At 41.1% G+C, this 247,029-nt stretch overlaps 4 protein-coding genes and 1 pseudogene across 8 annotated transcripts; 1 reads left to right on the top strand and 4 right to left on the bottom strand.

The window, feature by feature from the left end:
• Nucleotides 1-50,812: 50,812 nt before the first annotated feature.
• On the top strand, nt 50,813-235,510 carry SCN8A (sodium voltage-gated channel alpha subunit 8). 5 transcript variants are annotated; one of them, XM_036252942.1, is made up of 27 exons: nt 50,813-50,936; nt 107,258-107,586; nt 133,605-133,723; nt 136,095-136,184; nt 136,834-136,962; nt 138,751-138,842; nt 147,057-147,278; nt 148,346-148,409; nt 148,819-148,960; nt 150,950-151,156; nt 151,993-152,286; nt 163,271-163,633; nt 173,922-174,054; nt 183,470-183,708; nt 195,066-195,239; nt 197,062-197,418; nt 200,923-201,393; nt 201,934-202,051; nt 202,779-202,933; nt 205,983-206,156; nt 211,615-211,737; nt 217,840-218,124; nt 220,389-220,442; nt 220,908-221,045; nt 222,031-222,135; nt 224,912-225,182; nt 228,955-235,510. In XM_036252942.1, exons 2-27 carry the CDS (start codon nt 107,311-107,313, stop codon nt 230,100-230,102), a joined length of 5,943 nt encoding a protein of 1,980 aa, XP_036108835.1. In that variant the 5' UTR covers nt 50,813-50,936; nt 107,258-107,310; the 3' UTR covers nt 230,103-235,510. The 5 variants fall into 5 exon arrangements, with proteins under 5 accessions (XP_036108835.1, XP_036108836.1, XP_036108837.1 ...); XM_036252943.1 differs by lacking the exon at nt 138,751-138,842 and adding an exon at nt 138,503-138,594; XM_036252941.1 differs by having other exon boundaries at nt 50,882-50,936; nt 163,271-163,666; nt 228,955-230,704.
• On the bottom strand, nt 99,949-100,449 carry LOC118624560 (histone H3.3A-like). Its single transcript, XM_036252946.1, has one exon. The coding sequence runs from the start codon at nt 100,427-100,429 to the stop codon at nt 100,148-100,150; it is 282 nt and encodes a 93-aa protein (XP_036108839.1). The 5' UTR covers nt 100,430-100,449; the 3' UTR covers nt 99,949-100,147.
• Nucleotides 178,185-178,513, bottom strand: LOC118624559 (annotated as a pseudogene).
• Nucleotides 235,511-236,355: 845 nt separating the features above from the next.
• On the bottom strand, nt 236,356-237,300 carry LOC118623777 (transmembrane and death domain protein 1-like). The gene has a single exon (XM_036251549.1). The coding sequence runs from the start codon at nt 237,298-237,300 to the stop codon at nt 236,356-236,358; it is 945 nt and encodes a 314-aa protein (XP_036107442.1).
• Nucleotides 237,301-242,360: 5,060 nt separating this feature from the next.
• Nucleotides 242,361-244,340, bottom strand: FIGNL2 (fidgetin like 2). Its single transcript, XM_036250681.1, has one exon. It carries the CDS (start codon nt 244,338-244,340, stop codon nt 242,361-242,363), a length of 1,980 nt encoding a protein of 659 aa, XP_036106574.1.
• Nucleotides 244,341-247,029: the final 2,689 nt, after the last annotated feature.

The following is a 247,029-nucleotide window of genomic DNA, read 5'->3' as shown; positions in this document are numbered from 1 at the left end:
ATTCTCCTTAAACCTAACCCACTTTCAGCACTGGAGAATAGAGCTTTTTCTTCTAGCTGATGGCATTACTATCTCCTGTTAGAGAGAACCCACCCATGGCACTTTCCAGAGCCCAGCTGAAGTCAGCCGAGCTTGGGCTTCTCTGAGCAGGTTTGCAGCCAACGCCAACATGCGGGGTTTTAACACAGGCAGTGATGTTGGCAGCGGAAATACCGAACTGAATGTGCAATTACTCCTTTTGCAAAGGAGGTCAAAATCCTCCTCCCTGCTCCTTTTTCCCATATTCACTCCTCCAAGATGATGAGCCTCCTCCACATTTACCTGTGCGTGTCGTCTGATTGGTTAGGTGTGGCTGCCCTCCCAAACTAAGGGTGGAGGACAGAGCAGCCATCCCTCAGGAGGGGGCAACTTGAGGTGCTGGTACATTTCTGTTTTCTATGTTCTTCTTTCTAGTAGGCTTCATGTAGAGATAGAGATATTTTTGTTTTAGAGATTCCAAAGTATATATTTTTAGTGTAAGAAATGTACCCTCTCTACACTCCATGGTGTAAATAGAACCAAGAATAATGTGTTGTTGTGATAACCCCAAAGCAATCTGTGGTAGCACTAGGACCCCTTTCCCTCACCACCAAGTCTCACGGTCTGTCTATGGCCCAGGGGAGTGGTTGCGACACCTCTGCTGCCCGGACTTTCCTGTGCTTAATGGGTGAAAATAAAGTGTAAACTGCTCACACTTGTGGTATTCTTTGTGCCCACACCAAGGGGCTGAGTCAATGCTGACCAACTTCAGAACCTGTGAAGAAGAGTTGTGAATGGGTGAGGGAAAGAGGTGCTGTCCGTGGAGTGTGCCTTGGGAGGGGCATGTACACGTCCTTGGGGCAGACCCTAAGCAGTCCTTGGGGCAGAGCCATGGAAGGAGAACCACTCAGACTTATGTTTGGGTGGGGGGACAGGACAGCATGAAAAGAAAGCCCATTTTGGAAATGCCACCAGATGAGAGGAATTACTAATATTTACGAACTCTCCACTGCTTAGAAATTCCGATTTTTAAAATTTGCTGTCACTCTAGAGTTTTGGGGGGTATGAGACGCTCCATGTTTCTTCTTCTCAAACCCAACTGTTGGTGGGTTAAAGAAAAAGGGAAGAGGGAAACTGGAGCAAGAGTAGAGAGACAAGTGATGGGGTAACAGGCAAGGGCGGGGGCGGGGCAGTCGGCAGGTTTTGTGGAGTGACGAGAAGGCATCACTGCGAGCGTCCTGAACACGTAGCCCAGTGTGCGCACTAAGGAGACGGTACGAGTGGGGCCCGCAGTCTGCACACAGAACTCACCAGCTCTGAGGCCTTTTGCTATCTTTTGCCTACTTTTTAAACATCTGGACAGTATCCACATTATGTCACTTTGTCCCAGACAGACAGACTTCAATTGTACTAAGTAGTGGGAAGGCTACTCGTGCAGAGAATGGAGCCAATTCTGATGTGGGGGTGGGGGAGCATCTAGCATGCTCATGTCCGGAGGACTAGCCTCAGGGTTGCTAAGAATTTCATTAAGTATTTCACGAAAAGTGCTTAGAGCAGCACCTGGCATGTAGTGAGCATATAGTGAAGTAAACATCTAGTTAATACCACCGCCTTTCTGGTTCTAAGGGGAGAGAATGGATTAAGCGTGGTAAGGCCGGCTCCTCCCTCTGGGCCCTCCAGGCCTCCTCCAGTAGCATGTCTCCCTCCTCTCATCTACCCAGTCCTTGGACTGGCAGCTATGTGGTGGAATCAAGGGGAAAGTCATGGTCACCAAACCTTTGTCTGTGTGGTTTTCAGGCCTCACTTGGGCTTCCTGGCCTCAGCCATCTTCTCCAGTCTAGCTTTTATCTGAGCCTTTCATTTGCAGTTATGGGTTTATGGGGTGCTTGCCCAGTCAAGATCATCAGTCCTTGTTCAACCACTGATCTTTGTGTTCTCCCTAGGTCCAGAGGGGAGAGATGGGTGGCTAGGGGGTTCCCCAGCCCCTAAAGGATAATGGCATTTCCCTATTATTATCATAGTCCCCAAAGTCCCTCCCCTCCTCAGAAATTACAAATGAATGATCATGACTTGATTTCCCTAATAGACACAGTGGGTAAAGAAAGCATGCCTTGACTAACCAGGCAAAATTGTATTAAAAGTTTCTAGTAACTTTGAACTGTGTGATTCTAGCACTGAGTTTGAGTCCTAAGGGCCTCCTGTCCTTTTAACAATGGTGTCATCACTAGCACTATCATCAAAGGCCTTTCTTAGGCATTTCAGAACCTACCATGCAGGGCTGAAGCCCTTCATCAGAGAATACAGTAGTGGCCAGCATCTGCTGCGTATGTATGACAGGTGCCTGGCTAAGCTGCACGCACACATTATCTAATCCTCACCACATGGGATGGGTACTATTCCTTCCACAGATGACGAAAGCTGACACAAAGATTGAATGAATTATTTAAGTTCACACAGCTAGTGGTAGCAGAGCCCAGAGTGAGCCTGTGTCTGAGTGTTTGAATCTGTGCCCTCAGCTTCCACACTCTACTGGCTTCCTAGGTTCCTGACCATGGAGTCTGTGACTAAAACATCCTGATGTATGCAGAAAAGTAAAAGGACATACAGAAAAATAAACACATTAGAGAAATATAAAGTTAGGGGACATACCAGTCTCATCACTTGTAAACAGCAGGAGAAGTTGAGAAAAAGAGTAGGAATTCAGTATTCAGAAAGAATGCCTAGGAAATGGCAGGTATGTAAACTTTTTTTTTTTTTTTTAAATCCTCACTCAAGGATGTGTTTTTCATTGATTTTAGAGGCAGGAGGGAGGGGAGAGAAAAACATCAGTGTAAGAGAGAAACATTTATTTTTGCCTCACATGTGCCCTGACTGGGGATCGAACCCTCAAACCTGACCAGGAATGGAACGCACCATCCTTTGGTACACAGGATGACACTCCAACGAACTGAGCCATATGGGCCAGGGTACAACCATAAAAAAAAAGAAAAGAAAAAAAAGAAGGGCCAAGGGAGGTAGTGAGCACTCCTGAGCAATCCTGGAAAAGTTTTCTGAGAAAGAACTTTAGGACTCATTATTAAGATGTGAAACTCAAACACTGGTCAAATATTTAGGAACCTGAGTAAATAACTGCCAGGGGCCACACTGTTTCATCATAAACCACTACATCCCTCTCCACACCTTCGGCTCGGGGGAACCGCACTTTGGTCAGACCCCCACAGAGGCTACTCTCTGAGTGGTCTTCAGAGGCTGCTGGAAAAACATTGCCTTAGGAGGAACATTTGGAGAAAATGAGGAAGAGACCCAGAGAGTCCTGGTGTCTGGATTTATCGCACCATTGTCCTTAAAACTTATGGTTTGAGTGCCCACCTACAAAGGGTGTGGGGATGTAAAACAGTTCTCTGAGGACCTACAATTGGACTTGTCAAAAATGGCATTTGCGAGAGAAAAAATGGTGGTGGAGTAAATGGAAGCTACACAGACGATCTCCATTTCCAGGACCAAATGGAAATTACAACTAAAATTAAGTCAACTCATCATAAAAAAGCAGCAGAACAGGACCATATAACCAGGGACACTGGTAGAATCTGTGGAGGTGCAAGAGGGTGGTGGGCTGGGAGCCCACAGACAGCAGCAGTCTTAGCTGTGAGCAGCTCCCTTGGGGTTAAAATCCCAAGCCTGCTCCACAGCGCAGAAGGCCGAAACAGAGCACTGAACTGGCTATAGACACTCACCTGGGGCTCCAGCAGAGGGAAGGCAGACTGGACTGGAACTCTGTGGGGATACCTGGGATTTGGAGGGCACTCAGAGTTTTTGCTGAGTTGCGACCACAAAGAACAATGGCAGGTGTGCTCCTTTCCAGAGTTGTGGGGAAAAGCAGCAGCCCCTCCCTCAGAGATTTGGCCCATTCCCAGTGAGGCAAAGAAATGCAAACTCAGGCTTATTAACAACCAGCATCTTTCCCACCTGGAAATCCTCTTACGCAGAACACAGGGCTACATTCCAAGGCCCTGAGTAACTGAGACTAATAGCCTCCAGGCAAAAAGCTAGAAGATAGCTGAACCTTTCCTGGGCTTGCAAATCTACCCAGGAAAGTAAGACTTGACAGTGCGGTTTAACATGGGCCCTCCCACGCTCATCCAAATCCGGTAGAGGGAGCTACAAACAGCAGAACACCAACACCCATAGGGAAAATTTGGCAGGCTCCAAAACCCACTGAGATAGCCAAAATGGTGAAACAAAGAAACAAATTCCAAATTATAAGGAACAAGAGACCTCTATTGAAAATGAGATAAATGAAATGCAGTTAAGCAAGTTATCAGAGGTAGAATTCAGAGCCATGATCTTGAGGAAGCTCAAAAGCATGAGTAAGAACATCAACACCATGAGTAAAGATATACAAACACTGAAAACCAAGTGGAAATGAAGAATGACATTGCAGAAATTAAGAACACATTGGAAGGACTAACCAGCAGAGTAGAGAAAGCCGAGGATTGGATCAGTGAATTAGAAGACGGTAGAAAAAAATCAACCAATCAGAAAACCAAAAAGAAAAAACAATTAAAAAACAGGAAGACAGCTTAAGAGAACTGTGGGACAACTGGAAATGTAATAACATTTGCATCAAATGAGTCCCCAAAAAGAAGAAAATGGGCAAGGGTTAGAGAATATATTTGAAGAAATAGTGAAGGAAACTTTCTGAACTTGGTAAAGGAAGAAGGCATTCAAGTTCAAGAAGCACACAGAGCCCCAAGTAAGAAGAACCCTAACAGGCCCACACCAAGACACATAATAATTAAAATGCCAAAAATTAAAGACAAAGAGAATCCTAAAGGCAGCAAGAGATAAACAACAGGTTACCTACAAAACAACCCCCATAAGGCTATCAGCTGACTTCTCAACTAAAACACTAGAGGCCAGAAGGGAATCGCATGAAGTAATCAAGGTCATGAAAAACAAGAATCTGAAACCAAGACTACTGTATCCAGCAAGGCTATCATTCAAAATAGAAGGTCAAATAAAGAGCTTCCCAGAATTTTAAAAAAAAAAAAAAAGGCTAAGGGAATAGATTAGCACCAAACCAGCACTGCAAGATATGCTCAAAAGGACTGCTGTAGTTAGTAGAAGTAATAGGAAGAAAAATATAACCACACTAAACAAGAATGGCAATAAATAAGTACATATCAATAATCACCTTAAATGTAAATGGTATGAATGTTCCAATAGAAAGACACAGAGTAGCTGACTGGATAAGAAAGCATGACTCACATATATGTTGTTTACAAAAGACCCACCTCACAACAAAAGGCTCACATAGGTTCAAAGTGAAAAGATGGAAAAAATTCTTTCAAGCAAACAGAAAGAAAAAAATAGCTGGGGTAACAATAATCATATCTGATAAAGTAGATTTCAAAATGAAGGCCATAACTAGAGACAAAGAAGGCCACTACATAATATTAAAAGGATCTATCCAACAGGAAGATATAACCTTGGTAAGCATATATGCACCCAATATAGGAGCACCAACATATATTAAAAATCTGGAGGACTTCAAAGGAGAAATCAACAGCAATACAATCATAGCGGGGGACTTCAACACCCCGCTGACATCACTGGATAGATCATCCAGACAAAAAATTAACAAGGAAACAGGGACTCTAAATGAAGCACTAGATCAAATGGATTTAATAGATATCTAAAGAGAATTACACCCCAAAACTGCAGAATTCACATTCTTCTCAAGTTCACATGGGCCATTCTCAATGACAGACCACATGTTAGGGCACAAACTAAGTCCCTACAAGTTCAAGAAAATTGAAATCATATCAAGCATCTTCTCAGATCACAATGGCATGAAACTAGAAATCAATTGCAACAAGAACATGCAAAGACATTTGAAAACATGGAGGCTAAATAGCATGTTATTGAACAATGAATGGGTTACCATGGAGATCAAGGAAGAAATTAAACACTTCCTGGAAACCAATGAAAATGAACACACAACAACACAAAATCTATGGGATGCAGTAAAAGCAGTTCTGAGAGGGAAGGTCATAGCACTACAGGCCTACCTCAAGAAACAAGAAAAATTTCTGATTATAAACATAGATGCCAGAATCCTGAACAAAATACTAGCAAATCGGATCCAGCAATACATAAAAATAATTATTCACCATGACCAAGTGGGATTCATCCCAGGGATACAAGGCAGGTACAATATTCGCAAATCAATAAATGTGATACACCACATAGACAAAATAAAAGATAAAATTCATATGATCATATCAATAGATGCTGAAAAAGCATTCGACAAAATCTTGCACCCATTTCTGATAAAAACGCTCAGCAATGTGGGAATAGAGGGATCATATCTCAATATAATAATGGCCATATATGAAAGACCTACAATTAACATCATACTCAATGGACAAAAACTAAAAACATTTCCCTTAAGAACAGGAACAAGACAAGAATTCCCACTTTCGCCGCTCTTATTTAACATAGTACTAAAAGTCTTAGCCATAGCAATCAGACATAAAGAAAAAATTAAAAGGGATCCAAATTGGAAAGGAGGAAATGAAACTGTCATAATTCACAGAGGACATGATACTATACGTAGAAAACCCCAAAGACTCCATCAAAAATCTACTAGAATTAATAAATGAATTTGGCAAAGTAGCAGGATACAACATTAAGGTCAAGAAATCTACAGCATTCTTATACACCAATGATGAACTCACAGAAAGAGAAAATCCCATTTACCATTGCAGCAAAAAAATTAAGATACCTAGAAATAAAATTAACCAAAGAAGTAAAGGATCTATTTGCAGAAAACTACAAGACATTACAAAAAAAAATAGAGGAAGATATAAAAAAGTGGAAGCACATACTTGTTCATGGATTGGAAGAATTAACATCATTAAAATGTCCATACTATGCAAAGCAGTCTATAGATTCAATGCAATCTCCATCAAAATACCAATGACATATTTCACAGAACTCAAACAAATACTTCAAAAGTTCATAGGGAACCAAAAAAACCCTGAATAGCCACAGCAATCTTGAAAAAGAAGGACAAAGTAGGCGGGATCAAAATACCAGATATCAGGTTATACTACAAAGCTACTGTAATCAAAACAGCCTGGTACTGCCACAAGAACAGGCACATAGATCAACAGAATGGAACAGAGAACCCAGAAATGGACCCAAAACTTTATGCTCAATTAATATTAGACAAAGGTGGCAAGAGCATACAATGGAGTAAAGACAGCCTCCTTAATAAATGGGTTGAGAAAATAGCACAGCTACATGCAAAAAAATGAAACTGGACCATCAACTTACACCATACAGAAAAATAAACTCAAAATGGATAAAAGACTTAAATGTGACTTGTGAATCCATAAAAATCCTAGAAGAAAATGTAGGCAACAAAATTTCAGACATCATAAGCAGCAGAATTTTCACTGATACATCACCTAAGGCAACAGAAACAAAGAAGAAAATGAATACATGGGACTACATCTAACTCAAAAGCTTCTGCAGAGCAAAAGAAACAACCACCAAAATGGAAAGGCAAGGCAAACACTCTGTGGGAGGCCATAATTGCCAATGATACATCAGATAAGGGGTTAATTTCCAATATATAGAGAGTGCTCATATAGCTCAACAAAAGGAAGACAAAGAACCCAATTAAAAAAGGGCAGAGGAACTAAATAGACACCTCTCCAAACAGGACATACAAATGGCTAAGAGACATATGGAGAAATGCTCAACATCACTAATCATCAGAGAGATGCAAATTAAAACAACAACAATGAGGTATCACCTCACACCTGTCAGAATGGCCGCCATCAACAAATCATCAAACAACAAGTGTTGGCGAGGGTGTGGAGAAAAGGGGACTCTAGTACACTGCTGGTGGGAATGCAGACTGGTGCAGCCACTATGAAAACAATATGGTGTTACCTCAAAAAATTAAAAATGGAACTGCCATTTGACCCAGTGATCCCACTTCTAGGAATATACCCTAAGAAGCCTGAAACACCAATCAGAAAGAATATATGTACCCCCATGTTCATAGCAGCACTATTTACAATAGCTAAGATCTGGAAACAGCCCAAATGTCCATCAGTAGACAAATGGATAAAAAAGCGGTGGTACATATACACAAGGAGTACTATGCAGCTGTAAGAAAGAAAGATCTCTCATCCTTTAAGACGACATGGAGGGAACTGGAAAGTATCATTCTAAGCGAAACAAGCCAAACAGAGAAAGACAAGTATCATATGATCTCACTTATTTGTGGAATATAATAAACATAACAGTCTAAAGAACAGGGTAGTCCCAGAGACGTGGAAGTAGGGTACAGACTGACAATCCCCCGAAGAGGGGGTGGGGGGAAGAGATAAACCACAGAACTTATATGCATGTATGCATAACCAATGGACATGGACAACAAAGCTGGGGACAGGGCAGGGGGGGCAGGGGAGGAGGGTGTCAATGAGGGAAAAAGAAATATCTGTGACAAAAATAAATAAATAAACACAACCAAACAAACAGAACCCAAGAAAAATAAAATGGCAAATACAACCACTCCATGCTTTATGGTTCACAGGATTGTGGTGGGTGTTGTAAGCTCTGCCCTGGTGTTCCTTGGCAAAGTATAACCATTCTCATTATCACACAAAAAAATATTAAACCTCTACCTATGAAATGAAAAAAAAAAAAAAAGCTTTTGCAAAGCATAGAGGTGAGGACTGGATTCTGCAGGATGTGGGGGGAGATCATTTCTGAGCCTCAGATAGCCAGACCTCCAAAGACAACACAGTATAGGAGGAGGGAGAGCACAGGGTACAGCCTGGATCCCAGGGTCAGGAGCACAGATGGGAAGTTCTTATGCCAGTGGATTTCACTGGTTTGCTTGCAGCTAGGGATTTCATATAAGGAACAACTATGCATAAAATTGGAGGCAGAAGGAAGACCTTAAATGCCAAGTAAAGTAGTGAGGACTCCACACTACTGTCAATAGGGAGATGTATGCTTCTTGATGTTTTCGAAAAATTCATCTTGTGGCAGTAAGGAAGAAGAGTTGGAAGAGGGGGAACTGAAGTGGATGGACCAGGCATGAGGTAGTTAGCGCTCTACCACAGCCAGGTCAGTGGCCATGGAGAGGAAGGGCAGAGGAAGGACACACAATACAGAAGTGACTGGGTGTGAGGGAAACGCAGATGGAGTGAACTCTAATGTCAAGGGGCTGAGAGAACAGCCATGTAAATAGGAGTAATCTTGTTTAGAGTGCTCCAGAGCACATAGCGAGGCCCAACTTGTCTCAGGAGACAGACGGGGCTTGTGTTAGGAACTTAGAGCTAAAGCTGCCCAGGAATAGGATCTATCGGTCGCCTCAGAAGCCAGTGAGCGCCCAGCGCTGAAGATGCTCCCTGGGCACAGGGCAGCCGTCTGCCAGGAAAGCTGCAGGTGTGGGAGGATGGACTGGAGGGCCCGTGACTCAGGGACAGGGACAGGGAGGGTGTGCAGACAGACAGCATCGCCTGGGAGGAGGCTGAGTTGGGAGGGTGCTGATGAAGGAGTGGGTGGGGAACAGATGTCTGAGTCTAGTGGAAGGAGCAAACGGTGCAGAGAAAAAAAGCGAGTGGGATGAGTTTGTCTGCTTCCAAAGCCAAAAGGCATGAGGGCCCCAGCACTTTGAGTCCCCACTGCTCTGGGGCTTGCTCTTTGGGTTACATGGTTGCCAGGTTACATGGATCTAGGTTAAAAAATAGGGTTCCATTAAGGACACAAGAGGGCACTTTTTCTGTCTGCCCCCTGCCCACCACCTGCTGTTGTAGAATGCCCAGGCCCCCTGGAAAGCCCCAGAGCCAACTCATGTCTGCGTATGAACGTGGTGACGTCAATGACAACCTTTCCATCCCAGACCCAGGTTCTTGCTCTCTGTACCCTGCCCCCTGCTGAGTGAGAACCTGCTACTGCTGCCTCCATCACTCACTACCCACATGCCGTGCCAATCCACTTGTCCTGGGCCAACACCCCTGTGCACCCTGGAAGCAGCTTACGGGGGACTCCAGGCCGCAATGCCAAGACCTTGGATTCAGAGGTGAGGAAACTTTCCCCCAGCACTGAGATGCTGTCTGTTGATGGGTTCCCAAAGCTGAGTTACCTTGTTTCTTCCTGTGGGCCCAAACGAGAGTTCAGTGCAAGCTGCAAATCACCTGGAAGGCCCAGGGCTCACAAAGGGGACTGAAGAGGTTGACCCTACTACAGGTGTCCCACCCAGTCCAATCAGCTGTGTCCAGCGTCAGGGTCAGGGGGCAGCAGAGGCCTGAGTGGGGGCTGCTCCCAGAAGGAGGGACGGGCAGGCCCAGCAGTAGTAGCATCTCTAATATAAAAAGCTATTGTGGCCCTGGCCAGTTTGGCTCAGCGGTTAGAGCGTCGGCCTGCGGTCCGGGGAGACCCGGGTTCGGTTCCCGCTAAGGGCATGTACTTCGGTTGCAGTTTGTCCCCGGCCCTGGTTGGTCATGCGGGTGGCAGCCACTCGATGTGTCCCTTCACGTCGATGTTTCTCTCTCTCTCTCCCTTCCCCTCTCTCCCTCCCACTCTATCTGTACAAAAAATGGAAAAATATCCTCGGGTGAGGATTAAAAACAAAACAAATAAACAAAAAAAAAAAAAAAAAAGCTATTGTGCTTTGAATGCTCAGTATGTGTCAAACACTGGGCCAAGTATTTTCTTTTTCTTCTTCATCCAAGGATATTTTTCCACTTATTATCAGATAGAGTGGGAGGGAGGGAGGGAGAGAGATAGAAACATCAATGTGATAGAGCCACATTGATTGGTTGCCTCCCGCAAAACCGACCGCAACTGAGGTACGTGCCCTTGACAGGAATCAAACCCGCGACTCATTGGTCCGCGGGCCGATGCTCCAACCGCTGAGCGAAACCGACCAGGGCTGGGCCAAGTACTTTAAATGCATAATTTAATTTTCACAACTCCTTGAGGTGAGTTTTTGTTTTGTTTTGTTTTATGGGTGTGGAAACAGGTTAAGAGAGTTAAGTGATTTGCCTGATGAAGTACAGCTGGTAGATGGTAGAGATAGGATTCAAGCCCAGGTCTTTCTGAGTCCAAAGCACACACATGCTCAGAATACATCACTGCATTATTCTGACCACACTGGTTCCGCCCATCTAGTGTGCTAGGTCCCAATGACCACTTAGGGCTGCATAATTTGGTTTGGTCATATCAACACTGACTTGCTTAGTGATTCAACAAAGAATGATGGTGCACCTACTCTGGGCCAGGCACTGTGCCCTGTGCTTCGGACACAGTGGTGAACTCACAGGCCTTCCAGTCTAGAAGGGGCTGACATGAACAAGCATGTTACATTGAGGAGGAGGCTGATCTCGTCCACAGGATGGAAGACCTTTGTAGGGCCCCCATCTCATGTCACACAGCCCTGAGCAGGGGACGTCAGATGTGATTCTGTCCTGATCGCTCTTTACCAGCTTCAGTTTGCTTCTCTGGGCTCGTTTCTTCATCAGTACAAACAAGGGTTCTTGTTTAGGTTGTTAGCTCACTTCAAGTGTAATTTCCCTAATGAGGGCAGGACTTTCTTGGCAGGATCTGCCCTGGGCTTTAGGTGTGGAGAGCCAGGAGCCACAGAGGTGGGACAGGTCTGGGAGATTAGACGTGTAGGAGTCCAGGGGCTCATGTACAGAGGACCAGAGACTACTGGGAGGGTCCAAGCAAGTTGGAGCCTGGAATCCAGTGGATGCGAGCTTAAGGCAGCCCTACAGGAGACAGAAGTCCCTCGCAGGACCTAGACCCTCAGGGACCCTCTTAGGGACAGCCTGGTGCACATGTCTATATGTGGTTTCCAGACTCAGCATATTGACGTTGATGAACGTCCAAAGTAAAGGGTTTGTGGCCTTCAATCTCCTGCCTGGAGAAGGGAACACAGATCCATTCACATCATCGCTTGGTCACAGACTCAGCTTTGTATAGCCTTTAATGAGGTGTTGGAAAAATCCAACCAGAGGGAACCTGCATTATGTTACTGTAGATAAAGCCACACCCCCAGACAACACTGTGACCTTGCGGATCAAATTCCTGAAGCTGGAGTCCATCCCACTGGCAACATCCCAACCAGGAAGGGTGGAAATGAACACCTATTGAGGAAGGAGAGACCTGTCTAGCTCTCCAGATCAGCCTTCCATCGTCTGCAGAACACATGGCTCATCCCTGGTTCTTTCTCCAGCTTTTGGGGGTAGGTGATGAAAGCTGATCCTCCACCTGCATCCGGGTCTCCTCCTTCCCACTTGCTATTCCTCTAACACAGCCCCTCCCCACATCTTCAACCCTCATTGTTCCCACGGGTTCCTTCTCATCCATCTCCCCCCTTGCACAGGAAAAGCAGTGTCATATCTCAGAGAACACTATGGAACCTCATTTTCCTCTTCAACCCAGGGCTCCCCTAGTTCCCTCTTGCAGTAACCCCGCACAGTGTATGCCCAGCAAGGCCCTCTCCTGCCTCCAGCTCCTTTCTCATCTACCTACTACTCAGTCTCACCAGAAATTAGAATTGGATAAGGTATATGGATGCTATTGGGCTATATATAGTTTCAAATAAAACATACCTTTTGTGGAGCAGTGTATTGTAGGTGTAATTATTCCTATTTTATAGACGAAGAAACAGGCTCAGAGATGCTAAGTAATTTTCCCAAGATGACACAGCTATTAGGTGGCAAATATAACTCCAAAATCCTTTCCTCCTCCACCTACATTAATTTACCTCCCAGAACCTCCAGAAAAGGCTTTTTTAAGCCTTTTAAACTGATGCTCACTATCCAAATATAAAATTATTTCATAAAACTAAATATGCTTTTTCCTACTCTATATCCTCCTCCCTTCTCACCCTCCAGAGAACCTGCTGCATACATTCAAGGAAGGAATTCTCTCCACCCCAACCCAGCCCCAAGGGCCTTTCAGTGGTGTGATTCCATGAGAGGCCAGAATGCTCCTGTGCTCGGGCAGAAAGTACATCCAGAAAGACAGGTATCTGCAGGTGTCTTAGAATGAGAATCACAAGTGCCTCTGAGCTGGAGTCAAGCAAAGCACATGAGAACAGACCGTCAGGGCTCGGACGGGCTCCGGCCCCTCCTCTGCCTGGACTGTGTGGCCCAGGAAGCACTAGCGTCCCCCGAGAGCAGGAGCTCTCACACTGTGTGTCCCAAACTGGAGGGGAGGGACTTAGCAGGCCTGGCTGCTGCTTCTGCATACAGCATCGTATTTGACCCTTGAAACTGTCTAAGGCCAGTTTTTCTTAATTCACTTTCAGTGATAACAGTGAAGGCCATAGGCCAGTTAGTGCTGCCCCCTGTTGAGGTCTATACATTATCACACCCTTTCAAAGTGGACATTTACCTGCAGTTTCTTTCAAGGGTCAGATTTTAAAAATTTGTCATAAAAACAAATATAGAGCTGTATTTTCAAATATGCTACATGTGGCCAAACTTAATTTTTAAAAAATGTAAAAATTCAGTCCCTTAGTCTCAGTAGCTGCACTTCAAGTGCTCCACAGCCAAGTGTGGCTGTGGACAGCGGAGCAGAACTCTTCCAGCATTGCAGGAACGTCTGTTTTGGAGCACTATTACCAGGTATTTAGAAGGTACAGGAAATTAGGAAGTGACATAGAAATATGAATGTATTAGGTTTCCATTGCTGTGTAACAAATGGCTGCAGCCTTGGCCACCTAAGCAACATGTATTACCTCAGTCTCCGAGTCCGGGTGTGGCTGAGCTGGGTCCTCTGCTCAGGGTCTCTCACAGAGCTATTACCACGGCGTGGGCCGTCTCATCTGAGGCATGGGGTCCTCTTCCAAGATGATTCAAGTGGTTGGGAGAATTCAGTTCCTTGAGGCTGCAGACTGGGGCCCTCGGGTCCCAGAGGCTACTTGTCTCCACAGGCACTTGAAACATGACTTCGACATCAAGGCCAGCAGAAGAGTGACTGCCCTCTAGACCAGCGGTTCCCAACCTGTGGGTCGTGACCCCTTTGGGGGTCGAACGACCCTTTCACAGGGTTCTCCTAAGACATAACAGTAGCAAAATTACAGTTATGCAGTAGCAACGAAAATAATTTTATGGCTGGGGGTCACCACAACACGAGGAACTGTGCTAAAGAGTCGCGGCATCAGGAAGGCTGAGCACGGCTGCTCAGACCCTCTCTTAAAGGGCTTGCCTGATTATGTCGGCCCACCTGGACAACCTCCCTTCCAATTAGCTTAGAGACCACCGACTGGCCAACTTTACACCTGGAAAATCCCTTCGGCTTCGCCATATAATGCAACCCAATCATGGAGCGACATCCCATCGCCTCTGCTGTTGTCCATGGATTCCACCCACACTCAAGGAGAAGGGCTTATACAAAGGTGTGAATACAGGGGTAGAAGTCACAGGGCCATCTGAGAATTCTGCATACCACAGTAAAGTATGACAGTGTGAAAGGAAGGCAAATACTATCAATCTGTAATTCTACCATTGAAGGGAACCGTTGCTAACATCTTGGGATATCCTTCCAGGGTTTTTCTGAGCATATTTCTTTTTCACATGACTAAAATCACATTACTACAATTTGAATCTGGATTATTTTTTACCATTATCACGTCATGAAAAAGTCATTACAAACATCATTATTAATGACTGGGTAGCATCCTACCAAGGGATATTTTATGACCTATTTAACTAGTTCGCTATGGTTGGATATCTGTGTTGTGCCTAATTTTTTGCCTATTATCAACACTGTGACAAACATCTCTGTGCATACGTGTTTTCTGTATGTCACATTATTTCTTTAAGATGAGGGTCCCCATGGAGATCATTGACATAAAGAGCATGGCATTCTCAAGGCTTTTAATACAACTGACTGACTGCTTTCCCCAAGTGGACCAATTGGTACTGCCCCACGGGATGAGCATGCCCACTTTGCTGCGGTGAGTCACGGTTTGGACGTCCTGGTTCTGGTTCTGGGTGAGCTGAGATGGTTGCGCCTCCCTGAGCAGGATCACAGGATCTCCAGCTCGGTCTCTCCACCAGACTGAGCACTTCCCCCTAAACAGTTAGGGGTACCAGATTTTTCATCAGCCCCCAGTACTTGAACAGAACCCTCACCAGGAAGCACTTTTCCCCATTCTGGAGCAAGTGACAGATGCTCCGCTGGGCTAGGTAGGGCCTCCTCCAGACACCCTAACATTGAGAGGAAGAGGGGGTTCCTTCGGTCTTTCTGCTGTTTGAGCACAGTACAGGTGTACCTCATGAGAAATAGAAACTTCAAGAAATAGTTTGACATTTAGAAAGTCTGCCCAGATTCTGGAGGATTTCTTTATTTTCAGGGAAAATCATTCTATATACACCACCTGTTTATTAGCAACTTCCCCCTTCCCTGCTGAGATTCACATCATGGAGAGAAGAGGATATTTTCTGTTCTAGTACTGAGCATACTTAGGGAATGTGGAAAAACTCTTCTGTTATTTCTCAAACTCACAACACTTCTGACACCATACAGGTAGGTTTTCCACACCAAGCAATTCTGGCACTAACTGCCTGGAGTTGGCACAGACCCCACCTGTTGAGGGCTCAGTCCCACCACACAGCCCCCTCCCTGCCTTCCGATGCCAACTGCAAGTTGTGGGTCCCCAGGTCACCCACAACTTCTGTCCAACTTGGCTACAAACTGGAGGTTCTCACGACCCCCTCTTCAGGTTTGGTAACTTGCTACTGTGGCTCATAGAACTCAGGAAAACAGTTTACTTACTACTGCCAATTTATTTCAAAGGATATTTTAAAGGATACGAATGAACGGCCACATGAAGAGATACATAAATCAAGTTCTGGAAACGTCTCAAGTGCACAAGCTTCTGTCCCCATGGCGTTGAGGTGTCATGCTTCCAGCACCTGAACGGGTTCACCACCCAGAAGCTCTATGAACCCTATATTTCTGGGATTTTTATGGAGGCTTCATTACATGGGCATGATCAATTATTAACTCAATTTCCAGCCCTTTCTCCTTTGGGGATGAAAATTCCAAGTTTCCAATCATGGCTTGGTCTTTCTGGTGACCAGTCCTACCAAGTAGCCACTAAGAGCCTCATTAGAATAAAAGACACACCTATCATCCAGGAAACCCCAAGGGATTTAGGAGCCCTGTGTCCGATGCTCCTGTCACTCAGGAAATTATGAGAGTTTTAAGAGCTCTGTGCCAGGAACCAGGGGCAGAAACCAATATATATATTTCTATTCTTTCACATTCCCTTTCTGGTTCAGCCACATGGGTGAAGAGCAAGGGCAAGGCCTGGCCTCTCAGCCATCAGTGAGCCCTCCCCATGTGCCAGGTCCAAACTCCACTCTCCCTCAGGCTGTTGTTCAGCTCTTCATCCCACCCCTGCCACTCACTAGCTGTGTGACACTGTATAAGACACGTCCCTACTCTGGGTACCAGTTTCCTTCTCTGTAGAGGACGATGAATTGCAACGAGCTTAAGATCCCTCCCATTGCTGTCACATTATGATATATTTGAGATTACTCTGCTACAATGCAATGTACATATTATATATTTAATGTTTATTTTATGGTGCACAAATATCATAAAGATGGCATTCACAGAGAGAATGGGTCTGTGTTTAACTCACAAGCATTAATGGGTGTGAGCGGAGCTGGTGCTGAACTGAGATACAGAAATGATGCAGAGTAACAGACTCCGAGGTGCTGGCATTGATGTGGAATTTGGGGTCACAGGGAGGGTAGGTTAAGGGTGGGGACACCCTAGTAAGAACATGAAGATCTGCTTGCCTGGCTGCTTGTTCTTGGGTCCCAGCAGCAACGCGAGCTCAGCATTAGGCTAGAGGCCTGTCCCTTCCTCACTCCTGTTAGTTCTAGGATGAGCTTCCAAGGTCTTTCTTTCCTGGGAGAGCACCGCCAGGGTAACTCTGAACGCCACCAGACTCTGAAAACACCGAGGCCCACATCCCACAGCGGGGTCTGCCCTGCCCTTTGTTGGAACACTTGAGTGGATAAGTCTACCAACCCCGCTTTGGACTTGGTAAGCTGGTTTCACTTGGGAGGAGGATGGAGACAGGGCTACCTCTTCTGCCTTGGGGTTTCCCAGAGCCACTCTGTGTGTTCAAGTACAGATGCCCTGGAAGGTGTCCGGCTGGAGCCCAGCTCACACTCCACCCACTGAGCTGTGTGCCCCAACGCAGCTGCATCTGACTAGAGGAAGGAGCACCTTTTTCAAATTTGCACAACAGTGCCCTGTGGGCTAACAGTGACTGACTCTGGGTTTCCCAGCTCCTGCAATTCCATCTGTCACTCCCTGGGTCCATCCTCTCTTGCTACATGTCTTAAACTTCCTTACCTCTTCTCTCCTGCTGAAATGTAACTCTGGGACTTAACGATCTGCCCTTGGGCGTTTCCTCTTGTACTTTGTTTTCATCCTCGTTACTGTCCTAGCTCGCTTCTCAGACTTCAGACTGATTCTGTCGCCAGCTCACTGATGTCCTGGGCTGAGAATCAGGGTATCTGAGGACAGCCCGGCTTCAGTGAAAGCAAAGTTCCAAAAGTGTTAGCAGGAAAGTTCAAGAACATAGGGGAGTGTGTTCCCAAAAGAAAGGGGATTCCTAAGGACGTAAGAAAAGGGACTGGTTAGGGAGAGGCCAAGGAGGACACGATGGGAGCCCTCCCTGGGATGGGAGGGCTCAGCTGATGGCCTATGACAGTCAGAAAGCACTGGGCCTGGAAGGGGCTCCAGGGGCAGAGTGAGTGCTGTCCGCTGCTCTCCCAGGACACTCCACCTGCAGGGCATCAGGCTGCCAGAGCTGTAGCAGGGGTGGGGTGGCAGTGGGTTGATGCCTATAAAGTGCTTGGAACAGTTTCTGACACATGGTGGGGGCCATGTAAGTGTTTGATAAATAAATATGGACACAGCATTGACATTCCACGGCTGCCCTTTAGCTCAGTGGTAGCTTTGCTGCAAGTGAATGTCCAGGGCCTCTGAGGAGCCACAGGAGTTCCCGCAGGTGTGCGGCAGGTGTGCGGCAGCAGGGTCAAAGGGCAGTGCTGACTGTAAAGAAGGCGTTTTCTCAGCCACACCTTCACTCTCTTCCCTCCAGGGTCCCCTCTTTTCCCTTTGGAATAGGTACTCTCAGAAGAATCCACTACATGCCAAAGTTCAAAAACTGACCTGCAACTAGATTAGACTGTGAACTCCTTGAAGACAGGGACCAGGTCTATCATGTACATCTTTGCATTCCCAGTAGTGCACCACATTGAGCACACAGTAAATGCTGACTGACTCTTTGTTAAATTAACATGACGAGACTCTGAGGAAGAATTAGTATATGTGCATAAATGTATATTACTATATATATATGTATATATCTGCAAGTATATGCTAATTGGGGACAATGATATTTAAGGAGAAGTCAGAGTAACAGCAAATAGATTAATGGCAGAATAGGCTCAGTTGGGTCGATGGTGAGGGTCTGTTTATTTGCGTCGGTGCAGAAGTGTTAACTCACGAGGCCTGGGTTGCTCCACCACTGAACATTCCACAGAAAGGCCTGTCTTCAGGACTAGCCCTTGACCTGGCTCCTAGGAGATAACCTCTGAGCCCATGGAATATCCTGCTTGATAAGTGTTTCTTTCTGTGCCCAAGGACTTGGGCTGCATTGTGTCAGTTTGACCGGGTAGTTTATGCCAACAATGTGACTTGCGATAAATGCCTGGTTTTGTACTCCTGGGGCCCTGCATCATGCTGCATCAGTTTGACCTCTAGTGGGGCACAGTGCTGGAGGCTGTGGAGAGATCAGCCAGGTGGGCACTGAATGTCAACATGACTGGCCCCCATAAAAACCCTGGGCAACAAGGTTTGGGTGTGCTTCTCTGGGGCAATATTTGGGCTGTGTTGTCACCCTCAGGTTCTGGGGGAATTAAGTGCAACTCCACCGGGAGGAGACACCTGGAAGGTCGAACCTGGTTTCTCCTGGACTTCACCCCTCACTCTCTTTCCCTTTGCTGACTTCAGTCTGTATCCTTTTGCAGTAATAGACTATGAGCGCTTCTTTGAGTCCTGGGAGTCTTTCCAGTGAGTCACTGCACTGAGGGTGGCCTTGGGGACCCGAGCACATAGTGATGAAAGAAGCTGGGAAATAAAATAATCTTTGTTTTCAGCTGCAATGATGTCTTTCCACAGAAATACTTCATTCATTTATGCAACAAATATTTCTTGAACACCCACAAGGTGTAGATGTTGCATTCCAGGCAGGGAAGCACATCAGTCAGCAAAACAAAGGTCTCTGCCCTCATGAAGCTCGGGTTTGAGTGGGAACAGAAGGGAGGCTATAGGCAATAAACAGGATAAATAAGGTGATAAATACTATGGTAAAAGAAAAGTGGAGCAGGGGCGGGAATCCAGAGGGCTAGGGTGGCTCCCTGAGGCGGTCAGATGCGCCTCGACAGAGATAGGTAGTTAACCTGGAGGACCTGCTCTATCCCTGGAGTGTTGAACAATGGTTCTTTTTTTTTTCCAATCTTCACCCAAAGATAAAAATGTTGATTGGTTGGCTGCCTCCTGTATGTACCCAGACCAGGGATCAAACCTGCCACCTAAGTATGTGCCCTGACCTAGAATCAAACCCAGAACCTTTTGGTGTATGGAATGATGCTCCAACCAATGAGCCACCTGCCAGTGTTGGTCAGTGGTTCTTTTTTTTTTTTTTAATTCTTTTTCTTTATTGATTTTTAGAGAGAGAAAAGGAGAGGGAGAGAGAGATAGAAATACCAATGAGAGAGAACATCAATTGGCCGCCTCCTGCATGCCCCCCACTGGGGATCAGGCTTACAACCTGGGCATGTGCCTTGACCAGGAATCGAACTGGCAACCTCTTGGTGCATGGGTGGATGCTCAACCACTGAGCCACACTGGCTGGGCTGGGCAGTGGTTCTTACACTTCAATGAGCACCAGAAAACAGATGTCCAAACCATTTTGTGTGTAGAGGGAGGAGGAGAATTGATATTTTTAACACGCACCTCCAGTGAGCTTGATGCTGGTGGTCTGTGAGCTCAACAGAGACATACTACATTCAGCAGCCTGGAAGGGGACTAAGACACTGCCCTTGCCCTCAAAGAACTGACTCCTCAGTGGAAAGGAAGGGTATCTGGATAAAATGCAATGCCTTTTGGAGCATTTCTCTTGTATTAATATATCCACAGGGCTTTCTGAGTTGATAATTGCTGAGAGAAGAGAATTCTGAAGGGATAAATTTGGAGGCACTCAGGTAGGAGTTAGGGGACAGAGATTAGAATTCTCGCGATGAATATCTGGGTTCCCAAGACCAGAGGCAGGGCCCAGATAACGGGGAGTGTCTCCAGGGGAAGATGAGAGCGCTCTGAATCTTCACAGGTTTTCCCACACCTCTCCTCTCACCTCCGTGATCCCGGTCACCAATATCTTCCTGACAATTTACTGTTCGTACTGTGCTGATACCGAGACTCCATTTCCTCCTGTTCAGAAGTGAGATGTTGATTTCTAACAAGACCACCAGTATGTGTTCTTTCCTGTGCCCATAAGTCTTAAGAACTTTTGCTTTCTCTCTTCATTACCTAAGTCTGCTGCTTCCCAATGGCTAGATCCAAGGTCATCGTCTGGGGAGGCTGAAGGCTGCCCCTGAGGAGAGTCCGTGGCAGCACTCATGGTTGCGGGACCCTGGTGGCAAATGCTGAACTGACTTGCCTTTCTCCTCAGCCGCGGGCCAGCAGCCTAGTCTGCCACCTGACCAAGCTATGCCACTGCCTGGAAGACGAAGTCTTTGGTCACAGGGAGACAGGATAGAGAAGGGCCCCTGGAGCGAGGAGCAAATGCTGTGGGTGCTGCTCCCTGAGCCCCTTAGATCCCGGTCACCAGCTCTGTGTCCATCCCGCAGCTTGTGTGTTCACTCCTAAAGGCTCCGGTCAGCAACTGTCTTCAGAGGGTAAAACATGGGCTACCAGGCTCTGGCCAGGTAGCTCAATTGGTTGGAGCATAGTCCTGATACGCCAAGGTTGCAGGTTCTATCTCGGACACATACAAGAAGCAACCAATGAGTGCATAAATAAGTGGGACAACAAATCGACGTTTCTCTTTCTCTCTCCCCCTAAAATGAATAAAAATAAACAAACAAAAACATGGAGCAGCAGAGCCACTTTGCCCAGACACACCAAGAACTGGAAGTGCCTGAGAGTTTACGTCCCTCTGGGGCAGTTGGAGCCAGTGACGGATGGGTGCAGGAGGAGGAAAGAACAGGCAGTTCCTTTGCCCCTAGGGGGACAAACTCTGCTACAAATTATACCCAGAGCTCCCTGCAGGGTCAGGCTGGGACTTCACCTGGAGTCAGACACTGACTTCTTCCCTATTCTGCTTTCCCATCCCCTTCCAGGAGTGGGAACATTTCCTCAGCAAGCCACTTGCACCCGAGTCTCTGTGTTACCTGGCTAAAGCGACAGGTGCCCTGGCTCTCAGTGCTTAGAGAGAAGAGACAAAATGAGGGGTGGGAAGAAAAGCTGAACCTCTCCCCTGCCCCACCCTTGACCGCTCAAACCTACCTGCCTGGCCTAGCTTCTCTAGACAGGGCACTGTTAGTGCCCAAGGAGAGGTGGCACCAGGCTTCGGACTGCCCTGAACCGTGGGAGACTAATGGAAAATGCAAACTCAGTATCGATTCCAGGCAAAGCCAAAGGAGTAAATCTGAAGCCCAAACTCAGAACAAATAACTTCAAAATTCACACAGAGCGTACTCACCCTTCTTAGTAAGCCTAGAAAGCTGTCCAGACAGTTCAGGGTGTGTTGAGACAACATGAAACTTGGCTGAAGAACTGACTTTCCATCCCGTCTTTGCTCAGCCTGCCCTCTGCTGGAGTGACTCATGAACAGTGTCTGGTCAGAAGGAACGAAGGCCAAAGCAGGAGGCTTCCCAAATCCCCCTCAAATCCTACTCTTCCTTCAGGCTCCAATCTAAATGTCACCTCCTCCAGGAAGACTCCCTCTATGATTCTTGCAGCTAGAGACAAGTTCTTTAACGTGAGCCCTTCATTTACACTTCCCTGATGGGTGCTATGACCGGTTACGTGGTTCAAATGGTATGTGCCCAACTAATTTGTGAGCTCCCGGGGAAAGCATTCTTTTCTTGAACTTTACTCTCGAATGATTTTGTACCTGTCTAGAAATGAACTGAGCTCTAAATTTACATCATTAAAGAGAGTCCTTTGAGTTCAAATGTATCTCTGGAAGACCCAATTAAAATGTATCCAGGGCCCTGGCCGGTTTGGCTCAGCGGTTAACAGCGTCGGCCTGCGGTCCGGAGGGACCCGGGTTCGGTTCCCGGTAAGGGCACGTACCTCTGTTGCGGTTTGTCCCCGGCCCTGGTCGGTCGTGCGGGTGGCAGCCACTCGATGTGTTCCTTTCACATCAATGTTTCTCTCTCTCTCTGTTCCTCTCTCCCCCTCCCACTCTACCTGAACAACAACAAAAAAAATGTATCCAGGAAAAGATAAACTAATCTGTTGCCCACTTAGGGCATTAGCAGAGGCCAGAGTTCAGGAGTCCTGGTGTAATGGGGAAAGTTTTTATGTGGCAAAAAAAGAAGAGAAACAGAAGGGTAGAGGATAAAGGAGGAGAGAGCTGAGCATGAGGTGCTTTTGAAAACAGCTGACAGGGTAAGGCTGGGGAGAGGTTGGGGCACTAGAGGGCTGTAGAAGGAAACTGAGGACCCACTTTCCCTGAGGCAGGGGTTCCGAAAGGAAAGGTGGGGGCACTTGTCAAAGGGGCCATTTCATCTTGTACAGAACTGGAAAGAAATTGTTGGCTCCAAATACAAGAAGAAAACAATAAAACAAAAGTAATAAATAATTAAATGTCAGCAAAACATAACATTATGTCAGCTTCATTAATCACAAAGTTTAGCATTTATAAATATTCATTCCATTTGGAAAGAATTTGTGGGTTAGGTTTACCCACTTTGTAAGAATTTCTAAGTAGACACACTGACTTCTGAGAAATCGTAGCTAATTGCAAATTAAACATCACTCATAGCCAAATAATTTCTAAAGCAAAATTACAAAAATCCTTTCAAATTTTCAGGGCAAAATTATATTTAGCCTCGGCTAGTATCTCACAATTGATTAATTGATTAAATGCTTGGACTAGATAACTGAAAAGTTTTCCTGTTCCCAAGGGACCTTCTAGAGGGACCCACTGTTATTCATTTCTTATGTATACTTGCTGAGTATCTTGTGCATTTACAAGCAAAAACTAAATACATATTCTCCACTTTCCCTTTTACATAGCCATTAATACAATGTGTACCTTGTCTTTTCTACTTAACAATCAAATCCCCCTTGTAAACCCTTAATTATAAGGAAACTACTAGTACCCCACCACACACACACACACACACACAATGATCAGAAGGGGGGGAACACAGAGCCCTTTAGGAGGTAGAAGCAGTTTGTATCTAGTCAGAAAACACTGAGCTACAGAATGTAGTTAAAGAGAACTCCTACATTATTTAATGCAGAAACAATTTAGACATCAGTAGAGAATGCCAAAGTCAGGGGACACAAAGTGAGTGCGTCCCGTAGAAGCCTGACGGCCAAGTAACATGCGTTGCTGCAAGAGAAACGGTGATGGAGCAGGCCAATGCATCATCTTTCTCTTCCCCTTTCTCTCCCTTCTCTTCCTTTCTTTCCTCTCTTACTCTTTACAGAAATAAAAAAGATTGCTGAGAAGTCTGGAGGAATTGCCACGTGGAAGCAAAGAGAAGCCAGTTATTCAATAAAAGCTGAGCACAGCTTTTTCTCTGTTTCTCTGCTGGGGGTATGTGCTGAAGGGCCTGGTCAGGGCAGGGCTACAGAGAACTCAACATGACTGCAACAGACTCCAGAAGCTGGGCTTGAGTCCATAGTTAAGGGATTAAGGCAAGAAAACCCAAGGTGTAGTGAAGCCATGTTCTCTCTCCTTGCATCTAGAAATATAGAGAATTTAAAAAACAACAACAACTGATATTTACTTAGTGGCTGCTGTGGTCCAGGCAAGAGGACACAGCGGTGAACAAAACTGACCAAGTCCATGTTTCATGGGGCTGCTTTCTAGTCAGGGAAAAAGACAGCACACAAATACACAGCTAGACACATCATAATAAAAATGGCAAACATTAAAGACAAAGAAAGAATCTTAAAGGAAGAAAGAGAAAGATAGAAAATTACCTACAAGGAAGCTCCCATTAGACTCTCAGCTGATTTCTCAACAGAAACACTGCAGGCCAGAAGGGAGTGGCATGAAGTATACAAAGTAATGCAAGGCAAGGGTCTGGATCCAAAACTATTCTATCTAGCAAGGCTATCATTCAGAATTGAAGTAGAAATAAAGAGCTTCATGGATAAAAAAGAAGCACTGCAAGAAATGCTGAAGGGACTGTTGTAAGAAGAAGAAGAAACAGAGAAAGAGAAGAACACAGGAATAAAACATCAGAACGCACCGTATGTGGCACAGTACGTTGTTTCAGGAAATTTTTTTTTCAAATATGTATGTGTGCACAGCATAAACAATATTTTTTTTTTATCCTCACCCTAGGACATTTTTGCATTTACCCTCAGATAGAATGGGAGGAAGAAAGGAAGAGAGAGAGAAACATCGATGTGAGAGAGACACATCGAGTGGTCACCAGCCACACGACCCCAACTGGGGCCAGGGACAAACTGCAACTGAGGTACGTGCCCTTAGCGGGAATGGAACCTGGGACTCTCAAGTCTGTGGGTTGACGCTCTAACCGCTGAGCCAAACCGGCCAGGGCTCAACAGTATTTCTTATAGTAGGTGTCCTAGTCCAACAAGTTTGAAAGTAGTGATGTGAAGATACTTAATCTGAACATGGATCACCTGTACACACACACACACACACACACACACACACACACACACTCATATATATGTAGTAATATATGTATATATATTATACATATATGCACTTCTAAGTTCTTGTCCTTAAAAAGATTGAGCATGAATGAGCTCCCTGGGTCTCCTCCTCGCTGACACACGGCCAGACCCCTAGCCACCATTTCCTGTTAGCTGCAGCAGCAGGAGGAGCTCACATCTCATTCCCAGGGAAAGGTTTTCTGGCAGGTGAACTGATGCGAGTTCCCCAACCTGTTCTCTACCCCTAAGAATCTTCATAACATTGCACACCAGCAGGACAGACAACCAAGACCACTGGAGGGTAGACCCAATACAGAAACAGTGCACAGTTGAGGGCCTACTATAAACAGGTCCAAGGCAAACGTGCTGAGGGAGAGACGAGATGCCCGTGAGCCCCTCGCCACAGCCCATCCCCACGCTCCAAAGGTGGCTGGTGGAGGTGGTGGATTCAGAAGCTCGGCTTGCCGGCCAGATGAAGGTCTGGGGTCCAGCCCTCATTGTCAGTGATAAGTTGCCTTGGTAAGCTGTAAAAAGGAGATATAGCTCCAACTTTACTTTTCTTTCCTCTCTCTCCCCCTCCACCCAACTCCCCTTTAATCATGACAAATGCTAAATGACCAAAAACCATTACATGTTTGTGAAATAAAAAGAACTAAGTGATCTTCTGAACCCCAAAGTAAGGCTTAAGGGAAAGGGAAACTCACATTTATTGAGTTCCTACTATATGCCAAATAGTATGTCACACAGATTATATTGTTCTTCATAGCAACACTGAAAAATATTTTCTCTCTGTTAAAAGAGAGGAGGTGGTCAGAAAGGTTAAGTAACTTTTACAAGGTTGTACTGCAGGATATCAGCAGAACTGGGATTGGATTCAAGGCTGCCTATCTTCAGCTTTCTCTTTCCACATCATTTCTGTGTCTCTGGGGGTGCTCAGGGTCTGCTCCCTATTTTTTATTTTGCTACTTGGCCCTGTTCTTTCTGGAGGGGTTATTTGTTGAACCTAGCACAGCAGCCCTATCACCTGGGAATGCTACTATTTTCCACACGATGTGGTGGATTAAAAATGGCCACATCTTTACACAATGGAACACTATGCAGCTGTAAGAAAGAAAGATCTCTTTGGTACATGCCCCTGACGGGAACTGAAAGAAAGAAAGATCTCTTATCCTTTGAGACGACATGGAGGGACCTGGAAAGTATTATCCTAAGCAAAGCAAGCCAAGCAGAGAAAGACAAATATCATATGATCTCACTTATTTGTGGAATATAATGAACATAACAGTCTGAAGAACAGGGTAGTCCCAGAGATGTGGAAGTGGGGTACAGATGGACAATCCCCAGAAGAGGGGGCGGGGGGGAGAGATAAACCACAGAACTTATATGCATGTACACATAACCAATGGACATGGACAACAAAACTGGGGACAGGGCAGGGAGGGTGGGGGAGGAGGGTGTCAATAGGAAAAAAGGAGAAACATCTGTAACAAAAATAAATAAATAATTTTTTTTAAAAAGGCCACATCTTGAATCTGAGCTGGACTTTTGATTTGCTTTGGCCAGTAGAGCCTGGCAGTGGTGACGTATGACTTCCAAGCAAGGTTCAAGAGACCTAGCAGCTCCTGCTTTGGCCCTCTTGGGATGCTGCCCCAAGACCACCATGTTGAGAAGTCCAGGACAGGAGAGGCCGTGGAGAGAGAGGTCCGACCATCTCAAACATTCCTGCCATTCCAGCAAGGCCGCAGACACACGTGAGGCCACTCTACCATTCCGCCTAGAGTGCGGCTGCAGGAGTGAGGCCAGCAGAGGCCGACATAAGAACTGCTCTTACGACCCACAGAATGGGAAGAAATAATAAACTTAATGTTTTCTGCTACTAAATTTTGGGTGGTTTATGAAGTGGTAATAGATAACTGACGCATTTACAGGAGAAGTTGTTAATTGATTGCTTTTTCCCTACACCTACCCAGAGGAAAATTTCCCCCTTGCAGTAAGTAGTAAAATATTTATCTATTGACTTTCTCTCCCCAGGTGTCCCCAGGTTAGGGCTCCCTGCCATGGGGGGAGAGACTCCAGCTATCCCTGAGGGCCAATCAGATACATCACTGTTAAAAATGTGTGCCAAGCATGGGAAGGAGTTTCCCAAGCCAGGAAACTAGACACCTGTCTTATTTTTATGTATTTTATGTGTGTGTGTGTCTTCAGCTAGAGTAGGAGAGAAAGAGAGAGAGAGAGAGAGAAACATCAATGTGAGAGAGACACATCGACTGGTTGCCTCCTGATGACCCCAACCAGGGCCGGGGATGAACAGCAACAGATAGACCCCTGTTTTAAATGACACTTGTTATAGAAAAACAGAATATCTGAAACTAACATTAAAGAATAGTGTGTTCTTCAGTGGCTGGTATTTCACCACCTGATTTTGGGAGGAAGTTAGCAAGCCAAAGGGAGACACAATACAATGGCAGATGGGAGAGGCCAAGTGGTGGCCACTCTGTAGAGTTAAGAGAGGTACAAAATAACTTAAATTTCCAAGAAGTTGTTTCTTTTTAAAAAAATTTAAATTGATTTCAGCCCTGGCTGGTTTGGCTCAGCGGTTAGAGCGTTGGCCTGCGGTCCTGAGAGACCCAGGTTCGGTTCCCGCTAAGGGCATGTACCTCGGCTGCAGTTTGTCCCCAGCCCTGGTTGGGTCGTGTGAGTGGCAACCACTCGACGTGTCCCTTTCACGTCGATGTTTCTCTCTCTCTTTCTCCCTCCCACTCTATCTGAACAAAAAATGTCCTCAGGTGAGGATAAAAAAATAAATAAATAAATAAAAAATAAATAAAAATTTAAATTGATTTCAGAGACAGGAAGTGGGGGGGGGGGGAATATCGATGTGAAACATTGCCTTCCTCACGCGCCCTGATTGGGAATCGAACCTACTACCTTTTAGTGCATGAGACGATGCTCCAACCAACTGAGCCTCGCCAGCCAGGGCTCTTTCTTTACCTTTTTAAGATATCTTTTTGGATCTTTGGGTTCCCAGATAGCAAGACATTAGTAGAATTATAAAAATCAATTCATTCCAACAAACAATTCTGAGCACCTATTAAGTGCCACAGCCTGTGCATGGGTATGCAGCGACTAACACCATTCCTGCCTCAAGGAAGTCAATTCAGAGTTGATCAAATCCAGGGGCTTTCGTTATAAGTAGCAATAAATGTAAAATTTCAAGGTTATCTGCAGCAGCTGTGATATGATACAATAATATCTATGGTTTCATTGGTGACAAAGTCACAGGCACCTCAAAAATTCTACTGGAGCTTGTTGCCAACTTTCATCATTGATAAGAATGCTAATTTTCAGTTAATAATTAGAGAAGATAAAGATTTTTTTCCACTCAAGTTCACAGTTTCCCTAAATTCTATCAGCAGACACTAGTTCAGATGTCCTGTGTCCAATGCACCTTTTTTTTCCACCTATAAACCACATACTCCCCTCCCTATGGCATTACATCATTTCATTTGTAAATATTTCAGCATGAATCACCAAAAGACAAGGACTCCTACTATAGGACATAATCATGATATTATCATACCTTAAAAATTAACAATTGCTTAATATCAAATATGCACTCAATTCAGGTTTGCATGTTTGTATGTTTTTACAGTTTGTTCAAATCAAGACCCAAATATTGCAATTGAATGATAGGTCTCCAGAGTTCCTTTCAATCTATAGCTTTTCCCTTTTTCTCTCTTTTTTCCTATCAACTTATATGTTGAAGAAACCCTACAGAGTTTTCCACATTCAAGATTTTGCTGATTGTGTGTCTGTGGTATTATTTAAAACATTTCTCCATTCCCTATACTTATTTTAAATTCAGATATTATTTATATTCACAGGAGTCTTTTAAACAGACACAAAATGTATGGTTGTCTTTCCTTTTGGAATGCGACAGTCATATTCAATCCATTATTAGTTCTTTTGGGAATACAACATGATATTTTAATTCTATCATTCCATCTTTATTTATTAGCTGGAATATTTCTACAAAGAGAAAATTATCATTAGCTATTTGGTTGTCCCTACATATACCCACTGGAAAGATAGGATATATGCTTGAACCAGTTTTCTTTTTTTTTTCCTTTTCTTTTTTAATCCTTACCCGAGGATATTTTTCCATTTTTCTCCAGATAGAGAGGGAGGGAGGGAGGGAGAGACATGATGTGAGAGAAACATATCAATTGGTTGCCTCGCACAACCCAACCAGGGCGAGGGACGAACTACTACCAAGGTATGTGCCCTTGACCGAAATTGAACTTGCAACTCATTGGTCCGCGCACTGATGCTCTAACCACTGAGCAACCGGCCAGGGCTGAACCAGTTTTCAACACAAGAACTGGCTCCTAGCATGGAAAATGCAAACTGAATCTAATATGGATCCTGTCCTCAAGGAGTTTCCCATCTGGTAGGGGTATAAGACACGTGGACAGAAGTGATGAGAGAAGCCAAGAGGTGAAAGGGCTCTGAGCATGCCCAGAGGACCACGATATCTAGGCAGAACTAGCTGGGATTCAGTCCTTCTGGCTGCTGGACATCAGGGAACCTTGTAAAAGTGGTGGCATTTCAGCTGAGCTTGAAGGAGGAGGTGACAGGGAGTGCCAGTTGTTCCCCAACATCACTTCTCTCTTTCTTCTATGCCAGGACTCATTGTATTCCAGAAATAAGGTAACTTTTTTCTCTGCCCTATAGTTTGCTGTGGCCATGAAATGGTTCTTGCAGGCGGGCTCTTATGAGAGGTGATCTGTGCAATTCCCAGGTTGTATCCTTAAGGAGGAGAGTGAGCCCTTCCCCACCCCTCCCTCCATCCTACCGCTCACAAAGTGGACGCAATGGTGTACCACTTGGGAATATAAAGACCAGGCAGCACCCTAAAGATGCAAAGCAACAAGAGAGAAGGAAACTGCTGTTCCTGGATGGCCTCCTGTGGCCACCATACCAGCCCTGGATGCTATCTGACTGATGGGGGTGCGGCTGGGCTCCCCTTGAAGCATCTAGTATCTGATGGTGCTGGGAAATGGTGGAATAGGGAATACAATTCAAAGAATGTAGGAAAGTTTTAGATGGAAAAGGTATAAGGTGAGGTAAATGTTTTCACAAATTTTACAACTGAGGAAGAAAAGGAAAGAGCAATTAAAATAATCCCAAATTTTTAAGGGTGGTTACACAGTATTTTTGAAAAGCCCTGACATTCCTTTTCAAGCCTGAAGTTTGCTCCAGCTGAATGTGCTTGTCACATTAATGGTCAGAAGGCCCGAGGCAGCATTCATGTACTATTAAAAAGTGAAGTGTTGCCCTGGCGGGTTTGGGTCAACGGTTAGAGTGTCGGCCTGTGGTCCAGAGAGATCGGGTTTGGTTCCCGCTAAGGGCATGTACCTCGGTTGCAGTTTGTCCCCAGCCCTGGTTGGTCGTGCGGGTGGCAGCCACTCGATGTGTCCCTTCACGTCGATGTTTCTCTCTCTCTCTCTCCCTCCCACTCTATCTGAACAAAAAATGGAAAAATGTCCTCGGGTGAGGAAAAAATAAATAAAATAAAAAGTGAAGTGTTTTCTCAAATATGTTCTGTATATTCTTCTAAATTTCCTCATAGAAACGTTAGCATTCTTTGACTCACCTTTAGATTTGAAATTCACCTGGAATTGGGTTTTATGCATGATATGAGGTAAAGTTTCAATTGTTTTAAAAAGCATTCTTTTTCTATGGCTGTACAATGATAACTTTGTCATAAATCAAAGGCATTTGGCAGTATCTACTAAAATTGGACATATGCATACCCTTTGATTGACTGAATTCACTCCTAGATATATACCTAACAAATGCATTCATGTGTACACAAAAAGACAGATTAAAGAATGTTAATAGCAGCACTATTCAAAATAACCCTAAAATGAAAATAACCCAAATGTCAGTCAGCAGAATAGGTAAAAGAATCATGGTATAGTCACGCAAAAACAAAAACAAAACAAACAAACAAACAAAAATACAGCCATGAAAACAATTGAGCTAAACTATATATGGTAACTTTGATAAATCTCACTACCATATTATTGAGTAAAATAAAACAAAAGTAAAATAATAATAAACTATAGTATATCATTCTATTTATATAAATTTTTAAAATGGGCAAAACTAATCTATGGTATTAGAAGGTTATCTTTGGGGAGGAGGGTGGAGTTAGTAACTGGGGGACCTATAGAGGGTTTCTGATGTGCTATTAATGGTCTATTTCTCCTTCTGGTGGTATTCACTTTGTAATAATTTTTTTTCTTTCTTTCTTTTTATTTTTTTTGGTTAATCCTCACCTGAAGATATTTTCCATTGATTTTTAGAGAGAGTGGAAGGGAGGAAGAAAGAGAGAGAGGAAGAAACATCAGTGTGAGAGAGACACATCGATTGGTTGCCTCCCACATACCCCTGACCAGAGCTGGGGATCAAACCGGCAACCCAGGCATGTGCCCTTGACTGGGAATTGAACCCACAACCCCTCAGTCCTAGGGCCAAAGCTATAACCACCGAGCAAAACTAGCCAGGGCGTGATAATTCCTTTAAATGTACATTTATATTGTTTGCACTTTTCATATGTGTATTACATCAATCTAAAAATTATTTTAAAGAAGTTGGATCTTATGTTATATTCTAAAGGAAGTAAGACTGAAGAGAGGCATGATAGAGTCAAGACAGATCATACATGGAGGTTTCAAAGTAGCTGTTGCATTTCTCTAGCGAAGCACCAAAACATGCTTTTTTAAGATGCATGCAAAGCATGTATGATATCTGATATAAAATGGCAGCTAGAAGAGAAAAATAGCAAGTAGTCAGATCTCAGTAAATCTCAAATACCACTGACTATAAAATGTACCACTATTTTAACAAACCACTTATAGAGAAAAATACGTTGCTAATTAAATATGAAACCATGCCTTAACAATGGTCCTGAGTGACATGTGAATTGGTCATATCAGCTTCTCATTGCTTCTAGAGTTCTTTGTTCCAAGGGATTTGGAGGTTTTTCCTATCTTCAGTTGTTTTATTTGCTTGGCTTGTGATGTTCTGAAAGACATGCTTTTGCATATATTTCAGGGACAAAATGAAGCACAATTTCATCTAATTGTGGGTTTCTTTCTTTCTTAAGTCCCGTAAAGCTCTTGGTTGGTCTTGAGAAGTTTGGCCATTCTTGCAAGTGAAATGTTTGTTTTATTACTACCAATTTTCCCTGGATGCTCTGTTTCCTTGCCTTCTTATGACTACAATAACCTTTTGTTTCAATGAGAGATATTTTTATTTTTTATTTATTTATTTATTTTTTAATCCTCACCCGAGGATATTTTTTCCTTTTTTTTGTACAGATAGAGTGGGAGGGAGAGAGAGGAAGGGAGAGAGAGAGAGAAACATCGACGTGAAGGGACACATCGAGTGGCTGCCACCCGCACAACCAACCAAGGCCGGGGACAAACTGCAACCAAAGTACGTGCCCTTAGCGGGAACTGAACCCGGGTCTCTCCGGACCGCAGGCCGACGCTCTAACCGCTGAGCCAAACTGGCCAGGGCTCAATGAGAGATATTTTTAAAGACGTTTTAAACATCAGCTAAACTCATCTATAATGATGCCAGTAGAATAGCCATGGCCAAACTCACACACGTGAAGACAGTGTCACAGCTGCTGCTTGGCCAACAGCGACCATGAGAGGTGTCTCAATTTCCAGAGATGTTAAAATGAGAGAAAATGTGCATCTTAGAACTGATGAATCAGTGTGTTGAAGGGAATGGCAAAGTCAGAAAATTACTATTTACAGAGTTAGAGGAAGTCTTACATACTTGCATAATTTGGGCTGAAAATTAGCAGTGATGTATTTCAAGGACCTAGAAGAAAATCGGGGAACAGGTCAAAGAAAAAACACATAGTTTGCCTAAAATAAATATACTATGTTTGATGAAGGCTGCTTATTCATTAACTTGATATGAAGAAGCATGGCTGGTCTCCCTCTCTGGCTCTCCAGAAAAGAAAAATGTACGTATCTGTATGTTATTATGAATTTACTGATATAAAGGATGTGTAGCACGCAATTTACAAATAATATTGAATGTATTATAGTATTTGTTGTAAATTACCAATTAGCCAGTTGAGTCCTATAGAATGCTTTTGTAGATTTTCCCCTACCTCTGTATCCATAGCCAACCCGTGGTTACAAATGACAAATAAGTACAGTTCTGACATGAATGTTGGTTGACATTTTTGTTTTCATGAATGAGTAAAAGCAAGGTGAAACAGAAAGGCATACATTGGAACTTCACTCATTTGTCAACAATATACGTGAGTTCTTTGATAAATCAGATAACAGTCTTCTAATACTGAAAGAATCTTTCTTCAATGTTTCTGTGTTATGAAAAAACGTAACAGCAATAGACACAACACATTTAAGTTTAGTCTATATTATTAACATTTTCCCACCACCTTCTTAAATCTGAACAATTAACAAAATGATAAATCAAGCCATGATATGTAGTGTGTGCCAACTACTGTGTTGTAAATACTCCTATCAAGGCTAATTTCCAGCTGTCAATGTGGAGATGGGAAGAGATGTATGTAATAACACACCATTAGGTAGTATTCTCACCCTGCAGATTAAAGATATGTAGATAACCTTAAGAGCACAGACACTAGTAAAAAGTAATAATAATTAGGTTGTGATAAATTTTGAGTATTTATTACCTTGTTTTAAATATAATTTATTTAATTGTAAGTTTGCATCATTTAATTTTTTTAAATGGCTCTGTTTAACAAATGCTCACAAAATTCCTGAAATGTTAACTATAAGCTCTTGCAAGCCTGCATGAGTCAGCTCCAGCACACCTGTGATTTGGGGGTCAGACAACTTCAAGTTTATATTTAACATTACCAGTTCCTTATCCTTTGACCATGGACAGTATACCTAGCTTCTTCAAATCTGGATTATTTCTACAACAGGTCTACTAATGCATATATCATAGAGCTGAGTGAGGACGGAACAGGATCAAGTTTGTGGAGTGCCAAAATCAACACCAAGTAGGAGCACAGGATTATATTTTTCTCTTCCTTTAGTCTTATTCTTGTCTCATCCATCCTAAACACTGCTTGTTAAAGTTATCTTCCTGAAACAGAGATATTGCCATGTCAACACTTTGACTTACACTGGTATTAAGCACAAACTTCAATTTGCTATCACAGCCCACATCTCACCAATCTCATTCTTTCATTACATCTCAAGAGGTTGACTGTGCCTCAACTACAAATCTGTTGACATTTCTCACATCGTCTTTGGGGCTCTCAACTCTACACGGTTGCTCCTGGCATCCCTTCCTGTGAGATCTCTGGACCACCTGTGCTATCTTCCCCCTCCCCCATCAAAACATATCTCCATGAGGTTTCCCTTGTGAGACCTATTTCATATCTGACCTGTATCAAGTCCTGGAGAAGTGCCAGGAACTGTGCAAAGTACTCTATATGCATTATACCATTTAGTTAGTCCAATTTAAAGATGAAGAAACAGAGGCAAAGCAAGAATAAATAACTTGCCCAAGGTCATATACCTAGTGAATGGTAGAGCTGAGATTACAACTCAGGTGGTCTGACTCCAGAACTTGGGCTCTTAGACATCATGTCCCACTTAACTGCCTAAATAATTAATGACCTTTTAAAATAAATTACCTCTGCTTGTTTGATATTGATATATCATATATAATGTGATATATTATGTTTTTGGCCATATGTACATCTAGGTTTATATGCGTTACATAGTAACATCTTCTTGAAGACAGAGGTATTCATTTATCAAACATTTATAAAGTGCCCTACTTATATATCAGGTGCTATACTAGGCACTGGGGATATAGGACCAACCCTTAGTTAAAGAAATGACAAAACAGCACTGGCCGGTTTGGCTCAGTGGTTAAAGCGTCAGCCTGTGGACTAAAGAGTCACAGGTTCGATTCCTGTCAAGGGCACCTCGGTTGCAGTCTGGTCCCCAGCCCTGGTCGGGATCATGTGGGAGGCAACCAGTTCATGTATGTGTCTCTCTCTTTCTCTCTCCCTCCCTCCCTCCCTCTTTCTCCCCCTCCCACTCTACCTGAAGATAAATGGAAAAACATCCTCAGGTGAGGATTTAAAAAAGAAAATTAAAGAAATGACAATGCATCCACAGAGCAGATACTAGGTCGTTATAACAAAGAACAAGGAGGCTCTATGTATAAGGACATGGGAAGATTTCCAAGATATATTTTTAAGTGAATAAAAAGCAAGGTACAGAACACTTTGTGCACTATGCCACCTTTTGTATAAAGTACGATGAGGGGTTAAGAATTTTTGTTTATACCTATTTAAAAAAAATAGTCCTTATCATTATGAATTTCATAGTATGGATGGACAATGTACTATATAATGCTTTATAAGTGATGTGCAATGGAAACTTGACTTTCAAAAATATATATATTCTGAAACCTTCATAAAGCCCTAAAATAACAAATACCACTGTGGCAGTGAAGACCAGCTGTTTAATAAAATCTCATACTCCCCTTTCAGAATGTAGAGCTGTTGCTGAGAAGTCCTTCTAGCAAAGGACTATATTTCCCAACCTTCCTTGCATGTGGGACCATGTGATTAAATTCTGGCCAATGAAATGTGGGCAGAAGTGATGTGAGCACTTCTAGGCCTAGCCATAAAAACTTCCCGTGGGATCTGCAGCCTGGAGGCTGACATCCAGGAAGTTCCTGAAGGACTGTGTGGAGCAAAGATACTTTACACTATGCTGTATACCTGAAACCCATTGGGCGGCTGCCCATGGGGTTGCATATGAGAAATGAAATTCTGTTGTGTGTAGCCAGTAAGATTATAGTGCTTATCTGTTATTGCAGTTTGTATTACCTTCATTAACACACCACTCTAGTATATAATTTTCCTCTCAAAATATAACTAAACATTTTAAATGACTCCTTCAGACTCTTACTCATTTATCTCACCTGATAAGCATGGCTGGAACATTTGATGAAACAGTTTCACAAATTGACATTTATTTATTTATTTATTTATTTTTTTATCCTCACCCGAGGACACTTCTTGATATTTTGTTCAGATAGAGTGGGGGAGAGAGAGAGAGAGAAACATCAATGTGAAAGGGACACAGTGAGTGGTTGCCAGTCACACGACCCAACCAGGGCCGGGGACAAACTGCAACCGAGGTACGTGCCCTTAGCGGGAACCGAACCCGGGTCTCTCTGGACCGCAGGCCGATGCTCTAACCACTGAGCCAAACCCGCCAGGGCTGGCATTTATTTTTACATAATGCCTATGATAGGATCCTCCATATCACAAAGCTATGCCACAGACATGTGTGACATCTCACTCTTTAAGTGACCCAATATCCCCCCCTCCCCCGCCTTTTTTTGCCAGAACTAAGGTTCCTTAGACCTTTTAACTTCTGTCTCTAGTGTTAACAGCTGCCAGCTTTCCTCTTCTTTTTCTCCCTTTTAAAGTTTTGTTATGAGATATATCATACATACAGCAGAGGGCATAAAACAGAGTACAATTTTCAAGAAAAATCAGAATACAAAGCCATGTAAAATGCCACCCAAGAAACAAAACACTGCCAACCCCTAAGAAGCCTCCAGTTGTCCCTTCTCAATTACAATTTATTTTCCTCCCCCACAGAAGTAGCCACTATCCTGACTTTGGTGATAATCATTTCTTCACTTTTCTTTATCATTTTACCAACTATGTCTGATCCCTAAATTACGCAAAGTAGTTGGTATGTTGCTGAACTTCAATGTAAAGGGAGTCATCAGCTCCATCGACTTTGTGTCTTGCTTCTGTGTCCAACATGTCTGAGTATTCCATGTTGTTTCATGCAGCTCTAGTCACTTCATTTCCATTGCTCTACAGTAGTCCTTTCTGTGAATATACTGCATTTGCTATTCATTCTACTGTTGAAGGTCATTGGACTATTGTAAACATTGCTCTTATGAACATTCTTTTCCATATACCCTGGTACAAATGAGCATATGTTTTATCTAAGGTATATACCTGGGAGTGAACTTGCTAAGATATGGAATATGCCTGTCTTCAGTTTGACTGGATAATGCCACACTGTTTTACAAAGTGATTGTACTGCTTCGCGTGTCCACGAGTGGTGTATGAAAATTCCCAATGTTCCTCATCTGTGCCAACATTTGGCGTTGTCAGACTTCAAATATTTTGTCAGTCTGATAGACATTCCACTGTGGTTTTTATTTGAATTTTTTACTATTAATTAGGTTAAATACCTCTTTATATGTTTTTTGACCACTTAGATTCCCTTTTATTTGAAGTGCCTAATTTTAAGTCTTTTGCCCAGTTTCTAGTGGTGGTTTTACTCTTGATTGCAGGAGTTCTTAATCTTAGACCTGTGTCAGTTACATGTGTTTCAAATATTTTCTCTTCCCAACTGTCTTTTCACATTCCTTAGGGTATCTTTTAGAAAATTTACACTCATAATTTTATCAGGTCTGAATTTATCTTTTCCTTTGTAGTTAGTGCTTTTTGTGTCTTGTTTAAGAAATCCTTCTTTCCCCTGAGGTCATAAAGTTATTTTCCAGTATTACATTCAAAGCTTTTATAGTTCTGACTTTCACATTTAGATCTCTGTTTCACCTGAAAGTAGAGGTCTAACTTCATTATTTTCTATGTGGTTACCCAATTGTTCCAGCACCATTTATTGAAAAGTCTGTCATTTTCTTGTTGATCTGCAATGCCACCTGCGATCATACATCAAGGGTTCATATATGTGGGAGTCTGTTTTGGGGATTTTCATTCTGTTTCATTGATCTATTTGTCTAACCCTGTACCGATACCATATATATTTTTCCCATTACAGTTTTCTTTCGTCATTCATTCAGCACATCAATTTTGAGTGCCTGACAGACACTGTTCCAGAGAACAAAGCAGTGAATAAAGCAGACAAAAATCCCTGCCCTCCCAGAGTTTATGTTCTAGTGGGAAAGTCAGACAATAGATAAAATACACAGTATGGTAGATGATGATACATGTTAAGTTAAAAAATAAAGCAGAGAAGGGGATAGAAAGTGTTGGGGTGGGGCAGAAATTTTGAATAGGATGACCAAGAAAGACATCATGAGAAGGAGATATCTGAGCTTACATCTAAAGGAAATAAAGGAGCACCCTGTAGCTATCTGGAGGGAGAGAGTTGCAGGTAGAAGGACCAGCAAGTACAAAAGCCCTGAAACAGGGCTGTGCCTGGTGTGTTTGAGTATTTGGTGAGGCCAGTGTGTGCGAGTGGTGTGAGTGAAGAAACAGAGAGGCCGTGAGCCCTGGGCAATGTGGTTCAGTTGGTTGAGGTTTGATATCTGGTCAGGGCACATGCCTGGAGTTGGGGGCTCCATCCCCAGAAAGGGGAGTGCAGGAGGCAGCTGATTGATGTTTCTCTCTCTCTCCCTCTCTCTAAAATCAATAAAAACCTATTTAAAAAAAAAGAGAGAGAGAGGCCGTGAGAGAGTCAATAGGGGCCGATCACGGCGGTGGGGGGCTTGTAATTCACAGTTCAGAGTTTGGTTTTTACTGCTATTAGAGGGTTTTGAGTGGACTAACTTGATCTAACTTCTATTTAAAAGGATCCTTCCCACCCTGGCCTGTTTTGCTCAGCGGTTAGAGTGTTGGTGCATGGACCAATGAGTCACGGGTTTGATTCCAGTCGATGTCTCTCTCTCTTTCTCTTTTTCTCTCTCTCTCTCCTCCCCCCTCCCACTCTATCTGATGATAAATGAAAAAATATCCTTGGGTGAGGGAAAAAATAAATAAAAAATAAGTAAATAGCCCTGGCCAGTTTGGCTCAGCGGTTAGAGCGTTGGCCTGTGGTCCAGAAAGACCCGGGTTCGGTTCCTGCTAAGGGCACGTCACGTACCTCAGTTGCAGTTTGTCCCCGGCCCTGGTTGGGTTGTGCGGGTGGCAACCACTCCATGTGTCCCTTTCACGTGAATGTTTCTCTCTCTCTTCCTCCCACTCTATCTGAACAAAATATGGAAAAATGTCTTCGGGTGAGGATTGAATGAAGGAAGGAAGGAAGCAAGGAAGGAAGGAGGGAAGGAACAAATGAACGAACAAACAAAAGAATAAACAAACAAACAAATAAATAAATCCTTCCCACCCTGGCCAGCCTGGCTCAGCAGTTAGAGCATCGGCCCATGGACCAAAGAGTCACGGGTTTGATTCCAGTCAAGGGCACGTACCTCGGTTGCTGCTCAGTCCCCAGGTCTGGTCGGTGGGGTCATGCGGGAGGTGAACAGTCGATATTTGGGGGATCTAAAAGCATTTTAGTGCTGCTAGTAGATAACGTATCTGTGCAGGAGATAGAGGAAATGAAGGTAAACTATCAGGCAGCAGGAAACTTATGTAAAGTATTTTCAGTCACATTACATTTTGTCCAGACCCAGTGAAGTACCAGAAATGCATAGTCTTAGTCTCTGGAAATGCAAATTATAGTTGGTAAGATGTAATAAATATATATGAAATACAATACATTATGATTATTCCTCTAACAAAGATATATACCAAGTGATTGATTTTGATTTGGGAGGAAGTTAGAGAAAGCTTCGTAAAGCATAGAATATGAAGTTGCTCTTTGAAAAATGAATAGTTGAATAGGAGAAGAAAGATAGTCAAACACACAGGCAAATGAACAGGCATGACGATGTATGGCTTCTTTATGAACTGCGTAGAACTCCTATGGCTGGGGCAATGAACTGAATGGAGGAGGTGAGTATGCAACGATAGGCTGGGGCCTAACTGTGAAGAGCTTTGAAGGCGATGCTGTGGAGTTTAGACTTTATTCTGAGAAGTCTAAAGGAGCCATCAAAGATTTTGGGAAAAGTGAATTACATGATGAGTTTTATGTTTCAGAAAGACAATTCTGGCAGCATGAAGATGGGCTTAAATAGGAAGACCAGGTTGGAAAATAATGATTGTGTTAGTCAGCTCTTACTGTGTTAATGTTGCAGAAAGTAGTGTTTCTCACTTGTGGGTCTGTGGGCTGGCTGCAACTCAGCTTTCGGTGGGCTGGATTCCAGGCTCTGAGCTTAGGTCCAGATTATTCCATATGTCTCTACATTAGCCTTGGACCACAGACTGCATGGGGGCGTGCTCTTCTCATGGCAAATCTCATTGCAAGTGGCCAAACCAAATGGTGTACAGACACATGTATAGCCTCTGCTTGGATTATGTCTGCTAATTTTCTATTGAACTAAGCAGGTCACATAGCTTAATCCAAAGTCACGTGGTTGGGGAAGAGAAGCAAGAATTAGCAATACTCCATTAACAACGTTCCAGTCATTGTAGCAGGAGCAAGAGATGATTAGGGCAATGACAATGGAAAGGAGGGTATAGATTCAAAAGCATAGGGAGCAAGAGCTCCCAGGACTTAGGGTCCATTTAGAAGTGAGGTGAGTAAAGAGACAGAGGTTTCCATTCTGAGCATATGGATAATAAATCAAGACTTACAGAGTGCTTACTAGGTGTTTGGCACCATTCTAAGCACCTTTGTACACTGACTAATATAATCTTGTCATAACACAACTACGAGATAGGAGCTATCATTAACTCCATTTGACAGATAAGGATACCAAAGCACAGTAGTTGTATAACTTGCCCAAGATAAGACATGGTGATGCTTGGATTTGAATCCCTGACATCTTGCGCCACAGTCCACTGGCCGACCACTATGAATACTGCCTCTCAACTATGTTTATCAAAGAGATAAACTGTGTATTTACTACACAGGATGCATAGCAGTGCCTTCGATGGGGTTCCAGCTACTGAACTTGAGGCATAAGGCATGCTCTTGTAGATGCAGTTTGACCAAATTAATTGGTAAATTATTTTTAAAGCTACAATAAAAAGCAGGATAAGCCAAAAGCAGGATAAGCTCAAAATCCATAAGCTAACACATATGAGACACATTGTTGTATGGAATTTCACACTGGTTGCAGTGAAAAGGAAGACTAAAGTGAGTGACATCTTCCACCTCACCAACATTTCTGCAATGCTTGCCCGTGTGGGGGGAGATTAGGAGTAATCTCAGAGATAAATTCTCCAGACTGTAGTGTGCTGGCACCACAGAAAGCTAAAAGAATAAATCCTGTTTCTATTGAAGGGAACAGTACATTTAGAGGAAGCAGTAATGTCTAGAATGAGGGATAGAAGATTAAGTAAATTATTACTGGGTCAAAAGGTAGAAGAAGTGAAGCAGAACATTAAAAGAAGGAAAGCACTTCTGCTGGATTTCCATCAGAAAACCCTAGATGATCTCTAAAATAGTGGTAAGGATGAGGATAGAACCAGATGGTCATAGGCTCTCAGAGTGGGAGGGGGCAGAGTCCCACTTCATGCTTTAAACATCTGTGTGCACTAGGCATTCTTCACCTGGGGTTCAAGGATGAGTTTCAAATTGAATGTGAAGCTGTGTGTTAGTATATGTGCACATGTGTGCATGGATCTGCAAATATATCTGGGAAGTTTTTCAAAGGGATCTTTGATCCTAAAAATGTCCAGGACAACCGAGCTTACAGTTTCTCCTTGAACGAACAGTGTTGGATCCTTTACCCAGGGGCTATATGTTTTGTTGTTGATTTGCTGTTAGACCATCCTTCTCATACTGAACTGGCATCTATCTTCTAGGAACTCCTACCCCTAGTCTTGCTTTTGCCCTCTGGAGCAACACTGGGTAAGTCTAATCCTTCTTCATCTTTCTAAATGGAAACACATTTCTCAGTGTTTTAAATTCCTTCCTGATCTTAGTTGTAAAAGGAAACCCTTGACACTTTTGATGCCTTCAAAGATTCTCATGGAGTCAGCAAATATTCTTATTTTGAAAAGTTTGGCCCTGGCCGGTTTGGCCCTGGCCGGTTTGGCTCAGCGGTTAGAGCATCGGCCTGAGGTCCAGAGAGAACTGGGTTCGGTTCCCGCTAAGGGTATGTGCCTCAGCTGCAGTTTGTCCCCGGCCCTGGTTGGGTCATGCGGGTGACAACCACTCAATGTGTCCCTTTCACATTGATGTTTCTCTCTCTCTCTCTTCCTCTCTCCCTCCCACTCTATCTGAACAAAAAATGGAAAAATGTCCTCAGGTGAGGATTAAAAAAAAAGAAAAGTTTGTAAGTTTAGCTACCTGGAACTTAAAAGTAGCAGATTCTTCCTTAAAATTCCACGTAAGGAATTTAAGAAATTTTCATGTTCCTTAAAATATTGGAGAAAGGATACAGAAGTCCATCCTCTCTCACTGTTTGGCAAATAATGTCTAATAATAGCTCCAAAGAGTCTGATTTTCAGGAAAAGCAGCTTTAATAAGGAGGGCACAGATCCTGATTTGTAACAACCATACAGCTTTGAAAAATGCAAAATAAAAACTATTTAGATAGACAACTCTATTATGAAGAAGGAGTGTCTCTACGTCATGGGATTGGATTTTTTAAAAATCTGTGACCTCAAATTTCTCTTTAAAAAATTATGCTATATAAAGCTTATAAAAATTCTCAGGAAAATACAAATAGAAGAGACCTTGCTCAACATGATAAAGGGTATCTAGGAAAAACCCACAAGCTAACACCATACTTAATGATAAAAGATTGAATATTTTCCCAAAATGAGGAACTACTCTTTCCACTTCTATTCAACATTGAACTCGAGGCCTTAGCTAGTGTAATAAGGCAAGAAAAAATAAATAAAAGGCATTCATATTGGAAAGGGAAAAACAAACCTGTGTTTATTTGCAGGTGACATGACTATCTCTGTAGAAAACCTGATGGAATCCACAAAAAAAATCTACCAGAGCTAAGAATTGAATTTAGCAAAGTTGTAGCATATAAAATCAATATACTAAATTAATTACACTGTGTAGACTACCAATAAACTAGAAATTAAAATGTAAAAATAGTATTCAATAGCATCAAAAATATAAAATATTTAGGAACAAATCCCAGAAAGATAAGGAAGACCTGTATTCTGAAAACAACAAAACATTGTTGAGAGGAATTAAAGAGAACTAAAATAAATGGATTAATATAAACTGTGTTGTTGTTATGATGTCAGTTGTCTCTGAATTGATCTATAGATTCAGTGCAATTTTAATCAAAATCCCAGGGGCTTTTTTTTTTTTTGCAGAATTTGACATGATGATTCTAAAATTCATATGGAAATGAAAAGAACCTAGAATAACAAAATCAATATTGAAAAAAAAGAAGAGCAAAATTAGAGGGCTTATACTATCTAGCTTCAAGATTTATTATAAAGCTAGAGTAATCAACACAGTATTGTATTATTGTCAAGATAGACAAATAGATCATTGAAATAAAACATAGAGTCCAGAAATAGACCCTGATTAATTGATTTTTAACAAAGGTGCAAGGGTAATCAGAGAGTGGAAGAACAAGTAGATATCTATGTTTAAAAAAATTCAGATATGACTTCAAAAGCATGATTCATAGAACAGATAATATACGTCAGACTTCATAAAAATAACAAGTTTGTGCTCTTTGAGAGGCACTGTTAAGAGAATAAAAAGGTATGCCTAGACTGGGAGACCATATTTACAAACCCTGTACCTAAGAAAAAACTGGTATTCAGAATATATAAACATCTCTCAAAACTCAGTAACAAGAAAACAAATAACCCAACTTAGAAAACAGGCAAAAGAGCCCGGCCGGTCTGGCTCAGTGGTTGGGCACTGACTCATGCACCAAGAGGTCACTGGTTTGATTCCTGGTCAGAGCACATGCCCAGTTTGTGGGCCAAACCCCCAATGGGGGGGCATGCAGGAGGTGGTCAATCAGTGTTCTCTCTCATTGATGTTTCTATCTCTCTCCCTTCCTCTCTCTCTAAATTCAATAAAGAAAAAAGAAAAAATATTTTTTAAAAATAAGCAAAAGATGTGAACATTCACCCAAGAGGATTTAGTGATGACAAGCTCATGAAAATATGCTCAGTGTTGGTCATTAAGGAAATTCCAATGCAAACCACAATGAGATAATACTACTCACTTGTCAGAATGACTAAAATGAAAAAGAGTGACCATTCCTAATGTTGTCAAGAATGTACGAGCAACTGAAACTCTCATACACTGCTAGGATGAATGTAAAGTGGCACCACCAGGGGATTCCTAAATGGCGGCAGAGTGAATGGAAGCTACACAGACCGCTCCCAGAACCAAACTGTAATTACAACTAAAACACAGACAAATCGACGGGAAAAAGCAACAGAAAAGCAGCTTGCAAGGACCATATAACCAGGGACACTGACTCGATCCTGATAGGATTGCGAAGGCACAAGACGGAGGTTAGGAGACCACAGTGGGCAGCTCAGCAGCGGCCTTAGCTGGGAGCGGTGCCCATGGGTTAAACTCCCAAGCAGCTCCACAGCCCAGAGCCAGAACAGAGGCTAATATAGCCACAGATACTCACCGTGGGCTCTGGCAGAGGGAGGGCAGACTGGACTGGAACTGTGTGGGGACACTCGGGATTTGGAGGGTGCTCAGAGCTTTTGCTGAGTTGCTGCCACATAGGATGGTGGCCATATTGCTACTTCCCAGGGCTCTGGGGAGAGGCAGCAGCCCCTCCCTCGGAGATCCAACCCCACCCTGTGGGCCATTGAAGTGCTAATTGAAGCTCATTAACAACCAGCATCTGCCCCACCCTTGTGAAATCCCCTTATGCTGAGCAACTGAGGGAGTTTTTCAATCAACTGACAACCAAAACTCTTCAAGTAACCTTGACTGCTAGCCTCCAGGCAAAAAGCTAGAGGATAACAGTACCATTCCTGGGCCAGCAACTCTAACCAGGAAAGTAAGACTTGACAGTGGTGTTTAACGTGGGTCCTCCCCCACTCATCTAAACCAGGAGAGGGAGCCACAAACAGCAGAACACCAATACCCACAGGGAAAACTTGTCAGGCTCCAAAGCCCACTGTGATAGCCAAAATGGTGAAACACAGAAACAAAAGCCAAATGAAAGAACAAGAGACCTCCACCGAAGATGATACCAAAGTGGAGCAGTTAGGCATGTTAACAGAGCTAGAATTAAGAGCCATGATCTTGAGGAAGTTCAACAGCATGAGTAAGGACATAGAGATGCTGAAAATTAACCAACTGGAAATTAAAAACCACCAGGAAAAGATCAAGAGTGATATATCAGAAATAAAGAACACATTGGAAGGTCTAAAGAGCAGAGTAAAGGAAGATGAGGACCAGATCAGTGAATTAGAAGACAGGGTAGAAAAAAATCAACCAATCAGAAAACCAAAAGGAAAAAAACTATTAAAAAAAAAACACAGGAAAACAGCTTAAGAGAACTGTGGGACAACTGGAAACGTAATAATATTCACATAATAGGAGTCCCCAAAGAAGAAGAAAATGAGCAAGGGTTAGAGAATATATTTAAAGAAATAGTAACAGAAAACTTCCCTAATTTGGTGAAGGAAGAAGTCATTCAAGTTCAAGAAGCATAGAGAGCATCAAGTAAGAAAAACCCAAACAGGCCCACACCAAGACACACAGTAATTAAAATGCCAAAAATTAAAGACAAAGAGAGAATCCTAAAAGCAGCAATAGATAAGCAACAGGTTACCTACAAAGAAAACCCCATAAGGCTCTCAGCTGACTTCTCACAAGAAACACTACAGGCCAGAGGGGAATGGCATGAAATAATCAAGGTCATGAAAAACAAGGATCTGAATCCAAGACTACTCTACCCAGCAAGGCTGTCATTCAAAATAGAAGGTCAAATAAGGAGCTTCCCAGACAAAAAAAAAGGCTAAGGGAATACATTAGCACCAAACCAGCACTACAAGAAATGTTAAAAGGACTGCTGTAATTAGTAGAAGAAATAGGAAGAAAAATATAACCACACTAAACAAGAATGGCAATAAATAAGTACATATCAATAATCACCTTAAATGTTAATGGATTGAATGCTCCAATAAAAAGACACAGAGTAGCTGATTGGATAAGAAAGCATGACTCATCTATATGTTGTTTACAAGAGACCAACCTCACAACAAAAGACTCACATATGTTGAAAGTGAAGGGATGGAAAAAAATTTTCCAAGCAAATGGAAAGCAAAAAAAAGCTGGGGTAGCAATACTCATATCTGATAAAATAGATTTCAAAATGAAGACCATAGCTATAGACAAAGAAGGCCACTACATAATATTGAAAGGATCTATCCAACAGGAAGATATAACCTTGATAAACATATATGCACCCAATATAGGAACACCAACATATATTAAAAATCTTCTGGAGGACTTCAAAGGAGATATCAACAGCAATACAATCATAGCAGGGGACTTCAACACCCCGCTGACATCACTGGATAGATCATCCAGACAAAAAATTAACAAGTAAACAGAGACTCTAAATGAAGCACTAGACAAAATGGATTTAATAGATATCTACAGAGAATTACGCCCCAAAACTACAGATTTACATTCTTCTCAAGTGCACAAGGGACATTCTCAAAGATAGACCACATAATAGGACACAAACTAAATCTCTACAAGTTCAAGAAGACTCAAATCATATCAAGCATCTTCTCCGATCACAATGGCATGAAACTAGAAATCAATTGCAACAAGAACATGCAAAGACATTTGAACACATGGAGGCTAAATAGCATGTTATTGAACAATGAATGGGTTACCAAGGAGATCAAGGAAGCAATTAAAAACTTACTGGAAACCAATGAAAATGAACACACAACAACACAAAATCTATGGGATGCAGCAAAAGCATTTCTAAGAGGGAAGTTCATAGCACTACAGGCCTACCTCAAGAAACAAGAAAAATTTCTAATTGACTATCTAACCTCAAAACTTAAAGAATTAGAAAGCAAACAAAAAGAAAACCCTAGAGCAAGTAGGAAATAGTAAAGATCAGAGCAGAAATAAATGACATAGAGACCAAAAAAACAATTCAAAGGATCAATGAAACAAAGAGCTGGTTTTTCGAAAAGAAAAACAAAATTCATGAACCCTTAGCTAGACTCACCAAGAAACAAAGAAAGAGAACCCAAATACACAAAATCAGAAATGAAAGAGGAGAAGTAACAACCGACACCACAGAAATGCAAAAGACCGTTAACAGATACTATGAACAACTATATGGCAACAAATTCGACAATCTAAGCGAAATGGACAAATTTCTAGAAACACACAGTCTCTCAAAACTGGACTGGGAAGAGATAGAAAACTTCAACAGACCAATAACAACTAAGGAAATTGAAGAGGTAATCAAGACTCTCCCAGCAAACAAAAGCCAAGGCCCAGAAGGCTTCACGGGGGCGTTTTACCGAACATTCAGAAAAGAACTAACACCCATTCTCCTCAAACTATTTCAAAAAATTCAAGAAGAAAGACTTCCAAACTTGTTCTATGAGGCCAACATAATTCTAATTCCAAAACCGGAAAAAGACACTAGAAAGAAAGAAAACTATAGGCCAATATCCCTGATGAACGTAGATGCCAAAATTCTGAACAAAATACTAGCAAATCGGATCCAGCAATACATCAAAAAAATTATTCACCATGACCAAGTGGGATTCATCCCATGGATGCAGGGCAGGTACAATATTTGCAAATCAATAAATGTGATACACCACATAAACAAAATGAAGAATAAAAACCACATGATCATATCAATAGACGCTGAAAAAGCATTCGACAAAATCCAGCATCCATTTCTGATAAAAATGCTCAGCAATGTGGGAATAGAGGGATTATATCTCGACATCATAAAGGCCATATATGAAAGACCTACAGCCAACATCATACTCAACGGGCAGAAACTAAAAATATTTCCCTTAAGTACAGAACAAGACAGGGATGTCCACTTTTACCACTCTTATTTAACATTGTACTGGAAGTCTTAGCCACAGCAATCAGACATGAAGAAAAAATAAAAGGGATCCAAATTGGAAAGAAGGAAGTGAAACTGTCATTATTTGCAGACGACATGATACTATACACAGAAAACCCTAAAGAGTCCATCAAAAATCTACTAGTGTTAATAAATGAATTTGGCAAAGTAGCAGGATACAAAATTAACGTCAAGAAATCGACAGCATTTTTATACACCAATGATGAACTCACAGAAAGAGAAACTAAAAAACAATCCCATTTACCATCGTGGCAAAAAAATTAAGATACCTAGAAATAAACTTAACCAAAGAAGTAGAGGACCTATTTGCAGAAAACTACAGGACATTGAAAAAAGACATAGAGGAAGATATAAAAAAGTGGAAGCACATACCTTGTTCATGGATTGGAAGAATTAACATCATTAAAATGTCCATATTATCCAAAGCAATCTATAGATTCAATGCAATCCCCATCAAAATACCAACAACATATTTCACAGAACTAGAACAAAAACTTCAAAAGTTCATATGGAACCAAAAAAGACCCTGAATAGCCACAGCAATTTTGAAAAAGAAGGACAAAGTAGGTGGGATCACAATACCAGATATCAGGTACAAAACGACTGTAATCAAAACAGCCTGGTACTGGCACAAGAACAGGCATATGGACCAGTGGAACAGAACAGAGAACCCAGAAATGGACCCAAAGCAATATGCTCAATTAATATTTGACAAAGGTGGTAAGAGCATACATGGAGGGACCTGGAAAGTATTATCCTAAGTGAAACAAGCCAAGCAGAAAAAGACAAATACCACATGATCTCACTTATATGTGGAATATAATGAACATAACAGTCTGAGGAACAGGGTAGACCCAGAGATGTGGAAGTAGGGTACAGACTGACAACCCTGAGAGGAAGGAGTGGTGGGGGGAGGGAGGAGATAAACCACAGAACTTAGATGCATGAATGCATCACCAATGGACATGAACAACAAAGCCGGGGATGGGGTGGGAGGGATGGGGAGGAGGTTGTCAATGGGGTAAAAAAGGAGAAACATCTGTAACAAAAAGAAAAAGAAAAAAAATGGTACCACCACTTTGGAAAGCAGTTTGACCCTTTCCTAATATGTTAAATGTGCTAAATACATACCTACAACAGGACTCAGTCATTCCATTCCTAGATGTTTATACCTAAGAGAGATGAAAGCATATGTCCATACAAAGACTTGCACGCAAATACTCTTAAGAGCTTTATTTGTAATAGGCAAAAACTGGAAATAACCTAAATGCCATCAATAGGTGTTAAGATTACCAAATTGTGGTATATCTTCATAGTGAATACTGCTCAGCAATAAAAAAGGATTTATAGACAACAGAATAATCTAAAAAAATTATGCTTAGTAGAAGAAACCATACAAAAAAGAATACATAATGTATGATTCTATTTGTTAAAGTTCTGGAAAATGCAAACTAATGTATGGTAATAGAATAGCGGTTGTCAGGAGAGGGAGTGAGTGTGGGAGTGATGCATGGAGGGATTACAAAGAGGCATGGGACATCTTTTGGAGATGATGGGTATGTATGTTCATTACCTAGGTGGTGATGATAGAAACGTTTCAAACATGTGTACATGTGGCAAAACCCGTTCACTCTAAACATGCCTAGTTTATCCTGTCAATCACACCTCAGCAAAGCTATTTTAAAATGTATGTAGCAGGCACACTATGTGATAGGCATAGTACGTGCCAAGTTGTGTTGTAAATGTGTGAAATGCATTCTCTTCTTTAATCCTCACAGCAAACCTGTCAGGCTGTTGCTATGATTGTTCCCTTTTACATACGAGAACACTGAAGCTTAGAGATGTCATTCGTGTCCAAGTTTACCCAGTTAGTAAGTGGCAACCTGACTACACTCTTTCACCGTGAACCTGTGGTGAAAACATGTAAAAGAGAGGCACAATAAAATGCTAAGAGTTCTCACATTCATTATCTAGGTCCTCGTAAAAGAGTGTGCGGTAAGCAGTTCAAATGCTCGTAGCTACTTTACAGATGGACAAACTGAGATTCACAAGATAAAACGGATCTTTACAGTTTCAGACGGGGGCTGTCAGGGTAGCGATGTCTCCCTACTCCTCATCCAGTGTCCACTGAATCACAAGACTCCAACTGCTGCTGAAACACTTCTGCGTTTCGTTTGTTTTCCCATTGGGCCAAAGATCACGTCAACTGACTTCGTGTTTATAGATGTCAGAAACTCCAACAACTGAGCACGGCAACGTTACCTGGCCTTTCCTCCTGCGACTGCTGTTCAGGGAAAGGTGCGGTTTGGCACTTACGAGGGCCACGAGGCACTTGGGGCAACACAGCGCCTTTGGGATTTCAACGCCCGGGTGCTGGCGGGCAGTCGGCGGGAGTTCGGCGGCCGCGTCCCGTCGCTCCGCCCGGGGGCCCCTCCCGCACGACTCCGCGGGGGCGTCGGGGAGGCGGGCCCGGGGACGCTCGCGAGGCGCTTCGGGGAGGCGCCCCCTGCCGGCGCCCTGCTCCCTCGCCCTGGATCCGGTCCGGGCGGCGCAGGGACGCCTGCCGGAGAGCCAGCTGGCGAGCGGGCGGGCGGGCGGCGCGGTGCCGTGCGGTCGAGAGGGCGCGCCCTGCAGGGTAGGTGGGCAGCTTGCGGACCGTGCGCGCGGGCGGGGGGCGCGCGCCGGGGGTCGGCGCGGGGGCGGGGCGGGGCCGGGGGCCCGGCGGCGGGGACGCGCGCGGCGGCGCGCGGCGAGCGCGAGTCATCAATTATGCAAGGACTCGGGCGGCGCGGGGGGCGGGCGCGGGGAGCGCTCCAAGATGGCGCCCACCGCAGTCCCGCCCGCCGCAGCCTCGGCGCCTCTGCAGTCCGGCCGCGCCTCCCGGGCCCCGCGCTAGGGCCGCCGCTGCCTCCCTCGCCGCTGCTGCCGTAAGTCGCCCCAGAGCCCCCGCCCTGGCGCCGCTCCTCGCCCGCCAAGTTCCCCATCTCGCCTCGGGACCCTGGAGCGGGGCTCGCCCATCTTCAGTCCGGGGCTTTGCCGCAGAGTGCGCGGCGGGGCTCGAGGGGCCGTGGAGCTGGTTTCTGCCCTCCTGTTTCGGACAGGTGTTGGGAAGTCTTGCTTTCTTCTCCTGTGTTTACCGGGGGTCTCTGAGGAGAACTGAGGACCACCGGCTCCCACCCTTGCTTTCGGCTGCATTGGGGGACACTGGCCTGCCCTCGGCGCCCCTTTCGTCGTGCAGCCTCCTTCACCCCCAGTCTTCCAGGGCTGGGGCAGAGTCGGGGCCCCTCGCCGGGTTGTACTGGGAAGGGCAGCGCTGTCGGGATCTTCCTCAGCAGCCCCTCAGCTCTATCCCCTCCCCCCGTCTACTGCATCCTTCTCCCCCATCCGGCTCCAGTTTGTTACCAACTGCGGAAACCAGGGGTTCCTGGGTTCTTAGGGCAGCCAGGACTCCTCCTGTCCTTTACTTAGATGCGTCTGTCCCCCTCCCGATAGGGTGCCGTGGGGCTCTGTTGGGGGCCCTCGGGACCTTCTTCGGCAGGCTAGATTCCTGCATTAGGGAGCACATCACTTTCAGAATATCCCCTTCCCCCCTCTACGCCACCCGATGCAGAGCTTGTTCCTGTCCTCTCTCCCTTCCCTCCCCTCCTCACCACCACCACCAGCATCCTAGGCTTCTTCTTAGCGTTGGGCTTATGGGACTGCCCAGCTCCACAGGCTTGGACCCTTCCTCTCTAGTTTTCTCTTGGTACTTGGGGGACCGCAGACCTCTGTATTTTTCCTAAGAGCTCAGCTCCATCCCCCCCGTGCCAACAGCAGCCACTGGTGGAGACTTGGCAGCTAACTTTCCAGGGGTTAACCAGGGCTTTCAGACCCCTTCAGTGGCCCCAGCCTTGAGGTGTGGTGGAGTGGGAATCATTTTTCAGCCTGAGAAATAAGATTCTTCAAACCATGCATTCCTTCCAACTACTCCACCCTGTTCTCTCTTCCTCACTTACACTGCAGTTTTTGAAACATGGGGGAATACATTTTATATCCGGAGATCCCAAGATTCAGCATCTGTGCTCATAATAAAAAGATGTCATCTGTTTGGGGGGTGGGGGTGGATAAAAGAAACTTTGCATTGCATCTGGCTAATTCAGGGGGAAGGAGAAATAATTAGCATGGAGCAAGTTCTACCTACAAGGAAAACTGCTTTTAATGCACAGTGGGCACCAGAGAAGCAGGGATAGAAGCAGGAAGTGTGGGTTAGGGCTTTGAGGGCAAAGGGGGAGAGTGCTTTTTATAATAGTTTTCTCAAGTTTGAACCTGGAGAGCCTTTAGAGAGGTAGCGGTGTGTTAGGGCCGGGGGGATATTTTAGCTTTCCAAAGGAGATTTCGGGTGTGGTAGGTTTCATCATTTCACAATCTCTCCTTGTTTCTCTTTTCTCCACATGCATTAGAAGATAGTTGGGGGTGGGTGAGCTTTTTTCTTTTCTCAAAAAAATCTTTTTTTTGATGTGTAATGCAAATGGCTGGGTAACATTACCGCCTGGTATCATCCTGATAAGAATCTCAGGGGCATCACACTTAAAATACTGAAAGCTTTGTAGCACATTGCCTGTAACCTGGTTCTTGAAATACTGCAGCATTTTTTCTTTGGAACTCATGACCCATAAGGCCTTCAATTCTCCCTGAAAGAGAATTTGATTGCTTGGAGGGGGATGGGAGGTTGTAGTGATGGTTTGGTATTCAAGCATTCTCTGTCCTAGAAATTGAGGCTCTCCCTGGAGAGGGCTGCAAGCATGTTCTATGTTCCTTGAATATGATAAGGATATGTGTAAGTATGTTGTGTGTCTTAGGCTGGTGGTGGGTTTTTCAAAGAAATTCTTGATAGTTCAGGCCAGCTATCAGTTTCTTTGGTTGAGTTTGAGAAGCTGACTTAATGTACTTTTGGTTTTCATTTGGGGTTTTGTCAACGTTTATAAAAATATTTGAAGGATTTTATTTGAAATTAATAAAGTATTATGGAATGGATATAGCATACTTAAAAAGGAATCAACCATATAGTTGCTTGTTGGTGTCTTTGTGAGAGCTTTAACAAAATTTTCTCACCAGCCAGCTTTGGTTGCTTGTATTTAGGTTTGTGCCAGGGTTTCTTGCTGTGGTGCTGAAAGGACAGTTCCCTGACCAGCCCTACCAGTGAAGTAAGTGCACACATGCTGCACATGATTTGGATTTTTCTTTGCTTGTCTTATCAGCAGGCTTTTCTGTAGCTGTGTGTGTGCATGCGCAGTTGGGTTTATACTTGAGGTTGCAGGCCTAGTTATCATATTTTATTACTCCCACATAATTCTTCATTTTGGCTGTCCCTCATGGAGACAATGTTTTACAGGCTGTAACAGATCCGTATGTAAGTCATACAGTGACATTTTGCTGACTGCATTATTTCAGCACCTTTCAGTAATTTCATATAGCAAAACACTATTAATATTATGGGACTGGGTCTCCACAGGGAATAATCAGAAAGCTCCGTAAGTTGAGCTGGGTCAGAAGGGCATTTTCTCTGTTTGATTTAAATAGTGAGCTGGGGAAAAGGCTCAACACAACAGAAGCCTATATGCAATACATTGTATCACTAAAGTAGACTTGTCAAAAAATTATTTTAAAATCCTAGAATAGAAAGGGGGCCATAAAATACAGCATGTATAACCTCCCACCCAGTACAGAGTCCCTTATGGGATATCTCTGCTTTGAATACTTCCATTGGTAGGGAACTTATTACCACATAAAGTAGCTCATTCCATTTGGGTTTGACTGTGATTGAAGTACTTTAATGTTATTGGAAAGTTAACATACATAAAGTTAAAAGACATATAAATTGGGCCTGTATTAGGGGAAAATGGCATACTTGTGCTTGTTACCAAGAAAAGATTGATAATCAGTGTTCTGTGGAGAGTATACAAGAAACATGCACCTGCTTAAAAAGAATATAGAGACAGAGACAGTCCACCTAAAGCAAGAAACACATTATATGAATGAAAAAAAATTATCTTTAATGTGCTGATATTATGTAATAAGTTGTTCTAGAGATAGATGCATGAATTAATGAAATTTAATTCTTACAGATTATATCTGAGAAAATAAACCCACACTGTATAGAAGGTGTTAAAAATACATAGTTTATGCAGAGTGAGATCAGTTTCCTTAATTATAAAAATAACATACTTATTGCAGAAAAATTTTAGTATATGTAAAAAATGAAAAAAGTCAGTCTTATCACCATAAGCAAAACAGTTGCCTGTGTTTTATTGTATCAGTTACAGTTAACATATAATATTATATTAGTTTCAGGTATACAACATAGTGATTAGACATTTATATAACTTACAAAATGATCACCCTGATTAGTACCCACCTAACACAATATTACAATATTATTGACTATATTCCCTAAGCTGTACTTTACATCCTCGTGACTATTTTATAGTTACAAATTTGTACTTCTTAATCCCCTCACCTTTGTCACCCAGCCTCCCAACATCTCTTTCATCTAGCAAGCATCGATTTGTTCTCTGTATCTATGACTTTGTTTCTGTTTTGTTTGTTTATTTTGAGAATAACAGTATTTTTAAACTAAGCCTTTTAAACTCTCACATTCACAATCCATTAGTTAGTATTTAGGGACTTAAACACTAGGTTGTTATATTCCATTTTACCTTTTTTTCCTGAATCATTTAAAAATTTTTCAAAAAGTTATCTTTAATGTGAAAGAATTCCTTCTTAGAATTGGGCTCCTATAATGTCTCCTGATTTCTATATAACAAGTTCACTAAAAGAGTAAAGAAACCTTTCTTAATCAATGAACCAACAAATATTTTCCCTCTGTACTTACTGTGTATAAGGCTAGGCTGTACTGGCTAGGTACTGCCACTCTTTAAATGGCAAGAACCAGCTTGGGGAATGAAACCATGCTCAGAAACTAAAGCTATTAAAGTGTTAAAGGGAGGAAACAGAACTTTCACTCTTTAGGTATATTAAGTGCTGAAATGTTGTGTGGCAGACTATGTATTAGGTCTGTTCCAGTTATTTAGTGTAGAAAAAGAATATTTTGTGCAGGAATAGGAAGTAAATGCAGGAAGAGAAAAGACAAAGAAGTCTTCTAGAAAATTTTTCTCTGACCCTTGGTTAAGTTATAAAAACACAACCAGAACATGTAGTTAAATATTATGTCAGGAATTAAGGTGAAATGAAGACCCAAGAATTTACCATAGTTTAACTGTTAAGAAAATGCCAGGAGCAGAATGGGCTTTGGAGTTAGGCAAAACCAAGTTCAAGTCTTGACTGTGCTACGTATTAGCTTTGTGACTTTGGGCAAGTTGTTTGATCTATCTGAGCTTCAGTGTTCTCATCTATAAAAGTAGGAATAATACCTACGTTGCAGGGTGTTTGTGAGGATTAAATGAAATCTCTGTTTCCTTACTGTTTCTGACACATAGAGCTCAATATATATTAGCTGCTTTCCCTCTAGGGATTTAGCAGCTTAGTCTGTATTTATATGTGTATTTGATACAGTATATATATATATACTGCATTAAATTTCAGTAGTCTGAAAAGCAAACAGTTGCTATATCTTCAGTCTGGGATGGAGAGTAGAATCGCAGGTACCCTGACTTGTTTGGACATTGCTAGTCTCAATGGAGAAAAGTTTTACTGAACAATTATAGTGCTGATCACCACCACCATAGTGCAAATGCAGTTACCAGAGTAACTCTTTCCTCATTCATTCCCAAACTATTCTAGAATAGGACTTTTTACCAAAAAGGAAAGGTCTGGTAGTCACCAATTGGCAGGCAACCAGGGATCTGAAGGTAGAATGAGCCCAACAGCTGAGTCTCCCCTTTAGTCTTTCTTGAGTTGGGTATTTTAATTTGGTAAACGATTATACAAGTTTGGAGTTGCTTTTGTCTTCAGTACCATTCCAGTTTTCCCATTATGTAGTCTTTGAACTGATTTATTTGAATGGGCCTCATACATTTAGGTCTCATGGCTGACCATCTACCTTTGTTAATTATTACTCTGTGTTTGTGTGTTTATAAAAACCTTTATTTATTTTTATTTATCTTTAATCCTCACCTGGGAATTTTTTTTTTAATTGATTTTTAGTGAGAGTAGAAGAGAGGGAGGAGGTAAGGAGAGAGAGATAAAGGGGGAGAAAGAGAAACATCAATGTGAGAGAGACACATCGATTGGTTGCCTCCTGCATACACCTGGATCACACACGACCCTATAGTCGGGCTTGAACCTGCAACCCATATACGTTCCCTTGACCCAGAATCCAACCTATGACCCTTTGATGCATGGGCTGATGCTCTATGGAGCCACATTGGCCAGGGTGATAAAAACTTTAAAAATCTTTCTATCAGTAGATTGTTTGAGTTAGGTAAGGCAAATATTATTCTACCCATTTTATAGCTGACGAAACTGAGTAAGTAGCCTAGTGCTTAAGTGACTTGTCCAGGGCTATAGGACAATTAAGTTGTGGAATGGAAATTAGTACCTAGGTTGGTTGACCCATGCTTAAAGATTTTTTTTCCATTAAATGGTGTTGTATTCTGATGTTTATTTAACCAGGTAGTATGAACAATTTTGGCTTTATTTTAAGAAAATACCATTATCCTAGGTAGTTAAACATATTTTAGTGAATGGGCCTAGCAAAAGATTCTGGGATAGGCAGAGGGAGGGCAAAAGTACCTTTGAAGGAAAACATTTTGGAAGTAGGAAGGATGAGGAAAAAAGATGTATCAACAAATAGAATATGGATGAAAATAAGAGACTTAGAAGGAACGTACTTGTTTGGTTTCTATAACTATCCTACTTTTTAAAAGGTCTTTATGTCTTGGTGTCTGCCTATCTTTTTTCTTTCTCTTGCCCTTAAATATATACACTTGGCTACTAATAAATGCTCTCACATTGTCAACATAAGTTATGGCTAGGATCACAGCAGTATTATGACCACTACCACCTGGACTTTGCTTATGCAAGACTGAAATTGGTGTAGGACTGAGAGAAGAACAGAGTATTCTTGGGATCAGTGCTAGGAGGGATATGTGCGTTGGAGCAGAAAACGTTCTGGGAGGCTTTTGGGCTAGAAGAACAAAGGTAAAGGAGGATAACAGTTAAGATTTCCCCGAGGTATGTGGAGATGTGAGATACTGAGGAGTGTCTAACCAAAAAAAAACCTGGGGGCCTGAGGGTCTAAGAGGTGCTCTTAGTTTGGGCTGAAGCTCTCTTGATCCTGGGAGTCTGCTGGGTTAGGATGACGAAAATGTTAGCTGGAGAGTTTTGGAGCACTTTTATATGGACTGTTGGTGGTAGGGAGAGGCATCCTGTCTTCACTGGGATTGTACCAGGAACCGGAAATGGAAAGCACTGAAATCCCTCAAAAGACGTATTAATGGACTCCTTTCTTGTTCATTTAATTAGTGCAGTTTTTATTCTGTAAAATCTTTTGAGTTCCTGGGGAGTAAGAACATTAGAGAAATACAGTGAGTGCTTATTTACCCAGGGATGGATTATCTAGGCTGTGAATTATACATGTCATTTATTTTCCTCCCTTTTTCTACAGTTCGGGCATTTAATTGATCATTAGTGTTTCCACCAGAGTGAACTTGGGAAGGGAGAAAAAAATAAAAATTAAAATGTTATTTTAAGTTTTTAGATAATGACCAATAAAGAGATCACAACTACTCTATCAGTGAAAAAGCAATTCATTTTCATCTATTCTCATTCTCTCCTCATTTTAATAGTATAAACCACTGAAAGCTGAGCCTCCAGAAGCTTAATGTTCACTGGAAAGCAGTGGGAAATAACATTTTTCCTTCATTTGACTGAGCGACATTTCTGTAAATAAATAGGTCTTAATGTATTATATGGTTAGTTTCTTGTTTCAGGAGGAATTCTTCTTCAATTAAGGATAATGTAAAAGGCTTTCACTTCACATTCACTAGTGTCTTTTTGTCTTAAGAAGCTGAGTAAAATGCTTTTAAATGAAAACAAATTGATGCATTATTTTAAATTGCAAAGAAAAAAACGAGCAGGTTGCAAATGAGACTGGTAGAGCTTTCTCAGAGGTCAGAATACCCAGAAATCTCATTTGCTGCAGAATTCTTAGTTGGGTTTCCTAATATGTTGGTGAAGACTAAACAGGAGAAAATGTCTTATTTCTAGGAAAGATGTCTTGAAGAAAATAAGACATTTTAAAAGATTTGTATTGTGATGAGAAGAAGGTGTTGGGAAAGTAAGGAATGATCAGAGCAGAGTGAGAGAAAGTGAAAGAATAACTGCAGCGATATGGACCGACGATTTGGGGAACTATTCAGATGTTAAGAGAAGGAATTCTCTCCCCTCTGCAGACACCTTTGGGTACATCTCTGTGTACTATTCAACTAGAGTGATCCCAATAGGGCACGGACCTTTAGGAAGGTGTTTTTGTTTTTTTAATGTTAATTTATCCCTAAGTCTGCTAGAACTTAGCTACAGATTGCTTTCTTTATTTATCTCTGCATTGGAAAAGCTGGAGAATATTTTCTTGCTTTATAGCAAAAATTTTAATAACATTCTTAAAAGTTTTTTATTCTTCCTCCTTTCTAAGATTTTAAGTTATTTATATAAAACATTTTCTCAGAAGGCACTGTTGAAGGCATTTCTCCCATTCTATGTGGTAAAGTATATCTTTTATATTTATTTGTTGGACTAGTTAAAAGTTCAAAAATAGGGGGATTCAAAGTTAAGTCTTCTTATACTGTCTCCTAGTCACCCAATGTATAGTCCATAAAGGCAACTACTGTTACCAGTTTCTCTTGTATCCTTTTCTTCATGTATATGCAGGTACATACATTCTCTCCCCTGACCCCAGACACGTCATTTCTGTTGTCCTGTTGTCCTTTGAGGAAGACTGTTAAAATAGTTTGAGGATTTGAACTCTAATTCTAGATCATCTTGGATCAATTAGTCCCTCATTTTCCTCTAGACATAGGTAATCCATCTATTTTTTTTAATATGTTTTTTAAATATTTTTTTAGAGAGAAAGGTAGAAACATCAATCAGCTGCCTCCTGCAATCCCCCTACTGGGGATAGAGCCTGAAACCCAGCGATGTGCCCTGACTGGGAATCGAACCGGGACCTCTGAGTCCATGGGATGACATTCAATCCACTGAGCCACACCAGCCTGGCTCTATTTTTATTTCTCTTAGTGAAATATATTCTAGTTTATTGGCTAATTTATTTTGCGGGGAGGGGAGGGGGGTGGTGGTTAATCTTGACCTGAGACTATTTTCCCATTGATTCTTTTAGATAGAGTGGAAGAGAGGGAGATGTGGGGAGAGAGAGAGAAACATCGATGTGAGAGAGACACATCCGGTTGCCTCCCGCATGACCCTGGCTGGGAATCCAACTTGCAACCCAGGTACGTGCCCTTCGCTGAGAATCAAACCTTTGATCCCTCAGTCGATGGGCTGACGCTCTAACTACTGAGCCAAACTGGCTAGGGCTTATTGGCTTATTTCAAGTAAAAAGTTAGTTTGGACCAAAGGAGCCCCTTTTTACTAACTACATAGCTTTTTAGAATTTCCACTTGAGAATTATTAATGAAAAATAAAAGTATAGAGGAAGACATGACCTTGAGAACTATTAGTCTCACTATATACATAGAATTATTGTTTTCTGTGAAGAACTATAAAATCACTTATCCTGACTACACCAATCAACAGATATTTAGTGAGTAGCAACTAAAGATGAAGCATTGTGAGAAATATTGAAAGATATTGAAAAGATAGACTTTATGTTTTAGGAACTTATTTATTTGGTGAAATAAATTACAAACACAAAATGTTTAATAACTAGAAGTTTTCATAGTGGTTTATGATAGCATTTGAAAAGGGTCTAATTGCCACGTAAGTGGTATAGAAAAATAAGTAAATTTATTTTTTAGAAAGGGAGAACTTCAAACTGGTATGACTGATAGAAGAATTTTGATTTGACCTGGGCTTTACAGAATGGTTGGGTAGATCAGTGTGAGTCAAAGTGAGAATGTACAAAGGGTTTTCAGGGAGCAGTGAACAAAGCAGTTGGGCTAGGGTAGAACCCCCTAGAGGCAGGTAAGCCTGCAAAGATAGATAGGGTAGAGTTAGCCAAACACTAAGGATTTGGGGCAGTTGCATTTATCCTCAGAGACAATGGAGAACATAGAAGATTTCTGAGGGACTACAGAGTGGCATGTCATCAAATCTGTGCTATAATGTTTTAGGAGTGTATAAAAGCATGGACTAGAGCAAGGAATGGACATCCGGCTAATTTGGCCTACCTGTGTGGTAACAAAGGCTTGGAGTAGGATAATAATGATAAAGATAGGAAGGAAGGACAATAATATAATTTTGTATATGTGTGTCACATGGATGTGTGTGTTTAAATAACCATTTTCTAATGTAAGAAATAGGAAGACTCAGTACGAATTGGTGAATGACTTTACAAAGAGGAAGAGGAAGGAGGAATAGTTAAAGATTATTTTGCTATTTTAAAGTTTAGAGATAGAGAATATATTTAGAAAACTAGGGAAGTATGTTCTATAATACATGTTGGCAGTCTAGTTCAGAGCATCTTGGTCAGCAAGCTATCTGTATTTCTAATTTTTAATCCCTTCTCTGCAGAGGGGTTTCCCGCCTTGATCTTCTAATGTTGTTTCTTTAAGGAAAACCTAAATCTTCCAGTTTCTTTATTCTCTGTGCCCTCTCAGTGATAAAGGCTACTAAATCTTTACACTTCTTACTTTGGAGTCTTTCATTCTACCCATTTATAGACACAACTCATCTTTTTTCTTGATATTTGCAACTAAACTTCAGTTTAGTGTGTATAGAAACAAAAATTATCCTCCTTTTCTTAGACCTGGTGGATGACTGTTTTGTCCTGAGTGAAACTCCATGACTTACTTTCTTTGAGCATTTGCTTATATTCTGTGTGCTTCATGAGAGCAATAGTATTTGACATTGCAGGCTGAATTAAAGGTGGCACCTGAGAGGATTCTAATAGGTAAAAGCAGAGGGAAAGAGTTCAGTTTATCAGCCAGTGCTCTTCTTTTCTTTTAGGATACTAAATCTTGGGCTGTAGATACAAAATGTCAGTCTTGACTTGTATTAACGTCCTTGGCCAAGCTGGGGTACAAGACAAGTGGGTGGTAGTGTGCAACTTCAATATATAGTAGTAATTGAGAGCAAAGGTTGAGTTCAGGGAACTTGGGTTCTGTCCCAGCCTTTTGTAGTCAGTAAAGATCATTGAATAAGAAAAGATAAAGGGTGATTGGAACATCAAAACATATACATACAAAATAACAGAATAAGAAAAGTAATTTAATGTAATGCAATAAAACATTTATTTAATTTGTTAATATTTTTTCCTTCTCACCACTAAAGTTACTGAGTTCTTGCAAATTCTATTAACATTTGCCACAGTCTGTGCTTAAGACAGTTGGCAGAAGTCCTCATGGTTTGTTTGGAACCAGTAGAGCAGGCATAGTTCACGAACAAGATGTTAGTAAATTTAGCACTTTATTTAGGGATGCAAAGCATCCTTACAGTAATCCCATTAGGAGGTTCTCTGTGCAATCACATTGTAAGCTTTTACCAGTTTCTGAGTTTGGATGCTCGAAGTAACAGTGATTAAGAACAGTTAAACAACAGCCCCTTGGGAAAGCATTCTTCAGATAGCCTTGAATGAGGAAAGTTCATAAAGACCACTTAACTGAATAATGGCCATTTATTTTATGAATGTAGGTGTTCTAGTGCAAGTAATATTTATAGATTTAAAAACTGTTGTACTTTCCTTATTTTTGTAATATTTCTTCTTCCTTGTCTTCAGAAAAGAGAGGGTGGGTATAAGACTCAAGGAAAGCACAGATTGAGTGGTTATCTATAGAGGGGAAACAAAGTAGAATGATCATGTGAATGTTTCACTTAACCTCTCAAGGCTTTTTCCCCCTCCCCTGACTCATACTGGAAACTTCAGACTTAAGTGCCAAAGGGGTAAGACTTTTTTTATTTTAGGATCTTAATGTAAACTCTTGGCATTAGAAATTCCTCAAACGCTTTCTAGGTCAAAGAAAATAAGACCATTCTCTGTGGTGAGTGGCTATCAGAAACTTGTTATTAGATCTGAATGTTTTCCATCTTTAATTTTAATCAGATTATATCCAGCCTGACATTTGGGGGCTGATATGCTTTGTTCTAGCTACATGCTCCTTTCTGACCATTATTAAGTCTTTGGTTTATATTGTCCCCTATAGTTACAGGAGTTGCCACATCGTTTGCTTCCTGTTCCTCAGCAGGCCGCCTTGCTGGTTTCCAGTGATGAGGCATAGCAGTGTACAGGAAACTGTGACTTGCTTGCCCTGCTTGGGTTTTATTCTGAATTTTGCCTTTGCCCAGGCAAAGTGCTCAGAGAAAGGTTTGTTTGTTTGTTTGTTTGTTTGTTTGTTTTTAAAGAGCAGGGCCTTTATCACTCAGTGCAATCTGTTGCAAAATTTGAAGAAAAAAATTTAACCCTAAAAAGTGTCACTTTTCTAACCAGGATTCCAGAACCATCAGCTCCTTGTAGACACTGCTTCTGTTTATAGATATTGAGTTGCTAAGGCCTTTCTAGCAGTTTTTTCCCTTCCATGGTTTAATCACAGAACCTGGTAAGAACTCTTATTTGTGGCAATCGAATGCTGACTTTTGGGGGCATTATGAAAATCCATTGTGGATCTATAGAGTTCAAAGTATAGGTGCTAGTCTGCACTTTAAGCAATAGGGTATCAGTGTTATTATGGCCAAAATTTAGGCATTAGAACCACTGAGGTCTAGTTGTGGCTTTATGCCAATACACGGTTCCCCTGGGACAAACAGGGTCCTTTTTCCTCTTTAGAAACATATTCTTATTAGAGAACTATAATCAAATACTCTTTTTGAAGGTACTCTTTCCTTCAAAGATTAGGTTCAATAGAACTAATAGTTGTAAAGCTTTTAAAGTTCTAGCTCATACATGGCAACTATATTTTTTCCTTTTAACATTTTTAACAGCTTTTGTTTATTTTTTCTTTTATTGTTATTTAAAAAAAATTTTTTCCCTTTATTGATTTTAGAAAGAGAGGAAGCGAGAGGGAAAGAGAGAAACATCGATGAGAGAGAACATTGATGGCCGCCTCTTGCATGCCCCCCACTGGGGATTGGGCCTGCAACCTGGGCATATGTTCTGATAGGAATCGAACCGGTGACCTCTTAGTGCATGAGTCGATGCTCAACCACTGAGCCACACCGGCTGGACATTTTTATTATTATTTTTAAATTTACAAATAGTACAGTTGAAAAATTTTGGTGTACAGTTCCATGAATTTTAACACATGTATAGATTAATGTAGTCACCACCACAGTCAGGATAGAGAACAGTTCCTTCACCTCAAAAAGCTCCCCCTTTGTAGTCGGATTCTTTGTAACCTCTAATTTCTGGCAATTCCTGATCAGTTCTCCATTCCTATGGTTTTGCCTTTTCTAGAATGTCATATAAATGGAATCACACTATAGGATATAATTCTTTGAGATTGACTTCTTTCACTCAGTATAATACCTTGGAGATTTAATCCATGTTGTTATATTTATTAGTAGTTTGTTCTTTTTTATTGTTGAGTAGTATTTCATTGTATGGTTACATAACAGTTTGTTTATCCATTCATTTGTTGAAGGATATTTGAGATGTGTCCAGTTTCAAGTGATTATAAATAGTGCTGCTGTAAACATTTATGTATAGGTTTTTATATGAATCTGAATTTGATTTCTCAAACAAATCCCTAAGGGTGGATTGTTGGGTAATATAGTAAGTGTATGTTTACATTTATAAGAAATTACCAAACTATTTTTCAGAGTGGTTGTGCTATTTTATATTCCCATCAACAATGCATGAGAGTTCAGTTCCTCTATATCCTCACTTGTACTTGGTATTATCAAATTTTTTGTTTGTTTGTTTTTTAAAAGTTTATGTTATCGTGGTAAGAACACTTAATGTGAGATCTACCCTCAGAAAAATTTTAGGTGTGTAATATGTTGTGACCTCTTAGTGCATGGGTCAATGCTCAACCACTGAGCCACACAAGCTGGGTGAGAGACCGATTTTATAAATCAGTTCATCTATTAATGGACATTTAGGTTGTTTCCAGTCTTGGCTATTGTGAATAGTGCTGTGATGAACATGGGAGTGCTAATATCTCTTTGAGATACTGATTTCAGTTCCTTTGGATATATACATAGAAGTAGGATGGCTACATCATATGGTAAATCTATATTTTTTGAGGAACCTCCATACTGTTTTCCATAGCAGCGGCACCCTTTTGCATTCCCAGCAATAGTGTGCAAGGGTTCCAAATTTCTCAGTGTCCTCACTGACAATGTCTTTTTTGTAATAGCCATTTGACAGGTGTGAGGTAATATCTCATTATAGTTTTGTTTTGTTTTTTAAACCTCACCCGAGGATATTTTTTCATTTATCTTCAGACAGAGTGGGAAAAGGAGAGAGAAAGAGAGAGAAACATCCATGTGAGAGGGACACTTTGACTGGTTGCCTCCTGCATGACCTATACCAGGGCCGGGGACAGAACCACAACCAAGGTACATGCCCTTGACCAGAACTGAACCCTCAACTCTTTGTTCCGTGGGCCGACACAATAACTGCTGAGCCAAACCAGCCAGGGCTTATTGTAGGTTTGATTTGCATTTCTGATGATTAGTGACACTGAACATTCAGATTTTTTATTCTAGCCATTTTAATGTGTGTAGTGTTATTTCATTGTGGTTTCAATTTGCATATCCCTAATAGCTAATTATATTGAGCATCTTTTCACATATTAATTGCTATCTATATATCTTTAGTGAAGTGTCTGTTGAAATCTTTTGCCTATTTTTTTTAATTGATTTTAGAGAGGGATGAAGGAGGGGGGGACAGAGAGAGAGAAAGAAACATCGATGTGAGAGGTATACGTTGATCAGTTGCTTCCTGTACATGCCTCAACAGGGAACCAACCCACAACCTAGATATGTGCCCTGACCTGGAATTAAACCCATGACCTTCTGGTGTATGGGACGACACTCCAGAAGAGCCATACTGGCCAGAGCCTTTTGCTTGGTTTTAAAATTGGATTATTTGTTTTCTTACTATGAGTTTTGAGAGTTTTTTTTCTTTTAATATATCCTAAATACTAGTTTTTTATCAGATAAATGAGTTGGACGTATTTTCTCCTAATATGTAGCCATTCTTTTTCATCTCTTAACAATGTCTTTTGTAGAGCTAAAGTTTTAAATTTTGATTAAGTCTAATTTGTCTATTTCTTTTATAGATCATGTTTTAATATAAGAATTCTTTGTCCAGAGTCACAAAGATGTTTTTTGTTTCTTTCTAAAGGTTTTTAAAAATAGTTTCACATTTTAAATTTACATCTGTGGTGCATTTTATTTATTTACCTATTTTTATTTATTTATTTATTTATTTATTTATTTATTTATTTATTTATTGTGGTATGTGCCCCTAGTGGGAACCGAACCCAGGACTCTCTGGTCCGCGGGCCAACGCTCAACCACTGAGCCAAACTGGCCAGGGCTCTATGATGCATTTTAGTTAATTTTTGTATGAGTTACGAAATTTAGGTCAAGATTCATTAAAATATTTTATTGAGGAATTTGCATCTCTGTTCATGTAGATATCGGTCTGTAGCTTTGTTTTTTTTTTTTCTTGTGCTGTCTTTGTCTAGTTTTAGTGTCAAGATAATGCTGTTTTTATAAAAAGTTAGAAAATGTTCCCTTTAATATTTTTTGGAAGAGATATGTAAAATCCCTTCTTTAAGTTTGGTAGAATTCTCCAGTGAAGCCATCTGAGCCTAAAGTTTTCTTTGTGTGAATGTTTTTAACTACAAATTTGATTTCTTTAATAGATATAGTATAGGTTATTCAGATAGTCTATTTCTTTGTGAGTGAGTTTTGGTAGTTTGTGGCTTTCAAGGAATTGGTGGTCCATTTCATCTAAGTTGTCAAATTTATGTACATAGATTTGTTTGTATTATTATTTTTTTATCCTTTTAATGTCTGTGGGTCTATAGTAATATTGCTTTTTTCATTCCTGATATTGATAATTTGTCTACAATAATCCTCCCTTATCTGTGGGCAATATATTACAAGACTTCTAGTGGATATATGAAATTGGATAGTAATGAACCCTATATACGTATACTATGTTTTTTCTTATACATATAACCAATAAAATCAAAAGCTGGTTCTTTGAAAAGATGAATAAAATTGATAGGCTTTTAAACACCCCTCAAAATGAATGAACACAGTAGTCCTCTCTTACCCATGGTATTACTCTCTGCGGTTTCAGTTACTCACAGTCCACCAAGGTCTGAATATATTAAATGGAAAACTCCAGAAATAATTCTTTTTTTATTATACAGACTTTATTTTATTTATTTATTTATTTTTATCCTCACCCAAGGACATTTTTCCACCTTTTGTTCAGACAGAGTGGAAGGGAGAGAAAGGAAGAGAGAGAGAGAGAAACATCCATGTGAGAGAGACACATCGACTGGCTGCCACCCACATGACCCCAACCGGGGCCGGGAACGAACTGCAACCGAGGTATGTGCCCTTAGCTGCAACCGAACTTGGGACTCTCTGGTCCGCAGGCCCATGCTCTAACTGCTGAGCCAAACTGGCCAGGGCGATATGTTGAATTTTTATTTCCCCCGAGACTTCCTCTTTGACTAATGAATTATTTAGAAGTGTGTTGTTTTGAGTATTTGGAGTGTTGGGAGATTTTCTGGAGTCTTTATTTTATTGATTTCTAGTTTAATTCAGTTTTGGTCAGAGAGAATACTTTTTATGATTCCAGTACTTTTAAATTTGTTAAGATTTTGTTTTACGACCCAAGATATGGTCTACCTGGGTGAATGTTACATGTGCTCTTGAAAACTCCTGTTGTTAATTGAAATGTTTTATAAATTTGGTTGAGGTGTTAAGTTCCTCTGTATTATTGATTTTTTTCCATTTTCTAAAAAAAAATTAAAATGTGATTTAATTATTTAATTGCAACATTATATTTTACTTCTTCATTTTTCAGCTTTTTGAGGAATATTTGATACATAGGGATTGTATATGTTTAAGGTATACAGCTTTATATTTTGATATTCTTGATTATTCTCTGTGCACTTATTTTAAGTCTCCAACTATAATTATAGATTTGTTCTATCAATTTTTGCTTCATATATTTGAAGTTCATATATGTTAGATGCATATACATTTAGGATTGTTACATCTTTTGATGAAATGACCCATTTCATCATTATTTAATGTCCCTTTTTATCCCTGGTAATTTTCCTTGCTTTGACATATGCTTTGTCTGATATTAATATAGCCATTGCAGTTTTCTATTGATTAATGTTTTTGTGGTATACATTTTTTACTCTTTTTACTTATAATAATTTTTTCAATTTGAAATTATTTTAGATTTTAAAAAGAGTTACAAAAATAATACAGAGAGTTCCTATATGCCTTTCATCTAACTGAAGTTTATATCCTTTACCAAATTTGGGGAGTTTTTAGCTGTTATTTCTTCAGCTATTTTTTTCTGAACTGCCTCTTTCTTCTTTCCTTATGGGCATTTGATGATACAAGTGTTAGGCCTTTGGTATTGTCCAGGGGTCTTTGCGGCTGCTCCATTCTTCCTTTTTCTTTCTGTTTTTCAATCTTTTTTCTCTCTCAGTTGTTCAGCTTAGAAAATTTTTGTTGACCCATCTTCCAGTTCACTGACTCTTCTGTTATCTCAATTATACTATTGAGCCCATTCAATGAATTTTAAAATTTGTTATTATATTTTTCAGTTTAAATTATTCCTTTTTAAAAAGTGTTCTATTTCTTTGTTAATACTTTCTATTTTTCCATTCATTTCAAGAGTGTTTGCTTTTATTTCTTGGAGCATTATTATAGTAGCTGCTTTAACGTCTTTGTCTGATAACTCGAATATCTTGGAATTGGTGTCTGTTGATTGTCTTTTCCCTTGTAAGATGTTGAAATTTTTAGTTTCTTTGTATACAGTTTGGATTTGTATGTTGGACATTTTGAATATTATTTTATGAGACTTTGGGTCTTATTTAAATTCTATAGATTATATTTCTTTTCATTCTTCAAAGCAAGTAGTCAGTTCTACTAGGTTCAAGCTTCAAGTACTTACCTGCCTTCTATGGGCTGGGATTCAGTTTTCAAAGTGCATACACGTTTAGTTTGTCCCATGTATGTACCAGCCAGTGGCCAGCCTCAGACCTGGGTAGTGGTAAACCCCATAGATCATAGATTGGTATGCTGTTTCGGGTCAGATACTTGCGTGTGTAGCTTAGAAATGAGCCTTGGAGTTCACATGCAGCTTTATTGTCTCCCTCTTCTTCCTGTTGTTCTCCCAACTTTCCAGATCCAAAGGATTCTTCTTGCTCCCCTTGCTAGAAGGCTGAGACTGATTTCGTTGCTCTGCCTTGCACTCCCTGTGCTGACATTTCCTTTGGGAACCAAATGCAAGAGGATAGGGAGAGAAAACAAAACAATGGAGATTCCTTCTAATTTCAGTTCCTCTGGTCAGAGAAAAGGTTTTTCCATTTAGCTGCTATTGTCATTACCACTGCTGCCTAATTGCCTTGGGGTAGGGCAGGAGAGACTAGAAAGAGAAAATAAGCAAAGTCAAGGGATTTCCTCTATTCCCTTGGACCTTTACAGGCTCCCTTTCCTGTTTCTTGGACCAGAAACCAAGGCCTTCTTTGGAATTCTTTCTCCCAGCACCTGGTGTACAGTTCTGAGTTTGAGTTGCCTTTAAGTCCATACCAGACGAAGGAAAAAGGAAAACGCTCTGCTGCTTTTGTATTTTGAATTTTGGTTTTTAGTTGACTTCAGTGGGAGAGACAGGGTGGAGTAGACTTATTTCATCTTAACTGGAACCAGAAACGTTTTGGTTATTTAATAAACACATGCTGACAGAGGACCAAGGGCAGCAGGTTATCAATCCTGAAAGATCAAGTGACTGGGCAGGTAGGCCTCAGGGTCCCTGTTGGAGGAGACACCCTAAGGAAGGACTCTAACATTTTTGGTACAGTATGCTCTCTCTTCCTCCTTTAAAAAAAAAAAAAATTAACAGATAATATTTTCACTTAGTACCAAATTTGAAGGAAACAAAGTGAGAAAGGTAAGTCTCCCTCACTGATCTATCCTCAGACCACCCAGGTCCTTTCCCTGGAGGCACTCACTTGTCAATTTCTTGTGTATCCTTACAGAGATATTCCACATATTATCTAACATAAAATAGGGATAAGTGTGCATCTATTAACAAAAACGATGTTGTACTGGACATACTGGTCTATGCATTGTTTTCTCACTTAATATGTTGTAGAAACCTTTCCATATCAGTATCTACAGAAGGCCTCATCCTTTTTAGCAGCTATGAATAATGCCATTAAATGAATGTACTATGATGTATTTAATAAGTCCTTTATTGGTGGGTGTTATTTCATCAATAAATGTATATTTATTCAGTGAATAAATAAACATTTGCTCCATCAGTTTTATTGAATATTCTTGTGTGTGTGTGTGTGTGTGTGTGTGTGTGTGTGTATATATATATATATATATATAGCATAGGTGAGGCAATATCTGTAGAATAAATACCTGGTAGTGAAATTGCTGAGCTAAAGAGTTTGTGTATACATTTAAAATTGCCAGATTGTTAATAGCATATTGATATCTTATTTCATACAACTGTAAATAATTCATTAACTTTTTAAGCTTTGGTAAAGCAAGGAAATTAGAATAGGCAATAGAAGCCTTCATATAAACTTAAATCTTTTTTCTAACTCTGGTTCTGCCAAGTCTTTTACCAAAATTATGTGAAAAAAAATAAAATGAATTAATTGGCATTTTTCTTTCCTCCCCCTTCTAATTCTAGTAAGAGACATGCCACCAAGCCATGGGGAGAAAATACTGTAAAGTGACTAAATAGTAAACAGACAAAAGGAGGGATATGACAGTCTTGAGGATTTAGATGACCAATTGAACAGTAAATTCCTAATCTGCATATGTTGGTTTGGATGAAAACCTCTCTGAGGACATTTTGTCTGTCCTGAGCTCTCACCTATACTGCCATGTGTATGTAAGCGGAGAGGCAGGTGAAAGCTGCTGGTGGTGGAACAGAAGTCCAACAAATACAGTGATCATTTTCCTGATCCCTGGATCATGGTGGAAAAGCTTCGTGTAAGCAACAGTCTTGGAGACATATTTAGTATTATGGAGACCAATGAGTTGTCATTTAGGGTTTTCTTGAGTTTATGGTGTTTATTAAAGTGTTCTTGGCAAATATGAGATATGGACTTTCCAATATAGCAGGGCATTTTCCTGATAACAATTCTTGTGATATCGCACCTGAGACCAGAAACCAGATCAGTGAGGTGCTTAAAATTTTTTATGTTATAAATAATTTTGTATATTTTTCCCTGTTTTCTTTTTAATTAATTTGTTTTTGTTACAGATGTTTCTCATTTTCCCCCATCTTTCCCTGTTCTAATTATCACAGAATCTAAGATTCATATGGCTAATTTCTTCCATGTTCTTTTAGTTTCAACGTTTGCCAAATGTAGTTTCAGTTCAAAACATAGTCTATAGTTGTCTGTGTAGCAAGTCTTTCATTTAGTAAGTGTCCAGTAAATCTTTGTTTAATGAATAAACACAAAGAATATGTCAAAAAAAATTTTCATGTTAAGTTGGCTTTGATTGTAATGGTATCTGCTTCAGTTAATTTTAATAAATAAATTAGGTATAAAATTAATCCAGATAAAGACTATTTTAAAAGTGAGTGGTGTGTTTTTACCAAGCAGGATCTTATTTGGGTAAATTATTAAGTAATAAAACTGGTTTTGGTGGCTCTTCAAATAGTCATCTTGTTTTAGTTTTTCATGTATTTAACCTGATATTATTGGAAAAATTGGAATGAGCATGTATTAGATTATTTAAAAGAAATGCAATAGAGTAGAAAATACTAAGCAAAGAAAAGTCATTGTCTTGCAAGGCTGTGCACTTAATACAGAAGAGCAATCATTACACAAAACATTCTTGGAATTTTTGTTTGAATTTGCCTCCTGAACCTATTCTACATGAGTCAAATTTTGCAAAAGCTCCACAGAATCAGACAGCACTATGGGGACAGACTGGGAAGGAAAAGTATGAGGGTTCTCATTACTTGAGTAGAGGCAAGCTTACTTGAACATACTGAGATATGGCTCACAACATGTCCCTGGTCTTTCTTCAGATAGTGGCTTGATAGAGTAATACAACAGAGTAAAGGTCAAGAACATTTTTATTGCTTAAGTGCTATATCATTTACCTCTTATCTTCATAAAGTTTTGTGACCTTCTCACATAAAGCATATTAAGTGAGGGTGGCCCTTGCCAACTATAAACTTATTGTGTCTCTTTAGGTCTAGAAATTTCCATTTGAATGCTCTTTTCTGACTTTGGATTTAAAGATCAGAATTTATGTTGTCAGTATACACCTTTCCTAGAGGTCAGCCAGTGAATTCTCAGAATTTGAAATAATTATCTTAAAACAATAGCACTAATATTTTTTTCTTTATTGATTTTTAGAGTGAGAGGAAAGGAGAGGCAGAGAGAGATAGAAACATTGATGAGAGAGAACATTGATTGGCTGCCTCCTACATGTCCCCCACTGGGCATTGGGCCCACAACTTTGGCATGTGCCCTGACTGGAAATCGAACCTGCAACCTCTTGATGCAAGGGTCGACGCTCAACCACTGAGCCACACCGGCTGGGCAAAAAGTAGTACTACTTTTCATTTAGGAATACAAAGTGCATTGCTTTGATGACCCCTTTTAAATAGTGAGCTCTCAAAATATCTAATAGTAGGAGTGGGTATCAGGTGTTACTCATCAGTTCTAATATCTTATGTAGAACCTATGCCGTTATTTGGCTACAGAGTAGGATATCGATATTATCAGTTTTTATGTACATGGTGTTGCTTCTGGGGATAATTTAATATGAACATAGAGAGACTAGGGTAGTTCAGATTTCTTTAGTTTTGTGTCAGGGACAATAATGAATTCAAGAAAGAAGGGGCAGAATCTCATCCACAGCTCTAGGCCTCTTAGGCAGGCCAGGGTTCAGACCAGACTAGATGAGAGTCCCAAGAGAGGCCAGAGTTCTATACTACATGGGTGAGATGGCCAGGGACACCCAGTTAATCTTTTTTGGAGGCAAGGAAGGGAAGGAAAGAGCCGTTAAAGAAAGACTATGTAGTCCTGTATTTAGGGGATTATTTGTACCTCTGGTAAAGAAGCATCTGACCATGAATGTAATGTGCCATGGAAATGCATTCTTTATCAATAAAAGTATCCATACAGTAGATTCAGTTTACAAGATAGTATGTCAAGTGCACTTTATTTACTCTCTGTAAAAAGATATATGCCCAATATGATCCTATACTGTCATACAGAAATCTCGCAAATAAGATTTTAATTAGTTACTTCTTCTCACTAATTAGATTAATTAGTTGCTTTTTCTCACTAATTAATGCTCACTAAACCAGCATTAGATAGTTCAAAAATCTACTTTTTAGTTTGGAATAATTTTAGATTTACAGAAAGTGGTAAAGCCCCAGTTTCCCCTAATGTTAACATCTTACACTACCATGGTATTTTTGTCAACACTAAGAAACCAACAATATTGGTACATTACTATTAAATTCCAGATTTTATTTGGATTTTACCTTTTCTTACACTAATGTCTTTTTTTTGTTCTAGGATCTAGTCCAATGTACCACATTGCAATTGCATGCAGTCTTTTTTTTTTTTTTTTTTTTTTTTTTTTTTTAATCCTCACCCGAGGACATTTCTCCATTTTTTGTACAGATAGAGTGGGAGGGAGAGAGAGGAAGAGAGAGAGAGAGAGAGAAACATCGATGTGAAAGGGACACATCGAGTGGCTGCCACCCGCACAACCAACCAGGGCCGGGGACAAACTGCAACCGAAGTACGTGCCCTTAGCGGGAACCGAACCCGGGTCTCTCCGGACCGCAGGCCGACGCTCTAACCGCTGAGCCAAACCGGCCAGGGCTGCATGCAGTCTTTATATCTCCTTAGCATCCTCTAGTCTGTGACAGTTTCTCAAACTTCTCTTGTTTCTCTTGTTTTTTATAACCTTGACAGTTTTTGAGGAGTATCAGTGAAGTATTTTGTAGCCTGTCTCTCAATTTGGGTTTGTTGAAGTCTTTCCCATGATTAGACCAGGGTTATGGTTTTTGAGGAATAATACCTTTAAGGTTAAGGCTGTATTTGCCGTGTTTCTTCACTGTAAAGTGACTATTTTCCCCCTCTCAATACTGTATTCTTTGGAAATGAGTCACTAAGTCCAGCCCACACTTGGGGTAGAAGGGATGAGGATTAAACTCCACCTCCTGGGAGAAGTATCTACGTATATTATTTGGAATTCTGTAAAGGAAGATTTACTCCTTCTACCCATGTGTCTATTTATTGTCATTAATTTTTATCAGTATGAGCTCACATATTTTCTATTTTAGGTTATAATATAATTCTATTCGATTCATTTTGTTGCTCAGATTGTTCCAGTTTTGGCTACTGTATTTCTTTGACATGTCATCATCCTTTTGCTACTTGAACACTTTCTTATTTTCTAGAACTAGAAGGTATTCCTGACTCATCTTGTATTTTCTCTACCCTAGCTCTGGAATCAGCAGTTTTCCTAAAGAGCCCTGGTTCTTATTTATTTTTTTTAAAGAATTTTTAAAATGATTTTTACAGAGAGAGGAAGGGAGAGGGAAAGAGATAAACATCCATGTGAAAGGGAGACATCGACTTCTTCCTGCACACCTACTACCAGGGATGAGAGCGCACAACCCAGGCATGAGCCCTGACTGGTAATTGAACTGGCAACCTTTTTGTACACAGTAGATGCCCAACTAACTGAGCCACACTGGCCAGGGCTAGCCCTGGTTCTTTTCATTGGAAAAACCAAGATCTGAGCATTGGATGTGTACATTGCTACTAGGCCCTCTCAATGGGTAGAGCCAGGAGATATACATATATATACTAATCCATATTTAGGTACATATTTATAATTATTCTGTATCTATTCACTTGTATATATATAATGTACAACTCTGTATGTATATAATATACAAACCTATATACACACACATATACATATTAATATACACAGACACACACACACACAAAAGCTAAACATGGGTTCACGCTGATGTTCCTGACTCTAATTCAGTACCACAAAGTTTGTTCCTGCCTTACCCCTTTGCTATCTGTAGTTAAGCTCTCTGATAGTGAGAAACTTGCCTCTCATCATTCACCACAGGAGATGGTGGATTGCTTATTTATTCAATCCTGTATACATGTAATGTAGGTTCAGAATTGTTAACTCAGATTTATATGAGCAACAAATTTATCAACTAGAGCACAGTGTTTATGTATCATTCCTTTTGTCTTTAGCCTTATAATTTCTAACTGACACATTTTCCAGGGTAACTTAGGTCAGCTCTTTTTCCCCTACCCTCTTCAGTAAGTTGATGTCATGCATTTATAATATGTTAGATTCATTTGTCTTAGTCTTCATTCTATCTTGGGATCCCCTGACATCCTATTTGATTTTTTAAAATTTTGCATACTTTAAAGTTCACTTTTATAAGGTACAATTTTATGGGTTTTGACAAGTAGAGAGTCACCTGTCTACCACCCCAGTACCATACAGAACAGTTCCATCATCCAAAAAATTTCCCTGTGCATTCATTCCCTTGTAGTCAGCCACCTCCTACTGCACTGTCTTTAGACACCACCAATCTGTTTTCCATACCTATAGATTTGCCTTTTCCAGAATGTTATAGAAATGGAATCATACAATATGTAATCATTTACCAAAATACATTTAAGTTTCATCCATATGGTTGTATGGAACCAATAGCTTGTTCCTTTCTGCCACTGAATAACATTTTATTCTATGGATATCCCACAGTTTGTTTAGCCATTCACCTGTTGAAAGACATCTTGGTTGCTTCCAGTTTTGTGGAATATATATGGCATTAAATTTGGTGAGTAGGGAAAATGAGAGAACTTGTTTAAGTCTTCAGAGGAGTTTGCCATTTAATAGAGAAGGTTAGCCTTTGTAAGTAGTGGTATAAGCCAGCAATTAGGATTAGGTTGCGTTGGTTCTGGTTCTTTGTGTCTGGTGGCAATGGTAATGGTAGTATCCAATTGATGTGTGCCTGGGGCCTTAATTTATAAAGGTGACTGAGTGAGAGTGACGACCTGGCAACGTAGAGAGAACTTTGTAAAACAAAAAAGATAAAGTAAATCAAGCAGTAAATCAAGCACATATTATTTTTTTGGTTGAAGAGTAATCTTTATTTATTTTAAATATTAGTAATACTTAAATTAATAAAGTATTACCCATGAGAAAAATATCCTTGTGCTTAAATTTAATATAGGTAATTGAGTAAGAGGTTTAGACTTATTATACAAGTATGGGAACATGAGAGACATTAAGAACTAATCATGTAGATATTTTAATTAAACTTACCAGGGTTAAGTTGTTAGACCATCGAAGTACTCTAAAAAGAATGAATTAGTAAAAATATGTGAATACAATTTAAAACTTTCAGAGAGTATAATTTGTGAAATCCCCCTTAAAAATAACTGTTGCTCTGGCCAGTTTGGCTCAGTGGTTAGAGCGTCAGCTTGCATACCAAAGAGTCGCGAGTTCGATTCCAGTCAAGGGCATGTACCTCAGTTGCGGTTTGTCCCCAGCCCTAGTTGAGGTCGTGCAGGAGACAACCAGTCGATGTATCTCTTTCACATCAATGTTTTTCTCTCTCTCTCCCCCTCCCACTCTATCTGAAGATATTTGAAAAAATTCCTCAAGTGAGGATTTAAAAAAAATAATAATAATTGTTAAAATGTGTTGATATAGAAGTAGATTTGTGAGTTGAACTTTAACTCTTAAGTGGAAAGGAGAGATTTGAATTTTCAAACTTGAGTGTTAATTTTTAGGATCAATAAAAATTCAAAATTAAAAAACAATTTATTATTAAAAGAATTTATTATTTACATTTCCCAAGAGAAGGATGCGTGCCATACCACACGTGGTCACAGGAGGAAGCACCAGGTTTGGTTGGGAGGAAGAAAGAATGAGAGGAAAGTATGGCCTAGAGCCTTGATTGTGTTTTCCGTGGGAAAGGCAAGACAGGGCAGGGGAATGGTTTAAGATGGCTAGTTTGAATAATTTCAGTGGGCTTTGGGAGTTAGGGGCTATTCCTCCTGTCTGGAACCTGGCCCTGGGTTGATTTAGGGCAGGGGAAATATTGCCTTGGTTGTGATAGTTAGATAAAGGTGGTGGTTTAGAGTATGGGCCCTGGATGGCAGGGGTGGTGTAAACATCTCTGGCTGTTTGTTAGTTTGGCCCTGTAATTAATGGATGCCAAACAGACAAATGGATAATCTAAGAAAACAGAATACTGACACAATCTTCCTACATAGAGCTCTATCTACTAGCTGAATAGTTTAATTCAATGCCATATTAACTGCCTACTTAGAAACGGGTACAAAAGTGCCTGAGATGAGGTCTTTGTCCCTAAGGAGCTCTTGACATATCAGGAAAAACTGATTCATTCATTCACTTAGTAAACATTTATTGAACATCTACCATGTGCCAGGCACTTGCAAATCTTTGAAGATACAGGGTCTAATCTAACAGATGGAAAATTTATAACCAAATAGGGTACATTTCTCTCCCTTACAAACAGTAATTTTTAATATAAAAAATATATCTTTTTATTTTATTGTGTTTCCTGTTTCCCTCCACCCTCCACTCTTTAGTTTTTTTCTTCCTAGATACACGTGTATATTGAGAAGAGCTTAGATTATGGATTTGAGTTTTCACATTCATGAAAAATATAAGCAAATGCTTATGATTGATAGGTTTTAAAGATGTAGAACAGATATTTTAACTCAGAAAGCTTTTTTTTAGGAGTTGTCTAAACATTTTACTATTGCATCTAAAAAGCAGTAATGGAGGAAGTAGCATAGTTATGTGTGTGGCTGAAGGAGTAGGTGGAGGAGGGGCTGTGGGGTAATGTTAGGAGCTGTGAGGAGAGAGAAGCTTGGATCTAGAGGTCAGGAGATTTCTTCTAGTGCTGGTTCTGTTGTTAACATATACACTTTGGGCAGATGTCTTCCTCTTTCTACTCCCAGGTTCCTCATTTAGAGAATGCGGGGTTGATGATTCCAACTTACTCTACCTATCTTATATTGTGGTTAAAGGTGAAATGAGATAATAAATATAAGACTTAAAGTGCAATACAAATATAAGGTGCCCGGCTGATGTGGCTCAGTGGATTGAGCATCCTCCCATGGACTGAGAGGTCCCAGTTCTATTCCTGGTTAGGGCACATACCGGCGTTTCGGGCTCGATCCCCAGTAGAGGGCGTGCCAGAGGCAGCCGATTGATGTTTCTCTCTCACATCGATGTTTCTATTTCTCTCTCCCTTCCTCTCTCTCGAAAAAAATCAATAAAACATATGTTAAAATAAAACAAAACAAATATAAGGTATATTACAATGTCTTATACATAAAAAGCCTCAGAAAATATTGAGGAAATGAATGAATATATCTTTTTTCTTTTGTTTCTGATATTCACTCCAAGAAATGAGAACTGAGGGAGTTTGATCTTATTTTCTGAACTTCTGTAGTATTATAACCTATAGCTGTAATTTATTAATTATGTGCTTTCTTATATTTAGTGACTGTTTGAATGAGTTAACCTTAGTACTTCAAGGGCAGTAACTAAAGCATATACATATTTTCTGTCTGTTACAGAACCCAGAGTACAAAGCAAATTATAGGTACTCGGTAAATATTTGTTGAGTGAGTGATACTTGTTGAAGGTTTAGCACTTCTAAATAAAATTTGGGGGACTGATTCTAAAGCAGAATATATGCAAGTGAGTGAGAAGTTGGTATACAGACTGAGAGAGGTCATTATGGAATGGAGTTAATAAAAAAGACTTGATAGAAGGTGTGAGGGAGATTTTGATACAGAACTTAAAGGCACTGTAGGTTTGGTTTGGGAAACAAAAGAAGGCATGACAGATGGAGGATTAGAGGTATGAGTGAGACTGGTATTTTAAAAGGTTAATGACTGGTGGAACAGTAGTAACGGTCAGGTTGGTGAGGTTTTAAGAATAATTTTTAAATTGCAGTTATTTACTGTGGCTATCAGAGTCAAACAAGCAACCTTCAAACTTTGTTCAGAAGTGAGTCCTTGTCATTGTATAGACTAGCTCTTCAAGGCTGAAGCAGTGCTTACAAAGCCCCTTGCATTTGCAGAGCCAGTCTCTTCTTAGGCTTCTGATATCATTAATAATATGATCCATGTAGAGATTGTCAGAGGTTTTTTAGCAATTTTGTATTCCAACTAAACAGACAGGCAAGGAATTAGCAGCCTTTTATGAAGGTCTATCAAAGTTTGGGTTACTTTCCTTCTGGAGGATGGAGAGGATTCTTGCTGTGTAGGAATTCCCAGAAGCTGGGGTCAGTGTGGGGTGGTGTGTGACTGCATGCTGGCCCCCAGCTGAAGGTGTCTGGTGATACTCTTTAGAGTAGAAAGAAGAGTTGAATATTGATAGTCATAGGCCTGTGTTTGTGTGGGCTAGCAATGGCACTTCTTTAAAATAAGAGTACCTTTCTTATCCAGAAATTGTAGCAGGTTGGCAGGTACCCACCTCCTTCATGTTCACCATCAACCTAGTTATATATTAGTAAGTACTGATTATATGCTATTAAGTGTAGTGTGGATGATATTTTTACTGGTGAGCTAGCCAACACAATGTACACAGGTTACCTGCTCTTGAGAATTTCAGTGAGCTGGGCAACACAATGTATACAGGTTATCTGCTCTTGAGATTTTTCTCTTTTTTTAAAGAGAGAGAGAGAGGGAGAGAGAAACGTTTATGTGAGAGAGAAACATCGATTGGCTGCCTTCCATATGCACCCTATCAGGGAACCAAACCTACAACCTGGGCACGTGCCCTGACCAGGAATCAAACTGGCAACCTTTCCGTGCACAGGACGATGCTCAACTAACTGAGCCATGCCAGCCAGGACTCAATACAGGATTCTTAAACTTAGATTAACATAAAAGCATGTATAGACAATAGATAAACATAAAAACAGGTATAGACAATTGTATAAAGGTCCATCTACTATGTTTATAAGATGTGGTAACTGTCTTTCAATTTTGCAGAACTGCCATGTAGAACAGGGATTTTGACTACTGTTTGACATTAGAGTTAGCATTAAGACTGATAGAATTTGAGGAATACATCTATTTATTAACAGATGAAATGGGCTACCTCAGGCCACAGTTCTCTGTCTGCCATACGTATTGTAGTGGAGGCTGTTGTCCTTCAGTAATTTTTAAAGTAATTGCAAGGGTTCTTTGTGTAGTTGGGCTATCAGGGAATCTCAGCCTTGGCACAATTGACATTTTGAACTGGATAATTCTTGTCGTAGGGGCTGTTTGATGTTTAGCAGCATCCCCGGCCTACCACCAGATGCCAATAGTCCCTCAGAAGTTGTGATGCTCAAAAATGTCTCCAAACGCTGCCAAATGTCCCGAGGAGCAAAAGCACCCCAGTATAGAACCACTGGGCTAAGTGAAATTAAGGTGCCTCAGAAGTCTGCTAATTTGAGCTTTTTTGTTTTGTAAGTGAATTCTGCAGCATAAATTTTTTTTTTAGCAAGTGAGAATGAGTTAGAGAACTTACATAATTGAGATGGTAGTATTCTGTTATCTTCCAATTCAGGGAGGGTTTCTGGAAGTGAAATCGTTTCAAAATCTGTTGAGTGATATTGGTGATCTTGGAATAGACAGAATATTCCCTAAACAGGGCATATTCTTGGGATAGGACTAAGAGATGGAAATGAGAAGATTAGATAAGGTTGAATAAAGACAGCTGGAATGACTAGTGTGAGGAAGAGAGAGGAGATATGTAAATTAGTCATAATAGCCAGGTCATCTGTGGTTAAGCAGAGCATCAGGGTTCTCTTTTTTTTGTTGTTAATCCTTACCCGAGGATATTTTTCCATTGATTTTTAAAGAAAGTGTAAGGGAGGGCTCGAGGGGGAGGGGGCATTGATTAGTTGCCTCCTTCAGGACTCCAACTGGGGCCAGGGATCTAACTCGCAACTCAGGGAATTCTGGGAATCAAACCCGAGACTCTTCGGTCCATGGACTGACTCTCTAACCATTGAGCCAAACTGGCCAGAGCAGGGTTCTCTTCTTGATGGCTGTCTTTGTCCTTCTCTCTCAAAGCCTGTGCAGTTCTGTGGTGGAGGAGGAAGGAGTACCCAAGGAGATTACGAGCTTTAATCTAGGCTTGAATCCTGTGACCTCCATTTATGAGTTTGGACATGGTCAAGTTTTTTGACCTCACTGTATATTATTTATTTCATTTTTTAAAATTGTGGTAAAATATACATAATATAAAATTTACTGTTTTAACCTTTTAAAGTGTACAGTTCAGTGTCATTAAGTACAATCACATTGTTGTACAACTATAACTACCATCCATCTCCAGAACCTTTTATCTTCCCAGAATGAAATTCTGTACCCATTAAACACTAACCTTCCATTTGCCCAGCCCTGGTAACCACAGTTTTACTTTATGTTTTCAAGAATTTGACCACTCTGTGTGCCTTCATGTAAGATAAATCATGCAGCATTTTGTCCCTTTGTGCCTGGCTTATTTCACTTAGCACAATAGTTTCAAGCTTCGTCCATGTTGCTTCATGTGTCAGAATTTCTTTGTTAAGGCTGAATAATATTCCATTGTATGTGTATGCCATATTATGTTTATCCATTCATCTGTGGAGGGACACTTGGATTGCTTTCACTTTTTGGCTATTGTGAATAATGCTGCTGTGGTGTGTTTTATTTCAAAATGGCAAAAAAAATAATAATAATGCTTTTCTAATAGGATCATGTGGCTGTCTGTAAAGTCCTTGCAGAGTGCTGGGCATGGGCACATATGTGGCATGTTTCTAGTCTTTGTTTTTGTTTATGCCAGCTTCATTTTTGCTTCTTTTATGTCTTCCACCTACTACTAGAATCAAACCAAAGCAGAGGCTAATGGTCCCCTACCCCCCTCCAATTACTGTTCATTCCAGGACTGACGTTTTGCAATCAACATTCTCTGAACTATTTGTATTCTTTTAAGACTAGTCACTCTCTTTGGAAATTTGAGTTGATTCTAAGGTTGCCTTAAGTGTTCAGGTTCTCTTTAATGGCTTTGAGAGTCCTTTACTAAATCTCATTGTCACACTTTTCTCTAAGATAATTTGTTCCAAAACCTTGCTAATGGCAGCTTGCTGTGCCTAGGGTCCTGCAGTCCCTTCATCAAGGGGGTTGATTCATATGTCATTCAAAAGACTATTGATATCCCGAGGGCAAGTTTTAGATACACTTGGTGAATTTCTTTGCTTTGTTCCTCTGACTCCTGCCTTTAAATACCCAGACTCCCTCCCTCTGTGGGAAGGAATATTTTTGGCTGGCCCTTTTCTGTCTGTGCTGTGCCATCTGTCACAGGGGTCATTGCTCTGGGGCTAGCTTCTTCCCTGCTGGGAGCAGGTGGTCAAAACCAAGGGCTATTGACAGGGTCAGGTTGGGGCAGATTACCAATATGCACCCCCTCCCATCCCAAAGCTGCATGTCTAGTTGTTATCTTTCAGAGAAAGAAGAGAAGGTTACCTTGGGGTCTTTTTCTTTGTTAAAGAGGAAGAGATGCAGATGTGATCATAAGTTGTTAGTTAATTGCAGGTCATCAACTATACTGTCTATGCTCTTGCCTGTATCTACCTCACCTGTTCTGGACCCTAAGATTGTTATCTAAAGCAACCTTATGTAAAGAAAGTGACATCCATGAAAATTATGGATGATACAGTTATTCAAGCTGATTCATGTATAAGATGCTAGAGGTGACATCTGATCCTTGTTCAAACAAAATAAAAATACTCCTGAAATCTTTCAGTGGTCTCAGGTGGTAAAGACCTTGGTTTTAAAGTCTTATTTAAGGAGATTATTCTCCAACCACTCAGGATTCTGGGCCTGACTCACAGGAGAGCCAGCCCAGTGCTGAGTCACATAGCCAACTCCATTCATTGATCATGTGCTTGTGCACAGCTTGTTTGCAAAGTGGGAGAGAATTACTATTTTCAAATGTTCCTTCCTGAGGTAGCATGGTCCAGAAGTGAGCCGAGAGACAGGATGCTGGAGTTCTATTCTCGGCCCAACTATGCACCTTCAGCAAGATACATCCCCACCCTACTGTGTTGATATGGAAGAATCAGGGAAATAAGTAAAGCCAACAAAACAGATAAGAACAGAAGCATTTTTTTAAAATGGTTTTCCCAGCGAGATTTTGGCCCTCAAACCCATGACTCCTTGGCTGGCCAGATTTTGTTATCACGATACTCAAGAAACTCACCATAGCCTCCCCTGGTACAATAAAGAGGAGTTTCTCTTAGTTTTAGTCTCAAACCTGTGATGCCTCTTTCCCACAGTACTTACTGCATTGTGCTTGCATACATTTAGCTGTTTTTAAAAGCACAAACAATTTTTTCTGCTAAATTCTGGAATTATTTCAGAACAACTTAAAGAATAAGTTAGTCCTAGGTGCATGGTCTCAGGTCACTGAAATCAGCTTGACCCAGCATAAATGATTGCTTGTCTCTTTGGGGCTTCCCTAGTTCCCTCTAGGTTTAGTGTTTTCATGATTCCCTTGCTGGTTAGTATACTCTTGTCTAACCTCAGTCCTAGACATGAGTGTACCTTTCACCTCTTCTGATCCCTGGAGGAGTAAAATATTTTCTACCTAGGCTTCAGGTACTGTCTGCTCTTTGGCATCCTAACTTCAATGTGGTGGCATCTGTAAACTTTGGGCACAGAATTCTTCAATAGAAAATATTTTAAGTATACAGAATAATACAGTATTTGTTTTAGGTCTTTTTTTTTTTTTAACATGAAAATCATTGTGGGTTCATCTGAAGCCTAGAGGTGCCATGTCCATCCCCTCCCCAACTCTTGAACAAACCATTTTTTGACCCAAGTACATTGCAGAGTACTTAGCCTCCCTGTAGGAAGTCTGCCTTCCATGACCTATATTCATTATCCTCTGTTTCCTCAAGAGTTTTCACAGCTCCCTTCCCCTCCCCACCTCGCACTGAGACCTTGAGCAGATTACCTCTCTGGGCTTTATATTTCTCATCTGTGAAATGAGAATAATAACAACACCTGCCTTCTCCAGGTTATTTTGAGAATCAAATGTGGTAACATATGTAGAAGTAGTTTGTAAAGCTCTGTGTGATATGTGTGGTGTCCTTCATCCAATAGAGAATCTATAGCATTGTTTTCCAAGGCTGTGGGGGAGGGGATGCAGAGAGGAGGCAGATTGCCAAAGGAAGTGATGGATCAGAATCCCCAGGGGCTTTTTCAAACAATGACATATCGACCCTACACTTGTAGGTGTATACATGTATATATACACATACACACACAACAATTAGGAATACTTTGTAGGTAAAGGCGAATGGAAATCTCTATGTTCCCTTCTATAATTTTTAAGGTTCTCTGTTATTTGGTTAGCTATCCCCCACATGGTTTTGCACTGGAATGACCATTTTAAAAAATCAGTTCCTTAGTCTCTATTTGCTCAAAGGTCAGATTTTCAATAAGAATCTTTATCAGCTATTTGACTAAGGAGTTTTGCTTTTACTAATATGCATTGCAAAATTCTTGCCACTAATTCTTTATTACCCCAGAATATGTCTTTCTTTTCTTTGTGCTCTATCTCTCCTACTGAATGTAGTCTGAAGAGGGTCCTCCTGCTGTGCAAGAGTTAAGGGTGCCTCAACATTTCCTTTATAGTACATTAAACTGAAGACAGGTGTAATTATTGTTTAGTCATTTGTGTCCCACTGTATGTAGGTTATCTGTAGAGATCCTGGTTGCTGGTCACTGTCTCAGCCTTCTACATTTGCTTAATCATTTGACTTTATTTAATTATGGTAGTCTGATCCAAATTAGAGAAGGGATACTTGGGTGAAGATATTCTTGTATAATTCTATTTAAGAACTATCCAGTTTTATTATTTAAAATATTTAAAATGTTTAGAAATTGAATACTTATACTCTAGAACCCGGTAAATTGAACTCCGAGATATCTATATATATCTTCAAGAGAAGCTCACATGAGCACGTGGCAACCTGGACAAAAATGTTTATGGGCAGCCTTGTTGATATATTAGCACAACAGGAGAGTGGATAAATTGTGGTATAGTCAAACAATGAACTACTGCTATGAAGCCATGAAAATGAAGTAGAGAAAATGTGTCAAAAGGAATAAATGTCAACTATAACGTGGGGTGGAAAAATGCAAGTTTCAGGATATAATCAATATTTTGCAACTTTACAAAGTTTCAGGACATAGCAAAACAATCCTTTTTATTGTATGTGGATACACAATTAATGTGGTACTAAAAAAAAACATGCGAGAGTTTGAGAAAGCCTTATTCAGGATAGTGGTCGCCTTTGAAGAGGGTAGAGAGGAATTATATGAAAAAGAATACACAGGAGGCTTCAGATGCATCTGTTAAGTTCTCTTACTATCTGTAAGTTGTTTTTTACCCAAAATACTTCATAAAATAAATCAACTGTAATAAAAAGGATTCAAAATGTATGTCTTAATCTGTTTGAATTACTATCAAAAAAATACCGTACACTGAGTGGTTTATAAACAATAGACATTTATATCTCAGTCCTGGAGGCTGGGAAGTCTAAGATTAAAGTGCTGGCAGATTCAGTGTCTGGTGAGGTCCCACTTCCTAGTTCATAGAAGCCCTTTTGCTATGTCCTCCTGGAGTGGAAGGGGCAGGGAGCTCTCCGGGGTCTCTTTTGTAAGAGACTCTGTCTTTTATATTAATTTAGGGGAGGACACAAATATTCTCTCTCTAGAATGTATATAGAATACGACATTCAGTTTTGTAAAATTTTAGGCAAATGAAAGAACATGTAACGATTTAACAGTAGTTCTCTGGTATTAGGCTCATAGATAGTTTTATTTTTTATATTTTCCAAGTTTTCTGCCATGAAAGATGTATTATTTTTATAACAAGGAAAAATGGCAGTAATGTTATTTTTTAAAGAGGTCACAGGGTATCAAAATAAGACAGTAACCTAATACTGACAGCCACTGAGAATTTTTTTCTCTAATTTGGACCTGAGAGTACTGGCTATACATTTTAACTTGATAAGTGGTTTACTATCCTCTTTTCTTGAAAACAAAAAATTGTTTTTAAAGAAGTAGGTTTGGAGGAAAAAACTGCTAGGACTTTAAAAGCCAAAGGATGCTATTTAAGATATTATATAAAATCATGTTAAGACAAATAATGATTTTCAAAGGCTGACAGAATAGTTAACAAGTTAACCACTTCTAGTTAGAAGAAATTCTTATGAGGTTGGAGACAGGCTGGATCAAACTAAAGAGAAACTTAATTTACACATTTCACATATTTATAGGACAAACTTTATTTTCTTCTCAATTTAGGTATTACTTTTGTAGGAAACCCTACCTCCACTCCACTCCCACATCCCTACATCCATCTGCCCCTCATTCTGGGTTACATGGGTCCCTAATAGCTTACCATTAATGCTATTGTGTCACTGCATTGTAATTACCAACCATCTATCTCCACTGGGGTTTAAGCTCCACAGGATGAGATGCAGGTATTTTGTTCATTATTGAACCAATCCCCAGGATCTAGTACAATGTCTGGTATGTAGACAGCACTGGTAGATAATTCTTGACAGAACTAATGAAGGAAAAGGTCACTCCTAAAGGGGACCTTCTGGAAATAGCCATTTGATGGGAAACTTTAAACTAGGTTTTCTACTCATAGGTATAAGAGAGTTAATTATATAGATTAATAAGAATTCCAGAATTCTCTCTGAAACTAGTAAGTAGAGGAATGAAAAGCCAAAATTTTAAATGCCAGTGATTTATTAGAAATAATGAATGAGGAAATAGGGAAATGAAGAAAGTAAACCCAGATTGATACAAATAATGATTTTTAAAAGTTTAAATTGGTTCCTCCTTCATGTTATCTGATTTTGTGTTTTAAATTTTTAATTGGTATGATTTCTTAGCATTAGGTACATTTTTTATCAGTATTTATTTTCTAAAAACTTATTTAAATAGAACATGCATATAGAAAAATTCAGACATCATTACTGTACTTACTCTGCTGAATTTTCAGTGAACACACCGATGTAACCAGCAACCCTGACATCTTCCCCCCATCTCTTTTAATCACTCACTTCCTTTCCCAAAGGGAACTACTATCCCAAGTATTCATTGTTTAATAACACTGTTTTTATAGAACATTTCAACCTATCAGGAGGAAGTCAGCCTGCTAGGCCCAACTGTTGAAATTATTACCATCTTCCATCAAGTGGTCTGAATGAAGGCATAGTCCAAGGGAGATGCTCCATTTTATTGACAACAAATGTCATATTCCCAAATCATCACTTAACTTTATCACAGAGATTTCTTAGACTATGGGTATGTGGAAAGAAATTCAGTTATATAGTTGATTTGAGCCCTGGTTATCTTGGTTATTGAAGATCTCAAACAAGTATTGAGAGTCCATTTGCTTCCCAGTAGGCTGTTTTTGTTGTCTACTGAAGATAATAAGTGAATACCATTCTTTCATTTATGTAACAAACAATTATCCAATGGCCCACTGTGTTCCTCTTTGTGAACAAGGCAAGGCATTCGGAGGATGCAATGATTAATAAGCATTATTTGCCCTTGAGGCGCTTATAATCAGGTAGGGAAAAGGAAAACCAGAAACATAAAACTGTAATTTAAAGTAATGTTTTAGGAGTAATATAAAATACTAAGAGGGGGGAGAGATTTTTTTGGTTAGGGGGAATATGAATAGCTATCCCAAGCAAGGAGAGGTTAGCATTCTAGGCAAATGGAATGGCACAACCAAAAGTATAGGAATGGAAAACTACAGTAGGAGTGAAGAATGGTTTTATGGAGCATAAAATACAAGCAGAGGATGTCTATTAATAGGCTGAAAAGGGCCCTGAGTGCTCATTTAAGGATTTGAAATTTTAATCAAAAAGCAGTGGTGAGTCTGAAGGCTTTTGAGCAGAAGGGAGCCATGGCCATCAAGCCCAGATTTTATACCAGTTTCTAGTTTTATCCACCAGTTTAGAATTACTGTACTGCCCCTGAAGTTGCATGGATTCTGCCAGCTTTGAGGATTAGTCCAATTCATTGGTCATCAGTGAGGTGGTTAACAATAGTTAAGGCACCGTAACAATCATAAACACTTTTCTGCTTTAATTTTTCCTATTGGATCTTCTGCTAGTCCCATCTTCTCTGAGTAGGTGAGAGGGAGAACTCTGAACATCTCAAGGGAAAGTACAAGATGAAGTTGTTTTTTTTGGTACGTGCCCCTAGCGGGAACCGAACCTATGACTCTCCGGTCCACAGGCCAACGCTCCACTGAGCCAAACCGACCAGGGCAAGATTAAGTTTTGTTAATACATCATAAATGAGATTAAATATAAAAAATATTTCTCATCTTGCTACTGCTGTACTTGTCCCATTATAACATTCTTTTTCTGAATGAGAAACATCATACTACAGAAGAGAATACTGGATGAAGAGTCACATTCTGAGTTTAAGTCCTAGCTCCGCTATTTACTGTCTGTGATCCTGAGTAAGTCACTTAACCTCTGTGGGCCTGTCATGGGATGGCGGTGAGATTCCAGTTGTAAAGTAGACGGGTAAGCATTATTAACAGTGTTGGGATGCATGTTGCTGTGCTTTATATTTGGAGATTATGCCTCATATAGGCATTGCTGATGGTGTTTATGGATGCTTCTGAAAACACCCTGTCTACATTATGTCCACAGTGCTTAGAGGCAGTGTGTTATCATAGGAAAGCAGTAGAGTGGAAAGCAGAAACACTAAATGGCAGCCCACACTCTGCTACTTGCTGGTGTAACTCAAATGTAACTACCTGCTTTTGTCTTAAGGCACTGTAGAAACAAAACAGGACAGCAACAAAAACAACAGAAACAAAACACTCAGATTCAGTTCCATGAGACTTAATGAGTAATGCAGATCTGTACTGGAGTATTCTTTTTTTTTTGTTGTTACAGATATTTTACCTTTTTTACCCCATTGGCACCCCCCTCTCCACCCCACCCCCGCCCCATCCCCGGCTTAGTTGTCCATGTCCATTGATCATGCATACATGCATATAAGTTCTGTGGTTTATCTCTTCCCACCCCCCCACCCCCTCTTCTGAGGGATGTCAGTCTGTGCCCTACTTCCATGTTTCTGGGTCTACTGTATTCCTCAGACTGTTATGTTCATTATATTCCGTATATAAGTGAGATCATGTGGTATTTGTCTTTTTCTGCTTGGCTTATTTCACTTAGGATAATACTTTCCAGGTCCCTCCATGTCGTCTCAAAGGATAAGAGATCTTTCTTTCTTACCGCTGCATAGTACTCCATTGTGTATATGTACCACAGCTTTTTTATCCATTCGTCTACTGATGGACACTTGGGCTGTTTCCAGATCTTAGCTATTGTAAATAGTGCTGCTATGAACATGGGGGTACATATATTCTTCCTGATTGGTGTTTCAGGCTTCTTAGGGTATATGCCTAGCAGTGGGATCACTGGGTCAAATGGAAGTTCAATTTTTAATTTTTTTTTTTTTTTTATCCTCACCCGAGGACATTTTTCGATATTTTGTTCAGATAGAGTGAGAGGGAGAGAGAGAGAGAGAAACATCGACGTGAAAGTGACACATCGAGTGGTTGCCACCCACACGACCCAACCAGGGCTGGGGACAAACTGCAACCAAGGTACGTGCCCTTAGCGGGAACCGAACCCGGGTCTCTCCGGACCGCAGGCCGACGCTCTAACCGCTGAGCCAAACCGGCCAGGGCTGATTTTTAATTTTTTGAGGTAACACCATATTGTTTTCCATAGTGACTGCACCAGTCTGCATTCCCACCAGCAGGGTACTAGAGTCCCCTTTTCTCCACACCCTCGCCAACACTTGTTGTTTGATGATGTGTTGATGGCAGCCATTCTGACAGGTATGAGGTGATACCTCATTGTTGTTTTAATTTGCATCTCTTTACTGGAGTATTCTTAAAGATATAAACAGGATGTGTTGAACTTGAAACCAGTAGACTTCTGAAAAAGTATTATTTGGGCATCTATCTCCTCTTTTTCTATGTCCTTTGTTTTCTGTCCTCGGACTTCCCAGTTGCATTGACATCTGTCTCCTGGACCATGCTCTCCAGCATCATCTACTTTCCCAGAATTTTTCTTCCTGGCCTCTATCATCACCATCATAATCATTATTATAATTATTTAGAGAGTTTTCTCTTCTTAAACATTGTTCTGTTCAGCATAAGGAATATAGCTAGTCTCAACAGGAAAGGAATTCTCTCTTAGAAAACCGACAAGGACCATTTAATATTTTGGCTGTTTGATGCCATGTAATTCAGTTAATCTCTTTAACCCCAAATACCTTTGCTGTGAAGTCAGATATAGCAATATTTGCTCCTTTAATCACACAAGTGAAGATGAGATGAGGTAAAGGATAAGAAAATGCTCTGTAAATGTTAAAGTGCTATACAAATACGAGGTGGCATTCACTTGTAGCCTCAGCAACTGTTTGCAGAGTTTGTCACTCTTTCAGTCTAATCTCTTAAGATTCTTAGCAAGTCTAAAATCTTGTTCAGGAAAGATCTACCCTGGTGTTAGCCTTGATTATGTTGGAGTATGTTCCCTCTATATCCACTTTGTTGAGATTTTTTATCATAAATGGATGTTGAATTTTGTCAAATGCTTTTTCTCATCTGTTGAGATGATCATATGATTTTTATTCTTTGTTTTATTAATGTAAGATCTACCTTGCTTTAGATCATGGCTAAACACACAGGATTGTTTGCCACTGTGACTTCCTAGCAATTCATAGCCAGGGTACTGTATATTATTGCATTTACACTTGTATAGCACTCTGAGAGCTCTGACAGATACTCTGTCATCTGTTCCTTGCAGAAACTCTATGAGGAAGATGATTTTATTAACCTGTACCTCAGAGCTGTCTACTGTATGTGTTTCCCCTGTTTGCAGTCCCTTGCTTATGTGGTCTGAGCACCACAGCAGCTACTTGGATGACCATCTTCCTTTCTCCCATGCAACCTCATAGCAGTGTGAGCAGTGCTTCTGGATTTGGTCAGTAGGTTATCCTCTAGTAACCGTTTAGTGGAACTACCCTGCTATCCATTAGTGATTGATTCAGCAAGTGAAGAGCAGACCTTGCAGTGCCTGTATCCAGACCTCTTATCCACACCCAAAGCTCTGTCATTTGATGCTGCTTGAATATCCTACAGTTTAACCCAGTTTAGGTATTTTTTTGACCAGTGAAGTGACCTGTGTGTTGCCAGAGGAGGAAAACGCCATGCATGCTGTCAGTTCTCATGTTGTCATTAAAAGTCTTCCATGATACACCCTGACCAGTGTTTCTCAATGGTTAGAGCATCGGCCTGCACGCCAAAGGGTCACGGGTTCAATTTCCAGTCAAGGGGACATACCTGGGTTGTGGGTTTGAGCCCCAAAGTCTTCCATGATACAAGGTGATACAGGGGATGATATGAGAGGAATCAGGTAGACTTCAGGCTCACTCCCTGCTCCAACCAGAGTAGAACTGCTTTTGTCTATATTATATTAACATTTCATTTTTGGAGTGGGCAAATACTTGACCTTAGTCATTGTGAGAGGCATCAGGTACAGGGGAAAGCACAAAGGCTTTGGCGAGAAGCTGCTTCCTGTGTGACCTTGGGAGTTTACATTTTTTTCTTGGACTCTCTCTGTCTTCACTTATAAAATGAGGCTGTCAACACTTGTCTAATTAGGTTGTTGTGAGGATTAAAGGTAATATTTATAAAGTACCTGACAATATATTATAATTTTCATAGCTATCACCTGAACTTTGCAGACTGGCACATAACCACTTTCATATATTTTTGCATGTTAATATCAAGTGAACTTTATTAGTAAACAGTCCCAGATCCATTGTTGTAAGAGTTGTCCATTGAATCTGGAGTTGAAAGAGACATAAACCAGCCCAAGTGTTTATTAATAGATGAGTGGATAAAAAAGTTGTGGTCCATATACATAATGGAGTACTATGCAGCTGTAAGAAAGAAAGATCTCTTATCCTTTGAGACGACATGGAGGGACCTGGAGAGTATTATGCTAAGCTAAGTAAGCCATTCAGAGAAAGACATATATCACATGATCTCACTTATTTGTGGAATATAATGAACAAAATAAACTGATGAATAAAATAGACCCAGAGACATAGAAGTAGGGTACAGACTGACAAACTTCAGAAGAGGGGAGCAGGGGGAAGGGAAGAAATAAACCAAAGAACTTATTTGCATATATTCCTAACCACTGGACATAGACAACAATGCCTTGAGGGGGATCAGGAGGAGGGTGTCAATGGGGGGAAAAGGAGAAACATCTGTAACAAAAATAAATTAATAAAAATTAAAAAAATAGTCATTATTTTGTGTAATAGTTTTAGAACTATCCTGACACTTTGCTAGAGTGTCTTCAGGAATGAAGTAGGCTTCAGGCAGAGATGCTTTTTTCCTGTATTATATATTGATGTTTCATCTAAGATTTCATTTGAACTTACACTAATTGAAAACAAAAAAGCTTTAAATTTTTAATCCAGCTTTCTACCATCCAATGCAGGAATCTGCAATATGACTGACCGATAATGACTTAGGCGAATGTGTTCTGATAACAGTTTTCTAAGTTCTAACCTTTCTAGTGCCTGGCACATAGTAGACATTCAGGAAGTGCTTTTGACTGAATGAATTCTTGGTCATGGTTGTGGTAAGGATAAACTGGATAATACTGGGCCTCTTATGCCTTTATTCAACATACAATTATTAGATGACAGGTATTGAGTCAGGACACAGTTCTTTCTAATTTAAGCTACTGTGCATTCTGAGCCTCAATAAATTCTCTCAGAGAAGCAAACTTGGCTTAGCTTGTCAGCTTCCAGGGCAGTTAGTTAATTTCTGTGGAATCATAGAGCTGAAAAGGATCTTAGAAGAGGTGCAGAGAAGTGGAAAGAGTGCTGATGACAAGAAATAGTATAGTGAAATGGTTCAGAACACAGACCCTAGAGCCAAACAGCTTGAATCCCACTCTGATCTAGAGCAAGTTGCTTAACCTCTTCATGCTTCAGTTTTCTCACCAATAATATGGGATAATAACAGTAACTACCTCTCAGGGTTGTTAACAGGATCAAATTAATTATATAAAAGCTCTTAGAACTATGCCTAGCATGTAGTAAATGCTCCATATTAACTGTTGGTGTTGATAGTATTATGATTATCATTATTTATTGAGATCTACTTCTGCATCATCTCATTTAACCCTCAAATGAGGAAATGGAGGTGCCATAAGATAATTTTCCCAAGGTCAACTAGCTGATAAATTACACAACTGGCTCTATAAATCATTTCATTCACCTCCCTCCTTTTATAGAAAAGACCAAGACTTGGATAGGTGACTTAATTTATTAAGAGCCACTTGCTAGTCAGTGACAATATCTGAACTATAATATCAGTTTCTCAATCTTGACCTACGATTGTTTCTCTTTAGGAGATGTAGTAGACATCTTGATCTAATGTCTTAATTTTAAAAAAAGAAAACTCTGTAGCAAAGGTGATTGCAGCTGTCCAAAACCATTATTTTAGTTGGAAATTGTCAAGCGTTATAGAAGCATATGGGCTAGGGTCTTACTGATCATAGGGAGCAGAAACCTTATAATTCTCATTATAGTCATATGCTATATTTTTGAAGTTGAAAAAGATAAGGTCAGATATCAAATATTGTGACTTCTGATTTCTGTATGCTATGAAAAAATGTATATGCAGATCAAAGTAATATGACCCTGTGATGTTACCAGTGTTAACGTGGTCCATACCTTCATCCTCAGTTGTGAAATATAAGCCCAGCAAGCATTTCTACCATCTCTTTCTCTGGTAAAAGTGAATTCATCTTCATTTCTCAGTTCAACTTGGCAAGTGTGCCTCAGGCTGTATATAGACTATAATGTAATAGAGATTGTATATAACTTGCCCACATTTGTCTTTTGTACATATGGTATATTGATACCCCTTTAACTACCTTTTATACCCACACTTGGATTTTTTTGGTATCAACTGAAAAATGAACATAGTATTTAGTGTCTCCAACTGCCTGATAAAAATTTATTTCTACAATGATGTCATTTTTGGTTAGCAGGACTTTTACAATGATTTATAGGAATTGTTTTGGATTTTTATTTATTTTGTGAAGATTGAGTGGAATGGAAAAAATGAAACTGGTGATACAAGTGGTGTTAAGAGCTAATATTTACTGTGCACTTTCTATGTGTGAAGACACCGTATTAACCCTTGTACTTTCTCTGTTATTTAAATAAGTCTCATAGTCATTATACAGTAGAGAGACAGAGCTTAAAACCAAAAACCATCGGATTTTTGGTCGGAAGCAGTGAACTTAAACTGATTAACTACTATATCCAATTGTGAAGGAACAGAACAACATGGTTTATCCGATGTGTTGATTTCTCTTTTCTCAGTTATAATTGGGAATTAAAATTTGTTTACTGTGTACAGCTGCTTCCTTCCTCCACCCCAACCATATTCCTTCATATGGAAGGGTCTTTGCTGTTCCTCCATGTTCTCTAAATGCTTACAGGAGAAAGTATGAAGTGAGAGTTTCTCATCCAGGCTCTAGAGTGGTACCTAGAAGCCAGTTGATACTTGAAATAAAATACAGCTTTCTAAATATTTTGGTCCTCCTTCCTAGGTATGAACACCTATTAATTGATATATATATATTTTTTAGATGTTAAACATATGCCAACAGTTTAGTTCTCAGGAAAACATGGAAACAACGTAGTAGGAAATAAGACAAAATCTGTTCTCTTTTTAGGTCATTGTATGGGGATGGGAGAAGAGGGGACCAAAAAATGTGGTAAAGGGAGTCTCAGTGTTACTGTGAATATTACAATCCCTATAGGAAATTGAGGATATAATCTAATATGCATGTTGGAATTGAGGCAAAGAGAAGTAGAAAACTACAGATCACAAAAATGAAATCTTTTTCAATTATAGAGCAAGAAAAATTGTATTGTAACTTGCCCTGGCTGGGTGACTCAGTACACCAAAAAGTTGCAGGTTCGATTCCTAGTCAGGCCACATATCTAGGTTGCGGGTTTAATTTAACCAATCGATGTTTCTCACCCCCCTCCCCCACCCCCCAAATCAGTAAACACATATCCTTGGGTGAGGATTTTTAAAAACTATATCTTGAATTAGGAAACTAGTGAAGAAAATGACAGTAGATGGGGGGCAACAACCAGAGTCTACAAAGGATTTTATGTGTGGGATATAAAGGGAAAAGGCTCCTGTGCCTGTGGAAGAAAAAAAAAAAAAAGGAAAGCCAGTTAAATTAAAAAAAAAAGAAAAGAAACAAACAAAACTGGTAATGGGGAATGGGTGATAAAATAGAGGAAAATTTTTTTTTTTAATAAATTTTTTATTTATTTTTTTGTTACAGATATTTTACTTTTTTTACCCCATTGGCACCCCCCTCCCCACCCCACCCCCGCCCCATCCCCGGCTTAGTTGTCCATGTCCATTGATCATGCATACATGCATATAAGTTCTGTGGTTTATCTCTTCCCACCCCCCCACCCCCTCTTCTGAGGGATGTCAGTCTGTGCCCTACTTCCATGTTTCTGGGTCTACTGTATTCCTCAGACTGTTATGTTCATTATATTCCGTATATAAGTGAGATCATGTGGTATTTGTCTTTTTCTGCTTGGCTTATTTCACTTAGGATAATACTTTCCAGGTCCCTCCATGTCGTCTCAAAGGATAAGAGATCTTTCTTTCTTACCGCTGCATAGTACTCCATTGTGTATATGTACCACAGCTTTTTTATCCATTCGTCTACTGATGGACACTTGGGCTGTTTCCAGATCTTAGCTATTGTAAATAGTGCTGCTATGAACATGGGGGTACATATATTCTTCCTGATTGGTGTTTCAGGCTTCTTAGGGTATATGCCTAGCAGTGGGATCACTGGGTCAAATGGAAGTTCAATTTTTAATTTTTTGAGGTAACACCATATTGTTTTCCACAGTGGCTGCACCAGTCTGCATCCCCACCAGCAGTCTATTAGAGTCCCAAAATAGAGGAAAATTTTGACTTGTACTAAGTCTGCAGGGCCAGGGAGATAGAAGTCTAATGACATCTTGATTGGGCTATATGTTGAGAAGCAGATAGAAGAGTAGGCTTGATAATTGTATGGCTATATAGACAAAGTGGAACCTGTCTTCATTTGGGGCTGATAGGACATGCTCAGAGACACTTTTAGATCTATTTAAAATCATAATAATCATTGTTTTGATTATATATATATATATTTTTTTTATCCTCATCTGAGGACATTTTTCCATTTTTTGTACAGACAGAGTGGGAGGGAGAGAGAGGAAGAGAAAGAGAGAGGGAAACATCGATGTGAAAGGGACACATCGAGTGGCTGCCACCCGCACGACCAACCAGGGCCGGGGACAAACTGCAACCGAGGTACATGCCCTTAGCGGGAACCGAACCCGGGTCTCTCCGGACCGCAGGTGGACGCTCTAACCGCTGAGCCAAACCGGCCAGGGCTGTTTTGATTATATTTAAAAGCATTTTTAGATCAAAATATTCAAGTACTCAAAAGTGTAAGTGCTTCACAAGTACCTTCTGATAGTTATTTATTATGGACTTATTTACTATGGTTAATCTTGCATTTATATACATATTAGGCATCTTTCAAACTATTCTATAAACAGACTCTTCAAAGCGTTTCTGTAGGAGGACAATGTAAATCAACCAAGAGTATCTATCTCAAAAGGATTAGGAAGAGATGAGGTGTTGAAAATCAGAGGCCGATAGCTCAGCTTTGGGGAAATTTGGTGAATGTGAAGTTTAGGAAGAACAAACTTCAAAGTGGCCTAATGAAGTAGAAAGTCAATGAGAAGGTGATACTCACCAGGGTGAGGCTGGGCCATAAATTGTAGGTGGAAGAGCCAGATTTTGATGTTATTAAGGGAGACTTAGGACTGCAGTTTTTTGTTTCACTTATGCTCATTTATGTTATTTATTTCTTTTATGTTTCAAAGGAATAAATTAAGGTTTGATAAAATTGTTTTTATTTCAATTTCTAGAACTGTTATATGAATTTCCAAAATGAAATCTGTAAGTGGCAAAGTAGAAAATTGGCAGCCTCACATGTAGTTGTCATTGGAGAAAGGAGGGGCCCAGAGAGTGTAAACGTATCCATCTGGCTGCATTTCTCTCTTCTACTGTGATAAGAGCTGCCCACCTTCCTTCCAGTACAGAGCTCTCTTCCAGCTGATTCCAAATGAGCTATGTATCAACCTGTAAAGAGCTGACTGGCAGCCCTCCGAGTCTAGCTATAGTTCTATACCAAGCTTCTCTTCTTTTAGTTAAGTCTTTTTCTTGAACCTCAGAACCACATACCTACTGCCTATTTAGTGTCCCATTTTGATATACCAAAGCAGCTCAGACTCAGTATGTTCAAGAGTGAAGTCATCATCTTTACCTGAGTTACACATAATATTTTATTCCCTGTCTCAATGAATTTTACTACCTCCTTCCATTTGCCCATGATAGAATCTGGGCCTCTCTCTGGATTTTTGTTCTACTTTACCTCCCACTTCAGTTGGTTGACAGGATTGTTTGGTACATTATCCCTAATGCTGCTTCCTGGTTCAGGCCATCATTATCTCTCAACTGAATCACTCCTTCACTCTGATCTTGCCCCCCCCCCCCTACTCCCCTACTTCCCCTCATTCTATACACTGTAGCAGAAATGATCTTTCTGAAATACAACTCTGATCAAGTCTTCTTATTGCCTTTGATATAAAAATCAAAACTCCTTCCCAGGATAATGACTTTACCTTCTTGATGTGGCATCTGCTTACCTGTTAGTTGTCTCAAGTCACTTAACACTGAACTGTTTGCAGTACCCAAGTGGCTTGATCTCCTCTGTCTGTGGTGTCTTGTATATGCTATTTCTTCTTCCCGACATCCATTTCTCTGCCATCCTCACTCCACCAGTCATCCCTCAGGCTCTAGCTAATGTGTCACTTTCTCTAGGAAGCCTTCCATGATCTTTCCAAACTAGATTAGGTGTCTTAGTTGCATGTGTCTGTAAAAGCCTATTTTCCTTTATTGCATTTATCATACTGTACTTTGTTTACTTGTCTACTACCCCTAAAACACTTTAAAGGACCCTGAAGGCAGGGAGCTATAATTATTATCAGTACATTATTATTATCTGGAATATAGTAGGGAGCACAGTAAATGTTTGGGAGTTTTTTTCCTCTTTTTAAGGGAACTGTGGTAAAATATACGTAATATAAAATTTATCATTTTAACTATTTTTAGTGTACAATGCAGTAGTATTAAGTACATTTACATTGTGCAACCATCACCACTGTCCATTACCAGAATTTTTTCATCATCCCAAACTGAAAATAACTTACCCATTAAACATTGCTCCCTCTCCCTAGCCTTCATTAATCACTGTTCTACTTTTTGTCTCTAGGCATTTAACTATAAGTACCTCATATAAGTGGAATTATACAATATTGAACTTTTGTATCTAGTTTAATCACTTAGTGTAATGTCTTCAGGATTTATCCATGTTGTAGCATGTGCCAGAATTTCCTTCCTTTTCAAGGCCGAATAATATTCCATTGTATATATGTTTAGCACATCTTGTTTTTCCATTCACCTGTCCATGGACCTTAGGGTTGTTTTCACATTTTGGCTATTGTGAATAATACTTCTATGAACCTGAGTGTACAAATATCTGGTTGAGTCCCTGCTTTCAATTTCAAGGTTTGGGTATATACATAAAAGTGGAATTGCTTAATCTTATGGTAATGCTGTGTTTAATTTTTTGAGAAACCATCATACTGTTTTCCATAGCAGCACAAGGGTTTCAATTTCTTCACATTCTTGCCAACACTTGTTATTTTCTGTGTTTTGTTGTTGTTGTTGTTGTTGTTCGATTGTGTGTTTTGCTTTGTAATAGCCATTCTCATGAGTGTGAAGTGGTATCTCATTGTGGTTTTGATTTGCATTTCCCTAATGATAAGTTATGTTGAGCATTTTTCATTAAGTTATTGACCATTTGTATATCTTCTTTGGAGAAATGTCTAGTCCAGTTCTTTATTCATTTTTTAAATTAGGTTCTTGTTGTTTTTTTGTTATTGGGTTGTAAGAATTCTGTTTTGTTTTGTTTCTTTATTGAATTTAGATAGAGAGGAAGGGAGAGGGAGAGAGAGATAGAAACATCAATGAGAGAGAACATCGGTTGGCTGCCTCCTACACGCCTTGCACTGGGGATTTGGCTCACGACCTGGGCATGTGCCCTGACCGGGAATTGAGCCGGCAACCTCTTGGTGCATGGGTCAACGCTCAACTACTAAGCCACACTGGCCAGGCCAGAATTCTTTATATACTCTTAGTATTAAACTCTTATGAGATAAATGATTTGCATATATTTCTCCCATTCTGTGGGTTGCCTTTTCACTGTCTTGATCGTGTCCTTTGATGCACAAAGGTTTTTAATTTTGATGAAGTCCAGTATATCTATTTTTTCGATTTGTTGCAGTGCTTTTGGTGCCAAATGCAAGAAATCATTGCCAAATTCAATGTCTTGAAGCTTTTCCCCTGTGTTTTCTTCTTAGAGTTGTATAGTTTTAGCTTTTACATTTAGGTATTTTATCCCTTTTGAGTTAATTATTGTGTTATAAGGTAAGAGTCTAGCTTTATTCTTTTGCGTGTGTAAAACCAGTTTTCCCAGCACCATTTATAGAAAAGACTGCTCTTCCTTCATTGAATGGTCTTGCAACCTTGAAAATCACTTGACTATATATGTGAGAGTTGGTTTCTGGGTGCCCTAATCTATTGTATTTATTGTTCTAAATGTCTGTCTTTATTTCAGTCCTACACTGCTTTGGTTGCTGTATCTTTGTAGTAACTTTTTTTTCTTTTTAAAGTTCTCCATCTGTTTCTTTCTTTTCTTTATTGATTTTAGAGAGAGAGGAAGGGAGAGGGAGAAAGAGATAGAAACATCGATGAGAGAGAACGTCGATTGGCCGCCTTCTACATGCCTCCCACCGGGGACCTGGCCCACAACCTGGGCATGTGCCCTGACCAGGAATCTAACTGGTGACCCCTTAGTGTGTGGGTCGACACTCAACCACTGAGCCACACCAGCTGGGCTCTAGTAACTTTTTTGTTGTTGTTGTTTTTCCAGAAAAATTTAACAGGTTTATTTATATTGTTATAAAGTTGAACTGCTGAAACTTGTTCACTGAAACATTTTGACTTGCATTAATGCCTTACGTCCCCCTATTTATATTTTAAAAATTCACACACAAATGAAAATGGAAAAACTGCCAATACCTGATTTCTGCCCCCTATTTTCATCTTGCAATCATATACTTAGGTACCTTTTGACCTCATGGAAAAAAATATGTAACGTCAGAACTACCAATAACAGGAAGAAGAGAATTTTTTTTTTTTTAAAGAATGAAATGTTTCCCATCATAGTGGATTCTTAAGCACGTTCTCCATGTATGCGGCGTGCTAGCTGGATGTCTTTTGGCATAATTGTTACACGTTTGGCATGGATAGCACACAGGTTGGTGTCTTCAAAAAGGCCAACCAGATAGGCCTCACTCGCCTCCTACAAAGCACCAATAGCTGCACTCTGGAAGCGCAGATCTGTTTTGAAGTCCTGAGCAATTTCTCGCACCAGATGCTGGAAGGGAAGTTTGCGAATCAGAAGTTCAGTGGACTTCTGATAACGTCTAATTTCACGAAGTGCCATGGTACCAGGCCTGTAACGATGAGGTTTCTTCACCCCTCCAGTAGAGGGCGCACTCTTGCGAGCCGCTTTGTTAGCCAGTTGTTTCCTCTGTGCTTTACCACCGGTGGATTTGCGGGCAGTCTGCTTTGTAGGAGCCATGGTATAGAGACCTCTTTACTTACCCCGCTTCTGCTTCAGCTGGAGCTCCGCGAACTGGAGGCGGTGCAGGTGTTAGAGAGCGACAGCGGCTGCGAACACAATTCTGTAGTAACTTTTGATATCAGAAATTTAGTCCTTCGATTTTGTTCTTTTTTAAGCCTGCAACAAGTTTTAATATTACTTGCTCCTGACATTTTTTTCTTATGTACCCTTGCCCAAAATGTTTCCTTTAACAATTCTACCTAGATGTCGTCTTTCTTCCTTCATCCCTGTAAAAGCTCACTCCAGTGCCTGTTTTCTTTCCCTCTTCCACTCTTTCCCTCTTTATTTAGATTCATTTTTATTTGTATGTGTTCAGGCCACAACTGACATTTTAAGGTCTTAGTCTTCCTGGATGACCAAAGGAAGAGAGCTTTGATCGTCTGTGGTCTCCAACTTTGAGTCTAGTTCAATCTTTTTTGGAACTCTAGTGTCTGAAAGTCACTTTTATTGTTCTTTCATCACCTGGGCTGGCTGTCTCATCTTCGCACGGCAGGAAGAAGAACGCTGAGGTGGTAGTGGAATGATGGACAAGGTGAATTACCTAAGAGACTATGGCACAGTGAAAAGAGCATTGTATTGAAGGCCAAGAACTGTGTGCCCCAGCTGTGCTTCTGTCACTGATTTGCAGTTAACCTCTCTTATTTAATTTACTAATAAGCTTACTTATCTGTACAGGAAGGATAGTCTAAGTTCTAAAAAGTTGAGCTTTACTTTTTGCAAGACAGTTTCCTCAGAAGGAGGAATTTAAACTGGTTTTAATGGATGAATAGAATTTAAGGAGGGAAAGAAAGACTTCAGGAGATTTAAAACAAGGAAATGGAAGTACATTTAGGAGTCAATGAAAATAACAGTGACCAGACTTTTCATTAAGTGAGACTGAATCAATTGGATATCCACATAGAAAAAGAATTATCCTTGACCTCTATCTCACAAGATATACAAAAATCAATTTCAAATTATTTGACATCTAAATAAGAAAGGTAAAACAGTAAAGCTTCTAGAACAAAACATAGGGTAATAGCTGCATGACCTTAGGATAGGTAAAGATTTCTAGAACAAAAAAGAAAAAGAAAAGGAAGGTTGATAATTGGATTCAGAATTAAGAACTACAGTTTATCAAAAGACACCATTAAGAAAGTAAAAGGGAGCCCTGGCTGAGTTGCTTAGTTGGTTGGAACGTCATCTCCTACACCCCCCAAAAAATGTTTGGGGTTCAATCCCTCATCAGGGTGCATGCTGGAGGCAACCAATTGATGCTTCTCTCTCAACATTAATGTTTCTCTCTCTCTCTTTTCCTCTCTCTCTAAAATCAATAAAATATATCCTTGGTTGAGGATTTAAAAAAAAAAAAAAAACCTAAAAAGGAGAAAAATATTTTAAATATATTTGACATTTAAAATATATTTTACTGTTTGGACTATATACAAATAACTCCCACAAATCAATAAGAACAGGCAGATGACCCAATAGAAAAAGTGGACGAAGACTTAAACTGGCATTTCACAAAGGAGAATATCTAAGTGGGCAACAAACATATTAAAACAACAAATTAAAACTACAGTGAGCCAACAAACACTTGAAAAAATCCTCAGCATCATTGTCATTAGAAAATGAAAACCACAGTGAGGTTCACTATGTCACACCTACTAGGATGGCTATAATTTAATTTTTTAAAAAAAGAAAGAAAGAAATAACAGGTATTTGCTACAGTGTGGAGAAATCGTAACCATTACATTGCTAACATTTCTGGTGCGAATGCAAAAATGGTCCAGCCACTGTGGAAAATAGTTTGGCAGTTCCTCAAAAAGTTAAACATAGAGTTACCGTATGACCCTGCAATTCCAATCCTAGGTGTATATTCAAAAGAATGGAAAACAGGGACTAAAATAAGCATATGTGCACACACTATTCATAATAGCCAAACAGTGGAAAGACCCCAAATGTCCATCAATAGATGAATGAATAAACAAGCCATGATACATACATACTATAACAAACCCTATTCATCCATAGAAAGGAATGATGTCTGGACACATGCTACAATGTGAATGAACTTCAAAAATATTATACTAAGTGAAAGAAGCCAGACATAAAATGTTACATAAAGTATGATTTACTTTATATGAATATCCAGAATAGATAAATCAGTAGACAGAACAGGTTGCCAGGAGCTGGGGGTATAGGGAGAGGGGAGATGAGGAGGTGAATGAAGTATAGTCAGCCCTCATTTATCGTGGTTAATCAGTTCCAGACTCTACCGCGATAAATAAATTTCCACGAAGTAGGATGCTTTGTTTATATACAATCGTCCCTCGTCACTTTGGGCTTCGACGTTCGTGGCTTCACTCTATCCCGGTTTCTTCAAGTATAGTATAGTATTTGAGAAAACCGCGATACAGTGAGACCGTGACCATGAGAGCACGAAGTGGCCGTGGGTGACTGTAATGGAAATGTTTTGGAACTAAAAGTGATAATTGCACTATATTGTGAAGGTACTGATTACCGCTGAATTCTTCATTTTCAAATGGTTAATTTTATGTTATATAAATTTCATCTCAGTAAATTCGTTTTTAAAAAATTATGAGATTCCACTCTATTTACATGTATATATGTATGTGTATATACACACCACTACAATGGGTAAAATTAAGATCCCTGTCATTTCCACATTGGTGAAGATGTGGAGCAACTGGAACCCTCTTATATTGCTGGAAGGAGTATCACTAAAACTATCCATATGCCCTCTTCTGACTCCAGCATCCCATGCCTCCCTATATACTGAAGAGAAATGAACACATATGGCCACCAAAAGACATGTACAAAAAGGTTCTTAGCAGCTTTATTCATCATAGCCTAAAACGATAAACAACCTACATGTCTATCAGGTAGAATGGGTAAATAAATTGTGCTATATTCGTACACAGAATACTACACAGCAATGAAAGAATTACTAATGCTACACATAAAACAAAGATGAATTTTACAGAAATAATGTTGAGTGAAAGAAGCCAGACCCTGAAGAGTATACTTATATTCTATGTATATGAAGTTCAAGAACAGGCCAAACTAATCTCTGGTGATGGATGGCAGATAACTTTTACTGGGAGAGTATGGGGTTGGTGGTAATTGACAAGGGGGCTCAAGAGAGCCATCTGGCCCTGGCCAGTTTGGCTCAGTGGTTGGAGTGTCAGCCTGCAGACCAGAGAGTCCTGGGTTCGGTTCCCACTAGGGGCACGTACCAAAAAAAAAAAAAAAGAGAGAGAGAGAGCGCCATCTGGAGTACTGGAGATAAATCTATATCTTGATCTGAGTGTTGGTTTCACAGGTAAATATACAAAGGTATATACAAAATAACCAGCCTGCACTTAAGACCTGTTCACTTGTATTATGTACTACCTTAGGAAAAACAACAACTAGAAAATGAAAACAAAAAATAGTTACCAGAGTAGATGTTCTTGCAGGAAAGCAGTAGAAGAGAATGAGATGCAAGGTTGTAAAAGGCCCTGAATGGCAGTCCTGTAGCTCTGGTAGGCTTGAGGGAGGGAGATGACATAATGGAAGCATATTTTTAGGGGAACAGATCTTTGGAGATGTGTCAGGTGGACTGAGGACTGGCCCACAAGTGGGAGTTACATGTGACCTGAATTAGGGTGATGCTGTGTTTTGTTTTGTTTTGTTTTGTTTTTTTAGACTATTTAATGTCTTTTTAAAATTTATTCAGTTACAGTTTACATCCATTATTTTGTATCAGTTTCAGGTGTACAGCATAGTGATTAGGTAATCATATACTTTATACAGTGTTCCCCCAGTATTTCCAGTACTACCTGGCACCATACATTGTTATTACAATATTATCGACTATATATTCCCTGTGCTGTACTTACGTCCCCATGACTGTTTTATAACTACCAGTATGTACTTAATCTCTCCCCTTTTTCACCCAGTCTTCCAGACCCCTTCCCCTCTAGCAACCATCAGTCTGTTCTGTGTCTATGAGTCTGTTTCAGTTCTGTTCGTTTGTTTATTTTGTTCTTTAGATTCTACATATAAGTGAAATCATTTCTCTGACTGATTTACTGGGTGATGTTGTTTTAAATGGAAGCTCAGAAGGAAGAATTAGTAAAGCTCGTGACTGGTTGGCAAGGATGGTAAATGACAACAGGGCAAAGATGACTGAGGTTCCATACTTAGGTGCTGGAAAAATGATGGTCCCAATAACAGAATTTAAAAAGCCAGGAGGAGGAATCCATTTAGGGAGTGAAAACATGTGTGGTTTTTAGTGCTTCAGTTTGAAGTGGTGACAGCAATTGTGGGGCTCAGAAGAGCAGTCAGGGCTCTTCAGATAGAAATCTGAAAATCACCCACGTACAGATTATTTTGAGTAGATGAGATCCCTGAAAGAGAGATTGCAGAAGGACAGCCCTTAGAAAAGAAAGGTGGTAGGGGAAGTGGGGGCTGCAGTTATGGAGAGAACCAGGATCACTTAGTAGCCACATGGAGAGTGGGGTATCGGGGGATGAAGATGTAAAGGGAGAAGATACTGAAGCAGAGGAAAAGAAAAGAGTGAAAATGGCATAGAGAGCAGGGGTAATTGAAGGAACACTGTCTTGGAAAAGGCAGGAGGAAACAGGATCTGGAAGCAGAGGCAGAGGACTTAGCCTTGGTCAACTGTACCTGTGAAGAACCCAGGTGTATATCAGGTCACAAGAGTTTGTCAGCATCTTCAGTGACTTGCTCTTGCACTAATCTTTGCCCCCCCCCCCCACACACACACACACCACCGCCCTTCTACTCTCGCTCAAAATCAATGGAGAAAAATATCCTTGGGGGAGGATTAACAACAACAAAAAAGAAGTGTGAGTTGACGAGTCAGAGCTCTTTGGTTGTGATTTTTACCTTGGCCCTGTGACTCTGGGCAGGTTGTCCAGTCTCTTGGGACCCCAAGCTTACTAATCTGTAAAATGAAATGGACTGGATCTGTAAATCCCTTGCAGCTCTAAAATTTCATGCTTCACATGTGAAAACGATTTCTTTGACCATACCGCCTGTGGAATAGTGTTTTTGCACAGCATGAAGCTGACAGGTCTGTGTGTGGGCATCCTTGTGGTTCTGGCCTCATTAGTCCTGTGCAATGAGTAAGCTGATCAGCCTGTATGTGGACACTACTTACTGCCTTTGTAACACTTAGCAATCACTACCACTAGAGAAATCTGGAATCTCTGCAGTGTATTTATAAAAGGAGCCCTTGGGTATTTCACTCCCAAATTATTTAGAGTTAACTCTGCTACTGTTCTCTTGAGGAGCCTAGAGTTTTACTGATACGTGCCTTGAAGCAGACTCTGAGGGCTAAGTAGGAGGGAAAGGACAGTCACTAGCCTTTTTAACAAATTTATCAGTTTGTCTTTGTGGAGGTCACCAAAGTAAAGAAAAGAGCAGTGCCAGGAGCACCAGATGAACTGCCAGTAACACCCTAAAGCTTTCATGATTGGACTCACCTGCCAGGGTCCTCTTGTGACAGTAACCGGCCATTGTGTTGCTTTTGACATTGGGGGGTGCTTTATTTTATTTTTTATCCTCACCCGAGGAAATTTTTGCATTTATCTTCAGATAGAGCGGGAGGAAGAATGAGAGAGAAACATCGATGTGAGAGAGACACATCGAGTGGCTGCCACCCACATGACCCCAACCAGGGCCGGGGACAAAGTGCAACTGAGGTACATGCCCTTAGCAGGAACCAAACCCGGGACTCTCTGATCCAAGGGCCAACGCTCTAACCACTGAGCCAAACCAGCCAGGGCAGGGGGTGCTTTAAAAACCCTGTTTAAACATAAGTGAAAATTGGCTTTCAGATACCATGCTTAGAAATCATTGGTTCTGTTTTGGCATTACTTCAGTATTTCTTATAAAAGGGAATCGTGATTTGTTACTCTTCTCTCATGTCCTGTCCTGGTTTGAGCCCCTCTCAGGTTGCATGCAGGCCTTTCTGCTGTCATTCACCCTGCAGGGCTGCAGGGCTATTGCATCAGAGGAAGTCCTCTAAAATGCCTTGCTGCTGAGGGGGAGGTACATAGAGCAGTGTCTGCCCTTTCCACAGAGAAAGTGTTTTGCATTTGTCTCTGGCAGGAGCTTGGTCATCAAAGAAGGTACTTCTGGGCTTTGATACTGGCTGGATTTTTACACAATGTGGTGAATTGAAAAATACCTTGAAACGGAAGAGCCAAAGCAGATAGAAGCTATTTTATCTATGTTTTGTGCCTCCAAGGTTTTGAAAGGTTTAGTGCTTTCAGAAACTGAAATTTGAAAAGACTGACAGTTTACCCTTGTGTTATCCTTAGAAGTTAGAGTATTTCGTTGGGGAATGGAGTTCCAGAAAAGGAAGGTAACTTGAGCATATAAGGAGTCCAAAGCTAGCGTGTAACCCTGGGTAATGTTAAATATGCCTGATTAGTTTAGAATAGAAGTTCCTTGAGGATATGGAATTTATCTTTGTACAGTAGTTGTATGTGGTTCCTAACAGTGAGTTGCAGCTAAGTAAAAAGTGCTAACATTCAGGAGACTCTCATCTTTTGATCTTCTGGCTGATCATTCCCCTTAGGGGTGGTTATGAACATGTTCTAGGTTCTAGTCCATTCATGCCACAGATATTTCTGAAGAGAAAAATAACCATGTCATGGAAGAAACTATGTGTTGCAAAAGTTGTGAATAAAGGTTGAGTGAAATGGTTTAGTCTGGCCTCTTTTTCGAGCAATGATTGATTAATGCTGTCTGTGTTGTTTTTTCTTCCAGAGCTGACTGTCCTGGACGCAGCATAACTAACGAAGCTGCTGCAGGATGAGAAGATGGCAGCACAGCTGCTCGCACCACCAGGCCCTGATAGTTTCAAGCCTTTCACCCCTGAGTCGCTGGCAAACATCGAGAGGCGCATTGCCGAGAGCAAGCTTAAGAAACCTCCGAAGGCCGATGGCAGTCATCGGGAAGATGATGAGGACAGCAAGCCCAAGCCAAACAGTGACCTGGAAGCAGGGAAGAATTTGCCTTTCATCTATGGGGACATCCCACAAGGCCTGGTCGCTGTACCCCTGGAGGACTTTGACCCATACTATTTGACGCAGAAAGTGAGTTGCAGGAGGAGGAGGAGCAGCTTCAGATACCCTTTTCCTAACAGGCTTAGGGAAATGGGGGAGAAAGAACTGTGTCTCTTTGCCAAAGTTTGGATAAGTAGTTAACTCTTGTTTTTCAGCTCTGGCTCATGGGGATTATTTTTCAGTTAATTTCTGCTAAGGGTCATTTGAAGGTTGTGGTACTTCTGAACTCTTTTAATAAGACAAATTTTTGGATCCTGGCCAGATATGAAAAAGAGGATATAAATGAAATGGAACTATTTAATAGAGTCCAAGAAAGATGACATAGTAAAAGATGGTATAACCCTGTAGAATCTCACATATGCATTCAAAATTCTGTCTTTAAATATAAAAATGGTGTTGATATTGTGACATTAACAGAACCTGTTGTTACTGCAATGGAGATGATGGATTTGTACTCTTTTTTTTCTTTCTTTTGGTAATCCTCACCTGAGGATATTTTTTCCACTGATTTTTTTTTTTTTTTTTTAGAGAGCGGAAGGAAGGGAGTGGGGGGGAGAGAGAGAGAGAGAGAAACATTGATGTGACAGAGACACTTTGATTGGTTGCTTCCCACACGCATCTCTACTGGGCCAGGGATTGAACCTGCAACCCAGGTACGTGCCCTTGACCGAATCAAACCTGTGACCTTTTGGTCTCTGAGCTGATGCTCTAACCACTGAGCAACACAGGCCAGGGCAGTGGATTTGTACTCTTATCCAGCCCTGTTTTATTTTTGTTTTTGTTTCTGCATCGGAGCATAGTTATTGGGCACAGGAGCAGAATAGAGGAGGCCATAAAGACTCTGGGTCTTTGGCTGTGTTACACAGTTGTCTGGGTTGAGCCAGCACTGATTCTTGCATTAGAGTCTATCCTGTTATTTCTGCTAGTAAGGAGCAAAAGTGAAAGAAACACCAATCTTCATTTCGTTGAATTTCAAACCTACCTAACAAATATTTGACCAAACCTTAGGTTTTTTTCTCATGATTATTTTACGAAACAAGGCAACAGTAGAGAAGCAAAGCCCCCTTGATAATCCAACAGCCAAGTAATTAGTTATTGATAGTGAGGACTGACATCAGACACCATTTAGGGGATCCCTCATTTAATAGATGTCACTTAAAGAAGTAAATTGATAGGTGTTTCCAGATTGGGGGAAAGCTTTGTGTAATTATATATTTATAAATATAAAGCTTAACTAAACTGCCTTTATTTTTTTTTTAATAATTATTTATTTTATTAGTTCTTCTTGGTTTCTCCCCTTCTAGAACTCCAATTAGATGAATGTTGGATCTCCTATAACTGTCTTTCTTGTCTCTTAATTTTTAAAAAAATATATGTTTTTATTGATTTTTTTATTTTTATGTTTTTTGGTGGTATGTGCCCCTAGTGGGAACCAAACCCAGGACTCTCTGGTCGGCAGGCCGACGCTCAACCACTGATCCAAACTGGCCAGGGCGATTTTTTTTTTTTTTTTTATAGAGGGAGGAAGGAAGAGAGAAATAGAAATCAATGTGAGAGATACTTTGATCAGCTGCCTCCTGCACGCCCCCAACTGGGGATCAAGCCCGACACCCAGGCATGTGCCCTGACCAGGACCTCTCAGTCATGGGACAACACTCAGTCCACTGAGCCACATTGGCTGGGCTGCCTTTATTAACAAAACTGTCTCATAAATTGCCCTTAACTAAATTGGCTTTCAGTATTTCTATTTTAGAAGAAATTTCCGTTTCTGTGGCTTAACAGAAGTAAGATAAGACCAATAGATCTCTTGACTTAGTTATAGTTACAGAAGCATTTTAGTTCAGGATGGCAAAAGCATTTAAGATATTGTCTGCACAAAATGGTCCTTTACCCATGTACTTCTGTTGTAGCTCAGGACAGCTACATAATAGGAAAAAGTGGAACTAGTATCTTTTTTTTTTTTAGAGAGCGAAGGAAGGGAGTGGGGGGGAGAGAGAGAAGCACTAGGAAATTCAGAAAGTTTAAGGAACAAAACATGTATAACATAAAGAATAGTAGTAGACTGGACGTAAGAAATCCTGACTCTACCATGATTTACCATGTTTATTATTTATATATATATTTTTTTAGTTTAAGTATTTTTTAAGCTACAACAAATAATTTATGGGAAAATAAAGTAATAAATGAAGTTAAAAACTTCTCAAAATGAATTTGCAAGTCACTTCACCTCTATAGATCTAAATTTTCTCATCTAGAAACTGAGAAGTTGGACAGAATTTCTAGGTTTTTTTCAGGTAACAAGTTCTGGGGCCAAGTAATTTTCACAAACTGTCATTCTTTTTCCCGTTTACTTTTCCAATTTTTGAAGTCTAACTTTTTAACCTGGGCTTTTGTGAGTGGGGTAGTGGGTGAGGGAGGAGGCAAGATTTAACTTTCTGGGTAAGTGACTTCTACTGTTTTTAGAAAAATATTTTATTCATGGTAAAGTTTTGAAATATATTCCCCTCCTCTTTCCTACCTTTGCATCCACGGTCTTATTAGAACTATAAAGAAATGACAAATTGCAGGGTTCAGGTTGTGCCAATTTAGATAAGTTTGGCCAGTTGGTGTAACTTTTTCAGAAAGTACTTTTATAGCAATAAACAGACAGGTAAAGCCCTTTGGACCCTTGCCTTTCAGATGGCTAAAACCTTTTTACTTTTATTTGAATTCTTTATTTTTCCAGCTCAAAAACAAATTAAATTTTCTTTTTTAAACTTGACTTAATATATGAAAAATATAGAGAGCTATTTGTTGTCAGAACCCAATATTCCTTTTCATGTCTTTTCCCATGGTTCCTGCCATGTAGACAATATCTAATGTCTCAGATTTCAGTGTCCCTGGCTTGAGACTGAGGACCCACAGAGGATGGGTTTCTGGCCCTGATTGGTATCATTCCTTAGGAAGGCCAGATATTGATGGTGCTCCATCAAGGGACTGGTTTTTCATGATAGTCTGACTGTGTAGCCTTTGGCTTCACCATAAGGGTAAATAGTTCATGGAAAGAACAGCTTTAATTGTTGTGTTGTTGTTTTGTAATTCTTTAAAAATAATTGCGAGCCCTGGCCAGTTTTGTTCAACGGTTAGAGCATCAGCCAGCAGACCAGAGTCACAGGTTCAAGTCCGGTCAAGTGCATATACCTGTGTGGCAGATTCAATTCCCAACCCCGGAGTTATGCGGGAGGAGACCACTCAGTGTGTCTCTCTCACATTGATGTTTTTCTCTCTCTCCCCCCATCCCCCTTCCACTCTATCTAAAAACTAATGGAAAAATATCCTCTGGTGAGGATTAACAAAAAAACAATAATAATTGTGAAATATACCACCATACTATACTACCATGCAGAAAAGTCTATAAATACATAACTTAATGATTATTGTAAAGCAAACTAACACCATGACAAGAAAAGACATTAGTAGCACTTCAGAAGTATTAATTATACTTTTAAGTAAGGGATTTTTCAGTTGATTAAAAATAAATTTGTTCAAGTTTACTTGCAAATCTTCACTGGCATTACTTCTTGCTAACTAGGCCTTTCACTAGGTCAAATTAGCAAGGTCTCCTCTCAAGGAAGCACCCTGGGAATTAAAACCAAAATAAAAAAATCTTGAGGGCAGAAATGACTTTAAGAGGACATTCTGTTCTGTTTTTCAAGGGCTAACTTAAATAATTCTTGCAAAATCGAATTTTCTTTCTTTACTAAATGATTTCTTTATCTTTTCCTCATAGGTCTCATTTTCTAATTAATAATTTTATTATTGTCATAGAAATTTGTTTTTCATTTCCTTTCCTCTTTATTTTAGAGGGCAAAAGAAACTAGTTCCCTATTAATAAAATTCTGGTTCCATCCCGTTGTGGATTTCAGAGTATCCAGGCACACTGAGCCTTAAAATTTGTATTATCACATTTTCAAGATAATCTTGTACCAGCTGATTCTGGTTTGAGCTATCACAAGCTTTTTGCAGTCCTCAACACTGTTGTCCATGTTGAATTTCAACTGACTTACCCAGCTAGTCCCTGAAAAATATGGATCATCCTCTCTTTGGATTGCCTCAGACCTCCCAGTTTTACAACATTTTCTTTGCCTCTTGGTACTTTGTTCTAATGTCTCCTTTCTTAGGCTTTTTTATTTTTCAACTGTTTCCTGAAAATAATTGAAATTGAGGACCATTACAATTTTTTATTTACTTTTAAAATAGGTAATAGATTTACATGGTTAAAATTCAGTAAAAAAAAAAAAAAGGTATCCCTTAAAAAGATTCAGTTAATCCTCTTTTTTATACTTCATCCTCATCTGCCCACTTCCTGTCTCCCTGCAAAAGTAAACACTGTTAGTAATATCTTCCAAAGTTTCTTTAGATAAGTAAAAGCAAAAATAAGTAGGTATTTCAAGGAACTTGAACTCTTCTGAATGCCTTTATTTTTGTTTTTGTTTTCTACTATTTTGTTATGTCTGTTGAAATCTTAATTTTATTTGTTTTCCCTCCTTCATAATATGGAATCATAAGTTTTATCAGTGTAAATTCTCAGTGCATTTGTCCCCTTCCCACACTTTTATAGATAATCAAGTCAAGGACTTTTTCTGTATTGCTTGAAGTATGTCTCTGTCTTCACTACAAAAAATACTCTCTAATGCTTAATAATAACTTGTTGAATTTTAAACAGCCACATATATCCCTAATAACTGTCTTAAGGCAGCAAGAAAGTCTGTGGATAAATTGAAAGAAGGCCTTCAAAGTTGACTCCTACCCCTTTTTCTATTTCTTAAGACATTGTTTATACGTGTGTTCTTTTTGTTAAATTGGTATACCCTCTTATAAGAAAGTCCTAGGGAGAGGGTGTGGGGGAGGTGGAGGAGGGTAAAGAGGGGATAAATGATTTGGGGTGGTGAACACACAGTACAGTGTACAGATGATGTGTTGTGGAATTGTACACCTGAAACCTATATAATTTTGTTAACCAGTGTCACTCCAATAAATTCAATTTAAGAAAAAGAAAGTCCCATAAACAAAAATCCAAATTATAGAATTGACTGAGCCTTTAAGTAGGGCACATTCTTATTGCATTAAAAAAATTATATGTGATTTCCCAAAGTTCAGTTTACCCTTAACTTCTCATGTCTACCTTTTTCTGCAAAAAATTGAAGACTACCTAGAATCATAAAAAATTGGTGGCCATATGGATCCTCTCATTTAGCTTGCTCATTTTATAAATTTAAAATGAGGTGTGAAGCCCTGGCCGGTGTGACTCAGTGGTTAGAGCATCAGCCCGTGGACCAATGAGTCGCAGGTTCGATTCCAGTCAAGGGCACCTACCTCGGTGGCAGTTCATCCCTGGCCCTAGTTGGTTCGTGCGCGAGGCAACCAGTCAGTGGGTCTCTATCACATTGATGTTTCTCTCTCTCTCTCTTTCTCCCTCCCTCCCTTCCACTCTATCTAATGCTAAATAGAAAAATATCTTTGGGTGAGGAATAAAAAATAAATAAAATAAAATAATAAAATGAGGTGTGAAGTACTTTGTTAAAAGCCAACACCACCAGTCCTGGCCCTGTGGCTCAGTTGATTGGGCATTGTCTTGTGCACCTAAAGGCTGCCGATTCAATTCCCAGTCAGGGCACATGCCTGGGTTGCAGGTTCAATCCCCAGTCGGGGGCATGCAGGAGGCAGATTATTGATGTTTCACTCTCATATCGATGTTTCTCTCTCTCTTCCTCTCCCTTCTTCTCTCTCTGAAAATCAATAAAAAATCTTTAGGAAAAAAAGAAAGGATGGCATTTGTTTTAGCTCCAGTATTGTATCTTCTCAAGTGAAGGAGCTCTGAGTAGTCTAGAAACCATAGACTAGTTATTCCAGAGAGCTGGGCTCAGGATCAATATTGCTACAACTATTCATCTAGCTGGACATGTAATCTGGAGGGAATTTACTTAATTTCTCCACATATTCTTACTTTTAAAAGTAAGGTGATCTCGCCCAGCCAGTGTGGCTCAGTGGATTGAGTGTCATCCCATGGACTGAGAGGACCTGGTTCGATTCCCAGTCAGGGTACATGCCCAGGTTGTGGGCTCAATCCCCAGTAGGAGGCGGGCAGGAGGCAGCCAATCCATGTTTCTCTCTCACATTGATGTTTTTATCTCTCTCCCTTCCTCTCTCTTTCAAAAAAAAAATTTTTTTTTAATAAAAGGAAGGTTACCTGTGCCAAACCCCGAGCCTACCAGCAGAATGGTTTAGTGAAAGAGCACCTAACTAGAAAAATACAAACCTTCATTTCAGTTTTACCTTTGCCTCTTGTTTGCCCTTTATCAAATCACTCAAGTTCTCTGGCCTTCAATTTTTTAAATCTATAATATATGCAAGATCTAGTTGGACCTATCTGTATTTTTCTAAATGTGTTCCACACTTATGCTTATCACATATTGTGTTTTAGCAGTAGCAGACTACTAAGTCGTTTCCTTAGGGTCTCCTGCTTTCTGGCCTCCATCTCCTCTTGGAAAGTCTTCTGTACTTTAACTTCTCCTTCTGACACTACCCATTTGTCTGAGGCCTCTTTTTTCTTATAGACTAAACTGATTCTTCTACACCACAAGTGATTTATCCTCCTTATGAATTTCTATAATACATTAAGATCTTCAGCCCTATCTTTGAAAAGAAGTGGGTTTTAGGTTTAATTCAGGTTAGGTATGGTAAGGCATCCTGTTTCCAACTGCTTACATTTTTCTCCTTTCATCACTAATATTAGTGTCATTGGCTTCCAAAAAAGGAAGAACTCTGGTGACAGGGAGAGAGAGAGAGAGAGAGAGAGAGAGAGAGAGAGAGAGAGAGAGAGAGGAATAGGGTGTCCCATGAGCTTCTGACAGAAAATCCTTCCAGAATCTATTTCCACACACTTTGAACAGGTGTGCAGAGCAGAGACAGGCTATTAAAGGAGAGTTTACATTCATTAGGTGTGATCTGAAGTATTTCTAATGAGGTGTTTCATTGCCTACTTTTGCACGATAAACCTAGATGCTGTTTTCTGTTTTAAATAAAAACTACATATTTTAAAACTTTGTTTTATTTTGTTAACATTTTTGCAACAATGTAAGAAAATAAAATGCTGTTCTCGTTATTTTATTCACCAAATCCAATTGCAGGAAATGCTTGTGAGCCGGTGTGGGGAGTAGGTCCCATTCTCAGGATGATGGATTAGTGATGCGTGTGTTTGGAGTTCTTTTCCACTTTCCAAGTATCATTATCTAGAGGGAAAGAAATTTAATTAAACATTCCTAAATCAGAGTCCTCTCTTATAGCCTTAGCAAAATAGACCAAGAATTGGGATATCTTGTTTCCGATCCCATACACGTCTAATTTTAGGTGATCTTGGGCTTGTCACTTAATTATTCAGGGTCTTAGTTTCCTTAACCTAGGAAATTAAGATTATGCTAATAGCTAATATTCCAATTACCTTATAGGGTTGTTATGAAGCATAAAATAAAACAGCCGATTGCCCCAACCCTGCTTCATTTTTCTCCATAAGTGTATATTTATTTGTTTATTTTTCATCCTCTTATATATTCATCAGCTGTACAGTGCCTGCCCTGTAGTAAGTGCTCAATCAATATTTGTTGAATGAATTCATTAATCTTTTGAGATAATGTATATGAAAACACTGTGCTTTTCTAAATGCTTTGAATACAAAAGATGACATTATAGTGAAACATTTTTCCATTTACAAAAATGAGTTGAACTCTAGGAGGAAAAAGACTGAGTACCAATGTATCTTTTCTTTTTCCAAAGAATTGATTTCCTTTAGGGTCTCAGGAAGTGGATTAGAAAGTAGGTTTCCTGATGTTTTGGAGATGTTTTCAGAGGGCTAGATAGCTATTGTTAAGTGTTATCAGTCTTATCACGCCTCTTGTAGAACCTTAGAACTAGAGGAGACTTTATAAAAGGTCATTAGTAACAGCCTCTATCTAGTGCTTGAATCTCTACTTGATTGATTGGTATCATGTATATTATACAAGTTGTCCTGTCGTGTCTGTGTGTATTAACTATATTGTTATTTTCTTGGCTGTGTGAGCTATACTAACTGACTATTAAGTAAATGAGAGAAGCTGACATGGAATATATAGCAACTTGGGTTGCCTCATAATAAAATATGATCCATTTATTTAACAGATACTTCTTGATTACTTCCTATATGTGAGGCATTGGGGTGTCTTAGAGGGGAAAGATTAATAAAGTACATTCTTTACCCTTAATTAGTTTATAACATGGTAGTATAAAATGTGATACCACTTTTGACAAGGAGGCCCCAGGTCGGGCCTTACTTACTTCATAATAAGAGTGTTATTACACTTTGGCCCTGGCCGGTTTGGCTCAGCGGTTGGAGCGTCGGCCTGCGGTACAGAGAGACCCGGGTTCGGTTCCCGCTAAGGGCACGTACCTCGGTTGCAGTTTGTCCCCGGCCCTGGTTGGTCATGCGGGTGGCAGCCACTCGATGTGTCCCTTCACACTGATGTTTCTCTCTCTCTCTCTTCCTCTCTCTCCCTCCCGCTCTATCTGAACAAAAAATGGAAAAATGTCCTCGGGTGAGGATAAAAAATAAATAAAATAAAAGAGTGTTATTACACTTTGGACTTTGGAAAAGAGGGATAGACTGGAACACTATCGGAAAGAACAATATGAACAAAGGCTCAGACAAGGACATAGGATAATTAAGAAAAAGCTGAGTAGTATGAATTGATTGGAATGTGGGGAAATGACTGAAGAGCAATGGGAGATGAAGCTGGGAAGGTTGAGCAGGAGCCAAATCACAGAGGACTGACAATGTTAGACTAAAGTTTGGTGTTTACTTGATAAGCAATAGCGAACTGAAGGTTTTCAAATGGGAGTTAAGACGTGATCAAAGCTGTGCTTTAGGGAGTTGGATATGGCAGGGATATGGAGGATGGACCAGAGGGAAAGATAATTGGGGCAGAAGGACCAGCTGTGAAGAGGGTCTGTGCTATAGTGATGGAAGTGGAAAGTAAGAGGAATGGAGAGAGTCAAGGATTTTGTTATTGTGGAGGATAAAGGAGAGTTGAGCATTCAGTCATCATTTGATAAATTGTTGTTGAGCATTTTCTGTATGCTCAGCCTCTGTTCCATGCCCTTCAGAACAAAACAGACAAATTCTGTACACTCTTAGAACTTAGTTTTTGTTGGGAGACAGATAATAAACAAGTGAAGAAATAAAATCATTACAGATAATGATAAGTGCATTAATGAAGATAATATGATCCAATTATTTTAGTTCGTGGTGCTCTAACTTGCTATAGAGACTAAACTTGGAGTGTCCAGAATCATCAAATGCTACATGATTACTCAAATATTAGTGTATTAATTAGGCCTTAGGCTCATACTAAATTATAAGCTTTAAAAGGACCCATAATGGAGATATGCTGAGTTCTTTAAAAGCCAGTATTGTCACTCTGTTGAAAGTTTGCCCATCTTGGATTTTTAGATAGGCAGGAGTCTAATACATTTCAGCATCAGTGTGAGCTATAGAGGTTCCTGCAGATAAATCTAGAATTTTCTTCAGAAAAGAACCTCAGGTCTTTTTCTATTTATGTACGTACTAAGTTGTGATTCCAAAGTTCTGAGCCACCGTGTATGAGAGACAACTTTTATTTGAATCCTAGGATGTGTATTGTTAGCTAATCACCTTAGCCATAACATTCCACTGATTAATAATTTTAGGGATTAGTCTGTGATGGTTTCTCCAGGGTGTGGGTTATGAAATCTTACTCTAAAAACTGACCTGTTGAATGGATTATTTAATAATAACCATTTAGTCCGACCGGTGTAGCTCTGTGGTTGAGTGTCAACCCATGCACCAAGAGGTTGCCAGTTCAATTCCTGGTCAAGGCACATACCCAGGTTGTGGGCCTGATCCCCAGTGGGAGGCATGCAGGAGGCAACCAATCGATGTTCTCTTATCAATGTTTCTATCTCTCTTTCCCTCTCACTTCCTCTGTCTCTAAAATCAATAAAGGAAAAAAACTTTTTTTTAAATAAGTATTTAAATGTTGGAGGATGTTTAAAGATTACAATGATATTGACCATCTTCTGACAATTTTTTTAAGGTAAGCTATTTTATTTATTTTTTATTAATATATTTATTTTTGTGACAGATGTTTCTCCTTTTTCCCCGCACACACCGTCCTCCCTATCCTGCCCCCCCCCCCAGCTGTTTTATTTTTTTAAAATATGTTTTTATTGATTTTTAGAGAGAGAAGAAGGGAGAGAGAGAAAGAAACATTGATGAGAGCGAAGCATAGATTAGCTGCCTCCTGCACACCCCTTACTGGAAATCAAGCACACAATCTGGGCATGTGCCCTGACGGAATCGAACAAGTGACCCTCTTGGTACATGAGATGACACTCAGCCAACTGAGCCACACCTGCAGTGCTTCTGACAATAATATTTAATTTAAATTTTATTTTTCAATTTAAATTTTATTTTTCAATTGCACTTTACATTCAGTATTATTTTGTATTTGTTTTTAGGTATATAGCATAGTGATTAGACAATCATATGCTTTACAAAGTGCTCCTCCCCTATATTTCCAGTACCTACCTGGCACTATACCTACATAGTTATTTTAATATTATTGACTATATCCCCTATGCTGACATCAACTATTTTGTAACTATCAATTTGTACTTATTAATCCCTTCACCTTTTTCACCCAGCCTTACAACCTTCCTCCCCTCTGGCAACCATCAGTCTGTTTGTTCTCTATATCTATGAGTCTGTTTTTATTTTGTTTATTTTGTTCTTTAGATTCCACATATAAGTGAAATCCTTTGGAATTTGGCTTTCTCTGACTAACTTATTTCACTTAGCATAATATCCTCTAGGTCCATCCATGCTGTCACAAGTGGTAAGATTTCATTTTTTATGGCCAAATAATACTCCAAATATATATGTGCCACATTATGTACATAATTATGGTCAAGTAGATATGTACACAGCTTTTTTATCCACTCATCTGTTGATGGGCACTTGGGTTGCTTTTATATCTTGGCTATTGTAAATAATGCTGCAATGGAGATAGGGGTGCATATATTCTTTCAAATTAGTGTTTTGGGTTTCTTCAGATATATACCCAGAACTGGAATTGCTAAGTCATGACAGTTCCATTTTTGATTTTTGAGGAACGTTCTTACTGTTTTCCATAGTGGCTGCACCAATATGCATTCCCACAAAAAAATACGAGGGTTCTTTTTTCTCCATGTTCTCACCAACATTTGTTGTTTGTTGATTTATTAATGATAGCCATTCTGGCAGATGTGAGGTGATATCTTGTTGTAGTTTTAATTTGCATTTCTCTAATGATTAGTGACATTGAGCATCTTTTTGTATCTATTAGCCAATTGTCTTCTTTGGAGTCCTCTGGCCACTTTTTAATTGAATTGTTTGGTTTTTGGTTTTTTTGGTGTTGAGTTTTATGAGTTTTTTATACATTTTGAATATTAACCCTTTATGGGGTTCATCATTGGTGGGGAATATCTTCTTCCATTCAGTAGGTCGTCTTTTTGTTTTGTTGATGGTTTCCTTTGCTGTGCAAAACTTTTTAATTTGATGAATCCCACTTGTTTATTAATTTATTTTTTTGTTTCCCTTGCCTGAGGAGACATTTCAGAAAAATATATTGCTAAAAGAAATGTTCTGATAATATTTTAATTTAACTATATTTTAAATTCCATTTTTGGTCAAGAAGAGTAAGACTGTATTGTCATTATATAGAGTGATGCTTCTTTTACTAATTGTTTCCAAATTCAAATGAGTTGTAAATTCTTCACATGTAACCCTGTTTGACACAATTTAAGATTAGGATTGCCATATTACATGGCAATTTCTGCCCGTTCTAATTATAGCAATAGAATTTTTGATACAATGTCTTTCAGACATTTCATTGAGATAACAAAATTTGGTCTATTGAATCAAATTTGAATAAAAGATGCTTTCAGTTTCAGAGAATGAGGTATCCCATCTGCTCTTCAAGGTCAATCCTCTCCCTGTGCCTTTGACCCATTCATGCCTTCCTGTCTTTTCTAGAACTTCACGCTCTCAGCTGTCTCTTCTCTTTTCTATGCTTTCAATCTTTTCGTCTTGCATTCGTTCCTTCCCCTCCGCTTGTAAACATACTCAAAGCCTCTTTCATCCTAATGAACCCTCACTTAGCCTCAGATCCCCAACTAATCTAATCTTTTTTTCATGCCATTGGAACTCTTATTTATTTTATTTTTTTTTTACATTTATCTTCAGATAGAGTGGGAGGGAGGGAGAGAGAGAGAAACATCAGTGTGAGAGAGACACATCGAGTGTCTCAACCCCAACCAGGGCTGGAGACAAACTGCAACCGAGGTTTGTGCCCCTAGCGGGAACCAAACCCAGGACTCTCTGGTCTGCGGGCCGACGCTCTAACCACTGAGCCAAACCGGCCAGGGCACCATTGAAACTCTTAGAGTAGCCTTTATTCACCATCACCACCTACACATCTCCCACCCAGTCCTTCCTCCTTGCAGCCTGACTCTGCGTCCTTACCTCTCTGCTGACATTCTTGAGATAAGATTCTATGATTTCAGATTTCCAAATCTAACAGACATTTTTTCAGTTCTTATCTCACTGAGCCTCTGTGCTGTATTTGAGAGCATTGATTATTCTATTATTCTTGCAGCTCTTTGCCTCTGTGGCCTAATTTCCTTACATCTTGTACTATTCCTTCTCTTTCTCTTTCATTTCCTCCACCTTTCCCTTAAATGTTAATATTCCCTTGGGTTCATTCCTTGGCCTTTGTTCTTCTCATTTGGCACACTCTCTCTCCCTGGGTGATCTCATCCATTCCCTCAGTACTCTTGAATCTGTATCTTTAGCCTAGAACACTTCTTAAATATTCAACACCTTGCAAGCCATCTCTATCTGGATTTACTGCAGGTAACTCAGTGTGTTCAAAACTGAACTCATTTTCTCCCCTCAAACCTACATATCTTCTTTCATCTGCTGTTTTGGTTGATGATACCACCCAAATTCTAGATATCATTATCGACACCCCAATTTCTGCAGTCCTTGAGGATTGCCAATATTAGGGAGCTCTCAGTAGAATGTTGCATATTTTTGCAAGAAAAAAATTATGGCTCAGAAATGTTCATTTACTTGTTCAAGTTCCCTCAACTAGTATGTGGTGGAGCCAGGACTCAGTTCCAGAATGTGTGAAGTTAGCACTCATGATCTTTCACACACCATGCTGTCTCTACTAGAGTATATTGCAGAATGATTTTTTGTTTTCTACTATTATTTTTTAGATACTTTTCTATCATTTTATACTGCCTCAATATGAATTAGCATGGGGTATTATTTTTTAACTTATTTATTTCATACCATATCATTAGCATGATTGTCCAAGACAGAAAAGATTAGAAGACATTTTGAACTAAAATTAATGAATTTTTGTTATGGAATTTTTATTATTCATACGTTCATTTGATAATTTGATAAAGGATGGAAAAGGTGACAATATAGTTTTAATTATGCACCTAGCAGAAAGTTGCATGTAAGTTAATTTTAGTTGTATCATTTCCTCTTGTCTAGGAGATCCATTCATACATTCCACAACATGCATGAACTGTCTTCCTTGGGCCAGATGGGCATCATATTATGTACTCTGTTTGCTACACTGAGAAAATCACAATAGTTAGAATATATACCACTGCCTTTATAGATCTCAGGGTCCAGTGAGAGATACTGATATGTAAACAAAAAGTGAGGATACTATATAAGCTGCTCTAAAAGAAGTAAGTACAAAGTGTTGTGGGGACACACAAGGAGGGATAGTTCTATTTGAGAGCTGAATGGAGCCATCTTCAGAGTGGAGGTGATATTTAAGCTGAACCTTAAAGTATTAAAATCTGGTAAAAAAAAAATTTACTTGGAGAAGAGAACAAAGAGTAGTTCTGGTATAAAGAACAGTACATGCAAAGGCAGAGGAGCATGAAAAGTTGAATTGTTCCAATAGTGAATTCAGTTGTGACTGGAGCATGAATGTAGTTTGGTAAGACAGGAGGTAAATCTAGAGAGGCAAGTTGGATCTCACTGTGTGCATACGAAGCAGATTTTATTTTCCCCCTCTTCAGAGCTCTCAGTCTGAAATAACCTCTGGGGCCCATTTTGAGCCAGCGCAGCTCTACAGGCGTCTCCCAGTGCCTCTGGAGTCTTGGTTTAGCTTATACTCAAGTGTTCTTCTGGCTTATATCAAATGTGTGAATACTACCTAATGTGAATATTAGCCCTTAGAGTGCCCTAGTGAGCACCCCACATTTGGAGCCAAAGATCAGAAGTGGCAGTAGTCTGTGGTAACAGTGGCACCATTATAATCACATTTATTGAGTGCTTATTCTGTGCTAGGCACTGTATTAAGGACTTTTTGTGAATTTTATTTAATCCTTTTAACATCCTCATAAAGTAGGTATTATCAGTCATTATCTCTATTTTATCATTGAGAAATCTGAGCCGTAGCATCATACGTTGCCTAAGATCGTGATAGCTAATAAGCAGCAGAGCCAGGGCTTAAATCCAGGGCTTGTGGCCTCAAAGCCTCTAACCCAGTGGTTCTCAACCTTCCTAACGCTGTGACCCTTTAATACGGTTTCTCATTTTGTATGTGGGCGGACCCGCCTGGAGATGGATAGAGAAGCCGTGTCTCAGTTCCTAAGACCATCAGAAATAAGTGTTTTCCGATGGTCTTGGGCAACCCCTGTGAAAGGGTCGTTAGACCCCCAAAGGGGTCGCAACCCACAGTTGAGAACCTCTGCCTAAACCATTCTTCTCTGCTGCTTTGAAAGAGAGAGGAGAGTGATAATAGATTCGAGACTGTGAATAAAGTGAATCAAGGGGTTAATATGCTTTACATAAAAAACTTGTATTTTGCTCTACCCTAGAGCAGTTGCAGTGTATGCACCCTAAGGGTAAAGGGGAAGAATTTCAAAGGCAAACTCATATTGAAGGACAGTGAGGAAGAATGGCCATGTAGGAGGTTCAGAGCTGCCCTGCCTTGGGGAAGCAGCATCTTACTGACTCAGCGCTGAAGCAGGTGCATTGCTGCTGTCTGCCAGGTATGGCTTCCTTGAGCAGGATGTGGGCAGGAAGGGTGTCAGCTGCTCCAAATGTGGGTTGGAGGGCATGAGGTTACAAGGTCAAACCAAATGAGGAAGTATATGTAGAAGCATCTGGAAAACTGTAAAGCCACAAACAGATGTGGTGCCAGCATTATCTTCATCAAGCTTAAATCAGGAGTGAAGACCATTAAGAGCTGTGTGATCTCTGAGGCATAGGCAGGGGATTTATTCTTTTCCACAGTTTGAGGGATTAAGTGTAAGAGATTCCTTGATTGATCTGTGGATAGGATCAGATGACCTGGTATCGTGAAAAGAGTTCAGGGCCAGGTCACCTGAACCTTAGTAACTGTCCTACTCCTGCCCACCAGCTCTGTTCCTTAGCTTGGGCAGAGCACACTGTACTTGGTTTCTTGTCAGTAAAGTGAGGGCATATATTTGATAAATACTTTTGAGGGTTTTTAAAATTGCAATATGGTATGATAATTAAAAACATAAAGGTTAAACATTTAAGATCTAGGTTGCAAACTCTGGGAGGCAGTTCGAAGTCAGTGTCAATAACAGTTATAGCAAGATAAACTGAAAGGATATTGGTTCCCAGCTGCCCCCTAGGAGATTAGCTAAACCTCCAAGCTTCTAGGTCTTCATTAAAGCCGGAAGGTCATGAGATACCTATAGGTTACCTTTGCCCTAACTGAGATGATGACCTCTCAGGAGAGGGAGAACTTGTTTGAGTGGAGAGCCACTCTTCTGGGCCATGTGTGCCATAGTGAACCAGGGACTAGATAATAAACATTTCTGTAAGAAGCTTTCTGTTCTGTGATAGATCCCATTCCGGCATTGAATACTCTTCTCTGTAATGTCTTTGCATATTTATGTACCCTTTATTATTCTATTTTATGTTTTTTGTATGGTTAAAAAAGTTAATCCAATATTAGGGTGAGTGTGGGGATGCTAATAAGTTGGCTGCACTGCAGTACTGTGGTGACTGAGTATGTTTATTGTATTACATTTGCATTATGCTAGGATTTGTTTGGTATGTATGTGAATGTGCTTATAACTGGCACAGTGTGCTTGTAACTTGTACAATGTCCCTCCCCTTATGTGGACCCAAAGAGAAAGCATCTTAGCTTGAGTTAGCAATAGCAATGCTCCGCCTTTGTGTGCTCCAAGTCCCACATTGCTAATTAGAAATGAAAAGCCTGTGCTTTTCAGAAGGCTCATTTTATGCCGGCGTGACACATTTATTAATACTCTATGCCATAACTCGTTAAGAGCTGTTCCATTGCCCTTAATGGGCCTTGTGCTCAAACACATTCAGTGGCTGTTGTTATAAACTGATATTTCCCCTTGGACAGTAAACCACAATCCAATTTCAATTTCCCTTTTAACTCATTTACTTCACAAAGATCTAATTTAAGACAGATTCGGTAAAATATTGTTGGACTTTCTGGGCATCAAGTGATTATTGCTTAAGAAGTATTCTGTAAGAATGCAAAGCTTGCTGTCCTACCCAACTCCTCCTGGGCTTCAAAGGGTCTGGTGTTGGAGCACAGTATTGAAAGAAAGGGACGAATCTCCTTTTCTGGATTCTCACCAGCAGTTTAACAATGATTACCGGATATAATCAGTTATGTGTATGACTTAAAAGTTCTTTTATATTTTATTTTAAAAACTCAGCCCGTCACCAATCATACCTATTCATTGTCTCTCCCATATTCACTACTCTGCTAAAATAGCAATAGGGCGGGAAGAAGCAACTCATGGTTCATTTCTGCCATGGAACTGGCTCCATGCTGCCCCGGCCCACATAGGCATAGCTGTCAGGATGCTATCAAACACTGCGGACCCTGGACTTGACAGTTTCACTTGAAGGAGCAAAATAAACAATTGAGGAGAGTACTACCAAGATATAATGTGAAAGGATAAATAATAATAGGTTTTCTCCTCAAAAGTATCGTTTTCTGCTTTGTTGCACTTAGTCTTGGAAGCTTCTGTGTATTTTCTAAATCACAGATGTTAGAGCTAGAAAGGACCTAGGTGCACCCAACAAGCAGCCCTCTCTTTCATTTTACCAATGAGGAAAATGAGACCCAGAGAGGTACAGTGGCTCACCAAGGCCATACAGCTAGGTAGAGACAGGTGAAGGACAGCCCAAGCGTTTTAGGACAATGTGACCAGGGAGATGAGCTGGTGGTTTCCCAAATCCTGGTGGGCACAGATTCTGCTGCACCTTATTTAATCTGAACCTCTGGAGTGGGACTTGTGAATCTGCTTTTATTATTATTGTTGTTATTATTATTGATTTTAGAAAGGGAGGAAGGAAGTAAAAGAGAAATATTGATGTGGGAGAGATACACTGATCAGTTGCTTCCTGTACATGCCCAGAGCAAGGATCAAACCCACAACCTAGGTATGTGCCCTGACAGGGAATCGAACCCATGACCTTCTGGTGCACGGGATGACACTAACCAACTGAGCCACACCAGCCAGGACATGAATCTGCATTTTTTAAAAAGCTACTCAGATCATCCTTAATATAGCTAGTCTACCTAGGTCAGGGACTGGTATTAGTATATACCAGGGATCAGCCAAATCTGACCCATGGGCCAGATCAGCTCTGTCATTTGTTTTTGTATGGCTCCTGAGCTAAGAAGGTTTTTACATTTTATTTATTTATTTATTTATTTATTTATTTATTTATTTATTTATTTATTTTTATCCTCACCCCAGGACATTTTTTCATTTTTTGTTCAGATAGAGTGGGAGGGAGGGAGAGAGAGAGAGAAACATCATGTGAAAGGGACACATCGAGTGGTTGCCACCCGCACGACCCAACTGGGGTCAGGGTCAAACTGCAACCGAGGTACATACCCTTGGCGGGAACCGAACCCGGGTCTCTCTGGACCACAGGCCGACGCTCTAACCGCTGAGCCAAACCGGCCAGGGCAAGGTTTTTACATTTTAAATGGTTGGGGAAAAGTCAAAATAATATTTTCTAATGTATGAAAAGTATATAAAATTTAAGTTTACTTGCCCATTAAAAGGTTTTACTGGAACACAGCCACTCTTACTTGTTACATGTTCTCTGTGGTTACTTTTGCATGATAGTGGCAAGGTTGAGTTGTTGCACAGAGACTGTATGGCCTACAGAGCCTGTAATATTTACTGTCTGGTCCTTTACTGAAGAAGTTTGCTGAACCCTGATACGTACTATTCTCTCTCTCATATAAACACAGCAAGCATCAGCATTAAAAGGGAGACTCTTAAACTTCGAGTACTCGTGTTGGTCCAAACACCATCTTGCTTTATGCAAAAGATTCCGTTAGAAAAATTACATACAAATAAGTATATGTAAATCTAATTATTTTAATAATATGTTTTATTGTGATGCAACTTGTTACTTTAAGTATAGAGGGTTTACCTTTATTTCAGGAGGTTTAGTGTGGACTAGATGTTTATTTCTCTGAATAGAAAGATATCCTGTTTTTATACTTGATGAAGATACTAGATATAAATATTTAGAAAGGAGTGATGATAAACTATTGTTATTCTATGTGCAGTATTCAGTACCTAAATTGATTATGAAGTTTCTACTTTATACATAAAATGCCCTTAATAAAGCCTTTATATGTACAAAACCATAGTTTTTTAATTCACTAGAGATAACCTAGTTCCCCTCAGGATCATCAGAACCCTTCTTACCAACTAATCGCTGTACTGATTCAGAATCCTTGTTACCTTCTAGTTGTTTTTTTTTTCTTTCTTCAACCAAGGTCTAACAATTTTAATTTCTTAATATTTTCCTTTTTTTCCTTCTTCTTCTTCTCCTCCCTTTTCCTCACTTTAGACATACAAGTATGTGTTCATTAACCAATCAGCACTTAGTGAGCACCTGCTCTATGCCAGGCACTGTGCAGGCACCAATTCTGTGATAGGAGTGCCTTCATTGGTACCTCCAGACCTATCTTTCCATCATGACCAAACTAACAAAACAGAGAAATAGAAAGTGCACAGTAGATTACCTTTTAAAATCTTGTTGCCTGTCTTCTAAGGCTTGTCAGTGATTTTGCAGAGGTCTGGTGGTTTTTAGATCCTGGGACATGGGCCAGTGCTTTCATTGTTGCTTAGGTTTTTATGTAGTGGACCCCAGGGGCTCAAATTTCTCATTCACCAGAGAATCCATCCCCCACACCAGTTTTATTCTCTGCCATATTGCCACTAAATTGCCTCTCAATCTGGCACGATAGAAGCTGTAAGGAGGCTCCAAACTTGGCATAATATACTGCTCTTCGCTGCATGACCTTTGAGAGGTGGTCCCTCTCCTGAGCTTTTGTAAAATGCATAGAGGATAATAATCCCTCCTTCACCCATATTTCACAGGAATATTATGAGGTTGAATAAGGAAGTTATTTTAAAAGCTTGGCATTTTCATAGAGGGAGTTGCTATAGAAACACAGAGGAGTACAAGTACTTCAGAGAGGGGGTTTCGGGAAAGTCCTGGGCTCCTTTTTTCTTTGCGAAGCCAAAATATGGAAGAGTCATAGCTCAGCCCTTGACCTGTTTTAGCCTAACCCCAGGTCTACCCTTTCCTCTTGCATTTAGGATTAGACTTTCCCTGCAGCAGACCTATCCAGAGCCAGTACACTAGGGATGGTGCATTGAGCGTTTCCAGGCTCACAGCACTGCTTTTCTGTTCGGGAGAGAATGGCATGACTCTGCCAGATTAAGAAAGGAAGGAATAGAAGATGAGAGGAAAGAAATTAAATTAAAAATTATCTGCCAGCAACTGTGTATTGTGAGCTTATGGGTTGAGTGTCGTATTGAAACTGTGGGATGTGTGGTGTGGCTCAGCGGTTGAGCATCGACCCATGTACCAAGAGGTCACCAGTTCAATTCCTGGTCAGAGCACATGCCCAGGTTGTGGGCCCGATCCCCAGTGAGGGGCATGCAGGAGGCGGCCAATTGATGTTCTCTCTCATCAATGTTTTTCTCTCTTTCTAAATCAATAAAGAAAAAATAAGAAAAGAAACTGTGGGATGAAATGTGAGGTTGGTTCCTGCCCTTTAAGAGCTTAAATCCTAGTTTTCAGGGGCAGAGAAGATGAAATAAATAAAAGCTTGAAGAGTAATAAAAGATATAAACTCTAAGTACAATGAGTTCAGAAAATAGAGAGCTCAGAATACTTGGAAATATATCATTTAAAAAGTGGGAACTCAGTCCGGCCAGAGTGGTTCAGTTGGTTGAGCATTGTGCCGCACACTGAAATGTTGCCAGTTCGATTCCTGGTCAAGGTACATACCTGGGTTGGAGGTTTGATCCCCAGTTGGGAAGCATACAGAACCAACCGATTGATATTCTCTAAGCATGTCCTCAGGTGAAGATTTTTTTAAAAAGTGGGACCTCTGTCCAGTCCTAGCTGGGTGGCTCAGTTGGTTGGAACATTGTTCCATACACCAAAAGGTTGCAGGTTTGATTTCTGGTCAGGGCACATACCTAGGTTTTGTGTTTGATCCCTGGTCAGGTCACATACAGGAGACAACTGATTGATGTTTCTCTCTCACATCGATGTTACTCTCTATCTTTCTATATCTCTCTTCCTCTCTCTCTAAAAAAGTCCGTGGAAGCATATCCTCGGATGAGGGGGGAAAAAAGTAGGACCTCAGTCCAAATTCAAAATAATGCTTATCTCTGTGGGAAGGAGGGAATAGTATGAGAAGGAACATAGTTGATAAGGCATTATTTCTTAGGCCACCTAACAGACAAATATACATAACACAAAATCTACCATTTTTAAGTGCACAATTCACTGGTATTAAATATATCGACCATGATGTACAACTATCACCATTGTTCATTTCCAGAACTTTTTCATTATTCCAAACAGAAACTCTGTACCCATTAAACAAAACTATCCATTCCCCCTGCCCTAGCCCCTGGTAAACTCTAGTCTACTTTCTGTTTCTATGAATTTGCCTATTTTACGTACCTCATATAAATGGAATCACATAGTATTTGTCTTTTTGTGCCTGGCTTATTTCACTTAGCATATCAGAATTTTATTCCTTTTTGAGACTGAATAATATTTCATTATATGGATATACTGCATTTGGTTTATCCATTTGTCAGCTGATAGACATTGGTGTTATTTCCACTTTTGAGGTATTCTGAATATAGTCGGCTCTCGTTTATCACAGTTAATCAGTTCCAGACTCTAACACGATAAGTGAATTTCCGTGAAGTAGGATGCTTTATTTATATACGGTCGTCTCTCGCCACTTCACGCTTCGACTTTCACAGCTTAAATAAAAAACCGCGATAGATGAAGCTGCGAAAGTCAAAGCGCAAAGTGGCAAGGGACGACTGTAATGCTTTTATGAATATTTATGTATAAGTTTTGGTGTGAGCATCTGTTTTCAGTTCTCCTGGGTATACACCCAGGAGTGGAATTGCTGAGTCATATGTAATTCTACGTTTAACTTTTGAGGAACTGCTAAACTGTTTTCCAAAGTGGCTGCACCAGTTTACATTCATATCAGTAGTGTACAGGGTTCTAAGTTCTTCACATCCTTGACAGTATTTGTTGTTTTCCATTTAAAAAAACAGTTATAACCATCCTGGTGGGTATGAAGTAGTACTTCATTGTGGTTATATTTGCATTTCCCTAATGGCCAATGATGTTGAACATCTTTTTATATGTTTATTTGCTGTTTGTATTATCTGGTTGGTAGATTCAAATACTTTGCCCATTTTTAAATCAGATTATTTGCCCTCGTTGGTGTGGCTCAGTTGTTGAGTGTCTTCCCATGTACCAAAAGGTTACTGGTTCGATTCCCAGTCATGGCACATGCCTGGATTTCAGGTTTGATCCCTAGTAGGGGGTGTGCAGGAGGCAGCTGGACAGCCAGTTGATGTTTCTCTCTGACATTGATGTTTCTCTCTCTCTCACACACTCCCCCCCCTCCCCTTCTCCCTTCCTGTCATTTAAAAATATTTTAAATAAATAAATTGGATTATTTGTGTTATGAGTTCTTTATCTATCCTGGCTGCTGGATCCTTAGTAGATACATAATTTGCAAATAATTTCTCCCATTCTCTGGTGTCATTGCACTTTCTTGATAGTGTCATTTGTTGCACATAAGTTTTGAAGTTTGATGAAGTCTAGTTTATCTTTTTTTTTTTTTTGGTTGCTTGTGCTTTAGGTGTCTCATCTCTTGACACTTGTCTAATCACATCTCTGTTTTCTTTAGTAGTTTCATAATTTTAGCTGTTACATGTTTAGATCTTTGATCCATTTTAGTTCGTTATTGTATAAGGTGTGAGGTAGAAGTCCAAATTCATTCTTTTGCATGTGGTTACCCAGTTGTCCACTTATTGAAGAGACTGTTCTTTCCCCTCTGAGTTGTCTTGGCATTCTTGTAAAAACTCAATTGACTATAGATACAAGAATTTATTTCTGGACTCTCAATTCTATAATAAGCTTTAAAATAGGGTAATGTGAGTCCTCAACTTTGTTCTTATTTTTCAAGATTATTTTGACTTTTCTGGTTCCCTTACATTTCTGTATGAAATTTTATGAAATGTGTCTCTCTCACGTTGATGTTTCTCTCCCCACCCCCACCCCCGCTCTATCTGAAGATAAATGCAAAAATGTCCTTGGGTGCAGATAGAAAAGAAAAGAAAGAAATTTTATGATCAACTTATTAATTTCTGCCAAAATGGCAGTTGAAATGTTGATAGAAATTGCATGGATCCATAGATCATTTGGGGAGTATTGTCATCTTAATAAGTCTTCCAGTCCATGAGCAAAAGATGTCTTCCCATTTGTTTAGGTCTTAATTTCTTCTAATGATGTTTTATAGTTTTCTGTGTCAAGTGTTATACTTCTTTCGTTAAATTTATTCCTAGGCATCTTATTCATTTGAATGCTATTGTAAATGGAGTTTTCTTAGTTTGATTTTTGAATTGTTTATAACTGGTGTATAGAAATACAACTGATTTTTTTTATATTGATCTTGTATCTTAAAACCTTGTTGAATTTGTTTATGATCCCTAATAGTTTTGTGTGTACACATTCCTTATGGTTTTCTATATACAAGATCATTTCATCTGAACCTAGAAATAGCTTTACTTGCTTAAATGTCTCATCTAGAACATCCATTTTTTAATGTTAAATAGAAGTGGGGAAAGTAGATATCCTTGTCTTATTCTTGATCTTGAGGAGAAAGCTTTCAGTCTTTTACTATTAAGTGTGATGCTAGCTGTGGATTTTTTATAGGTGCCCTTTATTAGGTGAAGGAAGTTTCTTTCTATTTCTACTTTAGTGAGAATATTTATTATGAAAGAGTATTGTATTTTGTCAAATGCTTTTTCTGCATCTATTGAGATGATCATGTGATTATTATCCTTTATTTTATTAATATTGTATTACGTTTATTGATTTTTATATGTTAAAATACCTTTCTATTTCTGGGATAAATCCCACTTGGTCATGGCTTATAATCCTGTATATATGCTGCCGGATTCAGTTTGCTGGTATTTTGTTGAGGCTTTTAGCATCTATATTTATAAGGGATATTAGTCTATAGTTTTCATTTCTTGTGATTTCTATTGGTTTTGTATTGAGGTAATACTCCCCTTATTGAATGAGTTGGGAAGTGTGCCCTTCTTTTCTAGTTTTTTGGAAAAGTTTATGAAGGATTGGTATTATTTTCTTCCTTAAACATTTGATAGAATTCATCAGTGAAGCCCTGGGCTTTTCTTTGTGGAGGTTCATTTTTTTAATGTAAGTGCAGAATATAGTACAATTCCATTTGAAAGAGAGAGGGGACATCTTTTTGTTGTTAATCCTCACTGGGGGATATTTTTTTTCATTGATTTTTTTTTTTTTTTTAGAGTAGAAGGGAGGGAGGAATGAAGAGAGAGAGAAGACAGATAGCGATTGGTTGCCTCCTTCAGGCACCCCAACTAGGGCTGGGCATCAAACCTGCAACCCAAGTACATGCCCTTGACTGGGAATTGAACCTGCAGCCACTGAGCCACACGAACCAGGGCAAGAGGGGACGTCTTTTTAAGGCTGTATCTGTGTGCTTAATATTTAATAGTTATGAAAAGATACACAAGTAGTAAACATTATCTTTGAGTAATGAGATGGAACTTTTAGTGTTCTGTTCCTTTTTAAAAAATATTATGCACATGTATTGATTTAAATGAAAACTATTTAAAATGGCTAGCATTTGACCATTTGCTCTTTCACTCACACAGTGAGATGCTATGGCTATGTACTGGCCTGTTTCCTTAGGAACTCACAATCTAGTAGCTTTCTGCATCTCTCTTCAGCTTCACAGTCTGCTGCTCCCCTTCTCTGTTTTATCCTTCATCAACACTGAATTACTTCCCCCTTTATCTGACCAGTTAATATCTCTTCATCTGTACTTATCCTTTTAAACCCCTTTCAAATATTAGTTACCTTCCTTTGTGAACATCTCTCAGCTCACTCTTCTCCCTTTTATTCCCCATCCAGGAAGGGAATCTTTCTTCTGCTGCTTGTCATACATTATGCAAATTTTTGTATTGAACTTTGTATTTACCCTGCATCATAATTACGAGTTCATTTATATGTCTTTCCTAAAAGTACAATTTTATTCAACATTGTATCCCTGGAACCAACCTAGCACAATGTTTAGCACAAAATAGGTGCTCAAGAACATTTAAATTGAATTGAATTTATGAGACAAGAAAAGGCAGTCTGGGTAGGATGAGCAGTGTGAGCAAAGGCCAAAGTCATGAGTTACTGTAACATTAACTAGTTTGTCAAGACAGGAAATTCATACTGTTGTTGAATGGTGTTAGCAAGACTGATAATGGAGGCTCTTAAAAGCCAGATAGAACAGACTTGGTAGGTTTTGGTGGAATGAAGAACTCTTCTCACTTCCTTCAAGTCTTTGCTCTAATCTCTCTTCTCAGTAGGTTTACCCTGACCACCTCCTTTAAAACTGTCACCTCCCTCTCTGGACGGTTTGGCTCAGTAGTTAGAGCAGACCTGGGTTTGATTCCCACTAAGGGCACATACCTCGGTTGCAGTTTGTCCCCGGCCTCGGTTGGGGTCATGTGGATTGCAGCCATTTGATGTGTCTCTCTCACGTCGATGTTTCTCTCTCTTTTCCTCTCTCTCTCTCTCTCTCTCTCTCTCGCTCTATCTAAAGATGAATGCAAAAATATCCTCAAGTGAGAATTAAAAAAATAAGAATAAATAAATAAATAAATAAATAAAACAATCCTGTTTTAAATAAAACTGTCACCTCCCCATTCATCCATCTCCTTATCCCAGCATTTTGGATCTCCCTTTGCCTTATCTTTCTCCTTTTTTATTGTGCATATCACATTCAATATAATTTACTTTTTTGTTATGTTTTTATTTATTGCCTGTCTTCTCCTTTGGAATATAAACTTCCCAACCAGATTAGTCTTGTTCACTGATATTTCTCAAGCACCTAATACTGCCTGGCACATAGTAGGCACTCAGTAAACCTTTGCTGAGTAAATAAATCTTAAGTAAATAAACTTTATAGTATCTTGTCCAGAGCTGCATAGGTAGCTTAAATATATAGTTCAAATGCCCTGCTTCCAAGAGAAACAAGTTTATTTTGTAAAACTGCTAAATAGTGCCATCTTTCTGTAATATAATCTGGGGTAGGGCTTAGGAGAGGGGGGTTAGGAAAAGAAAAGTATATTGCCTTGAGGTTTCTTGCCTTAGAAACCAAATTGGGAAGTAAAAATTATAAGTACATTTGAATTATTTCTTGCTTAGAAAAATGTTTTGTATGGTGATTAATTCTGATGCTTTAATAATTTCTCTTTTTCTTTCTCCACAGACCTTTGTAGTATTAAACAGAGGAAAAACGCTCTTCAGATTTAGTGCCACGCCTGCCTTGTACATTTTAAGTCCTTTTAACCTGATAAGAAGAATAGCTATTAAAATTTTGATACATTCATATCCTTTTCTGCAAATGTGGAATGAGTGTAGCAGTTGCATGGTTGCTGGTGTGTGTTTGTGAATTGTGACAACTGAGTTGTATATTAAGTATTTTACCAATAGTGTAGTTGTCTGCCCCACCAGTCAGAGGTTCAGGGGTGAATGTCTGCCAAATCCTGAGCTGTGAGCTTCAGCAAATTTTTGTTCTTAGGATGATAACATGGGAGTCTGGAATTGTGTTTGTATCATTCAGAGGGACAAATTAAGTAGTAAACTTTTATTAAAAAGTCTTTTTCTTTTCTTTTTTTCTTTATAGATTTTAGAGAGAGAGATAGAAACATCGATGAGAGAGAACATCAATTGGCTGCCTCCTGCATGCCCCCAACTGGAGATCGGGCCCATGCCCTGACTGGGCATCAAACCGGCGACCTCTTGGTGCATGGGTCAATGCTCAACCACTGAGCCACACCAGCCAGACTAAAGTCTTACTTTTTTTTAATCCTCACCCAAGGATATTTTTTTATTTATCTACAGACAGAGTGGGAGGAAAGTGGGAAGAGAGAGAAAGAGGGAGAAACATCGATGTGAGAGAGACACATCGACTGGTTGCCTCCCACACAGCCCTGACCAGGACCAGGGACGAACCACAACCGAGGTATGTGCCCTTGTCTGGAATTGAACCCTAGACTTTGGTCTGCGGACCGACGCTTCAACTGCTGAGCCAAACCAGCCAGTCTTACTTTTAAAAGTGCTCAGACTTTAGCAATTTCATTTTGAGGCAGATTATTCAGGTTTTTAATGTATTCAAGTCCAATATTAGAATATTTTGAAAGCTGCTTCTTGAATTACAAATAGTTGAATGAATGCTTTAGAGATCTGCCTTGAATATTTTTTATTTCTTGAACAGTGGTGAGGTTAGAAAGTATCTGAGATAGTTTCTCAGGTTAAATGACCTCCCTGGTACAGAGGTTTAGATTTAGATTACAGGATTGATGTGAATCTCTGCTAGTATTTTTACTCCCCTGAAACATAAAATACCAATTTATCCACATGGCTTATGACAACATCTTATTAATATAGGAGAGCATATGACAAATGAAAAAGTATGTGATGGGTGTAGCAACTTTGCATAGTGACTTTACACTCTCATGGTTGGTATCTAATTTGATAGTAGTTAGTCCCATGCTTCAAAGCATGTTGTATATCCTCCAAGTAGGATGAGTTCCAACTTGGTAAATTGGTTTGCCAAGCTTTCACCACATTTTATTAACTCTAAGAATTTAGCATCCTGTTTCTGTCTGTAGTTTATAAGCAACATCATTCTGAAATGTGAAGGTTTACAAAGAAATAAATAATTCACAATGAGCATCTTCCCTTTTTATTACATCAGGAGATATAGTGGTTTTTGTCTTTTAACCAGAAAATCTTATTATTTCCTGAGGAAGGATCCAGCTATATGAAGTATTTTTGCTTTTTAAAACTCCACTAGTAGAATAAAGATGATGAATGCCATTAGAGAGTGAGTAAATTAGCAACAAGTGAGATATGACTTCTGTGCTTGTTAAAGTGACAGTTTGCAGTTGAGTAATTCATACTAACCTAAAGCAGTTTAATTGTTCTCAGTAGACCTGAACAGAAAGGGCCAAGCAAAGGTCAAGGATGAAACTGAAATGCCAACAAAGTACTTGACTCTCCATAAACATTCCTGGGCACTTTTAGAATGATCAGATGCATTTGCCCCACTAATTCTTAGGAATATGGTGGTGTGGGTACATTTGAAATCCTTACCGAACATGTCACAACAGGTTTCCCAGAATGGATGAATTCAGCACACATTGGCTGTTACATGGCCCCTATGAACAGTTCAGCCCTTTGGAAAACTAGGAGGGAAAAGTGAATCATTAATTACATGTAGATTTTCAAATAATTAGTTATGCAAGATAATTAATTTAACAATAAATGAGTACCGAATAATATAGATTAATTTATTTTCTCACCTGATGGCTGGAGTCTGGTAGACTGGTAGATTTTTGGTTACTGTGCACAAAGGTATTTAGGGGCTGATTCCATACTTGAGGTAAAGTGTAAGAGGGGGAAGTGTTTTATCCAAAAGGAGTGGCACAGGGGCAGCCTTTCTGAAAGAGCACGGACACTCGGCTGTGTTCACCCACCGTTCTCTGGTCAGGTGTGGATACATGCCGTGCAGTTCTGTGGTGACCACCATTCTCATTGTCGCCTCCCTTTTCCTCCTCTTCTGTGCTTTGCCTTCTTTCAGGTTATTGATTTAGATCTCACAATGTGAAGCGTGTTTGTTTTCTGAGAAAAAATTAAAAAGCTCAGATGTTATGTATTCTCTGATTTTGTGTATTCTCCCTTGACTCTTCTCTACAGTATTTAGCATGATCATTATGTGCACTATTTTGACCAACTGTGTATTCATGACTTTTAGTAACCCTCCTGACTGGTCGAAGAATGTGGAGTAAGTAGCTCATTTATTTATTTGCCTGATTGTTTAGTTCATTTTCAGTCACTGAATCTTGATTTGCTACAGTTTATCCATCAAGGAAAAAAAAAAGTTAATTGCCTACTCTTTATTTCAGAGAGAGAGGTGAAGATGCATAAATATAGGATTTGGGAACTATCAGTAGTCAATAGTTAACTCAAAAAAGAGCAAGAAGGTTCTGGAAGTTCCTACTCTTCACCTCCATCTTTTCCTGTGCTAGCTGGTGCCTTTGGCTTGTTGCCACATCACCATCTTCTACCCTCAGTTCCTAACAAGACTACTGTCTTCTCCAATATTACTTTTCCCTTTGTTTTGACTTGTCTGAAGTTAAATATAGCTCTGGGACTGCCTCCCCTGGTTCGAAACGATCACTTACTAGATAGCAGTACAGAGGCATTTCTCTGTGATACCTGTCAGGACCCAGTACAACATTCCAGAGTTCTTGGTTTGTGCATTTCAGTAAGCGTCCCTTTCTCTTCCTCACTTCTATTTTGCTGCATTGGCTATGCCCTTTATGTTTTGTCTGTTGGTTGAAGCCACACTCGAGGCAAGTATTATCTTAAAAGATGCATGTAAAGTGTCTTTCTGTTTAGAAATTACCTCAAGCTATCCATTTCTTTGACAGGTACACATTCACAGGGATTTATACATTTGAATCACTAGTGAAAATCATTGCAAGAGGTTTCTGCATAGACGGTTTTACCTTTTTACGGGATCCATGGAACTGGTTAGATTTCAGTGTCATCATGATGGCGTAAGTTCTCTGCTTACTTTTTGTTGTTCTGGGTGTTTGTATGGTAGTGTAAGTGTGAGTTTGTGGACACGGTTGTATGAGGGATCAATGGATAGCTATGTAAGGCCGTATAGGTTTATGCCTGTGATTCTTGTTTGTGAAGGTCTCTTGTTCGGGCAATGATAGAGGATTTATATGGGAGAAGGTAATCAAAGGCTTTATAGTTAGGAGAGAAAGTAGGAAGTGATTTCCCAAAGACACTCTGTTATATTTTCTTCCCACTCATAACATTGACCATAGTTCACACATTTATCATGTAGGGGGCCTCAGTGAAGACTTGAAATTTCATAGGTGTAAACCTTAAACTGAAAATTAGTTTCCTGGGTATATTTTATCACATGTAATTTCATGAGGCTGGCCAGATGTTGCAGACTTCAGGGAACATTTTAGAATCAAAACACAAGCAAACTGGTTGATTTCTAAAGAATTACTGACTAGAACTTCAAACTATTGCTAGAGAACAGTATAGCTCCACAGTGGTATGCTAGTTGTTCTTGGTAATTTCTGTTGTTATAACAATGAAAATACGTCTCTGGGAAACTTAGCTGATGATAGAAGAGTTATAGCAAACTTTATTTTTATTTCCAGGTTGGGAAAGCACTTGGTGGTTTTGTAGGAGATTAGGGTGTTGTATAGATTGTATGTGAGTTTGGGTGTGTGCGTGCAGATGTGTAAGAGATTGAGTGTATCATGGGTCTGAACATCAGATAGAAAGATGTTTCATCTGTAAAATGTGAATGAATGATATGCATTGAATATTTAAAACTGAAACTTTGACTTTCTGTTGTATTAAGGCAATTTTTAGCTTTCTAACATTATGAAAATGAACACCTTCGTGTTCATTTGAAATTTAAGTGTTCTTACTTGGCACAGAGCTGGTGATAAAATGGGCACTTAGCATAATATTTTATTTGCTCTGATCTCATGATCTGGATTTTCCTGAGCTCCACTTTTGTATGTCACAGGCTAAAACTTCATCTGTGGGCATAAGTGCAAAGAGATGCATACAACTTTTGGATAAGTCATATATACGGACATTTAGGCATTTTTGCCATTGTCAGCTAAGGAGTTATTTTAATGAGTATTTGTTTTTATGGGGCTCTTTCTACCGAAATTTGTCTTCTTTTCCTAAGAGATTGTTCACAAAACTTGAGACATAAGCCTTTGACACTTCCCGGTTTTCCTTTTTATTAAAAAAAAAGTGAATCACCCAAGGAGGAGTCATTCTGATTCAGTTCTGCACATCACAATGCTGATTAAGAGAATAAGCCCTGGGAATATCTTGATTGTATCAGTTCTTTCAAATATACTTTTAAATTCTCCTTGCCCAATTAAAAAAAAAAAAAAAAAAGTGTTCCTTAAATGTTTATATTCTGAAACTTTTCTTTTTCAAGGAAAAAAAATGAAATCATAGCTTGTATATAAGACCCTTTCTTTCCCCCCATTCTCAAACCCTCGCCCAGTGGTACCATTACAAGTTAACTTTGGTTTGATTCTGCAGGTATATAACAGAGTTTGTAAACCTAGGCAATGTTTCAGCTCTGCGCACTTTCAGGGTACTGAGGGCTTTGAAAACTATTTCGGTAATCCCAGGTAAGATGGCCCGGGGTTGGTGTTAGGTGTTGGGTTAGGGCCCTGACGTGACGTATTGTACTTTTTGTTTTGTTGTGGTTTTGTTTTTTTCCTTTGGTGTTTGTGTTTGTGTCTGTGTTTGTCATTTGTGTCTGTGTGTGACCTCCCTTACTACAGATATGTGACAGAGTTTGTGGACCTGGGCAATGTCTCAGCGCTGAGAACATTCAGGGTTCTCCGAGCTTTGAAAACTATCTCTGTAATTCCAGGTGAGAAAATTTAAACACAAGACTGACTTTGCCTCATCTTCTCTTTCCCCTCCATTCATTTGTCCACCGCATTCTAAACCGGTGTCAGCATATTTGCTATGGCCTTGCATTCGCATGTTTTTACTGGGAGACACTCTTTGGAATGGCCCTTTGGTCCTTAGACACTTTCTCCAACAGTGCTTGCCGGGCATGCAGCCCCCATTCCATCCATGCTTTTGAAAAAGCACGTGCTTAAGAATCACTTGGATCTCACAGTATCTGGAAAAATTGTCACAGAGCTAAGCTGTTTCTTTGAATATAAATTGTTTGCTTTCTGGCCTCATGGAATTACAGTAACTCTAATATTCACCATCATTCCATTGCTTGTGATTTCTAGGCTTCCTATCGCATGGTTTGCTGATGGGATGTTACTCGAAGAATTGCACTTTCACTGTTACAGCATTAATGGGATTATTTAATCGCATAAGAGACCTACCCAGTTAACTAGTCCAGAATTATAGACAAATTTAAGAGCCTTTGAGTTAGTGAACTGAACCTTAACAATTAGTTTACACCTTCTGTTGCTTTCTGTTTCACTAATAAGAACCAATAGACATATATTCACAGACCATTCTCGAACATAAATTCTAATGAACGCTTATGCAGGTGCGTAAAAAAAATCAAAGGTAAGATAAAATTCATCTGAAGGTATGGACAAACAAAAAGTATAAACATTTTAGAAGAAAAAGAAGGAAACAGTGGGTGGTTAAAAGGTTGTTTTCAGTCCTGGTTGACTTAGCCTAGTAGTTCTTAACCTTTTAAAGGTTTTGGATCCTTTTGAGAATCAGATCAAAGTTCACAGACACCCTCAACCCCCTCGAAACCCATCTATAGACCCCAGGTTAAAATCCCTTAATTTAGTTTAAATCCTTGCTATCTGGTAGTAGTAAACTATCTTTTTAAACACCAGGCTTGACATCTAGTAGGAAAGATATTTTCATTAGTCTTATGAGCCTAGGATACACTGGCAGTAACATGGCAGAAGTCAAGACTATATTTTGCCGATTGGACTTTGGTTGTGTTCAGGCAAGAGACCAGACTTCCCATTGCACTTTTGTAGAAACAAGGACATGAAGAACAGAGGCATCCTATTCCTGGCATCACATGGTTCTTCCCCTTGTGGCTGACTCAGAAACATTTCTCTCTTTCCCCACTTTTAAAATCGAAATATGAGGTATCAGAGGGAAACAAAGGTTGAATCCTGGAGGGGACAGATATAGAATGTGGCTTAACGAGAACCCCAAGGAAGGTAAACCCCAGTTTCTCCATTTATAAATTTGGGCCATGAAGTGGGCCGGTAATAGAGCCCTACTAAAAATGAGTTCCTTTATTTTTAGCAATGGTAGCTTATCAATAGAGTTTGGGTATCAGTTGGAGTATACCCTTCTTGGCAAAAAACTACAACCCTGACTTACCAAGGTTCCTAGCCATTTTAAATTCATTTGACAGAAAGCCCAGCTCATTCTCCAGGCAGCCTCCCACAGTTCATTGATGGTGGCCTAATCTGTAGGAAGGCCTTGTCTTATTTTTTTAAGGCATCTGGAGCACCAAGTCTTTACTTCTCTTTTTCCTTTGGTCTCTCTGCTCCTGTGGCCTCTTTTTAAATATGATCCCGTGTTTTCTGCTCACTTCCCCCAGCATACTCCGCAAGGCATCTGTCTCTTTATGTTCTTGTGATCTCAGAACTTCTCTTCCAGAATTAAATTGGAAAGCTGTGTTCTGTTCACTAACTAGGGCAGCAGATGCTATCTCTGGTCTAGCTTTTAGCTTCTGTCTCTGTGCTATATGGTTAATTTCTGACCACAGCATTACTGCCAGATTGCTTTTGACTGAGGTCCCATTGTCCATCCTTAATATTCCAGTACTATATATGTAAATAAACACAGTCCCTGGCCCATAGCAGTGCTCCATAAATGTCTGTAGTAATAGCAGCTATTATTATAAAGAAGAAACCTAAAATTAAAAAAAAGATTTGTATCAAGAATTAAACATCAGCTTTATAGTTTGAAATAGACTTCTGGATTTCTACGTCTGGAAGCACCCCAAATGAGCTGGCTTTAGGAGGTTAACTGAGATGGAAAGTAACTTTTAAGGGATAATATTTCCGTTTCCCAGAGTACTTACCCAGCTCACCTGGGCTGACCCTGTCCTGCCTCTGAGCATCTTTGGTAGATATTCTGAATGTGTCAGGGCTGCTAGGACTCCTGGAAGATCGGAGAGGACAGTGCATCAGTGAGCTCCAGCCTTTTGTATAAGAGAAGCTTTGATTTAGAGCTGCCTTTTAGCTTAGAAAAGACCCAACCCACATTCTGACCCTTTTGTTTGCTCACCCAAGACCTGGATATGTGTCATTCATGTTTCCATTTTGCTTCAGAGGACTTGACTTGGAGAACAGACACACAAACTCTGTGCTAAAACTTACAGAAAGAGACCCTTTCCAAAAATCTGGAATTTGCCAGATTTAACTTGATATTAAAGTGTTCTGTGTAGAAATGTATATGTCTTAAAACTTAGTTTTCACTTATATTTATCTAGGACCTGCATGAACTTCTGATTTTCTTCTTCTGCATGCTTCCACTATGTGCACAAGACTGACAGGCCCGACAGCAGAGCAGAAATCTCAAAGCAGGTTTTTCTTAGAGAATATCACTTAATGGTGTGAATAGAACCAGTCAGGAGGGCTCACTTACCAGTTCCTTTTCATTTCCATCATTTAAATGGCTCCACAAAAGCACTGTCTTCTCTTTTTGTCAGCATCGATTTAATATCATTTTGTTCTCTTTACAGTTGAGATTCCTTGATTATTTCTCTTGGGTTTTTCATTTCTCTGCTTTCATTTCTGTTACTTTCTCTCTTTACCTATGAGATCTAAGAAGAAGCAGGAAGAATGATGGGCCTTTGCCCACCCCAGAATTTGCATTTAAAGAAGCATTTTCTTTAAATGTACATATTATGAAAATGGCATCTTCTAGTGAAGGGAGATAGAAAGTGTTTTAAGACTATATTTAGGCTCATTGTTTCTTAGTGGTCCTAAGTGGACAAACACTGAAGACAAACAGGATCTCACTTGACCTACCTTTGAGAGCTAGTTGAGTTTTTGTCAGACTTTGTGATTTTATTCTGGTCTTCAGTAAATAAATCTATGGCCCTCACATCTCTCCCAAATTACTCTTCATCTGAAGAACCTTCAAGAGCTATCCTTGTGAGGATTTAATCTACAGCAGGAAAGTTGACCTAGCACTTGTCTGGACCAATGCAGACTTTGGGAATTGATTGGGGAACTTTTCTTTTCCCTGGGGTGAGCCACTGCTTGTCACTGCTATTAAGGCCTGTTCCCATGTTAATTTTGTAGGAGAATTAGCTCACGTTACTTAAGCCTAGTTAGATTTCTCAATCTGAGCCACAAACTAGGAAATATAAATGTACTTTATTTATAATCTAGCATCACCATGGTGGAAGATTTTGATCCCAGTATACATGGCTTATTTCCCTAGACTAAACATAATGGGTCATTGTAGTGGCTTCACCTACTTCTCAAAATTCATTACATGTCTGGATTCCTCTCAGGTAGCTGACCTTTCTGTACATTGGGTCCAGCTGCCTTTCCTTGATCTATTATAAATGTAAATATATTAACTGCTCTGCTCAGACATCCCAGTGCTAGTTAGTTATTGTTAGCCTTTTCCAAGAGTTCTTGCTGTCCAATTTGCCCCCACGTGGCTTCTGTTGCACACTCTGTTGTGTAGGAGTTATTTGAAGGAGCATTCTGCTCTGTTTTGGATCATCAGTTTTCAGTCAGTATCTTGCTTGTTCTGGTATGTAAGCCAATGGAAGAAGCAAGACAGCTTGTCTTCATAGACAGAATAGTGCCAGTCTCCATTCTTGTACATATCAGGTCAGGAATTCTACCAGCAGCTTCTTGCCTTTATTGACCTGTGTTGGTGGTAGCAGGGAGCACTTTTGCTTGGCTGCATTTACTAATATGTGGCAGCCACTGCTGGCAAGACTTGAGTTTAAGAAATGCATTGATGGCATCATCTCCATAAATTGGCATTGATGTCTATAAACATGGTTGTTTGCAATTACCAACCCTAATGGAAGGAAGAAGAGTCTTGGCTGAGGTCATTTCATAATCCAATGACTATTTATATTTAATATTGCTGTGTAATCGAGTGCCAACCTTGACCTGCAAGCATTAAACCACATCACCTTCTTCCTGTACCTTCCTCTGATTTTCTCCTAGCAATCTGGGTGAGAATCTTGGAGAGCAAACTTTTTAGATGGCCATAGTTAGTGTTATTTAGTGATTATTCTTGCTTAATTAAGATTTGTTTCTCTGAGCCCCTCTGAAGTATAAATAGTTGAATACAATTTCCAACCTAAGTTTCTACTTTAAACTTCTTGAAAGCTGAAAGATCTCTCACCAAGGAGTTGACATATACCTTAGATTTTCAAGTAAAACACTTGAAGAAAAAATTGTTTACACCTTTCTGGACTCGTGTTTATAGATTTCTTCAGCAATGACATCTGGTTTATGGAGAAGAGCTGTTAACAACCAGCTGATTGAATGTTTAGGTCCATCCCCAGGAAAGTGATGAGTTCTGTGTATGGTTGGTGTATTAGTTGAGCATTTCTGCTTGCAGGATACAGACGTACTTCAAGGGATCTAAGGGCTGGGACATTTGGGGGTTTTTGGAAGCCAGTGAAACAAAATGTGGAGATAGAAAGCACTTTGTCTTCCTTCCTCTTTCTTCTCACCGTGTGGCTATTTCCTTTTTCTATCTCTAGCATACTAACTTTCTTTACTTCTCAGATGTATCCTGATATAATGACAGAATATGGCTACCACTTAGCTCCCAAATTTATGTTAAAAGACTACTGGACTGTCTCTTGTCCTATTCCAAATTCCTGGAGGAAAAGATCTGGATTTAAGTCAGATGTCTACACTGTCATTTATAACTACTAATAGAAGGTCACTTCCTACAAACAAGGTTGCTGGGGGGAAAAAAAACAAAAACAAAACCAAGGTTGCTGAAAGCCCACCCTATGGAACAGGGGATAGTTTGAGCTTCTGGCCAGGAATTTCCTATTACATGGGCTTGGATGGAGCTGTCCAGAGAGTTTCCAGCCCAGGAAAATCAGATTAGACTCATGCTAAACTGTATGGTTTTATCTCCAATTTATATCAAAATGCATTGGTTTGAGTATTGCTGTTGTTTTTTTTTAATGTTCTTATTGATTTTTTTTTACAGAGAGAGGAAAGGAGAGAGAGATAAAAACATCGATGTGAGAGAGAAACATTGATCGGCTGCCTCCTGCATGCCTGGGGATCGAGCCTGCAACTGGAGCATGTGCCCTGACTGGGCGGGAGTCAAACCTTGACCTCTCAGTCCATGGGACGATGCTCAACCCACTGAGCCACACTGGCCGGGCAGTTTTGACTATTTTGTATTATTATATACTTGTTACCTGTACAAATGGCGACTTACAGCTCATTTCTCAATGTATTTAAAATAGAAATAGAAAAGGCCTTGAACCATCATCTGGTGTTCAGATAGGTGATTATCTGAACCATTCAGGAGAAATGGCTGTATAAACACTATAGAAAGAAGTCCAGGAAAAGAAACTCAACAACCATTCTTCAGTGACCTATTCAACTATTTTTTTTTAAATCACTCTTTGACTCTGAAAACAGAAATACACGATTTTAGGAGCATAGAATTGAATTATTGACCCAGTATAGACCTGCCCCAATCCAGCCACATATAATGAAGGACGTTTCTATTACTCAGAAATTTATGGAAATAAGTTCTATAACACTGGAATAATTTTTACTTCTTTATGCCTTCCTTCCTTTTTATACCACCAATACCATCTTATTTAGCTCTGTGATTATGATACAGTTTCCTAGGGCCTTAGGAATAGAGGAATGAAATTTCGACTGCTTAATCTCAAACAGATATTTCTGTCCTATTTTAAAAGACTTTTAGAGAAGATTCTTCAGCTCTCCTCCACTGCCCACTGCCATGTATTCCTGTGTTTATCCACATTTTGTGTATGAGAAAATGAGATGGAAGGGTGTTCTGAAACACAGTGGATCATAAATAGTGGCTGAGCCAGGGCTAGAATTCCTGCTTTCTGATTCCCTATCTGCTGTTCTTTCTGCACAGCCCTGTGAAGAGAAAAGGAATCAGGTTTGCCTTGTGTCCTGGAGCCCAGGCAATCCTTTCTAATCTCTTTGGTGCGACATGTAAGAAAGCAAGGGGCCCTGCACACTTTGTCTCTACAGTCTAACTCTTGGCTTTTTTTCCCTTTAACTTCTCTTAGATCCCTTTCAGGATATATGTGTGAGAGGAAAGAAAATTTCTCATTCATTTACTCTTTCAATAAAAAGTATTATGTGCCTGCTTTATGCCAGGCTCATTACTACTGTTGGACTCAGATAGAAATTCTATTTGACTCAACTTTGAAAATTCTAGGTGGTTGCTTGCAAAAGAAGAGTCATGTTCATGTCACCCATTAGACCATCATCATATAAGGTTGGCCATGCAGTGTCATTATCCCAATCATATCTCTCTGAGGAGGGCAACATGTGTATAATAGTGATAGCTAACAAGTGTTAAGTGCCACATACTGTAATGGATATTTTGCATTCATTATCCTAATTTAAACTTCACAACAATCCATTGAGGTCGGTATTGTAAATATCTTTATAGATGAGTAAACAGGTTCAGACAAAAATGGTTAACATTTACGTCATTTACTATGTACCAGATGCTGTGTTAAGTGTTTGTATGCGTTATGCTTGATCCTCACAACAGCCCTATGATATTCAACTATAATTATCCCCATTTTAATGATGAAAAATATGATATTCCAAGAGATTAGTTTTTTTGCTTAGGTCATATAAGTAAGTAGTATAACTTGGTTTAGACTAGTAATTATCTATCCAGCCTCATACTTCAACACCAGGATAGGGATTTACCTTGTATTTTCATCCAATATTCTTGTCTTCAGAAGTAGATCAGCGATGAGACACCTCTTGAGGCCCATGTGTTAGGACTGTGTCTGCCCCCTGCCCAGTTGATGCATTGGTGCCCCAGGAGTGCTCAGTGCTTTGCTGGCCATGTCCTGTGGATAGTCTGAGGTCTGGCAATGCCCAGGAGAGCCATGTAGACAGACTCAATTCTGACCCAAACATCATGAACCCACAACCATATTTTTTTGTGTCTCTGATCACTGATCTTTCCCTGTACAGTTGAGAAATATGCCTCCAGATTCGAATTTGAACCACTAGCTTGCATTTAAACATCAGATTCAAGTAGGTTATTTATTTATTTATTTATTCATTTATTTATTTATTTATTTTTCTAGGGCAGTAAAAGGTTAGTTGCAGAGAACAGGGCACATATGTGATAACAGAGAAGGCGTATTTTTAAATGGAAAGATAAACCATAAATACTCATTCGATAATAATTAACCCTTTCAACACAGAGCTCTTGGGAAAAATCATTGTACCTTCTCACTTTATTACTGGCTTTTAAACCTCCAGTAGTTCTTTTTCCAACCAGGAAGCCTCCTCAATTCCTGGTTTTTCCACTTGTTTATTCAGCTAATATTTACCGAGTACCTGCTGTGAGCTAGGAAGTATAGATGTAGCTGTGAGCAATGCTGCAGAGGAAAGTATAAGGTGCTATTAAGATACTACTAATAATGGGGAAGGGAGAAGAGTTGTAAAGTTAGGGAAGGCTTTCTGGGGGAACTGATATTCGGGCTGAGACCAGAAGGATGAACGGGAGTTAGACAGGGAGGACAAAGGAACGGAAGGAAGCATTCCAGGCAGGGGACTAGCACATGTGAAAGCCCTGACGCAAGTGAAAGCTTGACTCATTCACGAGCTGAGAAGCAGTCAGAGACAGGACAGTGCTTCCAGGAAGAAAAGAGCCACATGTTGGAGAAGGAACATTTTTTTCTTTTTAAAAATTAGTGGCTTAAAAATTGATACATCTGGGAAAATTGATAATATTGCTGCCCCATTGTTATTCTATGGTATAAAAGGGTGTTTCTAGGGTGGTACTGTGGGGAGGAGTAGAAGCCAGTAGCTAAAGGTTGGGGGGTTGGGGGAGGTGGGGTTGTTACGGGGTGACTCTGATTCTGCGGGTTCTGTCTCCTCAGGCCTGAAGACCATTGTGGGTGCCCTAATTCAGTCCGTGAAGAAGCTGTCAGATGTGATGATCCTGACAGTGTTCTGCCTGAGTGTTTTTGCCTTGATCGGGCTGCAGCTGTTCATGGGAAACCTGCGAAACAAGTGTGTTGTGTGGCCCATAAACTTCAATGAGAGCTATCTTGAAAATGGCACCAAAGGCTTTGATTGGGAAGAATATATCAACAATAAAAGTAGGTGGCTCCTTCTCTGCAAGAGGAGAAAGAAAAATCTATCTCTAGTTTACATGGTCAGAAGCCACCACTGGGCTTTTAAAAGGTAGTTGGGGCCAGAGAGTAATGCCAGTGCTACTCGAAGTAGCCTTGTGAAGAAGGTATTTCCTTTCCTCGAGGTAGGATTGTGTGCAGAAGCTCTTAAACATCAGCCCTTTCTCCCCTTCTCTCTCTCTTCAAAACCAAAAATGAAACATTTAGCTTTGTCACATATACCCTTAAACTTTTACTTTGAAAATCAGGCTTAGTAGCTTGATAGAAATCCTTTTTTTGTAGATGGGTTGCCTAAGATATTTAAACATTTGGTCCAGAATATACCTAGTAAGCTTTCTTAATACTTACAAGGCCTCAATAATTGATCTGGTCTAGGGAGTCAGGTCATCTCAAAGGTACCATTTGATCCTATTACAGTTAAGGAGTTTTAATGATTTTATTTCAGGAACCAAAGCACTTGGGTCTTACATCAAGGAACATTTGGTGTAGAAGTACTTTTATGAAGTGATGGGGAAAAATTAACAATATCGCTGTTAGTTACTCTTGAGGAAATAAAGGCAGTTAAGTAGAAAAGAAAACATTGCAAAGGGAATTTCAGGAACACATGCAGTTAAGGGGAACGTGCCTTCCAATTTAATATAGGACATGGTAACTAGTGATCAGTGAGGATTTCTAACTTTTCTATGGTAAAGAAAAGTCATAAGGATAGAAGGATAAAGTTGTATAAAGGGGTAAAGAATCAGAAAACCCTCTTAGACTCCTTTGATTTAAGTATTGGAACCTGGCATACAGATTTGAAGAACGAGTAGAAGTTGGGTGTCTGTGAAAGAATATTGTACAAAGGGTTTTAGGGTAGTGCTTTTAATTTTTGAATAAGGAAATAATTTTTGTCAGGTTTCATACATGTCAGAAAATATTCATATGAGCTAAAATCAGTAACTGTTTTTGCTGGGACTAGTTAGGAACAGTGTAATCTTATTTTCTCATTCACTTAAAACTGCCTATTCATTTCCTGCCTCTTCAAACTTTTCTAGCAAATTTTTACACAGTTCCTGGCATGCTAGAGCCTCTACTCTGTGGGAACAGTTCTGATGCTGGGTAAGTAGCTCATCTAATTTTATTCTCCTCCCTTAAAATAATGTTTCAGATGAAAAGGGCAATAGTTTCACTTTTCTTTGTGCTCATATAGTAGACCCTAATTGTATGTAACTTATTAAGTCTATTTTCTTTAAAAATTGACCTGGCTACTTTGTTTTTTTCCTCTTTTTCTTCTTTCTTTCTTCCTTTCTTCCTTCCTTTCCTTTTCTTTTCTTTTCTTTTCTTTTCTTTTCTTTTCTTTTCTTTTCTTTTCTTTTCTTTTCTTTTCTTTTCTTTTCTTTTCTTTTTTAATTTCCATTTGTTGACCTGGCTCTGTAGATGGTTATTTATTATCTCCAAGGTCATAGAGATGACTTACAGCTGATGCAGACTATGTTGAAAAGTCCTGAACTTCCCTTTCTTTCCTCAGGCAATGCCCAGAAGGATACCAGTGTATGAAGGCAGGAAGGAACCCCAACTATGGTTACACAAGCTTTGACACTTTCAGCTGGGCTTTCTTGGCATTATTTCGCCTTATGACCCAGGACTATTGGGAAAACTTATACCAATTGGTAATACATCTTTTTCAAGTGCTACCACTTTTTTGTTGTTGTTGTTAATAGAGTTTGCAAAAGGATCTGTGGGGCAGGGCACATTCTGTATAAGAAACCTTTAGTGAGCCTGGCCGCTGTGGCTCAGCGGTTGAGCGTCTGTCCATGCACAAAGAAATCACTTGTTCAATTCCCAGTCAGGGCACATGCCCAGGTTGTGGGCCTAATTCCCTGTGGGGGGCATGCAGGAGGTGGTCAATCGATGTTCTCTCTCATCGATGTTTCTATCTCTCTCTCCCTCTCCCTTCCTTTCTCTCTAAAAATCAATAAAGGGGGAAAAAAGAAAAAGAAACCTTTAGTGACGACATTATGCAGTTATCTTAGGATGGTATTTCTCTGGTCTGTAAAATTAAGTGAATTCTTTTAGCTCTTGTCCCTGTTTCTTTAATTCTCAGTTATGTATAAGCTGTAAAGGCTCACAGCCTCTTGCCTGGCCTGGGAATCTGCTGTCTCTGCCTGCTTCTTATTGTTTCACCAAACTATCTACAGTATTTCTGCTTTTGGATTTTTGGGTTTAGGGCATCTTTTTAAGAAATATTAGTTAAACATTGTGCAGGGCACTGTGCAAGACATTATAAAGATGAGATTACCATTCACGAGGATCTTGGAGTCTAAATATATCAACATTTTTTAGATTTGTACCCTATTTGGACTTGTTCAAGCCAGTTTAAAAAAAAAAAAAAAAAAAAGGTCAGTACCATTCTATTGCACTATCTTGGTGACTGGGCAAGTCATTTAACTTAGCTGGTTGTGATAAAGAAGTTAGTCTAAGTAATTGCATAGTCTTCCAGCTTAGAAATTCTATGCTAATCTATCATTTTCTATTTGACTTTGGCATTTGATGATGTCATTTAGTTTGAGAATGAGAAGCATGTCCCCTCAGGCATGAAGGAACCTCTTTAAGAAAAGCTTCTAATTGAGACCCCCTAAGGAATTCTTACTTTCTGTTAGACAACCTAGAGTTCCCTCAGGTTCAAATCTTTCTTTTTTTTTTTCTTTATTGATTTTAGACAGAAAGGAAGGGAGAGGGAGGGAGAGACAGAAACATCAATGAGTGAGAACATCAATTGGCTGCCTCCTGCATACCCCCCACTGGGGATTTGGCCCACAACCTGGGCATGTGGCCTGACCGGGAATTGAACTGGCATCCTCTTGGTGCACGGGTCGATGCTCAACCACTGAGCCACCCCGGCTGGGCTCAAATCTTTCTTATGCAATATTTATGATTAATGTTAAATTTCATTAAATATTTGTAGTTGAAAAGAAGAAAGATGAAAACTAAGTAATAGTATTGATTGTAATTAAAAATAAGATGTAGGCCCACATAAACTAAAACCCAGTTGTTCTTTGATATTTATTTGCTTACTGCTAGTGAAAGGAATAGTCCTAGGACCATTCTTCCTTTTCCTTTTTTTCCCCATTATCCTTTATGTTGTATCCTTTTAAAAACCCATCCTATTACAAAAGGATAAGGAAGAATGTCACTCAAGATGGGGACTTCCTGTGACTTGGACCTGATCCCGGAGATGGAGTTTGTCTGTTCATACTCTTTGAGGGCCAATGGATAAATGAGCTAAAGTCTTGTATTCTTTTCTTATATTTGTTTTAGAACCAGCTGACAAAGTAAAATATAATTCTTAGCCTAGAGCATTTTTTCCTATAAAAACATTATATAAAAGGAATCTATTAGGAGTATTAGGAAATAGAAGAGGACTTCCTTTGCCACAATGAATGGGAAGTACTACTGACATTTACTATGAGTTGAGGATACGGGGGCCCTCAGCCATTGGGCATGCTGAGTGCTTTGCACTATGAAGGAGTACCTCTCAATGAAGGACTGTCCTATTCAAAATGCAGTAGTGACCCTACAGAAGAACATTAACCCACGAGTTGTTTTCAGTCTGGTTTATTTTATGCAAATGACTCTAAAAATGGTCTTTATCTTTGCAGACCTTACGAGCAGCTGGGAAAACGTACATGATCTTCTTTGTCTTGGTTATCTTTGTGGGTTCTTTCTATCTGGTGAACTTGATCTTGGCTGTGGTAGCCATGGCCTATGAAGAGCAGAATCAGGCAACACTGGAGGAGGCAGAGCAAAAAGAGGCTGAATTCAAAGCAATGTTGGAGCAACTTAAGAAGCAACAGGAAGAGGCACAGGTTGGTGATTAATTCTTTGCAACAGTCCTGCTTGCCAGATTACCATGACGAAGGCCCCGTATAATTGCCACTCCAATTGATCTCTTCTAGGCACATTGTCAAATAGAAGTTATTGATCTGATTAGAATACCCAATTAACAACTACACATGGTTGTTTCAATTATTTCATTTGCCTTAATGGTCAAATTGTTTGTTAATAGGGTCTTTTATTGAGTCTCTCAGCTGTCCAGTGTTCAGCTACCATGATAGCTGGGGCAGAAGGGCCAGAGGAGTTATGCAGTGCTGCATGTGCGCATAGCCTTTTTGTTGAGGAAAACTAGGCTTTCCTTCAGAGATTGTCTATGGTCTTAAAAAGTATTGATTGTAATTAAAAATAAGATGCAGGTAAAATAATAAAATAAAAATTGAAAAACAAATTTATAATCCCACCAACCTAACACTTAACTTTCTAATCCTTATCCAAACATACATGTATTTTATATTGGATCCATGGGTATAATATAGTTTCTAAGCATTTGTTTTCAGTGTTGCCCAGGAAAGATTGGCACCAAGAAGGCAGCCAAGTTCTTATCTGAGGTACTAGAGAATAAATCCTAAAGTTCTCACCATTGGATTCTGCTCTGATTACTTAGTGCTGTGTGCCACAATACAGATTCAACTAGGAAACGGACATAGCCAGGCCCTGGCCACAGTTTCCTGACTGGCTGGCTCTCCTTCCTCCTTTTCTCCTTCCTTTCCCTATCTGAGGGAAGGGAAATGATCGGCCCGAATTCCTTGGCTTTGGGTGGCTCCAGGTAATTTCTTCTGATCTGGTCCTGCTGTGGCTCCTTTCCTAGGCGGCTGCGATGGCCACTTCAGCAGGAACTGTCTCAGAAGATGCCATAGAAGAAGAAGGAGAAGAAGGAGGAGGCTCACCTCGGAGCTCATCTGAAATTTCTAAACTCAGTTCCAAGAGTGCTAAGGAAAGACGTAACAGGAGAAGGAAGAGGAAGCAAAAGGAGCTCTCTGAAGGAGAGGAAAAAGGGGATCCTGAGAAGGTGTTTAAGTCAGAGGCAGAAGATGGCATGAGGAAGAAGGGCTTTCGACTTCCCGACAACAGAATCGGGAGGAAATTTTCCATCATGAATCAGGTAAACTTTTTGCACTGGATCAAATAGCCTAAGAAACTCTGGTTTTCCTAATCTCATTTGATTCTCTTATACCCTTTGGCTTTACATTTTCCAGACCCATCCTGTATGCTCAGGCCTGCCTTTCCATGCTCCATGTTCTCCTCTAGGAGGAAGTGTCACCACTACATTAGGACCATCCTCTGCTTTAAAACCAGCCTAAAACAATGTGATGACCTTTGGCAGACTTACTTCAGCAGTAAAGTCTGTGTCTCACCATCAAGCCTACGTTCTAAAACATCAGGAAGAACTTTTCTTTCAGCATCTGAACATCAGAGTTTAGCACAAACACCTCTTTTAAAGAATTGCATATAACTGTAGATTTTTTAAAAAGTGATGAAACTCTTTAGGTCACCTTATTATTTTAAGTGTAGCAAGTTCTAGTAATTATTCTAGATATATAGTGTCATGCTGATAAATTAGCCTATAGTAGATTAAAAGCTTCCATTTTACCCAACTTCTTAATTTATTTACTTATTTATTATTTTTTTATCTTTATTGTTGAAAGTATTACAGATGTCCCCTCTTTTGCTCCCATTGACAACTTTGACAAATGGGGAAACTAAGACAAAAAGAAGGGGCAGACTTATGGGTAATTATTGAGCATTCTATTACTATAAATATCATCACATAACAGATATTTTTGAATTTCAAAGACCACCACCCAAATCCAATTCTTAGGCCATTTAATTCTTCATTTTAAAGAAATGCTAGAAAGTTTGTAAGATGTAGAACAGATTACAGTTGTTAGTTATGGCATTGTAGCCAGTGTCTTTTATTTCCCAGGGATGATTCATTGTCTCTCTCTCTCCCTTTTTATTTTTTATTTTTAGTCCTCACCCGAGGACATTTTTTTTTTTTTTTTTTGATATTTTGTTCAGATAGAGTGGGAGGGAGAGAGAGAGAGAAACATCGACGTGAAAGGGACACATCGAGTGGTTGCCACCCACACGACCCAACCAGGGCCAGGAACAAACTGCAACCGAGGCACATGCCCTTAGCGGGAACCGAACCCGGGTCTCTCCGGACTGCAGGCCGACGCTCTAACCGCTGAGCCAAACTGGCCAGGGCCTCTCTCTCCCTTTTTTAATTAATCCTCACTCGAGAATATGTTTATTGATCTTAGAGAGAGAGGAAGGGAGAGAGAAATATCGAAACTGAGAGAGACAAATCAGTTGCCTCCCATGTGTGCCCTAACCAGGGATCAAACCCACAACCTAGGTATGTGCCCTGATCAGGAATCGAACCTGCAACCTTTTTGGTGTATGGAATGATGCTCCAACCAACTGAACCGCCCAGCTGGGGCCATTGTGTCTCTTTTTTGCATCTCTCACCTTCCAGTTCAGTCTTTTGCTAGGCCTGTTCATTTTATCATAGCAAAATCTCTTGTGTCCATCCCTTTCTTTCTGTTATTATTAATCCGATCTGAGTTCAGACTTCTGTATTATTTTGTTCTTCTATAGTTACCCACTGCAGTTTCACTTCCTCTGGTCCTTCTCCTTCTTTTTTGTGTTTTATATACTGTCAGCAGATTGCTTCCTAACACACAGCTCTCGTTATTTATCACCAAGTAGTTATGGAGTGCCTACCATGGGTCAAGGATTATGCTAGATCCTAGAGATTAAAAGATGATTAAAACACTATCCCTGTCCTAGGAAGCTTACAGTGTAGTTGAGCATTCACATACATTTAAAAATTACTTATATAATAGCATTGACAGCATTATTTTATAATTGAGATATGCTGAGTTGTTTTGGAGGGCTCAGAAGTTCAGCAAAGATTTTCTGGGGAACATAAATAAAGGACAAATAGCAATTTGTAAGGTAATGTATATGTGTGTTGGTGAGGGAGCAGTTAGAAGAAAGGGAGTTTAAAGAAAAGTATGTTCCAGTTTGGATATCTTCAGTTGAATTATTTGTTGGATAATCAAGTAGAGAGGTCTTTTAGGCACACGTATAGTCAAATGATAGCTCACAGAAGAGATCCTGAGCTGAGAGGTGGTGATTGAAATCATGAAACTTGATGAGATTACTCAAAGAGATTGTGTAGAGTGAAAGAACAGTGGCCAAGAACACAACCACTGGTGTTCAGGGGCAGCAGAGATGAAGCTCATGATGGAAAATAAATGAGCGGCCATTAGATGTGCTAAGAGAACCAAGAATTCAGTGAAGCCAAGAGAACACAAGGATTGGAGAAGGCAGGGGAGAGATCCGTGGATTGAAGAAATTTAACAGAGATGCTTTGTGAGATCAGAAGTGGAAATGTTTGTTGAATTTGGCAGTCTAAAACATTGAGAACTTTTAAAGACATGTTTCAGTCCAGGGTAAAAATGGATACTGTATTGAGTGAGAAGTGGGGACAATGAGTGTAAACTTCTCAAACTTATTTAAAGAATATGAGTGAAAATAAGCATTTTTATCATCTGTGGGGGGAGAGAAACCCAGAAGAAGGTTAGATGGAGGTAGAAAATGAAATAGAATAGAAAAGAACGTAGAGTACAATCTTAGAAGATGTAGTCTTTAACAGGAAAGGGACACCTTGTCCCCCAAAAGATTGGGAAAATATGGAAGGGTGGGCATGGATATGTTTATAGATAGGGAGTAGGAAGTTGAGGAAGATAATACCTGACAGTCTCTAGTTTTCAATAATGTAGGAAATTTTAAATCTTATTGAAGGGAATGAGAGGTTGAGTAGGGGTTTTAAAGAAAATATTGAGTAGTTATTAAGAAGAATGGGAAAGAGAATTTCCCTAATCAGATTTACTCAATCCCAATCCTTGAACATGGAATTTATAGCACGTCCCCTTCTCCTGGACACACCTGCCTTCTCAACCTCTAGTCACTCAGCACCCTATTCTTAAACCGAGTGAAATACTAGATGCTTCTTATATGTGATGTTTGTTTTCTACTCTCTGTTTTGCTCCAGAAACACCCTAAGATGCCCTATTTTTCCATCTTTGAATGTCCACATCATACTTACTTTTCACATTTTTCTCTCAAGAAACCTTCCCTGACCACCCAATTGGAAATAATTTCATCTTTCATTATATTTTATATACACCTCTTTACTTTCTGTGATATTATATCTTCTTATGTTCATATCCTCTTCTTAAAGTCCCAAAGTCAAGGCCTGCTTCTTTGCACATGGCTAGCATTCAAATAAAGGAAAATTTTATAAAACTGATTTAACCCCATTTTTTATTTCTTTATTGCCTGGAGCCAGCTGTCTTACCTTCACCTCACCTTTCTCCTAGTTTGGCCTCTTTTGGGGAAAAGTATGATTGCAGCTTTGTTGTAATCCGACCCTTGTCTTGAGAACCATCACTGAGCTGGTTAATGAATACCTTAGTGCTGTTAACACTTTGCTACTGAATGGTCTCTGATTAATTCATACACTTTTACACAGGCTTGCACTGATTGCTCCAAAGCTGAAAACATAAATCTGGGCTTCTAAGATGTCCTGTTTTGCATGAAAGTGTTCACTTCCTGTAATTTCCACATCTGAAAAAAATTGTCGATTTCTAGAGACCATGGCTGACTGCCAAGACTTGTTGGAAGCCCCACATAGTAGTAATAATAGTCTTTGTCCCAGAACTCTCCTGCAGTTTCTCTGCTTTCATCTAGAAGAATGACTGGGGAAACTGAGGCACAGATAGATTAACTAACTTGTCTAAGGTTATATAGCTAGTAAATGTTAGAGTCTGGATTTGAACCAGGTCCCTGTCACTGCAGAGCTTGTGCCCATAACCACTATAGTCTATAGACATCGCCTCCTCACTCCCCTCCACACATCCATGGTTGTCTCTGCTGTGGGTTTAACAATGAACTTGGCTTCAGCTTTCCCACAACATAGTTCAAGTGTATGTCAGTGTCCTTCACTGTCTGCTCTTCCGACATCCTCTTGAGACATCTGCCCAACCTATCTCCTACCAATTTCCCTATAAAATTACTACTGAGTTTTTAGGGTTTAGGACAGTTTATAAACATTAGGTTGAGTCCATTCTTACAAAGTATTTTAATTATTGTATTGCAGCATTTCTCTCTTTCTGGTCTTAGGACTCATGTGTATTTTTAAATTGGGTCAGGAGGAGGGTGTCATTAGAGGGAAAAAGAGAAACATCTGTAACAAAAATTAATTAATTTAAAAAAATTATTGGAGACCCTAAAGAGCTTTTTTTAAATGTGCTTTTATCATATTAGACATTATAATTAAGAAATTTAAAAATATTTACTGATTAATTTAAGAATAATTATGATAAATTGACTATATGTTTAATGCAAGTTGTACATAGTTTTGCAAAAAGTAACTGTTTTCCAGAACAAAAAATTAGTGGAAAAAGTAGTACCATTTACATTTTTGAAAATCTCTTTAATCTGTGGTTTACAAAAACAGCTGGCCCCGGCCAGTTTGGCTCAGCAGTTAGAGTGTTGGCCTGCGGTTTGGAGACACCCAGGTTCGGTTCCCGCTAAGGGCACATACCTTGGTTGTAGTTTGTCCCCGGCCCTGGTTGGGTTGTGTGGGTGGCAGCCACTCAATGTGTCCCTTACACATCAATGTTTCTCTCTCTCTTTCTCTTCCTTTCTCTCCTTCCCACTCTATCTAAACAACAAAAAAAAAGGAAAAATGTCCTCAGGTGAGGATAAAAAATAAAAATAATAAAAATAAATAAATAAATAAATAACAGCTGGAATATCATACATGCTTCTGTATTTATTCTGTTGTGTATATATGTACATATATACATATTTTGGTTGAACTATTTGAAGAAAGTCTAGTTTTCTACACATATAGTTGGGAAAGGGAAGAATATTTTAATAACCTTTTAAGATCATTGTGAATATTCTTCTTTGATGCTGTTCCTGGACAATGGTGGTTTTAATGATTAGTTACAATGTAGAATCTGAAACTGTATCAGTAACTTGGTACTCTGTTACATTAAAATCCTTTGTGGTATTTTTCACCACAGAACTGTAACTTGTGAATGATTTGTAGCATCATGTGTTGATCATATTGCAAATACCAGTTCACTGAGTTATGCAGATCTCCCATGTACTAACATACAATATTTAAAAATCATATACATTATTATCACTACCAGTCTCATCAGAAGAGTCATTAAATACTGCAAAACTGTAAGGCTCACAGTTTCTACAGTATACTTGTGGGAAAATGAGAGTGATAAAGGCAAATATCATGTTAGTATTATTATGAATAGTTTTGACCTTGTGAGCCCCTCCCCTAAAAGGGTCACAGGACCCCCAAGAGTTCTCAGACCACAGTTTTAAGAATCACTGCTATAGTAGAAAGAAAAAGTGAAATATGGCATGGAGATAGAACATTTAAATCACCAATTTATCACAATTCAAACATCTCAGTCATTGTTAAGCCTCATCCCAACAGACAGCTCACACGGATGCACTGAAATCCTGGGTTAATTTTTCTGTGGAATATGAGAGCTATTCCCTCAAATCAAGAACACCCCAGAGTCACTCTTCCAAACAACTCCTAGACCTAAGGTAGTATTTTTTGCTAGCTGTTATGTGACTGCCTGAAAAGCACCAAAAGCTCCTGGTTGGTTGACAGGAAAGATTTTGAAAACAGGAAGTAAGGCCTACCCACCTCATAAACTAGCTAGATTCCTTAATAAGGAGATTGGGGAGGGGCTAGGGAGTTTCCCATCAGGATGTATCTCCTCAGGGAATGGACTAGATCAGGATTGGATACAGGGTACAAGGAGCAATGGAGCAAGTCGTCTTTCCCCTTCCACATGTATTGCAGTCAATTTTTTTTTGCCAATAATGGAAAAAAGGAATTAAAAAATAATAGGCAAATTGTTTCCTTTTAGTGTGTGTTGTCTCAGGATCCTGATTTCTAAGTGGTCATAGGTTACTGAATTGATCATTATCTTTCTTATCACTTTCCTTTCAGTTAAGAATAGTCCAGTGTGTTAGATCTCATGTAGTATTTTCTATGAGGCTACAAGTTTCAGGAGGATAAAGACCATATTGTATGTCTTATTCATCACTGTATCCATATCACTAGCACACAGTAGGTACTTAATGATCATTTGTCAAATAAATCAAACTTCTTTCCTAATGTGGAGACCTAATATATCAGGTAGTGTTATCACCCAACATTCAGTCTAGGGAAGCTTGCTCTCAGAAATGAGGTAGTGACCCAAGGCAATATGGAACAATGCTGAGGTCAGTGACTTATTTACAGTATGTAATCTAAATACATGTAAATTAAATTAAATGTTGTACCTACAATGTACAAAGAATTCTAGGATAAATAAAGATAGATCAGGCAGTGTGCCCTTATGGAGCTTGTAGTTGGTTAAAAAGGAGAGATAATGCATATGTTTAAAGAACTGTAGTAAAAAGTAGAGCATAAGTACTCTGAAAGAGGGGCTCAGTGCTGTGGTACGATTAAGGAAATTTGTAGAGGAAGAAGCTGCTTGACAATGGAGAACCGAGAGGATTTCCACAGCTGAACCTAGTATGTGCTAGAAATGGAGAAAATAAAAGACCTGAGGGCAGTGTGCCTGAATGATAGGGTATATGAGGGGAAAGAGGGAAAGATAAATGGAGAAAGTAAATTAGGATCAAAGTTGGGAGGATCTTGAATGCCATTCTTAGGACATGGAGTGATGATGTTAAAGGTGATCATGGGATCTATCAAAGGATAGATCCCACAAGTGTTTGTGTCCTATCTTACCATGGCCATGTTTCTCTCCAGTGAGGCTCTCAAGGGAGATATATATATACCCAAAGCACAGTTTATTACCATGTAAGCTTATGCTCTGAACCTCAGTGTTCTATGTTAAACTGAACTAAATAGAAGCTCAAGGATATTTCCTATTCCTTCTAAACCCAATTTTGGGATCTTACCGTCTTAATCATGTTTATATGTTCTGTATTTTAGGATGCGCTGACATTTTAGGAGCTTTGCTGGCAGGGAAGGGACTGCCCCTAGAGATAACAGGCTATTTGCCTGGAAGTGTCTTTCATATGTAAATCAACCAATGCAAAACCCTTATTCCCCAACCTTTTCCTTTTATCCCTAATTCTCACACACCAAGTCAGTATTTCCCCTGCCCTAAATCCTTTCAGGACCAGCTACTGGACCACTGAGACTACTCCTACAGCCCAGAGCCTGCCTGGAATTACTTAAACTGTCCAATCCTAAACTTGCTTAAAGGTGCCTACTCTACCTCACCCATTGCTTCCTGAGTAAACCGCAGTAAAGACTGAGGCATGCTTTCCTCCTTGCCCCTTCTGCCTCCTTACCAATCCTAGACCCTCCCCACGAGGCCCTGAATGCTCCGTTTGCTGAGAACTATAAGTAATAAACTCTTCTTTCAAAGGCAATTGTCTCTGTGTCTGTCACCTTACCTTACCTGATTAAAACAAATCACAGATACATTTTAATACACTTACTATTTCCTGGCCAGCCTCATTGTTTAAAGAAGTGTTTCTCAAACTGTCTGTGGTGAAGGACCAGTTTCTATTTTTCCCAAGTTTTCATGAACTGATACTGTGGTAAAATAAAATAACAGTGAATTTCTAGAACAATGATCACATTCTTGGGTGTTGTAAAGTCTACTTGCTATAACAGTTTCTAAATGCTTCTCTCCATTTTGCTACTCATCTCATTGCAAACCAATAGCAGGTCATTCACTAACATTGGTCTGTGACTCAAACTTTGGGAACTTGTTCAAGGGAATGAATCCGTGAGAGTGCCCAAACGTAAATGTGAGAAGAGGAATAGCAAGCAGGGAGTTGAAGGAGGCCCTGATCCCTTTCCTAATGCAACAACATGGAGGAAGAAGTATAAGAGCTGACCATGTGTATGCCCTTTTAACCACGGTGACACTCTCCACTTATGTGAGACCCTGTGAACATTCTGGAATCTAACCAGTGCAGCTTTTCCTCGGTGGTGCAGGGTTGGGGCAAAAGAGCAACACAAATCAGGAAAGGTGTCAGAGACATTGCACACCTGCATTCTCTTTTCCAGAGGCCTATACAGCATGTGGTATGTATTTAACGATAGCATTTATATCAAGTAATCTATGGTTAGTGGTTTTCTTGATGTGGCTCCTAGTGATCAAATTAATTTATTGTCTCAGAGATATATGAGTTGCTTTGAGCCAAGGCAGGAAAAGAGTACATAACAAGGGAAATGCAAATGAGAGAATAGAGTATGATGGAACTAATAATATCCAAAGAAAATATACCGATCTAGCTGCAGGGAGAGACGGGAACTGGAAGCATTTTGAGTATAGAATTAGAAATGGAGTTCAAGTTAGCAAAAAGATATGGGCAAAAATATTAAAGAGGAGCCCTACAGCTCTTCCAGGGTTATCATCAAAAGTATTATTTTAAAAGGTTTATTTAACACATAATATATGTACTGTATTGCAGAGTTCCAGCCCACAAGGAACTTTCACAGTGGAATCATTTTACAAAAAGGTTAAGGCCTAAACTCTAAGGCAAAAAGCTCATATAGTTAAAAACTATTTTGAAAATTCCTTCAAAGTCATAATTGGGTAATCTAAGTATCTCAGAATAGCAAGGCGGATTATCCAAAGTCAGTTGTTTGTCAAGTTTTTTTCTCTTAGAGCAGTGGTCCTCAGACTGGGGATGCATCCTGTTGGGACACCTGAAGGCTTTCCAAGCACAGTTAGTTTTAAGGAACCTGATTCCCAGATCTTGAACTTACTTATTCCTATGCCCAAGATTAGCCCTGTGGTCCAAAATCACACCATTTCTTCTTTTCCACTTTCCTTTTCACAGTTACCTCCCACTTTGCTCTGTCATCCCACTGATGTATTGCCCTAAGGTTTAAAAATCTTTGGGGTGCCAAAGGGACAATTGAAAATATTAGTGTCTACAAAGTTTTCTCTAATCCAGGAAACATAAATCATTCATAAGGCTTTCTGAATTTACCTCTTAAACACTTCTGTTAAGAGTGAAACAGAGAGCCTGACTGGTGTGGCTCAGTGGTTAAGCATAAACCCATACACCAAGAGGTCACCGGTTCGATTCCCAGTCAGGGCACATGGTTGTGGGCCAGATCTCCTGTGGGGCACATGCAGGAGGCGCCCAGTCGATGTTCTCTCTGATCGGTGTTTCTATCTCTCTCTCCCTCCCCCTTCTTCTCTCTCTCTAAAATCAATTAAAAAAAAGAAAAGAAAAATGAGGTCATACTTTTTCCTAAAAAATAAGTCTGATTTGGACAGTTGCTTTTGCAGTGAGGGCATTAGACATTTTCATAAATTAAATGAGCTGTGGTTTTGAGGTATTGGTGAAAATATCTTTAGAGCATGTGATAAGATAAAATCACTTTATTAAAAAAATTAATGTTGGCAATAATATATAGAAATGATGTTTTGATTATTCTACTTTTCTGTAGGGTTAAAAAAAGTTTCATTTAAGTAAAAGAGTAACTCCTGTAATAGTAACCCATATAATTATTAGTAAATAAGAAATAAAGCCTTTTTAGCATCCACAGAAATCAAGAAATGGAATAATTCTAATAACAAGGTAATAAATGCTTTAGCAAGTTGGGTAGTTTTCAGTTCTTTCCTTTCAACAAAATTGAAAGAGGAACTAATTGAATTGTTAGCCAATAGATCATTAACATAAATTTTGCTGATAACTTTGTGATTTTGGCATATAATTTGGCAGGAGTTCAAAGAATTGAGTGACATTACTATAACAAAAGTTGTTCTAAGGCGGTGTTTAGGTGTTTACATTAATAAGGTTTCTTAACACTTAAAAATCGACTGTTAAAAAGGGGAGGGGAATTGATGTTGAGCCATGTCTCATCCTAATAATAAATAATACTAGCTACAATTATTTAAACACCAGTTGAAAAAATCTCACTCGATTCAGATACATTTTAATAATTTTTTTTTTTTTTTTTATCCTCACCCGAGGACATTTTTCCATTTTTTGTTCAGGTAGAGTGGGAGGGAGAGAGAGAGAAACATCGACGTGAAACATTTTAATAAATTTTAATGCTTTAATTACTAGTAATGTATATAATATATTTGGGTATCTTGATCAATTATGTTAATAAAAATAACTCAATTCAGGAGGTTTTTAAAATTTCTTAGAGATTCATGGTCACAGGGAAATTTACATTTTTTAATGTGCAGTTTATAATTTTTTGCAGAAAAGTATTCAGAGGTGATCAGTAAAAAACATTAAGGTATAACATATACATTAGCATAGCATTCTCTAGGGAATGTGGAATGGAAGTACGAGTTGAAGGAGAAAGAAATGAAAAATGTCTAATTGGTAAAGAAGAGATGTATTTTAAAATGTCAGTGCTGAGAACTATATAATTTACAAATATTGGAACTTTCGGTGGAAAAAAAATTTTTTTGTTGAGTTTAAGGTAAAGTAGAAGGGAACATAAATAATTTCCAATTGAACAAAAAGCTTGAAGACCACTGTTGGCATAGTAGTTGACCTCCACACCATGTTCTCCTTGAAGGAATGGCAAGTGATACTTTTAAATTCTCTACCGTTTGCCAAGTGTGGCATGAGTCTCACTCGAGTAAATTAAAGGCACAGTCCGTGTGCACCCGTAGTATGAGAAATAGACACACAGATGTGTTTCCCAGTGCTTTGGTTCCATAGAGCATGAGATAAAAGCATCATTTCAATGCCTGAGTGAACAAAGTAAAATTTTTGAGTGGTTAACTGGTCAAAGGCAGGTATATCGCAAGGTATGGGGCAAGGAGAAGTGAGTAATGATGGGTGTTGAACAGTAGTAGAAATTTAACATTCTGAGAGCTTTCTGGAAACACTTGTGCTCTAACAAAGGAATGCAAGGGTGGGGCCACCGGGCTGGTGAAGTGAACAGCCTTTGCTCAGGCTATAAGGGATCAGCTTCCCATCTCATACCTGCCAATCTCTCTCCTTTTCTGCCCCTGCAGTCACTACTGAGCATTCCGGGCTCCCCGTTCCTTTCGCGCCACAACAGCAAGAGCAGCATCTTCAGCTTCAGGGGGCCCGGGCGGTTCCGGGACCCGGGCTCGGAGAACGAGTTTGCAGATGACGAGCACAGCACGGTGGAGGAGAGCGAGGGCCGCCGGGACTCACTCTTCATCCCCATCCGGGCCCGCGAGCGCCGCAGCAGCTACAGTGGCTACAGCGGCTACAGCCAGGGCAGCCGCTCCTCGCGCATCTTCCCCAGCCTGCGGCGCAGTGTGAAGCGCAACAGCACCGTGGACTGCAACGGCGTGGTGTCCCTCATCGGCGGCCCAGGCTCCCACATCGGCGGGCGTCTCCTGCCAGAGGTGAAAATAGATAAGGCAGCTACCGATGACAGTGTAAGGAAGTACACAAATAGACTGAGGCTAGGCATGGCAGTCTCGCTGCTCCTGTCCTCTCCCTGCTCCGCTCATTACACCTGGACTCTCTCCCATGATCTGCCCCCCATTCTGGTTTCTGCCCCTCCCAACCGTTTCTGTTTTCTCCCTCCTGGTTTGTTTCTATTTCTCTCTTCAGTCCTACCCCTGTTATTCTCCCTTTTCCCTTTTACTTTATTCCTCGCTCCATTTCCCCCATCTTTCCTTGTTTCTATTCCCCTTCCTCCATAACTCCTCCTTTTTATCTCCTTTTCTTTCTCTCCATCTTTGGAAGTCTTTATCTGCCTATCTGTTTCCCTTCCCCCACCTGCTTGACTGAATGCCTCTGGCCAGCGGATCCTGCCCAGATGGAATGAGAAGCATCGTGCCACCACCAATGACCAAGTCTGAGCCGGTTTGGAACTACCATTGCTTCTCCCAGCCACATCCTCTCTCCTCCCAGGGAAACAGCTTGGAATTTAAAGCTTTTATCTTTCCATTTTAAAAAGTAATATAGTTTTAAATAATTTTCCAAGGCTGCTCTGCAAGAATGAGATGTGATCTTTCCAAAGGGGAGTGTGCATACATGATGCTGAGGGTGGGAGGTGTACACCAGGGAGAGCCAGGCTAGGAGAGGTTAAGGAAAACACTGCAAACCCGGACCTAGACATCAAAGAGATTGAAATGGAAATAAATCAGGGAGGGAGAAATAGGAGATGGGGCAGGAACACATGGTGTATGGGGGAGGGGGGAAAACAGAAGCAAAGATGAATTTTAAATGTAATCAAATGTCAGGCTCTTGGAGGAGTTGAATATAACAGCTTCGCAAAATCTCTTGTCTAGGGTTTTGGATAAAGGCTCCCCTCTTTGGGAAAACCATCTCTTAACATTTCTTTAAATTCTAAGCTGTTTAAACCTTTTCTCCAGTTTTAAATTATTATAACCTCAGTGATGCTAATCCTTCCTGCCTCTAATTCCTTAACTTTCCTCAGTTCCTTCTTAACTGATATAAGTTCCTTGAGATGGCATGTCAGTCTGTTTTGTTCTAACACTTCAGTTTCCTCTAACACAGCATGAAGATAGCCAATCCTTTAATTAGCATGCTGCATGTGTGGAGGAAAACTGGACAATCAAAGATGGAATTATTCAGAATGATCTGTTTTTAGCATTTTTGGGCAGTTGTTGACTGTATAGATAAAAATTCAAAAGGCAATTAGGATGTATTTGAGATAGTCTTTTCTTTCCCTGCCTTTTTATTTAAGAGCAAAATACTTTCCCCCTTACATTTGTATAGCCCTTTACAAGCTACAAATTACTTTTACATGTATAATTTAATTTCTTCTGAATAAAAATTCCATAAGGTTGACAAAATGGAGATAGACTATTATTCCTGTTTTTTAGATGGGGAAGCAGGTTCAAAGAATTTGTGCTTCTTGAGGTCACACAGCTCTTCACTGAGCCAGAACCTTAGACCTTTCAGAAACCCCAATCTTCTGTTTCTCAGTTCATTTTAATGTCTTCTCTGCATAGTCACATAGCCATTGCTCTGCTGGAGAAATGTTTATGGAAAATCAACAATCTTAGGGACAGTAATAACAAACAGTGGTTACACAGTCCCTTCCAAACCAGATAGTTGGGCAAAATAAATGTTATAGATGATTATCTTTACTTTAAATTTAATTTTTATTTGATTTTTACTAATTATATGTGTAGAGGTCAATTTTGGGCTCCACAATTAGGTAGGTAATTTTATTCTCCGAACAAACAAGAGATGATGTCAAGAAGAATGAAGGCAGGTCAGCATGGACAGTACAGTTGGAGCAATTCAGATACTGGTAACCAAATTAAATATGAATATCCTGGCAGTTTTTAAAAAGATTTAAACTTAGTATAATACATCTTGTTTTTTCTTTGAAGAGAAGGTATTAGAAAAGGTGCCCAGGAAGGAGCTGTGGCTTCAGCTTTCAGCACATGAGCAGGGGTGTGTGTGTGTGTGTGTGTGTGTGTGTGTGTGTGTGTGAATGTTGTTGTTGTTTGTTTTTAGCAGCTTCTGTTGTACTGTGTGGGAGAAAAATTTAAAAGGCAGTTGAGCAGATGGCTGTGGAATGTAAGGCTTTCTGCACACCTTACATTGTAAACTACAGAGCACTGCCTTTGGGTTTGGGGGAGCATACGCACTCAACACCCTGTAAGCACGTAGGAGACTCTTTGCAGTGGTCCCAAGTGATGATAGTGACAGTCTTGAGGATTCCCAAGACCGGAAGGTCAGATCCCAAAGTGGCAGAAAGATGAGGTGGGCAGGACTATATCATTCCCAAGGGTTTCATAATTAGGAAAAACTATTTTGCTAGAAGCCATAAACAACTTCCTAGTTGTTAATGGTGTGAGGAAATATTTAAGTTTCATTAATAGGCCTAGAAGACAAAACAAAAACAATGCATATAATGTGTGTGGTATATCAGATCTATATGAAGACAAACTGCACATAGAAAAAAGATGACTGACTAAAGTTCATAGTAGTTGCCTTTGGGAGGGAAAATTATTGATTTTTTTTTCTTTCTTACACTTGTCTGTTCTTTCCAGTTTCAACAATGGGCATAGTAATTATAGCTACTATTTCTGAGTTCTTAGTATATTCTGCTAAGTACTTTATATGCACAACCGCATTTAATTCTTTTTGTTGTTGTTGTTAATTAATTTATCATTTAATTCTTATAACCATCCTATTTGGTATGTGTATTATCTTACTAATAGATGAGACTCGGAGATTTAGTGACTTGTAGAATGAAACTTGAACCAAGGTCTTCCGGATGCTAAAGAGAATTTCCTGACTGATTAAAAATTAGTTCCTATTGGGATGTGAGAAAAACAGTCATTTGTTTTAGAAGGACACAATATATTAATAATGTTATATACAGAATAGGCCAGATGAGCCATCAATACCTCTTTGGGCTAGGATGTAGCAATTCATTGTCTAGACATTTTGGATGTGTCTGCAGCCATGGATTAACTTCTCTTACTTGAACCATTAGAGTGTTTCGAGTTATGTACTCATGCTTTGTAGCCGCTGATGGTTTACAAGTGGTCTCCCACAGTATTAATGCTTAGGCTGTGCTACATCTGTGTTTTTTCTTCAGGCTCAAATTAAATATATTCCCTATGAAAAAAAAAAAAAAAAACATCTAGCCATCACCTCATCAGAGTCTCATCAAAAACTGTCACATCTTCATTAGTTATTCAGTTGTGATTGGTGATTTTTTTTAATAGTTTGGGAATTTCTACTTTTGCTTTTTGGTGAAACAGAGATGGGAAAGTAGGTGAGAATCATAGCTCTTCACTCATTGAGAAGGCAAATGCCACCAACAATCAAAAAATCGCACATAACTCAGAAATTACGACACATTAGCTTGCAAATGTACAAGCATTATCTCATTTAATGCTCACAGCCTCTACCCTATGAGATCTGCATTTCACTGAGAAGGAAACCAAGGCTTAGAAAAGTACTTGGTTGCACAGTAAGCAGTAGAGTTAGAATGAGAATCCAGGCAATCTTACTGCAGAGCATTAACCATTAACCATTATGCTATATTACCTCTAAAGCCCAAGTTCTTTATTTACTCATGTGATCCTGGGAAATTAACCTCTCTGAGCCCATTTCCATATCTGTAATAAAAAAAATGAAAGGACCTTTGTTATAGGGCTACTGTGAAGATTAAATATAATAACATTCTTGGTATTCAGATTCTTAGTATCCAGTTTCTATTTCTTTCCCTATAATTTTTTTGGACATTTTAGCCCTGAAAAGTTAGACAGTGGGGTTTCTGCTGAATTGCTTGACTCAGAGACAGTGGGGTTCCTTCTGAAATTCTAAAGATCCTTTGAGAAGGAGAAATAATTGTACAATTATTTTAAAGCAAAACATCACAAAATTTTGAGAAAGACTTGAACAGAGATAAATGGCTAGATTCCAAGGCCACTTCTAAAATGCTCTAAATCTTAGCTTCAATAAAGGTGACTAAACTGGATGGTAGATTCCCATTATGAATTTCTATGTGAAAGTAATTTAGAATCAATAGCAAGTTGAGCTTTCCCTTGGTAGATCTGTAGAAATTGGGCAGAATCTGCCATTTTCAGAGTTTGCAGATTCTCTTTTAGGGCCGCTACAATTCAAGAGGTTGAAGTCAGTGGCTAACTGTTCTAATAAACTTTGCATCTGGGTTAAGAGAAATGGAACAAATATGTACTGGATTTAACTTTCAAAGAACAAAATTAAGGTTCTCAATTTCTTCCACTGTTGCTGATAGTTTTGTATCAAGGCTCTGTAGAGGCTGAATTTTCAAAAAGCAGAGGCTCCTGACTTTTTCAAAAAGTTATTCATTCTCCTCCTCCTTCCCAAACAAAGAAAGAAAAAAAATGTGTGTGTGTGTGTGTGTGTGAGTGTGTGTGTGTGTGTGTGTGTGTACCTCCATTTACCAAAATCAAAACCTGAAAAGATAGGGAAAAGGATGGGAAAGTGTATGTGATCATTATTCTGGTCCTTGGGCCTCATCCCAGGTGAAAGAATCAGGCAGCTGAGCCGATAGCAGAGTTATACCTCACAGAATCTCAAGCAGATTCTTAGTAGAAGGTGACTATGGAGCTGCTTTATATAGGAGAGTGTCTGCTACAGGTTTTCTTCCCTTTAATTGGCTGTAGTCTGACACAAGAAACAATAGCCAACATTGTTGGTGGAAATGTAAAATGGTACAGCCACTTTGGAAAATAGTTTGACGGTTACTCAAAAAAAAAAAAATTAAACATAGAGTTACTGCATGACCCAGCAAGTCTAATCCTAGAGGAAAACTGAAAACAGGTGTTTACACAAAAACTTGTACATAAATATTTATAAAATTATTATTTATGATAGCCAAAAAGTGGAAACAACCCAAGTGCCCACCAACTGATGATTGGATAAACAAAATGTGATACATTGCTACAATGGCATATGACTCAGCCATAAAAAAGAATGAAGTATTGATACATGCTACAACATGGATGAACCTTGAGAAACATTATGCTAGTGAAAGAATCCAAACACAAAAGGCCATGTGTCATATGATCCCATTTATATGAAATGTTTAGAAGAGGCAAGTCCATAGAGACAGAAAGCAGATTATTGGTTGTAAGAGGCTGTGTAGAGGTGAGGATTGGGACTGACTACTAACAGGTACCATTTTTCTCTTTGGTGTGATGGAAATGTTCTGGAATCAGAATATAGTGATGGTTGTTCAACATTGTAAATATGTGAAAAGCCACTGCATTGTACACTTTAATGTGGTTAAAATGGTGAATTTTATGTTATGTGCATTTTATCTCAATTTTTTTTTTTGGTATGTGCCCCTAGTGGTAACCGAACCCTGAACTCTCTGGTCTGCAGGCCGATGCTCCAACTGCTGAGCCAAACCGGCCAGGGCTCAAAATTTTTTTTAATTGAAAAGAAAAGAAAAAAGAAACAATAACCAAGTACCTGGATTTTCAATCCCAACTTTCAAAAACTCACCTAGGGAGGAGGGAGTTCCAGGAACTACCCACTCATCTTGGTATTCTGTGTACCCTTATTTTAACAGATTTGATTTTCTTAGTAGTAAGAAATATTTTTCTCTGGATGCTCCCTTAACAATTGCCCCTCCCCCACCTCCATGCTTAGCACTTTTATGTAATGTTATTTGTAGGCAGTTTTAACTTATGTCTTCTCAAGCAGTTAACAGTGGTGAATATGTTTGCTTTCTATCTCTCCATTAATCACTGGTTGATGAATACCAAGAGATTGCATATACAAATGGACAATGACTAGATCATAGTATAAAAATAGAACTTTCACCCATAAACTGCTCAAGAAACCAACCACTCATCTACAGTAAACAGCCCAGGAACCCAGCCTGCTTTAAGTCAAACTTACAGGAAGCTATCTCTCGTGACAAACCAGGAAGCTAAACAATAACTTCTGTAACAATCAGCCCAAAGTGGCCATGACCTGATTAATAACTGACAACTTCCCTAATTTTTGTCCCTGCTTCCAATGTCCCTGGACCAACGAAAGAAATCCAAATATGCACCCAATAAAGTACATAGGATGCCCACTTCTAGTTGAACTTCCTGCATCTGCCCCATGCCAACAGCCTCTAATCAGGGCATACCTGAAGCCTTTCTGTCTCCCACTATTATGCTGTCCCACTGCTTTGCCTGCTTTTAGATGCTGAAACACATGTAATGTTGGCTGACTCACTCACTATGTCAGACTCAGAATAAATAGCCTTTGCTTTTCTTATTTAGTTGATCTTTATTTCCAAAACACAGATATATTGTATACATATTTACACACTCTGCATTCCCTATTCCTTTTCAAAGGAATGGAACCCTCTCACCTGAGAGTTACCAGAGTTGTGAATAAAACCAAGGAAGAGCCCTGGCCGGTTTGGGTCATCAGTTAGACCGTCGGCCTGTGGTCCAGAGAGACCCGGGTTCGGTTCCTGCTAAGGGCATGTATTTCAGTTGCAGTTTGTCCCCAGCCCTGGTTGGTCGTGTGGGTGGCAGCCACTCGATGTGTCCCTTTCACATCGATGTTTCTCTCTCTCTCTCACACATCCTCTCTCTCCCTCCCACTCTATCTGAATAAAAAATGGGAAAATGTCCTTGGGTGAGGATTAAAAAAAAACAAACCAAGGTAGAGAAGGAGCTCTCTAACCAGTTGAGGATTGTACCTGAAGCCCTCTTTACCACAGGATTCTCCCAGGAAGTACCCTCAAACTCCTTTCTGATCAGTCCCCTCCCCTTTCAGACAACTACTTCTCACTTGTATCACCATAGGTTAGTTTTCTTTCATTCTTGTAGACTCATACAATAGGTATTTCTTATTTGGCTTCTTTCACTCAACAAGGTATTTTGGAGCTACATTCATGCTGTTTTGTGTATCAGTAGTTCATTCCTTGTTATTGATGAGTGGTATTTCATTGTGTAAGTATATCCCGACTTGTTTATCCATTTTCCTGTTGATGGGTATTAAATTAATCCCAGTTTTCAGTAGCATGAATAAGCTTGCCTTGAGCATTCTTGTATAACTCTTTTTATAGATAATGTTTTCATTTATATTGGATAAATTTCACCTCGAAGCGAAATTTCTGGGTCATGTGGTAAACACATTTAACTTTATGAGAAACTGGCAAACAGCTCTCCAAGGTAGTTACATCATTTTTTATACTTTCACTAACAGTGTATTAGAGTTCCAGTTGCTCCACATCCTCGCCAATGTTTGGTGGTGTTGGTCTTTGATTTTAGCAATATAATGAGTATAAAATGTGATCTCATTGTCCTTTTAACTTTTATTTTCATGATGATTAATGATGAAGAACATTTTTTTCATGTGCTTATTGGCTTCTTGTATCTTTTGTTAATTGCTTATTCAAATCTTTTGATCATTTTAAGTGAGTTGTTCTTATTATTGATTCGTTAGCTTTTTATGTGCTGTGGATATAAGTCCTTTATCAGATACATACATTTTTAATTTTGGTGAAGTCCCATATATCAGCATTTTTTTCCCTTATATGATGGGCTTTTTTTTTTTTTTTTTTTTGTATCTGTCTGAGAAATCTTTGCCAATCCATAAGATTGTGAGGATATTTTCTTTCTATGAACTTTACAGTTCTGGGTTTTACATTCAGGTCAATGATTCAGCTCAAATTAATTTTTGTGTATGAAACTAGATAGGAATAAACCTGGGTGGTTATCCAGTGTTTTAGCACCATTTGTTAAAAAGACTTTCCTTTCTCCATTGAATTGACTTGATGCCTTGGTTGAAATCAGTTGATGTAGTATATTTGTGGGTCTATTTCTGGATTCTATTCTGTTCTCTTGATCTATTTGTCTATACTTATACCAATACTACATTTGTCTTAATTGTTGTAACTTGATAAGTCTTGAAATCAGATAGTGTAAGCCCTCCAAATTAAAAAAATATTTTAAAATATTGTGAAATAATATTTTAAGAGATCATTTTCCTATTCTAGATGCTTTGCATGTCTTTATATATGTCAGTTTCTTCATAAAAGCCTAGAATTTTGATACTGATTACATTGAATCTATAGGTCCATTTGGGAAGAATGAGCATCTTAATTATGTTGAGTCTTCCAATCTATGAATATGGTGTAGTTCTTCACTTAAGTCTTCTCAATTTTTCCTCAGCAAAGTTGTGTAGTTTGTAGTGGGGTCTTGCACATCTTTTATAAATTTATTCCTTGGTATTTTATACCTTTGTAATTTTTTAAAAATCATTAAATGATAAGTCTTTAGACATTTTCTTTAACTTTGTTTTTTTTATGGTTAATGCTATTAAAACCTGAATAATTTATATCGTTATATCCAGCAAACCCAAAAAACATTGATATACTTAGTACTAAAGCTACATTGAATATTATTTCATCTTTTCTTGAGGTATTAGCTGTGTGTCTTAGGGGTCAGTATTATGAAGATTGTCTATCCCATGCTATAAATTTTCAGAAGGGCAACTCAGTAAAAATCTAAACTCAATATATGTCAGAAATAAGAGTGTCTTTTGAATGGGGCCTTTCTATGCTCATTTTTAGATGATTATTATTTTTTAAATGTAGTAGTTGATCTAATTTATTAGATGTTATGAATATCAGCCTGGGAATTTTAACCAAAAGTGGCTTCTCAAAGAAATATACTTTATATGACCTGAGATAGTGGTTAACAAGTCATTCTTACATACACAGATGTTTGTACAGTAATGCAGCCAGGAATTCCCAAGAAAACAGTTTTTTTCCTTTCTATTTCTTCTGTAGTTCTGCCAAACAAACCCTAAGGTGAACCAAATGTCTGACTCAGTGAAAGTTTGATGAAACATTGTGATGGGATAAATTATAATCAGCCAGGAACTTTCTTCTGTATGGTTCTTAAAATCTAAATATATATATAAGAACAGAAAGGCTTTCTGATGTAGCTCTCCAGAGGTAATTACTTTCTTTTTAACACTGGTAGGATCATTCTGATATGGATCAGATGGATACTTCTCTAGCTTCATGTACACATGTCTCTTCCCTGGCCTTTGAGTGACGCTGACATTCTCTGCCCTCTCACCTTTACCATGGAAAGGGCAGCCAACTTTATACATGGATAATATGTTAAAGTGGACAGCATGGTTACTAGAAAGCTAGGTTTTAAGCCATCCCATTCATCCTGATCTGATGTAGAATATTCAGGTTGCCACAAAGAACACAAGCAAAGGATATTAAGAAACCCTCTGCTGTAATCTAATATACAGGTATTGCCCACTGTGAGCATGTGAAAAATATTTTGTATAACAATCTGATGGTACTTTCTGCCCTTTTTCTTTGGTTGGGAATTTGAACCTTGCAGGTTGACTCATTACGATAGCTAAACCTGCCCAGCCGGTGTGGCTCAGTGGTTGAGCATCGACCCATGCACCAGAAGGTCACCGGTTCAATTCCCGTCCAGGGCACATGTTGGGCCAGATCCCCAGTGGGGGGAATGCAGGAGGCAGCCAGTCAATGTTCTCTCTCATCAATGTTTCTATCTCTCTCTTCCTCTCCCTTCCTCTCTCTCTAAAATCAATAAAGAAAAAAAAAAGATAGCTAAATCTTACCATACTTCTTTACAATGGCTTGGAAGAGATTTGGGGTAGAACTTGCTAACATTCAGTTAGGCCCAGGTTTGGCATTTGGAAGCAACAGTTTCCTACACACGGAGGTAACACTGTTTATAACACTCAGTGTGATCAGAGATGTGGCCCTTAGTGAAATTTCAAATAGAGGCGAATTTGACTTATTTTATCATATGGTCCAATTCCAGTTAAATGCTGCAGATATGAGACTAGGCCAGGAAAATTCAGGGTCATACTTCTGATGGCATTGCCTCAGGGGACCTGGTATTTTTATGTTTGGAATTAAGCAGATGAGGTATTTGGGTCCCAGCCAGACTCTTGGGTTCATTGTAGATTTGTATTAACTTAAACGACTTGGTCTTGTCATCTATAGAACTAAGGATGATCCGTGGCCAACCTGTATCATTCCACTTCTTGAGGTCAGTAGGATTGTAGGGTGAAAGTAAAAAATTTAAGGAAGAACATATAGTTTTGCTCATAGTCTGGACTATTGATCTGGTAAGGTCCAGCCTCAGTGTTTATAAGACTTTACTCACCCCGTTTGTTCTTTTTTTTTTTCAGGCTACAACTGAAGTGGAAATTAAAAAGAAAGGTCCTGGATCTCTCTTAGTTTCCATGGAGCAATTGGCCTCCTATGGGCGGAAGGACAGGATAAACAGTATACTGAGTGTTGTTACAAATACACTGGTAGAAGGTATGTGCCCTGTGCTGTCAGTCCAAGCTGCTGAGATACAAATACGTAGTATGCATGATAAATATAATCCCTACCCCTTGATCTGAGTTCTGCAAAAATTGTCTCTAAGCTTTAGGAATAGTGTGCTGGTTATAGAAACCAGCACCCCAAATCTGCATGCAGAGAATCCAATAAGGACTTCCAGCTGCTGCCAGCATTGTACACAGATAGGTAATAATTATGAAGGAATGATGTAAGTGTGAGCTAGAGGATCTGAAGAAGTCTCTGTAACTGTCATCATGAGGAGTCAGTGGGCGATGTGAGGCGTAAAGGAATGTAGACTGAAGAACTGTGAAGATATAAGATGATGGAATTCCCCTCACACTCTCTACCCCCAAACATACCTTCTTTTCCTTTTTAGCTACTCACAGCGCTTGTGGTTTTCCCTTAAGGATGACTGTACTGTGCATTTTGATTGCACCTAATTCTGCCCCTCTTCACACACCCTCACATATCCATAAGTATATTTGCTGTGTGACTAGGTAAGCTGAAACCCCTCTTCCTCCCGCACTGTGCCACCGAAAGAGCAGCCGCTGTTGCATCATAGCATGTCTGCAGTGATGTCGCTGTCAGTGCCCGACCTCAGAATTAGGTGGGCCCTCCACGACACAGCCCGGCGTGCTGAGGAACGCCTGAGGAATTTCCATTTGCCCACCGTCCCCAGCAAGTGCTCGCTTTCTGTCCATTTGGGGTCTGCATGCCAGGCTCCTCTTGCTTTCTTTGGAGGTAGATTCAGTGCTGAAGTTTTCTCTCACAAGGTTCTGATTGATTCTGCATGTCTCCTCTTCACTTGATTCGTGTTGATTTAGCTGACTTGTCCCATCAGAGATCCAATTTTTCTTTCCAATTACAGTTGACATACAATATTATATTAGTTTCAGGTGTACTATGTAGTGATTAGACATTACATAACTTACAGAGTGATCACCCAATAAGACTAATACCCATCTGACCCCACACATAGTTATTACAGTATTATTGACTATATTCCCTATGCTGTACTTTACATCTCTATGACTATTCTCTAACTACCAATTTGTACTTCTTGTTATTTTTATTTTTTATTGATTTTCAGAGAGAGAGGAAGGGAGAGGGAGAGAGGGAGAGAAACATCAATGAGAGAGAAGGAACATCGATTGGCTGCCTCCTGCATGTCCTCCACTGGGGATTGGGCCCACAACCTTAGCATGTGTCCTGACCGGGAATCATATCAGCGACCTCTTGATGCATGGGTCGACGCTCAACCAGTGAGCTACACCGGCTGGGCCCAATTTGTACTTCTTAATTCCTTCATCTTTTTCACTCTGTGCCCCAATCCCAGGCCTACCCAGCAACCATCAGTTTGTTTTATGTACGTATGAGTTTGTTTCTGTTTTGTTTATTTTGTTATTTAGATTTCTCATATAAGTGAAAATATATGGTATTTGTCTTTCTCTGTCTGATTTATTTCACTTAGTATAATGCCCTTGAGATCTATTCATGTTGTTGCAAATGACAATATTTTATTCTCTTTTTCTTTTTTTTTATCCTCATCCGAAGACATTTTTCCATTTTTGGTTCAGATACAGTGGGGGGGAGGAGAGAAACATCAACATGAAAGAGACACATCAAGTGGCTGCCACCCGCACAACTAACCAGGGCCGGGGACAAACTGCAACCGAGATATATGCCCTTAGCGGGAACCGAACCCGGGTCTCTCTGGACCGCAGGCCGACGCTCTAACCACTGAACCAAACTGGCCAGGCAATATTTTATTCTTTTTTATGACTAATATTCCATTGTATATATGTACCACAACTTCTTTATTAATTAATTAATTAAATTTTTTTTTTTTAATCCTCACCCACGGACATTTTCCCATTTTTTGTACAGATAGAGTGGGAGGGAAAGAGAGGAAGAGAGAGAGAGGGAAACATCGATGCAAAAGGGACACATCGAGTGGCTGCCACCCGCGCGACCAACCAGGGCCGGGGACAAACTGCAACCGAGGCACATGCCCCCAGCGGGAACCAAACCCGGGTCTCTCCGGACCGCAGGCGGACGCTCCAACCGCTGAGCCAAACTGGCCAGGGCTAATTAATTTATTTTTGTTACAGATGTTTCTCCTTTTTCCCCCACTGATTCCCCACTCCCCCTCCCTCCCTGCCCTGTCCCCAGCTGTGTTGTCCATGTCCATTGTTCATGCATATATGCATATAAGTTCTGTGGTTTATCTCTCCCCCACCTCTCCCTCTTCTGGGGATTGTCAGTCTGTACCCCACTTCCACGTCTCTGAGACTACCCCATTCCTTAGACTGTTATGTTCATTATATTCCACAAATAAGTGAGATCATATGATACTTGTCTTTCTCTGTTTGGCTTGTTTCGCTTAGGATAATACTTTCCAGGTCCCTCCATGTAGTCTCAAAGGATAAGAGATCTTTCTTTCTTACAGCTGCATAGTACTCCATTGTGTATATGTACCCCAGCTTTTTTACCCATTCGTCTACTGATGGACATTTGGGCTGTTTCCAGATCTTAGCTATTGTAAATGGTGCTGCTATGAACATGGGGATATATAAATTCTTTCTGATTGGTGTTTCGGGCTTCTTAGGGTATATTCCTAGAAGTGGGATCACTGGGTCAAATGGAAGTTCAATTTTTAATTTTTTGAGGTAACACCATATTGTTTTCCACAGTGGCTGCACCAGTCTGCATTCCCACCAGCAGTGTACTAGAGTCCCCCTTTCTCCACACCCTCGGCAACACTTGTTGTTTGATGATTTGTTGATGGCGGCCATTCTGACAGGTGTGAGGTGATACCTCATTGTTGTTTTAATTTGCATCTCTCTAATGATTAGTGATGTTGAGCATTTCTTCATATGTCTCTTAGCCATTTGTATGTCCTGTTTGGAGAGGTGTCTGTTTAGTTCCTCTGCCCATTTTGTAATTGGGTTCTTTATCTTCCTTTTGTTGAGTTGTATAAGCACTCTATATATATATTGGAAATTAACCCCTTATCTGATGTATCATTGGCAATTATGCTCTCCCATACAGTGGGTTGCCTTTCCATTTTGATGATTGTTTCTTTTGCTGTGCAGAAGCTTTTGAGTTTGATGTAGTCCCATGTGTTCATTTTCTCCCTTGTTTCTGTTGCCTTAGGTGATGTATCAGTGAAAATTGTGCTACGTATGATGTCTGAAATTTTGTTGCCTATAGTTTCTTCTAGGATTTTTATGGATTCATGAGTCACATTTAAGTTTTTTATCCATTTTGAGTTTATTTTTGTGTATGGTGTAAGTTGATGGTCTAGTTTAATTTTTTTGCATGTAGCTGTCCAATTTTCCCAACACCATTTATTAAAGAGGCTGTCTTTACTCCACTGTATGCTCTTGCCACCTTTGTCAAATATTAATTGAGCATATTGCCTTGGGTCCATTTCTGGGTTCTCTATTCTGTTCCACTGGTCTATATGCCTGTTCTTGTGCCAGTACCAGGCTGTTTTGGTTACAGTCGCTTTGTAGTATAACCTGAAATCTGGTAATGTGATCCCTCCAACTTTGTTCTTCTTTTTCAAGATTGCTGTGGCTATTCAAGGTCTTTTTTGGTTCCATATGAACTTTTGAAGTATGTGTTCTGGTTCTGTGAAGTATGTCATTGGTATTTTGATGGGGATTGCAATGAATCTATAGATTGCTTTGGGTAATATGAACATTTTAATGATGTTAATTCTTCCAATCCATGAACAAGGTATATGCTTCCACTTTGTTATATCTTCCTCTATTTCTTTTTTCAATGACCTGTAGTTTTCTGCGAATAGGTCCTTTATTTCTTTGGTTAAGTTTATTTCTAGGTATCTTAATTTTATTTTGCTGCGATGGTAAATGGGATTTTTTTTTTAGTTTCTCTTTTTTTGTGTGTGACCAATGTAAGTTATTTATTTAAGCCATCTCCTGCCATAAGCAAAGAGACGAAAAATCAGTATGTTCTAGTCATCATTTTATACTAGGAAAGAAGGTCAGCTTAAGGTCCCATACACTTTTCTGGTTCGTGTGCAGAGTGATGGTCTAAACCAGTGCTGAGGTTTCCATGTGTAGTGGTCCAGATTCCCTTTATTCATTTTCATAGCCAGTTGGAAGCGGATTCAGATGAGGATTATGGAATAGAGTATGGTTACCATCTCCCCAGGGAAAGGGCTTGGGCCTGTTGCGGAGATGGGGGTAGGCGATGAACTCGAGTCTCTCGTGCTCTCCGTGGTGCGACTCGGAAGGACGTTCAGCATGCTCACTCCCACCCCAGGGAGCACCACAAAGTAGGTGAAGGCCTTCCACATGCGAGCTGAGCCCTTCTAGCTGTGGGCACCACTCAACATAAGCCGTGCCAGCTGTGGCTGGAACCGACCTAGGAGCCTAGAACCCCGGGAAGCAGCTGCTGCCGCCATTTTTGACCAGGACCCCACAACTTCTTTATCCATTCTGTTACAGACTGTTCTTGAGACCTCAAGTTGCTATTCCTCAGAGTTCAGACACCTAGACTAACCCAGCAATAACCAGAGTCTCTGATATAGGGAGACTCAAAATAATCCTGGTGTCCTTGGGACAAGTTTTCTATTGTTGTTAATCCTCATGTGAGGATATGTTTTTCATTGATGTTTTTAGAGAGAGTGGAAGGGAGGGAGGGAAGGGAAGAGAGAGAAAGAGAGGGAGAAACATCAATGTGAGAGAAACACATCAATTGGTTGCTTCCTGCCCCTACCAGAGCCGGGAATCAAACCTGAGACCCTTAGGTGTGCGGGTGGATGCTCTAACCACTGCTCAGGGTAACTAGTTATTTTTTGAGTTATTTAAGTCCTACACCACTGTGTGTGTGTGTGTGTGTGTGTGTGTGTGTGTGTGTGTGTGTTGGGCAAGGGCATCTGTGGTGAGGGAGGATCCCTAGAAAGGAACTCCTTAGAGAGTTTTACATCCACGTATGGGCAAGGAGTTACACTTTACCTAGACTAATCTGGAGAATGTATCAGGTGAAAAGAAGATTGAGCCAACTGCTTTCAGCCGCCTGAACAACTTCAGTTATTCCTGTTTTCTTTCACTCCCGTCGAGATCCTTGCCTGATAGAACATCTTTAACCTTTGTAGCTTATATTTAAGGTTGCAGTTCATAACTGCAGATCATGACAGTTCCAAGACAAGAAACACTAGTTTAAGAACCTTGATGAATTTTGTTCTTTACTTGAAGACCGAGACAAGATTTCTCTGAGTATCTATGGCTGTTGGGAATGAAAACTAACAACCTCCAAAAGGCATATTTTATTTTTGGCAAAGACATCAGAACAGGAGAATAATCACTGCAATGCAGCAGTTAGTTATTGATTACCTCAGAGACCTAGCGTGGGGTCTGGCAGAAGTAGATGCTCAGAAAATGCTTGTTGAACTGAGGTTTGCTGAGCGTGGAGTGGTGAGTAGTGTTGATGCGGCAGGATTGCTGTTGGAGGCCTAGTGCTTTCGTCCCTCTCCTGAGTTAGATCTAAATCACTGGAGCATTACTGCCTTTCTCTACTCCCTTTTCTTCCTCTTATCCCTCTCCTCTTCTTTCTCTTTCTATCCTGCAATACCCATTCTCCACCTTCCACCCACCGGCACACAAATTAAAAAAAAAAAAAAATAGATACAAGGGTAGTTCAGGGGAGAGACAACTGTAGTTGTGTTCCCGAGTAAGAAGCCATTCCAGTTCTTTCCCCCCTTTTCTAAGCCCTGAAGTTCACATCGCCTGTACCTTCCCTGCCTGTTTCTGCTCAGACATTTCTCCTATCCCTCCCCTAGTATTTGGCTTCCTTTGTTAAAACTGATGAGACAGCTGCTATAAGGTGAATGGCTGGAGCTGAATAATGTGAGAGGGAATTAAAGAACATTAAGAAAGGTTCATTCCTATTTGACCACTGGACTGGTCCTCTGGATTTAATGATTGCTACAACACGAAAAGCCAACATTGAATGAATAATTGTTTCTGCTTCCCAGACCTTCAGTTAGGAAGCTCTGACATTTGAATCCAAAGATCAAAAGTATTATTTAAAACTGAAGAAGCAGGCTCCTACCTACCTAATGGCTTAGAAACCATAGTGGGGAATTCCAGAATCCTATAAGTAATGAGAAAGCCCTGCCTGTTGTGTCCCACCCCTGTCCTGTTGCACGCGTGCTCACCAGGATCCAATAAACTCAGCAGAATTCAGTGAGCGGAGCCATCAGCTTTGGGGCTATTTCAGGGGACAGGAGGTGGGGTGTGGGCAGAGTAGTATAGTTTCACTTCTCAAAGCAGGCAAGCCCTGGGAGGAGAGGAGAGAGTTGGTGAGGTAAGAGTGAGGAAGTAGTGATGGTACTCGGCAGTACCCATTCTCGGGTTACACAGTTTGAATAACTCCCCTGTGGAGGTAACTGGCTGTAGCTATTGCTGCCACAAATTACTTACTCATTCTTTTATTCAACTGACAAGCATCATGTGTCAGCACAGTTACTTCTCTGGTATCTATCTGCCTTTCCCTTGCACTTGTAAGCTCTGTGAGGCTGGGGACTCCTGTCCATCAATGTTTCCCCAGAGCCTAGCAAACTGTAGGTGCTGAAAAGTTGTTGAATTGAATTGAGAGAAACCCCGGCCTTCAGACACCTCATGGTCTGCTGACACAACCATCTTGGTGGGATTATGAGGCCCTTTCTGAAAACAATTCCCAGTACCCTCTCTGAAACATCCAGAAGCAAGGTGAGGGAAACCCACAAACCTTTGGACATCTCATCCCCACTATGTTAACTCATCTCACAGACCAAATATTCCTCCCACTCCAGACTTGTGGGACCAGTAAGTTCGCAAAGTTGTGTTCCTTTATACCCTTCCTGATTCACCTAATCGATCTTTTCTAGCTCCTAAAACTCTACGTTGTCTTGCTTTTGGTGGAATGAAAAAAATCCTGAGGATCTGCCCTTCTCAGTAAAGTTGGTTGAGTGATATCTCGTATCCCTTTAGGAATCTTCTTGCTGCCCCATAGGGTTGGGAAACTCCTCTCTGCCGTCTGGCAGACTGGAGCCTAGTTCATTATAAAACATTACAACTGTGCCACCTGTCGGAAATGTGAACAGTGGCTGCTTCAACCTCCACCTGTGAGCTGTGCCGGTGAGCAGCAGACATTTGGAGAAGGGAGGAGGTAAAAAAGGGAACAGAACCAGATTTCCAAATATGTACTACAAGAATTTATGGAAATAAGAGAACCTTTTCATTTTCTTTTTTTGGGAAGAAAACTAAATTTACCTTGGGAACGGAGGGAGTTTTATGAGGAAGAAGCCAAAGCAAATTTCCTTCACAGACTTCCTTTCCCACGCAGACTCCCACGTGGCGCTTACTGTGGCCCTTAAATCTGGAAAACCAAGGCAACCATTTTCTTAGCAACCAGGGAGCCAATCAGAAACCCAGCCAAAGCACCTTATCTAAAATAAAGCTGTCATCACCGGCACCATCCAGCTGGTTGGAAAAAGGGAAAGGAGACTAATTGAATTTCCATCTTGTTGGTGGTGAAATGTTGGGAAATTTTCTTTTATTCCATGAGTGATTTGGTTTTGTCAGAAGAATTGGGCAAAGGGGATGGGGTACAGTTATAGCCAACCATGTAGAACCAATACCAGGATCGTCATGCTGACAGGTTTGCAGAGTCGCACCTCTTAACATTCTCTCCTTGATCAAGGTCCTTGGACTTTTGGGACCCTAGCCATTGTACTTCCTACTCAGTTGAGAAGAGCTTTGTTACGTGGGGCCTTGCACCATGTGGTTGTGGCTGCCAGCTGACTGGCTCTCTGCCTTTAGCGTCTAATTGTCCTTTTTAATCTTTGCTTTGTGAACGACCGTAGAGATCATCTAGTCCAGTGATTCTCAGTCTGTGTTTGTCAGAGTCTAGGATTGGGGAGAAGTGCCTCAGGGAAGGAAGAAGTCAGTTGGACTGGCTCCAAGATCCTCTTCTCATCTCAAGTAGAGCAATTCCGGGTTATCTATTTTACATATTGGGGCTTACATAAAATCTTGTTTGGGAAAAAAAAAAAACAGGTTCTCCTTTTAAAAGAGATAGAAAGACAGACAGAAAGCGAGGATCAGACAAAAGAAGAAGAGGAAGAAAAAGGAAAGAAGAAAGAGACTGAGGGAAGGAGGAGGGAAGAAGATAAAGAGAGAAGGAAAGGATGGAAGTGGGAAAGAGTAAGAGAGAAGGAGAAAGGAAGACAGGGGAGATGAGAAAAGGGAAGGAAGGGAGAAGAGGAAAAAGGAATGTGCCTTTCAGTTCTAACTGAATTGTGAATTATAAACTCTGACTGATGCTTCTTTGGAAAACAGATACATTTCACACGGTGGCTAGGTTGATGATGCCGCTTCTGCTCTAAAGATAATGATAGCAAATATTTCTGTAGCACTTCGTATATGCTAGGGCAGTGATTCTCACTGGTGCGCAAGAAATCTTAAAACATTCAGTACCTGACTGTTTAGTCAAAGGCACCGACCACTTTTCTTTTCGTTTGTCATATTAAAAAAAATGGCAACAGCCTACACAATAGTAACTGTCTGATGTGAATAAATCAAAAGTATACATTTTTGTCAGATCAGCAAAAAAGATATTTTTTTGCTGTGCCACAGAATTTTAGCAATTAGTTTACGTGTGCCATGAGATGAAAAAGGTTGAAAATCCCTGTGCTAGAGTCGGCTGAGGCCCTTTATTTTAGCTCATTTAATTCTCACAGGAAATTGAAATCACTTGCTCAAGTTCCCACAGTTAGCAAGTGTCTGAGCTGGTATTTGCACCCAGGTATGTCTGGCTTCAAGTCTATGCTTTTGATGGCTTCTTTGTTAATAATTTAGTGATACAATGTATGATACAATACCATTTATTAAGGACTTACCTTGTACTGGGCCCTGTGAGGTCTGCTTTACATATATCAACTCATTTAATCTTTAATGAAATGGGTGAGGATTATAGGACTGACTTAGTTGTATAACCTTTAAAGTAAGTGCCATTTCAGATGGGGCAACTGAGGCAAAGAGGAGTCAATCCTTGCCTGAGATCACACAACTTGTGAGTGTTGAAGCCAGTTGAACCAGTGAAACTCCAGAGGCTAAGCTCCGAACTACTATGCTATGCTCCCAAGATGGACACATAGATTTTTGTTTATAACTAGATCATTATTAACAGGAAAGTAACCTGGTACTGCTCATGCCCCTTCTCTCCCTTTGAGAGAAGGAAAACTAGGAAAGTTCGCACTTTAGCCACTTTTGTTCGCATGTTAACAACAGCGATAATGCCCCCGTGCCAATGTGTAGCTATCTCCTTGTTTTCTTACTGTGACTGAGGGGCCATCTTTGTTCTTGACTCTCTGCAGAGCTGGAAGAGTCCCAGAGAAAGTGCCCACCATGCTGGTATAAGTTTGCCAATACTTTCCTCATCTGGGAGTGTCACCCTTACTGGATAAAACTGAAAGAGATTGTGAACTTGATTGTTATGGACCCTTTTGTGGACTTGGCCATCACCATCTGCATTGTCCTGAATACACTGTTTATGGCAATGGAGCACCATCCTATGACACCACAGTTTGAACACGTCTTGTCTGTGGGAAATCTGGTAAGATAGAGTGCTCTCTCCTGATTTTGTGATCTGAACATGTTTTGCCTGTAGGATGTGTTTTTCTGATACTAAAGCAGGAGTTTAGTTGAAAAGAAAGTAATAGTTAATTGGAAGTCAAATGCTTCCACATATGCCGTGGGCCCCAGCCGCTTCTGCTCACTGTTGTGATCCCTTGGCTGTCTCCTCTTTCTGCAGAACTTAGAAGACATCATTTAGGAGCTGTTGGCAGAAAACCAACCGTGGTGACAGAATGGGAGGCACGGTACAGGGTTGGTTTCAGCAGCCTGAGCCAAGGACTTCTGGATTTTTTTCTCATTCTGCTTCACATTGATTCCTGTACTGGTCCAGCAAATCACTTCCCCTTTCACCTCAGTGGCAACCACCACAAAATAGGGGGCTCTTTTAGTGCATTGAATGTGACTGTAGATTGGCCTGTGCTGTCATATTAATTATCCATATGGGGGCTATCTAGGGAAATTTTTAATTCCAGGCTGGTTTCCCCTCCAGTCCAACTTCTGGGCTGTCATCCAGTTTCTACCATTAGCCGATCGGTGCCAAATTTATTTTAATCTTAGCTTAAGTCCAATATTTCATTTATGTTATTAATTAGAAGATGAATATACACTTTTTTTTATATAAATTTTTTATTTATTTTTTGTTACAGATATTTTACCTTTTTTACCCCACTGGCACCCCCCTGCCCACCCCACCCCCACCCTGTCCCCAGCTTAGTTGTCCACGTCCATTGGTCATGCATACATGCATATAAGTTCTGTGGTTTATCTCTTCCCACCCCCTCCCACCCCCTCTTCTGAGGGATGTCAGTCTCTGCCCTACTCCCATGTTTCTGGGTCTACCGTATTCCTCAGACTGTTATGTTCATTATATTCCGTATATAAGTGAGATCATGTGGTATTTGTCTTTTTATGCTTGGCTTATTTCACTTAGGATAATACTTTCCAGGTCCCTCCATGTCGTCTCAAAGGATAAGAGATCTTTCTTTCTTACAGTTGCATAGTACTCCATTGTGTATATGTACCACAGTTTTTTATCCATTCGTCTACTGATGGACACTTGGGCTGTTTCCAGATATTAGATATTGTAAATAGTGCTGCTATGAACTTGGGGGTACATATATTCTTCCTGATTGGTGTTTCAGGTTTCTTAGGGTATATTCCTAGAAGTGGGATCACTGGGTCAAATGGAAGTTCAATTTTTAATTTTTTGAGGTAACACCATATTGTTTTCCATAGTGGCTGCACCAGTCTGCATTCCCACCAGTAGTGTATTAGAGTCCCCTTTTCTCCACATCCTCACCAACACTTGTTTGTTGATTTGTTGATGGTGGCCATTCTGACAGGTGTGAGGTGATACCTCATTGTTGTTTTAATTTACATCTCTCTGATGATTAGTGATGTTGACCATTTCTTCATATTTCTCTTGGCCATTTGTATGTCCTGTTTGGAGAGGTGTCTATTCAGCTCCTCTGCCCATTTTTTAATTGGGTTCTTTGTCTTCCTTTTGTTGAGTTGTATAAGCACTTTATATATATTGGAAATTAACCCCTTATCTGATACATCATTGGTAATGATGTTCTCCCATACAGTGGGTTGCCTTTCCATTTTGATGATTGTTTCTTTTGCTGTGCAGAAGCTTTTGAGTTTGATGTAGTCCCATGTGTTCATTTTCTCCTTTGTTTCTGTTGCCTTAGGTGATGTATCAGTGAAAATTCTGCTCCGTATGATGTTCGAAATTTTGTTGCCTACATTTTCTTCTAGAATTTTTATGGATTCATGGGTCACATTTAAGTCTTTTATCCATTTTGAGTTTATTTTTGTGTATGGTGTAAGTTGATGGTCTAGTTTCATTTTTTTGCATGTAGCTGTCCAATTTTCCCAATACCATTTATTAAAGAGGTTGTCTTTACTCCACTGTATGCTCTTGCCACCTTTGTCAAATATTAATTGAGCGTATTGCCTTGGGTCCATTTCTGGGTTCTCTATTCTGTTCCACTGGTCTATATGCCTGTTCTTGTGCCAGTACCAGGCTGTTTTGGTTACAGTCGCTTTGTAGTATAACCTGATATCTGGTATTGTGATCCCATCTACTTTGTTCTTCTTTTTCAAGATTGCTGTGGCTATTCGGGGTCTTTTTTGGTTCCATATGAGCTTTTGAAGTATTTGTTCTAGTTCTATGAAATATGTCGTTGGTATTTTGATGGGGATTGCATTGAATTTATAGATTGCTTTGGGTAGTATGGACATTTTAATGATGTTAATTCTTCCAATCCATGAACAGTATATGTGCTTCCACTTTTTTATATCTTCCTCTATTTCTTTTTTCAATGACCTGTAGTTTTCTGCAAATAGGTCCTTTACTTCTTTGGTTAAGTTTATTCCTAGGTATCTTAATTTTTTTGCTGCGATGGTAAATGGGATTTTTTTTCAGTTTCTCTTTCTGTGAGTTCATCATTGGTGTACAAGAATGCCGTCGATTTCTTGACGTTAATTTTGTATCCTGCTACTTTGCCAAATTCATTTATTAAGTCTAGTAGATTTTTGATGGAGTCTTTAGGGTTTTCTATGTATAATATCATGTCATCTGCAAATAATGACAGTTTCACTTCCTCCTTTCCAATTTGGATCCCTTTTATTTTTTCTTCATGTCTGATTGCTGTGGCTAAGACTTCCAGTACAATGTTAAATAAGAGTGGCGAAAGTGGACATCCCTGTCTTGTTCCTGTTCTTAATGGAAATGTTTTAGTTTCTGTCCATTGAGTATTATGTTGGCTGTAGGTCTTTCATATATGGCCTTTATTATGTCTAGATATGATCCCTCTATTCCTACATTGTTGAGTGTTTTTATCAGAAATGGATGCTGGATTTTGTCGAATGCTTTTTCAGCGTCTATTGATATGATCATGTGGTTTTTATTCTTCATTTTGTTTATGTGGTGTATCACGTTTATTGATTTGCGAATATTGTACCAGCCTTGCATCCCTGGAATGAATCCCACTTGGTCATGGTGAATAATTTTTTTGATGTATTTCTGGATCCGATTTGCTAATATTTTGTTCAGGATTTTGGCGTCTATGTTCATCAGGGATATTGGCCTGTAGTTTTCTTTCTTCTAAGTGTCTTTTTCTGGTTTTGGAATTAGAATTATGCTGGCCTCGTAGAACGTGTTTGGAAGTCTTCCTTCTTCTTGAATTTTTTGAAATAGTTTGAGGAGAATTGGTATTAGTTCTTTTTTGAATGTTCGGTAAAACTCCCCCGTGAAGCCATCTGGGTCCGGGCTTTTGTTTGCTGGGAGAGTCTTGATTACCTCTTCAATTTCCTTAGTTGTTATTGGTCTGTTCAAGTTTTCTATCTCTTCCGGGTCTAGTTTTGGGTGACTGTGTGTTTCTAGAAATTTGTCTATTTCGCTTAGATTGTCGAATTTGTTGCCATATAGTTGTTCATAGTAGTTGTTAACAATCTTTTGTATTTCCGTGGTGTTGGTTGTTACTTCTCCTCTTTCATTTCTGATTTTTGAATATACACTTTTTAAAAATAGGTTATGCAGTGTATTCTGAAGTCAAGTAGTTGTGATTTAGGGATTATCTGTTTTACTTCTTTGGTCCAAAAATCAGGAGTTGATTGAATTTTGATAGTAAAGAATGAGTTGGAAAAAATCCTCTAGGTCATCTGGGCCTCGTTATTCTTTAGGAGTTGCACTAGAGGCATGTCAGATCTAGTCACCATTTAATTTGAGCATAATCTCTGCCTGGTATTTGTTTTAATTCCCTCCCCTTCCTGCCTTCCTCACCCTCCCTCTTCCTCTCCCCTCACTTTCTTCCTTTCCTCTCCTTCTCCTTCCCTCCCTTCACCTCTCTCTCTGTCTCTCACTCTCTCTCTCTCTCTCACACACACACACACACACACATTTTTGCCTTGAGTTCTAATACATTATTAAAGTGTTATAATATTTTGAGTTCTAATTCTGAAAGCACCCGTGGCAAAAGGGACCCTGTGACTGGCTAGTCCTTGCAGCCCATTGTGTTCCCTTGTACACACCCAAGATGTGGTCTTCCCAGTCTCCATGTCTAGGTTAGCTCACGCTGTGTGGTGGACTCTCATGTGCAGCCTGATGAAGTACGCGTAGTCCTGAAATAGCTGTCCAGGAAACCGCTACCTGGCCGAAAGTTGCCTCAGGTGGGCTCGCTGAGTGACTGGCTGGCCCAGGGGCTTGGCGACCAAGCAGCGTTTTGAGCCACTCAACAATATCATATAGATACAAGCTTTATTTTATTAGCCATGGGTTAAGGAATATGACTTGATTGATTTTGTTGTTGCTGGTGGTGGTGGTGCTGTTTTCCCTATAGCATTTTCTTTTTCTCAAAGGCTTTACTTTTACCTGCATTTTACAGAACAAGTTCTCAATTTCCCAGGAATTTTTAAGACACCTTTTCACCTACCACCAGCTGAATTGCCCTGAAGCCAGCAAATAACTCTGTTTTTACCTTTCTTAAAAATCTACAGAATTGGGTTCCCACCTAAATTAGAGTTGTGAGCATTCAGAAGACTTTGCTCAGAACCATTGGTGAAAAAAGAGGAGAGAAGAGAGGTCGGTAGTAATATTCAGGGATTCCATGAGGCAAGCCAACCAGAACCAAGTTCTAAAATAAGAAGGCGGGGTGGGGGGTGTTCGAGGGGAAACTAAAGGTACAGTTAGCAACAGCAATGGAGAGCAGTGCGTGGTTCGGGATATTTTGGACTGGCTGATGGGTTGCATGTGAGGGTGAAGGGAAAAAAATGACGAATGTTGCCTAGATTTCAGGGAGTAGTAACTGAGGGGAAAACGGGCATAACTGAGGAAGGAGCAGGTTTTAAATCGAGAATTCTGTTTTAGACGTACTTAGAATGAGACGTCTATTCGCTGAGTGAAGGTGCCGAATAAGGCAGCTGGATGTGTGCTGGACCTCGGCAAAACTTGCATCATGAGTGTTTTCTGAATAATAACAGAAACTCAAAAATGTGCTTTTCTGCCATTCAACACAAGTGCTGAGTTTGGCAGAAAGAACACAGAATTAGAAGTCAGAAGATTGGGTTTTGGCTCCTGTTTGATATAGTTTAACCTTAAATAAGCTATTAATTTCTGTCCAGAAACGTTTTAGATTATAAAATGAGACTAACACCATATCATCCATCAGTGGTTGGGAGGATAAAATAAGAACTGATACCGAAGTTTTTGAAATAGTGAAATGAACTCTGTAAATCTTAGGAACTGTATTAGTGTAACTCAGTAGGAGAATTTTCAAAGTCGTGGAGATTTGGGTCGAGTCTTTGACAGAAACCTGAGAAAAAGAGGATGGAAAAAGGTGAGACTGACCTGCTTGTGAGATCGATTTACCTGATAGTTGGAATGAGAGGCTTCCCCATAGCTGGGACAGTAAGTTGTGCTTGTCCGTAGAGGTGCAGATAGGTGTTTCTGAGGGGAGATGAAAACAGTCTTCTGTAAATCTGTAATCCCTGCCTCTTCCACCCTCCCTACACGGAAAAGTCTAATAATAGAAGGAAACTTAAAGATAATTCAATCCAACCCCCTCGTTTTGTAAACGAAGCTGAAGCCCAGGGAGGCTATGTGATTTATACAACTTTTGTTTTGTTTAGTCATGATTCTTTTTTTGCTTTTTTTTTTTTTTGCAATCTATTGAACACAACAGTGGGTTTATAAGGTGTTTTTTTAAACAGTCATACCAAGAAGTTTTGAGTATAGTATTAAAAACTTTTGGGGAGGAGTAAGTTTCTGACACAGCGTATCGCCCCCAAATACATTAATGTAGTGTGTGCTTTTTATGAACACGCGCATTCTCCCACAGACCCTTGATGTAACTGTCACAGCTGGGAAATTGACCTGGGTACATTACGGCCATCTAATTCTCAGGCCCCTTCTAGTTTTGCCAATAATCTCAGTAATGTCCTTCATAACAAAAGGGTTCCATTTCAGAGTTATATTTTGCATTTGGTTGTCCACTCTCTTTAATCTTCCTTGGGAGAGCTCCAGAGTCTTCCTTTGACTTTAATGACCTTGACACTTTTGAGATAACAGGCCAGTTATTCTCAGTTTGGGTCTGTCTATTGCTTCCTCATGATTAGATTCAAGTTATGCCTTTGGCAGGAATGTCACACTACGGAGGCTGTCTTCTCATGGCATCTGCCAGGCGGCACACGTTTCCATTCTCCCCAGCATTGGCGATGTTGGTTACTTGGTTAAGGAGTTGCCTGCCAGCCTTCTCGCCTATAAAGTTATTGTTTTGCCGTTTATAATTAATACGTATTTGTGAGGAAAGTACTTTAAAACTATCTGAATTTTCTGTTCTTCATTAAATTTTTTATGTATTCCTTTATTTATAGCAACATGGACTCGTAGTTTTCAATTTTATCCAGTGGGTTGCAGCCCATTACTATCATTTACTTCAATGTTTAAAGCACTCCAGATTTGGCCAACAGGAGTCCCTGGAGGCTGGTTTCTGGGTCCTTTCATCATGTCCTCATTACTTCCTTGTTTTGGGGTATCACAAGATATTCCAAGCTAATTTTATATTTTTCCTGCCTCAGGCCCAGAATCAGCTATTTCTCAAGGAGCCCTAGTTTAGGGGAAATGATACTTAGAAGTGAGGATCTAGTGGAGCAGTGTGCAGGCCTAGGCCCTGCCCATGCAGGCTAGCTGTTGACATCAAGGTAACTGTATACACTGAAGACCTTGTGTGCATGCTGTCACTTCCAGTTCCAACCCAGCTCAACAGGATTCGTTCTGGTTTTCCCCTTTCTGTGTTTGTAACTCCTTATCCAACAAAAAGAAACTTGGTTGCCACTGTCTTTAATATGTGAACTTATTTGGTCAAAAAGCCACTGTTACCTCTAACAGCATGGATGCCCTCCTCACACTGTTCAGGCTGACTCCCTATGCTGTGCTCTCCCGCTTCCACACCAGTGTCCTCCATGTGGGCCCCTCCTCATACTCCTCAGGCTCTGACACCCCAGGCCAGGCCACCCCACACATTCTTGTTTCCTTTACCCCAGTTGGACTTACATACTTCACAGTGGGTCTTCCCTTACATGGACCCCTCTTCACTCTACACCAGGCTTTCCCCACGTGGAAGCTCTCCATGCTGCTTAGACTCTGATAGCCTGTGCTAGATAACCAGCCAGCACCGATACCCTCATCCCAATCACTCTCAGACTTGTATTAAACTGTCCCCCAAAGTGGACACCCCTCTTAGGCTCTTACTGCCGACTTGGGGATACTCCCCTGCACAGATGCCCTGCTTGGGCTCCAGCACCTGGCACCTGGCTTCCCTCCATGTGGACGCCCACCCAAGGGATTTAGGACTGAATCATTTGAGGGGTTGGGGATATGGAAGAAGGGCAAAGGCTTAACCTGACATATAAGTTTAATTTCTGAGATTCTACCCCAGAAAGGGAAAAACAGAAAGTATTGTCCTTCTTTACCAAATACACATTAATATTATCATTTCTTACAGATTGACCACAGCTTAACGAGATTTTCAACCAAAAGGAATACTTTTTATATTTTAATTTTTCTTTCATCTGTGTCCTTGTAGCCCCTTATGCATACCTCTTTTAAAATAATTCTTACATGATATTTTAGTTTTTGTGTCTCCTCTTGGTTTGACAGCTAACCATTCCAATTTGCACAGGCCTTAGGAGGCTCCTGGGTTCTGGAACTTTTCATTTTAAAGTGGGACAGTCTTAGGCAAACTGGTACAAGTTGATCTCCCTAACTGGGCACCCAGGATACAGGACTTTCCGTGTTAAGAAAGTCTCAGGCAAACCAGGATGAGTATGGTTATATGTTGTTCTGTCATTGTCTCCATTGTGGTACACGTAAAGCTTTTATCAAGTTGAATTTCATTAGCTTTGGAGAAGATCCAGTGCAGAACAGGGGCTCATCAGTCCCCTTCGGAGAGTAGGCAAGAGCATGCAAACCCCACCACTGCCAGGCGAGCCTGAAGTTTGTTCACAGACACAGTTATGGCAAAAGGAGCTGTGCTGCTTCTCCCTCACCTTCCCAAGCCCAGGGTGACCCCCAAATGCAGTGCCTCAGTCTTAGGACATTGTAGGCCTTGGAGACCTGGCGTTACAATTTCTCAGGCCTAGGCCCTGGAGCTTGTTCAAACTAGAAAGATATGCCAACTCTGAATTCAGAATATTCTCAGAACATCCGTTCTCAATCTGTTTGGTCTTAGGACACCTTTATACTCTTAAAAAGAGCTAAAAAGCTTTTGTTTATGAAAGTTATACCTATTGCTATTTACCATATTTGAAATTAAAACCAAGAAGCCCTGGCCGGTTTTGCTCAGAGATTAGAGCGTTGGCCTGCGGTCCAGAGACCCGGGTTTGGGCACGTACCAAGGGCACGTACCTCGGTTGCAGTTTGTCTTGACCCTGGTTGGGGTCGTATGGGAGGTAGCCACTCAATGTGTCTCTTTCACCTCGATGTTTCTCTCTCTCTCTTCCTCTCTCTCCCTCCCGCTCTATCTGAACAAAAAATGGAAAAATGTCCTTGAGTAAGGATAAAAAAAATCTTATTTATTTGTTTGTTTGTTTATTATTTTTAATCCTCACCTGAAGATATTTTTCCATCAATTTCAGATCGAGTGGGAGGGAGGGAGGGAGGGAAAGAGAGAAAGACAAAGAAACATCGATTCAAAAGAGACACATCAATTGGCTGCCTCCCACATGTCCCCAACCAGGGCCAAGATCGAACTGCAATCGAGGTACATGCCCTTGGCCAGAATTGAACTTGCAACCCTTTGGTCCACGGGCTGACGCTCCATCCAGGGATCGTCAGTTATACCTCAAGAACTCTGCATTAGAGCATACATTCCTAGATGAATATCTGATGACATTCTCAAGAGTGACATTTATGTAGAGTTGTTGATACATTGCTTGTAATTTTTTTTTATCCTCTTCAAGAAGCAGATCTCAGTGCAAATAAGAATGGCATAATAGGCATAACCATAAATCTACTCTTTTCTGTTTAAAAAAAAAGGTAATTTCTTCATACAACCAATAGTTACAAATTTATTTTCACCCAAATCCCAAATGATGGCAGCACACTATGTGTTAAAACACCATGGTTGCTGACGTGTCATAGGCATTTCTACTGGGCGCCTGGTGGCCTTTTATCCCACTGAGAGGCAGCATCATATAACTGCGCCATGGTTGATTTTCTCTTAGGAATCAAGTTCCCACAGTATAGATATTCCATTAGTCAATCAACCAATGCTTATTATTGAGCAAATTCAGCCTGTACTTAGTGTGCATTAAGCAGGCTAACATGACTATGTAGATGGGTTTACACTGTGGGTAAAATGTATGTCAGGAATTGATTAGCTGCCATTACTTTCCCTGACCTCAATCAGTGGTATGTTTTATCTGTAGATACTTAGATTGCCCTATGAACTTTTATTTTACTTAACTGGGTTTCTTCAGGGAATATTTTCTTTCCATTTTAGAATACTGCATCTTCAACTTAGAAAAAGGGGCAACCACAGAAAAGTATATGGACACCACAAACTGGCAGCCCACTTATTCATTTTGATGTTTATCCTTCAAGTCATTCTGTTTTGTTATTTCTATACATCAGTTCAGTATATTTCCAAACAATATCTGTAATCTAAGTACTTTTTACTGTTTTTTAAATATGTTTTTATTGATTTTTTTAGAAAGAGAGGAAGGGAAAGAGAGAGAGAAACATCAACCGGCTGCCTCCTACATGCCTTCTACTGGGGATCAAGCCCACAACGCAGGAATGTGCCCAGACTGGGAATCAAACCCAGACCTCTCAGTCCATGGGACAACACTCAATCCACTGAACCACACCAGCTGGGCCTTTTCACTATTTTTAATTCTCTCCTCAGACCATATCTTCAAAGTTTTTCTTAAACTCCTTCATGTGTAAATTTGGTAACCAGGTGGTTACAAGTACTAATTTATTATGAGTTTTAAATCTATTGCATATAAAGTCCTCTCTTCTAAAAACATAATATTCAGCAAGAGTCTGACATTATATGGTTGCTTAGAATGAGGGAATTGGCTTGTTCATGGCATTTTACTTTCGTACTGCATGTTATATGACTAAGCCAGTGGGATACAGAAGGCATTAGGAAATACAAGGCGCTTTGTCAGGCAGAAGAGTAGGAGACAGGTAACGGAGCGAAGAAGACATTCTTGTACTCTATAAGTTTCAGATCTACATTAACTGTTACTTCATTGATGATCATATTGAAATCATCAAAAGGAAGCACCACAGTCTCCAACAGTAAGAAATTTCTTTGACGATATGTCACCCAGTGGAATTTTATACAGCAGTAAAAGTGAGAATTGGGAAGACTGTGTAGCAACATGAATTAAGTTATGACAAGTGAAAGATAAGACCCAAGATACTATGTGTTCTATGACTTTACAACTTTGTCAAAATGTATACACATTTGAAAAAAGCAGAACGAGAATATATAAAAATAATAGCTGTGTGCAAGGTGGTACTATGGATGTTTTTTTCTATATTTTTTACACTTTTAGGAATCTTATATTGCTTTGCTATTTAAAATATAGTAAACCCTGTAGCATATGTTTAAGTTTGATAAGACACATAATATCAAATCAGAATTAATGCCATATTTTTCTAATATAATTATAATACATTGAGCGATTTTTTTTTTTTTTTTTTTTTTAGGCAAATATCCCAAGCATACATACTCAAATTACTGCTGACCTCTTAGGAGGAGTCACCTGTGTGGTATTCCCATTGCTTAGAATAATTTTTCAACCACACTCAAACAATGTGATTTGGGTGGTTCTAGCAACAAAGATGGAAACATTGGGGCTGAGTACTTCATTCAAGAGGAAAATAAGGCCCTGGCTGGGCAGCTCAGTTGGTTAGAGCATCATCCCGATACACCAAGGTTATGGGTTCAATCCTCAGTTAGGGCACATACAAGAAGCAACAAGTGAATGCATAAATAAGTGGAACAACAAAATCGATGTCTCTATCTATCTATCTATCTATCTATCTTTCTCTCTATATATATATATATTTATCTATCTCATTCACTCTTCCTCTCTCTAAAAATAAATAAATAAAAATATATTTTTAAAAAGAGAGAGAAAAGTAAGACTTTCCTGCGTTATGTGGAGCAGTCATGGGACATCCAGGTATTGATGTCCTCAGATATAGAATTTAACCAAGGCTGGCTCTTGAGGTTTCTTGGACATTCAAAGATGATGATAAAGGCATTCTTCTATTATTTCTTTTTTTTTTTTTAACCCCTGCATTCTCCCCTTCAGGTTTTCACTGGGATTTTCACAGCGGAAATGTTCCTGAAGCTCATAGCCATGGATCCCTACTATTATTTCCAAGAAGGTTGGAACATTTTTGACGGATTTATTGTCTCCCTCAGTTTAATGGAACTGAGTCTAGCAGATGTGGAGGGGCTTTCGGTGCTGCGATCTTTCCGATTGGTATTCCATATTTCTCCAATTTCTTTTTACATTTCCTAACTTGCAGCTACTAGAAAGAGTTTTGCATACATTAATATGATTTTTAAAAATCCTTAGCTATATTCTACTCCCAATTCCAATTGGCTGTTTATTGGCTTAGCTACTAAAATCTTGAAAACTTTCCTGCTAAACACCTAATATAGAAGTTAGTTTTTAAAATCAATCAACAAACAGACATCAATTTTAGGAAGTTCCTCATGAAATAAAGATTAATCTGGAAAATGAAGGATGACTTCCAAGGACTATTCAGAAGTCTAATTCGGATTTGCCTGTGAACCTATTTCTTTATCCAAACATCTCCTTCAAATGGCAAAAATTCCTTCTTATTCAAAGATGGCTCTCCTCATTTCTTCTATTTTGGTGATTTCTTCCAGAAAATGAAAATAAAATAATATTTTAAGAATATTATATTGAAAGTAGCTGTTGAACATTGACTTTGTTTTCCATATCATTAGCTAAGAAGGATTTTTAAAATTAATGTATTTGAGGAAGTTAATGTGTAATAACTAAAATGATTCTGAAAGAATAGTTAACAGTATCTTCAAACTAGCTTCCCAGAAGCATAAGCCTAAGTGATGTGCTAATTATGTCCCTTGAGAAGCTGAATGTATTTCATTCAGACAGAGCATCAGAACTAGTTTAGGTTTTTCTCTCCCTGTTGGGAAGATACCTATGCACTTGCAACTTAAAGAATTTCAGGGGTTTTTTCATCAGGATATTCAGTGTATCTAAGTAAGAGAATTGGAATACAGTAAAAATATTTGTAAAACAGAGACCTCATTCAGTCCAAGTCACAAATTTAACATCTGCCAAGTTTCTGGAACCCCTGCTTACTAGTCTTTGGTTAGGATCCAACCCACAGTAGACTTTTTTGAGAACAGCTCTTATTTAGAAAATGAGAAGAAGAATTAAGAGATAGAAGCCTTGGCACTAATATTCTTAATAATTTAAAAGCCAATCAAAAGGAAAAAATATGAGTGACCCAGATATACACACAGAACAACACCTGGCAAATCTTGAACTCTCAGAGAAGACTAAAGTTTTCAATAAGAAGAAAAATATTCAAATCAATGCTGTTGCTTCTACCAGAACTCCTATTACATTATCTGTTAGTCGTTAACTTATGACATCTAATGATATTCTCATTATCATTCCATTTCTAGGCTTTATGCATTCTCAGACTGTTAGCCAAGACCTTATAATCTGTTCATATGAATGAATATAGAATATAGAAATTTCATGATTGACAGATACTAGAAGTTCTGTCCTCTGAATTATTATCAATACAGGGTGGGGCGGTTGTGAGTATGCAAAACACAGTGTATTTTTGCATTATTATTTAGAAGTTTTCAACACTTTTTTAAGGAGACAGATGATTCATTGTCACTGTCCTTACCGTACTGAACTTTTGGTTCCCCACAAATCACATTTTCCTTCATATGTCCCTTGAGAAGTTGAGGGAAAATGAACAGGAAAAAATATGTTCGTGTATGGCTTTTTTAAAAAGTAGATTGACCCAGACTAATACAGGGGACTAAAGCTAGTATTGGTTATTTCGAGTTCTAAGTCTCTCACTTACCGTGAAATTAATCAGTTTTCCCTTATTTGTGCCTCAGTTTCTCTCATTTTAGTGTAAGACTGTTAGAAAGTTCTAAGAATTTTCCAAGGGTGCTCAATAAATTTAAGTTGACCTTATTAATTCTGTATGCTTCTATTTTAGCCATGTGGTAAGAAAATGGATGGAGTATCATTTGGTTTTGTTTATTTGTTTTTTTCCCCTTAGCTCCGAGTCTTCAAATTGGCCAAATCCTGGCCTACCCTGAACATGCTGATTAAGATTATTGGAAATTCAGTGGGTGCCCTGGGCAACCTGACCCTGGTGCTGGCCATTATTGTCTTCATCTTTGCTGTGGTGGGAATGCAACTCTTTGGAAAGAGCTACAAAGAGTGTGTCTGCAAGATCAACCAGGACTGTGAACTCCCTCGCTGGCACATGCATGACTTTTTTCATTCCTTCCTCATTGTCTTCCGAGTGTTGTGCGGGGAGTGGATCGAGACCATGTGGGACTGCATGGAGGTGGCAGGCCAGGCCATGTGCCTCATCGTCTTCATGATGGTCATGGTCATTGGCAACTTGGTGGTTAGTACTAACTTGTACATCTTTTTGTTCTTTGCCCTGAACATCTTACCCTTGGCCTAGAAGCCAAATCTGCTTAGTCCTTCTACTGTCTGTGTTCGTTTTTATTCTCTCTTGGCCCAGGAACCCTCAGGTACAATGAAGGAAAGGAGACTATTTGCAGAGGCCTACTGAGTCATAAGCCCCACAACCTGCCAAAACTTTTTTTATTTTTTTATTGATTTTAGAGCGAGAGGAAGGGAAAGGGAGAGAGAGAAACATCCATGAGAGAGAACATCGATTGGCCCCCTCTTGCATGTTCCCCACTGGAGATTGGCCCACAGCCTGGGCATGTGCCCTGACCAGGAATTGGACCGGTGACCTCTTGGTGCATGGGTTTGATGCTCAACCACTGAGCCACACCAGCCGGGCTGCCAAAACTTTTTCATAGTTATGGAAACAAACTCAAAAAAGTGGCTTTTCTTAAAGCCATGTAAGTAATAAATGGCAGGGCTTGTATTAGATCCTAGACATCAAACTCTATACACTTTCTATTACTAAAGTTTCCTTCTTCTAAACGAGAATTTCTCAACTTTAACACTATTGACATTTTTGGCTAGGTAATTCTTTGTTGTGGGACTGTCCTATGCATTGTAGGATATTTAGCAGCATTCCTGGCCTCTATCCTTCACTCGCCAATAATGACCCCCACCCCGTGTTGTGACAACCAAAAATGTTTCCAGACATTGCCAACTGTTTCCTAGTTGGCAAAATTGCCCTCCATTGAGAACCACTGACCTAAACCATCTTAGGGTCTTATTTAATTTGTATAAATGATAAATCTCTTTCTTGCTTTACTTTTGTCTGCCTTTGTATATAGAACATTCACCAACAGAAAAAAAAAATTTTTTTTAATAAATAAAGCCTGGCTGGTGGGGCTCAGTGGTTGAGCGTCAACCCATGCACCAAGAGGTCACCAGCTCTATTCCTCATCACGGCACAAGCCCAAGTTACGGGCCCAATCCCCAGTGAGGGCATACAGGAGGGGGGCCAATCGATGCTCCCTCTCATTGATGTTTCTATCTCTCCCTACTTCATTCCTCTCTCTCTAAAATCAATAAAGAAAAAAAAATTTTTTTTTTTTTTTTTTTTTTATCCTCACCCGAGGACATTTTTCCATTTTTTTGTTCAGGTAGAGTGGGAGGGAGAGAGAGGAACAGAGAGAGAGAGAGAAACATCGATGTGAAAGGAACACATCGAGTGGCTGCCACCCGCACAACCGACCAGGGCCGGGGACAAACCGCAACCGAGGTACGCACCCTTAGCGGGAACCAAACCCGGGTCTCTCCGGACCGCAGGCCGACGCTCTAACCACTGAACCAAACCGGCCAGGGCGAAAAAAAAAATTTTTTTAAAGAACATTCACCAACAGATTTTAACACCTTGTTTCTCAGCGTGACCTGAGGACTAGCAACGAGATCATGTGAGAAATGCAGAATCTCTGGCCCCACCCCAGAACTACTGAATCAGAATCTGCATTTTTAACAAGATCCCTAGATGATTGACATGCGCACTGAAGTGCGTGGGAAGTACCCATCTTTCAGATCAGGCCAAATCCCACTTGCACGTGTGGAGCAAGGACTGGAAGAAAGCACACTCAGGTCGTCCCTTATAAGTTCATCCATATTAGTTCTTTTCCCTTTCCTGCAATAAAGAAACATTCTAGTAGAGGGTTCCTTCTTCCCAGCCTCTGAACCAGCTATGGCCACCCTCTTCTTTTATTTGACCTATAAAAATGAACACTGTAATTTTTTTTGTTTTAACTCCCTTTCTCCATTCCCAACCACCTTTCCCTCAGTCCTAATGCCTCTAGTTTTTCCACTCCTTCAGTGAACACAGCTGTTGCCTACTAGTACGTAGTAGGATCAGCATTTACCAGCCCTGACTCACCCCACTTTCTCTAGTCTCCTCTTCTCATTTGCCTCAAGGACAGCTTGCTATGACTGTCTACAGATACTTGAGCACATGACAAAGTCACCTATTATTTCTTCTTCTGATGACACCTTTTCAGGTTCCCCTTTGCTCAGTTCTTCTGCTGATCTAGTCTCTAAGAATCTGTAACTATAAGACTCTTCTGACTCTTTTCTCTCCGCTCCTGGTAAATATTTGATGTCTTTCATGCATCTTTCCTTGTAGTTTTTTTCTATATACATCTGTCTTCATAGTATTTCTAAGATCTGCCCCTTTCTTTTCATTTCTATAACCCATTCAGTATTCCTAGAAGACCATTGACATCATAATCACCTAAGTTTCACTCATTAAAAAAGGTCAAGTCCCAGGCCCTACCAGATCTACTGAGTCAGAATCTCTCAGGGGAGGCCAAGAAACTATGTATTTTTAAAAAGTCTCCCACCACAGGAGATTCCTGTGCATTCTAAGATTTGAGATTGCTATGGCCTCATCCAGACCCTTACCAACTCATGCAAATAACAGCTTCCTCAGTGCTAGTTCCTAAGGAAGGGCTTTCTCAAATCTGTGTAATCATCTGTGACTCCTTTACTCAAGAACCATTAGCGGATCCAATTCAAATTCAAATCCCTCAGCTTGGTCTTCAAAGCCCTCTCCAGTTCACCCCCATTTTACTAACATACTCCTTTTGAATTCTACAGATGACCCAGGTAATCCAAATACACATAGTTCATTGTTTCTATCCTCCCACTCTGTACATACCATTTCCCCACCTAAAATGTATGCCTTACTCTTGTTCAGAAGTGTGGCAAAGTAAAGGCCAAGTATAAATCAAGACCTGAACACCTCTTCCACTTTTCAAAAATAAGTCTTAGTAAAAATAAATTAATCTTAATATTCAATGTGGTAAAAGAGGAAATTAAAACAAAAAGAACGAGAGAGAAAGCTTGTATCTGATGGCTTGCCACTTAGATATACAACAGAACACAAAAGTAACCATTACTGTCTTGCTAAATCTATTTTCTTTTGATAAATGTTAGGAAAATTAAGTTTTAAAATAAGATGACATGAAATGTATTTCAGTTCTACCTCCTTGATTTTCTGTGTGAAAGTGTGGCTCTCTAAGCCTAATTTCTTTCCAGGAAGGGTCCTCTGAGGCATCTCTGCTCGTGAACGCTCAGCATCTCTGCACTCTGATGTTACCCAGTAATCCATATCCACCTCTTTGTTTTTATTTTGGGGGGGATTTTCTTTCAAAATGGATACAGCCTTTGCTTTTTCTAATTATAAAAAGGTAACGTATTTTGGAATTTTTGTATATGTGAAACTATAAAAGAACCAAGAAAAAAGGTGCTAAACTCTTAGTATTACAACCAAAAATCAAATAAAATGCTCACGTAATAAATGAACATTTAAAACACCATGTGGGCCAAACAAAACACAATAGAAATTCTTGAGTTTGTACATAAGTCTGTGGGCTTCCAGTTTCCTGGTTTAATGGATGACTTACTTAATGCTATTCTACATTCACTCTCCTTTCTTCTAATGCTTCTGGTACAGGTGCTGAACCTGTTTCTGGCCTTGCTTCTGAGCTCCTTCAGTGCAGACAATCTGGCAGCCACAGATGATGATGGGGAAATGAACAACCTACAGATCTCAGTAATCCGTATCAAGAAGGGTGTGGCGTGGACCAAAGTGAAGGTGCATGCCTTCATGCAGGCCCACTTCAAGCAGCGTGAGGCCGATGAAGTGAAACCTCTGGACGAGATGTATGAAAAGAAGGCCAACTGCATCGCTAACCACACTGGTGCAGATATCCACCGGAATGGTGACTTCCAGAAGAATGGCAATGGCACCACCAGTGGCATTGGCAGCAGCGTGGAGAAGTACATCATTGATGAGGACCACATGTCCTTCATCAACAATCCCAACTTAACCGTGCGGGTGCCCATTGCTGTAGGCGAGTCCGATTTTGAGAATGTCAACACAGAGGACGTTAGCAGCGAATCAGATCCTGAAGGCAGCAAAGATGTAAGGTCCCAGCCTAGAAACCAGCCTTGATCCTGTGTGAGAACAAACAGGGCCCTGTCAGCTCCAGAGATTGGTTCGGCTCTGGGCTCTGTAAAGAGTTATGGAATAGCCATCTCACCCCACTGTTGTCATTCAGGGCCTTCCCTAGATGACCTAGATTCCGGAGGTATTCCTGGATCTATCTCCATTGATTCTAGGTCATCTAGGGCAGAGGTTGGAGTAAACCCTCAAGTTCTTACTGGCCATTAATCTGTTTGAGCTGAATCCCTAAGACCAGCCTATAGCCACATTTGTTTAGGGTGGATAACTGTCATCTGTGAGTAGGTTTTAATGTTATATCCCATCCGGAAAGAGGTTTTGAAGGCCCTGTGATGATTGTTTGCCCATCATGAGTTGGGTGATGAAGAGTTTATAGTAACAATTGAGGAGAAGAGCTATAGCTAGTACATCATCCATGCCAGCGGTAGAGTAGTCAGTGTAGAGTGGACATGTTGCTGCCAAGTCTCTTGATCTTGAGTTCCTTTTTCCTTGCATATGTAGAAACTGGATGATACCAGCTCCTCTGAAGGAAGTACTATCGATATCAAACCAGAAGTAGAAGAAGTCCCTGTGGAACAGCCTGAGGAATACTTGGATCCAGACGCTTGCTTCACAGAAGGTGAGAGGGGCAAGGAGAGGGGAGGGGCATGAGGCACTTGCACTGCTTACAGACAGTGTCGCTAGGGATAGTGGTTGGATGGGAGGGCAGGGGCTCAGTGGCTATCTTTAAAAACTTTGTTCCCCGCCTCATCATTTTGAGGGCAGTTGATACTGTTTTCCCTGTTTAAACTATTCTCTAACTTTTCTTTTGCTTTTTCTTGTTTGTATCGATTTTAGAAAGAGAGGGAGGGGGGGAGAGAGAGAGATAGAAACATCATTGAGAAAAATATCAATTGGCTGCCTCCTGCACGCCCCCCTACTGGAGATTGAGCCCGTAACACTGGCATGTGCCCTGACCAGGAATTGAACCTGCAACCTCTGGGTGCATGGGATGATGCTCAGTCAACTGAGCCACACCAGTCAGGGCTCTAACTTTTCTTTGCCTACTTTCCCCTGGCATCAGTCCAAAAACTTCCATTAGAAAGGCCTTTTCTTTCATGGCTTCTCTGCCTCCTGACTACCCTTTTCTCCTCCCTCACTTCCTCTTTATAGGCCATCTTCCCAACTCCAGAAGGCCCTGGTAGCCTTGCAGCATGGCTTCAGCCCTGCGACCCTCTTGATTTCTTAATCAGACAATCTGATTCATGCACTGCACTCCCAGCTGTGTGGGGCCTGGGAGATGGAGGAGAGGGCAGAACTGGGTGGGGCATGTTCATGGTCTGACCTGCCTCTCCTGCTGGTGCCAGGTTGTGTCCGGCGATTCAAGTGCTGCAATGTCAACATTGAAGAAGGGCTAGGCAAGTCTTGGTGGATCCTGCGGAAAACCTGCTTCCTCATTGTGGAGCACAATTGGTTTGAGACCTTCATCATCTTCATGATTCTGCTCAGCAGTGGCGCCCTGGTGAGGTCCAGGGGAGACTATGATGAGACATGGTCTGAGGGAGGGTTTATAGGAACTAGTGGAAAAGACTGTGTGGGGCCCAAGAACAATTTCTCTGAGAATACAGTTTGGCTATGGACCCAAGGACAGTGGTCTGTTGAAGTGCTTTGAGCCTTTGGGATTAGAATCCAGACTTATCCACATCCTGATCTGTAGACTCAGCATAATCACTCTCAACCCTAAAACCTCCTTTTCATCAGGATGAGAATACAAATTACCAAGTGTCTTCACTGCTTGGTTTGCCCTAATCTAAGCAACTTCCTAAAATGAACTTTCCTTTTTCATCTAATACCCCAAATCTCTTGCTCTTTACTTCTCAGTTGCCCAAGGTATGGAGGAGGTGGTGTCCCTCCAGCCACTCTGCCCTCACACCCTGCTGGGGCTGGAGGACCCGTGCCATTAGCAGCTATGTAGAGAGTTAGATCTCAGTACGTGGATTATTTATATCCATGTGGTTGTAGGCGCTTATTAGTCAGTGAGACCTACAGGGCACTGAACACACGGGCTCCTCCCCAACTAGGACTCTTTCTTGGCATTTGCTTTCACTTTTAGCTGGATTGTAACTGAGGAGACCTGGACAGGGTCTGGCGTGAGGGAGCTGTTTCCTAGTTGAGTAGATTTGAGGGCAGCAGTGACTAGAGACACTACACAGTTTCCTTCTTTTAGTTAAGGGAGGCAAATGCAAAATTTTGAAATGTTTTTAAAGAAAGTGGACACATTCATGTAGGTGTGGTATCAAAGCTTAATCTGGAAAAATCACAAGGGAGAAACCCCAAATTCAGTGTTCAAGATCCCACCAGTGCCTTGAGAAGTTTTGCTGACACGTGAGGTAGGAGACTAGCAAAAGGTGAAATGGACGGTAATATGTGATAAAGAAGAGCCCGAGGGTGCCAAGGACCAAGTGTATGTAGGAAAGTGTCAGCACAAAAGCAGGAGGCAAAAAAACAGTGGCGTGGTGTCCTTGGTCTGAGTGAAGGGAAGCACTGTCCTGCCCACCCGAGTTACTCACTGCATCAACAGACATTCATTCACTCAGCGCTTCCTGAGACACTGTGGAGGCCCCAGGATGACAGACAGCCTGGTTCTGCCCTCAAGAAAAGGGACAGTCAGACTACGACCAGTGGTTGGAGAAAGGTGTTGTTTTATTGCCGTCATCCTTCTTCAGATCTAGTAAACAGAAACCAACATAACAGGGAACATGCCCCATCCTTTGATTCTTCTCTTTCCCATCTCCACGGAAAAAGCAGTAGTGAAATAAATTTGCTGAACTTTGTTTACCACTCACCTTTTATAATTTTTATTTATCATAATTGAATAAAACAGGATACTTGGCTCAGTACATGAGACCCTGTGTAATAGTAGGCATGAGACTTAAAAATCGCAAAGTGTAGCTTAAATGTCCAAGAAAAGACTAGAATGCGGCTGTGATGAGGCCTCAGAGGAGGGGAGTAGAGTGTCCAGGGACATGAAGATTGGTCTGAGGCATCTCACGTGCGTTGGGTTATAGAATGGATTTCTACAGATGGAGTTTGAGGAAACGACATGGAAGCTGTTGCTGTTTTCACTGAGGGAATTTATTTGTACGAAGATCCTGAGGATTGTGGACCCATGACCTCTGCCCCTGTTGTCCAGTGATGAAACTGGAGCACCTGATGTTCCTGTGCCTCCACTTTGGAAGATGAGTCTGCAGGCTGCCCAGTTCTGTCCTTCTGGAGCAATTCAGAGTCGGCACCTCCCTTTGAGTGACAAGGGACTTCCTTTCACACCTCAGAAACCCTCCTCGTGGCACTCACTCCTACAGCCCACCACCCTGCTCATGGAGATGCCCATGCCTCCATACCGGGGGCTAGCTCATTCAGAAACTCCAGAGAAAGAGCAGTACTAAGGCCTTTTCACCTGAGTGTCTCCCAGCCCTGTGACCCTTCACCCGTAACTATGATGTCAGGGGCTGAAAGGAGAAAAGATTTTGTCACATTAAAATATAGTGTTGCCAAAGATGTGAAGAAATTGGAACACTTAACATTCCTGGCAGGAATATAAATGGTACAACCACTTTGGAATACAACTGGGCATTTCCTCAAAAAACCAAACATTATAGTTACCATATGATCTAGCCATTTCACTCCTAGGTATATATATCCTAGAGAAATGAAAACATGTCCACATAAAAACTTTTACACAGATGTGCAGAGCAGCATTATTCACAATAACCAAAAAGTAGAAATGACACAAATGTCCGTTAACTGAAGAAAGAGGAGCAAATTGTGGGATAGCCATATATTGGAATATTATTCATCAGTCACAGGAAGTGAAGAACTGATGTATGCTGCAACATAGATGAACCTGAAAACATTGTGCTAAGTTAAAGGAGCCAGTCACAAAGGACCACACAGTGTATCATTTCATTTATACAAAGTGTCCGTAATGGGCAGATTTATAGAGGTAGAAAGTAGATTAATGATCACTTAGGACTAAGGGGAGATAGAGTAGAGGGTGGCAGCTAGAGGATGTGGACTTTCCTTTTGGGGTGATGAAAATATTCTAACTTTAATGGCAGCGATGGATGCACAACTGTGAATATACTAAAAGCCATTGAATTGTACACTAAGTAGCTAAATTGTACGGTGTTCTCAATAAGACTGGGTGTTTTTTTGTTGTTGTTAATCCTCACCCAAGGATATTTTTTTCATTAATTTTTAGATAGAGTGTAAGGGAAGGGTGGGGGAGAGAGAGACCTCCCACACAGGTACGTGCCCTTGACTAAGAATCAAACCTGTGACCCTTTGGTCTGTGGGCCTACTCTCTAAGGCCAACTCTCTAGCTACGGAGCCAAACCAGCCAGGGCAATAAAACTGTTTTTTTCTTAAGCCATGTACAGCAGGGGAGTGAAGTGGAAGAGTCCAGAGGTTGATAGGCCTGCCACAGGCGCAAGGAGCTGCCAAGGAGGGCAGGACTTCCAGGGCTGCTTGTTTACCTTCAGGCACTATAGGCAGCGCTGCCTCTCTTGCAGGCCTTCGAGGACATCTACATTGAGCAGAGGAAGACTATTCGTACCATCCTGGAGTACGCTGACAAAGTCTTCACCTATATCTTCATCCTGGAGATGCTGCTCAAGTGGACAGCCTATGGCTTCGTCAAGTTCTTCACCAATGCCTGGTGCTGGCTGGACTTCCTTATCGTGGCTGTACGTGTCTTGCTTTCTACTTCCCACCCTTTCTAGCAGGAAAACAAAATCAGGGGTTTTTCTTCCTCTAATGGCTGGAGTTGCCTGGGGCCCAGGGTGTCAGACGAGATGTAGGTAGATAGAGGTCTGGGTGAGCTGCTCTCAGAGCCGTCGGATCTTAACTTTGGGAAGGGGGCTCTGAAGTCCCTGCACTTGCTCCCAGGACTGACCAACCAGCTCTTTACCCTGGCGGTTTGGCTTAGAAAATTCAGAGATCAGGAATGGGAGTGGAGTCATTGGTGTCAACGCCCCTTGTTTTTAGTCTGGGAACAGGAAGGCTCTTGTCCCAGACGCAGGGGGTCCTCTTCTTGCTGCCAGGAGAGGGCTGAGAGAACGAGTGGGTGCTGCCGGGATGCAAGCAGGGGGGTATCTAGATAGACTCCTGCTGCCTGTTCCCGTGGACGCTTCCTCCCAACTCAGGTCTTCACACTAGGCCGATCTGAACCAGCCAGGGAGAGGGGGAGCTCACATCCAAACAAAGCCCCCTCTTCCCACACACTGCCATTTCCACTGTGACAATCAAACTTAAGAAAATCCTTTTTTTCCTTCAGGTTCCAAGATCATCTCCAAGGCTTGGTGGCTATTACATCCCGAGTTATTTTTCAGGGTGGAGGCTGCTGCATCTGTAACTATTTCTCACCCCACCAGCCCTTGTTCCATGTTGGCTTTACTAACCATGGTGATTGTCTCTCATTTTGTGTTATAACTTTTTTCCCCCAGCCAAATCAGCATTGGAGAGAAAGGGTGAATGGGAATTGTAGGACTAAGGCCTATGGAGAATTCTGTTCCTGCTCAGGGCTGAGAAGTGCCAAGAAAATAGAGCATTTGGAGGCTGAGTTGGTACATGCAGAATCTAGATTTTGTTGACTGTATGGTAAACTACCTATAGAATGCTTCTAGGGTCTAGAATAGAGCAGAATGGAAATCTCTTTCTCAGATATCAGGAGCCCAGCACTCTGCAGCAGCAGTGGTCTCTGCTCTATGAATTCATTCCTTTCCCAACAAGGTGTCTGCACTTAATGACTCCTTCCAAGAGCTGCCACTGTGCTCCCATTTGTATTCCCCGTTTCGAAAAGCAAGCCTTGAGGAAGATGCCTAAATGAGGTGAGGAGGTCAACCTTTGCCCTTAAAGTGAACCAGATGGGTGGGCCCCCTGAGAATACCAGCCAAGACCCTCCTAACAAGAGGTTTCAGCACTCCCTTCAGCAGCTGTTGATAGCCCCTGTGATAGAAGGGCCTCTGCCTCCCACAGACAGAAACGTGAGCTCTAAGAATTAAGGAGTGGGCTTGGAGTAGGCCAGGAGAACAGAGCGACACTGGGCCGGCTCTCTTTCTAGAGCACAGGGCCACTTCGAGTCAGGTGGAACACCTGTGGGAGTCCTAACAGCCCTTCATCTTCTGCTTCCAAGAATTCAGACAATACATCCACTGCCACCTTCTCAACAGCCCTAGGAAAGCTGTGATTTGGAACAAATCTGCCCTACCCTGACTTTTGCTGCCTCCACTGTCCACCCTAACCTGAACCACGCTCTTCCTCCTCTCTGTGGTTAGCAACCCCAGAATTCAAGGTTTTGATCAGGAATCTCATACCCCTCTGGTACCCAAGTAAGCTGCTAAAAACATTAACAATTCTGCATATCACTATTCATTTAGCAAACATTTTCATCACTTTTTATACTAGGTGGCAGGGAAGTGAAAAGTATGAGACAGGTACGTAACCAACTAACAGTAATCCATAAATCCCCTGGCTTTTGGGAGTTGCTGCATTCTTACATTGCCATGGGGCCTGACAGTGGCTCCTGAGAATACTTGTACCAGTTGTTAGTAAACAAATACCATTCTCTGTGTAGAGTTGTCCCAGGAGTCATGGGGACTCACAAGGGAGAGGCAGGCATGCTCCAGCCCCTGAGGAGCTTATACTGGCTTGCAGGGCCAGTCTGGTCTGATTCAGGCTGGTGGTAATCAAGTATTCTGGGAACAAGGCTCTCCCAGGACCCTCCCTTCTATTAACTTGTCTCAGACAGAACAGTGCACGCAGTCTTCACAAATCAAATGTTTATTGAGACCCGCAACATGCAAAGTCTGCTGCCAGGTGTTGTGGGGGAATGCCGAGTGTAGAAGACACGGGCACTTCTAAGGGCCTGAAAAGGTGAGACACAAACCACCATAGCAGAAGCAGAGTGTGCTGAGTAGGGAGCGCTCCTGTCTGAACCGTGCTGCACTGGTTGCCATTTTTAAGTTGTGGATGGAGAATGAGGCTTAGACAGGCAGCTGGAATGGTCAGTTTTTGCTGTCCTTTGGAGCAAAATGTCTAGTGCCCTTGGCATTTTGGGTCATCCAGCAATGTAAAATTTTTAGGTCCTAATTTAGCATCATTTCTTAGAGACTCTCTTCCTCCCATTTCATCCACCGGTGATAGATGTCTGAATCTCTTATTCATCACCATGTTTGTTTCCCTAATGAATTTTTATTCCTCCTTATTGCCCGTTAACGCTGCGAGTACTTGTCAGAATCATGGGATAATCAAGATAATTTATAAGGCTCACTTTCTTTATTTATAAGACATGTGAGTTCCCAAACAGAGACAACATTTTATTTTGCTCAAGTCCTTGGCTCTACTGGGGATCTTGTTCTGTAAAAGAATTTTGTCATCTTTTCCCTAGGGAAATTTGCCCCATCATATCCAGAGGTTAGCCAGCATATTGGTTCCAGAGATGGAAACTTTCAAAGACCACTCACCTCACCCTGATTTCAGACTGCTGAAATATTCTGTATTTGAAATGTTCACATCATTTTGAAAAAGTCACCCACTGTATTCCCCTTTTTTTTTCATGCCTTCAGCCATAGATAATCTGAGTTTTAATTTCTCAACTCCTTTTATAGTTTTGGTTCTTTCCTTAAAGTATACTTTAAGCAATGTTCTCATTTTCTTCAGTGAGAGTTTAGCGTGGAGATTCAGAGGATTGTGAGGAAGTCCTCAACTACTAAGGAATGACTCAGATAGGATCCTTATTGACCTTGTCTGGGGAGATCTTAGCCAGATTTATCAGTCAAGTGCAGATTATCTCTCAGTGATAATCTGCCAACCTCTGGATCAGCATCTGTACCTTCGCCCCACTTTAGGCCTATTTGTTGTCAGATAAATCATACTCATTGCCCCCCTGCCAAAAAAAAAAAAAAAAGAGTTAGCAGTCTTCTTGCTTTGTATGGGCTGATAGCCACTGAAAGTTTAGTTTTTAGCCGTCTTTATCTGGCACATTTTCACAAGACAGAGCTGATAAGGGTAGTTAGAACTCAGATATTTGACTAGGATGGGACAACTTATCTTCAGATGTACCTATTAAGGTCTTGCTAAGAATCTGGCAAGTTTAGATTATGTTTAACAGTTGGCTGTATTTGGCAATGATGGGCAAAGGATAACTGCATGTCTTCTTGACGATGGTAGATGGAAGGGAGACGAATGGTTGTTGCTGCTGTGTTCTGGATAAGGCTGTCGAGGCCCTTGTTTTAGGCAGAAATTCAACTCTGAACGATGTATCATTTAAAGAACATGAGTAGCCTAATAGAGCAGCATTTAGTTCCAGATTTGTTTTGGACACTGCTTAGGGTTCCAGAGAAGATGTCTATATTGATAGATTATAAATACATGCATAGATAAAGGTTCACACCCCTTTATAAAATTGGAACATTTAAGTCTCCTCATCCCTGACCCTCACTAGGTCATTGACCTTCTACCCTAACCAGTCCTTCTGCTCAATCATAAATATCTTCATTAAAAAACAACAACAACAACAAAAAACAGTTTTGTGCAGTTCAGAGATACAGAATTAAATTTCTAGCATAGAGATGAAAATCATCAAATGAAACTAAGTTGTGAGTTTTTTTATTCCCCTTCCTCTAAATTCACTTTATCCATTCAGGCTAAGCAGATCTGTAATCACCACTTTCTAGTAGAGGGAATTTAAGAATGGTTGATGGGAACATCTCAACCTATCCCAGAATAAGGGAAAGACTGTTCTAAGAAATCCAGAACCCAACCATTCTAGGACTTGGTCAACTGAAGGTATTTTCCGGTCTCAGGTCAGGTGCAGCTGTAGGTGTAGGTAGTTGATATCCAGGGTTAAAGAATCATCATGGTAACTGCTCTGAGGGCCCTGGTAGAACAGGTGAATTTGTCTCTGGAAGAGCAGGAAAGCATTCGACCATGACTCTAGACCTTGAGACCTGCGGAATTCTCCTGAGTATGCCAATATATTCAGCTCTAGCTTGTTCAGATACCTGTAATCCTCTCTGGGATATGGGCATCTAAGCTGCTAGTGGGGGAGGTGATCTGTCCATGGAAGAAAGAGCTCTGGCCTGGGAATCAGAAGTGTGGGTCTTAATCCTAGCTTCAGGACTGCTGATGTGATACTGGGCACATTCTTGTGTATTGGGTGTATGGTTCTTTTATATGGGTCTCAATTTCCTCATCTACAAAATAAAAATATTTTAATTCTTCCAAGAATTTTTCCAGCTGTTATTTTAATGATGAGAAAATAGAATATTGGCCTGGAAATGACAGATCTGAGGCCAGATTATTTTGGACTGTTCTGGGGATTATAAGAAAACATATGGATGCAGTTGTCCAGACCCACCTAAGTTCTCATGGCCATGAAGGAGTCATGGGTGTAGTTAAAAGATAGAAGGATTGTTACAGTTAAAAGTGAGAAATAGAAGAATTACTTAAGTGAGTTTTCAGAGAGTCAAAATTTTATCAAGATATTTTTTCATCTGGTTCTTTTCTCCATGGGGACTGTGAAGTCAGCTGCGGTACTTATTGAATGTGTCCTTTGTTGATGTAGTGACTCATCAAATTCTCAAACCTATGGTTTCTTGTCACCCAGGAGTAAGAGAGTTTGTCCTGTTGGAAATCCCTGGTGAATGAGCTGAGGAGGGGCAGCTTGTGTGGAGTGTGTATTCATCTGTATTCTTTTCCATAGGTACCATTAAATTTGTCTGGCTTAATTTAATGGGAACTTCTGGGACCTGCAGAGACTATAAAGGGCAAGGGTAAGGTTTTTGTCATCTGTTCAGGCTCCTCTTCTTCCAGTGGAACTTCCTTATTCTCTCTCCTGCTCCCTTCAGCCTCTTCCCTTTTCCAACTTGTATGTATGTCCATCGCCCACTCTCAATTCTTTCTTCCCTTTGTGTTTTGTCTTCTGCCTCTCTCAACCACTTTCCTTCCAGGTTGTTTGAGTTCAAGTTGAAGTAGGCAGCTGGTGTTACCCACTTCCTCTACCTGGGGGACCCCACCTGTACAATCAGTGCTAGGGGCTTTGTTCTAACACTCTGGAACCTCTGTTTTCTTTCTTTTTTTTTTTTTTTTTGTTTGTTTTTGTTTCCTTTTTTGTTTTTGTTTTTCTCTTCTGTTTCCGTGTAGGTCTCTTTAGTCAGCCTTATAGCTAATGCCCTGGGCTACTCGGAACTAGGTGCCATAAAGTCCCTTAGGACCCTAAGAGCTTTGAGACCCTTAAGAGCCTTATCACGATTTGAAGGGATGAGGGTAAGATACTAAGAGCCGCTGATCCTTCTGCATGCCAATGGAAACTGTTTAAGCATGCTAGAACTGATCACATGGTGGAAAGATCATTCAGACCTGAACTCTGTGATGCAGCTGCTATTTGATCCTCCACTCTCTCCCCTGCACCTGCCCGGTGTGAGGGGAGTTGCATTAAGCTGCCTCATCACATTACTATTGGCCCCACCCCCAACAACATGCCATCGCAGAACATGTTAACATGGCTATTCTCATTTGGCCTGGCTTACCTGTAGCACTTGGGGCGGCTTTCTGGGCTGTTGACTTAATAGGGAGAATCACCAGGTGCAAAGAAGGGGAATTGTTACCCAGAGACCCACTGAAAAGCAGAGGCCGCAGGCAGGGAGAGTCCTGTATAGGGCCATCAGCCAGGTGGGGACTGTGACCTTGGAGTCACTGAGAAAGCAGCTGAGAAGGGTCTTGAAGACATGGTGGCAGGCCTGGAATTGGGATGGAGCAGAATTTGGCATGGCCCTGGGAAAAGAAATGCTTTTCTTTGTATTTTGATTCCTCTTATTGCACCTTGTTGTTCTCAGCCCAGTCCCATAAGGACTGGCAGCCTCTGTCTGACAGCAAAGCTTTCTTCCTTAACCCCTACCCCTCTGCCCACGCTATATGGTTCCCTATCCTAACACTGCCAAAGTAACAACCAGGTACGATGCTAGACAAATCTCAGCTAGTTCCCCTGAAATTTCTTGACACCTACTATTCCTGCTTTGGTGACACTCCACCCAAATCCAAAAGGTGCAAGGTGCTTGTCACCCTGCCATCTTAGAAATAAGGCTTCCTCTTTTGGTGCCTTTTTGTTATCTCTTGATTTAAAAAATTGTGTGTGTGTGTGCACATGTGTATACACACACACACTAAGTAAGTCAATTTCCTAAAATCAAGTGGGCAACTGGCTTTTGGTGGTAATAGTTGTCCTGTGGTAATCAGAGAGGTCTGTTATACTTAACAAGACCAAGAAAACTCATTTCAATTCAGATGTTGAATACATGCAGGAGAGCAAACCAGAGGGTATGTTTTCAAATGTGCAAATATCAGAATGTAGGAATGAAAATTGAACAGTTGCAGTAGTCTACATGAAACCAGACTGATTGGAGACACTAGATACCAGGACAGTGCTGCTTCATTCATTCTTCATCTGTGACCCTGGCCACTGCTCCGATGACACCCGTAGTTGTACGGAAAGATGAAAACTTCACTGGGACTTGGGGATTTTATTTTATTATTTTAGTTTATTCACACAGATGCTTTTTGCAACAAATTTGTGTTTTTTTCTGTAGCACAGTCACAGTTTGGTTTGACAGCCATCTGCAGGAAGGTCCGTTCCACAGCAGCATAAATGTACTTTAATTTAAAAAGCAAAACAAAACTTGGGATTCTAGGTCTTTCTCCCACAGATCAGAGAGATTTCAGAATGTGTAATAAAGACATTGTTATACTCAGGCTAAATGTAGAGAGAGAGAGGACATGGCAGAGGACTCAGTGTTTTTGGTGGCCATGGTGTCACTGAAAATAGAATGAAAATGCTCTTCCCTCCTCCCCCACCTCCCCACTTTTATCAGAAGGAATTAGTTAAATTTTTTATTTTTATCATTTTTATTTATTTATTTTAAATCCTTACCCAAGGATATTTTTTTTCCATTTATCTTCAGATAGAGCAGGAGGGAGGGAGAGAGGAAGAGAGAGAGAAAGAAACATCAGCGTGAAAGAGACACATGGATTGGTTGCCACTCACATGACCCCAACTAGGGCCAGGGACGAACCACAACCGAGGTACATACCCTTGGCCAGAATCGAAACTGGGACTTTTTGGTCCACAGGCCGATGCTCTAATCACTGAGCCAAACCAACCAGGGCGTTAGTTAAAATTTTAAAACAAATCATACGAGTTTTTTTGTTATAGAGTTGATCATTCATTTTGGTGACTGAAAAACTGAGAATTAAAAAAAGTCTGTTGTCGCCCTGGCCAGTTTGGCTCAGCGGTTAAAGCGTCGGCCTGTGGTACAGAGAAAAAAAAAGTCTGTTGAAGACAGTATTTGCAACATTGTACCTGAGCCCAGTAGCCTGTGATCCCCCACATTCCCCAGCAGTGATCTTGGATCTCCTAAAACGAGACTAATTATCTAAAGAAAGCCTAAGAAAACATGCCCACCTGATACTTGCTGCTAACTTTCTCAGTCTGGATTACGTGGCAAAAGCCGTCGTCACCGAGCAGCTGGCGCCAGCTCACTCACCAGGAAGTCATCTGACATTCTGGACGCAGGAGCCCCTTCTGTGGCCACACCGCTTCCTTTAGGCCCCTCCTTTTCTCGCCGTTCCTGGGCTCTCGGCTTCCTCTGCCCCCAAACTCTTACTTCATTTCTCAAGGTATTTAAGAGACCAGAAGTCCAGAATGGATGATCAGAACAGTGGCAAGTTTTATTTGGAAAGCAAAACTTCCATGTCAAGTTTTTCTCAAATAAGATAATACAGGCAGGAACAATTTGAACCCAAAGCCAGGATTTCAAACAATAAATAAATGTTCAGCAAAGGAAGCTCTAGTATAGGAGTGTCACCCCATTCGGTTGACTCCAACCAACAGCACCGACTGCTTTTGGTTGGACAGGAGGAGAGGGCTCAGGATCCATTCTGTACTGTGGAAGAACAACTGCAAGAAAAAAGTATTGAATTTGCCTGAATTTATAGTTGTATTTGAATGTTATTTTTCTATAGGGGTATGTGTTTTTAATTCCTTGGTTTGGGTTCTTGTGTATGCCAACACTTGAGAGATTACCCTTAAGAAATGTTTAAGGACTCTTCAAGAACTGAATTACTGTCAATGCAGATGGACTCAACTGTCACTGTGCTGCTCCAATGATAGGCTGAGGCCTTCACTTGAGAGGGGACATATGGCCCTGACCTGTCCTGGGACACTGACTTCAATCTCTTCCTCAAACCAAAGACCAGAAAATTGAAACACTCATGCTCTTGGCAAAGGAATATTTAATGTAGTTCTTTGCTTTTCTCTCCTCCATAGTAATCTTCATTTAAAATGTTGCTGTGCTATTAAATTTTTGAGGGTATATAATAGTAACGCTGTGAAACATGCATGCATGTTTGTTGATTGTCAGCACATAGTGGTCCATTAAAGCCATGTTCCCTCTGCCAGATATTAAAAGCTATATGACAGATTGTATAGGGTTTAATGAGCAATAATATTCTAGGCATTATAGAGAAGACAAAAATGCTATAAGATTTAGTATTCATTGGCATTTTCTCATCAATTAAATTTTTATCAATTGTTAAGTATAAACTTTCATTGAAAACTAACTTTTTATAGATTGCTAGAACCTAGCTTTGAGTAATATTTTTATACCTAGTTTTTTAAAATAATGAATTTTATTATAATTAAAGGCAATGTAGAGTAACTTGAGAATTGGAGAGCAGAAGAGAAGGTTCAGTGTATTTATTGACTATCCGTGGATACTTGAATTAGCATTTATAATCTATGGTGTGAGAGTTCAGAATAACAAAGCATAGCTCCTTACCCTTTGATTGCTGAGAATATCAGCACAATTGTATGTGGAGCACAATTAAACAATTTCTGTTTGACTTACTGCAGCTTATCAGCTACTATTTATAGCAAGAAAGAATTATTAGTAAATTTCATCAGCTTTGTTTATTGTTTGATTCATAAAACTAAGGTAAGAAATTTTTTCAGTTATAATTAATAAATAAAAGTATGTTTATAAGTACATTGGGCTTTATAGGATTTTTATGTTATACATGTCTGAGAACAAGGCTCAGTAAATATTTTTGTGTATTGATTCCTTTGATTAATCTATAAAGATAAAAGTGTAAAGAGATCACTTGTCAATTAGCTAATTATTCTTTCCTGCTATTAATTTTATCCCATATATAGCAGTAACACAAAAACACTGTGTAGGACAGGTTAGACTGGGTAAACATAGAAGAGTTCCTAGAGGAGGTAGATTCTGAATTGAGATGTTTACAACAATATTTCTAGGTTTCAGATCTTTGGGGGCCTACTTCCCTATTGCATACTTGAGAGAACCTGTAGAAGGTTGTGATCTCTCACCTAAGCTCTGCTGCAAAAGGCTGCCACATAGACCTAGACCTGAGCTGTTGAATCTTCACCTAATCTCCTCTTACCGTTTGAGAAATGATTATTCCTTTTGTGGATCACCTTCCTTTTGCCTATTCTTTTGCACATTTCATTGCTTTCTGGTGCTCCCACCAAAGGGTGAGAAACTGTAGAATGAGGAGGTAAAATTCAAATCTCATCACCTGACATAATTGGTAACAAGTAAATAAATATGAATATCAGTCTCCAAAATAGCATTGAGGATTTTTCAGATTTCAGATATTCTGGCTTTCCTTGCTCAAAGTAATGAACAGTGGAAATACAATCATTTTATACTAATGACAGAGTTATTAGATCTGGAAGAGATTTCTTGGTCTAAGAATTAAGAAATAACTGCCTCTTGATCTAAAGGCCTTCATATATGAATTGGAGAAACACAAAACTAATATTTTAATTTAAGGAAGAGTGACTCCTTAGCAGAATATCATTGCCTTTTTTTATATAGGACAGAACAGACAGTTCTTCTCAGCCATGTGTTCCAATGAGTGACATTGCAGTCTAAGACAAAAACATAAGGAAAACCCAGACCCAAGTCAGGCTCACATTAGAGCCCAGAGCTGCCCTCTGGTGTCCCTTCTACGGCACCGTCCTTTTGGCCCTTTGGGTGCTGTGCTAGTTGGCAGCCTGTTCTGCCTCTTCCCTGTGCTGAAAAATTGCAGGAACATGGTGATACTTGTCACCGCCTTCTAACAAAATATTGGAAAACTTTATTTATATTCATTGTCTTTATTTTAACTCCATTGATCCTCCTAGAACACCAGAAAAAGGAAGAAGCATTCTTCCTGTTTTAGCCATCTTTCTGGGCCACCGCAGTCCCACTTAAAACAACAGCAAGTAAGAATCAGGGTCTGAACATCAGCCTTGTCTTTTTCTCACCACCTGAAATGCTATTTTTATAAGCACTTTGAACTCCTCTAGTGAAAACTGCTGCCACAGTGGAATTGTTGTCTAGCTACTCTCACCTATACTGTGAAGCAAAATCCAAGTTAAAACAACCCAGAAGTTTTGACTATTGAGGGTTTTTTTCCTTTGCTTTTTTTTGTTTTTTAGTTTATTTTTTTATTCCTCAGCTTACTATAGTCAGTGATTTTTAACAATATGCCAATTTTGGGTTTTAAGAGCAGTGATCTAACCCAAAACTTTTCCCAAAAACCTTGTCATTCCTTTGTGAAAAGTCAGGTCAAGCTCTGGATTGAGGAGAATCATCAGCATCAGCCAAGCAAGGGTGACCCTTAGATTTAGAAACCTACAAAGTCAGAAACAAAAGGCTGAAGAAGAATGAGTCATGTGTGAAAAACAGATCTGTTCAGATTTTATTTTATACTGTTTGGTAGAGGGAATATAGCTTTTTTTTTTTTTTTTCTTGAGCCTGCAAAATATGCATGCTCAGCTATTGCCTGAAATGAGATAACTGGCCTTGCATAGTCATAAAAGAGACTTTATGTACCGTTGACTGATTCACTGCTAACCCTAACGGGCGGTTCTCTGTGATTTTAAACACTCATACCTTGTTTTGCAGAGGGGGAATGTCTGTTGAAAGGCAGCTGGGAAGCTTGAGATCTCTCAGATTTTCCCGTGGACCATATTTTTATAAGTTGGTGAAGAGGGAGATTGAACTAAAGTAATTTCTTTTGGTCCAGGTTGATACCTAGGAGAGAAATCCTAGATCAACTTGGGCAGGGGATTTATGTTAGATGAAATAAATATGTAATTTGTTATAATTCCTCAAACTATATTTCATAGATTTAGAAAAATGTGGCCCTACTTCTGGATCTCTCCAGCTACCCTAATTTCAAAAGGAATATAATATTTCTATAGTCAGGACAAACCACACAATGTCATTCCCCTCCTGGAAATCAAAAAAGTGTGTTTGCCCATACTTCCTCCCAACACTCAGCAACCTCCCCCTTCCAATGCAGGTGGTGGTGAATGCCTTGGTGGGCGCCATCCCCTCCATCATGAATGTGCTGCTGGTGTGTCTCATCTTCTGGCTGATTTTCAGCATCATGGGAGTTAACCTCTTTGCGGGAAAGTACCACTACTGCTTTAATGAATCTGCTGAAATCCGATTTGAAATTGAAATTGTCAACAATAAAACTGAGTGTGAAAAGCTCATGGAGGGGAACAATACAGAAATCAGATGGAAGAACGTGAAGATCAACTTTGACAATGTTGGGGCAGGATACCTGGCACTTCTTCAGGTGGTAAGTATTGTTATTTTTTTTCTTTCCTGTGAAATTCAGATGGGTAGCAAACATCTTATTTGGTTCCTTCTCAACCCTGCTTCCAGAATTCAAGGTGATTCTTAATAGGTCACACAGCGCTGTGTCATTTCCCAAGCTAGTTCCAGGGAGACACTTTTCCTGAGTACCCCGACTTCTCCAAGACCTTGCTCAGAGGAACTCTCACTGCTTCGAAGCTCAGCAACAAATATAGATTCCTGCAGCATAATGAAGTTGCAGAGCGATCACCTTCTCTCTCCAGGACAGAGTCTTTAGTTAAAGAAAAAGGAAAAAAAGAAGATAAGTGCATACGCAAAAGAAAAGTGATGGTGCCCTGGCCTGTTTGGCTCGGCAGTTAGAGCGTCAGCCCGCAGACCAGAGTCCCGGGTTTGGTTCCCACTGAGGGCATGTACCTCGGTTGCAGTTTGTCCCCAGCTCCAGTTGGGGTCGTGTGGGTGGCAGCCAGTCGGTGTGTGTCTCTCACAGCGATGTTTCTCTCTCTCTCTCTCTCTCTTCCCCCCTCTCTCCCTCCTGCTCTATCTAAAGATAAATGCAAAAATGTCCTCCAGTGAGGATTAAAAAAAATTTTTTTTCCCATGTTTTATTTACATGCTATTTATATTTTATTTACTTAACCAGACTCTAAGCTTTTTCAGGGCATGGGCAGTTCTTGATTCACTTGATGGCTCTAGTAGTGCCAGTACAGTGCCTTGCATATGGTGGGGATTCTGAACACAGTGGTTGGTGTGCACTGGTCTCCTGGAGCTGCTCCAATTCAAACACAATTCGCAGGGCCAATTTCTTGAACTGGGACAGAATAACAATGGAGTGAAATATGAACCACTGTTCATTCCATTTACTTTGCCTCCTCCTACTAGCTAACAGTAAGTGCTTAATATGTCAGGTTGAGTTGAGAGCTTCACCTGCCTTATCACATTTAATACGCCCAACAACTACATGATGTAGACACAGTTATAATAGTAACAAAAATACATAATTGCAAATACCATTAATTAAGCGCTGCTATGTGCCAGGCACTGTGCTAAGACATTTTAATACATTATCATGGATCTTCTTGACCACCATACGAGGTATTATTATCCACATTTAATAGTTGAAGAAACTCAGGGAGGTCGAGTAACTTGTCCAAGATTACATAGCCAATAAATGAGTGGCTCAAACCTACAACCGTCTAATCTCAAAGCCTAGGAACTTTCACTGCATCACACAGTTTTGTAAAGCTTTCCAAAAAATCGGCAAGAGAGGAAGAGGAAACTAGGCATAATGGAATGTTACTTGATTACAATAATACTTTTCTTACTGGGATATACTGACACCTTTCCCTGGGGTCGACCTGAGTGGCAGCCTCATAGCGCTACTATCTTCTCTCCTTCAACTAAGTGTCACTGTTATGTAGAATTGTAACGCTCCATCAAAACTGCCATCACTTTTTTATTTATCCTCACCCAAGGACTTTTTTGCATTTATCTTCAGATAGAGCAGGAGGGAGAGAGGGAAGGAGAGAGAGAGAAACACCAGCATGAGAGAGACACATTGACTGGCTGCCACCCACACGACCCCAACCGGGGCCGGGGACAAACAGCAACCAAGGTACATGCCCTTAACAGGAACCAAACCTGGGCCTCTCTGGTCCGCGGGTCAATGCTCTAACTACTGACCCAAACTGGCCAGGACGGAAAATGTTAATCAGTCATATTTGTTTACAAAATCAGGCTAGATGAGGAGCAGAATTGGGAAGGGGCTGCTACGCTGAAGCCAGTATTGCCACTGCCATAGGCTAAGCATGAATGTATTAGTAAAGGGAAAGTTCAGACCTTGTGTTTTTTTTATTGCAGCTATGAATTTTCCAGACCCCCATTGCTTGTTTAACACCTTTTAAAAAATGATTCCTCTAAGTTTTAAGTACCTTAAGTGGATTACTGTGACTCATTCATAAATATGAGTTTGCCCCAGCTTTAGGCCACCTTCTCAGGCCCATTTTAAAGACCATTTGTTAAAGTATTAATCCATTTACATTGTCAACATGTTTCTCTGCCCAACTTTGATGTCTCATACAAAACTCCCTTGGGACCTGGATTAATAAACAGAGAATGTATACGTCCATGTGAGGCTGCACCCAAACTCTGTCTTGTGTTCTCACTGAACCTAACCCTGGTCTCTTGGACCTCTGGTAGACTCCGCCCACCCCTAACAGGCACAGTCTAATGACTGACTCTGTTTGCCAGGCAACCTTCAAAGGCTGGATGGACATCATGTATGCAGCTGTAGATTCCCGAAAGGTAAGGATATGCTGATGAAACCACAACCTCCTCAGATGGCTAGAAAGTGAGCAGCATGGTGATTTTATTTGTTGTTTTGTTGATTATAGGGCACTTTGCTCCTCTCAGTAAGTCATCACTCTTACACTGACTCAGATGACCAGGCTGTTGAATTCAGCCTGCCCAGTAGAGCTGTCTACTCTTCAGTGCTGCTTTGAAATAAGTGTAGCTCCTAGCAGACAGCCTCCCCTCCTCTTCACCTCATGATTTGCATATTCTCCACTTAAGACACGGCAGGAATATTGTCCTCTGAGGGCAGGACCTGCCAGTGGGAAAGAGGCAGAGAGAATCCAGGGCTCTCCCACCCCAGCTTGTTGAGCAGCTCGAGCGGTCAGTTAGGGCTGGTGGTCTTGGCAGGTCAGAATTACCCACCTGATCCCCACGCTAGGAGCTGACTCTCTTCCTTTTTCTCCTGTCCTTTGACAGCTTGATGAGCAGCCTAAGTATGAGGACAACATCTACATGTACATCTACTTTGTCATCTTCATCATCTTCGGCTCCTTCTTCACCCTGAACCTGTTCATTGGTGTCATCATTGATAACTTCAATCAACAAAAGAAAAAGATAGGTCTCCTCCCCTCACTGCCAGTGGTCAGAGGGCCACCCAGATGAGGGGCAGATCTCTCTATGTCTCTGTCCCTGTCTCTAGAGAGATAACACCTCTCTTCTTCTAAAATCCATACTATCACCTCACTGTGGCACTTGCCCCACTGTACATTAGCCCCAACCGACTCTTTCTGTCGAGGGCTGGATTTCACAGTGCGTGGCTTATCACATTTACTAGCAATCTTATTCTTGAGGCCTTTTACTGGTTTTGGCCTCCTACCAGAGGGAGGTAGGGTAGGAGAGGGTCTAGTGACAGGGGTGAAAAGGAGAGCAAATGGATAGCTGTAGTGAGAAGTAGAAATTGTCTAGACTTGTAACTAACTATCCATGTTAATCCCTGGGTACTACTAGCAAATTGGGATTGAGAGACCATCCTTAGAAAATTCGCTTCCTTACTTGTCCCAGATGACTAACAATTTTCCAAAGCAAATTGAAAAGATTACTCTTGTTATTCATTTTATAAATCAAATCTGTCCCAACAAACTCCTCAAATTGTTTTCTTGCACCAGAAATTCTAAATTTTTAATATTGTTATAAATAAATGGGTCATTAGCCAGGATTTTAAAGTCCTTTTATTTAAAAACTTTTTTTCCTAGATTTTTGTCAAGAAAGCAGGCCAAAAAATATTTAGGAACCGTGAGCTATGACTGTCTTCAAAGTCATCGCTCTCAAGTTTAACCCTTGAGAGTCTGTAATTGGATAGTTCCTTTCCTTTCTTCTGGGCAGATCTGAGGAAACCCAAGCTGAAAACAAAGGCAGGTGTCTCTTTGAATTACAGTGGTTGTTTCAGGCCTGCCTCACTCTGGGACGACTGTTAGCTACGCTGACCTCGGGAAAGGAAAGGGCATGCGTGTCCCTCAGTTCTCAGTGTTGAACCTGGGGTTCCAAACTTGCAGCACCTGAGAGCCCGTTGTAATTGCTCGTTCTCTTTTCCCTCCTTTACTTTGGAGGTCAGGACATCTTCATGACCGAAGAACAGAAGAAGTACTACAATGCCATGAAAAAGCTGGGCTCGAAGAAACCACAGAAACCCATCCCCCGCCCCGTGGTGAGTGTATTGTACAGGCCAACGGCAGAGTGAGACCCCATATGGAAAAAGACACTGGTAGGGTTACTTCAAAGCAAGGAAAGGGGTAAGTGATGGGCTGCCTGTGCGCTCTAATCCTCTCTTAGCCGTCCATCCAGATCTGAGAAGAACAGCATAAGAACAGTGATTAAGGTATGGTGTGTTTTACCTTTGTGCTTGACGTTGCTTCTGAGCCATCCTTGGGCAGCAGCAGAGAATTGGCATGTTAATCATATTGGCTCTGGCCCTGGCAGAGAGAGATTTTAAGAGACTAAAAATTCACAGAGGAAGCTGAAATGAATGCTGATCTCTTTTACCAGTATGAAATAGGTTTGGTCATCACTTTCTCAGCTCTCTACCCCACAGAACAGTCTATGCCAGGATGTGCTTGGAAGCTAAAGTAGTGCCTCTGGATATTTGTGGGAGCACACAAAAGTGAAACTAGGAGAGTCTGATGGGCTGGTCCCCTCCTTGAACTGATCCTTTTGTAAGGCAGATTTGGGGGTGGGATTCTGCTATATCCTTCTGTTGGTAGTTGTCTTCTTGCTTCAGAGTAGATGCCCCTGAAGCCTTGTGGCCAGCTAGGTAGGACACAGCCCCCAAAGATGAAGCTCAAAGTTCTTTCTTCTGTAACTTGCATTTAAAGTAACTTTAGCCCTGCCGGTGTGGCTCAGTTGGTTGGGCATCATCCCTACACCAAGAGGTCTCTGGTTCAGTTCCCAGTCAGGGCACATGCCTGGGTTGTGGGCTCGATCCCCAGCAGGGGGCATGCAGGAGGCAGCCAATCGATGTTTCTCTCTTCCTCTCTCTCTAAAAATTAAATCATTAAAAATATATTTTTAAAAATATAAAGTAACTTTTAAAAAAAACAGCAGAACTCTTAAAATAAAAGCTTATCTGGCAATTTATTTTTGTAAAAATAAAAGTAGAGCACTTTGAATCAAGAGTGGGAGGCCCACAGTATTTCTGGCATACTCGCCTCGCCAATTCTGAGGGAAAGGAAGCCCTAGGGCTTTGCAGAAGTGATCCTAAAAACAACCACCAGCTCAAAATGCCTAGGTGCTTTAAAAACAATCAGGGAAATCTTAAGAAAACAAATGTGTTTTTTTATTTTATGATGTTAGAGTTTCCATTCTGGGATAGAAATGGGACCAACAGGAATGGAAGAGGGTTAATATTTCTAAAGTTCTGTTCAGTACTTTGCGTGTGGGAACCTGAGTGTATTTTCCTCCACACTAAAATATAAAAACTTAGTGTGTTAGGAAACATTAATAGTGATTAGCACTCATTCAGCAAATATAACAGGTCCTCCAATAACATTCTTCTGTTCAACAGCGGTTTCATTATAACATTGATGAGTTGCGTTGGAACTTAACTCTAGTTTATATCAATTAGTCTATGGTAAATTGGTTTTGTTATACTTCACTTTGCTTAAAGTCACAGAACCTGTCAACATTAAGTGAGGACTTATTGTAGTTATAGATATCCTGTTATGAACCAGGCATTAAACATAAAGTGATGAACAAAGTTTAGACACTGCTATCGTGGAGCTTACAATATATAGTGAGAATACAGATAAATAAGTAAACGAACAGCTGTTATAAAATGTACAATGTTGTGAGAAGAAATTAACTGAAAGGCCATATCAGAGAAGAATGGAGAGTTAGGGTGGGGGATCTACATCAAAAAAGTAGTCGGAGAAAGCCTCACTAAGGAGGATCTGCTTGAGTGGATGAGAAGCAGACAAAATGGGGGGGAAGAGATCCTGGAAAAGCAAATGAGTCCCTAAAAGCCAGAAACATTAGTGTGGCCTGGTGGTGATGAGCTGGAGATGATCGTGGGAGGATCAGGATCAGACTGTGAAAGGCATTTTTAAGCCAGGTTCATGATAGAAATTTTTTTGCAAGCCCAGGGAGAAACTAGTGAAACGTTGTAAGTAGAATAATGAAGTGATTTATTTATGTGTTTAAATAATCACACTTGCAGCTGTGTGGAGATTGCATTGGATGGGGGCAAGAGAGGATGCAGGAAGACCAATTAGGGACTCTTCTAGAAGTCCAGGTGAAAGATGATGGTGGCTTAGGCTAAAGTAGGGCCAACAGAAGTGGAATGAAGTGGATGAATTCAAGTTATATTTTTGAAGAAAGAATCAATAGGGCAATGGATTAGGTGGAGGATGAGGGAGAGGAAAGATGCAAGGCTGACTCTCCAATTTCTGGCTTAGAAACTGGATGAATAATCGAGATGAGAGAGGAACAAGTTGGGTGAGGGGCAGGGAAAGAAGTTCTGCTTTGGACTTGTTAAGTTTGAGATGATTATGAGTCATCAAGGAAACATGTCAAAGTAAGCAACACAGGAATTCAGAAGGAAGATATGGGCTGAGAAGAAAGACTGAGAAACTAAGTACATAGATAGTACATAAGCAGTGGGAACATAGGAGCTCTCCTAAGGAGAAAGCATAGAAAACGAGGAGATGAAGTAAGGGAAGAAATGGTCAGCAATGAGCCTAAAAAGGCGCAGCTGGAGAGATGGGGAGACATCTACAAGTGTGTGATGGCATAGATGGAAAAGAGAAGTGTGGCAGTTTCAGGAAACGTGGGGAGGTGATATCGATGTTGGGATCTGTCCATGCTCCTGCTATCCTAATAGAGCAGCAGGATCGAGCTGGCTAGTATTCTAGAAAAGAAAGTAACTTCCACAGTCTGCTGAGAAAGGCTTTCATGGATCCCTCTGTTTTTCTCCCCCTCTACCCACCCAGAACAAAATCCAAGGTATCGTCTTTGATTTTGTCACTCAACAAGCCTTTGACATTGTTATCATGATGCTCATCTGCCTTAACATGGTGACAATGATGGTGGAGACAGATACTCAGAGCAAGCAGATGGAGAACATTCTATACTGGATTAACTTGGTCTTCGTCATCTTCTTCACCTGTGAGTGTGTGCTCAAAATGTTTGCCTTGAGGCACTACTACTTCACCATTGGCTGGAACATCTTCGACTTCGTGGTAGTCATCCTCTCCATTGTGGGTGAGTGGGGTGGAGGGGAAGGGAGAGGGAGGAGCCCTGACTGGCCTTGAGGACCAGATTCCTGGGAGAGCAACGAGTCACACAGGTCTGCAGTGCAGGCTGGTGTCTCTCTTAGCTGAAGCCCATGTGTCACCTTGTGGGCTTGCCCAGCAAGCGTCATGGTCAGTGTGCTTCTAGTCAGTGTTCATAGTAGTCTTGGGTTGTGAATTCTGGTTGAAGAGAACAAAAAGATTAGATTTGGTTCTTGCCCTCAAGGAGTTTAAAGTCTAACAGGGGCTTAAAAGAAACTGATTTTTTAATCCTCACCCAAAGATATTTTTCCATTTGTCTTCAGATGGAGTGGGAGGGAGGGAGGGAGAGAGAAGCATTGATGAGTGAGACACATTGCTTGGTTGCCTCCCACGCAACCCAACCAGGGCCAGGGACCAATCTGTAACCGAGGTACTGCCCTTGTCCAGAATTGAACCCATGACTCTTTGGTGGGCTGACACTCCAATCGCTGAGCCAAACCAGCCAGGGCAAGAAACTGATTTTTAAAATATGGCTACATATATAGTAGTATGGAATGAAAAAGGAATGGTAAGAGATTATTAAGTTGGATATTAATGAAATGGTCTAGGAAAACTCTTGTGGTGATGATAGTAGAGGTGCTGATAACGATGGCAATGCTCATTTCCTGAGATTTTACTGTGTGCCAGGTAGTTTGAGAGTTTCTTTACGTGAATTATCTCATTTGATCCTTATGACAGCCCAGGAAGCAGGCTATTTTATTATTTTCACTGTAAAGACATGAAGGTCACTCAACTCAGAGCTAGCAGAGGCAGAGCTCAGTTGGTTTTTTAACAGCAACTGTGTAGCATTTTGCTTCAACCTAAAGGCGTGGAAGGGGTGATGCTCTGGCAGACAGAAGAAATACTGTCCTATTGGTTGCCCTCCCAAAAAGTTTCCTTGCCTTCCTAAAAGACATCCTGAATGGTGAAACACTGCCTCAGCAGGTTTGACTGACAGGCTAGCAGAGAGAGTGCCCAAGACCCACGGGAACCAGTTCCAGAACTCTGGTGGCCAGGCTGGTTTAGCGAGGTGGCGACCATAGGCAACAGAAGGCAGCTGGCATCCACCTTGGCCTGTGCCACTTTCTAGTACTGTCCTCAGAGGCAACATGTCCAAATGTGTGTTGATAGATGGAACACAAATCCCATCATCCATCTCTTCCCAAGAAAAGAATCTCATGATGAAATAAATTACTTTGGGCAACATTGTACATTGAAATTCCCTCGGGAGGGTCACAGAACACAGTAGCCTCCAGAAGGGTCTTGGAAGTCCTGCTGCAAAGAATTGTTTAATACACCATTGCACCTTTATTTGATCACTACCCCCCTTTTCAAGTTATAATAATGATATCTTGCATTTTAATGGAATAGACTATGTGCTGGTCACCATTCTAAGTGCTTTGCATGTTTCAATTTAAAAAACCCTCACAGCAACCCTATAAATATCAGTAAACACAGAGCAGTTACTGAGACATGGGATTAGTAAGTGAGCACGTGGGGTTCAAGCCCAGCGCCCAGACTCAAACCCACAGTGTTAACCTCCCACAACACACACGTTGAACAGTGTGCCTTGTCCACTGTGCTCGCACTTTTTCCGCCCACCCATCGAGTGGAATGGAAAACCCGCAAACCAAACCATGCACTCTTTTCTCAGAGGGTACTCAAAAATAAAGATTTTATTTTATTTTATTTTTTATAATTTTTAGTTTTTTCCTCAACTGAGGACATTTTTCCATTTTTTGTTCAGATAGAGCGGGAGGGAGAGAGCGGAAGAGAGAGAGAGAAACATTGATGTGAAGGGACACATCGAGTGGCTGCCACCCGCACGACCAACCGGGGCCGGGGACCAACCGGGGCCGGGGACAAACTGCAACCAAGGTACATGCCCTTAGTGGGAACCGAACCCGGGTCTCTCTGTACCGCAGGCCGACGCTCCAACCGCTGAGCCAAACCGGCCAGGGCTCAAAAATAAAGATTTTGATGATCAGAATTTTTATTAAGTATCATTAATTTGTTCAGAAAGGAAAGTATAAATATCATCCTTTTAAATTCAGAGGATCTTAGGTGAAACTAGCCCTGGAACCTTCTAAAGGATCCCTTAGGTGGTGCTCCTGCTGCCTGGCTTCTGTCTGCCCATCACTCTCTGCTTTTCTCTGGGGACAAATATACATCCATCCTACAAAACACCACTTAGGCATCTTCTCTCTGAAGCCTTACTGATCACCATACTGGAATGCAAATATTACATATATTATCTGACTTTCTTATGGTCACTGGTTATGGCTTAATTGAAAAGTGAAAAGAAGAAAGCTGAGAAATCATCTTGGGTCCTGGCTGAGGTAGAGATTTTCTTGAAAGTTCAACCAGCTCATGGAATTTCAGCTCCAGATGAAGCTCCAAGAGGTGATCTGGCCTACTTTGAACTTAGTGCTTCTTGTCCTTTCCTGAAAGATTCTTTCCCAGCTTAAAACCTTCAGATAAGGGGATTCCATAGCCTTCTACAGTCTGTTACCCCAATATTTATAAATCCTTATGGCTGAAAGATATTTTTTATTTAAAGTAAATCTCTTACATCAGTTGAGGCCCGTGTTGTCTGATGCGGGCCTCAACAGCAAGAGCAGGCCCTGCAGGAAGACCGTGTCATTGCCTTCCCTGCAGCCGCCATCTCCTGACCTGTTCATCTCCTCCTCCGGCTGTGGCCCCTCGCTGGGCTCTCATTATTGCTCTGTGGTTTTAGGCAAGTGATCTGGTAGAGGTGGACTACTGGATGAATGTGAACAGAAAAAGCCCTCTGATTTGTACATTTTCACCATCTACTTTTATTTCCTACTAATGCCTTGACATTTTTATCTGCCGATACTGGTTTCAGAATTTAGAAGCTCTGAGTTAAAAGCACTCATGCGAGGTCTCGTTAGTTTTCTAGGCTCGTTTGGTAGGGTAGGGACATGGGGCAGTGAGAAACCAAACATGTCTTTTCAGAGCCAGGAAGAAGATACTTTGAAAATCGGTGGCATTATTTGGAATAACTAAGACATCACAGCCAAAGGGTAGTGAAGTCATAGGTGGAGCGAGGACTTCTCATCCGTTGTTTGTGGATATGGAAATTTGATAGCATTTTGAAAAGGAATCAATAACACCTCAGAAAACCATGCATGCACAAATCTGAAAATAACTAATTATCCTTGAGTGGGAAAACAGATAAATGAAGACCTGTTCATGAAATTCAACCATTATCATGAATAATCTAAAATTATTTTAACACCAGAGATCAGTCTTACAATGTTAAATCTCAGAAGCAAGTTAGGGATCTAAAAGTTGATCTAAGAAGATAGATACATTTTAATTCCTTAAGCATAGTAAAATGCTATCTATATATTACTTATGGATTCACACACACCAAAACTATAAAGGTACAGCAATTACACATACCATCTTCAGACTGTGGTTGTTTCTGGGGTGAAGAGGAAGCAAATTCAGTGAAATGCTAGTACTGCTTAAATCTGGGTGTTAGGTACCTGGGTGTCTATTTTATTGTCTTCTCTGCTTTTTTATATACTTGAAATGTGATTTTATTTTTTTATTATGAGAGTTCAGATTGAGTAGTAAGGCACTCATTCTGTAAAGTCATTTGAACTTAAGGGTTCCCTAATGCCAGGTGACATAGTAAAGAGAAAGGACGTCTCCGATCTCTGTAACATATCTTCTTCTATTCCTTTTCTTAGGAATGTTCCTGGCTGATATAATTGAGAAATACTTTGTTTCCCCAACCCTGTTTCGAGTCATCCGATTGGCCCGTATTGGGCGCATCTTGCGTCTCATCAAAGGCGCCAAAGGGATTCGAACCCTGCTCTTTGCCTTAATGATGTCCTTGCCTGCTCTGTTCAACATCGGCCTTCTGCTCTTTCTGGTCATGTTCATCTTCTCCATCTTTGGGATGTCCAATTTTGCATATGTGAAGCATGAGGCTGGCATTGATGACATGTTCAATTTTGAGACATTTGGCAACAGCATGATCTGCCTATTTCAGATCACGACCTCGGCTGGGTGGGATGGCCTGCTGCTGCCCATCCTAAACCGGCCCCCTGACTGCAGTCTGGAAAAGGAACACCCAGGGAGTGGCTTTAAGGGAGACTGCGGGAACCCCTCAGTGGGCATCTTCTTCTTTGTAAGCTACATCATCATCTCCTTCCTAATTGTTGTGAACATGTACATTGCCATCATCTTGGAGAACTTCAGTGTAGCCACAGAGGAAAGTGCAGACCCTCTGAGTGAGGATGACTTTGAGACCTTCTATGAGATCTGGGAGAAGTTCGACCCCGATGCTACCCAGTTCATCGAGTACTGTAAGCTGGCAGACTTTGCAGATGCCTTGGAGCATCCTCTTCGAGTGCCCAAGCCCAACACCATTGAGCTCATTGCCATGGATCTTCCCATGGTCAGCGGGGATCGCATCCATTGCTTGGACATCCTTTTTGCCTTCACCAAGCGGGTCCTGGGAGACAGCGGGGAGTTGGACATCCTTCGGCAGCAGATGGAGGAGCGGTTCGTGGCATCCAATCCTTCCAAAGTGTCTTACGAGCCAATCACGACCACACTCCGGCGCAAGCAGGAAGAGGTGTCAGCAGTGGTCCTGCAGCGCGCCTACCGGGGACATTTAGCAAGACGGGGCTTTATTTGCAAAAAGACAACTTCCAATAAGCTGGAGAATGGAGGCACACACCAGGAGAAAAAGGAGAGCACCCCGTCTACAGCCTCTCTCCCCTCTTATGACAGTGTAACTAAACCTGAGAAGGAGAAACAGCAGCGGGCAGAGGAAGGAAGAAGGGAAAGAGCCAAAAGACAAAAAGAGGTCAGAGAATCCAAGTGTTAGAGGAAAGCAAAAATTAAATATTGTACAGATTTAAAACTTGCAAGTGAAAGATTGTTTACAAACTTCCTGAATATTATCAATGCAGAACAGCTGTGGAGACATTTTACCCTGAAGATCTAGACCAAACGTAGTCTGCTTACCATGTAACACGGTTGCATCTTGAGCAGTGACCTGCCCAGGGCAAAGGACCCTGCTCCCTAGACTCACCGATTTTCTAATGCTTGGGCAGGTGGTTACTGCATGTTCCATATCAGTCAATGCAACTTAGAACAAAACTAAACAGGATACAAAAACAGAGGAGAGGCTGCCGGGACCAGCATATTTCCGTTGCAGCCCAATGGAATTTATTTTTTCATTTTGTTGATTCTCAGAAGCAGAAAGCGTCATTTTAAAAGTTTGTTCATGCAAACCGTATTTGCATTTCTACATTAGTTAAGCCAAGCAGCAAAAAGAAAACACACAAACATACACTCACATTTAGCCCATGTCATTTAATTGTCAGTTTCTTTGACATAAACCACATCTTCTCCACATGGGCTTCACATGGTTTGGAGATGGGTGGGGGAAAACAATCAGGTTTCTTCAGGCTGAGGAGGACTTGCTCAGGCCGATTCCAAACATTGTGCTTGTTCAATGCGTAGAAATGATTTGCATGATGGCATGCCGTGATCACAAGCCATGCATGAGCACCATACACCACAGGACACTACTTACTAATCCTGTCCCCTGCACTGGGTTAGCCTTCAGACAGGACCCAGCCCTGCACCGTTCACTGTATTTGGAGAAAAAATGGTAAGAGTTCCATACCTACTACAATTCTTTATGAATTCTTAGAAGTCTTTCGTATAACTGGTAGGGAAACAACCAACCAGTTGATTACCACCAACAAAAAACAAACCTAATTCAACAAGCAGATGGATCCGTTGTGTGTATGTGTTTAACAGACATCTCTAACACACCGCCATTGTCGCACATTTCAAAGGGGAACTGTTTAATGCTGCTCTGTGTCCCGTACGTGGGGGAACTTTGATCTCAAATGGCTTGTATTAATTATGTCACTGTAAAACCAAATCCTAGGGCTAAAAACAAAAATCAAAAAAAAGTTCATTTGTGTTTTGCAATATTTATGATGATTGTTTAGCCTTCATACTGGAGAACTGACACTTATTTGGGGTAGAGGTAAAAATGCTCTTCAAGGTAGCATGTTATCTCTAGGGGGAAATTTGGGGAACTTAAAACAAACTTTCGTTGGGGGTTAAGGGGTGTTCACTTATATAGTATCATGTCCTTCTGCATTGTGGCTTTCTCTGAGCTTGGGTCCACACGGAGAGGGGCTCAGACATTCTGAACAGTCCTCACTTCCAGAGGGGTTGTTGCAGGCTCACACACTGCATACTCCTCTTGCCGCCATCACATCTTCCACCAAGCAGGGCTTCCCTTACCCACAGAGGGGGGTGAGGGCAGCAGCATTGGGGCGGTGGCTATGGTTTCTTTCATTTATTGTGAGAATAAATCGTTACTGGTGGGGCCTGAGGTAGAGATGGAGCCACCTCTGAACCAAGCCCACTTGGTTTCTTTATTGCACTGATTCTCATGAGAAAGCGATTTAATATTAATTCTTAAAATGTTCCAGCTTCCCCCAGCACATTCCCTTTCAGCCAGTTTTGCTATCTGCTTAGCAACCCGCTCATTGTCATTGGAGAGTGGCTTTGGGGGGAGCGACCTATCTTCCATTCCATCTCCTGCTTTAGGGAAGACAGTTTTTAGTCCAGGGGTTTCTCATCTGACGACTAGATTTTAAAGCCAAGATGCTGCAGTTGAATGAGTCAGGAAGTCTATACAAAGAATGAGGAGAGACTTTAGCTTGCAAACCAAATCAAAATAAATTCTCCCTGAACCATACAATAGAGGGGGAGAGAACAACCCATAATCAGACACACCAATCTGCCTTGCAGTAGAAGCACTTTGGATGTATTTTCACAGTCCACCTGACTAGTTTTGCTTAGAACAAACCACAGCAAGTCAGTAAGCAGAGCCTTCTGTCTTGTTGGACCATTAGATGCTATCCAGCTCTTGTAAGCCTGCTTCTGCGGCCTCACCCGTAGAACTTTTGTACTGCACCCGATATGGGGTTGGGATGGCATTTCTTTCGGTGACCCTGCTAACTGCTAGGACGAATGTATAGTAACATGTACAGGCTACATCATAAACAGCACAAAACAGAAGCTGACATGTGTGGTTATTCTTTTTAAGAGAATTATAAATACTGTAATATATCATTTTATTTTATTAGCATGCCTTTTTGTAAATACAAATTATTAACTTATTAAATAGGAAATGGCTTCTGGCTTATGCCATTGTCATGTTTATTTTTATTTTTTATACTTTTTTTCCTTAGAACTTAGATGCTGTCAGCCAGTGTACATCCCCAAACCAGACAGACAGACAAAAAATTTTTTATTGCTAATGGTCTTTTCCAAAACAACAAATATATATTTTTGTTCCAATGTGCAATAAATTCTAACCACTTCTATGCAAGATTTGGCTAAACTTCATAATTGTTCTTAGGTTTGAGATGGGCAACAGAGCTATAAGATCCCACTCGGTACCCCAAGTGCTCATGCTAGTGATGTCATTGAGCTACTAGAGCATATTAATGAGGTTTTTCTGAGATCTGACCTTTTCCTCCCCCCAGACCTCACCCCAGCCCAGCAGGCTATCTCCTCAGTCACACACATGGACCTTGGTATCTGACACCCATCGGTCAGCTTCATAGGGAAGAAGCCACCTCCACTCTATTTGGAGTTTCACTTTTTTTCAAACTTTTCCCACCGTCTTTCCCCTCCCCGTTGTCCCTCCACCCACCTGCTCGCTCACTCTTTCACTCACTCACCCACCCTGCTCCACATTTCCTTGGTAGTAAATGACACCATCACCAGCAGTTTACACCCGCAGTTAACAGGCATTGAACTGAAAGAATCAGTGATGACGATTCTGTACGTCTTTACTGAGTGGGTAAGTGGCAACGCTTTGCCAAATATTAACGAAGCCAATAAAAAAGCAGCAGCAGCCACAGTATCACTGCACATATATATATATAGATATATAAATATAATATAAATATTTATTTTTTGTAGCCAGGTCCTTGGTGCAGTATTTATACTCCACAATCCACCTTTAAAAAAAAAAAAAAGGACAAAAAGCAAAAAGATATGTGTGATGCTGTTAATTTAAAATGCAGAGCCAAAGCCACTGAGCAGCAGCTGACATGGTTGCTGGTTTTTGTGAAAAACACTTTCCCCTCTTTCCTTAACCTCCTTGTTGCTTAGGACAAGGAGACTCCACCATTTAAAGCAGAGGGCGAGAGCAGGGAAGACTTCGGAGTCAGCATGACCGACTCCCACTCCTGGCTAAATGAGCCTCTTTGGCACCAGAAGTTGACCTGGGAGAGATCAACAGAAACTCCCAGTCAAAGCCCCTGGAATGACAGTGCCCAGAGTTATTTTATTTTTCGCCGCAACCAGTGTAAACTTGTAAAAGACCAATAGTGAAGATTAGTGTATTAGTGAATGCATGGAGGCCGACACTGCTCTAGATGAGGCGTGAGAAAATATACATCACTACTATAAGCCAAAAAAGGAAACAAAATAAAAATGACCCTTTTTACTGTACAAGGGAAGCCTGTCTTGGTGTTTTTGTTGCTTGACTGTCCCAATTCTTGAGTCCTGGGAGGGGTCTGGGAATTGGGACCTTAGCACAATTGGGGAAAGGAGGGGAATGGGAGAGAGATCAGGGCCTCTGGCAAAGTTCTGGCTGAGAAGTAGAGATTGGAGAGAAAAGCAAGGTCCTGACACCCCTCCATCCGCATTCACCCATTGCATGTGGCATTCCTCCCCTCCTGGGCTGGTGCTTAAAGGCCCATGAAACCCCTTGCTCACCAGTTCACCTGGCAGAGCCCCCAGAGATGATATCAGCCAACCTAGCTAGGCTGGCCTTACTTCTGCCTTTTTCACGAGTATGTGGGGAAAAAAATGTTCCCAATGCCCCAAAGCTCAGGCTTGCGCGATGCCCAACAGCCTCCACTCTGCTAACTAATGCTGGCCCTGCCCTCCATCACCCCGCAGATAAACCAACAGACTAGGGCTGGTCTCATTCACATTTGTGCAGGGGTGAGGGGGACCCCTGCCCTTCCCTCACCCTGCCCTGCTTTGGGGACATCCTTCTCTAGGCCATGTCTCCCGGTCCAGGAACACTCTCAGGAGGATTCTGAAGTGCCCACTCTAGTCTGCTCCAGTAGCTCCACTCTGGAGAGAAATGGCTGGTAGGTCAGTTCTCATCCATCCCCAGCCCCAGCCTCCAGGCCTACTGTGGAGGTGAGATTGCCATGGGTTATGACTTTGTGACGTGAGTCCTGGGCATCTTCTGTAACGATGCCTCTATCTTTTCTCAGATGTTGCCCAAAGTTTTGCAAAAAGTTTCATTCATTTTCAGGTACTCCCACCCCCTAAAGAATTGGCTGCAACTAGCCAGCCAGGGGGACATCAGGAGAGAGGAGGAAGTCTGGATTGGGAGGGGCCCAAGGTTTGCACAGAGTCTGCACTGTGGCTCAGCTCTGTGCTTTCTTGGATTCCGTTTTCAAGATTACCAAGATTTCCTCCATTAAAACGCTCCTGAGGCACCCCCTGCCCCTGCCCCCACTGTTGTTTGCTGTACATAGAGGCTAAGTGGGGTGGGGTGGGCAGGTGTGCACGTGTGGTGTGTGTGTGTGTGAAGAATGTATATAGGTAAAGGGGAGCGGGATCCAGTGGTTCCAGAAAAGGGACAGAACTCCTGTGTTCCATTCCCAGCTTGACCGCTGGCTCGCTGTGTGGCCTTGGGCAAGTCACTTAACCTCTCTGTGCCTCAGTTTCCCCATCTGTAAAATGGGGATAATAATACTGACCTACCTCACAGGGGTGTTGTGAGGCTTTAACTAAATGTTGTGTAAAGTGTTTTGAGATACAGAGGCAAAGGCACTAGGGAAGGGCAAAGTATTATCTGGACTTAAGGAAGATGAAATGGTACCATAAATGCTGCTACTCTGAGAGCCATTCTAAACTGCACTGCTCCAACCACCCCGCTTCTCATCACCAGGACAGCAGGTCGAGAAAATATCTTTCCTTTCACTTGCTTCTGGGGTTCGTGATTATTCTAGACACTTAATTTTTTTCCTTGCTGTATCTCCTTCCCTCCCCCCTCGACTTGTTCCCTGTTCCGTTTATGCGGAAATGGCAGAAATGCTTGAGAAATGAGAATGTATAAGTGGATTGGAAGTTTATAGTCTGAAATTTCAATTTTACTTTGTACTGTACATCTTTTTACTTTAGAATTTGCAATAAAGGGTTACGTCAAACTTGTTTTCAACTCTCCTCTTGGACTGGCCTGTCATTGTCATTGCTCTCGCACCAAATCCCCTTAGCCACGGGTGGGCGGGAAGTCAAGCACTCCCACCCAGCAGAACCCCACAGCTGTCCTCTTGCCTTCCCCTGTGACAGGGGACACAGTCTGAGCAGAGTCTATGTGAGCGCTCACCCAGGCTCGGGTCCTTGGATGGGCTGCCAGTGCCCCAGCCATTCAAGTGGTGAGAAACGTCTGTGGCTCTAGGCAGAGCCTCAGGAGGCCTCGCCAGAGTGGGAAGAGAAGCTTGGAGGCAGTGGGCACACCTCTGGTGGATCACCCCCTACACACTCGCGCAGGGCCTCAGAGTTAAACAGAAGCCAGCATTTTGTCCTAGTCCCATGATGTTTCCCAAGCTCCTTTACTGCTCACAGATCATTTCCTCTGGAGCTCACACTTGCAGCTCAGGCAGCTCTGGATTCAAAGCCTAACCATGCTCCTAAGTACACGTGGGTCAGGAACTCCTAACCAGAGTTTCCTTCTATGTAATGGAGATAATACCTTCTGCCTGGGTTTTCAAAATTAGATCAAATAATGTATGTAACTGCTTAGCATGGGGCCTGACACACAGTTCGTGCTCAGTAAGTGGTAACTTAGTGGAAGAATAATTTCTAAATAAGAAACTAAAGCTGACAAGAATTGGGAGGGCCTGCCTCCTACCCTCTGGTAGACGGCACGGATCTTCCTCTTCTATTTGCAGCCCTCCTGGCTACGACTGTCATTTCGCACGAGCTAACAAACCGATTGCTCCCTCCTTTGCTTGTTTTGTAACTTTTAAAATACGTCAAAGGTAGCACTCCATCAGATTGTGCCCACTTTACAGCCAGGGGCCCGGGGGTGAGGGAGGATCGGGCCCATCTGCAGCCCAGGTGGAATGGGCCCGGGCCCTTGGCGACAGGAGCTGCTCTTCGGTCAAGAGAGGCCTTGCCTCCCACCCGCCGCGCGCTTCGACTGGCCTGAGCCAGGCGGTGACGGGCGGGCCGGGGCTGCCGGTCCGCACCCGGCCGCCATCGGCCCCGGTGATCCACAGCGTGAGCACGATGAGCAGCGCCCCGGCGCCCAGCGACCCCACGAAGCCCGTGAGGAGGCCGAGCGCCAGCGGCCCGGCCCAGCCCGCAGGGCTGCGCTCGTACGGTGCCTGGGGCAGCCGCTCCACGATCAGCTCCAACGCGTCCCAGTCGGGCTCAGGGGCCGAGGCGCGGCGGGACCGCGGGGCGGCGGCGGGGGCCGCGCGGGCGGCCGGGGCGGGGGCCGGGGGGCCGAGCGGCAGGTAGCGCTGCCCGAACTTGCGCAGCTGCAGCGTCGCCTGCTGGTGGAGGTTCTTGCCCAGCTCCCGGGCCACGTCGGGGCGGCCGCAGCGCCGCAGGGCCCGGGCCACGCGGTCCCAGGGCAGAGCCGGGGCCTCCGCGGCCAGCCAAGCCGCCAGCCCCTCCCGGCAGCCGTCGGACACTTCCTCGGGGTCAGCCGCCAGGGCCCTCGCCCCCCGCCGCCGCCGGCCTTGCGACCCCGACGTGGGCCCTGGCGGTTCGGCCCGGGCCAACCGATCCTCCGAAAGCCTGGCCAGCTCGGCCTCGACGTCCGGGGCCGGGGTCTTCAGGAGCGACTGGAAATGGCTGCACTCCTCCGGGGTCAGCAGCTCGGCCAGACGGACGGCTGTGTGAGGACCTATGGCGTCCATGGCCTCGGCGGGAACCAGCACCCAGCCCCACAGCGCCAGGGCCAGGCCGAGGGCGCCGCCTGGAGCCGGCGCCGCCCGCGCCATCGCTTGGCGGTCACCTGGACCCAGGACCCACCGGCTGTGGGGGAGGAGCCAGAACGCCCACGGGTAGGAGTGGGATCCTAACATCCGGGCATGGTGGGAGGGAGGGGGCTTCCCACATTCAGCGACTGGGGCGAGGGAGCCCCGACACCCATGGACGTGGAAGGGGGTCTCCAATACACAAGATTGGTTGGGGGATCATCTCCCAACACACAGAACTTAAGAGGGAGGGTTTCACAAAACCCAGGAATTGGAGAGAGTGTCCCAATACCCCTGGATGGGTGGGACTCAGTCCCCTCTGAGACTGGGAAGGCTACCAGCCTGGCTATCCCACTAATGCCTCAAATTCAGCAAGTCTCTGGCATCTCTTCTAACCTATTTACCGCCCCTCCTCAGCCTCCACCAGAAGTCCTAGACCCCTAGCTCTCTTTTATCTCTGATATCCAATCAATACCTAAATTCTTTTCTTACCAGCTAAATACTAAATATTTATAGACTGTCATTTCCCATTCTCCCACATGGGCAGCCAAACTCTTACCCTCTGTTGTCCGGGTAAGGTAAGCTCCTCCTCCAGTCCCCACCTCCCTCCTTATACTCACTGGGGTCTCAATCACTAAACTTGTCCCCACTCCCCCAAGCAAGGGTAGCTCTGCCTGGGTCACTCCTCAGCTGACAGGTCTCTTCTGGAAAGCCCTTCCTGACTCCATCATATCTACTCCCACTGTTCTGCCTTTTTGTTGTCTCCCGCAAATCTTAGCAAAGGTTTTTTGAATCAGCGTGTGAATTCTTAACTTGCAAATCAGTCACGACCCATCCACCCACCCACCTAAACAGACACGAAACTCATCATAGAGCTTCAGCTCTTCAGAGCATAGAAGTTCCTCATGGCGCAGTGGTTCCATCCCAATGATTCCTCCAGCCTCACTTCCCCCCACTCCCACCCTCACTTTATGCTCTTATAACAAATCACAGATTGCCAGCCTCCATAGCAGTTGCCAGCCTCCATAGCTTTGTCAGCTGTACCCTCTCCTGTCCAGAAAGTTTTTCTGACACCCTACCACCACCATCATGAGTCTTTTCTGGACATTCTTGAGATAGACTGTGCATCCTGCATCATAGACACTTATCTGGAAATTAATTCGAGGATTTATTCAGTGTCTTCCATGTACCAAATGTTGTGCCAGGCATGAAAATAAACATTTTCATATGGTCCCTCCTCAAGCAGCTTTATGTAACTGTATTTTCAAATGATCCATTTTTCAGCTTTCCCCACCCTGTATTGTGGGCTCTCCAGAACAGTGGCTGTGCTTAATCATTTCTATATTCTGTGCCATGCAGTGTCCACACAGAGTAGGTGTATAACAAACCAAATGTCTGGACATCCAAGACACAAGAGAGTTGGGGTTGCTGAAGCCTGGAGCAATGCCCTGCAGCCCCCATGTCCAGGCACACCCTCAGTTGTTTCTCTGAGGGGAAACTGCTTTACCTCCTGAAAGCGTGGTGTATACACTAAGCCCTGAGCCCTGGGTGCACGACTTCCCTTGCACTCCGGTGCACTTTCAATAATTTTAGAGCATTTATGAAGGACCTCAGGAAGCATGAGTCTAAACCTCTCATGAGTGTATCCACACAGCTTTTTCAGCAAGATACTCCTTCCTAGTTTTTTTTTTTTTTTTTTTTCTTCTTCTTCTTCATTGATTTGAGAGAGAGAAGAAGAGAGAGGGAGAGATAGAAACATCGATCAGAGATAACATCTATTGGCCACCTCCTGCATGCCCCCAACTAGGGATCTGGCCCCCAACCTGGGCATGTGCCCTGACCAGGAATCGAACCGGCAACCTCTTGGTATATGGGTCAATGCTCAACCACTGAGTCACACTGGCCGGAAAACTTCTTCCTAATTTTATCAGTCTCGCAGTTTATGATGAGTTGTCAAAGACAGTTTGAGGATTGACAAATGGTGGCAAAGGATCCTGTGTGACTTTAAAGACTAGAACTCGGCTATCTCCACACCCTGACCTCTGCCCACTTTCCCTCCATGCAAGAATGGAATCAAGTATAATCACTGTAGCCATCAATGGCTGCTATCCAGGTTGTGAGTGAACCTTCCTCATCTGCCCCTTTCCTCCATGCATTCATTTATTCATTCTTTCATCGACTCATTCAAAAAACATGTGAGCCTTTCTTTGTCCCCACCCCACACTTCAGAGCTCTGGGGATACAATGAGTCAACCCCAATTCTGAGCCTCTGAGGCTCAGAATTGCATAAGGGCCTTCCCTATCCAGAGGCTTTTCAGAGCCTGAGAGTGTGGCTTTTCACTTGGTAGCCTCAGGGCCCGGTGCCTGGTGGGCACCTCTAGTGCCAGATTGAATAACAGGTGTTCCACAATAATGTTTTGCTCAAGGAATAGAAGCATCCACAGCATCACACCAATGGCACTGATGGACCTGGATGCCCACATATTCCCCAGAGGGCTCCCCACATCCTGCTGCCCCCAAGAAATCCTCTGGAAACCACATGTCATTGCTTTAATACTGTGTAATACTTTCTTTTAAAATACAGTATCTTCTGAGGTAGACAGACCACAACTGCAGAGCATCATCAGACAGGAGATAAATACGTCCATGTACAACACGCAGCAAAATGAGGTAGAAATGGTTACAGCTGGAGGAGAGGACCCCAACCCCAATCTGGGTAGAGGAAGGAGAGGGCCAGCTTGCTGAATCTGCCCTCTCCCAATCCCTGCCCCTGGATTCTTTGGTATGCCCCCCCAACATTGCCAGAGCTGGACCTGCCCTTCCCCCACCCACCCCAGTGCCCATGAGGTAGGTGCTAGTAGACTGGGGGATGTCTCCTTGTGCAAAGTTCCCCAAGGCCAGTAAAGGAGGCAGTGCGTCTCAATCAGTGAGCTCCCCCTTCCACCCCCAGAGCTGCCTGCCTCTGGAAGGGAAGAAATCCCAACCCCACTTCCCTGACGACCCTCCCCCCTCCCCAACATATACATACACACACCTGAGAGAACCTCCTCACTCTTTGCTGCCTCCACGGGCCTTTCACAGCCAAGACCCTACAGCCCACCCCACTGCTTCAGAGGCACCAAAATCCTACAAACAGCCAGCTCCAAGCAGAGGAGGGCCAGAAAGAAACCAAGGGTGAAAAGGGGAAAAACACAGAGCAGCTTTTCCTGCTTACACTGCTAGGCCAGCACAGGTCCTCGGCCCCTTGGCACCTGAAATGTTCCCCCTGGACACCCTTCCAGCTGGAAGTGAGAGGTGGTACAGAGACTGTAGTAGCTATAAGGGCAGGCAGGGAACAGCAAAGGGGGCTGGGGTAGGAGAGAAGAGAGGTTCTGGGTGGGGGCTTGTTCTCCTCAACTTTGAACTAAAGGTCAGAGTTGTGAAATGGGCTCCCTAAGGAGGAGGTGGCAAACTGCTGAAGTCCCATTAAGGGAAATTGGTGGGAAGAGGAGAAATATGGTTCTCAAAAGAAAGCCCACCAAGCTTGGGCTTCTGGTGGAAAGTGTGTGTATGACTGAGAATAAACCCCTAATGTTAAGGAAAAACAACCTGCCTCTCTCACACTCCCTGCCCTCAAGACCCAGGACCCTAAGAGAATGAGAGGAACCCTTCGCCATAGAACCTCTCCTGTGTCAGATGCTCACCCCTCCTCAGAGCCTCCTAGCAGACAGGGGTTGAGTCTGTAGTCAGTTTTGTGCCCAACCTGACTTGTGACCAAACTGTCTTTCCCTCCAGAGGGAATCCTTAGCCTAAGTTATAGACCTCTGTCTGGGCAATGGCCAGGTGAGATGGCCTCTCTGGCCTACGTCACCTTCCCATTTGGGCCCTCTCAAACTACTCAGAGTCTGGGGCAGGAAGTGGGCAAGGGCATTCCAAGTGTGGTTAGCTATTTCATAGAAAATACTAAGCTGAGAGTGGGGCCCAGTTAGAAGAGTAGCAGAAAGGGAGCAAGATCTACCTGCTCTCAAATCCTACATCCCACTCCCCAACACCCCTGCCTGCAACCTTGGACTGGGGAGGAAGCCCTAAAATACATTCTGCTTCTGTCCCAGGAAGAGCAGGGGTCTAAATGTGGCTCTGGTCCCCTTCTCCCCTTCCCCACAAGTCTCACTTTCTAAGTCTTCTGGGAGAATTTGCTCCTCTGAGGGTTAAGGGTGTGTGGTGGGGAACACACAGGAGAGTAGCCAAAGTCTAACATTCTTTCTGAGGTCAGTTTCTTCCTGAGTTGTCAAAAGAAAAAGAAAAACATCAAGTTCTACACATCTTACAAAAATAAGAGGCCTAAATATTAAACAAGCTACATTTCTGTAATTTCCCCCTCAAAAACAAACAACAAAACCCTTCTTTGGGTGTTTTTTGCTTGATGCCCCCCCCTCCAAGGCCCAAGGTTTCAGGGGTAATGGGGTGGAAGGGAACCCCCTATCCCCTTCTCCTTAGCCTCTGGACCTCCAGATCTCCTGGAAAGGGACACTGCAGTCTTTGAATGAGAGGGACAGAAGGCAGGGAGAAGGACCAAGAGACTAGAAGAGCTAAAGAGAAGGGATGGAGACAGAAGCAAAAGGTGATAGATGGGGACAGGGGAGGGAGGAACAAGAGAGAAACGGGGCCAGGATTGGGGGTGGGGGGGCAGTGACAAAGCTAGAGGGAGAGAAAAGTAGGTGAAGGCAAAGAAAAAGGGGAGAGTGGAGGGAGGAGCAAGGAGCCATTCTGGGAGCGAGGAGACAAAAGGATTGTGGCGAGAGAGCAGGAGTTCCTTAGGTCCTGGGTGTCAGCCCATCGGGGTGTGCCCATCTGAGGAGCTGAGATGGCGAGCTTCCCGTCCACAATAAATAGAAAAATCCTGAGTACACAGCGCATATGGCATCTATCTGCCTAGCAGAAGCATTTTCCTTCCCACGGAAAAAAAAAAAAAAATCCACCAGCCCCCTCCCTTCTCCCTCCCCACATTCATCACTCGGCACCCTCCCAGCCTGGAGGGTTACAGACATCCCTCCCAGGGCCGGGGAGGGAAGGGCAGCGGCTCCCGTGGCCTCCCCAGCGTACTGTCAGTGTCCGAAGCCATACATTTTGTCCCACTCCACATACGAGTCCAGCTCCTTGGGGGAGGCCCGGGGGCCCACCTTGGCCAGTGCCGCCTCCAAGTCTTTGTAGGAGAGGGGGCACTGCAGCCCTGGGAGGCCCGCCCCGGCCGCTGCCTGCTGGCACAGCTGTCCCAACTCGCCCCCGGAGAATCCCTGGGTGCCCTGCACCAGGGCCGCCAGCTCCCGCTCGCTCAGCACGCAGCCCTGCTGGGCCAGCGCCCGCTGCAGGATCTGTCCACGGGCCGTACCGTCGGGCAGCGCCACATAAAAGCGGAGTGCAAAGCGCCGGCGGGTGGCCTCGTCCAGAGCAGCGGGCCGCGAGGTGGTGCCCACGACCAGCATGCCGTCGGCCCCCGCGCCGCAGCCGCCGTCCAGGCAAGCCAGGAGCGGCGCCTGCAGGGCGCCAGTGGCGGTGGTGCCGTCTTCCCGGGTCTGCAGCAGCGCGTCCAGCTCACTAATGAGCAGCACCGCGGGTGGGCGGCAGCGCGCAGCCGCGAAAGCGGCCTGAAGAAGGCGCGCGCCCTCGGCGGCGCTCTGGGTGGCCAGCGTGGCTCCGCGCAGGCGCAACAGCGTGGCGCCCAGTTGCGTGGCCAGACAGCGACCCAGCAGCGCCTTGCCCGCGCCCCGCGGTCCGAAGAGTAGCACGGTCCGGGGCGGGCGTGGGCTGCCGGGGTAGGCGGGCGGCCTCAGCAGGGGCCACACCAGCTCCTCCTCCAGCGCCGCCTTGAGCGGGCCCTGGCCCGCCACGTCTGCCCACTGCACCGGGGGCCCGCAGTCCAGCATCTTGCTCGTCACCAGCTCCAGGGACCCCGGGTCCACACCTTTGAGAGGCTCCTCCGACGGCAAGACAAAGCCCCCTCGGGGAGCAGGTGCTGGGACGCGCTCCGGGAACTTTTCAAAGGGCTCGAGTTGCGGGCCGTAGATCGGGGAGCCCAGGACCTTGAGAGGGATGCCGCCAGCGTACTTGCCCGACGCCTCCTCCGTTGCTCCAGGCGGCTTCGCCCGGAACCCGTTGCCTCGACACTCGCCGTTGTCCGCGGCGGGGTAGGGGGCGCCGTCGGCTGCCGGGGCCTTGGTAGGCTCGTAGACATACTTGCGGTAGCGGCCCTCTGCGCCCTCGTCAGCGGCCTTGCGCTTCAGGGACATCCCAGCCTCTGCTCCCGGAGCCGCCGCCTGGAAGCTGTAGGAGGTGGGGGCCGGCCGGGACGCGGCGGGCGCCGGCAGGGGCGTGGGCGCCGCCAGGCCTGAGGGCAGGTAGGGGGTTGGCGGCGGGGCCGGGGGCGGCGGCAGAGCCCCGTAGCCGGGCTGCGCAGCATAGCCCCCCGCAGGGTAGTTGTACAGAGGCCCGGAGGGGCCGTAGCCCGGCGGAGGCGGGGGCTGCAGCAGCGCGGCGGGGGACGGCGTGGGCAGCGCCGTTCCCGTCTGCGCGCAGTAACCCGGGGCCAGGTACCCCCCGCCGTATCCTGCTGCGTACTCGGGCGTTGTGGACGGGGCCCCGCACGCATTGCCGGCGTAGAGGGGTTCAGGCAGGTTCCCGGCTAAAACTGGGGAGCCCCCGAGGCCCCCGGAGCCGCCCCCACTGCCCGACTTGGTTCCCGGGAGGCCTTCGTGGAGTGAGGCCAAGGGGTAGTGTGGCTCTGGTCCTGGCCAGGGATCAGGGTCCCCCTTTGCGCCGTTGAGGAAGGCGGCATCCCCGTAGCCGCCCAGGGTGGGGCGCTCGTAGGGCGAGTCCAGGACCCCTGAGTACTTCTCTGCATAGCGCTTGAGGAGGTTGGAAGCAGTGAGGGCAGAGATGTCATCGTGTGCCCAAGCATAGTGGCAGCGCTGGCGACCCCCAGGGGGCAGCTCCAACTTGTGGGCTGGCGACGGGGTGGTGGAGGAGACGTCCAGGTGCTGCTCTGGCCACTGGTTGAGAGGCTGGGCGTGTTCCGGTGTCCAGTGCATCTTCAACAGAGCTGCAAGAGAGAAGGTGGCTGATTAGGTCCTTCAGAGGCCACCGACCTCTACCCAACCCCACGGAGATTGCAGCTTTGGACAGGCTGGTTCTCCTGCATCCACCACTCTCCTGGGGCACCTTCTCCAGCACCAAGTCCACAATACTGGATTTACCACTCTTGTCCCAGGATTAAAGTTATCTGAAAATACTTCCCTCAAACAGGAGGGATCTGGAAAGGAAACGTTTGTCCCTAACGTCATCTTACAGGCTTTTTTTTTTTTCCTTTATTGATGAGAGGGAGCCTCTTGCATGCCCCCCACTGGGGATAGGGCTTACAAACTGGGCATGTGCCCTGATGGGAAATCGGATCAGAGACCTCTTGGTGCATGGGTCGATGCTCAACCACTGAACCACACCAGCCGGGCACAGGCAATGATTATTATTTTGTCCTGGCCACACCAGCCCTGCCCTTTAGGACACATGATCCTGACTTTCAGACCTGATGTAGTGAAGAGTCAGGCAAAGGGTGGGACACCCTAGCCCTGGGAATAGCTAAGCCCAAGTGAGGCTCATTCAGTAACAGCTCTTTGTTGCACACCCACCATGTTCTAGGTGGACACTGAAGAGACACTAAGGTTATGTAATGATGAGAGTCCTGCCCAGGGTCTCTGACCTACTGGCCCAGCAGTTTGATAATCCTAAATGCTCTATTCAACGCAGTTCTGCCAGAGACTCCAGGCTCCCCTTGGGGTCTGAAGAGAGGGATGTAGGTGTCTTTGGCAGTACCTAATCCCAGAGGCTGACCTAGAAGGACTTACTTTCTTTCCATTTGGTTTCTTTTAGTCTGTGCCTGATAAAATTAAAGCACCTGGGTTCCAGACTCAACTCTGCACGTGATGGCTGTGTGCCCAGGGCAGGAGTTGCTATCTGCCTCATTCCAAAAATGTGTGTCACCACAGTACAAAAGGTTATTTAGAACAGATAAATCATATTCCAGAGAAGATGGGCAGAAGTTAGTTCAGAGCAATTCAGTTAGTGCACATCTTAGCTTCTCTGTAACCAAATGACTCACTTTGCAAAGTGAAAAACACCACCATGCTCAAAAGAAGGAAAATGTTCCTGGCACAGAGATCACAGAACTTATTTTTCATGGACCTTAGGAAGCAGACCTGTGAAATGTAATAACATCCTCTTAGACAGCCATGCCATAAACACAGAAATGTTACATGGCTGTTTCTTACACTGTCCCTCAGCACCAGTCAGGGCATGAGCCAAACACTGGTCAAAGGATTCGGGGCCTGGAGAACTGCACTGTTTGGGCACATGGCTCCAGTGGGTTAGCCTGATCCAAAAATAAAATCTCAAAGACTAAATGGACCCATGGCATACTAGAGATGGTTTTTGCTGATGAGTATTTCTCAAACCTAAGCTTTTGATAAGACAAGTTAGCCTTACAGGTGCACTATTCTTTCTTTAACAAATCAGCAGGGGGGTTGGGGCGGGGGCAGACTGCAAGGTGAATATGATGTGAAATATAATAACATCCTGTGTGAGGTGGGAAGATACAGGTATGTGCCAAGGGCTCTGGGGCTCAGAGGAACATGCCACACCTGGTTGAGAAAGTGTCACCAGGGAGGTGGTGTCTTTACTGGACCTTGAACGGTAAGGGACCAAGTTGGCCAGACAATCTAGAGCAACAGTTCCTAACCTGTGGGTCGCGATCCCTTTGGAGGTCGAATGACCCTTTCACAGGGATCACCTAAGACATAACAGTAGCAAATTACAGTTATGAAGTAGCAACAAAAATAATTTTATGGTTGGGGGTCACCATAACATGAGGAACTGTATTAAAGGGTTGCAACATTAGGAAAGTTGAGAACCACTGGTCTAGAAGGTTCCAGCCCCTTTAAAGGTACAGAGCACAATGCATTCAGAAAGGCTGGGCTAGGTTACCTCATATGCCCTATTTCCTTCCTCAAGACAACTTATTGCCACCTTCTTAAAAACTCATAATCTACACTACTTTGTCTATGCTGTGAATCATGCCCCTTAAGAAATAGGGCTCATGTACAGTGAGAAACCTACATAACCACACACTGCAAGCCTGGAGGGAGCACCAAGAAACGCTGGGTCACTGGAGGCTTGCAAGTAGGTGTACGTAGGGAGAGTAGTGGAAGAGGCTGAAAATAAACAAGTTACTTCTCAGGTTCCCTACAGTTGCCCTTACTTGCAGCAGTTTGTTGACAGCACCACCTCCAAACACTGTGACCTGATATTAACAGGAGAGGACAGTCTTTGAATATAAAAACATTTACTCTCATCCCCACTGCCCTAGGGAAGGCCTAGCCATACATAGACCCTAAAGTTTAAAAAGGAGAGTTATTAAGATTGTTTCGCCTTAAAAGGTGATCTTGAACAGAGCAGAGGCTGCAGAGCTGAGTGTGAAGTCTACGGGGGCAGATATACAGTTCTCCAGCTCCTAATGGGGGGTCTTCAAAGAACAGAGGCACTACCTGGTGTTGGGGGCGGGGTATTTCCTGGAACATCAGAAATCACATGTGGTCTGGTTGCAGGTAACATTGGTTATACAAATGCAAATACGGGTTGGGGCAAAAGTAGGTTTACAGTGTGAGTACTTGAAACAGTTTATTCTTCTATTATTATTTATTAATGATTGTAAACCTACTTTGCCCCACC

This window comes from Molossus molossus, unplaced genomic scaffold (assembly GCF_014108415.1).
Source record: "Molossus molossus isolate mMolMol1 unplaced genomic scaffold, mMolMol1.p scaffold_m16_p_10, whole genome shotgun sequence".
In the NCBI taxonomy this organism is placed as follows: domain Eukaryota; kingdom Metazoa; phylum Chordata; class Mammalia; order Chiroptera; family Molossidae; genus Molossus; species Molossus molossus.
This window is presented reverse-complemented; position numbering and strand designations above follow the sequence as displayed.

What these genes read in the sequence shown, in the direction of transcription:
- LOC118624560 (XM_036252946.1), bottom strand. Translation starts at nt 100,429, where the DNA reads ATGGCTCCTACAAAGCAGACTGCCCGCAAATCCACCGGTGGTAAAGCA.
- SCN8A (XM_036252941.1), top strand. Translation starts at nt 107,311, where the DNA reads ATGGCAGCACAGCTGCTCGCACCACCAGGCCCTGATAGTTTCAAGCCT. An exon ending in AATTTTCCATCATGAATCAG is followed by an intron (nt 152,287 to 163,270) that starts GTAAACTTTTTG and finishes CTGCCCCTGCAG; the next exon opens with TCACTACTGAGCATTCCGGG. An exon ending in TCAATCAACAAAAGAAAAAG is followed by an intron (nt 221,046 to 222,030) that starts ATAGGTCTCCTC and finishes TCCCTCCTTTAC; the next exon opens with TTTGGAGGTCAGGACATCTT.
- LOC118623777 (XM_036251549.1), bottom strand. Translation starts at nt 237,300, where the DNA reads ATGGCGCGGGCGGCGCCGGCTCCAGGCGGCGCCCTCGGCCTGGCCCTG.
- FIGNL2 (XM_036250681.1), bottom strand. Translation starts at nt 244,340, where the DNA reads ATGCACTGGACACCGGAACACGCCCAGCCTCTCAACCAGTGGCCAGAG.